The 209,291-nt window shown below is 44.5% G+C and overlaps 2 protein-coding genes across 4 annotated transcripts; one reads left to right on the forward strand and one right to left on the reverse strand.

The window, feature by feature from the left end:
* Positions 1-16,621: 16,621 nt before the first annotated feature.
* LOC143930912 (scavenger receptor cysteine-rich domain-containing protein DMBT1-like) lies at positions 16,622-57,741 on the forward strand. Of its 3 annotated transcripts, none has more exons than XM_077455595.1 (10): positions 16,622-16,749; positions 24,357-24,386; positions 28,514-28,828; positions 31,777-31,806; positions 33,707-34,027; positions 35,530-35,559; positions 37,689-37,721; positions 38,005-38,325; positions 50,020-50,052; positions 54,537-57,741. In XM_077455595.1, exons 1-10 carry the CDS (start codon positions 16,632-16,634, stop codon positions 54,539-54,541), a joined length of 1,236 nt encoding a protein of 411 aa, XP_077311721.1. In that variant the 5' UTR covers positions 16,622-16,631; the 3' UTR covers positions 54,542-57,741. The 3 variants fall into 3 exon arrangements, with proteins under 3 accessions (XP_077311721.1, XP_077311722.1, XP_077311723.1); XM_077455596.1 differs by having other exon boundaries at positions 33,710-34,027; XM_077455597.1 differs by lacking the exon at positions 35,530-35,559.
* A 3,697-nt stretch (positions 57,742-61,438) lies between these two features.
* On the reverse strand, positions 61,439-208,966 carry LOC143930913 (alpha-2-macroglobulin-like protein 1). The gene is made up of 36 exons (XM_077455599.1): positions 208,817-208,966; positions 200,804-200,987; positions 200,228-200,420; positions 194,900-194,952; positions 193,235-193,255; positions 191,650-191,803; positions 189,545-189,629; positions 185,324-185,444; positions 181,485-181,605; positions 181,268-181,377; positions 178,536-178,703; positions 174,980-175,210; positions 169,668-169,734; positions 163,860-164,005; positions 157,128-157,277; positions 145,438-145,605; positions 134,326-134,413; positions 133,922-134,195; positions 128,966-129,191; positions 120,334-120,460; positions 118,184-118,305; positions 115,067-115,127; positions 114,898-114,981; positions 113,398-113,574; positions 101,903-101,981; positions 99,576-99,732; positions 98,025-98,099; positions 97,622-97,784; positions 92,794-92,996; positions 90,160-90,375; positions 85,263-85,387; positions 80,142-80,232; positions 79,661-79,729; positions 69,607-69,709; positions 66,779-66,818; positions 61,439-61,622 (listed from the first exon to the last, which is right to left on the reverse strand). The coding sequence occupies exons 1-36, from the start codon at positions 208,903-208,905 to the stop codon at positions 61,616-61,618; spliced, it is 4,548 nt and encodes a 1,515-aa protein (XP_077311725.1). The 5' UTR covers positions 208,906-208,966; the 3' UTR covers positions 61,439-61,615.
* Positions 208,967-209,291: the final 325 nt, after the last annotated feature.

Here is a 209,291-nt window from a genome sequence, read left to right on the forward strand (position 1 = left end):
TTGTCACACTTAAGTGTTTCGGAACATCAAACCAATTTAAACAATAGTCAAGGACAACACAAGTAAACACAAAATGCAATTTGTAAATGAAGGTGTTTATTATTAAAGGTGAAAAAAAATCCAAACCATCATGGCCCTGTGTGAAAAAGTGATTGCCCCCCTTGTTAAAACATACTATAACTGTGGTTGTCCACACCTGAGTTAAATTTCTCTAGCCACACCCAGGCCTGATTATTGCCACACCTGTTCACAATCAAGGCATCACTTAAATAGGAGCTGCTTGACACAGTAAGGTCCACCAGAAGATCCTTAAAAGCTACACATCATGCCGAGACCCAAAGAAATTCAGGAACAATTGAGAAAGAAAGTAATTGAGATCTATCAGTCTGGAAAGGGTTATAAAGCCATTTCCAAAGCTTTGGGAATCCAGCGAACCACAGTGAGAGCCATTATCCACAAATGGCGAAGACATGGAACAGTGGTGAACCTTCCCAGGAGTGGCCGGCCGCCCAAAATTACCCCAAGAGCGCAGCGACGACTCATCCAAGAGGTCACAAAAGACCCCACAACAATGTCCAAGGAACTGCAGGCCTCACTTGCCTCAGTTAAGGTCAGCGTTCATGCCTCCACCATCAGGAAAAGACTGGGCAAAAATGGCCTGCATGGCAGAGTTCCAAGGAGAAAACCACTGCTGAGCAAAAAGAACATCAAAGCTTGTCTCAATTTCTCCACAACACATCTTGATGATCCCCAAGACTTTTGGGACAACATTCTGTGGACCGATGAGACAAAAGTGGAACTCTTTGGAAGGTGTGTGTCCAAGTATATCTGGCGTAGAAGGAACACTGCATTTCATAAAAAGAACATTATACCAACAGTAAAATATGGTGGTGGTAGTGTGATGGTCTGGGGCTGTTTTGCTGCTTCAGGACCTGGAAGACTTGCCGTGATAAAAGGAACTATGAATTCTGCTGTCTACCAAGAGATCCTGAAGGAGAATGTCCGACCATCTGTTCGTGTACTCAAGCTGAAACGAACTTGGGTTCTGCAGCAGGACAATGATCCTAAACACACCAGCAAATCCACCACCGAATGGCTGAAGAAAAACAAAATGAAGACTTTGGAGTGGCCTAGCCAAAGTCCTGACCTGAATCCTATTGAGATGTTGTGGTATGACCTTAAAAAGGCCATTCATGCTCGAAAACCCTCTAATGTAAATGAATTAGGACAATTCTGCAAAGATGAGTGGGCCAAAATTCCTCCAGGACGCTGTAAAAGCCTCATTGCACGTTATCGCAAACGCTTGGTTGCAGTTGTTGGGTGGCCCAACCAGTTATTAGGTTTAGGGGGCAATCACTTTTTCACACAGGGCCATGATGGTTTGGATTTTTTTTCACCTTTAATAATAAACACCTTCATTTACAAATTGCATTTTGTGTTTACTTGTGTTGTCCTTGAATATTGTTTAAATTGGTTTGATGTTCCGAAACACTTAAGTGTGACAAACATGCAAAGGAACAGGAAATGAGGAAGGGGGCAAACACTTTTTCACACCACTGTAGCTGGCAACTCCAGAATCCCATGAAAATCTTCATTTGCTAAATAAAGGTCAAAATTAAAAACAGTTGACACTTTTCGGCATAAAACCTTGTCCATAGCATCTTTAGCAAATAAAGATTTTCATCGGATTCTGGAGTTGCCGGTTAAATTTTTTCCTGGAGCTGCGTTTTCAATGACTGGAGGCTATTTGAGCCAGAGCACCCAGTAATGGACTCCACCCTTGATCTATGACATGGGTCTTCAAACTATGGCCCTCCAGTTGTTCAGGAACTACAATTCCCATCATGCCTAGTCATGTCTGTGAATGTCAGAGTTTTACAATGCCTCATGGGATGTGTAGTTTCACAACAGCTGGAGGGCCGTAGTTTGAGGATCCCTGATCTATGAGGTGTGTTCCCTGCTGTCCTTGTGCTTTGCTTTTCTGGTACTAGCTGTCCTCTCCTGTTGCTACCACTCCCAGTACCACTTCTTCAGGCACTGCCGGCCGTCCTGGTTGCAGCTGCCCCTTATACCAGCCCTCCTGGCTACTCCGCCACAGTCCTCCCAGACTGACTCAGACTGCTTGCACCCATGCCTCTCAGTCCTCTGACTGTTACACTCACCAGCCCTCTTGGCTGTCTTTCTCCCTGGAGATTTGCCCAACAGTGTTCTCCCGCTGTCCTCTCCTTGCTCCCGTGCCTCCCGGTCAGAATCCCTCAATGTGTCATGAGAAAGCGTCCCTTCTGCACCCAAGCCCAGGCCTGAGTTAACCCCCCAGACGGGGGAGCTACTCTCAAGGACCCGGACAGCCTAACACTCCATCCCCATCTTCCACCCGAACTCCACTGCCCCCAGCTGTGGAGGATCCTAAGTGTTTGAGGGGACCTGTTCCCTGCCAACCCATCTGTTGGGGATTGGTCAGGACCCTCATACACTCCAGCTAGCTCCTCCTAGATCTGCTTCAGTTTCCAGCAAGCAGGGGGAGTCACCAGAGATGCTGCTGATGAGTCATCCAACCTACCTGAGTCACGCAAACCCTTACTCGCACTCTAGCGACCCTAGGGGGTGCTACATGTTTATTTACATAGTGAATTCCATAATGTACATTCACATCTACCCCTGCCCTCAAATCCAAGGTCTCTATCTCACATGCATACACAAACTAGTGCCACTTTAGACAGGAGCCAATAAACCTAATAGTATAGTTCTGTTCGGCATTCAAACCAAGGACCCTAGGGCTGCAAGGGAGGAATAATACCCACTAGAGTTACAGATTTTTCTAGGATACCCATGAGCATGTCAGATACTTTGCTCTCTCTCTGCTGCCCACTGTGGTTCCTCCTGCTGCTAGCCACATACCAAATGCAATATTTCAGAGCTGTAGGGGGGACACTAATGACATGGCGCCATATTGGTATAGCTACAGCACAAGGAGGAAACATGGGTGCCAGCTGCACTCAGAAGTGTTTAATGTAGATATGCATCCTAACAGCAAAAAGGAATCAATTGGACACAAAACAAGCAAAACAATTGGACAATTGTGACAATTTGTGTATTTGTGACCCTTACCTCTACAATCCCGAGCAGCAAACTGAGACAGATTTGTACAGGTCTAAGCCCTTGTACACACGGTCGGACAATCCGACCACAAAATCCGTCTGATTTTTTCAGACGGATTTTGTCCGAAACTGGTGTTGCATACACACGGTCGGACAAAGCTGTCGGAAAATCTGATCGTTCAGAACGTGATGACGTTCGTTTGTTATGATGGGACTACGTTCAGGCTAGTAGCCAATAGCTTTGGTCTCGTAACTTGATCTGAGCATGCGTGGCACTTTGTCTGATTGGAATTCTCTACAAACGATCGGACAAAGTCCGATCGGATCATGTAGTCGGAAAATTTTATATCCAGCTCTCAAACTTTGTTGGTCGGACATTCCGACGGAAAAAGTCAGATGGAGCACACACACTGTCGGATTATCCGACAACACGGTCCGATCGGACATTTTCCGTCTGAATTTCCAACCGTGTGTACAAGGGCTAAGACAGATCTAGTACTGAGGTTGAGAGGCTTTCACTCCAAACAGATGCACAATTAAGGCCGCGTACACACGGGCGGATTGTCTGCCCAACTAAGTTCGTCAGACAATCCGACAGACAGTCCGTTCAACTTTTGAATGAACGGACTTGACCACACACGATGAGCAGACAGTCCGCTGAAAGCTTGCGCGATGACGTATACAGCACGTACGACGGGACTAGAAATACGACGTCCAATACACTGCAATGCAACCTTCGGCCGTGTAAATCCTTTCTGAGCATGCGCCATACTTAGTCCGTCCAACTTGCCTACACACGAGCGGACTGTCTGCTGAAACCAAGTTTGGACGGACAAAACCAAGTTTGGACGGACAAAATTACGGAAATTCCGAAAGACTTAGTCCGTCAGACTGTCCGCTGAAAAAGTCCGCTGAAGCCCACACACGAGCGGATTGTCCGCTGAAACACGGTTCAGCGGACTAAGTTGGGCAGACAATCCGCCCGTGTGTGCGCGGCCTAAGAAGATGTCAGGGCAAGTTTTATTTTATAGCATCAGAGGGATAAATTAATGACCCAAACTGTAAACTTCAGTGTTGCTTAAAAAGGGTCATGTATGTATTTTGGTATGTTGATAACCCATTTATAATGAATTGTCTGCCTTAAAGGAGTTAAAAAAAACTAAGGTTTTTGTATCTTATCATTCTATGCATTAAGAAAACCTTCTGTGTGTAGCAGCCCTTCTAGCACCCCCCAATTACCTACCTGAGTTCTTTCTCTCTCCAGCGATGTCCACAATGCAGAGCAGAGGCACCATTGGCTTCCGGGCTGTCAAACAAAGTCAGTCAGCCAATCAGGGGAGAGAGGGGGCTGGGCCAGGTCAGGGCTCCGTGTCTGAATGGATATACAGAGCTCTGACTTGGTTCGGGTGCCCCCTGTAGCAAGCTGCTGGCTGAGGGGCACTCAAAGGAGGGAGGGGCTAGGAACAGTGAAGAGGGACCCGAGAAGAGGAGGATCGGGGCTGCTCTGTGCAAAATCAACTGCATAGAGGAGGTAAGTATAACATGTTTGTTATTAAAAAACAAAACAAAACAAAAAAGCGAGCTTTTACAATAGCTTTAAGGCAGGGGTCTCAAACTGGCGGCCCTCCAGCTGTTGCAAAACTACAAGTCCCATCTTGTAGTTTCACAACAGCTGGAGGGCCGCCAGTTTGAGACCCCTGCTTTAAGGAAATGCAGAACATAATGTGCATTAATGCACCACAATAGATTGCAAATAGGGTTGCCATTTTTTTTCTTCAAGCCAAACCCAAACACTTTAGCGACGCACAGCAATTTTTTTTCTTTTTTTTGTATACAGATCTGGGCCAACTTTGGATGCTCCAAAGAGAATAGTAATATGGCGCGCTTAGTGCCCCCCCTCACCCTCCTGCCAGGCCATGTTCCGAGCTACATCTATGTCTGAATAATGTGCACTGGTTTCAGGGGAACTAAAACCCGGACACATTCAAAACGTGGACTGTCCGGGTGAATCCTGGACAGGTAGCAACCCTAATTACAAAGGTTTAAATCCAGCATTGTTGAAGTGCAGTAATTTCCCCACCTGTTACAATCGGTACAATCTTCTTGTAGGTTGACAGCGCAGGGCTGCCCTGCTGCTGGCAGTCTGTAAACGTCTATGAGATTTTGGAATCGGATGTGGCTGGAGGGGGCTGTATTCTGTACTAATATTTAGGGCTCTATGTGCCCAGGGGCAAATGCCAAGAATGCAGGTCTGGCTGCATATGGCCCTTAACGTTAGTGCCACTCGATAAATAGAACTTGTTGAGTTTCTTCTTTAATCTGATTTTTATGTTATCCATTACAGCTAAATTCATCTTTTCATTCTTCACTGTGCTACTAGGCTGGACTTCAGGCTCTTTCCTTATGATTCTGTGATATGCTACCTCTGTATAATGCTCCTTGTGTGTGAGTAGGTCTACAGTGGTTCAGAGACAATGGTATTTGAATGAATGAACATGAGGGGCCACACTCTCTCAGTCTCCAGCTACTTCAGTAGGTGAGGATATTGGCGACTTTAAGAATTTAGTTAGTGGGACAACCATGTGCACAGTAAAGAAGGGCGGATGAAACCCAGAGTTTTTATACAGTATCTGCTTGGATCAGGGATTCTCAACCAGGGTTCTGTGGAACCCTAGGGTTCCTCCAGAGGTTGCTAGGGGTTCCTTCAGCATTGGGCAATTTCTGCCTCTCAGATAAGTTCCCACTCACACCATTGATCTTTTTAGCTCTCTGTAAGGGGGTAATTCTTCCCAATGACCACAAGTGTAAAGACCATTCATCCAACTGACTATCACACTATTGTATCATGAGTTGTAGAGTTCTAATTTTTAGCAGGGGTTCCCCGAGACTAGAGAACTATTTCAAGGGTTCCTCCGTGTTGAAAAGGTTGAAAAAGGCTGGTTTGGATGGTACATCTCCAGTCAATGTGACCCATTTATTATCTTCCTATCAGTACAACTGAAACTAAAAGGACCATAACACACATTTTGGGATCCACTTAATTTTGTGCCCTGTTATGCTATTTATGGATTGGCAGCAACAGTTAATTCTGAATCAGGGGCGGACTGACCATTGGGTCACTCGGGCACTGCCTGAATGCCCCGTGCCACTAGGGGGCCCCATCAGGGTTGCCAGCCTAAGTAAAACCAGGGACAATATGTAAAAATCTGTGTTTTTTTTTACATCTGTCTCTGAAATGTCCCTTTACCAACATCCTTTTGGTCTAAAAATCCTTAGATTATAGCTACCCCACCTCTCCAGTACCTTCTCAGCCAATAGAAACATGTCTGTGTATACTGTGTGATTGTATACTGTGTGTGTGTGTGTGTGTGTTTGTGTATACTGTGTGGCCCCATAATGTCTGATTGCCCGGGGGGGCCATGAGTTGTCAGTCCGCCCCTGTTCTGAATGTATTATCATCCTGTGCTTGATAAGAATACCTAAGCTACAAACACTTAGAGACCTTGAGATATGGAAGTGGAACGGTTTTCATCCTGTTATCTGCCGGATTCTGGTTTGAAGTTCACACAAACATTTTACATGTAATTGACCAAGGCGTAAAGGTCAACTTTGGTTTTAGCATTTGCTAAGTAATAGTTACAGAACCCAGGGCCCACTCTTATCCTTGTACTAAACTGGTTTGTGACAAGAAATGGAATTTCTATAGTAAAATTGTCTCCACAAGATGCAAAAAAAAAAAATTAATGGTTTTGGTTTGATATGTTGATGTACGTTGAAGACTCTATTGATAACAATGGAAGCACAAGAAATCACATGTTAACTAGGGATGGGTTATGTCTAATGCCGCGTACACACGATCGGATTTTCCGACAACAAATGTTGGATGTGAGCTTGTTGGCGGAAAGTCCGACTGTGCGTGCGCTCCATCGTACATTTGTTGTTGGACTTTCCACCTACGAATGTTGGCTAGCATGCTCTCAAATTTTCCCCCAACAAATGTGTGTTGTCGGACTTTCCGATCATGTGTACACAAGTCCGTCGGAACAAAAGTCCAAAGTCCAAACACACATGCTCGGAGTCAAGGACGAGCCAGAAGCGCTCGGTCTTGTAAAACTAGCGTTCGTAATGGAGATATCACATGACTATTGAACTTCCTTTTTATCGGCTCGCTGTACATCTTGTACGTCGATACATTTTTAATTGTTGGCCAACATTTGTGTGACCGTGTGTATGCAAAACAAGTTGGAGCCAACAACCTTCAAAAAAAATTCCATGGTTTTGTTGTCAGAATGTCCGACCATGTGTACGGGGCACTACTCTTTTTTCGGCCAAACCCAAAAGTAAGCTGTCATTGGTGGCCAATGAGCTGGGGGCTGGGGTCCCGCACAACAGCTGCATGAACAGAACTGGACAGTGATGCTCTTGACATTAAATGCGCAGTAATACTATCAGTTTTTGTTCTTGGATTTAGATACGCTTTAAAGTGACATTGAAGGTTCACTTTAAAAACAAACAAACATGGTTTTGCCCAGAATAGCCCAGATCCTCCTCTTTTCAGGTCCCCCACTGGCTCTCCTGGCACCCCCTCTTCAGCCAGTGCCCCCAATAGCAAGCTTGCTCTGAGGGAAGTGGTGCATGCTTGCTCCCGAGCCCCGCTCTATGTGTCTATCAGACACACAGAGCTGAGGCTCAGCCCCCTCACCCCCTCTCCTCATCGGCTCACTGGCTGTGACTGACTGTAGCAGTAGCCAATGACCCGGTAGAAGCTCAGCTCTCGTGTACATTGCTGAATCGTGAGGGAGCTCAGGTGAGTATTAGGAGGGTCGGAGGAGCCGCTGCACGCAGAAGGTTATAGAGATTGCATGAAGATAAGAAAAAATCTTGAGCCTTTAAAACCATTTTAAATTGTAATTCCAGTCTAAACCCAACTAAGCCTAAATCTACTCTCAACCACATTCTAAGCCTATTCTAACTACCCTGTAAAGGAAAGGTGTCTATACTTACCTTTCCTGGGGGGCACTTTGGTCACGTCACATGATCTCTCCAGCAGCCGGCTTTAGTGAAAAGGAGAGATCGCCGACAACACCTGCAGAGCCTGGGCGATGACATCACCCATAAGCTTGCTATGGGGCATCCATTGTCAGCTGTCCATCATCTACACCAGAGTTTCTCAATGCCAGTCCTCAAGGCGCCCCAACAGGTCATGTTTTCAGACTTTCTATTATTTTACACAGGTGATTTGATCAGTTTCAGTGCCTTAGTAATTACCACTTTTTCCTATTTTTTCTGTTTTTCTTTGTTTTCTAACTGGCACACCCCCACGTCCAACCTCAAATCGCCTCTTGCATGTCACTTATGGGTATCTGTTGCATGTTTACCTTTTGGATGAATTCTGCTAAAAAATGTGGAACACTCTACCAATGTACTTTGCTAGATTATGTATTGTTTCTTGTATTTATATATGCTTATACAGTATGTCTCTCTCCCCCCCCCCCCCCCCCTCTTTTGTAGAACAGCTACTAAGCTCCCGATGAAGCATTCATATGCGAAACATGTAGAGCAAGCGTGTTACTACATACCATACACTGTTGCAGGACTAATATGATGTTTGGTATAATTTTTTCTGCTGTTTTAGAGAGTAAAAGCAACAACAGAGTTTTGCATGTATTGACTTTGCAAAATAAAGTTTTAATGAAAATTCCCGTGCATACACACGGTCGGACAAAGTTGTCGGAAAATCCGATCGTTCAGAACGTGGTGACGTTATTTCGTTATGATGGGACTACGTTCAGGCTAGTAGCCAATAGCTTTGGTCTAGGAATTTGATCTGAGCATGCGTGGCACTTTGTCCGATCGGAATTCTCTACAAACGACCGGACAAAGTCCGATCGGATCATGTTGTCAGAAAATTTTATAGCCCAGCTCTAAAACTTTGTTGGTCGGATATTCCGACGGAAACAGTCCGATGGAGCCCACACACGGTCGGATTATCCGATAACACAGTCCAATCGGACATTTTCCGTCGGAATGTCCGACCATGTGTACAAGGACTTACAGCCACAAGCATGACACGAAGAGGCAGAGGCATGATGGGACTTGAAGTTTTGCAATAGCTGGAGGTCTACTAATTGCATATCCTTGCTTTACAGGGTAGACAGAATAGGCTAGAATGGAGGTGGGAGTAGGTTTAGGCTTATTTAGGTTTTGACTAGAATTACACTTTAGATCAATCTGCCCAGATATGGCATTTATGTAAGTGTGAAGTGCAACTTATGGGTGGAGTAGCCCATGTTAACCACCAATGGCAGCAAAAGTAGTAAGAAAAAAAAAAAGAGGCTAGTAGTTTTGGGATTATTTGGAAAAATATCACCATTGCATCTTCAGTTCAACATTGGTTTATTGAATACTACACTAACCATTTTTATATACTACTGTACATTTTGTGGAAAAAAAAAAATACTACTGTACAGGGCAGGACTTAGGGTGGTGGGGGCCCCTGGGCTTGATCCACTTTCGGGCCCTACCTTGTGTACATTACCGCATTTATCGGCGTATAACACGCACCCCAAGTTTGGGAGGGAATTTTAAGGAAAGAAACTTTTAGGAGGGAAGTTTAAGGAAAAAAACTTACATTTAAATGCCTATCAATGCAGCCTTATCAGTGTTCATCCGCAGCCTTGCCCATCCATCTGCAGCCTTGTCCAGTATCATTTGCAGCCTTGTCATTGCAGTCTTGAAGTTTAAAAATGGCGCCGCCGAGATACAGAGTCCTGTGTATCTCGGCAGCTCTCGGGTTCTCTTGCAGTCCCGAGCGGAGCCGAGAGTAGCCGAGTATACTCGGCTTGGCTAACAGTCACGCCCAGTCCCTGTGTTATGTCCATCATAGGGCAGGACTGGGCGTGACTGTGAGCGGAGCTGAGCCGAGTACACTCGGCTATGTATCTCGGCAGGGCCCGTGGGGCCCCTTATTGGGTGGGGCCCATTGGCTTGAGCCCAGTCAAGACCAATGGTAAGTCCAGCCCTGCTACTGTATATATTTAATTTATGGAGCCCTTCATAAAGAACCAGTATAGAGCAGAGAGCAACTGTAAAGCCCCATACACACTATTGCCACATACACACGGTCAGACATTCTGACCACAAAATCCGTCAGATATTTTCCGATGGATTATGGCCGAAATTTGTCTTGCATACACACGGTCACACAAAGTTGGCGGAAAATCCGATCGTTCAGAAAGTGGTGACGTAGAACACGTAAGATGGGATTATAAGAGGCCAGTAGCCAATAGCTTTCGTCTCCAAATTTTTTCTGAGCATGCGTGCCACTTTGTGCGTCGGAATTCACTACATGCGATCGGAAAAAGTCAGATCGGATTTTGTTGTCGGAAAGTTTTAGATCCAGCTCAAACTTTTTCCATCGGAGATTCCGACAGAAAAAGTCAGATAGAGCCCACACACGATCGGATTTTCCGACAACATAATACAATCGGACTTTTTCAGTCTGAATTTATGACCGTGTGTATAGGGCATGCCTGTTTTTCTGCTGTTTTTCCTTCATGGTTTACCAAAACCATGTAGTGCAAGGGCCGGCCTGATTTCATACACATTGAAACTCCTAAGGTTTGACCTCATATTATATGGTTTTGGTAAATCTGAAGGAAAAACTCAGCAGAAAAACTGATACTGTGTATGGGGCTTTAATCTACTCAACTGAACAATGTATTAACATCTTAAAATAGAAGCTTCCAGTATCATTTTAGGCCATAGAAATTTTTTGCCCTTGTTTGATTTTCTTAAATCAGAGATCTAGAAGATACGCTTTGTATACATAATAAAGATGGCTGGGCAATTCATAAATGTCCCGTGAGGCTCGTGTGACTTTGATCTTGTTTTCAAGTATTTGTGTTTTCATTTGTATTTTTTCCTGTATTATTTTACCTATGGGAACCGGTTTTATAATGCTGACCAACGTAATCATTCTTATGAAGAGGATCAGAACAAAGACGCAGGAAGCAGGGAGGACAATCAATGGATCTTCTCCATTACATGATCCCTGGCAAGTGTCCGGTGTCAAAACATGAAACAAGATATGTTTCCCATTTGAAAAGCAGAGTCACGTAAATTACACTATTAATGTTCTTCATAGTAATACTTCATTTTGTGCAAATATCCATTGACACTGACAGCTCCAAGGAGGTGTATTGGAGCAATTGAGGATGAGGAGACAGTTGAGTTGGTCTACTGAAACATTTCTGCTTCTCTTGCTTTAGACAACAGAACACTTCCTTCCCTCTTTATCCCCATAACATTGGAGGATGGTGATTTATAATTTGCCGAGATATCAGTAGAGGCTTATAACATTGAAATTTTAGTTCATTACACACAGGGGTGGAATGGGACTCTGGAGTCCATAGGAGAAAGGGAAAAGGAGGTCCCATGTACGGTAAAAAGAGGGTGTAACAAGAAAGCACTGCATGTTGGGTGTGGTTTAGAGGCCTGGTGGGTCTACAGGGTGGCATATAGAAAGACAGGGAGGGCACACTGACCTTGTGCATTACCAGACATAAAATGTATTTAAATAGTAAAAACAAGAGTCATACTCACAAACACATTTAAAAGAGGATTGACATTGGTCAAAGAATTTGGAGCTGTGTCTTCTAGGCACCCTTCAACCTGGACCGGGTATATAGGAGGAACCAGGTGGTATCGCAAGGGGCTTACACGTAACGAGGCAGTACTCTCTTTATCAGAGCCTTAGTAGTAGCAGCTACAGGGTGTCATGGCAGAGGTGGAGATGGAGGTGGAGCAGATACGCCCTCCCCCTGTATTTTCCATGCTGTGGTTAAGCCAGCTTGGGGAAGAATGTGTAGACTGGGTGGCTGTGTCTTCTAGGCACCCTTCAATCTGGACCGGGTATATAGGAGGAACCAGGTGGTATCGCAAGGGGCTTACGCGTTACAAGGCAGTACCCTCTTTATTGGAGCCTTAGTAGTAGCAGCTACAGGATGTCATGGCAGAGGTGGACATGTAGGTGGAGCAGATACCCTCCCCCCCCCCCCGTATTTTCCATGCTGTGGTTAAGCCAGCTTGGGGAAGAACGTGGAGACTGGGTGGCACTGGCCGGTACAGTGAGGTCTGCTCTGAAAGCAATTTCAGCTTCAAATTGTGGCCATAAAATGATGTAAACGTACTTGGTGGGGGTTTGTCATTTGAAATGACAGATTCCCACTAAGTACTTTCTATACAATTTTTTCCCATATGCTTGGGGCCCACTGGGGACTTCCTATGTCCTCCTGCGGGCTAGTCTGCCCCTGAGTATGCTTGAAGCATACTAGATTTCAGGAATCGTCAATGGGTGTGTAGGCAGGTGCAGTCTGCTTCCTCCACTGTAGGTGGTGACCAATCAGAGAGGCAATACAGCCTGGAGAGGAATTTGGGGGAAGCTCGTCTTCTCTATGCTGCGTCCAGGTGACCCTTAGTGGCCAACTTGGGTCAGCAGAGTCTTTGCAAGTCCCTGCTCCCCAGGGATTGGCATGCATTTGCAAGTTGGTAGTGTAGTGACAGGTTCCAAGTCTGTCATGGACAGTACTAGTGGCAGATAAAGTTTCCAGACCGGAGGAGGGAAAGCATAGGGTTTGCTATTTCTCTGGACTTCCTCCTGCTTGGGCAAGAGATGGCCAGGCCGCTTTCTGCTCCTCCTAACAGGCTCTGAAACCTGCTTCACTGCACGCTGTTGGGATTTGTGAGTGTTCCTGGTTGAGTTGTCTTCGCACCGGGTTTGTTGTGAGCTGTCTTTGCTTTACTTCAATGCAGGTTCTTAACATTACACCCGTGTGTTATTGCCATTGCACCACGCTGCACTCACCTACAGGTGTTTTTCTGTACCTGCAGAAATTATTCTTGGCCTGAAATAAAAGAAACGAATGCAGACATCACATAGAAGATCTGGAAGGCTGGAGTACATTACATTTTTACATATTGTACTTTAACTGCACAGAAAAATGTCAGGTCCTCTGCTCTGCCAGGCAGACCGTGCTGTGCAGCAGTGCTGTGAAACTCTCAGAACTGGTTTAACAGGCAAAACCAGTCCTTTCTATGTATTCCATCTGTGTATTTAGCTGTTTTGTGGAGTTCAGATTTACTGTATAACACGCACTTTTTCATCCTGAAAATCACCTGCAAAAAGCGAGTGCGTTTTATACACCAATACTTCAATTTTAGCTGCCTCGGAGGGGACAGGGAGGGGGGCGGGACGAGCGCCATCAGATTACATACAGTGATAATCTCCTGTTTACTTGGCGGCCTCTGTAATAGGAAATCCTGTCTCCTGGGCCGCCATTGGACCACTGTTCTGTCTGTCATAGAAGATTCTCACTGTATGTAATCTGTCGGTGCTCATCTCGCCCCCCTCCCTGTCCCATCTAGGCTGCAGATGGGCATTGATCAGGCTGCACCGATGGCAATGGTGGGGCTCCTGCATTGATGGCAATGGTGAGGCTGCTACATTGATGGCAATGGTGGGGCTGCTGCATTGATGGCAATGGTGGGGCTGCTGCATTGATGGCCATGGTGGGGCTGCTGCATTGATAGCCATGGTGGGGCTGCTGCATTGATGGCAATGGTGGGGCTGCTGCATTGATGGCCATGGTGGGGCTGCTGCATTGATGCAATGGTGGGGCTGCTGCATTGATGACAATGGTGGAGCAGCTGCATTGATGGCAATGGTGGGGCTGCTGCATTGATGGCAATGGTGGGGCTGCTGCATTGATGGCAATGGTGGGGCTGCTGCATTGATGGCCATGGTGGGGCTGCTGCATTGATGGCCATGGTTGGGCTGCTGCATTGATGGCAATTGTGAGGCTGCTGCCTTGATGGCAATGTTGCAAAAGAAAAATGGATCGCCCTGGGACTTTAAAATGAGGTGGGAGAGAGTAGGCATATGTTCACACGGAAATGTAAAAAAAAAACTTTAATTTATTAATTACATAATGCTGTGCAACCAATTGGGAACAACAATAAGTGTGCATTACCCGGTATAGTGGCCAAGTTAACAGCAGTAGTAAAAACAAATATCAATTCATTACATTCCATATACATCCATGAAATAATAATAAAATTCATAATAAATAGCTAAGTCAATTGATATATTTACACATAGTCATGGCAACAACGGGCAGTTACGCAGCCCACTGGTTTGGTGAGTATGAGGTCTCCGGTTTGTTGACCTCCCTTGCCAATTGCTATCTTTTCCCCTTTGCCTTTTTCTACTCACCAATATATACTCACCTATTTTATTATATTAAATTTTCTGTTCCAGACAAGACCAATTTGCATCTGCCCCTGAAGAGCGAGCAGAGACTTAGTCCGTAGGGTTCAATATTGAGTTGGCCCACCCATTGCAGCTATAACAGCTTCAACTCTTCTGGTAATGCTGTCCACAAGGTTTAGGAGTGTGTCTATGGGAATGTTTGACCATTCTTCCAAAGGTGCATTTGTCCTGGTCAGGCACTCATGTGGACGAGAAGGCTCCACTCTAATTCACCCCAAAGGTGTTCTGTGTGTGTGTGTGTGTGTGTATACATATGTAGCGCCGGCTCCTGAAGAGTATGCGCTATGTTTGTTGAAAGTTAAGGTTACACCTGAACTGCAGTTTGGTTTGGGTACAATTGTTCTAAATTTGGACCTCAGCATCAGTCTGACTGGACTATAGGATGTTCGGCCTGGCCACAAGGGGCACTGTCTCTTCTGGCAGGCATGGAACCACAGTCCACAGTCTAGTTGGGTGCTTTAAGTTTACTCGGAACCCGCCCAGTGGGAGTGTCACTCTTGCTGTCGGAGAGGGTACTTAAGATGCGGATGTCACGTGGTTTGGGGTTTCTGGTCCAGAAGGATGTACTGACTCCATGGTCCTAGTCCTCCTGACCAGCCCCCAGGAAGGCTATACACCCAACTTTTTGTCTCAGGGCTAGCTAGCCCGAGGCAAGGAAACTAAAGCAGGATTCCGAGGTGGTCCGGTGCCGTCTCCGGTAGCTGGAGAGGCCCATTAACTTCATAGCTATCCATGGGAGGACCCTTCAGTAGAAGGCCATGTACAGGTGGGTTTCTTAGCAAGAGCCTGGAAGGGCTGAAGTACCTAAGTGAATCCTGTCTCATGAGTATCGCCAAGCTGGCTGAAAAATCCAGGTATCACACGACTGTTCCATAAGTGTTAGTTTCCTGAAGTCTACAAAACCGTCTGTGGCAGAGACTTATTCCTGTATGTTCTACAACAACGTCTGTGGCAGAAACTTGTTCCTGAGTAAAACACCTTGTTGGCTGGTAGGCCTTGTGAGAGAGGGACTATACAACTTGAGGGAACATCCAGTTGTGAATGGCTATTCTCTGGATTTAGTCAAAGTAAGCAAGTCCTTCATTATGGACTTTGACACTTATGCCACGTACACCCGACCGGACTTTTTGACAGCAAATTCGATCTTGTGTGGGCTCCATCGGACCTTTGCTTGCCAAAAATCCGGCAGACTTTAGAAATAGAACATGTTTTAAATTTTCCGGCCGGAACTGCGCCGGACCGAGAAATCCATCCATGTGTATGCTAGTCCGACGGACAAAAACCGATGCTAGGGCAGCTATTGGCTACTGGCTATGAATTTCCTTATTCTAGTCTGGTCATACGTCATCACTTTCGAATCCGTCTGACTTTGGTGTGATTGTGTGTGGCCAAGTCCGTTCATTCGGAATGTCCGTCGGAACTCCTCCGAAAGCCTGTTGGAAAGACCATCAGACCTAGTCCCTCGAAAAGTCCGGTCTCTGGCTAGAGACCTGTTCAGCTTGCAAGTACCCAGCTGCGAGTGGCTACTCTCTGGGTGGAAATAGAGACTTTGCTAGACCTGCAGTTCAAGGTGCCTGAGTTCTTCACCTGTGCTCTCTGTTCCCTAAGAGACTGTGCTTATTGAAAGTTCTACTGCAGAATAAAACCTTTTTGAAAGGACTTCATCTGTGTCAGTGTTCAAGTCATTGGGTATCAACCCTGGGAACCCCTAGAAGTGGAAGAGCAGGCCGAGAGAAGGTAACCGGTAAGCCCATTAAGTCAAGGCCGCCCTGCAACCGGTCATGGCCGCTACACATATATATATTTTATAGTGGTGTTTTTCTTTTTTTCATACCAAATGTATACCTCTATTTGCTGCTGTTTCATATACTTGTTTGAGGGGTTGTTGCTGTTTCCATTTTTCCGTATCCATAAACCCGAAGGTATAATGAATTTCCCCTCTTGCGCGTCAGAGAGCATGATGCTGCTTACAGAGTAAATGGCTCTGGGGACAGGGGACCCCGAGAAAATTCCAGATCCCTTCGGGGGGTATGTACTATATAATAATTATCTTACAAAGTTTGCGGTTGTTTTGACAGAAACATGAAATACTGACTTCAGAAATACATGTTATAATTGTCCTGTTCATATGCTTTACAATGTCAGAGATATTCTCCAGGGATCAGTACAAAAGATTGACATGAATAGGATTCTCCGCCCCATGAATGCACATTGTTCCTGGCACTTGTATAAAGCTGTGTCCTCTGTATGGACTGGCCGAGGAGTACAAGATGCCGCTCTTACCCGTGTATCTGGTTGTGATATGGATTCTGCAGAACAGAGGTAATGTACCACCAGCTTGGCTATGAACCATCTACTTCTGGGTAATGCCAGCACAGATTTCCTTTTGGGGACAGGGCAGTGTAGAGTTGGGCAGATGATGGTATACATTTCTTTTATTCAGCCTACAAGCTGAACGAAAAAAAAGAAAAATCAAAGCTACTCATATGGGTGAATCTTCTGCTGCGGCTCATGTATTCTGACAGCTGACGGCATCAGAAAACCCGAACAGTGCCTGCACCTGATTGGACACAGGGGCTGTCCTATCCACAGTTTTCCTCCTGGTTTTTCTATTTTTGATGGGAAGGATGTCCGGTGGAGTGGTGCCAATAGAGGCTCTCACATAGCGAACTTGGCCGGTTCATTAGGACGTAGCTAAATTTTGCTCAGTGTATGACCAGCTTAAAACATAATTAACTACTTCAATGCCGGGCACTTACACCTCCTTCCTGCCCAGGCCAATTTTCAGCTTTCAGCGCTGTCGCTGTTTAAATGACAATTGCGTGGTCATGCTACGCTGTACCCAAACAGAATTTTTATAATTTTGTTCTCACAAATAGAGCTTTCTTTTGGTGGTATTTGATCACCTCTGCGGTTTTTATTTTTTACTAAACGAATAAAAAAAGACATAAATTTTTTTTTTTAAAAAAGCTTTTCTTTTAATTCTGTTATAAATTTTTTAAAATAAGTGCGTTTTCTCCTTCACTGACGGACACTGATAAGGCGGCACCGATGAGGTGGCAATAATGGGCACTGATAGGTGCACTGATGGGCACTGGTAGGCTGCACTGATGAGTGACACTGATAGGCTGCACTCATGGGTGACACCGGTGGTCACTGATAGCCGACACTGATGAGCACTGAAAGGCTGCACTGATGGGTACATATGGGCACTGATTAACGGCACTGCTGGGCACTGATATGCGGCACTGATAGATAGCATTGATAGGCATCACTGATGGCACTGGCAGGCATTGGGGATGGGCACTGATTGGCAGCTGCCTGGGCACTGATTGGCATTTACCTGGTGGTCTAAGGTGGCATACCTGGTGGTCCAGTGGGGTGGCCATCCCTGGTGGTCCTGGCAGCATCCTGGTGGTCCTGGCTGGGCATCTGAGGGGGGGTTGCTCTGATAAACAATCAGCACAGAGCCCCCCCTGTCAGGAAAGCAGCCGATCGGCTCTCCTCTACTCATGTCTGTCAGACGTGAGTGAGGAAAAGCCGATCAACGGCTCTTCCTGTTAACATCGTGATCAGCCGTGATTGGACACAGCAGATCACATGGTAAAGAGCCTCCGTCAGAGGCTCTTTACCGAGATTGGTGTAGTGGTGTGTCAGACTGACACATCACCGATCACCGCGATGTGCGCCCCCATGGTCACGGGTAGGGATGAGCCGAACACCCCCCGGTTCGGTTCGCACCAGAACTTGCGAACGACCCCCGCGTTCGGTACGAACGTTAGAACCCCATTGAAGTCTATGGGACTCGAACGTTCGAATTGGAAAGTGCTAATTTTAACGGCTAATATGCAAGATAGTGTCCTAAAAAGGGTTTGGGGACCTGCCTCCTGCCTCAGGGGACATGGGTCACTGCAAAAAAAAGTTTTAAAAACTGCCGTTTTGGCGGGAGCACTGATTTTAATGACGATTAAAGTGAAAAAAAAAAGTGAAATATTCCTTTAAATATGGTGCCTGGGGGGTGTCTGTAGTATGCCTGTGAAGTGCCACGTGTTTCCCGTGTTTAGAACAGTCCCTGCACAAAATGACATTAAACGGAAATAACACCATTTAAAACTGCTTGCAGTTTTAATGTTATATCTGGTTCCTGCAATATGGTTGAAAATCATTGAGAAACATGGCATGGGTAGCCCTCCCTGCCCATTACCAGCCTATTTGGGTCTTGTACGCATATTAAGGGGAACCCCGTACCCATATTAAAAAAAGGAAATGCGTGTGGCCCCCAGGCCCTATATACTCAGAACAGCAGTATACAGGCGGTGCAAACAAGACAGGGACTGTGTAGGTTTGTTGTGTTAAGTTGAATCTGTTTGTCATTTTCAACCGGTACATTTTTAAAGTGTAGCTCCAGTCAAAAAAACTATCTTTAAGCTTTTTGGAAAACATAGGGAAGGGTTATCACCCCTGTATAATTTGTTTTGTCGTCCATCTTTTTTCATCTCACTTGCTGCTGTCTCCTTGCGTTTGCAAGTAGGAGATGTTTGTAAGTTGGATGTTTGAAAGTAGGGGCCTGCCCTATATTATAGCGGTATGTACTGGGTACAGAGCACGCAGACAGCACGCACTATCTCCTAACACTACTGACTGCAAGCTCTATTATTAACCACTTGTTAGCCCAATGTTTGCATAAAGTGAAAGATGAAGTTATGCTGAGTAAATAGATATCAAACATGTCACTCTTCAAAATTGCACATGCCCGTGGAATGGCGCCAAACGTCGCTACTTAAAAAATCCCCATAGGCGACGCTTACATTTTTTTTTTTGCAGAGGAGGTCTAGGACTAGAATTATTGCTCTCGCTCTAACATTCTCGGCGATACCTCACATGTGTGGCACATGCGAGCACATGGGGACATGGGCGCTTTAATTTTTATTTAATTTTTTTATTGTTCATTTTATTTTATTTATGTTAGTTTGACATTTTTTTCTACAAAAATATATTTTTGATCACTTTTATTCCTATTACAAGAAATGTAAACATCCCTTGTAATAGGAATATGGGGTGACAGGTCCTCTTTACAGTGAAATCTGGGGGGTCAATATGACCCCACATCTCACCTCTAGGCTGGGAAGCCTGAAATAAAAAATAAAAAAAAAGATTCTGGCTTTGATCGTACTGGCGAGTTGGTAGAAGCACCGGAGGGCGGTGAGGGGTGGGGGGCGTCTATGGCTGGGTATTTCAGGGTATCACCGAGTATGGCTGGGTATCTCTGAGTATGGCTGGGTATGGCAATTTATGGCAGGGTATTACAGAGTATTGGCGGGGTACTACAGAGTAATAGCAGGGTACTGCAGAGTATTGGGGGGTACTACAGAGTAATGGCAGGGTACTGCAGAGTATTGGGGGTACTGCAGAGTAATGGCGGGTACTGCAGAGTAATGGCGGGTACTGCAGAGTATTGGGGGGTACTGCAGAGTAATGGGGGTTACTGCAGAGTAATAGGGGGTACTGCAGAGTAATGGCAGGGTACTGCACTGCAGAGTAATGGCAGGGTACTGCAAAGTATTGGGGGTACTGCAGAGTAATGGCGGGTACTGCAGAGTATTGGGGGGTACTGCAGAGTAATGGGGGTTACTGCAGAGTAATGGGGGGTACTGCAGAGTAATGGCAGGGTACTGCACTGCAGAGTAATGGCAGGGTACTGCAGAGTATTGGGGGTACTGCAGAGTAATGGCGGGTACTGCAGAGTAATGGCGGGTACTGCAGAGTATTGGGGGGTACTGCAGAGTAATGGGGGTTACTGCAGAGTAATGGGGGGTACTGCAGAGTAATGGCAGGGTACTGCACTGCAGAGTAATGGCAGGGTACTGCACTGCAGAGTAATGGCGGGGTACTGCAGAGTAATGGCAGGGTACTGCAGAGTATGCACTGGTATTGCAGAGTATTGGCAGGGAATTGAGGGGTTAAATTCGGTGAGCAGCGATGTGGGCACTGCAGATGCAGCCCACATCGCTGCTGACACCGATCTCTTTCCCCTCCGCTGTACCGATCGGTACAGAGAGGGGAGGGAGGAACAGGCGTCATAACATGACGCCGGTTTGTTTCCAAGTGATCACTCCGTCATTTGACGGAGCAATCACGTGGTAAACGGCCGCTATGAGCGGCCGTTTACCGTGATCCGTGATGCGACCCGGCGGTCACGGATGCTCTCGAGTGCGCACACCTCGGTGCACGCGAGAGCAGAATTCTGGGAGGCCGTTAATTAACGGCCTCTCAGAGTTAAACAACCGCCCTGAAGCCGTTAATCGGCAATGGGCAGTTGTTAAGTGGTTAAAGCTAGATCACTAGCTATATAGGTGAGGTGAATATAGTGGTGTATACTGCAGTCAGGGCACAGACAACAACCACTACACAGCAGCAAGATAGGAAATCAGCCAAAAACGATTGGTGTGTACTGTGTTGAAGGTACACAGAACACCCACTGCTTCAGATGCTAAGTAACACACTACACGAAGCCGCCTCAAAGGCGGCCTTATATAGTGTGGGGCGTGCACTACACAGCCTGAGCTATGATTGGCCACAGGCAGGATGCCTGTGGCTAATCATGGCTCTCCTCGCTGCCGGCGCTGCGATTGGCCAAGCATGCGGGGTCACAGTGCATGCTTGGCCAATCATGGGGCAGCAATGCACTGCGCCACCGCAGTGCATTGTGGTCCGCGCGCGCGTCACTCGAATTTTGACGCGAACGGCCCAAACGTTCGGAATTCGCCGAACGGCCGAACAGCCAATGTTCGAGTCAAACGTACGTTCGACTCGAACACGAAGCTCATCCCTAGTCACGGGAGAGCGGTCATTCTGGAGGGCCATCATATGACGTCCACCCAGAACGAGAGCCGTGCCGCCCAGCCATCATTTTATGCATTAAGATGAAACCCCCCCCGGGCCCCCCTTTTACTTACCTGAGCCCTGTGTTTCCCACGATGGGAATGAGCACACCAGCGCAGACATTGGCTCCCGCTGCTGTCAATCAGATCCAATGACGTGGGCCCCAGAGGGGGGGGCGGAGCTGAGTCCTGCTTTCTGTGTGAATAGACAAAGAAGCAGGACAAGGAAACACGCCCACATGAGTGTCCACGAAGGAGAACGCTTCTCCAATAGGGCACTCAAGAGGAGGAGCCAGGAGCGCCGTTGAGGAACCCCAGAAGAGGAGGATCGGGGGCCACTTTGTGCAAAACCAACTGCACAGTGGAGGTAAGTATGACAAGTTTGTTTAAAAAAAAAAAAACCTGAACCTTTACAACCCCTTTAAAGGCAAAACTTTTTTTTTTACTTTTTAATAGAGTGGAGATGGATTAGAACTTCTGTCAGGTTTTTTTGGGGGGGTTTCCCCAGAAAAGTAAGAGGGGAAATCTTCCAATGGGAACACAATTGGCTGCATTAATTTGTTTCTTTTATGTGTGCCTGGAGTTCTACTTTAAGCTGCTTTTATAAAATGCTGAGACAGAGCAAAACTTATTTTATATAAAAAAATAATGTGTGGCCTGTCGGGGCTGCTAGTATTAACTGGTTATTCCCAAAAAGTATAGAGGCTGCCCACCACAGCAAGCACCAGTCCATTCACATCGGCTCCAATAACAGTGTAGTGGATGTCTTTTTAAGATTTATTGCTTGAAGAAACTTCAACTGTAGATGGGTCAGGCCATGGGATACCCCAAAATGATTAGTACTTAGTAATTAGAGGGAACTTTCCCTGAAGTATTTGTGAGAGCTGGACAGTCCAATGCCTCACAACTGAGTACCATGAGGCAGGTTTTTTTAAACAGTTTAAGGCCTCATAGCTGAAGACCATGGGGCAAGTCATTTTGTCATCTGGTTATCTTGCACATCTGCACAACTACCGTTAGCCAATGCACTTTAAGGTCTTTACTCATAAGACCCCAAGATAGCTGCCACTTTCCATCTTCCTCTGGACACAGGCCAGTAATGTGGTCCTTCTCCAGAACAGATCCCATGTGTTTAGGTCCAGTAATCAGCTTCTAGCAAGTTCAATCCAAAATAGCTGCCATCTTCCTCTGGACACAGGTCACTGAGTGATGTGGTCCTTCTCCAGACCAGATCCCATGTGTTGAGGTCCAGCAATCAGCTTCTAGAAAGATCAGTCCAGGCCCTCAGCCCTAATTCCACCTCAAGAACAGCTTCACAGTTCATGGTAGCAACCCCTCAGACTTGGAACCCTCCTGGGGAGTGAGAGCCCAGCTCTCCACTGCTTCTGACCATTTATCAGGATTCCAGCCCCCTATTGGACACCCATCTCCAGGGATTGGCTGGAACATGATCAATATTCAGGCTGGTTATTTGCATCTCCCCCCTCTTCTTCTAGATTCAGGGGGAAGCAATCAAACCCCCAGCCTGTTAAACCATGATCAGACCAGGACAAATGATCACTGCTCCCTTAATTACAGAAGGAGCCAAAAACTAAATTTACTTTGCATCCTACGGTAGGAGGGTGCTACAAGTGAAAAATATGTAGTTGTTTGTTACTGATAATAATTACTTAAAGAGGAACTGCAGTCTGCTCACATATTTTGTAATAAAACATCTTTGCCATTCTGAAGCTTCCCTCCAACCACTTTGTATATTATTTTATATAAACTGTGATTCTGTACTTGCCAAATATGCTGCAGAAATCTCCCTCCACTGAGTCTGGCTTCAGCCATTTTAACTGTGGGCAGCTGAAGCTGCTGCCTGTTCACTTCCTGGATTTAAACAGGTGTCACGTCCCATTCGGCTACCCATCACATTTTGCTACCCGCTGGAGTGTGCATGTGCGACGGCACCATATGCGTTCCAACACAGGGCCCCCCCCCCACGGCACGCTTCGCTTGCCACGCTTTGGGCACAGCCTCGCTTCACTCAGCGTTATTATAATCTAACTGTATGTCCACTTGGATGGCGGGACTTGAACCTGGACTCAGGGGCGGAACGCATATGGTGGCGTCGCGCATGTGCAGTCCAGCGGGTAGCCAAATGTGATGGGTCTTCATATGGGATGAAATAGAGGCACACAGAGGCACACCTCCAGCTCTACAGCTCTCATTGGCCCTCTTATGACTTATTCCCCTCCCTTCCTGGCAAACTCTCACGAGAGTGATAGAGAGAGCTGTGCATGATGTTATAAGCCTAGGCTAATGGCCAGACAAGAAACAGGAAGTGGGCTGTATATGGTAATTACTGGCAGAAAAATAAATGTTTTATTATCCAAAGTTAAAACAACAAGAAGGGCAGAGGATTTAGAGCGGAGTTCCGCCAAAAAAATTAAAATTAAAAGTCAGCAGCTACAAATACTGCAGATGCTGACTTTTAAAATATATACACTAGCCTGTCCAAGGCACCCGCGATGTCCTCACCCGAAGCCGACCCGTCCCCTCGGCTCCCGGGTGGAGGCGTCGGCATCTTTAGTAAAGAAATCGCTAAGTGAAGCCTTGTGGCTTCACAGCCTGGTTCCCTACTGCGCATGCGCGAGTCGCGCTGCGCATCCCCACTGGTCCCTGCTGTCTTCTGGGACCTGTGTGTCTCCCAGAAGACAGGGAGGAGACGGAGGAGGGGTCAGACATGGCGTAGATAACGGCGGATTCTGCATGATCTATCACCAGAAGTGGGAGCAAATACCTGAATTAGACAGTGCTCCCCCCTCCCCCCCTGAAAGGTGCCAAAGGAGGAACCGGATAAGTGGAAGTTCCATTTTTGGGTGGAACTCCGCTTTAATAGAAAGTTGAAAAAAATGACTGAAGAATAAGCTTTGAAATACGAATGGCATTCATTGTTGTAGAAATAAAGATATTTTAGGACTATGCGGTAGTTGCATACAGTGCATGTATGGTGTCCATAATTCACATGACCGATTATTTTACTGATTCCCTATCTTTTGACAGCCTCCAGCTCTTCTTCCACTATCGGGGATGGTAAGTACATTCTTTAACTACATGACTATACATCACTAATGATCCATAAACAGCAACCGTCCTGCTTATTATTATTGCTCAATATCACACGCTGAATAATAAGAATAATGGAAAAAAATCAAACATGATGAGATCTACAGCCAGAATTAATACTCCAAGTACCCATTCAATTTCAAAAAAGTTTTTATTTTTTTCAATATATAATGAGCACCAGTACTAAGAACTGGAAACTGGCAAGAGATAGTTATTGTATTTTTTATTATTTTAAACAGTAAATAAAAGTTTAACCGCTTCAGCCCTGGAAGATCTTACCCCCTTCCTGACCAGAGCACTTTTTGCGATTCGGCACTGCGTCGCTTTAACTGACAATTGCGCGGTCGTGCGACGTGGCTCCCAAACAAAATTTATTATTCATTTTTTCTCACAAATAGAGCTTTATTTTGGTGGTATTTGATCACCCCTGTGGTTTTTATTTTTTGCGCTATAAACAAAACAAAAAAAAGAGCGTCAGTTTTGAAAAAAAAAAACTCAATATTTTTGACATTTTGCTATAATAAATATCCCCAAAAAATATATACATTTTTTTCCCCTCAGTTTAGGCCGATACGTATTCTTCTACATATTTTTGGTAAAAGAAAATCGCAATAAGCGATTATTGATTGGTTTGCGCACAAGTTATAGCGTTTACAAAATAGGGGATAGTTTTATGGCATTTTTATTAATAATTTTTTTTTTTTTTTTAAATGGTGACATTCATAGATTTATATCGTGAGTGCGACATTATGGCGGACACATCTGACATTTTTGACACATTTTTGGGACCATTGTCATTTATACCTGTGTAAATGACACTGGCAGTGAATGGGGTTAACCACTAGGGGGCAGTGTAGGGGTTAAGTGTGTCTTGGGGCGTGTTTCTAACTGTAGGGGGGGGGGCGTGGCTACGTGTGGCACGTCACTGATCTCTGCTCCCGATTACAGGCAGAACAGGGAGATGTTGTTTACATTAGCATCTCCCCGTTCTTCCTCCCCATGAGGCGATCGGGGGTATGCAGCAAGCTCCGTGAGTCGACTCGACTCGATTGCCACGCACGTGAGCTGGCTGCCTCTTAAAGGGCCACGTACAGGCACGTGATTCTGCCTGTACGAGCCCTTCTGCCGACGTATATTAACGTGAAGCGGTCAGCAAGCGGTTAAAGAACACTCAACCGATGTCAAAACTTCACTTCCGCCTACAGCTCTTAAAGGGCCTTTTTTATTTATTGCATTTTAGTGTAAATATGAGATCTGAGGTCTTTTTGCAATGCCCTTGTCTTATCTAATGCCACCAGATACCCGGCCACCTAGTGACAAAAGAGAGAAGTGCAGCAATTCCAGAATTGGGCTGAAATCAATTGACCTCCTAGCAATTAGCCAAGACAACTATCCCTTGGCAGATACATTTAAGAGCAACCTTGCCTAAACATCAGGGTGCTACATCAGCTAATACATTAGATAAAAGGGGAGTTGAAAATAGCTACTTTTGCAGTTATAACGCTGGGAACATGCTTGTGCGGATGTTAATTTTTTAAAGTTGCTATTTGGATTTTTTTTGTTAAATAATAATAAAATAAGCAACAATTTGTGAGGATAGATTAATAATAAAAATAATAATAATCATTTCTTTCTTGTCTTTGCAACTAATAACAATAAAGATTGACACTGGGTGTGGTAGGATTGTGCTGGGTGGCTATTCCAACACAGTCTCACCACAAAATAAAAATCCTCGTCTTCTGCCAGTCCAGTTCACACAACCATGTTGCGGTGGTGTGTGCTGAAAAAAGTACTGCATGAACTACTTTTTTTTTTTTTTTTCAGCGCAGTGTGAGTCAATCTACTGCCTCACATCAGACTGTGGCCAATAGAACTTAATGAGCTGTCATTGTGTGACTTCAAAAAAATTTGTTTTAAAAAAGTGAACAGTGAGATGCCCTGCAATTGGAGCATTGGCACTGCTGTCACCCCACTGCACAGCAGCCCTTGCGTTCTAATATAGCCCCTGGTGTAAATGTACCTTAAAGCGGGAGTCCACGTTTTTTTTTTTTTTAAAAGCCAGCAGCTACAAATACTGCAGCTGCTGACTTTTAAAATAGTGACACTTACCTGTCCAGCGCGCCCGCAATGTCGGCACCCGAAGCCGATCTCTCGATCGTCTCTTGGGTGCTGCCGCCGCCATCTTGGGTATGGGAATCAGGAAGTGGAGCCTTTCGGCTTCATTTCCCGGTTCCCTACTGCGCATACGCGAGTCGCGCTGCGCAATAAGGATGGATCCGCTGCCTCTGGGATCTGTGTGTTTCCCAGCAGGCAGCGGGCAGCTATCCGGGCAGCTATCCCGGAAGTGGGTGCAGTTACCTGTACTGTACAGGTACCTGCACCCCCCTCCCCCCTGAAAGGTGCCAATTGTGGCGCCGGAGGGGGGGAGGATTCCAATGAGCGGAAGGTCCACTTTAGGGTGGACCTCCGCTTTAAATGTCATAAAATTTATTTTATGTTTCTGTTTTTATCATTCCTTTATTTTTATTTTTTACATAAATGAATGGATTTGTGCCTGTTAGTAGCATAGTTCTGATCTGTGAAGTGAGTGCAGTGGTCAGTCACCATTGTCCTCACTTCAGTTTTCTACATTTATATGAATGACTTTGTTTACTTTACATAATTACAGTAGGTGAGGTTGAAAAAATACACAAGTCCAACCATTCATGCCCTCAGAGGCAGCTATCAGATTGGGACGGTGAATTGTCACATCAGGCCTTATCCAATTGAGCCCAGGGCAGCTACCCTTCCTGCCCACCCCTTGTCCTGACTTGTCCCTTACCTTTTGCTCTGGGGACAACTCTTAAACCCCGTACACAAGATCGGACTTTCCGACAACAAAACCGTGGAATTTTGTCCGAAGGGCGTTGGCTCAAACTTGTCTTGCATACAAACGGTCCCACAAATGTTGGCCAACAATTACGAATGTAATGACGTACTAGACATACTACGTTGTTTTTCAGCTCTTTAGCGCCACCCTTTGAGCTCCCTCTGCTAATTTTGTGTTAGTAGCAGTTTGGTGAGCATTGATTCACGCTTTTCTTTTCGCTTTTTCCGTTTCGCACTTTTCAGTTTGTTTCTGAACGGCCGTTTGTCAACCATCCATGTTGCAGAATCGGAGGAGATAACATGTTGTTCATTATTGGCCTTGGAGTTATTGCTTTGACATTTTTTTTTTTTTTTGTTGAATAATGATCGGATTTGCTATATTTTCTATATTTTTGGATGCATAGAATGTACCTTTTGGTTAAATTCTATTGGCAGATAGCAAGATTAATTTATTTTTATTTTTTTAATGCACAATTAAATTGTATAGAATAATACTTGGCGATGTGTTTTACTTCAAATGACAGTTTGGGAGTAGGCAGTTACATTTTATAAAATACAATGTAAAATGCAATGTAAAAAACATAGTTGTATCTGTGATCTTATAAACTACGGGATAATGGTGTTGTAATAATAAAAAAAATATATAATAATATTATTCTTGATATCACTAGAAAGAAAAAGCCTTTGAAAATTAGTTTGCAATAACTCCATCAGTATCACCAGCAAAGCAGCTTTATTATTATCCCATTACAGAAGAAGAGAATTGTGCGCTGCATTTCCAGATTTCATAATTTGCCGCGTCACGAATGTTAATTCTCCATTATGAATGCTAGTTTACAAGACTGACCAATTCTGCTTCCGAGCATGTGTGTTTGTACTCTGGACTTTTGTCGGACAGACTTGTGTACACACGCTCGGAAATACGACAACAGACATTTGTTGTCAGAAAATTTGAAGACATGCTAGGCAACATTTGTTGGCGGAAAGTCCAACAACAAAAGTCTGATGGAGCGTACACACGGTCGGATTGTCCGCCAACAAGCTCACATCCAACATTTCCCGTCTGAAAATTTGTTCCCTCAATTTCTCTCTCAGTGACATTGGTCACATATACAAATAGTAGGGTGAATCTCATAGTATCTCTGTCATATTCTGGTTTCTAGTTTTATAGTTTAGACAGTTGTGTGATTGATGGCTGAATTTATTTAGTATTATTTTATCTACAGAGAGTCCTCCGACATCTCTGCGGTTGGCAGATGGTGAACATGCCTGTGCAGGACGGGTAGAGATCTACCACCGAGGAGCCTGGCAAGCTGTGTGCGATGATGGCTGGAACAGAGTTAACGCAGAAGTGGTGTGCCACCAGGCTGGCTGTGGAAGTCCTCTCGTTCCACTTGTTAAGTATGGACAAGGCGGTGGGAACATCCTCTTTGATGATTTGAGTTGCAGTGGAACAGAGCAGACGCTATGGCAATGCTCACATCGTGGGTTCTATGTACACGACTGTATGCCTTTTGAACATGTTGGTGTTATATGCTCAGGTGATTATTTCCTTCATAGTACATGATAGATATGCAGAAGTCTATATAGAATTTAAGCTTTGGTAATGTTCAAATTTATTGTACTGGTGCATGATCTTACAATATAATTTTTTAGTTTTTTTTATGGAGTGGACAGAGATTAGACCATTGGGTTTTTATTGCAGTCTGTTTCTGCATGAAGATTCCCCTCACTTTCATTCATGGTGGCACCAATTGCTGGGACAAGAAGTAGGGAGTAGGCACAATTAAATCTGACACAGGTTCTGTTCTTTTCTAATTCTATCCAAATCTATAAAAAAATAATAATAATAACCTGAGTTCCAGCTTTAAGGTCCTCTCATATCTTATTTAGCAATCTGTAATGATACTGGTCAGCTATTGGATATTGTTTGTTATTAGGTAAGTAAGCTTCCTAGAGCTATGAACAGCCTCAAAAAGATCTGGAAGAAACAAAATAGGACATTATTTTTTGACCACTTTAATAATAAAGAAATTAAGATTGATGGCTGAACCCCATAACCTTAAAGGCTCGGGAATAGTCACACCTTACAACCCTATTTGTTTTGACTTAGGATACCCCTTTCCCCTGGTGGGTCTGTCCTAGGTCCAATTACATTTTCTGCATTGCTTGGGAAGAAAGGTAACCTCTCTGATGACTGGGAGATTGCAGACAGTTACAGTATCTCACAAAAGTGAGTACACCCCTGACATTTTTGTAAATATTTTATTCTATCTTTTCATGTGACAACACTGAAGAAATTACACTTGTCTACAATGTAAAGTAGTGAGTGTACAGCTTGTATAACAGTGTAAATTTGCTGACCCCTCAAAATAACTCAACACACAGCCATTAATGTCTAAACTGCTGGCAAGTGAAAAAATTGTCCAAATTGGGCCCAATTAGCCATTTCCCCTCCTTTGTGTTATGTGACTCAGTGTTACAAGCTCTCAGGTGTGAATGGGGAGCAGGTGTGTTAAATTTGGTGTTATCACTCTCACTCTCTCATACTGGTCACTAGAAGTTCAACATGGCATCTCATTGCAAAGAACTCTCTGAGGACCTGAAAAAAAATAATTGTTGCTCTACATGAAGATGGCCTAGGTCAGGGATATGCAATTAGTGGACCTCCAGCTGTTGCAGAACTACAAATCCCATGAGGCATAGGGAGACTCTGACAGCCACAAGCATGACACCCAGAGACAGAGGTATGATGGGACTTGTAGTTTTGCAACAGCTGGAGGTCCACTTATTGCATATCCCTGGCCTAGGTTATAAGAAGACTGCCAAGTCCCTGAAACTGAGCTGCAGCTTGGTGGCCAAGACCATACAGCGGTATAACAGGACAGGTTCCACTCAGAACAGACCTCACCATGGTCCACCAAAGAAGTTGAGTGCACGTGTTCAACATCATATCCAGAGGTTGTCTTTGGGAAATAGACGTATGAGTGCTGCCAGTATTGCTGCAGAGGTTGAAGGGGTGGGGGGGGGGGGGGGGGGGTCAGCCTGTCAGTGCTCAGACCATACATTGCACACTCCATCAAATCGGCTGTATGGTTGTCGTCCCAAGAGGAAGCCTCTTCTAAGGATGATGCACAAGAAAGCTCGCAAACAGTTTGCTGAAGACAAGCAGACTAAGAACATGGATTACTGGAACCATGTCCTGTAGTCTGATGAGACCAAGATAAACTTATTTGGTTCAGATGGTGTCAAGTGTGTGTGGCGGCAACCAGGTGAGGAGAATAAAGACAAATGTGTCTTGCCTACAGTCAAGCATGGTGATGGTCTGGGCCTGCATGAGTGTTGCCAAGACTGGGGAGCTATAATTCATATAATATAATATATAATAATAATAATACATGTACTGTCACATACTGAAGCAGAGCTTGATCCCCTTCCTTCGGAGACTGGGCTGCAGGGCAGTATTCCAACATGATAATGACCCCAAGTGCACCTCCAAAAAGACCACGCCTTACTAATGAAGCTGAGGGTAGAGGTGATGGACTGGCCAAGCATGTCTCCAGACCTAAACCCTATTGAGCATCTGTGGAGCATCCTTAAATGGAAGGTGAAGTAGCGCAAGATCTCTAACATCGCACCAGCTCTGTGATTTCATCATGGAGGAGTGGAAGAGAACTCCAGTGGCAACCTGTAAAGCTCTGGTGAACTCCATGCCCAAGAGGGTTAAGGCAGTGCTGGAAAATAATGGTGGCCACACAAAATATTGAGACTTTGGGCCCAATTTGGACATTTTCACTTAGGGGTGTACTCACTTTTGTTGCCAGTGGCATTTCTTCAGTGTTGTCACATGAAAAGATAGAATAAAATATTTACAAAAATGTGAGGGGTGTACTCACTTTTGTGAGATACTGTAGTTGTCTCATCTCTATTATTTATTTGAGTATAGTAGCAGTGATATAGGAACCAAAAGATGACTAAAGATCTTATATCATTTGCTGGTGAGCTTATAAATTGCATCTATTTGTTGCTACAAATTGTTTAGGGTGAACAACTGTAAATTGAGTCCCTCAGGTGGTCTTTATCGCTCCCCAGGGACCTGAAAGGAAGATTTCCACCAATCACAACTGTGACTCAAAAAGTTTGTCTTTTCAGTTGAGTTTGATTTTTTCAGCTGAGCTACTGTTATGAGTACTATGCTTTTTCCATAAATGCCTGAATAGAATAGACCAGTGATGGCGAACCTTGGCACCCCAGATGTTTTGGAACTACATTTCCCATGATGCTCAACTACACTGCAGAGTACATGAGCATCATGGGAAATGTAGTTCCAAAACATCTGGGGTGCCAAGGTTCGCCATCACTGGAATAGACCAATGCCCAGAAAGACTTTATAATGTGCCATTTAGTGGATTCTGCTTGGAGATGTATGTAGATCACAGTGTGAGGGAACAAGTAGAATTAATCATGTCTCCCTTTATATGCTAAACAGATGCCAAGCTATCTGGTACTGAACTGCCAGGTAAGTAAAATCAGTGAGTTTTAATTGATTTACTTATTATTATTTGTGTGAAAAACATAGCCTTAACCTGTTTATACATACTGTGACTAGACTGACCAACCCAACCTGAGAATTTGTGCTAGGAGGGGGTATTTGGGGTATTTGTTCTAGAAGCGGTGATAGGGTAGAGGGAATTTGTGAAAGGAGGGATTTTTTTAGGGGTGGGGGTGGGGGTGGGTTGTGTCAGTAATGCCACGTACACACGACCGGACTTTCCGGTAGATTAGGTCAGACGGGATCAGTCCATCGGACAATCCGATCGTGTGTGGGCTAGTCCAATAGTTTTTTGAAAAACCCACCTAGAAATGGAACATGTTTCAAATCTATCCGACGGATTCAATTCCGACAGACTAAAAATCGGGAAAACCGTTCATCTGTGTGGTAGTCCGACGGATCAAATACGACGCAAGGGCAGCTATTGGCTACTGGCTATTGAACTTCCTTGTTTAGTCCCGTCTTACGTCATCACATTCAAAACGAACGGACTTTCGAACGGACTTAGTCCGTTCATGTGTGGCCAAGTCCATTTGTTCGGAAAGTCCATCAGAACTCCGCCGAAAGACCATTGGGAAGACCGTCGGACCTAGTCTTCCGGAAAGACCGGTCGTGTGTACGTGGCATAAGGATGATTGGGTGTATTTGTGCTAGAAGGGGAAATTGGGGAATTGGGGGGGGGGGTTGTTCTAGGAGGGGGGTTTGGAGTGGGGGGGTGCTGTGGGGATTTGGGGAGAGAGAAGATTTGAGCTTGGAAGGGAGATGGGGGGGTAGCAATTTGTGATGGGAGGGGGGATTTCAGCAGGGGGGTGAATTTGTCTTGGGAGGAGGGGGTAAGCATGCAGATTATTGTTAATTTTTTTGAGGGGGGGTTTTTGCTGACAGATAATTCTCATACATCTTGGGGGGCACAGTTTGGCATGTTCACCCTGGGCTCCAGATGGCCTTGTCCTGGCATTGGATGAGACTGCTTCTTAATCTTTCAAGACGTTGCCTGCAGAGAAATGTGAGATCACAGTAGCTGGCCTCCATGGGACTTGGTGGGGCCCTTGCTTTACGGATGTAGAGCTTCCAGCGTGTGGTATTCCCGCTGGGAAATACCCAGAGGGATGTCCTGATGCCCTGGACAGGAGAGAGTAGGGGACAGAAAACAAACTGCCCAACCCGGAAAAGTGGCAATGACTGCTGCCATATTTGGTGAGGAGCTGAATGCCCTGAAGTTGTATGTCCTGAAGTTGTCTACCTTTAAGGTGCGAAAGTAAAGCTCTGAAAATGTATTGGACTCTTCTTGCTACCATAGGTCCATCCTTTAAACTGGTACTTGGCTTAGCCAGGAAGAATGTGGGGTGAAGTGCTGGTCATGGTAATGTACATGTGCTGATGAATCTATGATATTTGGCTCCCATCTGGCCATAGATGGATTGAATCTCATCAGTTCAGCAGGAACCAGCCGAGATTCAATTAATCTATGGGCAGGCTGGTTATATTGAAGCTGATCCATCAATTGACTTCAGTACAACTAGCCTGTCAAATGATTCTATTGTACCCCCTCCATTGTACCCCCCAAGCATAGTTAAAAAGCCACTCCTTGCTGTCAGTGCCCAGCTACTTCAGGAGGTGGCAAAGGAGGCAATGCAGAAGAATCCCTTATGCCACCTCTAGAAGGCGCCAGCTGATCCAAACTATCTCATGGTAGCCTTGGCCCTGTAAATAGTAAGGATTCTGATAAAGCTGAAACCATACCTTATGGGAAGGTTTTACAGAGCAGATCATGGTGTTTCAAGCTCCTTAGCCACTAAAATGTAATCGGGTCATACACATACTATAACCTAGGATCTGTATTAAACCTTTGTGTTTCTCTTCCCAGCAGAATCTGTTATAGACCTACGCCTGGTTAATGGATGGCATAGATGTGCTGGCCGTGTGGAGCTGTACTACCACAATTCTTGGGGCACGGTATGTGATGACCAGTGGGACATTAGAGACGCAGAAGTTGTGTGTAGGCAGCTTGGTTGTGGAGCTGCAGTTTCGGCTCATGGGATGGCACACTTTGGCGAAGGAAATGGGAATATAGTCCTGGATGATGTGAACTGTGCGGGTAACGAATCTCTCCTAGGTCAATGCAAACATCGGGCATGGGGAGAACACAACTGCCAGCACAGCGAGGACAGTGGAGTCATCTGCTCAGGTATGGAAGAATGGAACTGGTTACAGAGTTAAGTTGGTTAAAAAGAAGCATTTGGCCATCAAGTTCAACAAAGAAGAAAATGTCTATCTCTCAGACAAATTACTAGTAGCCATTTTATGGAAAGAAATTCTTTTGTTCTAATTAGTTCTAAAGCCTTGTACACATGATCGGATTTTCCGATGGGAAATGTGTGATGACAGGCTATTGGCGGAAAATCCTTCCGTGTGTACGCTCCATCGGACAATTGTAGTCGGATTTTCCGCTGACAAATGTTGGATGGCAGGATTTCAAATTTTTTTCCACGGTCAAATGTCTGTTGTTGGATTCTCCGAGCGTATATACACAAGTCCATCGGACAAAAGTACAAACACGCATGCTCAGAAGCAAGGACAAGCCAGAAGTGGTCGGTCTTGTAAACTAGCGTTCGTAATGGAGAATTAACATTCGTGACGTGGCTAATTATGAAATCTCGAAATACACAGGGGTTGATTTACTAAAGACAATTTGACTGTGCACTTTGCAAAGGGCAGTTGCTCCTGAGCTTAGTAAATGAGCAGAAGCTCTGCTGACTTCCATCATCCAATCATGTGCAAGCAAAAATGCTGTTTTTTTTTATTTTCCTTGCACATGATTGGGTATTCTTTGCAAAGTGAAGGTTTACCTCATTTACTAAGCTCTGGAGCAACTGCACTTTGCAAACTGCACAGTCGATTTGTCTTTAGTAAATCAACCCCACAGTCTTTGATTTTAGCAATATGTGTACAGTTATGCCGCGTACACATGATCGGAATTCTCGTCGGAAAAAGCTCTGATGGTTTTCCCAATGGAATTCGGCTCAAGCTGTCTTGCCTACATACGGTCACATCAAATTCTGATCATTTATAACGCGGTGATGTACAACACGTATGACGTGACTAGAAAAAGGAAGTTCGATAGTCAGTAGCCAATAGCTTCTGTCTCGTAGTTGAATCTGAGCATGCATGATTTTTGGCGTGTCAGAATTGCATACACACGATCGGAATTACTGATAGAAAGTTTTTCTGTCTGGAAAATTGAGAACATGCTATCAATTTTTGGCTGGCGGAAATTCGGACAGCTAAATTCCGATGGAGCATACACACATTTTCTGATGAAAAGATCTCATCGGTCTTTTTATGGCCGGAATTCCGATCGTGTGTACGCGGCATTAGAATTCGACTGAAGTTTGATGTAAAATTTGATTCGAATTTCCGAAATTCGGATGAATTTATTTTCGTTATTCAGAGCATTCAGTAAAACAAATTATATTGTAATTCAGCTATTCGGATATATCCAAATCTCCGAATAATGACAATTTGTCTGAATATTAATTCAGAATAAAACAAACCGCACATGTCTAGCATGGACCCTGAAAACAGCCCCAAGATGGAGAGATATTAGAATCTCTTGGGTGTAATCATGTTTATGCTGTTTTTTTTTCTTTTTCATTTAAATACGTGATGTTTATCTCTTTTTCTCTGCAGTAGTTGGAGTTCCTGTACCAAGGGCTCCAGGTAAATCTTTTATTACTACAGATCAATATCAGATTTGCCTAACTAAGTGCTCATTGTACATTATCCAGACCTTATATGTTGGATTGTTTAGTCAACTTTGTTAAGGATTAGCCAAAAATCTAAAAATCGAAATCCCCACCACAACGACCACCCTCCCTGCCAATATTCAATTCACCCTGCTGCCTAGGCCCCCTTTGCTGGCCTGGACCCCATGCAGGAGGACTGGTGGTACCCCTTATCCATGGCCCTGAGTGTGACATCACCACTCCACCTCTACACCTCGTCCAATCAAAGAACACTCTGTATTCCTTAAGATAATGGAAAGCATTATTTGAATGGTGGCCGTGCCCAACTGCACACCTCCCAACTCTTTGAGAGGGGAATGAGGGACACCTATTAGAAAAAGTATGTAGGCATAGGACACGCCCCCTGCCATGCCCCCTTAAAGGAGAAATATACAAGGAAAATGATTAGTTAAACCCACAAGTGCTTTTTTTTTACCACTACTATTCCTTTATACTGGCCTTTGAAATTTACATTGTTAGCCCTTGTACACACGGTCGGAGAATCTGTCGGAATGAGTCTTATCGGACCGTGTCGTCAGATAATCCGACTGTGTGTGATATGCATCGGACTGATTCCGTCCTAATCTCCGTCCGACCCAATTTTCCAACATGTTGGAAATATTTCCCGACCAACTGGGCCGGATGGACCTAATCCGATCATGTGTAGAGCATTTTGATCGGACCAAGTGCCACGCATGCTCAGATCAAATTCCTACATCAAAGCTATTGACTACTAGCCTGAAAGTAGTCCCATCGTAACGAAATTACGTCATCACGTTCTGAAAGATCGGATTTTCCGCCAACTTGGCCCGACTGTGTGTATGCAACAGTTTCGGACACAATCCGTCGGACTAAATCCGACGGGCAAAATCCGACGGATTTGGTTGGCAAAATCTCCGACCGTGTGCACGTGGGCTTACACTGGTCCCAGCTAGACACATTTAACCACTTTAATACCAGGCACTTTCTAGGTGGGATTGCTCAGATGGGTTTTGACTAGGGTCCAAACACCCCTAAGCTCATCTATACCCTTTTTTGGGGTTCAGTATTTTACTTTATTGAAGCTTTACAGAGATTACATTAACAAAGTGAACTTTATCAAGTATTAGGAAGGGTCTTCTAAAAAGTTTTACTACGAGGTGCAAATAACAAGGCAAAAAATAACCAACATGTAATCAATGTGAGCAAATCCAGAAGCTAAACTTGAAGTATGGTGCATTGTCAAGCCTCCCCAGGCACCCCGTTTGGGAGCAATCTGTGCCGCGCGTAGGGGGGGGCAACAACACGCCCAACTATCTAGGTACTTATTCAAAAAAGGTGTGAGAGAGTTGAACAGTAATTTCCAGAGTATACGTTATAACATAGGAGTATTATGTGCGAAGCAGGTACAATATGTTATTTCATACAACTCAGTAAGGATCATGGGGGGCTGAGTGGCCATTCAAAAAATAAAATAGAAATACAGTGGAAACTTGGTTTACGAGTAACGCGGTTTTAAAAGACGGGCAGATTTTTTTTATTAAACATCCTGACTCGGTTTGCGAGTGTTGTCTCGCAAAACAAGCAGGATTCAAGCCAATGGGGTGTGCAGTACTGCATTTGGCCAGAGGTGCGGGGGGGGGGGCGCCGGTGACGCTCGGAACAGTTTGGGGCCGTTCGGAAATACTTGTAATCACGAGAAACACGGGAACGGAGTATTTCTAAGCATTTCCGAGGGTTTCCGAGTTCAGCTGAGCTGTCCCCGAGTATTTCTGAGGCTCTCCGGCAGCCCCCCACCTATGGGTGCATGCGATATTGCATGCAATAGAACTCAATGCGGAACAAATTATCTTCGCTTCCATTGACTTCTATGGGGAAACTCACTTTGTTATGCGAGTGCTTTGGATTCCAAGCATTCTCCTGGAACGGATTATGCTCGTAATCTAAGGTTCCATTGTAGGGGAAAGAGAGAAAAAAAAAGGGGGGGGGGGAATGGGAAGGGTTAGGGGTGGAGCTCATCTTTACTCTTAAGTATGTTTTTTGACTATTAAAAAGACATATTTATTTTTTATATTTAATTTGCAGGTTCTAACACAACAGCAAAACAAAACACATCTGGTGAGTTCCTGCAGCATATTAATTGAGGCCACAGTTCCTCCACTATTTTTTATTTGGGCAATAAATGTCTTTTTGTTGGACTCAAATGGGCACTATGTACAGAAGAGAATGTAGCATCTCTGATGAAATGGTGGTCCACCGTCAATCAAAAAACGCTCATTATGCGGTGGCAACATTTTGAAAAGTTTTATCGTTACCCCCAAACCTACCAAAATGTTTTGTTTTTTGACACATGTAGCTTCTCAGATGTCAACATAATGTCCTTTTTCCCCTGCTGTTTTAGAAATCCCCCCCAGCATACGACTTGTTAATGGACATCATCTCTGTGAAGGGCGTTTGGAAATTTCTTATCGGAGTGTATGGGGTACGGTGTGTGATGACCTATGGGACATGGCAGCGGCCACAGTGGTGTGCAGGCATCTTGGCTGTGGACAGGCCCAGAGAGCTCCAGGAATGGCATACTTTGGTCAAGGGACTGGAAAAATTTGGTTGGATGACGTAGACTGTAAAAGCACAGAATCTGCTATATGGCAGTGTCGCCACCGACCATGGGGCGCCAACAACTGTGACCACAGTGAGGATGCAGGGGTAGTGTGTGAAACAGGTAAGTCAGCTGAATATACTGCTTATATCATTACAACTTTATGAGCATCTTCACACACAGACTTTATGCTCTTTGATACATTTAACCCTTTTGGTAACCCACTTTTGCATTTTTTTTCTTGCAAACATGTTAAAAGGCCCATTTTAAGTTTGAAGATTACTTGAAACTCCCAAGCATGATATAATATCAAAGAAGCTCCACTCTCCCATCCAGCCAACCTAATGCAGACTTGAAAACAGCCTCAGTCCATGAGTCTCTGTCAAAGCCATGCCCCCTGACATGTTTCGATCCGCCCATCACAGCTCAAAGCGGAAGTAAACCCATCCATAAAACAGCTTCATTTCCGGCACATACTGGAAATGTAACACTCCCATTGGCTGTGCTCTCAACCAAACTGTTAAACCATCCAATGGCTGGTGTCATAACTGATCACGTGTGCAGCATCATGGCAGTTGTAGAGTAAACAGGGGCAAAGATGGCAGCTTTCTTGGCTGAAAACGATAGGGGGTTTTACTTACACTTTAATCATAGGGTAGGGTATTACTCTATGATTAAGCTCCGGTAGGCGGAGCAAAACATTTATGGGGCGTGGCTTTGATGGAGACTCATGCACTGAGGCTGTTTTCAAGTCTACATTAGATTGGCTTGACAGACGTGCGGTGCTTCCTTGCTTTTATACATGCTTTGCTTTGGATGAGCCCCATTGGCAGCCTGAACCTTTCTTCCTGGTGACTGCGGGCGTTTGGTTTCCCCAGCTTGAGCGGCATTCACAATCTAGCACTAAGGTCACAAACATAATATATTTTCTGAAAGCAGTGACTCAGGAGAATAAAATTTTGCAATTTGTTATGTTACATGATATTAGCGTGACAAATGGGGATTTTCATTAGATAATACTTACCATAAATTTTTTTTAGTGCACACAGACACAATTTTTTTACTAAATTTTTTGGTGAAATTTAAAAGGAGAGGTTGCATCGAGTAAATAAATACCCAACATGTTAACATGCTTTGGTACCCAAAATTGTCCATAGGCAACACTCTAATGCCCGTACACACAATTGGACTTTCCGCCAACAAAACCGAGAATTTTTGTTCGAAGGTTGTTGGCTCAAACTTGTCTTGCATACACACGGTCACACAAATGTTGCCCAACAATTCCGAACGTGGGAGCGCTGTGACGTACAAGATGTACGACGAGTCGATAAAAAGGAAGTTCAATAGTCATGTGATATCTCCATTACGAACGCTAGTTTTACAAGACCGAGCACTTCCAGCTCGTACTTGATTTCGAGCATGCGTGAACTTTTGTGCACGGACACGGACTTTCCAACAACAAAGTTTTATTGGCAGAAAATTTGAGAACCTGCTAGCAAACATTTGCTGGCAGAAATTCCGACAGCAAATGTTTGATGGAGCGTACACACGGTTAAGTTTCCGACAACAAGCTCACAGCCAACATTTCCCATCGGAACTGGCATTCCAACAATTCTTAATACGTGTGGTGCAATTGTCACTTTGGCACGTAGGCGCCTGTGTGGTACATATTAATGTCTATGCACATGTGCATGGGGGGGGGGGGGTAAAAAAAAAATTGTGTTACTTATTTGTTACTTTCATCCTTAACTTTTTTTTTTTTTTACTTAACCTTCTTGCTATCACATAGGGAACCAATAGCCCCAAGTGATAACATATGATAGTATATTGCTGGTGAAAGGTCCTCCTCATCCAGATCATGATTGATCAGGTTGATCACTGGCCACAGCAACCAGAAAATGACAGCTCTGAACTTGGAAGTGAGGTAATACACATCTCTTCCTGACTCATTTACCAGAGGAAGGATCAGTGGTAATAGGTATTTTGCTGAGCTCCCTCTGCTCTACCCAGCGATGCCAGTCATGACCATCTTGACCCTCAGGCCAACATGAGCGTAATGAAGCCTACCTGAGGCTTTAGTGATGGGGTTTACATATACTTAAAGGGATTTCCACATACCTGCTTATGATAGGATCATCCACACAGCAACACAGGGGCATCTCCAACTTTATCAGTCCCATTGTTATATATAGAAGGGATAGGAATCTGTCTTGTCTGTATGGTCAGTTGTCATTAGTAGTTGCTATAGGTGCTGAGAGTTGTTAGTGCACCTGTCAGTACAGGTAAAACCCAGGAGCAGTGGGAGGAGGACCTCCAGGTTACTAAACATAGTAGCCATAAGCAAACATGTAATTTCCTGTTTAATAGGAAATTCCCTTTAAGTATTAGCCCTTGTACACACAGTTTCGGAGATTCCGACGGAATGTTTCCTATCGGACCGTTTTGTCGCATATTCCGACTGTGTGTGGTCTGCATCGGACTGTTTTCGTCGGAATATCCGACGGACCAAGTTTTCCAACTTGTCGGTAAAATTTTCCGACAAAATGCTCCTATCGGACATACTCCGATCATGTGTAGCCTACTCCGATGGACAAAGTGCCACGCATGCTCAGATCAAATTCCTAGACCAAAGCTATTGGCTACTAGCCTGAACGTAGTCCCGTCGTAACGAAATAACGTCATCACGTTATGTACAATCGGATTTTCCGACAACTTATTCCGACTGTGTGTATGCAACATCACTTCCGGACCTCTTCCGGAATTAATCCGTCGGAATTACTCCGACGGATTTGGTTGTCGGAATCTCCGACCGTGTGTACAAGGGCTTAGACTGTAATACCCCTTCATTATCAGGTAACTTTTCAGTGCTGTAATATTTTGACTGACAGTTACTTGGTCATACAACACTGTACCCAAATCAATTTTAAAGCTAGGGTTTTATTTGTGTTATTTAGTAATCACTGGGTTTTTTTTTTCTATTTAAAAAATTACAAAAACTTTGAAAAAAAAGCTGCTTTCCTTTGGTAATATAAAAATGGCAGGACTTTCTGAACCCCCCAAAAAGGGGTTTGAGGTTTCTACTTTGGAAAGTAGAAACCCCAAGGTGATCCAATTTTCCCCCCACAATTTTATGGTAATGAACAAACATACTGGTACATCTTATTATACATGGTGGGCCAGATGTTGGTACCCAAAGTAGAGTAAACACACAAAGAGAGCAAGGAACAAGAAAATTTAATTAAAATTAGAAGAAAAGAGGTTTAACCTTAAACTATGTAGAGGGTTCTTTACTGTAAGAGTGGCAAGGATGTGGAATTCCCTTCCACAGGCGGTGGTCTCAGCGGGGAGCATCGATAGTTTCAAGAAACTATTAGATAAGCACCTGAACGACCGCAACATAAAGGGATATACAATGTAATCCTGACATATAATCACACACATAGGTTGGACTTGATGGACTTGTGTCTTTTTTCAACCTCACCTACTATGTAGCTATGTAACTATGTAATGTAGCACATTGTATTAGAACAGGCTTCAAAGTGGCAAAAGGGCCGGAATATTGCAGCCAAATCAAGTATAACAGTTCCTTACAGAAGGCTTTCTAGATCACAGTCTTTGTGCCGTAGAAGACGTGTGAGCAAGCTTACATCACCCAACAGCATCTGATGAAGTAGGTGGCTAATAGGTGGTGCGGCAGCAAGGGCTCTTCAGAGGCTGAAAGAGATCCAGGCTCACACCCACAGACTTTACCAGTTGGAGGAATCAGGCTTGAGGTTGAGAGACTATGGGGGCTATTTACTAAAACTGGAGAGTGCAAAATCCTGGTGCAACTCAGCACATAAACCAATCAGCTTCCAGGTTTTACTGTCACAGCTCAATTAAACAAGCTGAAGTTAGAAGCTGATTGACTACCATACACAGCAGAACCAGATTCTGAGTGCTCCCGTTTTGGTAAATCTCCCCCTCTGTCTCTCCTTCACCAGAACCTTTCCCTGCACTAGACACACTGTCCCTCACCAGTGGGTTCCTGTTCCTGACCCAGCCACTTTACAAATGCATGCCAACTGCAGTGGGACAGTGCTATTTCTTAACACTGCCCTCACTTAAGATGGCCACATAGGTCCTTCGGCACAGCAATGTCCAATGGGATGACTGCTCCCCTGATGATGCCCACGGAGGCCTCAGAGAAAGAAGAGCTCCTCTTATGCCGCGTACACACGATCTGATTTTCCGGAAAGTGTTGGATGTGAGCTTGTTGGCAGAAAGTCCGACCATGTGTATGCTCCATCGGACATTTGTTGTCGGACTTTCCGCCAACAAATGTTGGCTAGCATGGTCTCAAATTTTCCACCAACAAATGTGTGTTGTCGGACTTTCCGATCGTGTGTACACAAGTCCGTCCGACAAAAGTACAAACACGCATGCTCGGTAGCAGAATCGCTCGGTCTTGTAAACTAGTGTTCGCAATGGAGAATTAACATTCGTGACGTGGCAAATTATGAAATCTCCAAATGCAGCGCACAATTCTCTTCTTCTTTAATGGGATAATAATGAAACTGCTTTGCTGGTGGTACTGATGGAGTTATTGCAAACAAATTTTCAAAGGCATTTGTTGTTGGACTTTCCGCCAACAAATGTTGGCTAGCAGGTTCTCAAATTTTCCGGCAACAAATTTTTGTTGTCGGACTCTCTGATCGTGTGTACACAAGTCCGTTGCACAAAAGTCCACGTTTGCTCGGAATCAAGTTCGAGCCGTAAGCGCTTGGTCTTGTAAAACTAGCATTCGTAATGAGATATCACATCGGCTCGCCGTACATCTTGTACGTCACTACATTCGTAATTGTTGGCCAACATCTGCATGACCGTGTGCATGCAGGTCAAGTTGGAGCCAACACCCTTCAAACAAAAATCCACGGTTTTGTTGTCGGAAATGTCCAATCGTGTGTACGGGGCATTAGCCTCCAATCCCCCTGCATAGCATCTGCTGGACAGCGCCATCTGTGCAGGGAGGTGGAACTACACAGGTATTAACAAAACAGCCTCCTGACAATACATTTATAAATGGCATTGGGTATTTATTCATTCACCAATTCACTTTTTCAGATGCACAGCTGTAATAAGGTGGTTCAATTATACAATAGTTTTTGTGTACTCTTACTGGAACACAGGAATTAACACCTACATTTTCTCGAGAAAGCAGAACTTACATTTTAAAGCGGACCTTCAGTATTTTTTTAAACTTCCTTCAATCCACCTCTTTGAATACCAATGAAGGTGGTAACATGGAGTACTTTGCTCCATGTTAAAAAAAAAGCAAAGGTGATGAAGAGATGGCAGCTGGATGGGAGCTGGTGAGCAGGATTCACTGCTGAGCAGGAGTCCCTCAGGAGTACTGGGTGAGACTTGGCAGCAGGGAGAGCCAGGAGCAGAGTCAGGAGCCAGGCCAGAAGTCATCTATGAATAAGCAGCAAGCAGGGTCAGGAGTCAGCCGGGGTCATTCACTGGTAATCAGGCAGTAGCAGAGTCAGAGGAGCAAGCCAGAGGTCAAATACGGATCAGCAGACAGACGTGGGGTCACTGGAACAAGCCAAAGGTCAAAGCTAGGGATGGAGATAAAACAGGTCAAAGGCAAGCCGGGTCGGTAACAGGAAATCCAATAATAACAAGAACAAGAACACAGGAGCATACAGGGGAGCTGAAGTTCATCCAGCAACTAATGCCTCATACTGCTGGCTTTAAATAGTACACTGGGCGCCAGACTTGCGTGCGCTTTGGTGTACGCATGTGCGTGGCACATGGATCCTCGTGGGCGTTCGTGCCCGTACGCACATTCGCATTGTCGAATGTCTATGAGCTACTGGAAAATTTCAATGTGCCAATCTTTGATTTTGCTGGTTATTTGCAGGTGTGCCAATCCTTCTAAGAACCATTCTCTGACCATCTGCAAACTCGTCATGACTTCCCCTGGAGAACTGAGGGCACTGGCTTCAGCTGCCCTCAGGGAAAATGGCCGCCTTGACAGTCATGCTCAGTGTGTTTACAAAAATTGCAGATTTAGAACAATAAAGTGGATACATTATATTATAGAGGTGTTTACATGCTGCATGTAATTTTCGACAATTTAAAGTCTGACTGAAGATTCACTTTAAGTATGTTTAAAAACGATTCTGAAGACTTTGACAGGTTATATGTGCATTAGTTAACAACAGGAACATTGCAGATTTCCAGAATTATAATTCCTTGCTCTAGCATGCAGCGGGTGAAAGTGGAAGCATGGCCAGTGACATGCTGGCTTAAAAAAATATTGGCCTCCCCCCCCAATCATTCACTGGCCATCAAGGATGAGAAGGACAGAACCACTAAGTGGTGACCAAGGACTTAAGGCCGCGTACACACGCGGGGACTGTTCGCCCAACTTTGTCCGCTGAACAGTGTTTCGGCGGACAGTCCGCCCGTGTGTGGGCTTTCAGCGGACAGTTTCAGCGAACAGTTTGCTGAACAAGGTTTTTCGGAATTTCCGAAAAACTGTCCGCTGAAACTTGGTTTCAGCGAACAGTCCCCTCGTGTGTAGGCTTGTTCGTCAAACTAAGTTCCGCGCATGCTCAGAAAGGATTTACACGCCGAAAGTTGTAATGCAGTGTATAGGACGTTGTATTTTCCGTCCCGTCGTACGTGCCGTTCACGTCATCGCGCACGGTTTCAGCAAACTGTTCGTTCGTCGTGTGTGGGCAAGTCCGTCCATGCTAATTTTGAGCGGACTGTTTGCTGAAACTGTTTGACGGACAAAGTTGAGCGAACAGTCCCCGCGTGTGTACGCGGCCTAAGTTGCCACAGGTTGATGGGCTTTTAACAGGTACTTAGAAATTTTCTGCTATTTACTATACAGGTGTTACTCTAAAAATTAGAATATCGTGCAAAAGTTCATTTATTTCACTAATGCAACTTAAAAGGTGAAACTAATATATGAGATGGACTCATTACATGCAAAGCAAGATAGTTCAAGCCGTGATTTGTCATACTTGTGATGATTATGGCTTACAGCTCATGAAAACCCCAAATCCACAATCTCAGAAAATTAGAATATTTCATGCAATCAATAAAACAAGGATTGTACATAGAACAATATAGAATTCATATGTACCGTATATACTCGAGTATAAGCCGAGATTTTCAGCCTCTTTTTTGAGGCTGAAAGTGCCCCCCTCGGCTTATACTCGAGTCATCGCTGTCTGCCCGCTCGATCAGCGTGTCGAGCAGACAGACAGCGGCCATTCTGATTCAAAAGCCGCGCCTCCGGCTCCGCCTTCGCCTGTGATAGGCGGAACACTGAATTTCCCAGCAGCCTGTGTTCCGCCTATCACGGGCATCCGCTCATCCTCGTACTACGGACGAGGATGATACGACGTCCGTGATAGGCGGAACACAGGCTGCTGGGAAATTCAGTGTTCCGCCTATCACAGGCGAAGGAGGAGGCGCGGCTTTTGAATTTTACAATGGCCGCCGACGAAGAGGGCACGGGACGGAGGCAAGGCAACGCACGGCACGGGACAGGACAGGACGGGACGGGACGGGACGGGACGAAGGCAAGGCACGACACGGGACGGAGGCTCGGGACAAAGGCTCGGGACAAAGGTAGGCTGGACACACACACACACACACACACACACACACACACACACACACACACACACACACACGGATGGAGACACACACACACGGATGGATGGATGGATGGAGACACACACACACACAGGGATGGATGGATGGATGGATACACACACACACAGGGATGGATGGATGGATGGAGACACACACACACAGGGATGGATGGATGGATGGATGGAGACACACACACACAGGGATGGATGGATGGATGGATGGAGACACACACACACAGGGATGGATGGATGGATGGATGGATGGACACACACACACACAGGGATGGATGGACGGACACACAGGGATGGACGGACACACAGGGATGGACGGACACACAGGGATGGACGGACACACACACAGGGATGGACAGGCATGTCTCACCCTCGGCTTATACACGAGTCAATAAGTTTGCCAGTTTTTTTGGGGGTAAATTGGGGGCCTCGGCTTATATTCGGGTCGGCCTATACTCGAGTATATACGGTACTCAGTACTTGGTTTGGGCCCCTTTTGCAGCAATTAATGCCTCAATGCAGCGTGTCATGGAAGCTATCAGCTCTTCTGCAATGCTCGGCCTCATGTCTCCTATCTTTCTTTTGGCAATGCCCCATAGATTCTCTATGGGGTTCAGGTCAGGCGATCAAGCACAGTAATTCCGCTGTCACTGAACCAGGTTTTGGTGCTTTTGGCAGTGTGGGCAGGTTCCAAGTCCTGCTGGAAAATGAAGTCAGCATTCTCATAGAGCTCATCTGCGGAAGGAAGCATGAAGCATTCCAAAATCTCCTGGTAGACGGCTGCATTGACAATGGACCTAATGAAGCACAGTGGACCAACACCAGCAGATGACATGTCTCCCCAGATCAATACACACTGTGGAAGCGTCAGGGGCGTACTAAGTGGGGGGGCGGGGGGGCGGGGGGCGTGCCACCCCGGGTGCCACACACTGGGGGGTGGTGTCAGGCCAGCGCCCCCCCCTCCCCTCTCCGCAACTGAAGTGTCAGACAGCGCCGTGAGGAGCCCGAGGCACTGGCAGTGGGCGGCATTGCAGGGGGGGGGGGTGCAAGCAGCACCTGAGTGGAGTGACATCTGCCGGCTCAGTGATCCGGGACCCGGCTCCCCTTCTCTCTGTGGTCGCGTCGCGCTGCCGTTCTGATCAGTCTCGGGCAGCGGCTGTCACTCACTCACACTCTGCTCAGCCGCTGCCCGAGACTGATCTGAACGGCGCGATATGAGTCACGTGACTACAGAGAGAAGGGGATTATTGCGCCGGGTCCCGGATCACTGAGCCGACAGGTGACACCCCACTCGGGTGCTGCTCGCACCTCCCCCCTGCAATGCCGCTGCCTTGGGCTCCAGGTACACTAGGAGTTCTTTACTGTGGTGGGTCCTGCACTGTAGGGGGGTCCTGCACTGTAGGGGGTCTGCACTGTAGGGGGGGGGGTCCTGCACTGTAGGGGGGTCCTGCACTGTAGGGGGTCTGCAGGGGGGGTCCTGCACTGTAGGGGGGGTCCTGCACTGTAGGGGGGTTCTTTACTGTGGTGGGTCCTGCACTGTAGGGGGGTCCTGCATTGTCGGGGGGGTCCTGCACTGTAGGTGGTCCTGCACTGTAGGGGGTCTGCACTGTAGGGGGGGTCTGCACTGTAGGGGGGGTCCTGCACTGTCGAAGGGGTCCTGCACTGTAGGGGGGTCCTGCACTGTAGAAGGGGTCCTGCACTGTAGAAGGGGTCATGCACTATAGGGGTCCTGCACTGTAGGGGTCCTGCACTGTAGAAGGGGTCCTGCACTGTAGGGGGGGGTCCTGCACTGTAGGGGGGTCCTGCACTGTAGAAGGGGTCCTGCACTGTAGGGGGTCTGCACTGTAGGGGGGTCCTGCACTGTAGAAGGGGTCCTGCACTGTAGGGGGGTCCTGCACTGTAGAAGGGGTCCTGCACTGTAGGGGGGGTTCTGCACCGTAGGGGGTCCTGCACTGTAGAAGGGGTCCTGCACTGTAGAAGGGGTCCTGCACTGTAGGGGGGTCCTGCACTGTAGGGGGGTCCTGCACTGTAGGGGGGTCTGCACTGTAGAAGGGGTCCTGCACTGTAGGGGGTCCTGCACTGTAGAAGGGTTCCTGCACTGTAGGGGGGTCCTGCACTGTAGAAGGGGTCCTGCACTGTAGAAGGGGTCCTGCACTGTAGGGGGGGGGGTCTGTACTCTAGGGGAAGATTCTGCACTGTAGGGGGGTCTGTACTGTAGGTGAGGATTCTCTACTGTAGGGGAGTCTGTACTGTAGGGGGGTCTGCGCTGTAGGGGGGTGGGTCTGTACTGTAGGAGGGTCTGCACTGTAGGGGGGGGGTCTGCGCTATAGGGTGGAGGGGTCTGTACTGTAGGAGGGTCTGCACTGTAGGGGAGGATTCTGTACTGTAGGGGGGTCTACACTGTAGATGGGGGTCTGTATGGTAGGGAGGGGGGTCTGCACTGTAGGGGATCTGTGTAACATGCAGAGGGTCCAGAGCTGTGAGGGGCTGTGTAATGTAAAGGGGTGCAGAGGTGCAGGGTGCTGTGTAATGTAAAGGGGTCCAGAGGTACAAGGGCTGTGTAATGTAAAGGGGTCCAGAGGTTCAGGGTGCTGTGTAATGTAAAGGGATCCATGGGTACAAGGGCTGTGTAATGTAAAGGGGTCAGGAGGTTCAGGGTGCTATGTTATGTAAAGGGGTCCAGAGGTACAAGAGCTGTGTAATGTAAAGGGGTCCAGAGGTGCAGGCTGCTGTGTAATGTAAAGGGGTCAGGAGGTTCAGGGTGCTATGTTATGTAAAGGGGTCCAGTGGTACAAGAGCTGTGTAATGTAAAGGGGTCCAGAGGTGCAGGCTGCTGTGTAATGTAAAGGGGTCCAGAGGTGCAGGGGGATGTGTAATGTAAAGAGGTCCTTAGGTGCAAGGTCCTGTGTAATGTAAAGGGATCCAGAGGTGCAGGGTGCTGTGTAATTTAAAGGGGTCCAGAGGTGCAGTTGTGGAGAGGGGGGGTACACAGTAGTGACAAAAAGATATTGAAGGATGCAGAGGTATGCAGGGGACACGGTGGGTGTTTTTACATTTTATGGTGGGGGGGTGCCAGATATAGGATCCGCCTCGGGTGCCAAATGCTCTAGGTACGCCCTTGGGAAGCGTCATACTGGTCTTCAAGCATCTTGCAGTGTGTGCCTCTCCATTCTTCCTCCATACTCTGGCTCCTTGGTTTCCAAATGAGATGAAAAATTTGCTCATCAGAAAAAAGGACTTTGGACCACCAAGCAACAGACCAGGTCTGTTTTTCTTCTTCAGGTAAGACGCTTCTGAAGTTGTTTGTTGTTCAGGAGTGGCTTGACAAGAGGAATACGACATTTGAAGCCCATGTCCAGCATCCGTCTCTCGATGCACCGACTCCAGCCTCAGTCCACTCCTTGTGAAAGTCCCCAACACTTTGGAATGGCCTTTTCCTGACAATCCTCTCCAGGCTGCGGTCATCCCTGATGCTTGTGCACCTTTTTCTTCCACACTTTTCCCTTCCACATAACTTTCTATTAATGTGCTTTGATACAGCACTTTGGGAACATACGACTTCTTTTGCAATTACCTTTTGAGGCTTTCCCTCCCTATGGAGGGTGTCAATGATGGTTTTCTGCACAACTGTCCGGTCAGCGGTCTTTGCCATGATTGTGATTCCTACTGAACCCGACTGAGAGACCATTTCAAGGCGCAGGAACCCTTTGCAGGTGTTATGGATTAATTAGCTGATTAGAGTGGGACACTTTGAGCCGAGAATTTTGCACCTTTTCACAATATTCTAATTTTCTGAGATTGTGGATTTGGGGTTTTCATGAGCTGTAAGCCATAATCATCACAATTATGACAAATCACGGTTTGAACTATCTTGCTTTGCATGTAATGAGTCCATCTCATATATTAGTTTCACCTTTTAAGTTGCATTAGTGAAATAAATGAACTTTTGCAGGAAATTCAAATTTTTTGAGTATCACCTGTATGCCTGAGCATAATTAACTAACACAGAGTTCTCAATTATCTTATTATACAAGATTTTCATGTTACATGAACTATAACTGCTAACTTTGATATTTTATCATCATTTTATTGTACCATGCAAAAGTATGAGTTTTGAGTAAATATAATGTATATCATTTTTTTGTAGGTTCTACTACAACGGCAATACCAGACTCAACAGGTATGTTCCTCTAGCACAGTGATGGTGAACCTTGGCACCCCAGATGTTTTGGAACTACATTTCCCATGATGCTCCTGCACTCTGCAGTGTAGTTGAGCATCATGGGAAATGTAGTTCCAAAACATCTGGGGTGCCAAGGTTCGCCATCACTGCTCTAGCATATTAAAGTGTATTTAAATCCAAACAATGAACATTTATTCTTTTATCCTTCTTGGTCTGTTAAATATACCATCAAAAGCGTTTTATTATATCTTTTTGAGCAAAAATACCTGGTAATCTTGATTGAAGCAAGATTCGAACTCTTTGCAGTAAGCATGACAACACATTGTATATGCTCCACTGAAATCGTAAGTAAAATAGTGTAGTAAGTACTGCCCAGTTCACCACCTAGGCAAGAAGCCTAGGGTGGCGACACCGTTCCACTAATATAGCCAGTGGCGGCTGGTGTTTTTCTTTTAAGGGGGACGGCAAACAACCACCCCCCTCGGTTGGTCGATCGGCTGAACCCCCCCCCCACACCGGCACTAACCCCATCGGTTGCAGGCGGGCGGGCTCCTACGGGTGGAGGGCAGTGGCCAGGTTGTGGGCTCCTATTGGTGGGTCATGGGCTCCTACGGGAGGCGGGTTGTGGACTCCTATGGGCAGGTTGCGGGCTCCTATGGGTGGATCGCGGGCTCCTATGAGCGGCGAGTTGCAGGCTTCTATGGGTGGCGGGCAGCAGCTCCTGTGTCCTCTTTGCATCATGGCGGCTTCCGCTGTGCGACTCCTCCCTCAATAGGCACCTGTCCTTTCAGCCAATTGGGTGACCAGTGTCAAAACCGGCTTTCTAATTGCCCGGGAGGAGGATCAGTGTTACAAATGCGAGTATTGATTCGCTGTTGTAACACACTTGGGTGGGCTCGGAGCTCGGAGCCCACCATATATTGAAGCTTATTAGAGCCTCTGGCTCTAATCGGTGCTTTAAAAAAAAAAACAAGCAGCCCCTCCGCATTGGAATCCATGCGCCGTTGTCCTGATGCATGGATAGGGGAGGTGGTCATGGACAGGGGGAGCAGTGTCCGCACACGCTCTTAATGGATGGGCCGCCCCTGAATACAATACACTGAGTGAGCTTTGTCACCCTAGGACAGACAGGAAGTGTGATACTGGCAGAATCAGCAGGTGACAATAAAGAAAAAACCTTGAAAAAATAAATCTAATTGAATCGCATCTACCACATCTGAGGACTGGTAAGCTGGAACATGTAAAAAAAAAAAAAATACTGGATACATACCTGAAGGAAATAATTCCCCCCCTGCAGGAGAAAATCTGACCGTGGTTTAGGGGCTCTCTTGCCTTTTGATCAACTGTGGATAGGAGGTTCTGTATATGGAGAATTTCAATGTATTATACCTTTCTATCATTTTTTGTTTCCATTGGTTGAACTAGATGGGCTTTTTATTTTCTTTTGCAACCAGACTAAGTGACCATGTCAATATTTGATCAGATACATTTTAGTTTGGGTTGCAGCATCTTCTCTACATATTATATAATTACCTGGGCAGTGAATGTGTTTTGTGCTGGATTTAGGGGAGTTCTCTATGAGTAAGAGGGGCAACTAACACCTGTGTTGAACTGGTGATCCACTCCAAGTGAGCATTAAAAGGTGGCTGGAAAAACTGCTGGAACCCCCCCCCCCCCCCCAGAGATAATCAAAATACAATTTAAAAATGAATACATGATTATAAATTTGGACCATAGATACAACTTAGATACACTCTAATATTATAGCATGGCATAGGACAACTGAAGTCAACCATGAGATATGAAACCCAACTCCAATAGAATTTTTTTTTTTAGTTATGAGTAGAGTCAGCAAAAGTTAGATTCTTTATCCTTAGGCTGCTTTCACACTGGGGCGGTATTCAGGCGTTACAGCGCTAAAAATAGCGCCTGTGTAACGCCTGAAAAAAACCGGCCCCTTTAACTCCAGTGTGAAAGCCGGAGGGCTTTCACACTGGAGCGATGCGCTGGCAGGACGGTGAAAAAAGTCCTGCCAGCCGCATCTTTGCAGCGGTGAAGGAGCGGTGTATTCACCGCTCCTACCCATTGAAATCAATGGGACACCGCGGCAATACCGCCGGCAAAGCGCCGCTGCATCGGCGCTTTGCGGGCGGGTTTAACCCCTTTTCGGCTGCTAGCGGGGGTTAAAACAACCCCGCTAGCGCCCGCACACCGCCGCTAAAACGACGGTAAAGCGCCGCTAAAAATAGCGGCGCTTTACCGCCGACGCTGCTCCCGCCCCAGTGTGAAAGCAGCCTTAGTCTTGGTTCTTTTGCCCCTGTGGAAACATTGATTCTGGTCATATACAACAGGGGTCAACAAACTTTATAAACAAAGGTTTACTGTCCATCAGACTTATGCCCTGTACACACGGTCGGAGAATCCGACGGAATGCGTCTTATCGGACCGTGTCGTCAGATAATCCGACTTCATGTGGTATGCATCGGACTGATTCCGTCCGAATCTCCGTTGGACCCAATTTTCCAACATGTTGGAAATATTTCCCAACCAACTTGGCCGGTCGGACATATTCCGATCATGTGTAGAGAATTTTGATCGGACCAAGTGCCACGCATGCTCAGATCAAATTCCTACATCAAAGCTATTGGCTATTAGCCTGAATGTAGTCCCATCGTAACGAAATTACGTCATCACGTTCTGAAAGATCGGATTTTTCGCCAACTTGGCCCGAGCGTGTGTATGCAACAGTTTCGGACACAATCCGTCGGACTAAATCCGACGGACAAAATCTGACAGATTTGGTTGGCAAAATCTCCGACCGTGTGTACGTGGGCTTAGAGGGGGCCGGACTGTGGCCAGTGAGAGTAGAAAATTCCCTGGCATCAATGGGAGTAAACAATGCTCGTAGGTATTCAAGGGCTATTACCCCTTTGTTGATATCAGGGTTGTATCAGGGGAAGGAATAGTTCACCATCATTGGTGGCAGTGGCGTTTTTTTTTGGGGGGGCGGCAAACAATCCACCTGTCCCCCCAGTCAGTTGGGTCCTGGATGGCACCCCACCCTGGGTCGGTCAATCAGTATTTGGGGCCCCGCACTTACCCCATCTCGCGGGCAGCACTTGGATGGCGGAGGCTTCTCTCCGGACGGCTGCTTCCTTGCTTCCTCCGCGTCTCCCCCCTCCTCCTCCTGGCAACCAATCCGATTGGATCTCCTTTTGGCCAGACTCAGAACCAACTTCCTGATTGGCCAGGAGGAGAATGAGTGTTACAATAGCGAGTTTTCATGCCCTATTGTCACAGAACTGGATGGGCTTCGGAGCGCAGTGCTCTGTGCCCCCGAGCCAACCCGTTTTTGCCTATTAGAGCTTCTGGCTCTAATCATGTGCCCGATTGGAATGCATGCGTCCGACGCCATTCTTGTAGTTCAGATGGATGGTGGGGCGGCGCCTGTGCGCTCCCTATGGATGGGCCACCACTAGTCAGTGGAAAGAATACCGTCCTGCCGTTGATGTTATAGGGAGGAATAGTGCTCTATTGTTGGTATCAGTGACAGTAATTGTTGGTTTCAGTGGAAGGAATAGTCCCCCGAGGGCCGGATAAAGGCAAGTAGAGGGCCACATCTGGTCAACGGGCCACAGTTTGGAGACCAATGTTATAGAACAGGGGTCTCCAAACTTTCTAAACAAAGGGCCACCTTATTGTCCTTCAGACTTTAGGGGGCCAGACATTGGTGTCAGCGGGGGGGAGAGTACCCCATTGCTGGTGTCAGTGGGGGGAATAGTGCCCCATAATTTGTGTCAGTGGGAGGAATAGTGCCCCATCATTGGTGTCAGTGGGGGGAATAGTGCCCCATAATTTGTGTCAGTGGGAGGAATAGTGCCCCATAATTTGTGTCAGTGGGAGGAATAGTGCCCCATCGCTGGCGTCAGTGGGGGGAATAGTGCCCAATCATTTGTGTCAGTGGGAGGAATAGTGCCCCATCATTGGTATCAGTGGGAGGAATAGTGCCTCATCATTGGTTTCAGTGGGAGGAATAGTGCCCCATCAATGATGTCAGTAGAAGGAATAGTGCCCCATCAATAGTGTTAGTGGGAGGAATAGTGCCCAGTCATTTGTGTCAGTGGGAGGAATAGTGCCCCATAATTTGTGTCAGTAGAAGGAATAGTACCCCATCGTTGGTGTCAGTGGAAGAAATAGTGCCCAATCATTGGTGTCAGTTGGAGGAATAGTGCTCCATTATTGGTGTCAGTAGGAATAATAATGCCCCAATCATTGGTAGTGGGAGTAATACTGTCTTGTATCAGTGAGAGGAACACTGCCCTGAGGGCCAGATAAAAGCAAGCAAAGGGCCGCATACGCCCCCCCCCCCCCCCCCCCGGGCCACCGTTTGGAGACCAATGATATAGAAAATGGGATGAGTGGTATGTGGGGGAGGCCAAGACAGAAAAATATTACATTTATATCACTTTCTTTTTTTGCAGGTTAATGATACATTGTGACCTGGCTGAAGACTGACACATCTGTACAGGTGTGATAGAACTCTATAGAGAAACCTAACAAGAGAACAAGCAGCCATTCAGGAATATTGTATCCATAGAAAAGAAAAACTATAATGTGATTTTGTAATGTAGATGCTGATAGAAGCTCATTCAATTATCGGTGCTTTCAGGATATGCATGTAGGGTGTACAAATACAAATAAATTAGGCAAGATAGCTCCAGCTGATCTGTATATGTGCCAATGTAATGCCCCGTACACACGATCCGAAAATCGTACGGAAAATACCGCTTTCGAAGCGATCGTACGATAATCGGATCGTTAGTACAGAGCTTTCGAGAGCCGATTAGGACAGTACATCCGATATTATTCTATCGGACATGCACGGAAATTTTTTTCGTTCGATACCAGATCGTACGATTTTCGTTTAATCAGTACAGCTATCGTTCGAAAATGCAATACAAATGCATTACAACACATGACATCACTTCCGAATTTTTTTTCTGTCGTGCGGGAATTTTCGTGACTTTAGCAAACTCATCAGATTCGATCTAAGATTAGCATGCAATAAAAAACAGACGATCATTTGTCCGATAATCTCATCGTGTGTATGGGGCATTACACAAGTACACAGATTTCTTTTGGTAGTTGAGGTGGAAAATCCAAGAATTTAAAGTGTATCTAAACCCAAGAACTAAAATCAGTCCTTAGACATGGGCTGCATTTTTTGTCAGGTTGGGTAACCTTTTGATCCCGCCAGTAACACACATCCTGGGTGACAACACTCGTTTTACGTACCTTTTCTATGGAGCAGCAGCATTCTTACCTAGCACAGGAAATGTTAGGACTACAGTACACACCCCCTCTCCTCATCCACCATAACATAGGGTGGAGGTCTTTGGTAAATTTTACAGGTTTATATTTTGTTATAAAATTTTGCAAACAGGTCATTTTTCTCCTTCATTGATGTACACTGATGAGGCTGCACTGATGGGCACTAATATGCGGCACTGATGGGTGCTGATAAGATGGCACTGAGGGCCACTGATAAGGCGGCATGGATGGGTGGCACTGATGGGCATTGATAGGTGGCACTGAAGGGTGGCACTGATAGCTGGCACTGATGGGTGGCAGTAATGGTCACTGGTAGGTGACACTGATGGGTGGCAGTAATGGTCACTGGTAGGTGACACTGATAGGCAGCACTGAGAGGTGGCACAGTTGGATGCCACTGATAGGCACTGATGGGCGGCACTGAAGGGCACTGGGTGGCACTGATAGCAGGCACTGATGGGTGGCACTAATTGGCATCACTGGTGGACATTGATAGGTGGCACTCTTGGGCATTGATAGGTGGCACTGATTGGTGGCACTAATATTCACTGGTGGGCACTGACTGATGGCATTGTGAGCACTGGCAGGTGGCACTGGCAGGCAGTACTGGTTGGCACAGATGAGGCGGCTGTACCTCTTCCTCTTCGGGACTGATGTCCCTTCAACAGAAGCTGGTGATCACGTGGTAAGGGGCCGCGCGGGGAGCGTGCAAAGGGGACTACGCTTATTGATGGCCTCCCGCCAATGTAGGTCTGTGCAGTAGCTGTCATTCGGCTATAGTGCGGATGGGAAGAGGTTAAGGTTTAAATTCAGTGCACAACAAGTTACAAGCACACCGGCGTGGTGACAGGCTCAGCGTGTCATTTTCTGTACTTGCTGAAAATGTGCTTAGCCTAAAAATGTAACAGGAAATGAAACAAATTACATTTTTTTGCTCTTGCAGACATTAAGGTATTTGTGAACCCTCACCTTGTAAAACAACTCATTCAATTTAAAATACAGATGACGGGAAAAACATTTGTTTTATTTAAAAACATTATAACTGATATAAAAAAACATTCTAAACACCTTTTTTTCCCTTTTTTTAATAAGTAATCACCTAACCTCTGTTCTCAGCTGCATAAGGAGCTCAGGTAGCTGGGGGAGGAAAAACAGCAGAACACTGGTCTTCCCGGGGGGGGAGGGAACCTGCTCATTAGAAGAGAGCAGGCTGAGTTCTCGGTACAGCTGGAGAACTGACCACACTGTGTGCTCTCATGCCTAATGAGGTCAGTTTTTATTAGGAAAGCAGAGTGATTGGCAGGAACAGCAGGGATTTTACACAATGGAAGCAATACAAGGAGGACAGGATAGGTTTTCATACAAGCAAATGTTACAGTAGGCACGTATCAGGAATATGAAATGTTAAGTTTACATATTCTTTAACAAGTTGGCGCACTCCCACTGTCGAAATGACGGCTCCTGTTCTGGGTTGATGTCATATGACGGTGCCCAGAACGGCAGCTTTTGCAGCGACTGGGGTGGTGCCGTTTTGCTAGGACATGGTGTGACCCAGATCTCTGTAAAGAGCTGCAGCTGCGGCTCTTTAACCATGTGATCGCCTGTGTCCAATCACAGCTGATCATATGTAAACAAGGAAGTGCCGTGAATCGTCTCTCCTCGCCTCACTCTGATAGAGTGTGTGGTGAGGAGTGCCGATCAGTGGCATCTCCTCACAGGGGAGACCTGAGCTGGTAGTCAGGGCACTAATTGTCAGTGCCCTGATTACAGGAAAGCCCTAGCAGTGCCCATCAGTGCCTATCAGTGCCACCAATCAGTTCCCATCAGTGCTTATAAGTGATGCCAAGCAGCGCAGCATTTCATTGCCCATCAGTGCCTGCTCATCAATGCTGCCCATCAGTGTCTCCCATTAGCGCCCTTCAGTACTGCCCATCAGTGCCACCTATCAGTGCCCACCAGTGCTGCATATCAGTGCCACCTATCCGTGCCTCCTCATCGGTGCCACCTAATCAGCGCCCATAAGTTCTGCCTCATCAGTGTCCATCAATGCTGACTCATCAGCACACATCAGTGAAGGAGATTAAATACCACCAAAAGAAAGCTCTATTTGTGTGAAGAAAAAGATAAAGATTCATTTGGGTACAGCGTGGCATGACCGCACAATTGTCATTCAAGGTGTCACAGCGCTGAAAGCTGAAAAATGGCCTGGGCAGGGAGGGGGTGAATGTGCCCGGTATTGAGGTGGTTAATAAGGAATATTGGAAAGTGTCCTAATAATTGTATGACAAATTATATGGTTGCTCCTTCAAGAGAAGTATTATTCATAAAAAATAAAAAATCATACATTTTGAATAATAGTTTGTCTGGTCCGTGTAGGACTGAACCTTTCACAATCACGCTGATACAAGTTGTCTGTTTATTCCTCTTCCAACTGAAAATTATCAAACGGACAACTGAAACCTACTCACACATGACTCAACCAAAAAGTAATCTCGTCAGCTTGTTCAGTGTTGTCATCCCTTGAAAGTGATGGAACGACCCATTGTAAGAGACCTCCGAGTTTTATATGAAAGGAAATAGTGGGTATTCTGGACGATCACCCTTCTTGTAGGTACACCAACAGAGCCCTCGGATATCTGGAGACACTTTATGAACGAGAGGCAGGTTGTGTATTCATAAAATGTCTGAGTTTATTGAGCGCGAAAGTAGCTTATATTCAGTATAGAACAAAGGAGGAGGAGTGGTCTATGTCTAGGGTTATACAGGTTTGTTACCTGATATATATCTATCAGGGGTTAGATAGGACATCTGGTCATTAGTCACATATCTGAGCTGATCGCCTAAGGCTAAACAGGATATACATTCCGAGAACAGGTTTGAGGGGGGGATGCATTCTTACACAAGTCTGAACTTACACAATAACCGACTTCATACAAAATGGCGGGGGTATACAAAATGGAGTCACGATGGTTCATTCATATTATTATAAAGGGAGTAGTTTGTATATTAGATTACAAAACACAAGGGGCTTTTTACATGATCCTTTCATTATGATTTTCTACAAAGAGACTATAATGTACAGTATGGGTTTAATGCAAATCATTGATTTACTAAAGGGATATAGACTGTGCAAATGCAGTTGCACTCTGCACGAGCATTTTCTCCAGAGCTTAGTAAATATAAGCACAAGGAAGACTGTAGCTTTAGATACATTTTGGCATCTCCTTACTCCAGAAAACTGAACTGCAGGCACAAATAAAAGCTTCAAGTGAATGCAGCTTTGTATTTATTAATACTTTTAAAGTATGTTTAATTAAAGCAAGCTGTATAAGTATATAAATGTGACCCGGTTTCAGCCTCTAGTAATCCTCTGTTAAGCAGGACTTAGACTGGCACTGGGAGAAGCAGTACAAAGAGACAATTCATTGGTGACAAGCGTGTTGATTGGAGGAGAGAGTAATTGTGACAGAAATATGCTTATTAGTCTGCTGCTTCTTCACTGTCAGTCGCCTACCAGTATAGAACACCCCCCCCCCCCCCCCCGGGTTCAGGTCGCACCAGAACTCTTAAACATCACAAAAGTTGAGACCCAAGCCATGAACCCTATTCAAGTCTATGGGACCCGAGTTTAAAAAAAATATCAAAAGTCCCCATTTTGAAGGCTTATATGCAAGTTATTGACCATAAAAAGGGGATGGGGGCCTGAGTACTGCCCTGTGGGATATATACCAATGCAAATTTGTTTGTTTTTTAAAAATAATTTTGAAAAGAGCAGTAATTTTAATGATGCTTAAAGGGAACCAATAAAAATGAAAAATTTATAGTGCCTGGGGGGGGGGGGGGTCCCCTTATTCTGCCTGTAAAGTGGTACATCTGTACCATGTATAGAACATGCTTCAGCAAAACTGACATTTAGAAAGAAAAAAAATGTCATTTAAATTGATTTTCCCTGCAAGCTTACCTTATTTAGTAAACAACGGCTTGGGGCCACAATTCTAATGCACTCGGAATAAGATCAGAAATTGTTTCGGATAAATTCTGGTTTCTCTTTGGCAGACTTTGGATGGAAATTACATAATTTTGCACCACAGTAAGCAAGCTTTATGTGAAGAAGCCAAATTATAGTGCACTCAGGTCAAGATTTAACAATTTATTTTTAGATAAAGTCTGGTGTCTCTTTTGCAGACTTTGGATAGAAGTATGAGATGCAAAAACATTGGTCTTTGGGTGTTGGTGGTGCCTTCACACAGTACCCCTATAGAGGAAGTCCTGATGAAAACAAGAATTGGCCTTGCTGCAAAAAAATGTAATTTGATGCCCCTGTTACACAGTTGCGGAAAAATTGGTCTTTTGGTGTTGGTGGTGCCTTAATATCGTAACCTTCTAGCGGTACTCTTGATGAAAGCAAGAATTGGCCTTTAACTGTAAAAAACAAAAAATTGATGCCCCTGCCAAACAGTTGTGGAAAAAATGGTCTTTCTGTGTTGGTGGTGCCTTCACACACCTGGTGCCCCTTCATTCAACAAATTAGATAAAAATATAGTTTCTTTTTATTGAATACACAAAGATAAATACAAGGATAAACAGGGGATATAGAAATAGTTAAAATCAATGATAGAGCATATACAATTCAAATACTGGGTTGCTGGTGACCCAAGGGAGAAGGAAAAAGTAGTCACAGATGGATGTTGAATCCCAACATGTTTCACCAGTGGTGGCTTCCTCAGGGGATAGTATGGGACCACTACAATAATCCAGCTCTAACATGAAAAGCAAAAAAAAATTATATATATGAATGCATAATAAACACAAAAATAGACATTGGGGTTTATTTACTAAAGCTGCAGAGTGCAAAATCAGGCTCACTTCTGCAAATAAACCAATCAGCTTCCAGGCTTTATTACCAAAGCTTAATTGAACAAGCTGATGTTAGAAGCTGATTGGTGGCTATATTGAGGTGAGCCTGATTTTGCACTCTCCAGCTTTAGTAAATAAACCCTATTGTCATGACGTCAGGAAGATGCGCAGCACATACCTCTGTCAGTCCAAAACCAGCAGATGGAGAAATCTGTTGGTGGATTGGGGAGGCAATCCACCAACAAATGTCTCCATCTCCTGGTTTCAGTCTGACAGAAGTATGTGCTGCGCATCTTCCTGAGGTCATGACAATGTCTATTTTTGTGTTTATTACGCATTCATATATATATATTTTTTTTGCTTTTCATGTTAGAGCTGGATCATTGTGGTGGTCCCATACTATCTGAGGAAGCCATCACCAGCAAAACATGTTGGGATTCAACATCCATCTGTGACTACTTTTTCCTTCTCCCTTGGGTCACCAGCAACCCAGTATTTGAAATATATATGCTCTATCATTGATTTTAACTATTTCTATATCCCCTGTTTATCCTTGTGTTTATTCTTTTTGTATTCAGTAAAAATAAATATTTTTATCTAACTTGTTATGAATCAATTGTTAATAGCACCACTATAATCCCATTCCTCTACATTTACAAATTTCGCCAAACGGGATGAGGTGCATGACAATATAGAGCCACTCAGATTATACTCTTTAATCTACTTCTCATATGAGCGCTCTCTTCACTGGACATGGAGAAAGCAGCGGGAGCCACTGGCTGCTGCCAATCCAAGCCTGTGAGGAGGGAGTAGGGGGTGTGGCTAAGCCATCAATGGATACACAAAGCCCGCCTCTAGAGTGAGCCCGCACAAGTGCCCCAATAGCGAGCATCTTGCTATGGGAGCACCTAGAAGGCAGGAGAAGACGGAAGCGCCAGCAGGGGACGCAAGAAGAGGTGGATCGGGGCTGCTTTGTGCAAAACATTTCACAGAACAGGTAAGTATAATGTTTTTGTTATTTAATAGAAAACAAGTTGACCTTTACTGTCAATTTAACAGCCCACCTTTGTTATCCCTGGGTACCCCAGCTTTGCCGCAAATCTGGGGTAAAAACATATCTGTTTACCGCTTATTCTGAACAATGTCATGATCTACCTTCTTGATCATTTTGGCATTAAACAGTCTGCAATGTCAGTTATATTACATCATATCCCTTTTATTAGGGTTGGAATGTTGCACACAATGCAATCAACACATATTCATTTAGCAAAAAGAAAAAACATCTTTTCGTGCGTTTTTTTCATTATCCAGTATTGCGTCATCAGCATTCTGGAACAGTCCATGTCATTCTTTTTTGGAATAATTGTTTCCTTCACAGCCTACAAATAAAATATAGGAGTAATATTATACATATAAATAATCCAAAGAGTGAAAAAAAAAATGAGCCTTCACAACCCATGACAATCCTGTATGAAGGGCTGTCTTTAACATTGATTGCCCCCCCCCCCATACAATTGCGCTCTCCACCTGCTCTGAGACATACAATAAATAGCATCTAGACTTAAAATCAGTTTACTGTATCAAATCAGGCAGCGATTGTGATTGGTTGCCAGAGGCTACAGTGTATTATTACCACTTACTGACAGGTTGCTAGAGGTTACAGCACACATTAAGGCTCACTGATTAGTTGCTAGAGGTTACAGCACATCATCTCCTCACTGCAGGGGGCATGATATACGTATGAATGCCAACTTTATTTACATATCTATGCCGCCGGATGCAGCTATTTTCATATGAATGCCACCCCTATTTACATATGATTGCTGGTTATTTACATGTAAACACAGGGTCTGCAGGTGAGTCATCTGTACACAACAATAGGGCAGAGCTGGGCAGCATTAGTTGTAGCACTTGACATTGAGATATCAGGACACAGCACGGGACTAAAACTTCAAGGGACAAGGGAATTTAAACTGGGATAGTTGGCAAGTACGAGGCAGCTGCTTTGGGCCCCACAACAATGACAGGGCCCAGGGAAGCTGCCCCTTTTGCCCTGCCTTAAAGACTGCCCTGCCTGTATGTCTGTGATGGGTGGAGAAGGACCATGTTTAGACATCCTGGGGCTGCATACAAACACATGGAATGTCCTAAAGCTGGTCTTACGCCTGTAGAATTTTGTTAGAATTTTTTTTTCTTCAGAAGGTCCATTCGATTATCTAATGCCGCTTACACACAATCTGAATTTTGGTCAGAAAAAGCTCTGATGGTTTTCCCGACGGAATTCTGACAGGATTTCGCTCAAGCTGTCTTGCATACACACGATCACACCAAATTCTGACCGCTAAGAATGCGGTGATGTACAACATGTACGATGGGACTAAAAAAGGGAAGAGAGAAAAAATTTGAAGTTCAATACCCAATAGCCAATAGCTTCCATCTCCTAATTGAATCTGAACCTGCGTGAGTTTTTGCGCGTGGAATTGCATACACACGATCGGAATTTCCATTGGAAAAATTGAGAACATGCTCTCAAATTTTTGCTGCCGGGAATTGGGCCAGCTAAATTCCGATGGAGCATACACATGGTCGCATTTTCCGATGAACAGCTCTCATCAGTCTTTTGCTGGCCAAAATTCCGATCACGTGTACGCGGCATAAGACTTAAGGGGGTTTATTTACTAAAGGGAAAAAGACTGCACTTTGAAAAGTGCGGTTGCATTCTTCTCCAGAGCTTAGTAAATGAGTAGAAACGCTGCTGACTTCCATCATCCAATCATGTGTAAGAAAAAATGCTGTTTTTTTTTTCATTTTCCTTGCACGTGATTGGATACTCTTTGCAAAGTGAAGCTTTACCTCATTTATTAAGCTCTGGAGCAACTGTACTTTCAGAGGGCAATTGCACTTTGCAAAGTGCACAGTCTATTCGCCTTTAGTAAATCAACCCCAAAGTGTCATTCAACTCAGACTATGAAAAACTCTCATTGCATGCTATATATAGGCTATATAACTCAAAGTGCACTTGGAAGTGCAATCACTGTAGATCTGAGGGGGATATGCAAGGAAAATAAAAAACAGCACTTTAGCTTGCACATGATTGGATGATATAATCAGCAGAGCTTCCCCTCATTTCAGATCTTCCCCTCAGATCTACAGCCACTGCAGTTCCACATTTTTGAACAATTTGGAGGTGAACTTGCTGTTGTGTTTTGTATCATTGTCCTGCTGCATAATCCAAGTGCACTTGAACTTGAGGTCACGAACTGACGGCCGGACATTCTCCTTCAGGATTTTCTGGTAGAGCTCAGAATTCATGGTTCCATCAATTGGTAAGTCGTCTAGGTCCTGAAGCTGCAAAGCAGCCCCAGACCATCACGCTACCACCACCATGTCTGACTGTTGGTATCATGTTCTCATTATGAAATGCTGTATTAGTTTTATGCCAGATGTAACAGGATGTACACTGTGACGGAACCTATCCCCCACATTCCGCTTGAGTGTTTCTGTCAGTATACCGCTTCCTAAGTCCTGGAACACGAGTCCAGTGGATCTGGCTATAGGAACCCCCAAGAACTAGACAACACCAGTCTTGGAGTACATCAAGAATATTCTTACAAGCCAGACTAGACTCATTTACACAACAGAAAGGTGGCTGGAGTTGATGACATATGCATCTAACAGTTTGTGTCCCAACAGTGTGATTCAAACAAGATATTTGGGGGGCACACCCTAAAAAAATAATGCATAAAGAAGGTGCTGCCATAAGACCATACAACAGAACAAAAATATTACAGCGCACACATGCAAAACTACCATTTACCTCCAGCAAGGTTTTTTGGGTGGAGCACCCCACTCCCTCAGTAAGTACCTCTAATTAGTGACCACCTGTGTCATGGTGGAGACCTCATGTTCTCCCATATAGAGGAGTACAGCTCCCATGGTTCAGAGAAGCAGGATCTCCCAATCTATGGATAGTGTAGGACCCACTAATCATGGGGTACTTTGTCGCAGTAAGTGGGATTAAGCACCATATAGCAATATGGTGTGACCAAATCCCCATATTTTTTGATAATGTTTTTTGAAAATGTCCAGGTGTTTTTAAAAAACCTTGCTGGAGGTAAATGTTAGTTTTGCATGTGTGCGCTGTAATATTTTTGAACAGTGCGATTCAGTCTATTGCTAATATGGCATATACATATCCAGAGTCTGTGTGTCTTGGGGGGCGGCATGGAACTGAATCCAAGTAACACCTCAGGGGTCCCCAGGAATACAGCTCACAAAGAGCATTGTTTCCCCCAAATGCCAGGGCCCATAATCGCAAAGCAAGAGGCTGGCATTCAGTCACCTCCAACAGCCTCTGTCCCAGCTAGGTCTGTCACGCACACTTTCCAAAAAGTAAAATTTTTGTCTCATCAGTCCATAGAATATTTGCCTAAAAGTCTTGGGGATAATCAAGATGTTTTTTGGTAAATGTGAGGTGAGCCTTTATGTTCTTTTTGATCAGCAGTGGGTTTGGCCTTGGAACTCTTCCATGGATGCCATTTTTGCCCAGTGTCTTCCATGTTGTTGAATCATGAACACCGATCTTACCTGAGGCAAGTGAGGCCTGCAGTTCTTTAGATGTTGTTCTGGGTTCTTTTATGACCTCCTGGATGAGTCGTCGTCATGCTCTTGGAGTAATTTTTGTAGGCCGGCCACTCCTGGGAAGGTTCCCCACTGTTCCAAGTTATCCCCGTGGTTCACTGGAGTTCCAAAGCCTTTGAAATGGTCTTGAAACCCTTTCTAGGCCGATACATGTATATTACTTTGTTTCTAATCTGTTCTTGAATTTTTTCCGATTGTGGCATGATGTGTGTCTTTTTGTGATCGGTTAGCTTGCTTCACTTTGTCAGACAGCTTATATTTATGTGATTTCTTGATTCAACTGGTCTGGCAGTAATCAGGCCTGGGTGTGGCAAGTGAAATTGGACTCAGCTTTCCAAATAATTGTGGTTAATCACAGTTCATTCATGAGTCAGCATGGGAGGGGGCAATTACTTTTTCACATAGGGCCAGGCAGGTTTGAACAGCTTATTTCCCTTAATAAATGAAATAAAAATTTAAAACTGCATTTTGGATTTACTCGGGTTATCTTCTTGGATTTACTTGGGTTATCTTTGTGTAATATAAAAATTTGTTTGATGATCTGAATCATTTAATTGTGAGAAATATGCAAAAAATAAAAATTCAGGAAGGGGGCAAATACTTTTACACAGCACTGTATATGTGTGTGTATATGTATATACAGTATGCATGTGTGTTTATATATGTATGTGTATATATATGTGTGTGTGTGTGTATGTTTATATAGGTCTGTAAATTTTCTGTCCCCTCGAAATAACTCAACACACAGCCATTAATGTTGATGATGAAAATGTCCAAATTGAGCTCAATTTGCCATTTCCCCCTCCCAGATGTCATGTGACTCGTTAGTGTTACAGGATCTCAGGTGTGAATGGGGAGCAGGTGTGGTAAATGTGGTGTTATCGCTCTCACTCTCTCATACTGGTCACTGGAAGTTCAACATGGCACCTCTTGGCAAAGAACTCTCTGAGGATCTGAAAGAAGAGTTGTTGCTCTACATAAAGATTGCCTAGGCTCTGAAAAGGAGCTGCAGCATGGTGGCCAAGACCATACAGCGGTATAACAGGACAGGTTCCACGGTCGACAAAAGAAGTTGCGCGCACATGCTCAGCGTCATATCCAGAGGTTGTCTTTGGGGAATAGACGTATGAGTGCTGACAGCATTGCTGCAGAGGTTGAAGGGGTGGGGGGTCAGCCTGTCAGTGATCAGATTATACACTGCACACTGCATCAAATTAGTCTGTGTGGCTGTCGTCCCAGAAGGAAGCCTCTTCTAAAGGTGATGCACAGGAAAGCCCGAAAACAGTTTGCTGAACACAAGCAGACTAAGGACATGGATTACTGGAACCACGTCCTGTGGTCTGATGAGACCAAGATAAACGTATTTGGTTCAGATGGTGTCAAGCGTTGTGATGCCAACCAGGTGAGGAGTACAAAGACAAGCGTGTCTTGCCTATAGTCAAGCATGGTGGTGGGGGTGTCATGGTCTGGGGCTGCATGAGTGCTGACGGCCCTGGGGAGCTACAGTTCATTGAGGGAACCATGAATGCCAACATGTACTGTGACATACTGAAGCAGAGCATGATCCCCTTCCTTCGGAGACTGGGCCGCAGGGCAGTATTCCAATGTGATAACAATCCCAAACACACCTCCAAGATGACTACTGCCTTGCTAAAGAAGAGGGACAGAGGGGTGAAGCTGCCACCTGTCAGCACAGGATGAGTGAGCTGGGGGACAGGGGGCGTGTGTGTGTCAGGTCCATCTGCCACCCCGTCCGATCGATGGAGCACCAGCTGCCACTGTACATAACCCTACATACATTTACATACAGCTGACACGCTGTAGAACATTTTATAGAAATATTAATAGCAGAAAGAAGAGAGACAAAAGTGAAAGAACAGAAGTTTGTTCTCACCAGGTACAGGGTGAGCGATAGTCCACAATAGCGTATTCATCTGAAGAAAGAAACAGATTTCTTGTTAGGTAATATCATTTAAAAGTACATTGATGTGTGTTACAGGAGAACTGATCCCATGTATATTGCTGATATATCACTATGGTATAACACACCCCCATCACTTCCCACCGGGGTTCAATAAGCCTTTGTTCCAGTCATTACAGGTATTTGTAGAGTATTAAGAAATGAAGTAGACTTAATCCTTTTTTCAGAGCTAAAAATAAAGTTCACGTTTCCAGAGAGTAATAAAACAATTGAATCAAAAATGAATTTGCTTGGCTAAAAAGAAGGTAAAAAACAGCTAGTCAAATTAAATTAAAAAGGATCTGGCCATAAAGTGGAGCAGCCAGTCAGTGAGTGAACGCAGCTGGGCAGAAGGTATGTCAGTTGGTCAGAGAGTGAAAGATGCTGGGCGGAAAGTACGTCAGTTGGGCAGACAGTGAAAGATGCTGGGCGGAAAGTATGTCAGTTGGGCAGAGAGTGAAAGATGCTGGGCGGAAAGTACGTCAGTTGGGCAGAGAGTGAAAGATGCTTGGCAGAAATTATGTCAGTTGGCCAGAGTGAAAGATGCTGGGCGGAAAGTACGTCAGTTGTGCAGAGCGTGAAAGATGCTGGGCGGAAAGTACGTCAGTTGTGCAGAGCGTGAAAGATGCTGGGCGGAAAGTATGTCAGTTGGGCAGAGAGTGAAAGATGCTGGGCGGAAAGTATGTCAGTTGGGCAGAGAGTGAAAGATGCTGGGTGGAAAGTATGTCAGTTGGGCAGAGAGTGAAAGATGCTGGGCAGAAAGTATGTCAGTTGGGCAGAGAGTAAAAGATATTGGGCGGAAATATGTCAGTTGGGCAGAGAGTGAAAGCAGCTGGGCAGAAATTACATCAAGTGGTCAGGGAGTGAAAGCAGATGGACAGAAAGTAGAACAGCTGGTCAGAGAGGGAAAATAGAGAAAGTAGAATGACAAATCAGAGAGTGAATATGGCAAGGCAGAAGGTAGAGCAGTTGGTTGAAGGAGGGCAGGATCTGGACAGAAAATAGAGCAGCTGGTTAGAGAGTGAATGCAGTTGGGCAAAAAAGCACAGCAGCTTGTCAGAGAGGGAAAGCAACTGGTCAGAGAGTTGAAATAGCTAGAGGGAACATGCAGTTCTGCTCATAAATTTACATACCCTTGCAGAATTTATGATTTCTTGCCCATTTTCAGAGAATATGAATGATAACACAGAAACCACAAATACCACAAAACACTTCAAGCTGTCACTGATGTTATGATTATGATTTAAAAAGAATAAACACATTTGATTGATAATAAATGGCTTCAGCCAAACACTGACCATGAGTGAAAGAAAAGTTTTTGTGTTATCATTCATATTCTCTGAAAAATGGCCAAGAAATCATAAATTCTGCCAGGGTATGTAAACTTATGAGCACAACTGTAGCTGGCCTGAAACTAGAGCAGCTGGTCAGAAAGGGGAAGGAGCCAAACAGAAAGAAAAGACAGTGTAAAAACAGCCGGTGTCCTATCATATAGTGTCCCCCATCGTATAGTGTCCGCTGTGTACTGTGCATGCGCAGTACACAGCACACACACATTCCAAAAATAGCCGAAGATGAACGGCGCCTGCGCCGTGAGTCCAGGTTCTAGCCCCTCCATCCAAGTGGACATAGAGTTGGAAAAGAGCCGAGCGAGGCCAAGCCCGAAGCATGGCGAGCGGCCCTCTAATTTCGGCAGCCCTATGTCCGCTTGGATGGTGGGACTACCACCTCGACTCACGGCGCAGGCACCGTTCATCTTTGGAGATTTTCCGAAGCTTCTGCGGACAGTATGCGATGGCAGGACACTATATGCCAGAACACCAGTCAGGAAGTAGAACAGTACAACGGATTGATTTATGCAATGTATGTTCCCCAATTCCATATATGTCTGTTTATTGGGTGTTAGACAAAACAGAATCTGAGACACCAAGACCCCAACTGCAATAAAATAACATTTTCTGGTGGAGGGGGGAAAAAATAATTCAGGATTTTATTGCTCTCTGCATCCCCAATGAGTATAAAAAAAGAAAAACAAAAAACAGCTTGATTGTACTGAAGTTGATCGATGGATCGATGGATTGACTTCAGTACAACCAGCCTGCCCATAGATGGATTGAAATTCAGCTGGTCCCTGCTAAACCAGCCAACTTTTGATCCATCTATGGCCAGCTTAAGATTTCCCCTTCTTTTCTGTTCAGGTAAAGCATGCCAGACACATCAGGAAGATACAGGCAACATTTAACTAACCAAATCATTAAATCCAACAGAAAAATCTCCTCTACAGGGGCAGCGTATAAAACCTGACACAGGTTCCTTCTACACACTCTGTCCAAAAGTGAAAGAAAATGATTTGTCTGGAGTTAGGGTTTAATTCCCCAACATTTTCTGATCTACAAATAGATGACCTAGGTAAGTGATTCTCAACCAGAGTTCCTCCAGAGATTGTAGGGGTTCCTTCAGCATTGAGCAATTTCTGCCTCTCGGATAAGTTCCCACCGACACCATTGATCTTTTTAGCTTTCTGTAAGGAGGTAATTCTTCCCAATGACCACAAGTGTAAGGACCATTCTTCCCACTGACCATTACAATAATGTATCATGAGTTGTAGATTTCTAATTTTTAGCAGGGGTTCCCCCGAGACTGGAGAACTATTTCAAGGGTTTCTCCATGTTGAAAAGGTTGAGATAGGCTGACCTAGGTAATGGATCTTGAGATATATCTCAGATAGCATCATTGCCTTCTAACCACACAAGGGTACTCACCTGTCTGGTAGTAGTCATACACCTTCACTGTGGTTGGTTTAAGGTTTAATATTGGAAATTCTTGCTCCACCGTAAAGGCAAACCTGATAGGAGAACGTCCAATCTGCAGGTAGAAGCAGGACATGCCATGAAGAGCTATATGTTCATATCCTATAAGTAATTTCCAGACCTTGTTAAGTTTTAGAAAGGACATATTTCCTACATACGCTACTAAGGGCCCTTTCACAATGATCAGTTTTTGATGCGCTTTTGGGGTTTAAAAAGCAGAATCAGTGCCTTGATTATCAGTGCCTCGATTATCAGTGCCCCGATTATCAGTGCCCCGATTATCAGTGCTGATATCCCTTTAACACAAACCAGTTATCGGCTCTCTCCTCTCCTCACTCTGTCAAGCTTGAGGAAAGAAAAGGCGATAACCTGGCTTGTGTTTACTTTCGCGATCAGCTATCACGTTGGAAAGGGCCAATGTGATTGGCCCTTTACCCTAGTCTGTGATCAGCTGAGTCCGAAGGACTCAGCGATCACAGAGCGTGCCCCCCAGGTGCCGCTGGGGGAGTGTGTGGGGAGCGCAATCATGGGAGGACGTCCATGCACGCCCTCTGGCAAAGTAAGCCCACACTGTAGCTGTCTTTCGGCTATAGTGTGGGCCAGTGGCAGCCGGTGGTCATTTTCTTTGGGAGGGGGGGCAGCAAACAGTACCAGCCCCCCCGTCGGTCGGTCAGCGGGTGGGACTGGTGCACTTACCCCATGTATGGGGTAAGTGCACAGAGGCAGCGGCAGCTCTTACGTTCACCTGCTCTCCACGGGCAATGGCTCTGACTTCCGTTTCCTCCCTCCTTCTTGGCAGCCAATCAGAAAATGTGTCTCACACCTGCTTCTGATTAGCCGGATTGAGGATCGGTGTTAGAACAGGGAATATTCCCTGTTGTAACACCTGGGTGGGCTCATGGTGCAATGTTCTGCGTCACAAACCCACAAATTTTGAAGCCTATTAGAGGCTTTGGCTCTAATCAGGTGCTTCGAAAAACACCCCCGGCCGCTGTAATTCAGGCGCCCGGCATCCTAAAAGGAGCAGGATACAATAATAGGGGGTGGCAGCGGCGGCCGTGCATAGGTTGATGCGATGCATGAATCTATCCACTAGTCATATAGGGAGTGGCGTGGAGAGAGGGGGTGGCGCCCGGGTGCTCCTAAGGGATGGGCCGCTGCTGGCATGAGCAGAAACTGGTTAATGGTATGTATACTCTTGTTTTGAAGGCCTTACAGTGACTTTTTGCCTGAGGGGATAAGGTTGTTTTTGCATACCTCCCAACATTTTGAGATGGGAATGAGGGACACCTACTTGCAAACATATGTAGGCATAGGACATGCCCCCCGACACACCCTCTTAAAGGAGAATTAACCAAAAAAAGGTTAATCAAATCCACAAGGACTTTTTTTTCTACCACTACTGTTCCTTTTAAAATTTACAAATGCAGCAATTTAGAATTTGGATGAAAGTTTTAGCACTGGGAAACGCTTTTTGAAAGCTAAAAAGTGCATTTTATATACAATTATATAGATCAGACCAAAATGAGGGACAAATGAGGAGGAAAGAGGGACATTGGCACATTGCTCCAAATCAGGGACAGTCCCTCGATATCAGGGACAGTTGGGAGCTATGTTCTTGGAGTTGAGGTGCAGAACAGAGAACCCAAATTATTAAGCGGCTCCTTCGGGGGTAGCAGTACATATACAATTGCTACACAAGCCCTATTGTAATCGAATGTTGTTAAAAATGACCTTTCCTTCTCAATAAGCAGCACTGTCATTTTCTGTAACATTCTAAGCAATATGGAAAACTGGAGGTGTTCTGTACACAGTTGGTATATGGAACCTCCACTAGAATAGTAATTTCCTGCTTGTGTGATTGACTCACTGCACTATACAAGTCAGATTTAGACATTCTCTTCAACAAAAATTTCCGGTTTGGTGAGATACTCCCAAAGGGTTAATTACTTCTAAAGGGATGCAGACACTGCAACTTTCCTAAGTAGAACACTAAAAGTGCAGCAGCTGATAAAAAAAAAATTAACCAGACCTTCCCATTCAGATCCAGTCTACATAATACAAATAGCTATTTCTTCAGAGTAGAAACAGGTAGGAATTTGCAACAAAGTTTGTTAAACTCCTTGCAATATACATTGATCATCCAGAGGGATTTTTTAATCAACAAACGTGGAGTTACTCTTTAACCACTTAACCACTTCAGCCCCAGAAGATTTTACCTACTTCCTGACCAGAGCACTTTTTGCGATTTGGCACTGCATGGCTTTAACTGACAATTGCGCGGTCGTGCGACGTTGCACCCAAACAAAATTGACATCCTTTTTTCCCCACAAATAACGCTTACTTTTGGTGGTATTTGATCACCTCTGCGGTTTTAATTTTTTGCACTATAAACAAAAAAAAAAACCGCAGTATTTTTTGCTATAATAAATATCCCCCAAAAATATATAAAAAGCCAAATTTTTTTCCTCAGTTTAGGCCAATATGTATTCTTCTACATATGTTTGGTAAAAAAAAAAAAAAAAAATACGCAACAAGCGTATATTGATTGGTTTGCACAAAAGTTATAGCATCTACAAAATAGGGGATAGATTTATGGCATTTTTATTATAATTTTTTTTTTTCATTAGTAATGCCAGCGATCTGTGATTTTTATCGGGACTGTGACATTGTGGCGGACACATCGGACACTTTTGACACTATTTTGGGACCATTGTCATTTATACAGCAATCAGTGCTATAAAAATGCACTGATTACTGTGTAAATGACACTGGCAGGGAAGGGGTTAACCACTAGGGGGCGATCAAGGGTTAAGTGTGTCCTAGGGAGTGATTCTAACTGTGGGGGGGGATGGGTTACTACTCGCATTACAGCGATCACTGCTCCCGATGACAAGAAGCAGTAGATCTCTGTCATTGCTGGGGGCACACTTGCAACTGGGGGTCTTTCTCCAAGTGGGGGGATTTCAATAAGTGGAAGCACTTCTGACTCTGCACTTCAGCGAATGCACACAAGAAAATACTTTGAAAAATGCCGCAAAGACAGCAGGTGACCTCGTTTTAACCCTTTAGCACTTTCTCCTTATAACATGCATTCTCTACCACTCCTTCTGACAGCTCTGTCCTCTATACTAAAATTATCTCAACTCCACCCCACTTCTCCCCCCCACAGCATATATATATCGCCCTCACTTCTGTCCTCTCCTTATTACTGCACCCACCAACTCCTGCTAATTCTAAATCCACACACACTAAATATCTCCAAGACCCTGGGGCATGTCCCTTCATATAAATCCCACACCCATATTACCTCCCTCACCCTCCTGCTTCTCCTAACCTCTGGAGATATATCCCCAAACCCTGGACCTCCATCATTAAACTGTACCCATCACCCTGCACCCTCTGGCAGCAGCCGTAATCAACACAATTTAGATCCCATTTCTATTCTTCCCAAGACCAGCCTCCCTTTCTCTTGTGCCCTTTGGAACTCTCACTCTGTCTGCAACAAACTCACCTCTCTACATGACATCTTTATCGCCAACTCATTTAACCTACTCGCCATCACCGAAACCTGGCTCCACGAATCAGACACTGCATCTTCTGCGGCCCTATCCCATGGTGGTCTTCTTTGGACTCACTCCCCCAGATTCAATGGACATAAGGGAGGAGGTGTTGGAATCCTTCTAGCCCCACATAGCACCTTCCAGGTACTTCAGCCACCTCCCTCTCTGTCACTCTCCTCTTTCGAAGCACACTGCATTCGTCTCTTCACTCCAATTTATTTAACCACTTCAATACAGGCCACTTAAACACCTTCCTGCCCAGACCAATTTTGAGCTTTCAGCACTGTCGCACTTTGAATGACAATTGCGCGGTCATGCTACACTGTACCCAAATGAAATTTTTACTATTTTTTTCCCACAAATGGAGCTTTCTTTTGGTGGTATTTGATCACCTCTACGGTTTTTACTTTTTGCGCTACAAATAAAAAAATACCAAAAATTTTGAAAAAAAAAAATGTTTTTTTTGTTTCAGTTTCAAAACTTTGTAAAAAAGGAAGTTTTCTCCTTCACTGATGGGCACTGATGCGGCTACACTGATGGGCACTGATAAGGCGGCACTGATGGGCACCAATGAAGTGGCACTGATAGGCGGCACTGATGGGCGACACGGACGGACACTGATAGGTGGCACAAATTGGCACTGATAGCTGGCACGGATGGGCGGCACGGATGGGCGGCACAGATGGGCTTGGATAGGCGGCACAGATGGGCATGGATAGGCGGCACAGATGGGCATGGATGGGCATGGATAGGCGGCACAGGTGGGCACTGATAGGCGGCACAGGTGGGCACTGATGGGCGGCACAGGTGGGCACTCATAGGCGGCACAGGTGGGCATTCATAGGCAGCACAGGTGGGCACTCATAGGCGGCATTGGTGTTATACCATAGTAATGGATGCCAATCAGTGCCAAACAATAATGCATGCCAATCAGTGATGCCCATTGTGGGCACTGATTGGCATCCATTATGGGCACTGATTGGCACCCATTGTGCTGACTGGCATCCCTGGTGGTTTAGGGAGGATTACCTTTTCCCTGGTGGTCTGGTGGCGTCCCTGGTGGTCCAGTGTGGGCATCTTCGGGGGGGCTGTGCTGATAATCGATCAGCACAGACCCCTCCCTGTCAGAGGAGCAGCCGATCGGCTCTCCTCTACTCGCATCTGACAGACGCGAGTGAGGGAAAGCCGATCACCGGCTCTTCCCATTTACACTGTGATCAGCCGTGATTGGACACGGCTGATCACGTGGTAAAGAGTCTCCGTCGGAGACTCTTTACCGAGATCGTAGTTGCCGGGTGTCAGACTGACACCCCGCAACAACGATCGCCGCGATGCGTGCCCCCGGGGGCGCGCAGCGGCTCATAATCCTGATCACGTCATATGACGTCCCGTCAGGATTATGAAACCACTTTGCCGCCGTCAATTGCCTATAGGGCGGGCGGCAAGTGGTTAAGAATAGCCGTGATCTACAGGCCCCCTGGACCAGTATCAACATTTCTTGATGACTTCTCTGCCTGGCTACTCTACTTTCTTTCTTCTGAAATCCCCACAATCATTCTCAGGGACTTCAACATCCCTATTAATTTTAACACCTCTGCTCCTTCCAAACTTCTCAGCCTAACCTCCTCCTTTGACCTGAAGCAGTGGATACATGATCCTACTCACTCCGAAGGCAATATCCTTGACCTCGTTTTCTCTCACCCTTGCACTCCATGCAACCTCTCTAACTATCCATTCCCTCTCTCTGATCACCACCTTATTTGTTTCACTCTCTCCCTCTCCTTCACCTCCTCTCCCTCCAACCGCATTAAAGTTACCCGCAGAAACCTACGTCATCTCAAGCCTTCTCTTCTCTACTCTGCTATTGACAACCTCTACGACAAAATCTCACCCCTATCCTGCACCAACTTAGCCACTTCTGTCTACAACACTTCACTTCTGGCCTCTCTGGACTCACTGGCCCCCCTCACTACACACAGAATCAAGCCCCGACCCCTTCAACCTTGGCAAACAGATGTCACTAGAAGTCTGAAAAAACGTAGTCGTGCTCATGAGCGCCTGTGGCGCAAGACGAAGTCTCAGAGAGATTTCAACCAATATAAATCTGCCCTCCAAAATTACAATTCTAGCCTCCTCTCTGCCAAGCAGAACTATTTTATCACTCTCATCAGCAACCTATCATCCCGTCCCCGTCAACTCTTCTCTACTTTCAACTCTCTACTTCGTCCTCCACCGCCTCCACCCACCAACTCACTCACTGCCCAGGAGATTGCTAATCACTTCAAACAGAAGATTGATACAATTCGCGTGGAGATTTCTACTGTTCTGATACCCTCCACGCTTTACACATCATGCACACAGTCACAATCATTACTTCCCTCTTTCAACCCCACCACTATAGACGAAGTTGCTAAACTACTTGGTAATGTCCACCTTACCACCTGCCCTCTGGATCCTGTTCCCTCGCAAATGCTGCATTCACCCTCTGACTCTATGCTACACTCTCTAACTCACATCTTCAATCTCTCCCTCTCTTCTGGCATCTTCCCCAACTCTCTAAAACATGCACTTGTCAAACCCATACTTAAAAAACCCTCACAGGACCCATCCAATCCAAACAACCTACGCCCCATCTCCTTGCTCCCCTTTTTATCCAAACTACTCGAACGTCTGGTCTACAACCGACTGAGTGACCACCTAGCTGATAATAGCCTTCTTGATCCCCTTCAGTCTGGATTTCGTCCTCAACACTCCACAGAAACTGCTCTCCTAAAACTAACAAACGATCTAGTAACGGCCAAAACCAATCAACATTATTCTATACTCCTCCTCCTGGACCTCTCTGCTGCCTTTGATACGGTTGACCACCCCCTCCTTCTCAAAAAACTCCACACCTTTGGTCTCCGTGACCGTACTCTACGATGGTTCTCTTCCTACTTATCCAACCGCACCTTTAGCGTTTCTTACAACTCTACTTCCTCCTCTCCTCTTCCTTTCTCTGTTGGGGTCCCCCAAGGTTCTGTTCTTGGACCACTCCTATTTTCAATCTATACCTCCTCCCTGGGTCAACTGATAGCCTCCCACGGCTTCCAATACCACCTCTATGCTGACGACACCCAAATCTATTTCTCTACCCCTCAGCTCACTCCCTCTGTCTCTTCACGTATCACTAATTTACTATCAGATATATCAGTCTGGATGTCACACCACTTCCTCAAAATCAATCTATCCAAAACCGAACTTATAATTTTTCCTCCCCCATATGCCCCTTCCCCTGATCTCACTGTCAAAATTGATGGCACAACCATAAGCCCATCCCCTCACGCCAAGGTTCTAGGTGTAGTCCTGGACTCTCCTTCAAGCAACACATCCAATCACTGTCCAAATCCTGCCGCCTCAAGCTCCGCAACATCTCCAAAATACGCCCCTTTCTAACTAATGAGACAACAAAGCTCTTAATTCACTCGCTGGTCATCTCTCGCCTCGACTACTGCAACTCCCTTCTCAATGGCTTACCTCTACATAGTCTATCACCTCTTCAATCCATTATGAATGCCGCTGCCAGACTCATCCACCTTACCAATCGCTCGGTGTCTGCTACTCCTCTCTGTCAATCCCTCCACTGGCTTCCGCTCAGCCAAAGAATTAAATTCAAAATACTAACAATTACATACAAACCCATCCACAACTCTGCCCCCAGCTACATCACTAGCTTAGTCCCTAAATACCAACCTACTCGTTCTCTTCGTTCCTCTCAAGACCTCCTGCTCTCTAGCTCCCTCGTCACCTCCTCCCATACTCGCCTCCAGGACTTTTCCAAAGCCTCCCCAATTCTATGGAATGCCCTACCTCAATCTGTCCGCTTATCTCCTACTTTATTAGCTTTTAGACGATCCCTGAAAACACTTCTCTTCAGAGAAGCCTACCCCACCCACACCTAACTGTATTTTCATTTTCTCCATCAGCTCATCCCCCCACAGTTAATACCTTTTGTTTCAACTTGACCCTCCCTTCTAGATTGTAAGCTCTAACGAGCAGGGCCCTCAGATCCCTCCTGTATTGATTTGTATTGTAAGTGTACTGTCTGCCCTCATATTGTAAAGCGCTGCGCAAACTGTTGGCGCTATATAAATCCTGAATAACAATAATAATAATAATAATGTCACTAGGCATAACGGGGAAATGCCTTGTTTACATAGGCACTTCCCCGTTCTACCTCTTCACACTGCAATCGCGGTCGCCACCAGAGAACATAGTGTTCCCGGAACCCGCAGGCACGCTCCCGAGGAGGGCATGCGCCCGAAAGGCAGCAAATTTAAAGGGACATACCTGTACGCCCATTTGCCTGCCTGTGCCATTGTGCCGATGTACATTGGTGTGTGGTGGTTGGCAATCGCTTAAAGACCGTCCACCGCATATGTACCGTGACAAGGCGGCTCTATTGCTCGAAACAACGTACCTGTGTGGGCACGTGAGTGCCAGGGGAGTGTGCGTGTGGGTTCCACAGACTCGGTGTCCGCCGGCCACCAAGGATCACTTCACAGAGAGGCAGCACGGGGATCTGCCTATGTAAACAAGGCAAATCCCCATTCTGACAGGGGAGGACACTGAGATCGTTCTTACTAATCAGGAACAGCTGTCTTGTCCCAGTGAGCCCATCCCTCCCACAGTTAGAACACACACTGAGGGAACACAGTTAACCCCTTGATCGCCCCCTAGTGTTAACCCCTTCCCTACCAGTGTCATTTATACAGTGATCATTGCATTTTTTTTTTACCACTCATCACTGTATTGGTGTCGCTGGTCCCCAAAAAGTGTCACTTAGGGTCAGATTTGCCACAAAGTTGCTAAAAATCGCAGGTCTACGCCATTACTAGCAAAAAAAAAAATGTAAAGTCTCTAAAGACCTAGTTTGTAGACGCTATAACTTTTGCGCAAACCAATTAATATATGCTTATTGCGATTTTTTTTTTAACCAAAAATATGTAGAAGAATACCTATTGGCCTAAACTGCTGAATAAATTAGTTTTTTTTATATATTTCTTTGGATATTTATTATAGCAGAAAGTAAAATATATATATATATATTTTTTTTTCAAAATTGATGCTTTTATTTGTTTATAGTGCAAAAGATAAAAATCAAATCAGAAAGCTCTATTTGTTGGAAAAAAAGGACACTAATTTTATTTGGGTGCAACGTCGCACGACCACGCAATTGTCAGTTAAAGTAACGCAGTGCCGTATTGCAAAAAATTGCCTGGTCATTAAGGGGCAAAACCTTCCGGGGCTGAAGTGGTTACAAGTCTGCTACAGTAAAGAATACATTTAAACAGAATCAATGCACAGTAGACATGTGCAATTTGTTTAGTTACAAATTCGTTTTTTAACAAATTTTTATAAATTTCTTGATCCCAAAATTTCTGAATTTCCAAGTTTTTCAATTTCTGAAATTTCAAATTTCCAAAATTTCAAATTTCTAAATTACGAAATTTAGAATTTTCGGGAATTCGGGAATTCAGATTCAAAATTTCGGAAATTCAGAAGTTAGAAAATTCAAAATTTCGGAAATATGAAAATACAAAAATCTGAATGAAAATCGGAAAATTCAACAGAATGAAAATTCGAAAATCTGAAATAATAACTAACTAATAATAACTATTAAATTATAGGTATTGGAATTTCCTTCAAAATTTGGCTGTTAGTGAACGTAACGAGTACGAATTTATCCAAAGTTACGAATTATCTGAAATGATGAACGCATCTAAATTAATGGAACGTAACAATCTAATAATAATAAACAGCAATAATAATAAAACCTTTTTATTATTATTATTATTATTATTTATTATACTTTTTTTAATAGAATTTTTTTATTTGTTTAGATGCGGTGTTCATTACTTCAGATAAATTCGTATTCGTTACCTTTCAAATCTGGTTGTTTGTGAATGTAATTCCAATACCTATAATTTAATAGTTAGTTATTACTAGTTATTATTAGTTGCTTATTATTTTGAATTTGGTTTTCTTTCTTCTTTTCAGGAATTCGGAATTCGAAAATTCAGAAATTTGAAAATTTGGAATCTTGAAATGTGAAAATACTCAAATTTTCAAATTTCCAAATCTTCGAATTTCCAAATTTTTTAAATTTCTAATTTTCTAATAAAAAATTTGAAAAATTTGGAAAATCGGAAATGCGAAAATCTGAAAATTCTAAATTTGGAAATTCAATAATTTGAAATTCCGAATCTTCGGATTTCCCGAATTTCTGAATTCCATATTTTCGGTTTTCCGAATTCCGTACTTTCAGATTCACGAATTTCCAATTTTCGAATTTCCGAAAAAAGCAAAAAAATAAAAAAGAATGAAACAGAAACAAACACATTATTTGTCTGTGCACATGTCTAATGCACAGACAGAATCACAATACAAAACAAAGGTCTGACCTCATCCAGGTAAAGGTTTATGACATCATGCCCGGTCTCTGCTCTCTGTATCACTCTATTCATCTTCAGCTATAAAAGACACAAAGGCAGGGAAATTAGATATGGAGTGATGCTAAAGATCTTCTGCGTTATACAATGATATGAATGTTTATAGCTTTGGCTGGATACATTTTTTATGTTTGCTGTAGCAGTTCAGATGTCTAATTATAGGATGCTTGCTTTATAAGCAGCAAAATGGACCCTATGGGGTGTACTGATAAAAAAAGGTGCAGAGTTATTTGTCCTGTGAATCTGTATATTTGATCTCTTCAGGTTAAATGTTATTCATTCATACAGAATAGAATAAATCAGGAAAATACCTCATTGTGGTCACAAGATGGAGCTGATGATCACAGCAAATACTTATTTACTGTGATCATCAGTTTCATCTAGTGACTATAAAACAGTATTCTTCACCTTACCCACAGCTTATTGAACTCACCAGTTCTATTGAGCTCGTTACTGCAGTAAAACCAGACAACATATTCACTTCTATAATAGCCATGTTAGACCTCTGACGAGAGCCAACGTATCTGCAATTTACAAAAAAAATAGAGAATGTTAAAACACATTTGTCAAAATTCACGAAGACAGGAAGCCCTACATTAGATCTAGGTTGGAACTTGGAGTTTATAAAAGGACAAAGACCTTCTCCCTGTCTCCACTTGACAGAACTGGGTGCCTGAGCAACCAATTACAAAGCACCGGCCCTAGCCAACAGGAGGAAGGGGAGTAGTCACATGCCCTCCATACCTAGAGGTACAAGATGGTCACATGCTTCCCATACCTAGAGTTACAAAATGTCACATGCTCCCCTTGCCTAGAGGTAAAAAGTGGTCACGTGTTCCCCATACCTAGAGGTACAAAGTGGCCACATGTTCCCCATACCTAGAGGTACAAGATGGTGACATGTTTCCCATGCCTAGAGGTACAAGATGTCATATGCTCCCCTTGCCTAGAGGTACAAGAATGTCACATACTCCCCATGACTAGAGGTACAAGAAGGCCACATGCTCCCCATGTCTAGAGGTACAAGATGGTAACATGCTCCCCATTCCTAGAGGTACAAGATGGCAATGTGCTCCCTATTCCTAGAGGTACAAGGTGGTCACATGTTTTTCATACCTAGAGGTACAAGATGGCCACATGCTCCCTATGCCTAGAAGTACAAGATGTCACATGCTCCCCTTGCCTAGAGATACAAGAATGTCACATGCTCTCCATGACTAGAGGTACAAGAAGGCCACATGCACCCCATGCCTAGATGTACAAGATGGCCAAATGCTCCCCATTTCTAGAGGTACAAGATGGCCATGTGCTCCCTATTCCTAGAGGTACAAGATGTCACATGCTCCCCTTGCCTAGAGGTACAAGGTGGTCACATGTTTCTCATACCTAGAGGTACAATATGGTCACATGCTCCCCATACCTAGAGGTACAAGATGTTCACATGCTTCCCATGCCTAGAGGTATAAGATGGTCACATGCTCCCCATGCCTATAGGTACAAGATGGTTACATGCTCCCCATACCTAGAGGTATAAGATGGTCACATGTTCCCCATGCCTAGAGGTACAAGATGGTCACATGCTCTGCATGCCTAGAGGTACAAGATGGTTACATGCTCCCCATACCTAGAGGTATAAGATGGTAACATGCTCCCCATACCTAGAGGTACAAGATGGTAACATATTCCCCATATCTAGAGGTACAAGATGGTCACATGCTCCCTATGCCTAGAAGTACAAGATGTCACATGCTCCCCTTACCTAGAGATACAAGAATGTCACATGCTCTGCATGACTAGAGGTACAAGAAGGCCACATGCACCCCATGCCTAGAGGTACAAGATGGTCAAATGCTCCCCATTTTCTAGAGGTACAAGATGGCCATGTGCTCCCTATTCCTAGAGGTACAAGATGTCACATGCTCCCCTTGCCTAGAGGTACAAGGTGGTCACATGTTTCTCATACCTAGAGGTACAATATGGTCACATGCTTCCGATGCCTAGAGGTACAAGATGTCACATGCTCCCCTTGCCTAGAGGTATAAGATGATCACACGCTCCCCATGCCTAGAGGTACAAGATGGTCACATGCTCTGCATGCCTAGAGGTACAAGATGGTTACATGCTCCCCATACCTAGAGGTATAAGATGGTAACATGCTCCCCATACCTAGAGGTACAAGATGGTAACATATTCCCCATACCTAGAGGTACAAGATGGTCACATGCTCCCTATGCCTAGAAGTACAAGATGTCACATGCTCCCCTTGCCTAGAGGTACAAGAATGTCACATGCTCCCCATGCCTAGAGGTACAAGAAGGCCACATGCTCCCCATGCCTAGAGGAACAAGCTGGTCACATGCTCCCCATTCCTAGAGGTACAAGATGACCATGTGCACCCTATTCTTAGAGGTACAAGAAGGTCACTTGCTCCCCATGCCTTGAAGTACAAGATGGTCCCATGCCTATGGCTACATGCTCCCCATTCCTAGAGATACAAGATGGTTAAATGCTCCCCATTCCTAGAGGTTCAAGATGGTCACATGCTCGCCATAAAATAGAGGTACAAGATGGTCACATGCTCCCCATTTCTAGAGGTACAAGAAGGTCACATGCTCCCTATGCGTAGATGTACAAGAAGGTCACATGCTCCCTATGCGTAGATGTACAAGAAGGTCACATGCTCCCCATGCCTAGAGGTAAAAGAAAGTCACAAGAAAGTCACATGCTCTCAATACCTGGTGATAATGGGTATTCCTTTTTGACTCCCAATGGCCTTCATTCTAGCACATCCAGCTGAGGAGTATGAGAGTTAAGGGAACCTGTTTTGCCCTGCTTAGTCAAAGCACAACTTGCCTACAGTCAGTTAGTGGTAGGTAGCTCAATCTGCTCACCCTTCTTTAGTTATAGTACACATACCTCTTATGACACTAGTCTAGATCCCCTCAAGAGTAATCCATCACATAAGCTCACAGAGGTAAGGACAAATGTAACTCTTCGTGAGTAGCTCCTTCAAATTTTCTTGTTTTTGATAGGAGTTTTTGTTGAAGAAATTAAGGTTATACAATAAAATGATGTTCTGCTGTTTATAGAGGGAGAATGAAGAAGCCCTTAGACATTGAAGGGGAGATAGATGTGCAGGCAGAAAACAACTATCCAGGAAGGTGCAGAGTGCTCCAAAATCATACATGTGTCAATGGAGAAGAAAGTGAAAACACTGATGGCACTGCTTGTAACTGTAGAGAAAAAAAACTGAAAGAGGGAACCATGAAGCAATATGAGCACAAATAAAGGCAGTCTATTTCAGTCCATGGTTCACGGCTGGGGACCATGAAGCAATATGAGCATAAATAAAGACAGTCTATTTCAGTCCATGGTTCACGGCTGGGGACCATGAAGCAATATAAGCACAAATAAAGGCAGTGTATTTCAGTCCATGGTTCACGGCTGGGGACCATGAAACAATGTGAGCACAAATAAATGTAGTCTATTTCAGTCCATGGTTCACGACTGGGGACCAAGAAGCAACATGAGCACAAATAAAGGATGTCTATTTCAGTCCATGGTTCATGGCTGGGGACCATGAAACAATATGAGCACAAATAAAGGCAGTCTATTTCAGTCCATGGTTCACGGCTGGGAACCATGAAGCAATATGAGCACAAATAAAGGCAGTCTATTTCAGTCCATGGTTCATGGCTGGGGACCATGAAGCAATATGAGCACAAATAAAGGAAATCTATTTCAGTCCATGGTTCACGGTTGGGTACAGCCTATTTCAGTCCTTGGTTCATGGCTGGGAACCATGAAGAAATATGAGCACAAATAAAGGCAGTCTATTTCAGTCCATGGTTCACGACTGGGGACCAAGAAGCAACATGAGCACAAATAAAGGAAGTCTATTTCAGTCCATGGTTCATGGCTGGGGACCATGAAACAATATGAGCACAAATAAAGGCAGTCTATTTCAGTCCATGGTTCACGGCTGGGAACCATGAAGCAATATGAGCACAAATAAAGGCAGTCTATTTCAGTCCATGGTTCACGGCTGGGGACCATGAAGCAATATGAGCACAAATAAAGGAAATCTATTTCAGTCCATGGTTCACGGTTGGGTACAGCCTAATTCAGTCCTTGGTTCATGGCTGGGAACCATGAAGAAATATGAGCACAAATAAAGGCAGTCTATTTCAGTCCATGGTTCATTGCTGGGGACCATGAAGCAATATGAGCACAAATAAAGACAGTCTATTTCAGTCCATGGTTCACGGCTGGGGACCATGAAGCAATATGAGCACAAATAAAGGCAGTCTATTTCAGTCCATGGTTCACGGCTGGGGACCATGAAGTAATATGAGCACAAATAAAGTCAGTCTATGTCAGTCCATGGTTCACGGCTGGGAACCATGAAGCAATGTGAGCACACATAAAGACAGTCTATTTCAGTCCATGGTTCACGGCTGGGGACCATGAAGCAATATGAGCACAAATAAAGGCAGTCTATTTCAGTCCATGGTTCACGACTGGGGACCAAGAAGCAACATGAGCACAAATAAAGGAAGTTTATTTCAGTCCATGGTTCACAGCTGGGGACCATGAAGCAATATGAGCACAAATAAAGACAGTCTATTTCAATCCATGGTTCACGACTGGGAACCATGAAGCAATATGAGCACAAATAAAGACAGTCTATTTCAGTCCATGGATCACGGCTGGAGACCATGAAGCAATATGAGCACAAATAAAGACAGTCTATTTCAGTCCATAGTTCACGGCTGGGGACCATGAAGCAAAATGAGCACAAATAAATGAAGTCTATTTCAGTCCATGGTTCACAGCTGGGGACCATGAAGCAATATGAGCACAAATAAAGGCAGCCTATATCAGTCCATGGTTCCTAGCTAGGAACTATGAAGAAATATGAGCACAGGTAAAAAGGCTCTACTCCCTGGATTTAGATAAGCAACAGGTCCATAGGTGCAGTAGTCCAGCATCCAGTCCATAAGTGCTCCAGGGGCAAGAAGCCTCCTGAAGCTGACAGATCCCTTTCCCCACAGGTTAAAGCCCAACTCCTCAAGGTTCCAGATTATTTAACAAAAGCCCAGCCATCATCTGGACACATCTCCCCAGGGATTGGCAGGGCCCTGCTAAATATTCAGGCTATACATTTGAATCCTTCTACCTTATGCTCTAGAACAGTGATGGCGAACCTTGGCACTCCAGATGTTTTGGAACTACATTTCCCATGATGCTCAACCACACTGCAGAGTCCTTGAGCATCATGGGAAATGTAGTTCCAAAACATCAGGGGTGCCAAGGTTTGCCATCACTGCTCTAGAAACTTCCTCTAGAGGCAAGGAGGAGTAATCAAAATGAACAGTCCAAATCAAACCAAACAATCACTGCTCCTCTGATTACAGTAGAAGCCAAAATGAAATGAACCTAGCAGCCTTACTAGAAGTGTGCTACACTTAACTGACTGTGTATGATTATACATCCATACAACCTGATACCATTGGCCCATGCAATACAATCAAAATCTTGAACAATTGCTCACACTACAGCTATGCTCATCTCAAGTTGTGTTGGCAGGTCTCTGGTGCATTGGGTTGACTTTACATCCAGTGTGATCATGAAGGCAGCCTGGCTCCTCTTTGCAGGGATATTGTATCTCAGAACTGTCTGGTGAAAAAGCAAATTCATCAAGTCAGTTAATGTGGACCTTGCAATAAATAAACTCTAAAATATCAACCACGGTATATGACCCGCATCATTCACCCCCCTCTTCCTCTGAGCCCAGTTCATTGTGGATCCGCCCCAGAGACAGTAAAAGGAGGAACGGCACAGTGATGAGCTCATCTCTAGACATGTGCACTGCCGAAAAATGTTAGTTTTCGTTTTTTGTTTAATTTGTTTTGTTTTTTTTTGTTTGTTTTTTCGGGTCATTCTTAAATTCGAAAATTCGAAAATCGTAAATTAGTAAATTCAAAAATCTGAGAATCTGAAAATTAGTAAAATCGAAAATCCGAAAAAACAGAAATTGGAAATTTTGCAAATTAGAAAATGTGAAAATCCCAAATCCGTAATTTTGAAAATACATAAATTCCGAGGTTTGAAAATTCAGGAAATTTGAAAATTCTAAAATCAAGAAATTTGAAAATTCAAAAATCAGAAAATTTGAAAATTCAAAAATCTGGAAATTCGAAAGGATTTTCGTTCTTTTTTTGAATTTTGGTTTACAGTAAAACCTTGGATTGTGAGCATAATACATTCTAGAAACATGCTTGTAATCCAAAGCACTCGTATATCAAAGTGAATTTCCCCATAAGAAATAATGGAAAATCATATAATTCGTTCCACAGCCACTTATTCATAAATCCTTCAGTTTATAGTCCATATTTTATTTTTAATAATTCAGTCTTTATTAAACTTTTTTTCTCTTACTACAATTACCATTTACATGACATATCCACATAAAAGAGAAAGAGTTAAGAATATCAATTCTCCTCTTCCAGCATGTTTCGACTCCAGAAGTTTGCTCCCCCGCCGCCACCCATCCTCACCCCCCCCCCCCCCCCGTAATGTAACAAGAGAAAAGCAAAAAACAAATAAACAAAAACAAAAAAAATTATAGCAATGTGATAGGTTGTGTAACCATGAAATATCCATCCGCAAATGGAAGCCTCCACAAGGGCATTAGAAGCAAAATCCAGAAGGAGCTCCAGAGTATAAAAGAGAAGAGAGCACCCCAAGTGTAGCAATATGTTGCTAAATGTTGTACCTTCATTAAATGTAATCATATTGCTACACTTAGAGGCGCCTCTCTTCTCTTTTTACTCAGTTGTGACATGACGCTACTTGTATATCAAGTCAAAATTAATTAAAAAAAATTAGCTTGTCTTGCAAAACGCTCTCAAATCGAGTTACTCTCAAACCAAGGTTTTACTGCATTTTCGGATTTTCGAATTCTGAATTTTTGAATTTCCTGATTTTAGAATTTCTTAAATTCCGGAATTTTCGAATATTTGAATTTACAAACATTCGTAAAAATTTGTCACGCGGGTTTTCGTAAATTCCGGATATTTTCAAACTTATGTCAAATTTGTCAAAATTCTTAAAAAAAAAACGAATTCGGAACAAATGAAGTGCACATGTCTAGTCATCTCTCTATCACTCTGCTTTCTCTTCCTATCAACATGTAGACATGGGCGCCATCAATAAATTCGTTCCGTTTCGATTCGTAATAAAATTAATTCGTACTTCGTATTTCGTGTTCGAAATTCCGTTCTGTTTCATACGAAATACGAATTGTCGTTCGTTTGTTCTTTACGATGAGTTTAAAGGCAAAAACATTGCTCATTATGCTTATTATGACTTGCAGAAGACTTCTGTGATAGAAGTCAATGTAAGTTGCCTGAAGACATCGTCGGATGTCAAGGTTTTTCAGTGCTTAAGCAGTCGACAATTTTATTAATAAAAAAATATAAATACACAGCAGACCAAATGTATGACTGAATAGGTCCGATTCTAACAAATAAAAAGTATGCATAAAAAAACGGTTAAAATTAAGAACAAATATACACCCGTGCTAGGGAATATTCTAAGCGTGGTGGTATCAGCACAAACAGCCCGACATGTTTCGTAAAAACTTACATCCTCCTGGGGCACCTCATACATGTGTTATGTCACGGTGCTGGTGTCAGATCACTCTATCTGACAAGTCGCGGTAGTGTGAACGGGCACTGAGTCGTTGTCCGAAATCCGTCGTTGTCCGAAATCCGGAATTCGTAAACAAAAGTTCAGTCGGAGCGACTTGAGTCGCTCCTATTAGAACGGTTCCATAGTACAGAATGGAGTGCGACTTGTCAGGTGACTAATTCGTAAACAAAAGTTCGTATTCCGTACAGAATTTGGACGCACGGCAATTCGTATTTCGGATCCTCCCGAACGTACGAATTTTTGGAAATTCGTACGAATTTGAGATTCGTACGAAAGAATCGCACATGTCTACCAACATGTTTAATTTCAGCACATGAGTTGATACACAGGAACTCCTTGTATTGCTTCGACCAGAAACACTCCAGAAACTACAAAAGGCTGATATCATGGTAAAATCTGATTTTTACACTACTTCCATATAATGTATGATGTATCAATGATTACAAAGCCTAACATATTTTTATTTTATTTTATATGTGCCTAGAATTCAGCTTTACAAGGCATTTGTTGTCATGACCTTCTATCTGGTGAGTCTTTTGGCGGATGAAAAAAAATTCTACCTGTGACATACAGTACTGTGAAATGTTATGCGGGTGTTGAAGAAGTGCTGTCAAATAAGAATGCTTTCTTTTGTTAATTTTACAAAATGCAAGGGGAATGAACAGAAGAAAAATTTTAATTAAATCAATATTAGGTGTGACTACCCTTTGGCATCAATCCGGTATCAAGTCTTACATTTCTACGCATTGTACACTTGCAAAAAGTCAGGGAATTTGTAGGATACGAGTCAGGTTTATGATTAACCAATGATACCAAGCAGGTGCTAATGATCATCAATTTCATATGTAGGTTAAAACTCAGTTACACTATTAACAAAAACAGAAGGAGGCTTAAAGTGATATTAAAGGCATTTAAAAAAAAAATAACAAACATGTTATACTTACCTGCTCTGTGCACTGGCTTTGCACAGAGCAGCCCGATCCTCCTTTTCTTGGGTCCTCCGCCCACGCTCCTGGCCCCTCCTTCCTGCCGAGTGCCCCAGAGTAATAAGCATGCAATAGGGGCACCCAAGCAGGCTTGCTCCCGAGCTTCTGCTATGCGTGTCCATTCACTCACCAAGCCTTGGCTCGGCCCGCCCCGCCCCCTCTCTCTCCTCATTGGCTCACTGGCTGTGCCAATAGCTCCTGCTGCTGTCTCAGCCAATGAAGAGGTAGAGTCTCCAGAGAGCCAAGACTCTTTTGCACATCTCTGGATCGTGATTGGACTCAGGTAAGTAATGGGGGGGTGGTGGCTGCTGCACAGAGAAGATATTTTACCAGCGGCGACCCGTCCATATGGGGCATCACCCCCCTAATGTCTATGCGCCTGGCCCCTAATCTCCATGCAGGGCACCGGACACATAGAGTCCTACAGGGTTTTTTTTTTTTTAAAAGCACATTATTAGAGCCTGAGGTTTTAATTGGCTTCAAAAAGGGTGGACTCTGGGCGCAGAGCATTTTGCCCTGAGCCCACCCACTTGTGACAATAGTGAATCAACATTTGCTATTGTCTTCCTGATTCTCCTCCTGGCCAATCAGGACAGGAAGCGAGTCCTGAGACTGGATTGACTGGCAGGATAAGCACCCGGATGGGCCGGGAAGAGAAGTCAGGGAAGCCACCTGGGACCTGAATAGGGTAAGTGTGGGGGCTAGTGAACTGGGTTGACTAGCAGGGCTGCCGGTTAGGGGGTTTGTTTGCCGCCCCCCCCCCAAAAAACTGGAGCACCAGCCACCATTGTTTTTTACCTTCATGCAGCCTTTAGAACCACTTTAAAGCTGAGTGAAGAAAGGCCAAACTCTGCTACTAAGATGAGGTTGTCGAAGACAGTTTCATGTCACAGGTCATACACCATGGCAGCAGTAACAAGACGGATGGTATTTATACTGCATCAGCAAGATCTCCCCCAGGCACAGATTTCAAAGTAGACTGGGGTTTTTCTTTCTTTCGAAGAAGCACAAAGAAACGGGCAATGATGAGGAACTTATGCTGCGTACACACGACCAGACTTTCTGTCGGAATAAACTTTGACTAACTTTTCGTCTGACTTTTTGACAGAGTTCTGACGGAGTTCCCGCTGAAACTGACTTGCTTACATACGATCACACCAAAGTCCGATCGTTTAATGTGATGACGTACGACGGGACTAGAAAAAGGAAGTTCAGTAGCCAATAGGCGCCCTTGCATCGTTGTTGGTCCGTTTGGACCCGCATACAGACGAGCGGTTTTCTTGATAGGAATTGGTTCCGGCGGAAAGATTTGAAAAATTTTCTATTTCTAAAGCCCGTCAGATTTTTTGACAGAAAAGGTCCGATGAAGCCCACACACAATCGAATTGCCCGACGGATTTGTTCCGTCTGAACTTTGCTGTCGAAAAGTCCAGTCGTGTGTACACGGCATACGTGGTCGGCCAAGGAAACTTAATGCAGCAGACACATCATGCTTACTTCCCTTTGTCTTTGGAGCAGCACAGAACTGGTGGAAACCAGTGGGACCCAGGTACACCCATCTACTTTCTGGTCAGAAGTAATCTTCATCCAAGAATTGCGGCCAAAAGTACAGAGGTTGTCCAAAATTAAATGGAAAAGTTTTGTCTTTAGTGCTACTTTTGCCTACACATTGCTCATATCTCTTATCACCCACAAAATTCCAGCTCCTACAAAGTGTTGGTATAATCGTGTTTGCTTGTCATATCTCACCTGTAGATAGATACAGCCACTCCCTGTAGTTGTCACAGTGTAGTTTCCGGGAATGCCAGGTACTGTCGCCCTCTGAAGGAGGAGTCGGTTATTGTTATTCACATGGAACTTCTCCAGAAATCTTGTCTTGGAAGTGATCGTCACTGTCACATCTCTTCTACCAGTATACACCGCCTCTGCATACTTGGAAAGAGCCTGGAGAGCCACAACTGTGTCCTCGGGAGAGAAGATCAGAGAAGTTGGCAAATTTCTTAAAAAAAGGAGCGATCTACCCAAAAGGAAAAACATTTTTAGAAGCAGTTATAACAGCCATTGCAAAAACACTTATTTAGCATTATCTAGTTAGGTAGGCGGTAGAGGTTAGATTTTTCTATAGAGTAGGAACATTTGGGCAGGCCTAGCTGCTGGCTTGTTTTCATTCTGGGCTGGGAATGGCTCAGGGCAGGGCTGGGTGACTCACAGGTAGCATCACTGTCACCTCCCTCTTCTTTCTAGAAGGTGCTATAAAGAAAGGAGGGGAGGAGAGTTGGAGCTGCCCGGTGTATTCTGAGGAGCCTTGACCAATCCCCAACTTGGATTGGCAGGGGGCAGGCCTCCTTAATTACCCAGTGTCAGCCCAGCTGGAGAGGAGTTGTTGGGTGGAAAAGCTGGAATGAGAGAGTGTGGAGGCTGTCGGAGCCCACAGGGAGCTCCCCAGTCTGGAGGGTGACCTTGGGCCTAAGCTCAGGTGCAGCCAGGAGGAGAAGAGATCCTGGAGCAGAGGCACATGAGAGAGCAAGGAAAGGACAGCAAGGGAGAACACTGCTAAGAGACTACAGGGAGGACAACTGGTCGCAGCCAGGAGGGCTGGTGAGTGAAACACAGCCAGGACGACTGGGGAGGCACACCTGAGAAAACTGGGAGTTTGAAGTTTGAGATGGGTGCAGAGCCAGAATGCCGCGTACACGTGGTCGGATTTTCCAACAGGAAATGTTCGATGGGAGCTTATTGCCGGAAATTCAGACCGTGTGTAGCTCCATTGGACATTTTCCGTCTGAATTTTCGTCAAAATTTGACATCTGGGGCTCAAATTTTCCGACAACAAAATCCATTGTAGGAAATTCTGATAGTGTGTAGACAATTCCGACGCCCAAAATTCCACGCATGCTCCGAATCAAGCAGAAGAGCCGCACTGGCTATTAAACTTCAATTTTCTCAGCTCGTCGTACGTGTTGTACATCACTGCGTTCTTGACGTTCGGAATTTTTGACAAGATTTGTGTGACCGTGTGTATGCAAGACAAGTTTGAGCCAACATCCTTTGGAAAAAATCAATGGATTTTTTTGTTGGAATGTGCGATTAGGTGTACGAGACAGAAGAGTGGACTGTGGGAAGGGCAGTGGAAAGAGGTAGCTGCAGCCAAGAGGGCTGGCAGGGCCTGAAGAGGGTTTACTGGGATCATTAGCCATGTTGAGGACAGTTAGCATCGGAACTATATCTACATCATAGGGGCCCAAGGCCCTTGCCCCTCAAAAGGCAATTCACTGAGTCCTAGCTGAGTTATGCCGCGTACACACGATCAGATTTGCCAACGGGACATGTTGGATGTGAGCTTGTTGGCAGTAAGTCCGACCGTGTATAGGCTCCATTGGACATTTGTTGTCGGACTTTCCACCAACTAGAACTGCACTAGAACGCACTGTAACGCACTGCACTGGTATGGACTTTGCCACTGGAACCCATAACCTACTGTCCATGCATTTTTGATGTAGAAAAAAAAATGCAATGGACTGCACCTGGTGTGAACCGACCCTAAGTGTGTTGACAGGCACTTAGAGATGCCTGTGTTCTGACATATAGCGTCCGGCCATCAAGAAGTGTCTGCCCCGTACTGCGCAGGCACAGTGCCTGCGCAGTATGGATCAGAAGGAGATTTGGAAAATCTCCAAAGATGAACGGCGTCTGTGCTGTGAGTCGAGGTGCAAGCCCCACCATCCAAGTGGACACAGGCTTCGCTCGCCACGCTTCGGGCACTGCCTCGCTGCGCTCGGCTCTTTTCATTCTAACTGTATGTCCACTTGGATGGTGGGGCTAGAACCTGGACTCAAGGCGCAGGCGCCGTTCATCTTCGGCTATTTTCGGAATGTGGTTGTCCTGTGTTCTGCGCATGCGCAGTACACAGCGGACACTATCCAATGGGGGACATTATGTGATAGGACACCTGCGCTGTTGAAGTTGCCTATGGCCAGAATAGTGAAATTGAAGCAAGCAAGTAGATTCGTGGTTAGTGTTAATGAAATTCCACAATGTAAAACCAGCTGGGGGTATGCTTCTCAGTGGTATGTAGCCTCATTAACTTGCTTGGCAAACACAAGTGCTGTCTGAAATCTAAGGCCTTATCTGCGATCAACTTTGCAAAAATGGATTGTTAAGGCATTTTTTCCCATAGATATCTATTAAATGCCCTTAACCATTGTTCATCTCTGCACAACTGATATCAGCTAAGGGCTCAGACCTTGCATACATCTTGCCTGTCCCCCCCCCCCCCCCCAAAAAAAAAAAAATTATGAATTGTATAATCTGAAGACTTTTACTCCTGAACAGTTCCAGTTTCATTGTTCTGAAAAACCTTTCTACATATTTCTACCTTATTACCTGGGTGGATGAAAATCCTCCAAATGCATTCTGTTGTTTGCTCAGCCATCTGACAATTTGAGAAGCGCCCAGAAAGTCTACTGAGGGTGCTGAGAGCAAAGCCAGGAGCACGTAGGATGTCAATTCCACCTCCGTAGAAGAAGCCCGGTGCCAGAACGGATCAGAGGGAGATGTGGGCCTTGGTTGCCAGTACAGTTCCCCCTCTGGATGAGGAGTGCAGAGATGACACAAGAAAAGTAAAAAATTGGCAAAAGTAAAAAATTACCTTATTTCATGAAAAGTAGAGATTGCAAATAATAAGTAAACAATTATTTATGTTTAAGACGTATATTTCAATATGCCTGGAAAAGTGTATGTATAGTAAGCGTGCGTGTATATATATATATATATATATATATATATATATATATATATATATATATATATATATATATATATGTATATATGTATATATATATATATATATATATATATATATGTATATATATATATATATATATATATATATGTATATATATATATATATATATATATATACACACAGTGCCTTGGAAAAGTATTTATACCCTTTGAAATTTGCCATATTTTGTAATTTTACAACCAAAAACATAAATGTATTTTATTGGGATTTTATGTGATAGACCAACACATTGTGGCTCATAATTGTGAAGTGGAAGGAAAATGATACATGGGTTTCAACATTTTTTACAAATAAATATGTGAAAAGTGTGGGGGGGGGGGGCATTTGTATTCAGCCCCCTTTACTCTGATACTCCTAACTAAAATCTAGTGCAACCAATTGCCCTCAGAAGTCACCTAATTAGTAAATAGAGTCCCCCCGTGTGTAATTTAATCTCAGTATAAATACAGCTGTTCTGTGAACCCCTCAGAGGTTTGTTAGAGAACCTTAGTGAACAAACAGCACCATAAAGGCCAAGGAACACACCAGACAGGTCAAGGATACAGTTGTGGAGAAGTTTAACACAGGGTTAGGATATTAAAATTATCCCAAGCTTTGAACATCCTATGGATGATGGATGATTCAATCCATCATCCGAAAATGGAAAGAGTATGGCACAACTGCAAACCTACCAAGACATGGCCGTCCATCTAACCTGACAGGCCGGGCAAGGAGAGCATCAATCAGAGAAGGAGCCAAGAGGCAGATTGGTAACTCTGGAGGAGCTGCAGAGATCCACAGCTCAGGTGGGAGAATCTGTCCACAGGACAACTATTAGTGGTGCTCTCCACAAATCTGGTCTTTATGGAAGAGTGACGAGAAGAAAGACATTGTTGAAAGAAAGCCATAAGAAATCCCGTTTGCAGTTTGCGAGGAGCCATGTGGGGGACATAGCAAACCCGTGGAAGAAGGTGATCTGGTCAGATGAGACCAAAATTTAACTTTTTGGCCTAAAAGCAAAATGCTATGTGCAGTGGAAAACTAACACTGCACATCACCCTGAACATACCATCCCCACTGTGAAACATGGTGGTGGCAGCATCATGTTGAGGGAATCTTTTTTTCACATGTAAAGTTGGGGGGTGGCTCGTGGTTCAGTGTGAAGCAACAGGCAGGGTCACTATTATGCCAGTGTATTGCTTCACACTGTCTTGAAGATCTCTTCTTTCCTGCGGCTGGCGCCACTGTGGAGACCGCTAGCCAGGATAAGCCAGGATAAGAGGTGGAGTGCAGTTGGTATCACTCTGAATGGGACAGGAGCTGGCATCAGCTAATGCTGCTCTTGGTCTGCTAACATGGCCACGATACCAGTGGGAAAGGGGTCTAAAAGAACCAGATCCATTTTTTTATTTTTTAGGTTAGCAAACACTTTAAGAAATATAGAGGAATGAATCTCCTTGGGAGTGACAACTGAAGGTCAGCCCTTTCCTTGAGAGGAAACTGCATGTGCAAGAAGGAAAGTAGCAAAAGTAGGATGTATATTGTCCGGATTTAATTTTATGAAGATGTTTATATTCATAAAAAGCCAAAGTATTTTGGGGGTTCAAAGGATCCTCCATCATCGGGGCTTGGTACTGTTGGACAAAATGTGTACTAGACTGGTAATAATTGGAGTGATCCTAAAAAATTGTATGACCACTTAAGCTGCCAAATCTGCATCTGGAGAAACCATTTTAATCCTTAGGATCCTTCCAATTTTATCAGTCTAGTTTTGTTAAAATATCCCAAGCCCAGATGCAGACCCTTAGAAACCCCCAAAACCAGTTGGATTTTTATGATATAAGGGTCTGCATAGAACTGAATCTGGACTATAACAATTCTTCTGTTGGCGTTTTCCTGCTTGCACAACCAGTCCTTGGGTGTGTTTGCTTTCTAGTGTGTAAAGCAGGGAGAGGCAGCCTGGGGCCTTCCAGCTGTTGCAGAACTACAAGTCCCATCATGCCTCTGGGAGTAATTGTAACTGCCAGCCTTGCAATGCCTCATGGCAAATGTAGTTCCACAACAGCTGGAGGGCCCCCGGGTTGCCTTCCCCTGGTGTAAAGTATAAAAATATATCCCCTGTCCATGGTGCTGAAACTAGTAATTTGCCAGGTGGTATCGCTAATAGCGATATTTCCTGAATTTCACTTTGATAGACACCACACAAGTAAACTACTGAATACATTAAAAATTAAATATTCTAAAAAATATTTTTCTTTGATTCACAAAAAGTCACTAATACCTTTTATGCACATAAATTAAAGTGGAGATCCATACACAGCTGAAATACATATAGTTTCCACAGTGTTTGTAATTTTGTTCGGTTGGGCTTGTGATCCACATAGTCCTTTGTGACACAGCGCTATCGTTCTTATGATAGACCATTTTTACCTAGACAGCGGAACCTTGGATTACGAGCATAATTCGTTCCAGGAGAATGCTTGTAATCCAAAAGCACTCGCATATCAAAGCGAGTTTCCTCATAGAAGTCAATGGAAACGCAGATAATTTGTTCCGCATTGACTTCTATTGCATGCAATACCTCAATACTGTCGAATTGGGCGACTATGTGGCAGATGAGGTTTAATGTTGAGAAATGTAAAGTTATGCACTTGGGGGCTAAGAATATGCATGCATCATACATGCTAGGGGGAGTACAACTGGGGGGATCCATAGTGGAGCAGGATCTGGGGGTTTTGGTAGATCATTAGCTCAATAATAGCATGCAATGCCAAGCTGCGGTTTTCAAAGCGAGCAAAGTCCTTTCCTGTATTAAGAGAGGTATGGACTCCAGAGAGAGAGATAATTTTGCCCCTGTTCAAATCATTAGTAAGACCTCATCTGGAATATGCAGTTCAGTTTTGGGCACCAGTTCTCAAAAAGGATATCGGGGAACTGGAGAAAGTGCAGAGAAGGGCAACCAAACTGATAAGAGGCATGGAGGAGCTCAGCTATGAGGAAAGATTAGAGGAACTGAATTTATTCTCTCTTGATAAGAGGAGATTAAGGGGGGATATGATCAACATGTACAAATATATAAGGGGTCCATATAGTGAATTTGGTGTTGAGTTATTCACTTTACAGTACGGATCATGCTCTTCTAGGGTTTTTCGCCTTCCTCTGGATCAACTGTGGGTATAGAATTGGGTATATGGGATTGTATGATATATATATATATATATATATTTTTTTTTTTGTGGTTGAACTTGATGGACTTGTGTCTTTTTTCAACCTAACTAACTATGTAACTATCTAGCCAGAGGTGAGAGGTGCGCCGGAGAGCCTCGGAAAGGCTCTGAAACACTCGGGAACTGAGTATTTCCGAGTTTTTCCAAGCATTTCTGAAAGGCTCTGAATGCCTCCGAACTGTTCCAAGTGTCACTCCGCACCTCTGGCCAAATGCGGTCCTGCACACCCCATTAGCTTGAATTCTGCTAGTTTTGCGAGACAACACTCACAAACCGAGTCAGAATAAAAAATAAAAAAAAGTTGCTGGTCTTTCAAAATGCTTGTTAACTGATGTTATTTGCCTAGCAAAGATGGGAGTCCCTATACCTCTGGATACAGCGTGTTCCCATTTGGGGTACCTGGAGGAGGGGCCAACCCCCATCGCTTATGTTCTGTTCAATGGACTGCATACAACTGTGAAAACGTCTGGATGCATATTGTAAAACCACAATAAGGACATCTATGGAATATTACCATATCTCATGTTGTAAATGTGATTTATTGTACATTTCAGTTTTTAAAACCTTTAATAAAAATATTGAATATACAAAAAAATGCTTGTTAAAGCGGACCTCCACCCTGAAGTGGAAGTTCCGCTCATCTGATCCCTCCCCCCCTCCGGGGCCACAATCGGCTCCTTTCGGGGGGAGGGGGTGCAGATACCTGGATAATCCAGGTATTTGCACCCACTTCCGGGACAAGCTTGCCGCGCCGCAGATGCCCCGCCGCAGATGCCCCGCCGCAGATGCCCCGCCACAGATGCCCCGCCACAGATGCCCCGCCCCCTGTTGTGTTCTGGGAAACACACAGTTACCAGGACACAGCGGGGACCAGTAGAGAGGCGCAGCGCGACTCGCGCATGCGCAGTAGGGAACCGGGCAGTGAAGCCGCAATGCTTCACTTCCCGATTCCCTGACAGAGGATGGCGGTGGGGGGCAGCAGAGAGACGAGCGATCGCTCGTCATCTGCAGCAGACATCGCTGGACCCTGGGACAGGTAAGTGTCAATTTATTATTTTAATTTATTAAAAGTCAGCAGCTGCAATATTTGTAACTGCTGGCTTTTAATATTGTTTTTAAAGGTGCAGCTCCTCTTTAACCGCGTTACTCGTTAACCAAGGTTCCACTGTACTTTCTAAGGTCCCATTGTCACGGGTCTCACCTCTTCTCACAGCTCTTTGCTCCAGCCTGTTCAGCATGATTTGGCGGTTGTACATGTCGCCATATAAAGTGAATGCATAGGCCAGCAATGCCTGGGTGTACATATTAGTCACACTCATTGCCAGTCGTTGCAGACAATTCACTGAATCCCTGATCACTGGGCTCTGAAAAAAATAAATCATGTCAGTACAAACCTGCTAAATTGCATGTATTTGTTGGAGAGAACATGGTCATGTTATAGTATATGCATGGTTACAATAAAAAAAAATACTCGCCACATATATATATATATATGCACAATTCCCAATGTTTTGTCACAGTGCTGGTGGACTTACTCTATTATGACCCAACTTAAATAATTGATTCTGATGACTATTTCTGCACTTAGAGTTAATGGCACTTACATCTTTTGGTAAATCCGCCTCCAGCAGTGCTATGGTCACATATGCAGACAAAGAAACATCATCTTCCACTCCTCCCTGCAACACATATATTACTGGCTCAAAGCACACATAGCAAAGAGGGACACAAGTGAAAAGTATTATTGCTATGTTTATAAGTAACATGTACAGCTGTACAGAATATCAGAACAGAAGATAATTTAAATAATTATGATATGGGGATGGGGGGGGGATTATTTACTAATACGAAGCAGATTTCCTGTCTAGCAACCAGTGGCAACCAATATATTAGGGGAACAGGGGCGTCGCCATCCCCCCATCCATGCACCCAGCCCCTAATCTGCCTGCAGGTGGTGTATTTTGGTTTTATGCTGCCCTAGGCAAGACAAATTCCTTTTTAAAACCCACCCCCTTCATCTGTAAACTCCACCCCTTCCTCTTTAGGCTCCACCTCGGGAGTTGGTCAGAGACTGTGGACATGATACAGAAGATGGTCAGAGACTGCAGACATGATTAGAGACTGCAGACATGGTCAAAGGCTGCGGACATTGTCAGAGGCTACGGACATGGTCAGAGGCTGCGGACATGGTCAGAGGCTGCGGACATGGTCAGAGGCTGCGGACATGGTCAGAGGCTGGGGATGTGGTCAGAGGCTGGGGACGTGGTCAGAGGCCAGGGACATGCTCAGAGGCTGTGGACATGATCTGATGAAAGCTGAGACCGCCCCTCTGCTCGAACGCAGCTGGAGACTGCCCCCCTGTCCAAGCACGGCCGAGCCGAATCAGGCCAAGCGGAAACTGCCCCTGCCAGTTACCTTATGCAGCTTTATGGGAGACTGTATATGTGTGGCCATTGGAACTCAGGAGAAGGTGGGTGGCTTTTTTGCCAGCCCTAGGCTTGGGCCTTTTTGGCCTAGGCCAAGACACAGTGCTGTGCAGGGCGCCGGACACATGGATTTCAATGTTTTTTTGTTTTTTTTTTAAGCACGTGATTAGAGCCTGATGCTCTTATTGGTTTAAAAAAGGGGTGGATTCAGGGCGCAGAGCCCACCCACTTGTGTGACAATAGTGAATGAAACTTCGCTAATGTATTCCTGATTCTCTTCCTGGCCAATTAGGAAGGGAAGCGGGTCCTGACTGGCCAGGGAGTCTCAGCCGGGTCTCCCTGTGGCTGTCTGTTCTACTGGTGACCATTCCCATCGCTTCCATTCCCAGAGACAGAGTAAGAAATATGAGGATATCTCTTCAAATGAGGGAATACTCCCTTCTAGAAATGGGTTGCCAAATTGTAAGATTTGCTCTTATCCTTGTGACAACTCAAAAATTATACAGTTGCAACTTTGGGTTTCCCATTTCTACTTTAATTCTCCCATCCATGGTTAGATAATGGTCACTGGGACGAATAGTTGCTGGTGGATCTCCCCAGTAGGGATGCAGATGGCAATACCAACCTGACAGAAGGTCTAACCACTCACCACTATCCTTATTCTGTAGACTCGATATCACAGCACCAGGACAATTCATTGACATTTGATTTGGTGAGTAGTTGGTTTACCTTTAGTGCAGACTGGAAGAGCTTGCCGACATTACGGAAGCAGCCAGTATAATATCGGTTTTTAGTCAACCAAGAGAAGGAATGACTCAACAGAATTTCATCAATGTATATATATTTTTTGGCTTTGCTAAATGACTTCACCACAAAGGCAGTAAGCCTGTAAAGACAATAAAACTAATGTTAAAAAAAAATATGAGACAACACAGTAAAAATTGTATTACCAATAAATGATATTCAAATTGCACTTACATAAAGCAAGACCGGCGAATACATATAGAGAATACACCTCCACATAAAATCTTCCTAAACAGAGACAAATAATGTTATCAATGCTCCTACAGATACCACCCAGACCAGTTTCCTTCCATGTATCATGATGACGTCACCACCAGGACTGCCTTGTGCATTACATCTATGGAGACTTCTTCAGAGGACCACTGAAAAAGTCTCCATAGATGTAACATGTAAAGTGGAGTCCTGTCTGTGATGTAATCACGCTACACAGAAGGAAGCCAATCTGAGTGCTATCTACAGCAGCACAGAAAGCGTTATTTGTCTCTGTTTAGGAAGATTTTATGTTGAGTCATGTCTGTGGGCACCAATATGGGGAGGGGTTACATTTAATTGCCATGACCACCACCTTCTATAAAGACATACTTATGCACTTGTAATGTACATTTTCTAGTTAATTTTTATAGATTCATTTTGATGCTGGCATCTTATATTTAGATATGTGTTAATTAACCACTTGCTTAACGGGCACCTAAACCCCCTCCTGCTCAGACCAATTTTCAGCTTTTAGCGCTGTCAATCTTTGAACGACAATTGTGCGGTCTTACAACACTGTACCCAAATGATTTCTATCATTTTCCCCCCACAAATAGAGCTTTCTTTTGGTGGTATTTTTATTTTTTGTTAAAACATTTTTTTTTAAAATTCAAATAAAAATAAAATAAAATACAAAACCGTTTTATATTTTGTTAATAAATTTAGCAAACAGGTAATTTTTCTCCTTCATTGATGTACGCTGATGAGGCTGCACTGATAAGCGGCACTGATGGGCACCGATAGGCTGCATTGATGTGGCACTGATAAGGCGGCACTGATGGACACTAAGAGGCCGCATTGATGGGCACTGATAAGGCAGCACTGATGGGCACTAATGAGGTGGCACTGGTGGGCACTGATAGGTGTCATTGGTGGGCACTGATGGGCGGCACTGAAGGGCCCTAATAGGTGGCACTGATGGGCACTGATAGCTGGCACTGATGGGCACTGATAGCTGGCAGTGATGGGCACTTATAGCTGGCAGTGATGAGCATTGATTGACACTGATAGGTGACACTGATAGGCAGCACTACTAGGGGGCACTGATGAGGCACTGACTGGCACCACTGGTGGACATTGATAGGTGGCACTCGTGAGCATTGATAGGTGGCACTGATTGCTGGCACTTATGCACTATGGGCACTGATTCATTGCACTGCGTGGGCACTGGCAGGCGGTACTGGTGGGCACAGATGAGGCGGCTTTGCAGCTTCCTCTTCTGGACCGATGTCCCTTGCATAGAAAAACCCGGATCCAATTCGCAACAGTGTGAACCCAGCCTTAAAGAGGTCGTTGTTCAAGAATGGAAAAAGATAAATGTTGCAATATGTCACAAACTTGTTCATTCCATGTCTAGAAGACGTGGTGCTGTCCTTACATATCATGGAGGTCATACAAAATACTAGATGTAGTAGTTTTTTTTACGGGGTGCATTCATTTTTGGATCAACTAATTTGAGTAAAACTGAAGATTTTGTGATCCAAGTTATATTATTAACCTTACTTTTATGTAATGAGCTAAACAAATGTTCTAAAAAAACGTCCAAAATTTGGAAATTGTTCTTGTGTTCATTGAGATATTGATTAAAATCTTACTTTTCAAAAGGGGTATACTCATTTCTGCTGAGAACTGTATATAATCATCCTTTTCCATGCCACCTCCCTTCCTGCAACAGTGTGGATTATACTCACATACAACATAAAGGGGGACAAGAAAGTCATTTAATATGACTTAATGCCCAACTCAGAGAGAGGGTGAGCATTGCAGTACACGTTATTTTTCTATTTTCAGATGCCCTGGGCTTTTTTTTCCTTTAGCCCTTTAACATTCTGCTCCACCGTTTGGTAGAGCACATTTGGAGTCACACTAACTCATTGAAACCCTGGAGTTTGGCTTTAAACTAAGGATTTGCAACACATATTTTACAGTGGAGGGAATGCATTGTTTAATTAATTGTTTTCATTCTGGTATGATACGTCTCATGATATCATCAAACTCACCATGTGTTTCCATCCCCGCTGTTTCCAAATGCACTGTATGATCCGTCGCCATCCTTGTACTTGAGCTGCCCCTGATACCCTGCACCCAAAACACAAGTGACCACTCTAATGACAAAAATGATGGACAATAAATTTGCAGAAGAGATTCTACTAAAACCAAGGAAAAATTGCTACAATTATCACACCATAACATATACACTATATTTTCAAAAGTATTGCTACGCCTGCCTTTACACACACATGAACTTTAATGGCATTCCAGTCTAATGTCGCGTACACACGATCGAACATTCCGACAACAAAATCCATGTTTTGTTTTCCGACGGATGTTGGCTCAAAACTTGTCTCGCATACACACGGTCACACAAATGTCGGGAATTCCGAACATCACGAACGTGGTGATGTACAACACGTACGACGAGCCGAGAAAAATTGAAGTTCAATAGCCAGTGCGGCTCTTCTGTTTGATTCTGAGCATGCGTGGAATTTTGTGCGTCGGAATTGTGTACACACGGTCGAAATTTCCGACAACAGATTTTGTTGTCGGAAAATTTGATATCCAGATCTCAAATTTTGTTTGTCGGAAATTCCAATGGAAAATGTCAGATGGAGCCTACACACGGTCGGAATTTACAACAACAAGCTCCCATCGAACATTTCCCGTCAGCAAATCCGAACACGGCATTAGTCTGTAGGGTTCAATATTGAGAAGAGGGGAGCAAAGGAATTGTCTCCTCTTTTCCTTTTTCAATATAACCAGGGATGGAAGCACATGTTATAGCTTTACTATTATACTTTGATTACCACCCTTGCATCATTCGACCTAATGTTGAGCCTCCCCTGTTTTGTTATTTGTCTTATTGTTTATCCATTTTAATGACTTGTTTATCCCTGTGTATTAATCCATCCTTTACTATGTTTGGAGCGCTGGCTTCTGGTGTGTTGGATTGGCTGCCGTGGTGTTGTGTCTCTCTCCTTATCCGGGGGCCGTGACGTGCACTGCGGACCTCCGCCGTTCCCCCGCCCTATGTGCATGTGGGGGGGCGGGGGTACCGCACTGCGCGTCGACGTCACGCATCCCACGCTGCACGTGCGGCGTTCGCTGCGCTGTCACGTGTTTGCGGCTGGGCTTTTCAAACTCGCTGGCAGCGGAGGTGTTCAGGTGTTGGCTGGTGGATCATTGCTATCCTGACCGGCATCACCCCTCCCCCGTTTTTGCCATACGGCGTGACGTTGGTGGGCGGTCCTGCGGGGGTGTTTATATGATGGCGTGTCTCCGGGCGATCTTGACACTCGAGGCTCTCATCACACTCAATCACACAACTTGGAATTCCTCCTTTCCCTGGCCTCTTTGTTACTATAGGTACACTCCAACTTTTGTTCAACTGGTACTTCAGTTCTTGTCTTCTCTTTCAATTGATCCATCTATGCTTCTGTTACTGCCTGTCTGGCAGCCTTTTTGGCTGCCTGTTTTATTTCACAGCATCACAACTTTCATTCTTTTCACCAACACCGGTGCTCTTTTCTTCTCCCATTCCTTCTTACTCTTCAGTCACCTCAGTGATTATTAGTCTAGTTTTATCTTCTTTCACTCTCACACAGTTTTGCCCCGCAGTTCCATGCTCGCCCGGATCGGTGCCAGCGTGTGCGCCCCTGGTGGGCTGGCTGCCAGGGCTCCCGGTTGGGAGTTGTATTCGATGCCTCGGCACCCCATTATCACACCATTAACTGACGGATCTCCACTAGTAAGTACTTACTCTGGGGCTGTTCTGGGTTTCACCCCATTCCCCTGTACTATTTTAATTTTTGATTATGTCCCCATTACCATTTTTTATTTCAGACTACCACGTGCATGCTCCTGATGAGTGGCATATCAGCCACGAAACGCGTAGAGCTATTCTATGCCGTGTTTCCATCTACATACATCCAGATTTTCAAACTACAATACTACTATTACCCCTAACAGGCTTAGTGAGGCCTTAGGTCCTGCAAGTTTTAACTTGTAACTATCAATGTACTTAACCCTGCCCTGGTGGAACTACGGGATTTTTTTAGAGTTTTACTCATGACAATTGTGTACCATTGTACTGCTTTGTTACCTTGTATAATTCCTGACTATTCGACATCAGTTGTCATATTCTGAGACAATTGCATTACTATGGATATTTTTGTTACTGTATTTACCGTCTACTCTGATTCTAACAGCATATGCATATTTAATAATGTGAATAAAAAATCCCTCCGTTCAACCTTAACTATCCATTCGCTATCCTGTGCTTCATATAAAGTCCCAATTCCTTTGCTCCCCTCTTCTCGATATAAGGGATGGAAATACATGACCTTACCGGGTCATGATTTCACTCAAAGTCCCATAGGGATGGACATACGTGACCTTACCAGGTCTAGGTCTCCTAAAAGTCCCTAAATGTCTCCTCTTTTCCTTTTTCAATATAACCAGGGATGGAAGCACATGTTATAGCTTTACTATTATACTTTGATTACCACCCTTGCATCATTCGACCTAATGTTGAGCCTCCCCTGTTTTGTTATTTGTCTTATTGTTTATCCATTTTAATGACTTGTTTATCCCTGTGTATTAATCCATCCTTTACTATGTTTGGAGCGCTGGCTTCTGGTGTGTTGGATTGGCTGCCGTGGTGTTGTGTCTCTCTCCTTATCCGGGGGCCGTGACGTGCACTGCGGACCTCCGCCGTTCCCCCGCCCTATGTGCATGTGGGGGGGCGGGGGTACCGCACTGCGCGTCGACGTCACGCATCCCACGCTGCACGTGCGGCGTTCGCTGCGCTGTCACGTGTTTGCGGCTGGGCTTTTCAAACTCGCTGGCAGCGGAGGTGTTCAGGTGTTGGCTGGTGGATCATTGCTATCCTGACCGGCATCACCCCTCCCCCGTTTTTGCCATACGGCGTGACGTTGGTGGGCGGTCCTGCGGGGGTGTTTATATGATGGCGTGTCTCCGGGCGATCTTGACACTCGAGGCTCTCATCACACTCAATCACACAACTTGGAATTCCTCCTTTCCCTGGCCTCTTTGTTACTATAGGTACACTCCAACTTTTGTTCAACTGGTACTTCAGTTCTTGTCTTCTCTTTCAATTGATCCATCTATGCTTCTGTTACTGCCTGTCTGGCAGCCTTTTTGGCTGCCTGTTTTATTTCACAGCATCACAACTTTCATTCTTTTCACCAACACCGGTGCTCTTTTCTTCTCCCATTCCTTCTTACTCTTCAGTCACCTCAGTGATTATTAGTCTAGTTTTATCTTCTTTCACTCTCACACAGTTTTGCCCCGCAGTTCCATGCTCGCCCGGATCGGTGCCAGCGTGTGCGCCCCTGGTGGGCTGGCTGCCAGGGCTCCCGGTTGGGAGTTGTATTCGATGCCTCGGCACCCCATTATCACACCATTAACTGACGGATCTCCACTAGTAAGTACTTACTCTGGGGCTGTTCTGGGTTTCACCCCATTCCCCTGTACTATTTTAATTTTTGATTATGTCCCCATTACCATTTTTTATTTCAGACTACCACGTGCATGCTCCTGATGAGTGGCATATCAGCCACGAAACGCGTAGAGCTATTCTATGCCGTGTTTCCATCTACATACATCCAGATTTTCAAACTACAATACTACTATTACCCCTAACAGGCTTAGTGAGGCCTTAGGTCCTGCAAGTTTTAACTTGTAACTATCAATGTACTTAACCCTGCCCTGGTGGAACTACGGGATTTTTTTAGAGTTTTACTCATGACAATTGTGTACCATTGTACTGCTTTGTTACCTTGTATAATTCCTGACTATTCGACATCAGTTGTCATATTCTGAGACAATTGCATTACTATGGATATTTTTGTTACTGTATTTACCGTCTACTCTGATTCTAACAGCATATGCATATTTAATAATGTGAATAAAAAATCCCTCCGTTCAACCTTAACTATCCATTCGCTATCCTGTGCTTCATATAAAGTCCCAATTCCTTTGCTCCCCTCTTCTCGATATAAGGGATGGAAATACATGACCTTACCGGGTCATGATTTCACTCAAAGTCCCATAGGGATGGACATACGTGACCTTACCAGGTCTAGGTCTCCTAAAAGTCCCTAAATGTCTCCTCTTTTCCTTTTTCAATATAACCAGGGATGGAAGCACATGTTATAGCTTTACTATTATACTTTGATTACCACCCTTGCATCATTCGACCTAATGTTGAGCCTCCCCTGTTTTGTTATTTGTCTTATTGTTTATCCATTTTAATGACTTGTTTATCCCTGTGTATTAATCCATCCTTTACTATGTTTGGAGCGCTGGCTTCTGGTGTGTTGGATTGGCTGCCGTGGTGTTGTGTCTCTCTCCTTATCCGGGGGCCGTGACGTGCACTGCGGACCTCCGCCGTTCCCCCGCCCTATGTGCATGTGGGGGGGCGGGGGTACCGCACTGCGCGTCGACGTCACGCATCCCACGCTGCACGTGCGGCGTTCGCTGCGCTGTCACGTGTTTGCGGCTGGGCTTTTCAAACTCGCTGGCAGCGGAGGTGTTCAGGTGTTGGCTGGTGGATCATTGCTATCCTGACCGGCATCACCCCTCCCCCGTTTTTGCCATACGGCGTGACGTTGGTGGGCGGTCCTGCGGGGGTGTTTATATGATGGCGTGTCTCCGGGCGATCTTGACACTCGAGGCTCTCATCACACTCAATCACACAACTTGGAATTCCTCCTTTCCCTGGCCTCTTTGTTACTATAGGTACACTCCAACTTTTGTTCAACTGGTACTTCAGTTCTTGTCTTCTCTTTCAATTGATCCATCTATGCTTCTGTTACTGCCTGTCTGGCAGCCTTTTTGGCTGCCTGTTTTATTTCACAGCATCACAACTTTCATTCTTTTCACCAACACCGGTGCTCTTTTCTTCTCCCATTCCTTCTTACTCTTCAGTCACCTCAGTGATTATTAGTCTAGTTTTATCTTCTTTCACTCTCACACAGTTTTGCCCCGCAGTTCCATGCTCGCCCGGATCGGTGCCAGCGTGTGCGCCCCTGGTGGGCTGGCTGCCAGGGCTCCCGGTTGGGAGTTGTATTCGATGCCTCGGCACCCCATTATCACACCATTAACTGACGGATCTCCACTAGTAAGTACTTACTCTGGGGCTGTTCTGGGTTTCACCCCATTCCCCTGTACTATTTTAATTTTTGATTATGTCCCCATTACCATTTTTTATTTCAGACTACCACGTGCATGCTCCTGATGAGTGGCATATCAGCCACGAAACGCGTAGAGCTATTCTATGCCGTGTTTCCATCTACATACATCCAGATTTTCAAACTACAATACTACTATTACCCCTAACAGGCTTAGTGAGGCCTTAGGTCCTGCAAGTTTTAACTTGTAACTATCAATGTACTTAACCCTGCCCTGGTGGAACTACGGGATTTTTTTAGAGTTTTACTCATGACAATTGTGTACCATTGTACTGCTTTGTTACCTTGTATAATTCCTGACTATTCGACATCAGTTGTCATATTCTGAGACAATTGCATTACTATGGATATTTTTGTTACTGTATTTACCGTCTACTCTGATTCTAACAGCATATGCATATTTAATAATGTGAATAAAAAATCCCTCCGTTCAACCTTAACTATCCATTCGCTATCCTGTGCTTCATATAAAGTCCCAATTCCTTTGCTCCCCTCTTCTCGATATAAGGGATGGAAATACATGACCTTACCGGGTCATGATTTCACTCAAAGTCCCATAGGGATGGACATACGTGACCTTACCAGGTCTAGGTCTCCTAAAAGTCCCTAAATGTCTCCTCTTTTCCTTTTTCAATATAACCAGGGATGGAAGCACATGTTATAGCTTTACTATTATACTTTGATTACCACCCTTGCATCATTCGACCTAATGTTGAGCCTCCCCTGTTTTGTTATTTGTCTTATTGTTTATCCATTTTAATGACTTGTTTATCCCTGTGTATTAATCCATCCTTTACTATGTTTGGAGCGCTGGCTTCTGGTGTGTTGGATTGGCTGCCGTGGTGTTGTGTCTCTCTCCTTATCCGGGGGCCGTGACGTGCACTGCGGACCTCCGCCGTTCCCCCGCCCTATGTGCATGTGGGGGGGCGGGGGTACCGCACTGCGCGTCTACGTCACGCATCCCACGCTGCACGTGCGGCGTTCGCTGCGCTGTCACGTGTTTGCGGCTGGGCTTTTCAAACTCGCTGGCAGCGGAGGTGTTCAGGTGTTGGCTGGTGGATCATTGCTATCCTGACCGGCATCACCCCTCCCCCGTTTTTGCCATACGGCGTGACGTTGGTGGGCGGTCCTGCGGGGGTGTTTATATGATGGCGTGTCTCCGGGCGATCTTGACACTCGAGGCTCTCATCACACTCAATCACACAACTTGGAATTCCTCCTTTCCCTGGCCTCTTTGTTACTATAGGTACACTCCAACTTTTGTTCAACTGGTACTTCAGTTCTTGTCTTCTCTTTCAATTGATCCATCTATGCTTCTGTTACTGCCTGTCTGGCAGCCTTTTTGGCTGCCTGTTTTATTTCACAGCATCACAACTTTCATTCTTTTCACCAACACCGGTGCTCTTTTCTTCTCCCATTCCTTCTTACTCTTCAGTCACCTCAGTGATTATTAGTCTAGTTTTATCTTCTTTCACTCTCACACAGTTTTGCCCCGCAGTTCCATGCTCGCCCGGATCGGTGCCAGCGTGTGCGCCCCTGGTGGGCTGGCTGCCAGGGCTCCCGGTTGGGAGTTGTATTCGATGCCTCGGCACCCCATTATCACACCATTAACTGACGGATCTCCACTAGTAAGTACTTACTCTGGGGCTGTTCTGGGTTTCACCCCATTCCCCTGTACTATTTTAATTTTTGATTATGTCCCCATTACCATTTTTTATTTCAGACTACCACGTGCATGCTCCTGATGAGTGGCATATCAGCCACGAAACGCGTAGAGCTATTCTATGCCGTGTTTCCATCTACATACATCCAGATTTTCAAACTACAATACTACTATTACCCCTAACAGGCTTAGTGAGGCCTTAGGTCCTGCAAGTTTTAACTTGTAACTATCAATGTACTTAACCCTGCCCTGGTGGAACTACGGGATTTTTTTAGAGTTTTACTCATGACAATTGTGTACCATTGTACTGCTTTGTTACCTTGTATAATTCCTGACTATTCGACATCAGTTGTCATATTCTGAGACAATTGCATTACTATGGATATTTTTGTTACTGTATTTACCGTCTACTCTGATTCTAACAGCATATGCATATTTAATAATGTGAATAAAAAATCCCTCCGTTCAACCTTAACTATCCATTCGCTATCCTGTGCTTCATATAAAGTCCCAATTCCTTTGCTCCCCTCTTCTCGATATAAGGGATGGAAATACATGACCTTACCGGGTCATGATTTCACTCAAAGTCCCATAGGGATGGACATACGTGACCTTACCAGGTCTAGGTCTCCTAAAAGTCCCTAAATGTCTCCTCTTTTCCTTTTTCAATATAACCAGGGATGGAAGCACATGTTATAGCTTTACTATTATACTTTGATTACCACCCTTGCATCATTCGACCTAATGTTGAGCCTCCCCTGTTTTGTTATTTGTCTTATTGTTTATCCATTTTAATGACTTGTTTATCCCTGTGTATTAATCCATCCTTTACTATGTTTGGAGCGCTGGCTTCTGGTGTGTTGGATTGGCTGCCGTGGTGTTGTGTCTCTCTCCTTATCCGGGGGCCGTGACGTGCACTGCGGACCTCCGCCGTTCCCCCGCCCTATGTGCATGTGGGGGGGCGGGGGTACCGCACTGCGCGTCTACGTCACGCATCCCACGCTGCACGTGCGGCGTTCGCTGCGCTGTCACGTGTTTGCGGCTGGGCTTTTCAAACTCGCTGGCAGCGGAGGTGTTCAGGTGTTGGCTGGTGGATCATTGCTATCCTGACCGGCATCACCCCTCCCCCGTTTTTGCCATACGGCGTGACGTTGGTGGGCGGTCCTGCGGGGGTGTTTATATGATGGCGTGTCTCCGGGCGATCTTGACACTCGAGGCTCTCATCACACTCAATCACACAACTTGGAATTCCTCCTTTCCCTGGCCTCTTTGTTACTATAGGTACACTCCAACTTTTGTTCAACTGGTACTTCAGTTCTTGTCTTCTCTTTCAATTGATCCATCTATGCTTCTGTTACTGCCTGTCTGGCAGCCTTTTTGGCTGCCTGTTTTATTTCACAGCATCACAACTTTCATTCTTTTCACCAACACCGGTGCTCTTTTCTTCTCCCATTCCTTCTTACTCTTCAGTCACCTCAGTGATTATTAGTCTAGTTTTATCTTCTTTCACTCTCACACAGTTTTGCCCCGCAGTTCCATGCTCGCCCGGATCGGTGCCAGCGTGTGCGCCCCTGGTGGGCTGGCTGCCAGGGCTCCCGGTTGGGAGTTGTATTCGATGCCTCGGCACCCCATTATCACACCATTAACTGACGGATCTCCACTAGTAAGTACTTACTCTGGGGCTGTTCTGGGTTTCACCCCATTCCCCTGTACTATTTTAATTTTTGATTATGTCCCCATTACCATTTTTTATTTCAGACTACCACGTGCATGCTCCTGATGAGTGGCATATCAGCCACGAAACGCGTAGAGCTATTCTATGCCGTGTTTCCATCTACATACATCCAGATTTTCAAACTACAATACTACTATTACCCCTAACAGGCTTAGTGAGGCCTTAGGTCCTGCAAGTTTTAACTTGTAACTATCAATGTACTTAACCCTGCCCTGGTGGAACTACGGGATTTTTTTAGAGTTTTACTCATGACAATTGTGTACCATTGTACTGCTTTGTTACCTTGTATAATTCCTGACTATTCGACATCAGTTGTCATATTCTGAGACAATTGCATTACTATGGATATTTTTGTTACTGTATTTACCGTCTACTCTGATTCTAACAGCATATGCATATTTAATAATGTGAATAAAAAATCCCTCCGTTCAACCTTAACTATCCATTCGCTATCCTGTGCTTCATATAAAGTCCCAATTCCTTTGCTCCCCTCTTCTCGATATAAGGGATGGAAATACATGACCTTACCGGGTCATGATTTCACTCAAAGTCCCATAGGGATGGACATACGTGACCTTACCAGGTCTAGGTCTCCTAAAAGTCCCTAAATGTCTCCTCTTTTCCTTTTTCAATATAACCAGGGATGGAAGCACATGTTATAGCTTTACTATTATACTTTGATTACCACCCTTGCATCATTCGACCTAATGTTGAGCCTCCCCTGTTTTGTTATTTGTCTTATTGTTTATCCATTTTAATGACTTGTTTATCCCTGTGTATTAATCCATCCTTTACTATGTTTGGAGCGCTGGCTTCTGGTGTGTTGGATTGGCTGCCGTGGTGTTGTGTCTCTCTCCTTATCCGGGGGCCGTGACGTGCACTGCGGACCTCCGCCGTTCCCCCGCCCTATGTGCATGTGGGGGGGCGGGGGTACCGCACTGCGCGTCGACGTCACGCATCCCACGCTGCACGTGCGGCGTTCGCTGCGCTGTCACGTGTTTGCGGCTGGGCTTTTCAAACTCGCTGGCAGCGGAGGTGTTCAGGTGTTGGCTGGTGGATCATTGCTATCCTGACCGGCATCACCCCTCCCCCGTTTTTGCCATACGGCGTGACGTTGGTGGGCGGTCCTGCGGGGGTGTTTATATGATGGCGTGTCTCCGGGCGATCTTGACACTCGAGGCTCTCATCACACTCAATCACACAACTTGGAATTCCTCCTTTCCCTGGCCTCTTTGTTACTATAGGTACACTCCAACTTTTGTTCAACTGGTACTTCAGTTCTTGTCTTCTCTTTCAATTGATCCATCTATGCTTCTGTTACTGCCTGTCTGGCAGCCTTTTTGGCTGCCTGTTTTATTTCACAGCATCACAACTTTCATTCTTTTCACCAACACCGGTGCTCTTTTCTTCTCCCATTCCTTCTTACTCTTCAGTCACCTCAGTGATTATTAGTCTAGTTTTATCTTCTTTCACTCTCACACAGTTTTGCCCCGCAGTTCCATGCTCGCCCGGATCGGTGCCAGCGTGTGCGCCCCTGGTGGGCTGGCTGCCAGGGCTCCCGGTTGGGAGTTGTATTCGATGCCTCGGCACCCCATTATCACACCATTAACTGACGGATCTCCACTAGTAAGTACTTACTCTGGGGCTGTTCTGGGTTTCACCCCATTCCCCTGTACTATTTTAATTTTTGATTATGTCCCCATTACCATTTTTTATTTCAGACTACCACGTGCATGCTCCTGATGAGTGGCATATCAGCCACGAAACGCGTAGAGCTATTCTATGCCGTGTTTCCATCTACATACATCCAGATTTTCAAACTACAATACTACTATTACCCCTAACAGGCTTAGTGAGGCCTTAGGTCCTGCAAGTTTTAACTTGTAACTATCAATGTACTTAACCCTGCCCTGGTGGAACTACGGGATTTTTTTAGAGTTTTACTCATGACAATTGTGTACCATTGTACTGCTTTGTTACCTTGTATAATTCCTGACTATTCGACATCAGTTGTCATATTCTGAGACAATTGCATTACTATGGATATTTTTGTTACTGTATTTACCGTCTACTCTGATTCTAACAGCATATGCATATTTAATAATGTGAATAAAAAATCCCTCCGTTCAACCTTAACTATCCATTCGCTATCCTGTGCTTCATATAAAGTCCCAATTCCTTTGCTCCCCTCTTCTCGATATAAGGGATGGAAATACATGACCTTACCGGGTCATGATTTCACTCAAAGTCCCATAGGGATGGACATACGTGACCTTACCAGGTCTAGGTCTCCTAAAAGTCCCTAAATGTCTCCCCTTTTCCTTTTTCAGGGTTCAATATTGAGTTGGTTTACCCTTGCAGCAATAACAGCTTCAACTCTTCTGGGAGGGCTGTGCACAAGGTTTAGGAGTGTGTCTATGGGAATGTTTTACCATTCTTCCAGAAGTGCATTGTGAGGTCGGGCACTGATGTTGGACGAGAAAACCTACCTTGCAATCTCCGCTCTAATTCATCCCACAGGTGTTCTATTGGGTTGAAGTCAGGACTTTGTGCAGGCCAGTCAAGTTCCTCTACTCCAAAGTCGCTCATCCATGTTTTTATGGACATTGTTTGTGCACTGTTGCACAGTCATGTTGGAACAGGAAGGGGCCATCCCCAAACTGTTCCCACAAAGTTGGGAGCATGAAATTGTCCAAAATGTCTTGGTATGCTGACGCCATAAGAGTTCCCTTCACTGGAACTAAGGGACCAAGCCCAACCCCTGAAATACAACCCCCACACCATAATCCCCTCTCCACCAAATGATTTGGACCACTACAGTGGTACACATTCCACACTTTGGGAAACATAACATAAAAGTCTAAATGATAACAAAAAGTTTCTTACCTTTCTCCATGAACTCAGTGGCTTTGCTCTTGATCTCATCGGTCAGCTGATTAGTCTTCTCCAGATACTGCAGAACAAAGATATTGGGGGCAAAACGTACCATGTTCTGCTCTCCACACCCATATGGCATAGCCAACAGTCTGTCCATATTCTGCATGGCTGTACCCATTATATCTCCTGCAGGAAATAGAATGTGCAACAATATGGGTTTGAAGAAATGCTAACAGACATTGTGTGTACAGAGCAGCCATTCTCAAGTTGGGTTTCATGGAACCCTAGGGTTCCTCCAGGGGTTTCTAAGGGTTCCTCAAGCTATCTGTAAGGGAGTTTCCTCCCAATGACCACAAATGTAAAGTGCTTTCTTCCTGGTAACCATCTCACTAATGTGCTGTGAGCTGTTGCTATAGTAATTATTAGCAAGGGCTTCCTGAACACAGAAATTTTCTTTCAAGGGCTCCTCCATGTTAAAAGGCTTGATAAAGGCCAGTATACAGCAATAGCATAAGTTATCATGTCTATCTGTCTACAATTCACAGTACAAGCATTCATTGAAATCTAAAACAAATATTTGGTTTGACCCTTTATGATATTCTGTCAGCAATATCCTTCTTCTGAAAATCTCATGAAGTGACATTCTGCCAATATATGTCCAAAAATCATTAATTTAGGAGATTGTTGGAGATCCCATTTCTAAAGCATAGGTATTCATTTGGATCCCCCTCCTCTACCCCTACACACGTTTTGGCTTCAACATTTTCCACTCATCTGGGAAGCATATCTGTGGGATTTGTGTCCAATCAGTTAAAGGAGCATTTTATGAGAGAAGGTAATGACGTTGGATAGGAAGGCTTGGCTCACAACGGGCATTCGAATTGACCACAAAGGTGTTTAATAAAGTTGAGTTCAGGGCTTTGTGCAGGCCACTTGATTCCCTACACGCCAAAATGATCAAACCATGGATTTATGGAGCTGAATTTGTACACTGTGGCATAGTCGTTCCGGAACAGAAAACAACCTTTCCCAAACTGTTGGCGAAAAGGTATGAAGAGCAGAGTTGTCTAAAATATACTTGTATGTTACAACATTAAAGTGGTTGTAAACCCTTACAAACCACTTTGACCTACAGGTAAGCCTAGATTAAGGCTTACCTGTAGGTCCAAGAAATATCTCCTAAACCTATACGGTTCAGGAGATATTTACCTGAAGACAACCACCTCTGTCTACGGCGCATGCGCTGTAGACAGCGGCGCGTAGGCGCACTGGGTAAGCCGCAGATCGCGGCGTTATGCCGTGAGTGTCGGCTCCAGTGCGCATGCGCAGGAGTGACGTCATCGCTGCTCCGGCGAATCACAGCGCCGGAGCAGCGAGACCCACGGAGACCCACCAAGAAGATGGAAGCTCAGAAACTACAGGGGACAGCGGTGACTTCGCTGGCTCCTGTGTCAGGTAAGTGACACATAATGGACTACATTATCATTTAGAAGATTTTTTTTTTTTTACCAACAAGGGTCACATATGCTCTCTCAGAATCCTCCAGAATATCTTCTGGAACCTTTAAGGAGAACTCCTCTGGGTTTGCCTGAACTAAGATAAGAAGACAATAAACAAAACAAAGTCAAAGCAGTGTCACAGAAATTTCTACATCTAGATACTAATGATAATTCCTTACCTTGTCCCACTGGAATGCAAACCATGAAATTGTGAGACTTTTCCACCAAGATACCACCAGGCTGAAAACACAGTACAGTTAATGGGCCTAATTAATCAATATACACATGTTGGGCTAGATTTATCAAAAAACAAATCACATTCTTGATGTGTAGGAATTCACTGCACCTTATTCTGGGTTTTAGGATAATAAAAAGGTCTGTTGTGTTTTTGTATATACTGTATTTCATTCCTGCATTGTGTTTAGGACTAAAACAATATACATTTTTACTGCATGGTCTACTTATTTCCAGCTAACAGCTGGAACTCTAAGCTCCTATTTATGTGATTAATACCAGGCTGTCTTAGCTTCTTTTCTAAAAAACAAACAAATGTTTTTTGTACACAAAACTCAATAGCTCAAGCTTAAATTTGACACCCAACTGGAATACTCACCCCCCTCTCTCCAGGTTTTAGGTTTCCATACAGACTTTAAGCTTATAAGAATACAAAGAGAGTATAAAAAACAAAACCAACAAACAAAAGACAACTAAGGCCGCGTACACACGGGCGGACTGTATGGCGTACTTAGTCCGTCGAAACACATTTCAGCGGACAGTCCGCTCGTGTGTGGGCTTCAGCGGATTTTTTCAGCGTGCAGTCCGGCGTACTAAGAATTTCGGATTTTTCTAAATTCTGTCCGTCATACTTTCGTTTCAGCGGACAATCCGCTCGTCAGTATGCTAGTCGGACGGACTAAGAATGACGCATGCCCAGAAAGGATTTACACGGCGGAAGGGTGCTTTGCTGTGTATTGGACTTCCTATTTCTAGTCCTGTCGTACGTGCTGTACACATCATCGCGCAAGCTTTCGACGGACTGTTTGGGTATCCGTGTGTGGTCAAGTCCGTTCAGTGGAAAGTATGACGGACTGTCCGTCGGATTGTATGACGGACTAAGTACGCCATACAGTCCGCTCGTGTGTACGTGGCATAATGCCGCGTACACACGATCAGACTTTCCGGCGGACCAGAGTCTGTCGGACAATTAGATCGTGTGTGGGCTCCAGCGGAATTTTTCTTCCCAAAAGTCCGGCGGACCTAGAAATATTACTGGCTTCAAATTTGTCCGCCGGACTCGGCTTTTAGCGGATAATCCGTTCGTCTGTGTGCTAGTCCGACAGACTAAAACCAACGTTAGGGCAGCTATTGGCTACTGGCTATGAACTTCCTTATTCTACGTCATCACATTCGAATCCTTCGGACTTTTGGAGTGATTGTGTGTGGCCAAGTCCGTTCGTTTGAAAGTCCGGCGGACCTCAGCTGCAAAGTCTGTTGGATTATCCGCCAGACCAAGTCCTTTGAAAAGTCCAGTCGTGTATACGCAGCATAACAGGATCACTCTTTCAAAACCCATTGGGTTATGTGACACAAGTGTCATGAGTGCTCCCTCTATTAAGTGTTTAGAAAATAAAGATTTTATATAAATATTTAAAAAACTACTACAGTGGAACCTTGGATTATGAGCATAATCCGTTCCAGGAGAATGCTTGTAATCCAAAGTACTTGCATATCAAAGTGAGTTTCCCCATAGAAGTCAATGGAAACGAAGATAATTTGTTCCACATTGCCTTCTGTTACATGCAATACCACATGTGGCCAGAGGTTGGGGGGGTGCCGGAGAGCCTCGGAAATACTCGGGGGCAGCTTGGATGAACTCGGAAAGCCTCAGAAACTGAGTATTTCCGAGTGCTTCAGAGCACCACCCATTAGCTTCAATTGTGCTAGTTTTGCAAGACAGCACTCACAAACCGAGTCAGAATTTTTTTTAAAAAGTTGCTCGTTAACTGCATTACTTGTAAACCAAGGTTCCACTGTGTATATATATATATATATATATATAAATAAATATAAATATATATATAGACACACAGGGCTTTTTTTCTCAGAGAATAGGTGATGGAACCCCCCCCCCCTTCTGAGTCACTTCTTGTTTCCACCTCCTTCTGAGCACCGTTCCTTGGTTTCACCCCCATCCACCTCCCAGTATTGCCCCTTTTAGAGAATACAGAGCCAAGTATCATTTTGTGGTGCTAAGTAATTTGTATGGAATTTGTTAATGATAGCAAGAACAGTAATTAAATAGATCCCCCACAGCCAGCAGCAATAGACCCCCCAGCAACAATAGATTTTATCAGAAACAATGGATCCCCACAACAAAATACCACCCCAGCAGCAACAACAGACACCACCAACATCAATAGACTCTCCAGCAGCCACTAACAATAGACCCCTCTTTGTCAATAGTAGATCTCTTCCAGCAATGATTGACCCCCAGCAACAATAGATCCCGCAGAAGCAACAATAGACCTCCCCAGCAACAATAGAGCACCACTCAAACATAGATCATAGATCTGCTCCAGCAACAATAGACCGCATTAATAGACCTTCAGCCCACCACAGCACCCCTTGCCATTACACACAGTACATGGTGCTGGAAGGGCCCAGAACTGCGTTCCCCCACGTTCCCGCTGAAAAAAATCCCTATATATATATATATATATATATATATATATTTATTTATTTATATTATAGAAAGAATACAACATGTCGCTTTAACAATGTATCAACCTTGTATTGCAGTAAGATAGCCTGTTCATTATAAGTTGGCTGTCAACACATCCCAATGAAAGTTTTAATGCACCTGTACCTTTTTTCCCCTAGTACACTATAATGTATACATGGTTCACATCTGTGCATTGTGATGCATACAGTCTGAACACAGGTCTGTTGTGGTGCATTGGGGATGTACATTAATGTTCCATTCAAATCAAGTCGCATCACAGTGCATTACAGTTTGTGCATTATTGCAATCCAAAAATGTGTGTTCCACTTTAAAGTTTCTCCTTTATTAGGCCAGTTTGAACTGTGCAGAAAGCTCATGCTCTAGTGCAGTGATGGTGAACCTCAGCACCCCAGATGTTTAGGAAATACATTTCCCATGATGCTCCACTACACTGCAGAGTGCATGAGCATCATGGGAAATGTAGTTCCAAAACATCTTGGGTGCCAAGGTTCACCATCACTGGCCTAGGACAAAGAAAAGCATAAAAAAACATGCAAATGGCCAGTCAACTCACTTTAACAATAATTGGCTTGATGACGGTGTCGATATTTCCCCACTTTGGAACGATAGGAATCTCATTATCACACATGTCTGTTGTACTTATTGCCTCTGTCCTCACTGTGATGTTCACTTCCCCTAGATCAAGATCAAGACAAGAAACAAAATGGTCAAATATGGATCCAATGATAACTATCTATTAGATTTGTATTCTTTGTGCATAGCACTGTGTCTGTGCACCTCTGGGTTCCTGGGGTTGGCTGGAGAACAAAAAAATGCTCCCTAAGCCCTTGTACACACGGTCGGACATTCCGACAACGAAATCCGTCGGATTTTGTCTGACGGATTTTGTCCGAAACTGGTGTTGCATACACACGGTCGGATAAAGTTGTCGGAAAATCCGATCGTTCGGAACGTGAAGGCGTTATTTAGTTACGATGGGACTAGGTTCAGGCTAGTAGCCAATAGCTTTGGTCTAGGAATTTGATCTGAGCATGCGTGGCACTTTGTCCGATCGGAATTCTCTACAAACGATCGGACAAAGTCCGATCGGATCATGTCGTCGGAAAATGTTTATATCCAGCTCTCAAACTCTGTTGGTCGGACATTCCGACGGAAAAAGTCAGATGTCACACACGGTTGGATTATCCGACCATGTGTACAAGGGCTTACAGTGGGGCTGCCCACTCACTGCAAAGGTTAAATGCTCATTTAGGTTTAGGGGTTGTTTTACTTACCTGATCCTCCACTCTCCCGACAGCCTGTGCTCTCTTCTACTTCCCTATACTCCGGCAGTGGACTTGTCCCTCATTGTCCTTATGTCTGATGCAAATCTAGCTATGGGTTCCTCATTTGTCCTAATGATATCAGAGGAACGGCAACTGCCGGAGCATTGAGAGAAAAGAGGCAGCGTGATCAGGGGTCAAGTCCTGGGGAAAAAAGTGTGGGAACTCCCACCCAAGATCCACTCCCCCACAAAAAAAAAAAAAAAATGATACGCTCATATGTATATATATTTCACAGAAAATACAGTGCAACATTTATTGTAAAGTGCCAGTTTACAAAAACAAAATAAGTTAACTTGTCAAACTAACAAAATAATCACCACAATGGGTGATGACCTTTCCTTCGCAGGGAATTTCTAACACAAATACTCCCTGTTCCAAATTAATATGCAAATTCTATGTTACGCAGCCCCTTAGAAAATATCCCACAAACTGGAATAACGTTGCCCTTGCCGTGCAAGATTATCAACTTTACGAGATTTAGTATCGTCTGCGCTGTGATGTGTGGTCAGCCATTTTGTGACATATGGTAAAGGATCCCATAAACGCACAGGGGGGCCAATGAGACTAATATGGGGCACGATTCCTCCCACTGACACCAATGATGGGGACTATTCCTTCCACTAGAGAGTAGGTGTTCCCATCAGAGTACTCCCCATCAGAGAGCAGGTATCCCCATCAGAGAGCCCCCCCCCATCAGAGTGTCCCCAGAGTTCCCCATCAGAGTTGTGACTGAGCCATCACAAAGTATAAAAACGTGTACCTGGATAAGTCCTTGACGATGGAGCCTGTTGCAGGGGGGCAAAAGCCGGGCAGAGGAATTTGCTGATGAGGGCGGGGAGCACAGGTGTTGTCATTGGTTGTTAGGACAATGGTGGTTCTAGCAGCCAATGACAGTATTGCAGCAGGGATCTAGCGCTGCAGATTGGCAGGCGCGGTCCTGTATAGTATAGCCGTGGCTGCTGGAGGAGAAGGACCAAGGGAGGGGAGGACGCCGTCCTTCACTATGCGCCGATGCGAGGCATCGGCGCTTAGTGAAGGATCGGCTTGGGCAGTTCTAGTCCTGCAAAGGGAATGGAGTTCCTGCTTTGAAAAAAGTGCAGGGACGCCGTTCCCACGCGTTCCCGCAGGACTCAAGCTCTGAGTGTGATAATGGGTAAAAATTTACATCAGTGCACCATGGGACCTGTAGATCAAAATGAAGCTAAGATGACAGCTTCCTTAGCTGTAAAGGATTGGAGGGTTTTGTTCTGCTTTAACCTCCAACCATAAAATGAATGTACTTAATGTACTTTGTAAACAGTGTTTGGGTAATAAGATGATGTACGGTACATATGACACTATAGTATCAGTAAATGGTACATGAGCCAGAGTGTCTCACCTAGCTTGCTGGCTGTCACATTCCAGTAGAAGGTTTTGCTCTCCTTTGCACACAGGCAGCTGTTGTACTGACAATTGGAGCACAGTTCTCGTTCCAGTTCCAAAGAAGGCAGCAGGACAGTTTGAACCTAGAACCAAAAAGAGATAGTTCAAAAATAGGATATATTTGTCAAGCTTTCTGAAGCTTAAAGTAGAACTACACCTTCCTACCTTTTACATCCATGGAAGCTGCCATCTTAGCCCATGGCTAACCCGATAGCTCATGGTGCTGCACATGTGATCAGTTATGACATCAGCCTTTTGATGTCTTGACAGTTGGGCTGAGAACACAAGCAACATGGCATGCCTTGAATGTAACTATTTTTGGAACGGTCAGATGAACCTGTCAATGAATTCTGAATTATTTCAGAAGCATCTCAAACTAATGTCAAATTGTTGCCATGGACACAAGGCCAGAGCCAGTTAACACAGGCCCTAATACAGCTATTGGATAATGAACTCTCTGAGCATCTGAAAAAAAGAATTGTTGCTCTACATAAAGAAGGCCTAGGCTATAAGAAGATTGCCAAGACCCTGAAACTGAGCTGCAGCACGGTGGCCAAGACCATACATCAGTTTAACAGGACAGGTTCCACTCAGAACAGGCCTCGCCATGGTCGACCAAAGAAGTTGAGTGCACATGTTCAGCGTCATCTCCAAAGGTTTTCTTTGGGAAATAGATGTATGAGTGCTGCCAGCATTGCTGCAGAGGTTGAAGGGGTGGGGGGTCAGCCTGTCAGTGCTCAGACCATACGCCACACACTGCATCAAATTGGTCTGCATGGCTGTCATCCCAAAAGGAAGCCTCTTCTAAAGATAATGCACAAGAAAGTGTCAGGGCTGGCTTAGCCCTTCCTCCTCTGGGCTGGCCGCTCAGCTGTCGGCTAATTGCCAGCTCTCTTCTCTCTCCACCGTTACCAGCTGTTCCCTATGATGCTCATCTGACCTGCCTATTTAAAGCCTTCCAGCGCATTTCTCCATTGCCTTCACGTTTGGTCACATCACAAGGAACCATCTCCTGCTGTTTGTTTCAAGACTGGCTTGCGGACATCCCTCCTGGCTTCTGTCCTGCTTGCAGTTGCTCTCCTTGGATCCCTGACTTCTGGGCTGGCTGATTACCCGATCTGGTTTATGAACTTTGGACTGGCTGACTACCCGATCTGGCTACTGGACTATGGCTATGCTTGACTATGCTTTTTTCTATTTACCTTTTTATTTTTATTATTAATAAACAAGTGTGATTTGATTGTACTTTTGTCTCAGTCTGTTTCATGGTTCCTGTCAGAAAGCCCACAGTTTGCTGAAGACAAGCAGACTAAGGACATAGATTACTGGAACCATGTCCTGTGGTCTGATGAGACCTAGATAAACTTATTTGGTTCAGATGGTGTCAAGCGTGTGTGGTGGCAACCAGGTGAGGAGTATCCCCTCCCTTTGGAGACTGGGCCACAGGGCAGTATTCCAACATAATAACGACCCCAAACACATATCCAAGACGACCACTGCCTTGCTAAAGAAGCTGAGGGTTAAGGTGATTGACTGGCCAAGCATGTCTCAAGACCTAAACCCTTTTCAACATCTGTGGGGCATCCTCAAATGGAAGGTGGAGGAGCGCAAGGTCTCCAACATCCACCAGCTCTGTGATGTCGTCATGGAGGAGTGGAAGAGGACTCCAGTGGCAATCTGTGAAGCTCTGGTGAACTCCATGCCCAAAAGTGTTAAGGCAGTGCTGGAAAATAATGGTGGCCACACAAAATATTAACACTTTGGGCCCAATTTGGACATTTTCACTTAGGGGTGTACTCACTTTTGTTGCCAGCAGTTTAAACATTAATGGCTGTGTGTTGAGTTACTTTTAGGCCGGGTTCACACCGCTGCGATGCGGGAACGCCGCAAATCCGCGGCGTTTTCCCGCATCGCATTACTCCCGCCGGCAGTTCACACTGCCCTATGCGGACGGCTGGGAGTGTCAATGATATGTTAATGACACCCCCAGATCCGTCCGCATATCGCAGTGCGATCTGCCGACTCGCACAGGAATCGGATCGCATGGTGTGAACCCCCATGCGATCCGATTCTGTTGCGGACCAAAAAAAGGGTCCCGTGCGAGTTTGCTGCGGGAGCGATGCGAATTCAGCCATACTATCTGTATGGCTGAACTCGCATCGCTACGGAGATCGGATGTGATTTGCGGTGCGAATCACATCCGGATCTCCCCCCGCAGCAGTGTGAACCCAGCCTTAAGGGACAGCAAATTTACACTGTTATACAAGCTGTACACTCACTACTTTACATTGTAGCAAAGTGTCATTTCTTCAGTGTTGTCACATGAAAAAGATAGAATAAAATATTTACAAAAATGTGAGGGGTGTACTGACTTTTGTGAGATACTGTACAGAGTTAAAAAGTTACGTAGTAGGGCAGGTTGAAAAAAGACACAAGTCCATATGGTTAAACCAATATAAAAAATAAAAAAATAATAACCCTCCATTAGCTGTACCTACAGCTGATTTCACAAGAATTAGCCCATGTACACACGGTCGGAGAATCCGTCGGAATGTGTCCTATCGGACCGTGTTGTCGGATAATCCGACTGTGTGTGGTATGCATCGGACTGATTCCGTCGGAATATCCGTCGGACCCAATTTTCCAACATGTTGGAAATATTTTCCGACCAACTGGTTCCATCGGACATACTCCGATCATGTGGAGAGAATTTTGATCGGACCAAGTGCCACGCATGCTCAGATCAAATTCCTACATCAAAGCTATTGGCTACTAGTCCCATCGTAACGAAATTAGGTCATCACGTTCTGAATGATCGGATTTTTCGACAACTTAGTCTGACTGTGTGTATGCAACAGTTTCGGACACGATCCGACAGGCAAAATCCGACGGACAAAATCCGACGGATTTGGTTGGCAGAATGTCCGACCGTGTGTACAGGGGCTAACACCACCTTCACCTAGGCTTTGGGGTCAGATGTAACATAAATATGTTTTTGAATTATTCGTATTCGTTTTCTTTTATATTTAAATAAATATAGTTGTTCTTTTTAATAGGTGGACCAGAATGCGCAATTTGATTTTCTTATAAGATACGCACAGTTTTTTTTTTTTGTTTTTGTTTTTTATACTTCATCTTTCATTAATTACCCCCTTTTAATTCAAATCAGAGTTTTTTTAGGGAATAAGCATCATGACAGCAAGATTAACTGTGTGCTACAACTATTAGCCCTTGTACACACGGTCGGACATTCCGACAACAAAATCCGTCGTTTTTTTTTTTTTGATGGATTTTGTCCGAAACTGGTGTTGCATACACACGGTCGGACAAAGTTGTCAGAAAATCCAAACGTTCGGAACGTGATGACGTTCGTTTGTTACGACGGGACTACGTTCAGGCTAGTAGCCAATAGCTTTGGTCTCGTAATTTCATCTGAGGCTGTGTGGCACTTTGTCCGATCGGAATTCTCTACAAATGATCAGACAAAGTCCGATCGGATCATGTTGTCGGAAAATTTTATATCCAGCTCTCAAACTTTGTTGGTCGGACATTCCGACGGAAAAAGTCCGATGGAGCCCACACACGGTTGGATTATCCGACAACACGGTCCGATCGGACATTTTCCGTCGGAATTTCCAACCGTTTGTACAAGGGCTTAGAGCCTGCTCACCCACTGCAACCCTCTGGAAGAACCCCTCTCTACCTCATTACTTTATGCTACCAGAGCCGGTTGTGTGGACTAAATACAAAATTAATTGTATCTCTCAGATAGTGGATCAGGGCTCGCTGCACCCTTTGGCCCGCATGTCTGAAGACTTTAATGTAGCTCTTACACACAACTTTAGTTATAGACGGCTCTCCCACGTCTCCTACGCCTTCCACCGGCCTCGCTGAGAATAGTGGAATCAGAATTGCTCAGAAATGAATGCAATGAAAACCCTACATTGCACATCTGGTGTTGGTTGCCTTGCCTCCATTAGACAACCTGAGGGGAAAATGGTTGAAGGACGCACCACACTTCGACAATGATGATTGGGGTGACCTATGGCAGTGATGGCGAACCTCAGCACCCCTGATGTTTTGGAACTACATTTCCCATGATGCTCAACTACACTGCAGAGTGCAAGAGCATCATGGGAAATGTAGTTCCAAAACATCTGGGGTGCCAAGGTTCGCCATCACTGACCTATGGGATCTACCATTCAAAACATTTGTTTTTTTTACGTAACAGATTAATTCAGTTTAAAATAGTACATAGAGCTTATTTTACGCCCTCTAAGTTACACATAAGGAATCACGCTCACTCTCCGGAGTGCTGGAAGTGTGGTGACTGAGGATGAGCCGAACAACCCCCGGTGCGGTTCGCACCAGAACCTGCGAACAGACCTAAACTCCATGTGAACTTTAGAACCCTATTAAAGTCTATGGGACTCGAACGTTCAAAATCTAAAGTGCTAATTTTAAAGACTAATATGCAAGTTATTGTCCTAAAAAGTGTTCCCCTTAATATCCATACCAGACCTGAAGGGCCTGGTAATTGAATTTGGGGGGGGGGGGGAACCCCACACTTTTTTTTTTATCAATGACTTTCAATGACTGTTCTCTGTATTACGGAGCCGACAATTCATTATAGCCGCGAGTGATTTTAAATGACTTTTTTTCCTGCAGAAATGACACTTTGTGCAGAGACAGTTTTAAGCACGGGAAACATGCGCCCCTTCACAGGCATACTATAGACACCCCCCAGGTATGAAATTTAAAGGAATATTACACTTTTATTGTTTCACTTTAAAATCACTATTATTAAAATCACTGCTCCCGAAAAAACTTCAGTTTTTAAGAAATTTTTTGCATTGATACATGTCCCCTGGGGCAGGACCCAGATCCCCAAACATTTTTTAGAACAATAACTTGCATATTAGCCTTTAAAATTAGCACTTTAGACTTCTTCCATAGACTTGTACAGGCTGTTCTGGCTTTTCGAATTTGCCGCGAATACCCCAAACTGTTCTCTGTTCGCTGAACAGGCGAACAGGCAATGTTCAAGTCGAACATGAGTTTGACTCGAACTCAAAGCTCATCCCTAGTGGTGACTCCCAGGGTGATTATTTCCACATATTCTGGTTGTGTTCTAAGATTACAGGTTTTTGGCCAGCAACAATACCGGTCCCGCAGGCCATTGAAGTCTGTATATTAGGCCTTGTTGACAATCTCCTGCATACCAGGGTGGAAAATAACCCTTATTAGCCTTCTTTTTTATGCAAGAAAAGCTATTACCTTGCACTGGAAAAAGCAGGCTCCACCTTCCATTTCCTTCTGGAAACGTTGGATCACCAACAATCTTCCATTATATTAAGCTACTTATGCAAATACGGGATGCCCTGCCAAATAAGAATTGTTGGCTTATCCTGCTACGACTTCCTAAATATTAAACGAGGAAAGACCTAGAGATGCTTATTTAAACTCATGGCTGTTTTGTGTTATGTGAGGGAAAACTCTCATTAGTCGGCTCTCATTCCATAGATTAGGCTCTTGGCACCCGATGGTGCAGGTTTTACAGTCACTCCAATGCCATCCTGGAGTTCCTTTGTCTTATAGCAATTACACCATATGTTTTAAATTTATTTCCCCTGCATGGGCAACATGAGCCTACCCAATGTATTGCTTTGTTTTTGTTGTGGTTGTTTTTGTTGTACTTGTTTTTGTACATGAAACCTTTAATAAACAGATTTGAAAAAAAAAGATGAACCTTATGGAGTAGACCAGCCATCCTCAACCTTTTTACCCCAGAGAAACCCTTAAAATAATTGCCAGGTCTTGGGGAAGCCCTGCTAAAGTTTATGAAATATAGTCAGTGGCAAAAATGTCCCTTATATTGGAGGCCAGTGGGAAAAGTTGCCACCTTACATTATTATATACCAGTTTTCGAAATGGGGATATCGAATGCTGCGATTTGAGCATGCGCAAATCAGGGATTTGGTTTCGGCGCGTGTTGTGAACGTCAATACACACTCCATTAATATGGGAGTGACAGAGGGAAAGTCAAGGACGTTGATTGGACGATGGGGGAATATAAGGTGGGATGCTGGACCAGATAGCCAATCCCATGATTAAGTCTGATATGACGAAACATGTCGGGGGCGTGGCTATCTGGTGAATATTGAGCTGACATACACGGAGCTGGGAAGGAGGCACAGGACTAAGAGGACTGAATCATTTGACTTGAAGGCGCCCTTTTTCGAACAGACCTGCTGTGTGGGACCAGGCGGGACGCACGAGGAGGGGTGAGATTAAGCGATTCAGTACCGCATCTAATGAGTCCGCCGTGACCACCAATGCCCCGACGTATTCAGAATAGTATTGTGGAGTGAAGTTGTGAAGCGAGTCTTTTTACTCTTTTGAAGTGATTTTGCTTTTTTAAGTTCATGTGAGTGCATAAGGAGTGAGATTTTTTAAAACATTAAAGAGTGATTGCAGTATTACACTATTGGGGTCTCCCTCTGTGATTTCTCTTTGAGGTATATATATATACAATGAAGTGCGTAAGTGGAGAAGTTCCAATCGGATGTGCTGGGGTCTGAATTTCATCTTGAGAGATTTTTTGAAAGCCCTTGAGCCTCACACGAGAGTGTAAGGCTTAGCAGTCGGTGAGTGTTTTCACGAAGGGGGGAGCATAAATCACGGATGGTGTGGTGAAGGAGTCACTTGTAAAAAGGAATCTGAACACTGGATACTTTTTTCACGCATTTATAGAAAGAGTTTCTGTAATCTGGATATTTTTAAATATTGTTTGGTGGATGGACTATATTCACATTTGTTTATATTTGTCACTGTATATGTAATCTAAATGTAAATTTGGGTATTCATTGAGTGATAAATATTTATATAATTTGTTACTGATCACACAGTTTATGGTCTGAGATAGGATCACTGAGGAGGTGAGGGCACGTTTACTGAAAGGTACACAGGTAATAGCGCCACGGGCAACCAATTAGTTATTTGGAATTCTAATACTATTTTTGTATGCACTTTTATATATTTCACCTTACATTGTTGGCATAATGTGGGTAATGCCCCCCTTACAGACAGCTAAAAAGTTCATTGGCAAATGAAGCTCTACCAAGTGGTGTTGGCCTTGAAGCAATCAGATAACCACAGCTCAAGGAGCCCCTAGCAGTAGGGGATGGTTCCCCCCAAGGGTTCAAGAAGGAATAACTATTGATAAATTCTTTATTGTGCCAAAGTAAATTTCAATAACATGTATTTGTTTAAAATTTGAGCTATGTTTATAGAATACAAAACAAATTCCATGAAATATAGTGATATATGGCACAGTGTAGCAAAACATTACATTACAGAATGCCAGCCACATTAGTACCCCAATGTATTTCGACTCGTACATTCATAGTCTTCCTCAGGGGGAATATTTACTTTAAAAAATATATATAAAATAAACACAGGATTGAGAGTATTTCGTAATATACAAACATCTGCGTGCACAACAATGGTAAATTGTTACAGCTAAACGATAGAAATTTGGAATAAGAATCCTATAACCAGAAATTTAAAAGAAGTTGGATAATCCAGAAAGCTCCATGATCCATCCTGTGGAGCTTTCTGGATTATCCAACTTCTTTTAAATATATATTTTTTAGAGTAAATAATCTCCCTGAGGAAGACCATGACTGCACAGGTCGAATGTGGCTGGCATTCTGTAATGTAATATTTTGCTCCACTGTGTCGATATCGCTATATATCATCGAATGTGTTTTGTATTCTATAACCAAAGCTCATATTTTAACCAATTACATGTTATTGAAACTTACCTTGGCACGATAAAGAATTTTTTTAATCAATAGTTATTCCTTCATCAATATAATTTGCTGCTAAAGAAAAAACCCTGAGGGGGGGGGGGATCCCATACTGCAATTCTTTGGGGTGTGCAGCCTATCTCTCACTCGTATGTTTTCTCCATTTAAAAGGAACCTCTAGCAACCTCTGGATGAATCTAAAGCCGCGTACACACGGGCGGACTGTCTGGCCAACTTAGTCCGTCAGACAATCCGACGGACAGTCCGTCCTACTTTTGAATGAACGGACTTGACCACACACGGATGCAAAACAGTCCGTCGAAAAGTTTGCGCGATGACGTGTACAGCACGTACGACGGGACTAGAAATAGGAAGTCCAATACACTGCAATGCAACCTTTCGCCGTGTAAATCCTTTCTGAGCATGCGCCATACTTAATCCGTCGAACTAGCCTACTGATGAGCGGATTGTCCGCTGAAACCAAAGTCTGACGGACAGTATTACGGAAATTCCGAAATACTTAGTCCGACAGATTGCACGCTGAAAAAGTCCGCTGAAGCCCACACACGAGCGGACTGTCCGCTGAAATGTTTTTCGGCGGACTAAGTTGGCCAGACAGTCCGCCCGTGTGTACACGGCTTTAGGCTTCCACAGGATTTTGATGGAGAATAGCTGGAGTACAGTATAGCTGGACTGTACAGGATTGTAAATATAAGAAATACAATAAGAAAAATCTGTTTTTTTTTTTTTTTTAAAGATAATCCAAATTGGTTTTACCTTTATACATTGCTGCATGTAGTTGAACACAGAAGCCTTAAGAGTAAAGGACTCTCCTCTAACTACAGAGTATGGCAGAGCAAGCTCCACAAAGAATGGTTGGAAGACTCTAAGAGGCACAGAGGGAGACAAGCCAAATCCATTTGGTCCCATACACATAGCGCCTGCATTCCAGTCTGTGATAGTATCTGGGACTGGCCGATGGAGCTCTACAATGCCAGAGTTTCTGAAACAAACAACACATCATCATTTTTTTCCATCCTTAAAGTTGTTGAAAACCCTTACATATACCCTGAAGTGACTAGCCTCTGGTGATAGAAAGTGATTAAACAAATCTTCCTAAATAAGTTGTATCTGTTTATCTGCAGCAACCTGTCCTCTACAGTCTTTTAAAACACAGAATTTACACAGGATCTGTCAGCATCTCTCAGCAGCACAAATCAGGAAGTGTCGATCTAAAGTCACACTTTTGTCTATATTCCCATCGCACAAACATTCCTGGATCACAGGCTCATCTGTAACGGGATGTCCAATGTCCAAGACTTAACCACTTAACCAACCAGCCCCAGTACATACGTATAATGTGGCAGGTTGGCTCTATTGCGCGAAACAACATACCTATAGCAACCGGTGGGGGGCGCACCAATTGGCAACAGGGGGAGCCAATCAGTGGGTCTGGGGGACACAATGTCGGCCGGGATCCGCTGATCGTTCCCCGAGAGACAGAATGGCAGTATGTCGATGTAAACAAGGCAGACCTCCGTTCTGTCAGGCATGGGCACGGTGATCTTGTGTTCCTGCTAATCAGGATCGCTGTGTCCATGCAGTGAGTCCATCCCCCGCACAGTAGGAAAGCACACCCAGGGAACACACTTAACCCCTTGATCGCCCCTGTTGTTAACCCCTTCCCTGCCAGTATAATTAGTACAATGTCAGTGGATATTTTTTAGCACCGATCACTGTAATAACGTCACTGGTTCCCAAAAAAAGTGTCAAAAGTGTCAGTTAGGTGCCCGATTTGTCACACAATGACACTTCAATTCAGCTTTTAGCATGCTGGGAGGTATGGTGCTCTGGATAAAAATGCAAAATGTCTGCATCTTTATGCAGCGCAATGCAACTTACACTGCCTTCAAAAAGTATTCATGCCCCATTGACATTTCCCACATTTTCTCATTTTACAACCAAAAACATAAATGTATTTTATTGGGATTTTATGTGATAGATCAGCACAAAGTGGCACATAATTGTGAAGTGGAAGGAAAATGATAAATGGTTTTCAAAATATTTTACAAATAAATATGTGAAAAGTGTGGGGGGCATTTGTATGGTGCCCCCCAGAGTCAATACTTTGTAGAACCCCCTCTCACTGCAATTACAGCTGCAAGTCTTTTTGGGGATGTCTCTACCAGCTTTGCACATCTAGAGAATGATATTTCTGCCCATTCTTCTTTGCAAAATATCTCAAGCTCTGTCAGATTGGATGGAAAGTGTCTGTGAACAGAAATTTTCAAGTCTTGCCACAGATTCTCAATTGGATTTAGGTCTGGTCTGTGACTGGGCCATTCTAACACATGAATATGCTTTGATCTAAACCATTCCATTGTAGCTCTGGCTGTATGTTTAGGGTCGTTGTCCTGCTGGAAGATGAACCTCCGCCTCAGTCTCAAGTCTCTAACAGGTTTTCTTCTAAGATTGGCCTATATTTGTTTTTAGCATACGTATGTCACTGTAATTTGCCTTGCTTATATCTTCATTTGTATAATGCAACTGTTGGCTAAATAAAGGAATTACAAAAAGATAACCCTGTATTTGACTCCATCCATCTCCAAATCAACTCTGACCAGCTTCCCTGTCCATGCTGAAGAAAAGCCTCCCCACAACATGACGCTGCCACCACCATGTTTCAAAGTGGGGGTGGTGTGTTCAGGATGATGTGTAGTATTATCTTTCCGCCACACATAGCATTTTGCTTTTAGGCCAAAAAGTTAAATTTTGGTCTCATCTGACCAGAGCACCTTCTTCCACATGTTTGCTGTGTCCTCCCCATGGCTTCTCACAAACTACAAACAGGACTTCTTATGGTTTTCTTTCAACAATGACTTTCTTCTTGCCACTCTTCCATAAAGGGCAGATTTGTGGAGAGCACCACTAATAGTTGTCCTGTGGACAGATTCTCCTACCTGAGCTGTGGATCTCTGCAGCTCCTCCAGAGTTGCCATGGACCTCTTGGCTGCTTCTCTGATGAATGCTCTCCTTGCCCGGCCTGTCAGTTTAGGTGGACGGCCATGTCTTGGTAGGTTTGCAGTTGTGCCATACTCTTTCCATTTTCAGATGATGGATTGAACAGTGCTCCATGAGATGTTCAAAGCTTGGGAGATTGTTTTATAACCTATGAGCCGAGCTATGAGTAAGCCATCTTGGTAGTGTGAAATGCATTAGCTATTGTTGCTTTGCTGTGGCCCACTTTTGTGTGATTCTGTTTCACGAATAAAAGGCATTTAAATGTATCTTGGAGTGCAACCGTCCAGAGCTTTTCAATCATTTGTAACAAGTATATGCCATGCCTGGACCTGGGTTTCTCTGTTCCTGGAGGAGCTGTTTCTTAGCCTTGTGGACCTGCCTGGAGCGGTGGTTCTCTCACATTTGGCTGTCTGGTGTGTTCCTTGGCCTTCATTATGATGTTTGTTCACTAAGGTTCTCTAACAAACATCTGAGGGCTTCACGGAACAGCTGTATTTATACTGAGAATAAATTACACACAGGTGGACTCTATTTACTAATTAGGAGACTTCTGAAGGCAATTGGTTCCACTAGATTTTAGCTAGGGGTATCAGAGTAAAGGGGGCTGAATAAGCTGGTAGAGACATCCCCAAAAAAGACTTGCAGCTGTAATTGCAACGAAAGGTGGCTCTACAAAGTATTGACTCCAGGGGGCTGAATACAAATTCCCCCCACACTATTCACACATTTATTTGTAAAAAATTTTGAAAACCATTTATCATTTTCCTTCCACTTCAGAATTATGTGCCACTTTGTGTTGGTTTATCACATAAAATCCCAATAAAATATATTTAAGTTTTTGGTTGTAACGTGACAAATGGTGGAAAATTTCAAGGGGTACTAATACTTTTTCAAGGCACTGTATCTCAGAGTGTGTGGTGGGAACAGGACACATAGAAAACAATTGTTTTCTAGGTGCCCTTGTGTTAACCACTTGCTGACCTGGTCACGCAGATATACTGCGGCAGGTCGGAACTCCTGAGCGAACTGACATACATGTACGTCAGTACGTACAGAGAGGATATCTGCCGCGGGAGCAAGTCCGCAGACTCGATGTCCGCCGGCGGCACGCGATTGCCTTGTACACAGGCAGAATGGGGAACTGCAAACTGTAAACAAAGAATTTCCCTGTTCCCCATTCTGCCTAGTGACATGACAGATCTTCTGTTGCCGGTGATCTCTATCATATTCCTGGTAGCCCATCCCCCCACAGTTAAAACACACCCAGGGAACACATTTAAGCCCTTGATCACCCCTTAGTGTTAATAATGTAATTTTTACATTAGCTAGCTGCCCTAGCGTCGGTTTTCGCCATCGGATTAGCATAAGGACGAACTGATTTTTCGACCGGACTCGAGTCCGTCGGAAAGATTTGACACATGTTCTAAATCTAATGTCCGTCTGACTTTTCGACAGCCAAGGTCCGAGGAAGCCCACACACGGTCGATTTGTCAGACGGATTCGTTCCGTCTAACCTTTGCTGTCGTAAAGTCCGGCCGCGTATACGCGGCATCAGACACAAAAGGGATTACGCTGAGTGGCTAAAGATATTAAGATATATCACTCACTAATACACTGCCCATTTGAAAGAAAGATTCGAGAACACGTAATTGCGAACATACGAAATTACGAACATACATATTGAGCTACATTTATGCCGCATACCATGACCAAACTTTTCGACGGACTTGGTCCAGCGGACAATCCGACGGACTTTGCATTTGAGGTCCGCCGGACTTTCAAACTAACGGACTTGGCCACACACGATCACTCCAAAAGTCTGATGGATTTGAACGTGATGACGTAGAATAAGGAAGTTCATAGCCAGTAGCCAATAGCTGCCCTAGCGTCGGTTTTAGTCCGTCAGACTAGCACACAGACGAACGGATTGTCCGCTAAAAGCAGAGTCCGGACAAATTGGAAGCCAGTCTTTTTTCTAGGTCTGTCGGACTTTTGGGAAGAAAAAGTCCGCTGGAGCCCACACACGATCAAATTGTCCGACGGACTCTGGTCCACCGGAAAGTCCGATCGTGTGTACGCAGCATTATACTGTCCTTTCAAAAGAATGATTTGAGAACACGAAGAAATGAAATTACGGACAAAGAAACGAAATTACGAACACACGAATGAAAATACGAACATACGAAATTATGAACAGAGAAAGGATTGAAAATACAAAATGTAAATCATTAATTATAGATGTCATTTTCTTTGTTTTACTGTTTCGGAGTTTCATATTTTCGTAAGTTTGTCCGCTTCTTAAGTTCGTATTTTCCCGCGTTCATTATTTTGGTTATTCGTAATTTCGTAATTTTTCATATGTTGGTTGTTTCATCTATTCGGATGTTCAGATTGATCCGAATGTATATATACTAACAAATTCGTACGAAAATCTATTTCTTATGAACCGAATAACACTTGTCTAATAATTGTGTGGGGTTTAGAGAAGTGCAGCAATTAGCAGCTGCAGTGATTGACTTCTTTAGGCTCATGCTGCTTGATGGTAGTGCTAACAAAATTGCTATTGCTATAGCCCACCCATGCCCCCCCTCCCCCCGGTGCCACCACTGCCTGCAACCTTTCTAAAAAGAAGGACTCTTAATTAATTATGATACTGAAGCTATAATTGCCTATAATTGGCTTTATATTTATTAATCAGAGACAGTGACTTACCCAACTGGCATCAGCTCCCATATCCAGGTCTCAGGAAAGTATTTCCTAATAAACTCTGGCTTTGTTAGAGTTGGGATGCCAGGGATAGCATTAAGTGATGGTAGTGGTACTGCTCCTGGAAACATTGCTCCTGCTCCTGGGATCATTGGTCCTGCTCCACCAGCTATCCCACCCCCTAATCCAGCTGCTGATATTCCTGGTAGGCCCATGCCTGCGGAGCCTATAGAATATCCACTGGCTACAAAACCAGGTCCCACTCCAGAAAAATGTATGCCTGCACAAAAGTAAAAAAAAAAAAAAAAAAAAAAATGAAGTTAATTTTAAATATTATAAGCAACAAATGTTTCTTAATGAAAAAGGCATGCAATTGTGTCACTTTAAAAAATAAATGACTCTATTATTACCTAGATCGTCTGTCTCCACATCCAATGAATCAGGACACAGCAAAGGTTTTGTAGTTGGAGCACTTGTGATAATATTCAAATTCATGTCCTGTAGTTAAAAAAATGTAATGATTTAACGTTAAGATAAATTTTCACAAAAAAATTATACTGGATTACATGCACTGAATCTCCTGTTAACTCCTTGAATAGCATGGGGGACACAGGGGGCTAAAATATCAATTTGATGGTTCCAAACTCTACCGTATTACCCTAGTAATACCCTATCGTATTCTTGTTGTTGGATTTTACAGCTAAAAAATCATTATTATGAAAGATGGTATTAAGCTATAGTAATACCTCGGATCGCTAGTAACGCGGTTTACGAGTGTTTTGCAATACGAGCTACTTTTTTTTTTATATCCTGACTCAAGCCAATGGGGTGTGCAGTACCGCATTTTACCAGAGGTGCGGGGGGCGCCGGTCACTCGGAGACGCTCGGAAACACTCGCTCCCGACTGTCTGTGAGTCTCTTCCACTATCTCTGAGTGCATCCAAGCAGCTCAGAGCAGTCTCCGAGTGTCTCCGGCACCCCCCCCGCCTCTGGCCACATGCGGTACTCCATACAATAGTAGTGGCTGTGGAACAGATTATCTAAGTTTCCATTATTTCCTATGGGGAAATTTGCTTTGATATACGAGTGCTTTGGGTTACAAGCATTCTTCTGGAACGAATTATGCTCGTAATCCAAGGTACCACTGTACCATATTTTAGATTTACACTAACCGCATTTCTGAGACAAGATTAGGAGGGGGGTAGGTTGCGCTATGGAGCACTCAAGTAAAAAATATATATAATAAAAGATTTGGTAAGAGCAGCCTCTATTAATTTCCACCCAATTGGGTGGAAAAATGAGATAAAGGAGAAAGGAGGAATAGATCTGGCGCTATACCGTTTTCTGCTAGAAACATATAAGTGAGAAATCTGGTTTTCATATAACTCTCAGCGTGCTGGCAATTAAATGCAGGTAGTGGAATAAAAACCATAAAGTGAGAAATGCTTATCAATAGACCATAAATAGCTATAACAATGTGCTACTTCCCGGTCACGATTAATAAAGTGCAAATGCCAGTGAATCTACATGTGCCAATTTTTGCGTCATAAAGAAAAAATATCTGTATATTATAATAAATACGCCATAAATATAAATTAAAAAGGAAAAAATAAAAAGGAAAAAATAAGATAAAATAAGGCAGGGTGTTATATCTGTGAACTGCCGGTGAATATGGTGACTGTGATTAGTCAATTAAATGTGACAAAGGCTTAGTGCAGGATGTAAACAAAATTGATATTGTAATCAATGACACAATATGAGTGAATAAAGATAAGAGCATGTACAATGAAAATTAAAAAATATACATTAAAAATTAAAGGTGAAACATATGCGTTCAAAATTGTGGATAGTCTATAATAGTCCACAAGGATTACTGCCTATTGACAGAATTGCACTCTCACCTTGAGCCATTCAACTGTATACTGTATATACTGACGTGCCTAATACACATGGACATATCTGGGCATTCATCTTTTCCCTCCCAGGTTAGAGTTAGGAATCAAACACCACCCTAAATAAAAGTCAGGAATCAAAACACCATCTCAACTAATGCCGTGTACACGTGATCAGACTATCCGGCGGACTTAGGCCGCGTACACACGGGCGGACTGTTCGCCCAACCTTGTTCGGCAAACAGTTTCATCAAACAGTCCGCTCAAAATTTGCATGAGCGGACTTGCCCACACACGAGCGGACTGTTTGACGAACAAGGTTGGGCAAACAGTTCGCTCAACTTTTGAAATGAACGGACTCGCCCACGTAAGGCGGAGGCAAATCCGCCCATTTCGAGCGCGTGTACAGGTAGGCGGGGCCCGCGAAGGAGACGTCGCGGGCTCCGCCGCCTGGAATGGGCTTAAAGGGGAACCCCAACGCCGAAAAAAATCGGCGTGGGGGTTCCCCCCAAGTCCACACCAGACCCTTGTCCGAGCACGCTACCCGGCCGGCCAGGAAAGGGGGGGCGAGCGAGCGCGCCCCCCCTCCTGAGCCGTACCAGGCCGCGTGCCCTCAACATGGGGGGTGCCTTGGGGAAGGGGGGGCCACGCGGCCCCCCCACCCCAAAGCACCTTGTCCCCATGTTGATGAGGACAAGGGCCTCTTCCCGACAACCCTGGCCGTTGGTTGTCGGGGTCTGCGGCGGGGGGCTTATCGGAATCCGGGAGCCCCCTTTAAGAAGGGGGCCCCCGGATACCGGCCCCCCACCCTATGTGAATGAGTATGGGGTACAATGTACCCCTACCCATTCACCTGTGAACTAAAGTACAATAAAAAACACAACACAGAGAAAAAATATTTTATTGCACAGCTCCGGGGGTCTTCTCGCCGGACTCCTCCGCTATGTGTGTGTAGCTCTTTTGCTAGCGGAGGAGTCCGGCTTTCTTCCTCCCCGCCGCCGGCCTCTTCTCCCGACTTCGGGGGTCTTGTCCCCCTCTTCGGTTCTTCTGCCGGGCCACCGCGCCTGGTCCGGTGGCCCGGTCTTCTGTCGCCGTCTTCCGTTCTTCTGTCGCCGCCTTCGGTTCTTCTGCCGGGCCACCGCGCCTTCTTGTAGCTCTTTTACAGGCGGTGGCCCGGTCTTCTGTCGCCGCTGTCGTCGCCGCCGCCTTCCGTTCTTGTTCTTCTTCTTGTTCTTCTTCTTCTCCTGGAGATGTTGACTCGACGAGCTCTCCGGCCGGAATGCCAGGGACACGCTCCGCTGCCACTTATATAGTGACAATGGGGCGGTGTCACATGGTATATGTCACATGGGTTGGTCACATGGGTTGATGTCACATGGGGACTATGACATCGTAAGGGGGCGGGGTCACCATGTGACCAACCCATGTGACATATACCATGTGACACCGCCCCATTGTCACTATATAAGTGGCAGCGGAGCGTGTCCCTGGCATTCCGGCCGGAGAGCTCGTCGAGTCAACATCTCCAGGAGAAGAAGAAGAACAAGAAGAAGAACAAGAACGGAAGGCGGCGGCGACGACAGCGGCGACAGAAGACCGGGCCACCGCCTGTAAAAGAGCTACAAGAAGGCGCGGTGGCCCGGCAGAAGAACCGAAGGCGGCGACAGAAGAACGGAAGACGGCGACAGAAGACCGGGCCACCGGACCAGGCGCGGTGGCCCGGCAGAAGAACCGAAGAGGGGGACAAGACCCCCGAAGTCGGGAGAAGAGGCCGGCGGCGGGGAGGAAGAAAGCCGGACTCCTCCGCTAGCAAAAGAGCTACACACACATAGCGGAGGAGTCCGGCGAGAAGACCCCCGAAGACCCCCGGAGCTGTGCAATAAAATATTTTTTCTCTGTGTTGTGTTTTTTATTGTACTTTAGTTCACAGGTGAATGGGTAGGGGTACATTGTACCCCATACTCATTCACATAGGGTGGGGGGCCGGTATCCGGGGGCCCCCTTCTTAAAGGGGGCTCCCGGATTCCGATAAGCCCCCCGCCCGCAGACCCCGACAACCAACGGCCAGGGTTGTCGGGAAGAGGCCCTTGTCCTCATCAACATGGGGACAAGGTGCTTTGGGGTGGGGGGGCCGCGCGGCCCCCCCTTCCCCAAGGCACCCCCCATGTTGAGGGCACGCGGCCTGGTACGGCTCAGGAGGGGGGGCGCGCTCGCTCGCCCCCCTTTCCTGGCCGGCCGGGTAGCGTGCTCGGACAAGGGTCTGGTGTGGACTTGGGGGGAACCCCCACGCCGATTTTTTTCGGCGTTGGGGTTCCCCTTTAAGCCCATTCCAGGCGGCGGAGCCCGCGACGTCTCCCTCGCGGGCCCCGCCTACTTGTACACGCGCTCGAAATGGGCGGACTTTCCGAGCGGGAACAGTCCGCTCATTTCGAAAGTACAGCGGACAAGCCCACACACGGGCGGACTGTTCGCTCAAACACAGTTTCAGCGGACAGTTTTTCGGAATTTCCGAAAGACTTTGTCCGTCCAACTGTCCGCTGAAACTGTCCGCTGAAAGCCCACACACGAGCGGACTGTCCGCCCAAACACTGTTCAGCGGACAAGGTTGGGCGAACAGTCCGCCCGTGTGTACACGGCCTTAGTCTGGCAGACAAACCGCTAGAAAGTCCGCCGGACTTTCCGAACGAGCGGACCTGCCCACCGCCTTCCAGGCCGCGTGCCCTCAACATGGGGGGTGCTTTGGGGAAGGGAGGCCCTCCAACCCCCCCCAAAGCACCTTGTCCCCATGTTGTTGAGGACAAGGGCCTCTTCCCGACAACCCTGGCCATTGCTTGTCGGGGTCTGTGGGCGGGGGGCTTATTGGAATCTGGGAGCCCCCTTTAATAAGGGGGCCCCCAGATACCAGCCCTCCACCCTATGTGAATGAGTATGAGTACCCCTACCCATTCACCTGGTGAAAAAAATGTAAAAAAAAAACACCACACCAGGGTTTAAAATAATTTATTGCACAGCTCTGGGGATCTTCTTCCGTCTTGGGGGGCCTTCTCGCCGGACTCCTCTGCTAGCTCTTTTACTAGCGGAGGAGCCTGGCTTTCTTCTTCGTCGCCTCCCGGGGGTCTTCTTCCAACTTCGGGGGTCTTGTTCCCCTCTTCAGGGATCTTGTCCCCCTCTTCAGTTCTTCTTGCCGGGCCTCCACTCCTTCTTCCAGCTCTTTTACTAGCGGTGTCACAGTCCCAACATCCTCTGGGACCGTGACATCATAAGGGGTGGGGACATCACCCATGACCCCGCCCATTGTCCCTATATAAGTCGCCGCACAACACGTCCCTGTCATTGCGGCCAGAGAGAGCCTCAAGTCAACATTTCATGAAAGAAGAAGAGAAGAAGAGAAGGCGGCGACGACAGTGACATCGGTGACAGAAGACCGGGCCACCGCTAGTAATAGAGCTGGAAGAAGGAGCGGAGGCCTGGTAAGAAGAAGCTCTTTTACTAGCGGAGGAGCCCGGCTTTCTTCATCGTCGCCGTCCGGGGGTCTTCTTCCGACTTTGGGGGTCTTGTCCCCCTCTTCGGTTCTTCTTGCCGGGCCTCCGCTCCTTCTTCCAGCTCTTTTACTAGCGGTGGCCCGGGCCTTCTGTCACCGATGACGCTGTCGTCGCAGCCGCTTTATCTTCTTCTCTTCTTGTTCCTTGAAATGTTGACTTGACGCTCTCTCTGGCCGCAATGACAGGGACGTGTTGCACGGCGACTTATATAGGAACAATGGGCGGGGTCACGGGTGATGTCCCCGCCCCTTATGATTTCACAGTCCCAGAGGATGCTGGGACTGTGACACCGCTAGTAAAAGAGCTGGAAGAAGGAGTGGAGGCCCGGCAAGAAGAACCGAAGAGGGGGACAAGACCCCCAAAGAGGGGAACAAGACCCCCGGGCGGTGGCGAAGAAGAAAGCCGGGCTCCTCCGCTAGTAAAAGAGCTAGCAGAAGATAGCAGAGGAGTCCAGCGAGAAGACCCCCCAACACGGAAGAAGATCCCCAGAGCTGTGCAATAAATTATTTTAAACCCTTGTGTGGTGTTTTTTTTTTACATTTTTTTCACCAGGTGAATGGGTAGGGGTACATTGTACCCCATACTCATTCACATAGGGTGGGGGGGCCAGTATCTGGGGGCCCCCTTATTAAAGGGGGCTCCCGGATTCCAATAAGCCCCCCGCCCGCAGACCCCGACAACCAACGGCCAGGGTTGTCCGGAAGAAGCCCTTGTCTTCATCAACATGGGGACAAGGTGCTTTGGGGTAGCTAAAGTGGTCATTATGTTCTGGTAAGCAGCCCATTCATTTCAACACTTTATGGGTGATTTAAATTGGTGAAGGCTGACGTTCTTTGAGGAACATTATTATCACTGCATGGCATCAAGCTATTGGTTGCTGACTTACAAAGACTTTCTTTTTGTTTGTTTATGAATTTTTCTTCTTCTTATTCACTATTTTTCTAGGTTGGCATGTTCACGTGTACTTGTGTGCATGTATGGTTTTTATACACTGTATTGTCCCCATTTGAGGAGGCCACAAGGATGGTGGGCCGTGACAGTGCATGCATCAGTGACACAATCCCTGTTGTGTTCCTGCTGAAGCAGACTCAGACTTTATCCAGACATCATCATTCCTATGTCACAGAACACACAGGGGGAGAGAGGGGAGGAGGAGGATGAGGAGGAGGATTCTGGCACTTTCATAGGCTTCAAAGAAGAGGAAGACATGCGTCAATCTGTAAGTGATGACTTTCCAACCCCAAGACCATTGGGAGTAGTACGTGGCTGGGAGGAGGAAGTTCCAGATGCTGGCATCTTGAGTGACCCCGAGGAGTCTGCTTCTCAAGCCTCTGCAAATTTGAGGCACATGGGTAACCTCATGCTCCAATGCCTGCGAATGGACCCAAGAATATGTGGCATAAAGGAGAAGGATGATTACTGGTTGGCAACCCTTCTTGACCACCGTTATGAGGGGAAGGTCTCAGAACTCATCCAGTCCCTATAGAGAGTGCAGAAGATAAAATCTATTGAGGACACGTTAAAGAGGATTTTATTGAATATTTTTCCTGACTCCAATAGGTTACAGTGTCGTGGAAAGCACAGTTTTAAGTCTTCTGTTGGTCAAGAGAGGACCGTTAGAAAGGCGTCTGCCTAAGTGAGGCATTTCGGAATGTTTTTAGTCCTGGCTGCCCAGGGCTGTCAGGCTTCCACATCTCGTCGGCAGCATCTGCATTACATGGTGGACGATTACCTCAGGGCCAAAACAGAGATGGAGAGCTTTCCAGCTGACGATCCACTGGTCATGAGAATAGACCACTGGCCAGAACTTGCCCAGTATGCTATTGAGTTGTTGGGCTGCCCTGCATCCAGCGTGCTTGCAGAATGGGCATTCAGTGCTGCAGGAGGTTTTGGTACTTATCATAGAACGCATCTGTCCACAGGCTCCGTTGACTGTTTGATTTTTATAAAAATTAATCAGTCCTGGATTACCAGCTATGAAGCCTCTGATGCCAATGTCACTGATTAAGTCTTTTTGGGATGTGGAATCTCGGCAGGACTTTGAGGCTGCCTAGCTTTGAGGGTGTTCAATCATTTCATCTGGAAGAATGTTTCTGGTATAGGTTTCATGGGCACAATTAACACCCAATGACCATTTTTTCAGCACCTGTTTGACAGGTGCATAGCATTGCAATTTTTTACAGCAAGAACAGTTCTTGCTTTCATCAAGAGTAACTCTATAGGGTTAAAGTGGGAAGGAACTGACACCCAAAGAGTAATTGTATGCCCAATTACTTGCATATAAGTCTTCAAAATGGGCACTTTTAAAGAATCAAAATACCTTCCCAAACTACTGTATTTATCGGCATATAACACGCACCTTTTTCCCCCTAAAATCAGGGGGAAATCGGGGATGCTTGTTATACACCGATCCCCCGTTGTTTCTATCCCCTTCTGCGGCTCTCTGCGGCTTCTGGTATTTTCGGCTATCTTCGGCAGTTCTCGGCTATTTTCGGACGTTCTCGAGAACGACCGAGTGTGGCCGAAAATAGGCGAGAACGGCCGAAAATAGCTGAAAATGGCTGATTGCGGGCGAGAATACCCGAAGGCCGCTGAGAACTACCGAGCGCCACCGAGATACACAGGACATCCGCTCTGTATCTTGGTGGCGCCATTTTAAAGTGTCAAACACACTAATGAGGCTGCAAATGACTGGCAAGGCTGCAATAGAAGGCTGCAAATGACTGACAAGGCTGCAAATGACTGGCAAGGCTGCAATAGAAGGCTGCAAATGACTGACAAGGCTGCAAATGACTGGCAAGGCTGCAATAGAAGGCTGCAAATGACTGACAAGGCTGCAAATTACTGACAAGGCTGCAAATGACTGATAAGGCTGCAATGCAAGGCTGCAATTGACACTGACAAGGCTGCATTGATGGGCATTTAAATGTATGTTTTTTTTCTTAAACTTCCCTCCTAAAAGTTTTTTTCTTTTAAATTCCCTCCTAAACTTGGGGTGCGTGTTATACACCGGTGCATGTTATACGCCGATAAATACAGTGTAACTAAAAGTCAGAATGCTAAACACCATCCTAAGAGTAAGGCAGGCCATAGATTATGCAATTTTCTTTCCTGAAAACCCACGGTTGCAGGAAAGAAAATCGCTCAGTTCCTCCATCAACACAGTTAGTGTTGATGGGAGAATTCCTCCCGCAGAGCAATTGTGTTCTCCAGCCAGGGGTGGGGAGCGAAAGGAGACTCGGATACAATCATCCTGCGCATAGATGGTTTGAACCCCTGCTGAACTGGCCGAGAACCATCTATGGCGGGCTTAAGGAATTAAAATACTATACCAGAGTCTAAACACCATCCTAACTAAAGAATCACAAATCTAAAAAAAAAATCAGGAATTTGGATTCCTGATTGTAAGTTGGGATGGTATTCAAACACAATGCTAAGAGTCAGGAATCTAAACACCATGCTAACTTAAGGCCCGTACACACAATACAAAAAATCGGATGGAAAAATTAGTATGACGAGATGTCTGACGATTTTCGGATTTTTTTTATATAGTGCTTTTTGACAGCCGATTTCGCTTTTTCGGCAGACAAAAGCTGGATGTGCAGACTATAACATTATTGTCAAGTGAGAACTCAACGTCCGATTTTTGTTTCATTAGTACGAGCAAGACTAGGCATGCTCAGAAACGAAAGAATACAAACAAAACTATTCAACACATTATGTCACTTCTGACGTTGTATGCTATCGTACGAAAATTTTCGTATTGCGAGTAAACCTCTTCACTTTCGACATGAGACTAGAATGCAGATGTTCGGTCGTCCAAAAATCTAAGCGTGTGTACGAGGCTTAGGGGTCAGGAGTGTAAACACCATTTTACCTGATGGGCAGGAAGCAAAACACCATCCCAACTAAGTGAATGGCGCTGCGCTGTTACATAACTATTAGGAAACCTGTATAGCACAGGTACTGAACTGTAAATAAACAGTGATAATAAAACTGTACACAAGGTGGCAGTACGGCCCCAACATCAAATACATGAGGCTTCTAAGGCCTCATTCACACCTGAGCATAGCATTTTCAGACAAAAAATCACGTGATTTTACTGCGATTTTGTGCAGGGCAAAAGGTCACCAATGTAAAAAGAAGAAAAACGCACAAATCTGCCCGATTCGAGCGACAAAAAAGGGTCCAGAACTTGTTTGAGCTTCAGGCGTTCGACTTCAGGCGACATGGAGTGGAGATGTGAACCATTTCCATTGAGAATAATTGTTTTCTTCCCCTCCAGCGTTTTGTAGCTTCAGGCTTCAATCTACAAAACGTTCAGGTGTGACTGGGGCCTTAAGTGAAACTGTAAAAAGCACACCCAATGCAGGTATACCGGTAAATCTAATATAAAAAATTCCAAACAGTGCTCAATAACGTCGATACTTGTGATGAACTAATAGAAAGTCTCTATGATATTCTTGAAATAAGAAGTGAAGGTGATAATTCCAATCTATAAAAAGGGTGACAGGTGTCTCTTCATTCCATTTCATTCCATGCAGTGACACCTCTATAAGGGGTGGCCTCTCACCTTTCTACTGTAAGGTAACAGCATCTAAAATATCAATAATTCCGATATCCTCTGGGGGTCGTTGCATGGGTGTCTGGTGACTTCTATAACATTCGGGGGTCTTCCTCACATTAATCCAGGAATCAATATGAAATGGTGGATGATTGCGCTGCTGTATTAGACTTCCACATTCGTCCAAACAGGATGCCAACGGAAGAAGGGGGAATGTCCAATATAGTGTAGTATGTCGTATAAAATGTATTGGTAAAATTTCATTTTATTTGTAGATGTTCTTTTTACAGTTTCACTTTAGAAGCCTCATGTATTTGATACTGGGGCCATACTGCCACCTTGTGTACAGTTTTATTATCACTGTCTAGTTACAGTACCTGTGCTATACAGGGTTCTTTATAGTTTTGTTACAGCGCAGCACCATTCACTTACACCATTTGTTTTTGGTCACGGATTCACCTATCGGTGTTTGCAGCAGTTATTTTGGTTTATACATACCTTCAGTACCTTCGGTGATAGAGCGGGAGTATCCCTCCTTTATTCTTGCATCACAACTAAGAATCAAGAATCTAAACATAGCTCCCAACTGCCCCTGATTTCGAGGGACTGTCCCTGATTTGGAGCAACGTCCCTCTGTCCCTCATTCCTCCTCATTTGTCCCTCATTTTGATAAGATCTATAGAGTTGTATATAAAATGCACTCTTTATCTTTCAAAAAGTGTTTCCCAGCGCTAAACCTTCCATCCAATTTCTAAATTGCTGCATTTATTAATTTTAAAACCCAATTTAAAGGAATAGTAGTGGTAAAAAAAAAAGCACTTGTGGATTTAGTTAACCTTTTTTTTGTTATTTCCCATTTAAAGAGGAAGTAAACCCTGATGAGTTTACTTCCTCTTTCATTCCCTGCAAAGGTAAAGCATAATGGACTACTATGCATCGCACAGTAGCCCATTATGTACCTGACACAGGAGCCAGCGAAGTCACCGCTGTCCCCTGTAGTCCGCCGCATCCATCGCATGCTCACGGGAGCCGCCACTCGCGGCATATCGCCGTTGACCGCGACGTGCTCAGCGCGCCGCTGTCTACGATGCACAGCGGTGCCTGTCTTTCGGCAAATATCTCCTAAACCGTGTAGGTTTAGGAGATATTTCTTGGACCTACAGGTAAGCCCTAATCTAGGCTTACCTGTAGGTCAAAGTGTGTTGTAAGGGTTTACAACCACTTTAAGGGGGCGTGGCAGGTGGCGTGTCCTATGCCTGCATACGTTTGCTAGTAGGTGTCCCTCATTATCATTTCAAAATGTTGGGAGGTATGATCTAAATACCATTGAAGCTAAAAGTTAGAACTTAAACACCATCCAAACGAAGCACTTAAACCATGGAGGATATAGAGAGGACATACTTTGTTTATGTGCCTGACTATACAGCACAGTAGACATACTGTAATCAGCAAAAAAAAATGTACACTGACAATTTTGCCGTGAAAATTGGAAAACATATTAAACCTTACGGTTTCCAACAGTACCATAAAAACTTTGTGGATTTCATCCTCAGCAATTGGGATGCCAAAGGGAAATTGATGATATTCTCCGGGACGATTGCGACAACGACGGGGTTCACCATCTGGGCCACTAAAACCTCTCATAAAACCTAGGTACAAGGGAACATCATATTCATGGAAGAGGGCATGGACCTGTAAAATAAACATGACATTAAATTAGCCCAAAATTTGTGTAAAAAAATAAAGTGTTGGTTATAGTTACATAAAAAATGTCCAGTTTAGATTTCTCTTTTTTTTTAAGTATAATAACAACCCCCAATTGCAATAAAAATTCTCAAAGAGCAATATTTGTTATTACAGAATTCTTTGTTCATGACAGCTTGAAGGATAACTTCACATATTGGATCATGTGTCAGGTTATACTCATGTTTAGGGTGTAACAAGAGAGTCCCGGAGCAGAAGGAGAGGAAAGGATTGGCGTAGGGACGGCATGACAGGTGTGGACAGCACAGTCATGCTTTTCAGAGAAAAAGTTGTCCCCTTTAAGAAAGGGGGAGTGGCCGAAGCAGGGGAGGCGCTTGAGTTAGGAAGCAGGCATTGGATCCTGCTTGGCATAGTTTCTTGTGGCGGCGGCGACGGCAGCGTGGGGCACAGGCTGGCTGAGAGCGAGTATAGCAGCCATTAAGGCTGAAGAGAGAGCGGCTTAGTACGGGGGACCGGTGGCTCCACGTGCTCGGCGGTCCCTGCTGCAGGTGATATTCGGCCCTGACACTTCTCCCGGTGGTCAGAGGCAGCGACAGCACATGGGAGAGGGGAGAACCTCCACCCCCCAGCAATCAGCAGCCACAGGGGTCCAGGAATGGGGGACTTCAGAAGGACACAGCACAGAGGCGGGAGCGCAGGGAGGGGGGAGCCCAGGGTGATACAGATGCGGCACAGTGCAGCGCAGTATGGCACAGGGCTCTGCCCCCCCCCCCCAGCTCGTCGCAGAGGCCAGGAGAAGACGGCCAGGGCTGCGGACAAGGTCGGAGCAGCCAGTCGGCCCAGCGAAGGTAAGCCATGTCTCCGGATGGTCGGGGTGACCAGTGGTACCAGGTCGACCAGAGGGGGGACCAGGACGAGCGTTGTGACAGCGGTGAGCGAGAACAGAGAGCGAGCGATGGATGCCCAGACTGGGAGGATGACCGGGTGCCCAAGCGATGCGGGCAGTGGGCTGGTCTGGCATGTCGGGACAGAGATATGGAGGAGAACAGCACTGCAGACCCCCCCCCCCCGGCGACCTGAGCAGGACCCTCTGGTGTGCAGCCAGGGGTCATTCGGCCAGTGAACGGCGACAGACTGGAGGGAGAACTGTCCGGGTCGGAGCGGGACGAGGACCTGGGACATCTGGCAACGGTGGATTCCAGAGTGGCGGCTGGTGGGCCCAGGCCTGGGCAGCCCGGTGAGTGCAATTTATTTATTTATTTATTTATTTATTTATTTTTCTTTCTAGGTTTCTTCTTTATTCAAACAAGAGAGAGATCGGGGTGGAAGGCAGGGTCCCCGGGCGAGGTTAGGTCATCAAGGGCAGGCAGTGGCAGGCCCCAGGCAGACCAGCCCAGGCACCACGTAAGTGAGGAGCGGGCCACGGCGGCTACACCGCTGGCTACGGTCCAGGTTACATGCGATTCGCCGGCGATGTCAGTGGGACAGGGAAGGTGGTAGTCAATCCTCCCCAAGTATAGGCCAGCGTTCAGGCTCCTGATACCCAGGGAAAGCAGGCGCGAATTAAGCGAATTCGGTCAGGATGGTGGTTCCCGCAAACAAGAGAGGTTTAGGTCGGTTACGGGCCCCCTGGGGTGACCATCTTCAATGGAGGTAACGGGAAAAGTTGGAAAGGGGAGAGGATTTCTCCTACCTTTTTCAAACCGGTTACAGGCGTTCGCCATTTTGGTGAGCGTGGGGGGGTGGGGGAGGCCCCTGTAGACTGCTCAACGTTGTTCATATATATAGAAGCCGTTAGCGAGGCACATCAGCCTGATGGCAGCAGGGCATGGCTGCGGTACGGCGGACAGACTCGACAACAAAGGGCTGGCCGACAGTCACGACGATGGGATAACCAGGGTGTTAGCCAGTGGATGAAGCTTATGACGGCGGAGCAGTCCCCCTATGAAGTTCAGGCAGGGGTAGGAGGTACCGCTGCCTCGGGGCATCGACCGAACAGGATACGTTTGGGGTCGAGCTTCGCTTCAAACACACGCGTTTTGGCCGCGGGGGATCCCGGGGGTTCGGAAGAGGAGGGATGATGCTGGTGGATGGACTGGACGCTTACTTTGCTCAATGGGTGCCCCCGACCAAAAAAAAAAAAAAAAAAAAAAAGAGCGGCTCAGTTTTTGGAATTGGGTTTTTCTCTAGCGGTTTCAAAATTACGTTTGGCCCAGCTGTGGCCGACCGTGGTTTCTACAAAACTTCGTAAAGAGTTGTTTGGGCAGGATGTCTTTTTAATAGGGTTCCGCTTCCAGACCGGGTGGCCCATCAATTGGGCATAGTTCCCTGTGAAGAGCCAAACGAGTTCAAATTGATTCTCCACCTTTCTTTTCCATGTGTCGGTTAGTGATTTGATTGCCTTGGAGGGGCTTGCGGTAACTTATACTTGGGTGCAGCGATATCACGAGTGCTTCGACATAGGCAGGGGTCACTGGGGTCGAAAGCGGGTATTGATTCAGTTTCTTGTTTTTGCCAGTTCATCCGGACAGATGCCATCTGCTGGGCAGTGCATTGATGTGGCATATGATGGGGATCGTTGTCTCCGGATGGGACGTTCCATCTCATGCGTTTTCTTCGAACCGTTCGCTCCTTTTAGAATAGGTAGTACGGTACGTCTCCGAGATCAACTCAGGCATTCATGATCGGGATGACTTCAGGTGCGTTAGCCTATGGGGTTTCAACTTCGGCGCCGTCCCGCTTGGGACATTGCAACATATAGCGGAACATTTCGGGGTCCGCTAGCAAAGGGATGACATAGGGGGCCCCACGTCTAACATTGTTCCTGGGAATTGCAGTGGGGGTCGATTGGAATGGGATGCCATTGGCAGACTTGATTTTGCTTGCCATTTAATTCCCATGGGCATGGTTTTGCCATCGGCTGCCGACAGCGTCCCAGGTAGCTAAGTCCCATAGGGACTTCGTGTGTCTCAACAGGGAGCACTGGGAGGAATTGCGGGGTAGCAGGACATCCTGTAGTCATTTAATGGGAATGCTTATGAGGTCTGGGCCCATCGGTATGGCAAGTTAGATTGTTGACAGACGCTGCAGGCCCTACGGGCTATGGGGGCCTTCTTGTGGGAAAAAGGTAGTGCTGCCTTTTTGTCCCCAGTGGGGGTGGGAAGCCGGTTTTTGAAGAACTTGTTCTCCTGGAACTATTTCCAATCGTAGAAGTAATGGAAATGTGTGGGGAATCCTTCCGGACGTTAAAGGTGCGTCTCATTTGTGATTACCTGGGGGGGTCAGGTGGTAACCGCTTGTCGACAACATCCATGACAGTGGTCCGGGGGTTGTGACGTTTGGTATTGTGCTGATTGCTATTGAGCGCCGTCATTTCCGCTATACATTTACCGGGGCGGGACAACGCCTTGGCAGGTGCTTTGTCTCGTTTTCGGCGGGTCAGGTCGGAGTTTTTGGCACCAGTCGTGGTACAATACGGGTCACCCGTCCCGACTTAGGAAACATTGATTCAACGCTCCGGAGTACGACAACTTGGGGTGGGCTACTACAAGGTTGGGCAGGAATGCAGCAGGCTGGTACAGGCTTGGTCCCGCTTCCAAAGGTCGAGATCGAGCTCATGGAGGCCTTTATTTTATTACCACGGGTTTTTTGAAAGAGGTGACTTGGCAAGTGTCATTGGTCGGAACTTGGCAGGCTTGGCCTTTCTTTTCACAGTGCGAGTTGCCCAGTTTCCGTTGACATGCTACACGGCCTAATTCTTCGTAGCTGAGCATCGTTTGAGGTTCGGAGTATGACCATTCCCTATTCCGCACGGCCCTCGCACTGGCTTTCTTTGGGGCATTATGGAGAAGCGAGCTGGTCTGCCCTTTGGAATGGTCTCACGGGGGGCTGCTGGTGGGGGTTATTTGCAAGATTCGGTCAGAATGTGGGTAAGATGAGCAAAAAACCGATCTGACCGGTAAGGACATGCGACTGGAAGTGTTCTGGATTACGGAGAAACACTATTGTTTGGTAAAGTGGAGCGTAACCCTTACGGGACCTGCGGCCTGGGTTCACAGACCCCCCCTTTTTTTAGGATACAGAGTGATGGGTAGTCCTTGTCAAGGTTCCAACTTATAGCCATGTTTCGAGAATGTTTGACAGCGGTGGCTACGATCCAAAAGTTATGCCTCCCATTCTTTCTTAAACAGGGCGGCCACAGGGGCTTCCATGGCGAGTCTAAGTTATGTAACAGATAAGTGCAATGGTGGGTGGGACTCAGACATATGGGGTTTTTACATTCACCCACATTGGTTGCAGAATTGGGTCTACAGATGGGTTTTCGGGTTTTTATTTTAGTGTTCGCATGGGGGAACTTACTGTTAGGTGCTGTAATTTTTTCTTTTGTTGTGGGTGGGCAAGTTGGCCTAGTGTGGATCCTGAGTCCCTCATACGTTTAAGGGTGGTGGGCCAGAAGAGCTGGGGTTCGGACCAACGGTAGGCAGTTGGGCATCCCCGGTCAGGAAGCTCGGCCGGGAGGGTCATCGTTTGGTCAGATGTGGTGGGCAGTATGTCTTGGCCAGCAAAGAAAGGTTGCTTGGACCTGAGTGAAAGAAAATATGGCAGTGAATAGGTTTGTGATCAGGAACGGGGGTGTGGTTATACCTCACAGAGCGCTGCAGGTGGATATAAGGAGGTATTTTGGGAGTGGTGGTGTGCACCTTAACGAAGTGGGAACCAATCTTTGGGCTCTGGGTTTGCAGGAATGCATGCAGCGAGCAAGGAGGGGTGTGGAGGTGCACGCAAGGGTAAGGTTTTACCCCTTTCATGCTGTGGCAGTGGTTGGGGCTTTGGAGGAGGAGAATATGGATGTTATATGCAGATATAACATGGTTGGTACCCATCTGTGGGATGGGGGTTAACATGGTTGGTACCCATCTGTGGGATGGGGGTTAACATGGTTGGTACCCATCTGTGGGATGGGGGTTAACATGGTTGGTACCCATCTGTGGGATGGGGGTTAACATGGTTGGTACCCATCTGTGGGATGGGGGTTAACATGGTTGGTACCCATCTGTGGGATGGGGTTAACATGGGTGGTACCCATCTGTGGATGGGGGTTATCAGGTACCTTCCGGTTAACGAGGGGTTAACCAGGAAGGGGTAAAAGGTAGGTCACTGCGAAAGTTGAGTACCGTCTCCAGGTCCGGGGGCTTGCGACCGGAGGCCTAAAGTTAAAAGAAGTTTGGCGCAGTGACCAGTGGTGGGTGTTTCCCTCAAAAGACCCTAATAGTATATAAAAGTTGGTTAAGAGTTATTGAAAATGTTATTTACTTAATTGTTAATAAAAGGCCGTCAAGGCCATTTACTCCAAAATCTCGTCATGTCATTTGTGGGGGGGATTTGGAGGGGTTAAATATTATGTTTAACGGGTGGCTGAAGTGACTGTGGGTTAGGTCCTTCACATGTCATGTTGCATGGTTGTAGACGGGTGCAGTCTGTTTTCTCCACTGCAGGTTGGTGCTCTACTGTAACGGCAATGCAGAAGAAGAGGAAGTCAGGAGGATCATGGTTCCTCTAAGTCAGCCTTTTCAACCCTTGAAATTACTTTCCAGTCTTGGGAAAACTCCTGCTAAAAATTACTATACTGTCTCTATACTCATGATCCATGACATTTGTAGGACTTAAAGTGGTTGTATAGTCAAATTTGGGACTTTTACCTACAGGAAAGCCTATAATAAGTCTTACCTGTAGGTAAAAAAAAATATCTCCTAAACCTGTACGGTTTAGGAGATATTCCCCTCGCAATGCGCCGCTGACTGCAGCGGCGCATGCGCACAGGGGATTCTTGGCTGAAAGTCCGGCAGACGCAGCGGGAATGACGATATTGCGGCTCCAGCCACTCACAGCACGGAGCCGCGTTACCCGGAAGAAATGCAGAGGGAACATGTAAGCTCCCTCAGGGTGGATCGGGCCAGATGTCGGGGCCTCGGTGCATACTAGCTCATTATGCCTTTTCCTTTGCAGGTGAGTAAAAAAAAACAAAAAAACGTCAGCGGGTATACAACCACTTTAAGCCCAGTGTAACATATATCTAAAACCTTCCACCCACGACAGTCACCCCTTCTCCAAACCCCATCCCCACCTTAACAAATGACTGGACTAGGTTTTGGAGTAAATGGCCATCCAGCCTTAATTTATTAACAAAATATACTTTAATAAAATATCATAAATAACTTTTTAAACAACTGTAATCATTGCCAACCTTTTTAAACGAGTCATAGGTAAAACATAACGAGCACACTGGTCACTGCGAACGACATCCAACTTTTGACCTCTTGACCTCCAGACGGAATCCCCTGTCTTGGAGGCTATACCCAAACCATCGCAGTGACCTACCCCTTTTAACCCTTCCAGGTTAACCCCTCGTAACCTGGAAGTACCATTAACCACCCCCATCCCATGGATGAGTACAACAGTTTTTGTATCTGTACCTCACATTACCTCTTCAAAAGCCCCAAGCACTGCCTAGATCCCACAGGGATAACCCTAACTGAACAGACTCCAACATAAGCCAGGGAGGGTGGGTGGGGATCGTTTCCTCCTCCGCTCTCCGAGTGATGGCATGGCACGTTGCTATCGTGTACCATGCCGTGGCTCCGCCCCCAGCTCCACCTACCACCAAGCTCTTAAAGCGGCTCTTTCATCCGCTTAAAACGGTGACTGTGCTATCCAAGCACATGTCATGCCGTCCCTGCGCCGACCCCCCTGTGTTTTGCTGCAGAACTCTCTTTAGTGTGATAGTCAGTGGGAAGAATGTTCCTAAGCCCTTGTACACACAATCGGAGATTCCGACGGAATGTGTCCGATCGGAGCGTTTTGTCGCATATTCCGACTGTGTGTGGTCTGCATCGGACTGTTTCCGTCTGAATATCCCTCGGACCAAATTTTCCAACTTGTCGGAAATATTTTCCGACCAAATGCTCCGGTCGGACATACTCCGATCATGTGTAGAGAATTCCCAACGGACAAAGTGTCACACATTCTCAGATCAAATTCCTACATCAAAGCTATTGGCTACTAGCCTGAACGTAGTCCCATCGTAACGAAATTACATCATCACGTTCTGAACGAACGGATTTTCCGACAACTTTGTCCGACTGTGTGTATGCAACAGTTTCGGACAAGATCCGTCGGACAAAATCCGACTGACAAAATCCGACGGATATGGTTGTCGGAATTTCTGACCGTGTGTGTACAAGAGATTGCACTTGTGGTCACTGGGAAGAATTACCCCCTTACAGATCACTAAAAAGATCAATGGTGTGAGTGGGAACTAATCTGAGAGGCTGAAATTGCTCATTGCTCAAGGAACCCCTAGAAACCTCTGGGGGAACCCTGGTTGAGAAACCCTGCTCTAAGTTTTCCTGAGTCACTGGGGCAGTGATCCGGTTGGATGGTGACAGCCCATGTGACTCTGGCGTACATCTTCGTCCAGGCAGAGTCCATTAAAGACCCTGGCTCCTGGATTTGGTGTGCATTTTGCATGTGGACAATATAGGAACAGGTTACCCGTTTGTCAGGAACAGTATTATTGATAGGGAAAGATTCCAGATGAGTAGGGAAAGTCTAGGGACATCCAACTCAGGAAACCTGAGCATAGATAGAGAAAATAAAAAGGGGAAATGGCGGCACTAACTAGCATAAAATAGTTTAATTTAAGATCCATTAAAAAGAAGGACACGGCCTGCACACACATGTGCTGTGGCTTCAGCAATGACTAAGCACAGGTGTGTGAAGCGCATTTACTGAAGCCAGAGGAGATGTGTGTGCAGGCTGTGTCCTTGTTTTTAATAGATCTGAAATAAATCGACTATTTTATGCTGGTTAGTGCCGCCATTTCCCCCTTCTTTTTTTTTTCTCTATCTAGGCTCTGGTTGCAGACCAAGCTTGGCACCCAGCAATTGCTATAGCAGGAGAGATCTCATACAGTGGAACTTTGTATTATGAGCATAATCCGTTCCAGGAGAATGCTTGTAATCCAAAGCACTCGCATATCAAAGCGAGTTTCCCCATAGAAGTCAATGGAAATTAAGATAATTCATTCTGCATTGACTTCTATTACATGCAATACCGAATGTGGCCAGAGGTGATGGGGGCACCAGAGAGCCTCGGAAATACTCAGGGACAGCTCAGCTGAACTTGGAAAGCCTTGGAAAGGCTCGGAAACAATCAGGAGTATTTTCAAGTATTTCCGAGTATTTCCGAGTGATTCTGAGTATTTCCGAATGGCTCCGAACCGTGTCCCCGTCGCCCTCTGCACCTGTGGCCAAATGCGGTACTGCACACCAAATTAGCTTGAATTCTGCTTGTTTTGCGAGACAACACTCACACACCGTGTCAGATTAAAAAAAAAAAAAAATGTGTTCCTCTTTCAAAACGCTTGTTAACCGCATGACTCGTAAACCAAGGTTCCACTGTATTTCATTTGGAGTGGTGCAACCATTGTACTCTTTCTGGAAATCTACCCGCTTGGGCCTCGGACAGCCAGGCGGCATTCCACTCCTGAAGACACACACTGTCAGCTCAGCTGAGAACTGTTCCGCTACATACTGTGAGTGTTCCCAGTTGGGCTGCCTTCCGACGGGGTTGTTGTGAACTGGTTACTTTATTTCAATACAAGTTCTGCAATTACTTCTGGACTCAGTGCATATTACTGCTGCCGCACCATGCTGCACCCACCCACATGGTGCCAAGTTGACCCATCCCCAAAATGTCTTCGCCTTTGACAGCATGCAGGGGTTTTTATTCCAAGCAGCAAGCTGTCAGTTTTGAATTTCGCACAGTTGTGCATGGCTCCACCCACAACTCGCACAACTGCTTTGTTCTTTCACAGAGATTTGTGAATGAAAAAATTACCAGTTATGTCTGCCTCCAGAGCAGACAGACTTGTAGTTATCAATGGAACTCAGTTGCAGGGATTACCGCATTCGTAGTCCATTGACACTTCCTCCAGCTCTCAAACTGAAGTCTGTACCTTCCAGAAGCACATTTGTAAGGTCAGGCGTTGATGTTGGAGAGAAGGCCTGGCTCGCAATCTCCGCTCTAATTCATCCCAAAGGTGTTCTATCGGGTTGAGGTTAGGACTCTGTGCAGGCCAGTCAAGTTCCTCCACCCCAAACTCACTCATTCATGTCTTCATGGACCTTGCTTTGTGCACTGATCCAAATCATTTGGTGGAGGGGGGTTTATGGTGTTGGGTTGTTTTTCAGAGGTTGGGCTTGGCCCCTTAGTTTTAGTGAAGGGAACTGTTACGTTATCAGCATATCAAGACATTTTGGACAATTTAATTTTCCGTCTGGATTTGCGGGCTTCAGCTGTTTGACTGGCCGAGCCGCAATGACATCACTCCTGTGCATGTGCGCAGGAATCATGGCCGTGGCATGGTTCTCACAATGGATGGCATGCCATCCAATGAGAGCGCAGTGCGCATGCGCCAGCGACGTCACTGGCTGCTACTATAGTAAATATCTCCTAAACATTTAGGAGATATGTACTGTACCTACAGGTAAACGTTATTTTAGGTTTACCTGTAGGTACAAGTAAACAAGGTAGGCTTTACTACCACTTTAAGAGCACTAAGTGTAATTTCTGTCCCCTGCTTTGTTCTTCTGCTATCAGAAGTCACTTCCTGACAAGTTTCCCTGACACCAAGAGAAAAATGGTGACAGAGAGGGAGCTCTGGCTGAATGACAGCCTTGTTCGGTTCCTGTTGCTGCTGTGTGAAGGCAGGTGCGTCCCTTCTAGGGATGAGCCGACCACCCCATGGTTCGGTTCGCACCAGAACTTGCGAACAGGCAAAACATTTGTATGAACACGCGAACACCGTTAAACTCTATGGGACACGAACATGAAAAATCAAAAGTGCTAATTTTAAAGGCTTATATGCAAGTTATTGACATAAAAAGTGTTTGGGGACCCGGGTCTTGCCCCAGGGGACATGCATCAATGCAAAAAAAAGTTTTAAAAACTGCAATTTTTTCGGGAGCAGGGATTTTAATAATGCTTAAAGAGAAACAATAAAAATGAAATATTCCTTTAAATATCGTGTCTTGGGGGGGGGGGGTCCCCTTAGTATGCCTGTAAAGTAACGCATCTTTCCCATGTTTATAAAAGTACCACAGTAAAATTACATTTCCATAGGAAAAAAACTGCTCGCGGCTGTAATCTATTGTCCCGGCAATATAGATAAAAATCATTGAAAAAAAATAGCATAGGTTCCCCAGTCCATTACCAGGCCCTTTGGGTCTGATATGGATATTAAGGGGAACCCCGCACCAAAAAAAAAAACAATTGCGAGGGGGTCCCCCCAAAATCCATACCAGGCCCTTCAGGTCTGGTATAGATTTTAAGGGTAACCCTGCACCAAAATAAAAAAAAATGGGGTAGGGACCCCCCAAAATCCTTTTGACCCTTTAAACGCCAGATAAGGGGGAGCCCCCCTTATCCGGCTTGCTCAAATAAGGGTCTGGGATGGATTTTAGGGGGGACTCCTACATCATTTTCTTTTTATTTTGGTGCAGGGCTCCCCTTAATATCCATACCAAACCCAAAGGGCCTGGTATAGATTTTGGGGGGATAGATTTTATAGATTTTGGGGGGACCCCTACGCAATAAAAAAAAAAAGAAATTGGTGCAGGGTTCCCCTTAATATCCATGCCCGACCCAAAGGGCCTGGTAATGGACGAGGTGGGGGAACGTGTCGTTTTTTTCATTGATTTTTATCTACATTGCCGGGTTCCGGCAATACATTACCGCAAGCAGTTTTAAATGACGTTTTCCTTTACAAATGTCATTTTGCTGTTCTCATTCATAAAACTATGTACGGCTGCCGTGCAAGCAGCCTTATATGTGTGGGGTGTGGACTCAACCCCCTGAGCAATGATTGGCCAAAAGTACCCTGCCTTTGTCCAATTATGGCTCTCACAGCAGAGCGCGCTGTGCTTGGCCAAAGCATGCAGGTCAGGTGCATGCTTTGGCCAATCAGCAGCCGTCAATGCACTGCAATCTCGCAGTGCATTGATGGTCTAGCAGTTCATTATGGTGCGTTCCGCGGGTGCTCAAATTTCCCGCGAATGACCCATAATGTTCGGTATTCGGCGAACTTACTTTCAGTTCGAACCGCAGGCTCATCCCTAGTCCCTTCCCTCCAACCAGCTCTCAGAGCTCTCCACACTGTGTAGCCTGTGTAACTTCAGCTCTCCACCCCCTTGTTTCTTAACTCTCAGACAAGCTTATAAATTCAGCACTTTGAATTTATGTTGAGAGGAGAAGATAAACAGGCACAACTTATGTAGGAGGATTTGTTTCCTCTCTGTGTATCACCTGAGGATAGTCACTTCACTGGGTATATGTAGGGGTTATAACCACTTTAAGCTTGCTGCCTCATGAAGTATACTGTACATGTTATAAAAAGTGTGTAGCAGTCATCACTAGTATTAGATAAAATGCAAAGTATATATGAAGGTTACTTTGTCGACAGTCAGCTCAGCTTCAGGTTTCATTAACACCACACTCTGATCCACCACCCTGAGACCACAGAGAGAGCCAGGAGCAGCCTGAACCTGGAGAGACACATCCGATCCCGGGAGGACCTCATCTGGTGAGAAACCGACTTTGACCTGAATAAATAAATGAAAGAAATAAATAAAAGTGTGGCACCCTCCTAGAATAGATTGCTAGAGAGGCTCAGGTAAAGTTAGTATTTTTTGGCTCCTCTGTAAACATTGAAGCAGTGTGTGATCGTTTTTGTATGTTCTTGGTTTCACTGGCTGCAAGTTCAACTATTCCCTGCCTTGGTAGTGGGTTCTAGAATCTTGTGGCTAACTATTGGTGGCAAGTGGCACATGGCATTTGGTGACTGGCTGGGGGTGGCAAGTGGCACTGCACCTGGTGGCGGTCTATAGGTGGCACATGGAATTTGGTGGCAGGCTCTGGGTGGCAAGTGACACACTGCATTTGGCGGCAGGCTCTGGGTGGCAAGTGACACTACACCTGGTGGCGGGCTATGGATGGCACATGGCATTTGGTGGCAGGTTCTGGGTGGCAAGTGGCACACTGCATCTAGTGGAAAATGGCACACTGCATTTGGTGGCAAGCTGTGGGTGGCAAGTGGCACTGCATCTGGTGGCAGGCTATTGGTGGCAAGTGGCACACTGCATCTGGCGGCAGGCATTAAAAATATGTCTGCATCCTCTAACATCTCCTATACCATGTCTGCAGCCTCTATCCACCTCCTGTACCATGTCCACAGCCACTAACCACCTCTTATATCATGTCCACAATATAGGATAAAACCAGAGCCACCGAGCTGGAGCCAACTGACTGAGCCCAGCACAATGCACCTGAGAGGAGGTCAGTGACAGCACCGCCAGGCCAGTCTGAAGGGGAGGGGGGGTCACTGATGTAAGGGGGGAGTGAATACAATAAAGTAAAGGGGCATTGATATAAAGGTTCCCCCTTATATCAGAACCCCCCCCCCCCCCCACCACCTTAGTGCATTCACTCTGCGGAAGGTGGCCTTTGATCACCAGAGTCCCCTCCACATCAGATTTCCCGGCATACCCCTTTACATCAGTCTGCAGGATCCCCGCTTACAGTGCAAGAGGGAACTCTGCGGATGCTGATGTGAAGGGAAACTCTGATGTAAAGGGCAATGCTGCACACCCTGATGTAAGTGAGAACTCTGGTGTAAAGGGGAGCACAGTGGACTCTGATATAAGGTGGTCTCTGGTCACCCCTTATATCAGAGGGGAATCCTGTAGATTCTGATGTAAGTAAGAACTCTGTGCTGGCTGGGTTATAGTAACCTGACCTTTGTGTAAATGGAGATATAAGTTTTTTGACTTTTGTTTAACTTATGTAGCGCCCACCCATTTTCCCATTTTGGTGGGTGCTAGGTAGTTTTTTTTTATAGGTAGTGATAGGTAAATTTGGCCAGGGCCTTACACTTTTTAGGCCTGGTTGTTTGTTTATTTTGGGAGGTGGGAGTGATAGAATAGAGGGTGGTGTGGCCACCTACGCTCTGGCTCAGAGAAATCCCCTTAAATAGAAAAAGGTTTGGGACTTTGGCGAAGCATGCGATTTTGGAAGCAAAAAGCAGGAGAGCAATAGAAATCAGATAATGTAAATTTACTAGCTGTAAATTTAATGCATTACATATATATAGTCCATAATCCATCATAAATCGTAGATATATTAAAATATTGCACATCAAAAACATCAATCCCATAATTCATACATCAAAAGAATTTAATTCATATATAAACATATTGCACATAGTGAAAATCAATAGAATTGAGTAAAAACATTACAGAGTCTAGTAAAACTGCATGATTGGATGTCATTTATAGTATTTAAATCTCTACGCGTTTCGTGGCTATTTTGCCACTCATCTCAGGAGCTGATATATGATGGATATCTGTGGGACGAGAAATGGTGTGCCAAAAATTAGTCAAGTTGATATATTAAATGAGGAAAAAAGGGAAAAAGAGCAATGTGTCGAAGACAAGCTCCCATACTTACGGGTCAGGCAATGATAGGAGGCGCAACCATGTAGTTTTACTAGACTCTCAAAATCGCATGCTTCACCAAAGTCCCAACCCTTTTTCTACTTTGACGTAAGTGTCTTAGGCCTCACTTAAAGTCCCAACCTTCTTTTCTTTTTTTAGTCTAGAGAAATCCCCTTTACCTTCCAGTGGAAATGTTCTGGAGGGGGGGCTGGACTTGGGACTGGAGTGGCAGGCAGCTTGTATGGAGAGCTCTGGACCAATCATTAATTTGTGTTGGCAGGGGTAGGACTCGCATATAAGCTGGAGGTCACGCTTCCTGGAAGGTTCCTGGGGGCTAGAAGAAGAAGCAGGAGAGATGTAGTGTGTAGTGGAGCAGGCTTGAAGGCCTGGGGGTTCAGAGACCCCAGTGCTGGATAGCAGGAGCGAGTTTGAAGGCCTGAGGGTTCAGAGACCTCAGTGCTGGATAACTCACACAGTCGCCATGTAATCTGGAGGAGAAAACCAGGCATCCCAGCCTGGGATATACTGGACCATGGAGGAGGAAATAGATGATAAGAGGACAGAGGAAACTGGGATCGACCTTCTGTGGTAATCATTGACTGTCGATGGTAGAGTGCAAGGGAGTGTAACCCAGCAGTGCTTATCCGTCAAGGACACTTTCCAGAATTGACACTGGGCGGATTGCAGGAGTGAAGGTAGGCGGTCAGGCCTGGGACTTTTAATATCCATAACCCACAGCATCTTTCAGAGGGGTGCTGGTCGATTCATCAAAGGAAAGTACAGAGCATTAGAACTAGGAACCAGGTTGTTAGAGGCAACTCATATCCTCTATTTCTTCGGATCATCACTAAAGTTTCAAGCAATAAAGTTTCATAATGTTTTGCAAAAGACTGTCTGCTGCTGTGAATTCTTGCATGGCAGGAATGGACCAAGTTAACACAAAGGTAATTAACACACTTTGCAGTAGTGCTCTACACTTAAACCTATTGCTAATAGCACCAGCTACATGTTTATTGTTTAAATATTGATATTTGCATTGTTTAGCATAGAACACGGCCATTTTAGGTACTTTTTTTGCAGTGTCGGGGGGATCTTGGGTGAGTTCCCACACTTTTTTTCCACGACTTGATCCCTGCTTAAGATGTTTGAGATATTGGAGTCCACTTGTGGTAAATTTAGTTGATTGGACATAATTTGGAAAGGCCCACACCTGTGCGCTGCCCTACCAAGGTCTAGAAGGAGGTTGTGACTTGGGTTAACACGAAGAGGAAACTGGCCTTTCAGTTTCCTCAGTGTTTTTTAAAGTTTGTTTTGGGACCTGGAGCTTGGAGATTTCAAAGTGATCCGTGTGGAATGAAATCTCCTGGTATTCAGAACAGCCAGCATAGTGATTGGTAAGGCGTGTGCAGGGCTTTTAGTAGTAACCTGACCATGGTTCTGGGCTCCACCCCGGCAGACAAGAAGTCTGGCCCAGGAGTCAGGAGGGCTCCACAGGGAGCCAGCGCAGCAAGAGGCTTCTAACTGTGTACACCAAGTTGGTCGGAGAACAGTCTGTTAGGAGACAGGCAAGGGCCTGGAATGTAAGGCCAGAGCAGCAGTGCTGCAAGTGAGAGCCAGATAGACTGAATGTCATTTTTGTTGATGGGAAATAGAATTATGTTTTGCTGAACTTTCTTTTAATAAAAAAGGGCAAATAAAGCCCTTAAAAAGAAAAAAACAAGGTGTGGCGGTGTCCTTAAAGCCCTACAGACTACGGACACAGTAAGGCTCAGTAGAGCAGAAGTTTATTTTATTTGATTGATGGCAAGATGCCTTTTTCTTCAGTGCATGTCAGAGCACAAACCAAGCCAGGAAGTCCTCCGAGACAGGATTGTATTGAGGTACAGATCTGGGGAAGGGTACCAAAAAATGTCTGCAGCATTGAAGGTTCTAATGAGCACAGTGGCCTCCATCATCCGTAAATGGAAAAAGTTTGGAACCACCAGGACTCTTCCTAGAGCGGGCCACCCAGCCAAACTGAGCAATTGGGGGAGGAGAGCCTTAGTCAGGTAGGTGACCAAGAACCCAATGGTCACTCTGACAGAGCTCCAACATTTCTCAGTGGAGAGAGGAGAATCTTCCAGAAGAACAACCATCTCTGCGGACCAGATGGAAGCCACTCCTCAGTAAAAGGCACATGACAGCCTGCCTGGAGTTTGCCAAAAGGAACCTGAAGGTCTCTCAGACCATGAGAAATAAAGTTTTCTGGTCTGATGAAACAAAGATTGAACTCTTTGGCCTGAATGGCAAGCATCATATCTGGAGGAAACCAGGCACCGCTGATCACCTGACCAATACCATCCCTACAGTGAAGCATGGTGGTGGCCGCATCATGCTGTGGTGATGTATTTCAGCGGCAGGAACTGAGAGACTAGTCAGGATCGAGGGAAAGATGAATGCAGCAATGCACCGAGACATCCTTGATGAAAATCTGCTCCAGAGCACTCTGGACCTCAGACTGGGGCAAAGGGCAAACCCTAAGCACACAGCCAAGAAAACAAAGGAGTGGCTATGAGACAGCTCTGTGAATGTCCTCGAGTAGCCCAGTCAAAGCCCAGACTTGAACCCGATTTAACATCTCTGGAGAGATCTGAAAATGGCTGTGCGCCAACACTCCCCATCCAACCTGATGAGCATGAGAGGTGTCCTGCAAAGAAGAATGAGAGAAACTGCCCAAAAATAGTTGTGCCAAGCTTGTAGCATCATACTCAAAAAGACTTGAGGCTGTAATTGGTGCTGAAGGAGCTTCACCAAAATATTGAGCAAAGGCTGTGAATGGGATTTTTTCAGTTTTTTTAATTTTAAATACATTTTCAAAGATTTCAAACAAACTTTTTTCCACGTTGTCGTTATTGGGTATTGTTTGTAGAATTCTGAAGAAAATAATGAATTTAATCAATTTTGGAATAAAGCTGTAACAAAATGTGCAAAAAGTGATGCGCTGTGAATACTTTCTGAATGCAGGGCCGGACTTACCATTGGGCTTGACTGGGCTCAAGCCCATGGGCCCCAGCCGAGATACATAGCCGAGTGTACTCGGCTCGGCTCCGCTCACAGTCACACCCAGTCCCGCCCTATGATGGACATAACACAGGGACTGGGCGTGACTGTGAGCCGAGCCAAGTATACTTGGCTACTCTCGGCTCCGCTCGTTACTTATGATATATTCGGCGACCCATCGCAGTTTGCTACGGAAGTGACATTCCGTCACCGCCATCTTGCTACACCCCACACTCGTCCACAGTAAGGATACACTAAGAAGGGGTAAAGCGGACATATTGTTACACCCACCAGAGTTTTGCATTTTAGATGTATTTATAACATTAAAGTTAGTATATAGTGAAATACAGGACTTACAACTCCGTCTGACTACTTAGATGTTGAATTTTAAAAGCAGCAAACTTCTGTCAGATTATCAAACCTGTGAGATGAGCAGGGTTGCCGCTGCTTTTAAAATTCAAGATCTAAGTAGTCAGACGGGGTTGTAAGTCTTGTATTTCACTATATAAACTGACTTTACTGTTATAAATACGTGTAAAATGCAAAACTCCGGTGGGTGTAACAAGATGTCCTTTTCCCCTTCTTAGCCCCTGTACACACGGTCGGAGATTTCGACAACCAAATCCGTCGGATTTTGTCCGTCGGATTTTGCCTGTCGGATCTTGTCCGAAACTGTTGCATACACACGATCGGACTAAGTTGTCGAAAAATCCGATCATTCAGAACGTGATGACGTAATTTCGTTACGATGGGACTACGTTCAGGCTAGTAGCCAATAGCTTTGATGTAGGAATTGGATCTGAGCATGCGTGGCACTTTGTCCGATCAAAATTCTCTACACATGATCGGAGTATGTCCTATCGGACCAGTTTGTCGGAAAATATTTCCAGAAAGTTGGAAAATTTGGTCCGACGGATATTCCGTCAGAAACAGTCCGATGCATACCACACACAGTCGGATTATCCAACAACACGGTCCGATAGGACACATTCCGACGGATTCTCAGACCGTGTGTACAAGGGCTTAGTGTATCCTTACTTTGGACAAGTGTGGGGTGTACCAAAATGGCGGCAATGGAACGTCACTTCCGTAGCAAACTGCGATGGGTCGCCGAATATGTCGTTACACAGCCGAGCGGATCTGAGAGCCACCAAGATACACAGGACTCTGTATCTCGGCGGCGCCATTTTTAAACTTCAAGGCTGCAATGACACTGGGCAAGGCTGCAGATGGACACTGATAAGGCTGCATTGGTGGGCATTTAAATGTAAGTTTTTTTCCTTAAACTTCCCCCCTAAAAGTTTTTTCCTTAAAATTTCCTCCTAAACTTGGGGTGCGTGTTTATACGCCGGCGCCTGTTATACGCCGATAAATACGGTAATGTATAGAAGGTAGGGCCCGAAAATCACTCAAGCCCAGGGGCCCCCACCACCCTAAGTCCTGCCCTGTCTGGATGCATTGTATGTATGTATGTATCTGTCTATCTATCCAATCAAAGTGGTCATCTTCTGGGAATGTAGTAACAGAAAAAAACACTCATCAATCAAGGCGATCTCCCACACAAGGTTATCTCTCACACACAATAATGAATCTGGACTAACAATCTGTATGACTTGTACCCATTTAAGGTGCTCATACACACGCAGAACTTACATGATTTTTGAAGCATTTCTTCTCCCTGATTTTCACAGAATCTGCTATTATCTCTCCATTTGGGAGTAAAATAAACACAAGGGCCTGAAGGCTGGAGGAGTTTGTTGCTGTAACAGGAAGCTTGAGGGTCACTTCTCCATGCAGATCTTAAAGAGAAACAGCATAATATAAAAGAATAGTGCTGTGTAAAGGGCATCTGTCATTTTGTAGAAAATTGATGCAGGTCAAAAAAAAAGCAGGGGAGTTATTTACTAAAGGAAAATTCACTTTGCACTGAAAGTGCATTTGGAAGTGCAGTCGCTGTAGATCCGAGGGGGGACATGCAAGGAAAATAAAAAACAGCATTTTAGCTTGCACATGATTGGACGATAAAATCAGCAGAGCTTCCCCTCATTTCAGATCTTCCCATCAGATCTACAGCGACTGCACTTCCAAGTGCACTTGTAGTACAAAGTGGAGTTGCTTTTAGTAAATCAACCCCACTGTGTCTGCTTTGCTTTTTTTTTTTTTTTCCAGAGCATGGATATGTTTTTTCTAAAGTTTTTTTTATTTACCTTGCACATATTCATACTTTTCATTGTTTGTGCTGTTTTGTACTTTGCTCACATCAAACTGCAGAGAGGTGAGGTTAGGCTACATCACAGGCTACAAATTTATATACACGTACATCAGTTAACCACATGCCGATCAGTGCACAACGATGTACGTTGGCACAATGGCACGGCTGGGCAAATGGGCGTACAGGTACGTCCCCTTTAAATTGCGGCATTGTGGAGTGCGCACGCGCTGCATACTCTGTGACCATGCTCGAGGGTGCCGTGGACTCGATGTCTGCCAGAGTCCCGTGATCGTGTCACGGAGCAGCAGAACGGGTAGATGCCTATGTAAACAAGGCATTTCCCCGTTCTGCCTCTTGTCATGACAGAGATCCACTGCTCCCTGTCATCGGGAGCAGTGATTGCTGGCATGTCAGTGGTAGCCCACCACCCCCACAGTTAGAATCACTCCCTAGGACACACTTAACCCCTTCATCTCCCCCCAGTGTTTAACCCCTTCCCTGCCAGTGTCATTTACACAGTAATCAGTGCATTTTTATTGCACTGATCACTGTATAAAAGACAATGGTCCCACAATAGTGTCAAAAGTGTCCGATGTGTCTGCTATAATGTCGCAGTCACGATAAAAATGGCAGATCGCTGCCACTATTAATAACAAAAAAAAATAAAAATAAAAATAAATAATAATAAATCTATCAGCTATTTTGTAGACGCAATAACTTTTGTGAAAACCAATCAATATACGCTTATTGTGATTTTATTTTTACCAAAAATATGTAGAAGAATACCTGAGAAAGAAATTCGTTTTTTTATATGTTTTCTGGGGATATTTATTATAACAAAAAGTAAAAAATATTGCTTTTTTTAAAAATGATAAGATAATTGATAGTGCTGCGCTATAATCAATCACCCACCCTGTAATAATGTGCGTATGTGCTAATAGTGCAAAAAATACTATATTACTGTATTACACTTGGTACTGACCACGTTTTAAGTGTTGCAGCTGTATTCATTTAGATTATTCCACGGTTATTCCATTATTGCGCTTTAGTATTTATTTTTATTTTTTTTAATTGTTGCTCTTTTTTTTGTTTATAGCGCAAAAAAAATAAAAGCAGCAGAGGTGATAAAGAAAGCTCTATTTGTAGGAAAAAAAGGACATCAATTTTGTTTGGGCGCAACGTCGCATGACCGCACAATTGTCAGTTAAAGTGACCCAGTACCAAAAAGTGCTCAGTGGGCAGGAAGGTGGTAAATCCTTCCGGGACTGAAGTGGTTAAAGTCAGAAGTTTTTTTTTTACCCTAATGCATTGTATGAATTAAGGTAAAAAACCTTCAACAGACAGAGCTGGATTGGGATCGAGCCCGCATGAGTGGCAGTTGTGGGGGGGGGGGGGGGGAGGCAGGAGCGCTGGCGGGGGATTTGAGAAAAGGAGGATCGGGGGCTGCCCCTTTTTTTTCCCAGGTTATGTATTTTTTCATATCCTCGTATTTTTGGTATTGTTTTTCACATATATTTTTTATCTTCACATAAACGTCCAATGTCATTTTTCTCAAGTGTCTTCTTTGTAAACATGTGTGTTCTGGTCTGCAGGGGCCCCTATATTCACACTTCATGTGGGCAGTCCCACTGCCCCTCCCCCCCTTTTCACTGTCTGCTTCACCCAATGTGCAGGTCTCTGGCGGGTATCCCAACCGGAGCCCTGCCTCTGGGCTTGAAGAGAAGTGGCATTAGCTGACTGATGGAGAGAAAGTGAGGGAGAAGAGAAACATTGAAATACTAGGTGGTACCAGTGTGCAAAAGCGTATTTGCTTTGGAAGAATAAATCACCTTTATCGTTGGATGTCCTATGTGTGGCTATTGCTGCATTGTGTAATATTAGAATCGTTTTTTACATTTTAGAATGGGGTGCCTCAAGACTAGGGATGAGCCGAACACCCCCCTGTTCGGTTCGCACCAGAACCTGCGAACAGACCTAAACTTCGTGTGAACTTTAGAACCCTATTAAAGTCTATGGGACTCGAACGTTCACAATCTAAAGTGCTCATTTTAAAGGGTAATATGCAAGTTACTGTCCTAAAAAGTCACAGACCCCCAAAGCATCCTCCCAATGTTGAGGATATGTGGCCTGGTACGGTTCAGGAGGGAGGGGGGGCCGCTCTCTCGCCCCCCCCTCTTTTCCTGCGGCCTGCCAGGTTGCGTGCTCGGATAAAGGGTCTGGTATGGATTTTTAGGGGGACCCCCGCGTCAATTTTTTTTTTATTTGATGCGGGGTTCCCCTTAATATCCATGTCAGACCTGAAGGGCCTGGTAATTGAATTTAGGGGAACCCCCACGCCTTTTATTTTTATTTTTTTTAATCAATCAATGAATTGTCGGCTAATACAGAGAACACTCATTGAATGAGCCGACAATTTAGCCGCAAGTGATTTTAAAAGACTTTTTTTCCTGCACAAATGACACTTTGTGCAGGGACAGTTCTAAGCACCAGAAACATGCGCCCCTTCACAGGCATACTATAGATACCCCCCAGCTACGAAATTTAAAGGAATATTACACTTTTATTGTTTCACTTTAATCATTATTAAAATCACTGCTCCTGAAAAAACGGCCGTTTTTAAAACTTTTTTTTGCATTGATCCATGTCCCCTGGGGCAGGACCCGGGTCCCCAAACACTTTTTAGGACAGTAACCTGCATATTACCCTTTAAAATTAGCACTTTAGATTTCTCCCATAGACTTGTATAGGGTGTTTCGGCTTTTTGAATTTGCTGCGAACAGCCCAAATTGTTCACTGTTCGCTGAACAGGCGAACAGGCAATGTTCGAGTCGAACATGAGTTCGACTCGAACTCGAAGCTCATCCCTACTCAAGACCATCATTTTAAAGGGTGCCTTGACTGAAAAAAAGGTTGAGAAACACTGTCCTAAATCTCTCAGGAATCCTAGTGGTGAGACCTCCCTACCAAAATGGCAATTTCTTGCCAGCTGCCTCGGGTACTACAATTCCCTGCAATATTTTCACACTGGGCAGGACACAAACTATTAGGCCGCGTACACACGCGGGGACTGTTCGCTCAACTTTGTCCGCTGAACAGTGTTTCAGCAGACAGTCCGCTCGTGTGTGGGCTTCAGCGGACAGTTTCAGCGGACAGTTTGACGAACAAAGTTTTTCGGAAATCCCGAAAAACTGTCCGCTGAAACTTGGTTTGAGCGGACAGTCCGCTCGTGTGTAGGCTTGTTCGTCAAACTAAGTTCCGCGCATGCTCAGAAAGAATTTATACGCCGAAGGTTGCATTGCAGTGTATAGGACGTCGTTTTCTAGTCCCGTCGTACGTGCCGTTCACGTCATCGCGCACGGTTTCAGCGGACTGTTCGTTCGTCGTGTGTGGCCAAGTCCGTCCATGCTAATTTTGAGCGGACTGTCCGCTGAAACTGTTTGACGAACAAAGTTGAGCGAACAGTCCCCGCGTGTGTACGCGGCCTTACTGGGAAATCTCACCACTTGGGTCAAGGGGAATTCCAGGAGAGCAGGCGACTCAAACAGACACAGGTCACTCCTCGAATTGTTGTGTGGCATTGGCTATCAATGTGAATGTGGCATCTGTACAGCAAAGTCGCTGCCCTTTTAAATTCATGTTTGTACAGGGCAGCAGTTGGGTCATTTTTGTTGACAGATATGCTTTAACCACTTGATTACTGGGCACCTAATCCCCCTCCTGCCCAGACCAATTTTCAGCTTTTAGCGCTGTCACTCTTTGAATGACAATTGCGCGGTCATACAACACTGTACCCAAATTTAATTTTTATAATTTTTTTCCCACAAATTGACATTTCTTTTCATCATCTCTGGGTTTTTTATTTTTTGTTAAAAAAAGTAAAAAAGACTGATAATAAAAAATACAAAACCGTTTTATATTTTGTTAATAAATTTGACAAACAGGTCATTTTTCTCCTTCATTGATGTATGCTGATGAGGCTACATTGATGGGCACCGATAGGCTGCATAGATGGGCACTGATAAGGCGACACTGATGGGCACTGATAAGGCGACACTGATGGGCACTAATAGGCAGCACTGGTAGGCACTGATAAAGTGGCACTGGTGGGCACTGATAGGTGGCATTGGGCACTGAGAGGTGGCACTGATGGGCGGCACTGAAGGGCATTGATAGGTGGCACTGAAGGGCACTAATAGGTGCCACTAATAGATGGCACTTATGGGTGGCAGCGATGGGCACTGATCGGCACTGGTTGATGACACTGATAGGCAGCACTGCTAGGTGGCAATGATGAGGCACTGATTGGCACCACTGGTGGGCATTGATAGGTGGCACTGATTGCTGGCACTTATATATGGTGGGCACTGATTTGTGGCACTGTGGGAACTGATTTGTGGCACTGGAAGGCGGTACTGGTGGGCACATAACAGGCTCTTCCTCTTCGGGACCGCTGTCAGCGTGAGGAGAAAAAAATAATTACAGATCTTCTGTTTAAATCATGTGATCAGCTGTCATTGGCTGACAGCTGATCACGTGGTAGGGGGCCAGGATCGGTCCCTTACCCGGATCTGTGATCACCCGAGTCTCATTGACTCGGGTGATCACAGCGCGCACGCCCTTCAGGGGGCGTGGTGAGCCTGCAAAGGAGAGGACGTCAATAGACATACTCCCGGCAAAGCAGATCCGCGCTGTAGCCATTATTTCGGCTATAGCACGGATCTGAAGCAGTTAAAAGGATATCCCTGATCCTCTTTGCAAGCTTTTGGCAGATAAACTCTAGTACATGGGTCTTCAAACTATGGCCCTCCAGTTGTTCAGGAACTACAATTCCCATCATGCCTAGTCATGTCTGTGAATGTCAGAGTTTTACAATGCCTCATGGGATGTGTAGTTTCGCAACAGCTGGAGGGCTGTAGTTTGAGGATCCCTGCTCTAGTAAGTACCTATGCATGCTGTAGTGAATAGCTAATTAAACAGGGTAGCAGTGCCAAAATGCTGTTCATTTATTGTGACTTGGAGTCCGCCAGTAGGATGTGTAGATCAATTCTAACAAAAAAGTCTTCCAATTTGTGTGCAACAGGAATTTATAGTAATCATCAAACTTAGATTCTCATTCTGATACCAAATAACGCCCAACTTTGGTCCTCCAGAGCATATTTCAGTATAATCGGATTAAACACACATACAGTAAGTAAGGAATTATTAGGCCTAATCAAATGCTGATCAGCTTCAATGGTAAATTCTCTCACCTTTATTAGGCCCGCTCAAAGGTATAGCCTGAGAACCGGAGTTCAGTATGGTGCTCTTAGAAGTGACCTATAGAAAACCAAACATAACAAATATTTCCAATTGTAAAAACATTGAAGCAATACTGATGATTTATGAACATGGAATTATGAAGCAGAAAAGTCATTTTGTGGTCTCTGGGTACGCCAGCACCACTCTACTAGAATGCTCCATTTCTGGTGAACTCATGGCTTTGTTGGAAGTCTTGACAATGTAGCCGTACCCCCGCTTCAGGTCTGTCACCCTGACCAGCCCCACAGTCACTCTCAGGCACACCGAGACATAAAACAGTCAGTGAACTTTGTTTTTTTTTTTTTTATTGAGAGATAGATCTTGGATAGAAATGGGAGCTATGGGATGCCCAGTGTGAATCCTTTTGCGACAACTATGTACACTTTCTGTACATAATCCTTCAGCTTCCTCCTGCACACTCTTGCTTGAAGCTCATCACTCCTCACTCCTCCAGCACTTAACTTTTCTATTACATAGTTACTAAGGTTGACTAAAGACACCAGTCCATCCAGTTCAACCTGAGTGAGTGTCTACACTTTTACCTATCCCTGTACATTACACACTCACATCGGTCCCTACCCTCAAGGAGCCCATAATCCAAGGTCCCCATTCATATACTAGGGACAATTTTTGGACAGAAGCCAATTAACCTACCAGCATGTCTTTGGAGTGCAAAGACTTGCAGCAGACCGTTACCTCCAGTATGTCACTTGGTTCCCAGGATCAACTAGCCCATAATGTTGGTTAGGCCTGACACTTGCTCAGCCATGCCTTAGTAACCGCGGGCCCGTGTGGTGTAGCAGAGAAAATGGTAGAAAGTCCTTGTGCTAGCTATCCTAACTATAGCTACTGATCCCAGTTAGCTCTCTTCAGGCCCTTCCAGCCCCCCTGGCTGCAGCTGCTTCCTTCAACTGCCCCTTCCACTCTTCTGGTTCTGCACCCTTCTTTGACTGCAAGCTCTCAGTCCTCCCTTCAGGCATGCCTCCTCAGTCGTTCTGACTGTGCCTCACTCTCCAGCCCTCCTGCACTCACCAGCCCTCCTGGCTGTGACCAGTTGTCCTCCCTGTAGTCTCTCAGCAGTGCACTCTCCTGCTGTCTTCTCCTTGCTCTCTCTTGTGCCTCCGGTCCAGGACCTTTTCATGTGTTCTTGAAAGTGGTCCTGAATGCACAAGAGCTCAGGCCCAAGGTCACCCCCCCAGACTGGGGAGCTCCCCCAAATGCTCCAGCAGCCTCCACACTCTCTCACTCCATCTCTTCCACCAGACAACTCATCCCAAGCTGGGCTGACCCTGGGTATTTTAGGGGGCCTGCCCCCTGCCAATCCAAGTTGGGGATTGTTCAGGGCTCCTTAGAACACCCGAGGTAACTCCCCCTCCCCTCCAGCCTCTCTCTCTGGAAAATTCTAGAAGATTCCAGAAAGAAGTAGGAGGTCCTAGTGATGCCACCTGTGAGTCACCCAGCACTACCTGAGCCACTCCCAGCCCAGAATGAAAACAAGCTGGCCTAGCAACCAGCCAGCCTGCTTACATTTACCTATCCTCTCTAGCACACTACTAGAGGGTGCTACAAAAATATTTGTTGTAAGCACTGTAAATGTAATGACTCTGTTATAACCCAGATAGCAATGATAACTTGCCACAAATTTCTGGCAGTGTTGAATTGTAGGTCTGTTAACTTGCTACACATTTTCACTGGCAAGTTGTACAAGTTGCAGAGCACTTGAAGCACAAGTTCTAGTTGACACTTTTCCAATTTGTAGCAAATTTGGGTGGCAAGTCTCTATCAAGAGCAAAGTTGCAGTGTTGAGTCTACAGCAAGAGCTCTGCAAGTCTACAACATGAAAATTCAGCCACAGTGACCCCCTGTGGTGGGATGAATATTGCACAACATAACTGAACCAGAACTTTCAGCAGACATGCAGAATGTTTGCAAAGAATGTTGATCTGGAGTCATTCAATGCAGACTTGCTGCAATTGTGCAACAAACTTGTGAAGCCTGGCAAGTGTAGCAAGAGCTTAGCAAGTCATTTTCAAACTTGCAGCACAACTACTTGCTACCTGAACATTATTTCATGGGTAGTGTTGTACCTTACAGTACCAGGATAAGGATCTCTGATACCCTAGGTGAAGGTACCAAAGTGTGCCCTGTCCCATCTTCAGCTGAGATGGATGGTGTCTACATGTTCACACCTACGGTGGCAGGCCTGCCACAAGGTGCAGAAATTAAAGCTGCTGCCTGCCATTTCTAATGGAGAATTGAGACAAGGAAGATGAGTCATAAGGAGCTTGGCCAAACAGAGGAAGGATTTCATCAACATTATGTTAACCAACATTTGCTTTTCCATCTGGGAACTAAAGTGGTTTATGACCTGTAAAAATGAAAAATATTTCTGTGGTTTGTCTCTTTTAAAGGGTGCTATAATTATGTTTCTAATGAAAAAAAAAAGTTTCTTAACTTAATTGCGCATTCAGATGCTGGTGAGTAACTCTTCTAATCCAGAAATTAGCTTCTCTGCACATAAACACACAGGGAAGCCTTACTTTCAGTCCATTCAAAGCTCTAATTTAGCCCTGAGCTCTATTTTTAGCCCTGATGAAAGGGGAGTTTTTTGCCCCTCGAAATGCATTGGTTGTCTTTTAGCACAATAAATGAAATTAGATTCTTTTATCTTTTGGTCTTTTTTAACGTGGTGTTACCAAAAACACACAAAATTGACAAATGACTTGGAAAAAAAAAACAAGAAAAAAGGGCTAAGAGAAGAAAGGAATACAGGGTTAAAAAATGAATTAGGGTGAACAAAGGGTCACATAGTTGGTAAGGTTGAATGACACCATTCTAATCCAGGGTTAAAAAATACATTTTACTGAAAGAGAAACTCTCAATTGATGTCAGAGCCGGGCTCAGCCCTCCCTTCTCTGAGCTGGCCGCACAGCTGTCGGCTAATTGTCAGCTCCTATCTCTCTCCACAGTTACTCAGCTGTTGATGATATCCTGCTCGTCAGTCCTGCCTACTCAAGCCATCCAGTCCAGAGGATCTCTGCCTTCGTCTTGGTCAACATCACTGAAACCATCTCCTGCAATCCTGTTCAAGACTTGCTTTGCTGAGTGCTGACATCCCTTCTGGCTCCAGATCCTGCTTGCTGTTCCACTACATTGATCCCTGACTTGGCTAACTATCCGTTCCGGTTACTGAACTCTGGCTATGTTTTGACTACATTTGTTCTTTTTTTTAATTAAACAAGTGTGATTTAATTGTACTTCTGCCTCGGCCTGATTTAATGGTTTCTGACAATTGAGCTGCTTGAAGCGGAGTTTCAGCCTCAAAAATGTTTTTTTTTTTTAAAATACTGTAGCTGCTGACTTTTAATAAGGATACTTACCTGTCTAGGGAGCTCACGATGTCCCCCCCCCCCCCCCCCCCCATGCTGGTTCGTCCATCGCAGGTGCTGCCATTGCAAATAAGGGAAACCGGCAGGTTTCACAGCCAATTTTCTACTGTGCATGTGCTTTCTGAATGGCCTCGTTGTCTTCTGGGACACACAGAGGTCCCAGAAGGCAGCGGGGGGAATGGGGGTGATGTTGGAGGAGGGCTCGAGGCAGAAGAGGAAATTACATACTTCAAAAAAGCTAAGAAAATAAAAAAAGAAATTAAAATATATGTCCAAAAACGAGGGGACTGGTGGTCTTTAGTTTAAGACCAAATTGTATTGTTCGGCAGATCTCCACTTTAAGTACAATTTTTTTTGTTTAGAGGGTGTGGTTTTTACAATGTATTTAGACTAGTTTTTTTCGGTTAGGGGTATATTTATAAAGCAGTTAATGTAACTTTCACCAAACATTCACTGGCAGTGGATCAATCACTGTCATTTAAAAAGCATGCACAGCGAAGAGTCACCTACACTTTGGCCTCATGCCCACTGGACATTTTTACAGCTGCTGTTTTTAGCTTCCGACTTTTTTTTTCCTGCAGTCAATAAACTCCCCAGCATTTTATCCTATATATGTCCATGCACACATAGGCTGTTATGAGCTGTTTTTGGCAGGGGTGTTTTCTAGCTGGAAAAAAAACCCAGAACTAGTGGGTTTTTAGAGCTGTAAAAAGGCTCTAATGCTGAAAAAAACTGAAAGCAGCTTAAAAATGTAAAAAAAAAAAAAACGGTGAAAAACATGGCTATTCTATGTTTATCAGCGTTTTTGAGCCATAAGCTTTCATCGGAGTATAGTTTTGCTAAAAAAAAGCTAAAAAAACAACACAGCTAAAAAAAAAAAAACGCCTTAAAAAGCTGATAAAACGCTACTACAAAAATGCTGAAAAATTAATTCTACAGCTACAACTTTCTACAGCTAACATTACTGGCTTTTTTATAACGTCCAGTGTGCATGAGGCCTAAAAGTTTGCTGGTTGCTGGATTAATGCATATTTTGTTTTTGTATAATTTTTCTTTTTCTTTTGTGTATTTCTTTATTTCAGCACTGCCGCTTTAGATGTTTTACTACTTTTTTGCACCGTCTGTTTTTTCCTATTGTGAAAAAAAGCCCCATATAATAATCAGGTCAAGAACAGCTCCAGGATCGTTTGAAGGAGCTTCCATAACCCAAAGAGCTATTTAAAGCACTTTAGAAAAATGGGTGGAGATCATAACCATGGATATGAAGATAAAACTTGTACCATCATCCAAAATTTAGTGGAATAGAGGTTTGGGAACCTGGTCCCCAAACAAAGTTCATCGGGGGCAAGGGAGCAAAAGGACTATCTCGGTACAGTGTGAGAAAAGCATAAATGGGACATAAAGACAGTCATAAAAAATTACAAAAATGTATTAGTACACACTACATATCATTAAAACAAAGGTGACTTGGTCATATATAGTACTTCGACTAGTTTCGCAGCATGAACCGCTTCATCAGGAAATATATCTGAAAATAGACACAAGATCAATTGACAAAATAATCAGTACATATACAAAATTTTCAAAAATTGTACAATTGGGTAAAAAAGGGGGTTTAACAAATCTTGTTTTTTTGTACATTTTGTCCTATGCCTGCATACTTTTGCTAATAGGTGTCCCTCAGTCCCATCTTAAAAAGTTGTGATGTATGTAACTGTACTGTCTGCCCCATGTTTCAAAGCACTGCGCAAACTGTTGGTGCTATATAAATCCTGCATAACAATAATAATAATATTTTGTACTCCCATTGAGTTGCAAGGCGGAAAAGCACAAATACCTCTTTTTACAAGCCCCTGAGGATAAGTTGATCTCACCAGGTAATGTAGGAGCAATGGACTCATCTTCTCCTCCAGTGCTGTGTGTCTGATGATGTATTCCACATAGACTTCCTCTTCTGGATCACATGACAGAATGTCTCCTGCAGGCTGCAGGCTGAGGTAACTCTTGCTGTCAGAATACAGGGGCATGAGAGTCAAATGTCCATCAAAATTACGTGGGGTATTGAAGTCTGGAAAGTGTAGGATACGTTCTTCCATGGTCGATGCCTGCAGCAAATAAACATTATTCGTAGCACAAAAATGCAAAATTCAGAGGCTGCTTCTCATATTAAAACTTTATCATCTTTAAAATGTTAGAGTGGGGGAGGCATGGAGTAGGAAGCATGTGTCTCAACAAATATCCTTCTACATTTCCTGCCCTTGCCTCTTACCCACTATCCTAACTTTTACCACTGGCTTGAGCATACTACTCATTTTAATTGTGATTATATCCTTCCAAAAGTGGACTGCACTTGATATCTAAGCCAACAAGACAAAGACAAGACTTTGGAAGATGGTGGCCCACCCACTCCAGTGTCCGACCAGGCTGCAAATATTACTACCAAGGCTTTAAATGCTATTTCTACCTACCAGATGACCCTGGTCTCGAAGATAGAGGAAATCAAAGTTTTACTAAACCTAAAAAGTTTTTTTTTACCTTAATGCATTGTTTGCAAGAAATACACAGGATAACATAACACAAGGGAAAAGGGGACAATTAAGTCAAAGCTTGTCTAAAGAAAAACGTTTTTAGAATTGATTTGAATGAGTTTAAGAAGTTGACTCTCTGACGTACTTGGGAAGTGAATCCCAGAGTTTTGGAGCAGCTTCTAACGACTGGATATATTGGATGAGACTTACCACCTTTTCACACAGTTTTGGCTACATATTCTTTATCTTGCTTTTCCAATTTGGGCTTACATTGTTTTTATGTTTACTGATAGGCTCTCTTATGGCTACAACCGTGGAATATTTCTCTAATGCCGCGTACACACGACCGGACTTTCCGGCAGACAACGTCCGGCGGGATCAGTACGTCTGACAATTGGATCGTGTGTGGGCTAGTCCGACCGTTTTTTATAAAAAAAATCAGACGGACCTAGAAATAGAACATGTTTCAAATCTATCCGACAGATTCAAGTCCGACGGACTAAAAATGCTAGTCCGACGGACCAAATACAACGCAAGGGCAGCTATTGGCTACTGGCTATTGAACTTCCTTGTTTAGTCCTGTTTGCATCATCACATTCAAAACGAATGAACTTTTGACCGGACTTAGTCCGTTCTTGTGTGGCCAAGTCCATTCGTTCGGAAAGTCCATTGGACCTCTGCCGAAAGTCCGTCGGACCTAGTCCGTTGAAAGGTCCGGTCGTGTGTACGAGGCATTAGTGATCCTATACGTGATGCTCAATTTGTTCAACTTAAGGATTGCCTGTGTTTACCAAAATGTATGCTCATATAAATTGGGGACAGTGTACAGGTGGGTTTGAGTTTTTTGCTCCGTTCTTTCTGTATGTATTCTGCTGTCTCCTGCATGCAAGCTGCTTAAGCGATTATCTTAATTTTCTCTTGTGGCTCTGTTTGACCAATGGTTCTCTCCTACTTTTCCTATAATGAACTCCAAAGCTATACCGTGCTTAGGTTAAGCTTGATGTCATATATTGTAATTATTTCTTATAAAACAATAGGCTTATTATTATTGTACTGTTAGAAACTCATTGAGGGCCATATGCAAAAAATGTTATAGGGCCATCGGGTAGCCTGGGAATATCATGCTACCCATACTTCTAACTCTAGACAAGTTTCTATTCTTATCACCAAGTGGGTACAATCTAAACTACTGAAACTATTGACCAGAGGGCAGATACACTTTATGTATGCATATTCATTTCACATCTCTTTCCTCTTCCTTGCTTATTATGTTCCTCTTCCATATTGTTCCACAGTGGTTAACAAGGGTCTTTCATTCACTGCTCAACATCATACTGGTCAGGTGATTTTACTAAAATCATTGATCATTGTCTGGACAGAAGAAACCCGGCAGGAGGTGTACTGACTTGATGGTCCTGCAGAAGATTTGGAAGATTAATTGATGAGTTGTCATTGACAGATGCTTAGCGATCTAAATACCCTACCAAAATAGTTTTCTTGTCTTTCTCCATAATGTATTACACTACTTTTTATTGCTTTTGACTGCCTTGTTCTCCTTAATTAGAGCAATGCTGTGTCCTGGCCTAAGCCAAAAAGGCCCAAGCTTAGGGCAGCCCTTTGCAGGGGGGTGCTGCATAAAAAGAGTCCCCGTCGGCTTGTGGGGCGGACTGGGCTGAGAGGCAAATTAGACTAGTGCCCCCATAAAGCGGCCGCACTGCTTCCTGTATGCGGATGGCCGGCATTCCGCAACCGTTTTTAATTTTGACTGTCTTATCATCCTGGACCACAAACCTTCCTCACTGTGCTATGTTTTCTGCTGCACCATTGGCATGGTTATATCTTCTTAGTCCTCTGCATAAAATTATCATAAATTTGTGCTAAAAGTTTATTTTTTATCATCCCTGTCCCATTGCAGAGATTTCCCTTCACTTCCTGCCCCATAGCCAAACAGGAAATGAGAGGAAATCTATGCAAATTAAGGGAATCCATTGCCCCCCAGGCCCTCAGAACTAGTGTCCCCACTGGAATTTTTCAGGGCAGATCTTAAACAGGAAGGGGTGTGACCTTGACAGGAAAGGGTGGTTCATATTTAAATTAAGTACACAAGTTTAGTCAGGCCTAGGGCAGCACAAAACCTAAATACACTACTGACTTAAAGACATGGGCTGTTATTCCAGACTTCCAATGGATCACTTACCATGCTGGATTGAACTGGATAGCACCATTAAATCCATGTCTCCAGCCTGGTGACTCAGTCCATTTTGGCTCAACCTGTTGCCAGATCCTGATGTGCTTGTAGGTGAATGGGATTCTTTTTTTGCAAGGAATAAATATACAGCCCCTGCACAAAAAATTTGCCTGTCTTGCAAAACACTTTCAAACCAAGCTACTCTCAAACCAAGGTTTTACTGTAAAGCTCCGTACACGCGATCGGATTTTCCAACAAAACCATGTCATTTTTTCCGATGGATGTTGGCTCAAACTTGTCTTGCATACACACGGTCACACAAATGTTGGCCCAAAATTCCAAACATGAGAACGCGGTGTCGTACAACGCGTACGACAAGCCGAGAAAAAGGAAGTTCAATAGCCAGTGCGGCTCCTTCTGCTTGATTCCGAGCATGCGTGAACTTTTGTGCGTCAGACTTGTGTACACACGATCGGAAATTCCGACAAGTTTTGTTGTTGGAAAATTTGAGAACCTGCTCTCAAACATTTGTGTGTGGAAATTCCAACAGCAAATGTTTGATGGAGCATACACACGATCGGACTTTCCGACAACAAGCTTACATTCAACATTTGTTGTCGGAAAATCTGATCGTGTCTACGGGGCATAATAGTAAATAATAAAACACAATGTTCATCACTGAGAATGGTGCTTGTAATTAGCTTTTGTACTCACTGTTAAGTATACGTTGTCCACCCAGTTTTTGGTATTGTTCAGCTTAAAAGCAGCATGTCCATTGCCATCTGTTATCAGAGTGTGCTTGGAGGTCGTATTTCCATCTCGGCAGGTAAGGTAAACTTTCTGGGCAGGAACAGGGATTCTCTGTTCATTGAGTACTTCTACCTGAAGCAACACATAATTTATCAATTACAAATTTTCCATCAAAGTCAGTAGCATGAAGGTGTTTTATTGCTCACTTAGAGTAGACAAAGGCAGACAAATGTCATAGATGGCTAATGCTGCATACACACGACTGGACTTTTCAACGGACTTGGTCCGACGGACAATCTGACGGACTTTGCAGCTGAGGTCCACCAGACTTTCAAATGAATGAGCTTGGTCACACACGATCACTCCAAAAGTCCAACGGATTCAAACGTGATGACGTAGAATAAGGAAGTTCATAGCCAGTAGCCAATAGCTGCCCTAGCGTCGGTTTTAGTCCATCGGACTAGCACACAGACGACCGGATTTTTCGACCGAACTCGAGTTCGTCGGAAAGATTTGAAACATGTTTTATTTCTAGGTCTGCCAGACTTTTGGGAAGAAAAAGTCCGCTGGAGCCCACACACGATTTAATTGTCCGACGGATTCCAGTCCGCCGCACCAAGTCCGTTGAAAAGTCTGGTCGTGTGTACACCAAATAAGCAATGTTCCATGCACTGGGTACTGCTGTAACACTCGTTCATGGTTTGCATGACTTTACATGCATCATAAGGCAGTGATAGGATCAAAGATTGATGGCAAAAGAGTCATGGGATAGTAATCAAAATCCCATGCAGTAAACTGAACAAATAATTCCAAAGCCCGCAAACTTACTTTTCAAAGTTTAGATCCTTAGTGAACCCTTTACTTTATATCCTTTGTTTCAATAATTGTTTATTGGAGAGATTTTACATAGAAAAATACAATACACAAGAAATATTTGAGGTTCAGTAAATGTTCAAAGAGAACAATTGCATAAGCCTTTGTACAAGTTACAGTGAGGGAAAAAAGTATTTGATCTTCTGCTGATTTTGTACGTTTGCCCACTGACAAAGAAATGATCAATCATTTTAATGGTCGGGTTATTTTAACAGTGAGAGACAGAATAACAACAAAATATCCAGAAAAACGCATTTCTAAAAAAGTTATACATTGATTTGCATTTTAATGCGTGAAATAATTATTTGATCCCTTCGCAAAACATGACTTAGTACTTGGTGGCGGAACCCTTGTATACATAGACAAATTCTCAATAAGCATTAAACAAACCTAAAGACAAACCCTCACTGACTTCTGTAGCTGTAGGCAATTTATCCTCAAAGTTTGTAGCAAAAAGTGTTGTCACTTTGATATCAGCTACTTATCTCAGCTCCTCCAAGCTGGGATCTGACTTCTAGTCTCGAATGTAAGAGGGTCAGAGCTCCGGGAAGGGGGAGCACAGTTCTGAGAACCAACATAATCAACTTTACTGCATCTCTTGTGAAGGTGTCTACAGCCTCTGAGGTGAATAACTAGTCTTAAAGCTTGTTAATTGCTTGTTAAGAATTTATAAATATTTGAATTTTCATAGTCTGCGGATTCAGGAATTGGAAAGCTAAGCGTTAGCCCTTGTACACACGGTCGGACATTCCGACGGAAAATGTCCGATCGGACCGTGTTGTCGGATAATCGAACCGTGTGTGGGCTCCGTCGGACTGTTTTCGTCGGAATATCCGACCGACAAAGTTTTAGAGCTGGGCTATAAAATTTTCCGACAACATGATCCGATCGGACTTTGTCCGATCAGTTGTAGGGAATTACAATCGGACAAAGTGCCACGCATGCTCAGATCAAATTCCTAGACCAAAGCTATTGGCTACTAGCCTGAACGTAGTCCCGTCGTAACTAAATTACTTCATCTAGTTCTGAACGATCGGATTTTCCGACAACTTTGTCCGACCGTGTGTATGCAACACCAGTTTCGGACAAAATCCGTTGGACAAAATCCTATGGATTTTGTTGTCGGAATGTCCGACCGTGTGTACAAGGGCTAAACCCTTGTACATACAGTCGGACATTCCGACAACCAAATCCGTCGGATTTTGTCTGACGGATTTTGTCTGACGGATTTTGTCCGAAACTGTTGCATACACACAGTCGGACAAAGTTGTCAGAAAATCCGATCGTACTTAACGTGATGATGTTATTTTGTTATGACAGGACTACGTTCAGGCTAATAGCCAATAGTTTTGGTCTAGGAATTTGATCTGAGCATGCGTGTCACTTTGTCCGATCGGAATTCTCTACACATGATCGTACAAAGTCCCATTGGATCATGTTGTCGGAAAATTTTATAGCCCAGCTGGAAAACTTGGTCCGTCGGATACTCCGACGGAAACAGTCAGATGGAGCCCACACACCGTCGGATTATCCGACAACACGGTCCTATCAGACATTGTCCATCGGAATGTCCCACTGTGTGTACAAGGGCTTGGAGGGATGCTTTAGCGTAGTTGATATGTTCTTAGTTGAAGCACTGGGCCACCACGCTATGCACTTCAGTGTTCTTTGCTGGGAGCCTTGCAAAGAAAAATAAAAAACCTACCAACACCAGACTTCTGATGCTAAGACCAAATGTATCAAAATAGGTGATTGGAGGAACAACACAGATTATTATATCCAGACATTCCATGTAGCTAATCAAAATAAGTCCAAGACTTAACTGTTCCAGAATATGGAATCCCAGGCCTGTACGTTTTCTTGGCATTAGGAAAAGCTAGTAAATGGTCTATGGTTGTGATTCTGGTTTCTCCACTTGCAGATAATTCTATTCCTAAATAGAAACAATATGAATATACAACATGTCATTTTTCCAAAGAAGACAAGTGTTTTTTTTTTTTTTTAAATGCCAATTTCCTAAAATGGTTTTCCATGACTCACCTGTCCCCTTTTCCGTGACAGTAGCCTTTCCCTCTATAGACATTAGCATGGTGTATGTTGGATGTTGAAGGTAAAAATTATAAGACTTCATGGTTAACTTGGCACAACCCAACTTGTCCAGCTAAGAAGTACAAACACAAATTGAAACAATTATCAAGAGAATTGTACCCTACAAATCATAAATCTGCAGTTATACTCTAAGCCAGGGGTCTCCAAACTTTCTGAACAAAGGGCCAGTTTACTGTCCTTCAGGGGGGCTGAACTGTGTGAGAAAGGGGAGATGTCAACGCTCCGGGAAGAAAGACAGATGTTAAACCTTTCTTTGGGTTCGGAAGCCATAGGTGCTGGCAATTGCTGGTAGCAATAAATGAAAATTCATTCTGGACAGCCACACTAATGGATGAATGAATGAATGAATAAGCACTACTGTTAGTGCGAAACGTCAGCTCATTTGTCTGCTGTGATTTTCATCTTTGCTTTTGATGTTTACAATAAAGAAAGGCTATTTTTCAAGAGTATGTCTGTCCAGAATTAGTTTTCGTTTATGGGAGCTGAACTGTGGCCAGTGTGCGTAGAAAACGGGAGTAAAGAATACCCCATCATTGGCATTAGTGTGAGGAATATTGTCCCATTGTTGGTATTAGGGGAAGAAATGGTGCCCCATGATTGGGGTCATTGGGAGGAATAGTGCACCATTGTTGGTAACAGGGGAAGGAATAGTGCCCCATCATTGGTGCCAATGGGAGGAATTGGTGCCGCATTGTTGGTATAAGGGCAATGAATAGTGCCCCATCATTGGTATCAGTGGGAAAAACAGGACCCTCCAGTTGGTGCCAGTGGGAGGAATAGTATTCCATTATTGGTGTCAGTGGGAAGAATAGTGCCCCATTGTTAGGGTCAGTGGTTGTATTAGTATATTAGTTTGTATTGGTATAGTATATAATATATATTTTTTTTTTTATCCATGACAGGAATTATGCACCATTGTTGGTGTATTCAAAGAGTTACGAGTATCGCCTCTGGTAAATATACAAATACCAAGTACCATCATCCACAAATCTTAGATATCAAGAGGTTTGGTATGGGGGTATTGGGGTAGCCGTTCAGGTTAGCTTGAACGGCTACCCCAATACCCCCATACCAAACCTCTTGATACCATTGTTGATGTAGAAGGAATAATGTATCAGTGGGAGGAATAGTGTCCCAAGGGCCTGATAAAGGCAAGCAAAGGGCCACATCCGGCCCCCCGGGCCACAGTTTGGAGACCAATGCTCTATGCAATGAAGGAACATGTGATCAATGGCATTTCCTCTTTGGGTGCAATGAGTGCCAAGCACATGGCCCCAAGAGGGCTGGGGCCCATTGTGCTCTCACACAATAAGTTTGGGAAAACACCATTCAGTTCTGTGTCTTTGCTGAAGCCGTACTTGTCACATGCAAGGGTTGGACTGTAAGATGACCCATCCAGTGTTTGCGTATGCCTATGCCAATTTAATGCTATCTGCTATGGCAGCCATTCTCAACCAGGTTTCTGTGAAACCCTAGTGTTCCTCCATAGGTGGCTAGGGATTCCTTGAGCTGTGGCTGATTTACCTCCTGTTTGATTGGGGCCTACATAGTTCTGAGCCAATGCCACTTGGAGGAACCTGTGATATGACACCAATGATCTTTATAGCTCTCTGTAAGGAGACTATTCTTAAACTGACCACCAAAGTAAGGGGCATTGTTCCCACTGACCCTCAATGAATGGGTTTTTATCAGGGGTTCCCTGAGACCTGAAAATAATTTTAATGGTTCCCTGGCCTAAAAAGGTTGAGAAAGGATGTGCTGTGGTATCCCTGAACTGTATGTTACTTACTACTGACCCCTGAACTCTGCGTCACCTACTACTGACCCCTGAAATCTGCGTCACCTACTACTGACCCCTGAACTCTGCGTCACCTACTACTGACCCCTGAACTCTGCGTCACCTACTACTGACCCCTGAAATCTGCGTCACCTACTACTGACCCCTGAACTCTGCGTCAACTACTACTGACCCCTGAACTCTGCATAACCTACTACTGACCCCTGAACTCTGTGTCATTTATTACTGAACTCTAAACTCAGCGTGACTTACAGCCAGGGCTGGTGCAAGGATTTTTGACACCCTAGGCAAAATCTCATTTTGCCGCCCCCCCCCTCACAGCCTCACCAGCGCCCATCAATGCCACTTCACCAGCGCCCATCAATGCCACTTCACCAGCGTCCATCAAATCCGCTTCACCAGGGCCCATCAAAGCCGCCTTCACCAGCGCCCATCAATGCCACTTCACCAGTGCCCATCAAAGCAGCCTCACCAGCGCCCATCAATGCAGCTTCACCAGCGCCCATCAAAGCTGCTTCACCAGCGCCCATCAAAGCCACTTCACCAGCGACCATCAATGCCACTTCACCAGCGCCCATCAATGCTACCTCACCAGCGCCCATCAATGCCACCTCACCAGCGCCCATTAATGCCACTTAACCAGTGCCTCGGGACTCGGGGGGGACATTTGGCACATCAGTCAACATTTAATATAATACATATACACTCACATTTTAACATTACATTTCATGGTCATCACATTCACATATACAGTCTCATTAACTCAGAGAGAAAGCAACAGTTTTTTACATACCACACCAGTAACACCTGTTCCTTGCTGGCACCAACTCTACTGTAATTGCCAGCCTGTGTACCTGCGTTGTGTGGTGCCTCTTCAGCCAGCCCAGGCTGCACACACTTGACCCCAAGCCCGGAGAGCGGCCGTCAGGCGCCACGCCGTCATGCTGTATCCCATGATGCATGCATCCATCCTCCATCTATACTCCGTTCCAGGAGAGCGTGGGGGGGGGCGGGGCCAAGGGTGCTATGCTGCTGGACTGACATGGCATGGACTGTGTACACACTGACACTGTAGAGCGCTACGGAGAGCGGCCTCGGCAAGATGTCATATTACATGTGTCACAGGCGGATTGACAGTCAGAGAGCAGAGAGTTGAAAGGGGAGAGCGGAGAGGGGGGGCCAGCTGCTGTCTGACACTGAGACACTGAGAGCGCCCTGGGGGTTGCTGCAGCTGAACAGTGACCTGGACATATTACTGGCTCACTGCGTGATAGCAGAACAGAGAGGAGGATTACTGTCTGTGTAAACACATCAGCGGAAAGCCAGAGCGCGCGGGGGGGGGGGGCGATGGCGCTGCTGCTTGACATGGCACTGACAGCTGCAAGCACAGTGCAGGAATAAAATACCCAGCGGCCAAGCGCCCTAGGCGGCAGTGCGCCCTAGGCGGTTGCCTAGTCCGCCTAGTGGTAGCACCGGCCCTGCTTACAGCTGACCCCTGAACTCTGTGTCACTTATTATTGCTCCCCTGAATAGGTGCCTCAATGTCTAATGCTACGCTTTAGCCCCTCCAATCTACCTCCACAGATACTGTGCCCTACATTACTGTGCCATACATTCGTGTATTAACCACACTCCTTCAAGCAACACCTAATATTTAGGGCAATGAAAACCATGCCCACTTTTTTGCTGCAGCACATTTATTTTTTATTTTTTGCTTAAGTAAGGGGGCCCTACTTTTGATCTTGCATACTGACCCACTTCTTTCAGAAAGCACCCCTGCTTTTCATCTTTCTGTGGGACTATGATCAAAAATCTAGCAACACCTAACAAGTAATCAAAATTCATCTTTTAATAGTTTTACAAAAGCAACATAAAATGATTAGCTGGAATGATGTATAGCCTAAAAAACTTGATTGATCAGAACTTGAACTGCTTCTTAGCTTAGCTGTAAAGTAACCCCCATTTATCTCACCTCTCCTTTGAAACGAACACAGGCATGTCTTTGAGTTGAAGATGGTGTGTTAAATCCATACATTTGTCTCCGACACAATCTGCCTTTATACTGGCCTGAAACCGGCTTTCCAAAAGTGTACCTGGTTGGTGGAAATGGTATATGAGTAACATTTCAATGTAAACATCACAGTGCCATTAACCACTTCAGCCCCGGAAGATTTTACCCCTTTCCTGACCAGAACATTTTTTGCGATTCGGCACTGCGTCGCTGACAATTGCGTGGTCGTGTGACGTTGTACCCAAACGTCCTTTTTTTCCCCACAAACAAAGCTTTCTTTTGGTGGTATTTGATCACCTCTACGGTTTTTATTTTTTGGGATGTAAACAAAAAAAGAGCGTCAATTTAGAAAAAAACAAACAATATTTTTTTGCTATAATAAATATCCACCAAAAATATATAAAAATTTAGTTTTTTCCTCAGTTTAGGCCGATATGTATTCTTCTACATATTTTTGGTAAAAAAAACACAATAAGTGTATATTGATTGGTTTGCACAAAAGTTTTAGCATCTACAAAATGGGGGATAGTTTTATGGCATTTTTATTATTATTATTTGTTTTTTATTAGTAATGGTGGCGATCTTCAATTTTTATCGGGACTGCAACTATATGGCCATCACATCGGACAATTTTGACACTATTTTGAGACCATTGCCATTTTTACAGCGATCAGTGCTATAAAAATGCACTGATTACTGTGTAAATGACACTGGCAAGAAGGGGTTAAAACACTAGGGGCGATCAAGGGGTTAAGTGTGTCCTAGGGAGTGATTCTTATGCCCTGAACACACAGTCAACGTAAAATGTGCGATCGGAGCTTGTTGTCAGAAATTCTGATCGTGTGTAGGCTCCATCGGACAGTTTCCATCGGAATTTCCATTGCACAAAATTTGAGATCTGGATCTCAAATTTTCTGACAACAAAATCCATTGTCGGAAATTGTAATCCTGTGTACACAATTCCGAAGCACAAAGTGCCACGCACGCTTGGAATCAAGCAGAAGAGCCGCACTGGCTATTGAACTTCAATTTTCTCAGCTTGCCGTACATCACCGCGTTCTTGACGGGCGGAGATTCTGACAACTTTGTGTGACTGTGTGTATGCAAGACAAGTTTGAGCCAACATCCATCAGAAAAAATCCATGGATTTTGTTGTCGTAATGTCCTATCAATGTCCGATCGTGTGTACAGAGCATAACTTGGGGGGGTGGGCTACCTGACAACGAGCCTGATAAGCGGCAAATTTAAAGGGTCGTACCTGTACGCCCATTTGCCTGCCTGTGCCATTCTACCGATGTATATCTGTATGGCAAGTTGGCAAGCGGTTAAAGAAATTTAATGTCCAACTTGTGGTTAGCAGGAAGGTGTAATGATGATTGTTAGACTGTCTTTTGCCCCCCCCCCCCCCCCCCCAGTACCTATATATTATGTTGATGGGGTATTCAACAAAAGGGTGAAAATGATTTAGGGCAGAGCGAATTGCTTTTAGCAACCAAACAGATTTCATCCCATAATAAAGATAATATGCTGTATCTTTTACCCCTTAGGCCGCGTACACACGGGCGGACTGTTCGCCCAACTTTGTCCGCTGAACAGTGTTTGGGCGGACAGTCCGCTCGTGTGTGGGCTTTCAGCGGACAGTTTCAGCGGACAGTTTGACGGACAAGGTTTTTCGGAAATTCCGTAAAACTGTCCGCTGAAACCTTGTTTCAGCGAACAGTCCGCTCGTGTGTAGGCTTGTTCGTCAAACAAAGTTGCGCGCATGCTCAGAAAGGATTTTCACGCCGAAAGCTATAATGCAGTGTATAGGACGTCGTATTTTTCGTCCCGTCGTACGTGCCGTTCACGTCATCGCGCACGGTTTCAGCAAACTGTTCGTCCGTCGTGTGTGGCCATGTCCGTCCATGCTAAGTTTGAGCGGACTGTTTGCCGACTGTGTACGCGGCCTTAGGGATTGAGATTTGATTTGTTATGAATTTAGCAAGTCCTTCAATTTAATTAACCATTGGGTGGGAGGGCACAGATTGGGTTACCAGTAGCTATTTACAAGTACTGCACAGCGCTAATAGAATCAAAGAAAGGTGGTGCTGAGCTGTTCCCAACAAAGTGAAAAAAAATAAAAATAAATAAATATATATATATATATATATATATATATATATATAATATATATAAAATTGTCACTGCTAAAGGTAGCAGTATGTAGAAAACTCCAATAGGGATAAATCAACAATGTGAATAGAAAATTGTAAAATAAATTAAAAGATGAATTCCAAACAGTAGTCAGGGCAGTGCAAAGTGCATAGATAAATTGCTAATACCACTGTAAAATATACCATACGCAGTAGTGAAAAACAATCTGCAAAAATGTCAATTGTGCAAAATAGAAAATGTTCAATAAAGCAATATATGCAAATAGCCTGTGCAAAGGTGCAAACAACAAACACATGCGCAAAGCTTCAATTGTGTAAGCTGCAAGTCTATCATAAAGTCAAACCAAGTTCCAAATGTGCAGAAAATTTAAATCCAGTAATACAATTGATAGTTTTCTTCCTTTGTGCAAAATAAACATTCAAAGGTGCAAAAAACCTGCTGGAAAGGTACACATCTCCTCTTCGTGCAAAGATATACACCAATAAAAGAGGCCTCTTACCTTGCGATAATGAGGTAACCGCAAAGATATATATATATATATATATATATATATATATATATATATATATATATATATATATATATATATATATATATATATATATATACCTGGGATAGCTGTTTCCTGGAAAAATATGATTAAATATTTGTCTTTAATCCTCATATAAAGGAGAGTGATAAAAAGAAGGGGGATTCCGGATAGTGTAGTATTTAAAACATAAGTAGCGTTTATTAAAACAACAGCAAAGGGGTACTCACAAACAAATGTAAAGAATGAACCTACCTCCTACGAGCGGCGAGCTCGTCTACCCACGTCAGTCTGAGTGCCTTTGCTTAGGGATTCATTTTTTATTTTTCATTTTTACACTTATCTGGTCACGTTTTGGTCAGCGCTGCTACTTTGTATTATTTATCTGTTTCTGTGTGTATCTCGCGGTTCTAGCAGCTGCTCATTCTACAAATTCTTTTTGCATTTATATATGTTTTTAGCATGACATTTTTTTTTTTCTATAGTTATAGTACTTCACAAAGACAGGGCGTGGGAGGGGCATTGTCTTTTAATGCTTCAAAAGACTGGAAAAACATCCTCTGTACTGCATTTAGCTGAAGTAAAATTGCATTGAGTTCTGTATTTTATTGTAGAGTAAAGTTGCATGTGGATGGTGCTAAGTCAGCAGGTGACTGTACTGACTGGGACCAAGAAGAAACATGGATGCATAAAGCAACATTTGATACAGAACATTGTGATATAGGAAAATAAATAAATATGGAATTTCATTCCTAAATGTATAGATTATCTGTTTATTCCTAAATTAACTCTAATGCCACGTACACACGACCGGACTTTCTGGTAGACTTGGTCCGGCGGACCGGAATCCATCAGACAATTCGCGTGTGTGGGTTCCAGCGGACTTTTTTTCCCCAAAAGTCAGACGGACCTAGAAATAAAACATGTTTCAAATTTACCTGACGGACTCAAGTCTGACGGACTAAAAATCGGGAAAACCGTTCGTCTGTGTGCTGGTCCCACGGACCAAATACGACTCAAGGGAAGCTATTGGCTACTGGCTATTGAACTTCCGGCAGACTAGGTCCAACGTAATCAGTTCCGTTGGACAATCCGATCGTGTGTGGGCTAATACGATAATTTTTCTGTAAAAATAATCGGACAGACCTAGAAATAGAACATGTTTCAAATCTGTCCAACTGCCTCAATTCCTATTGGGAAAACCGTTTGTCTGTATGCTGGTCTGTCGGACCAAATACGACGCAAGGGAAGTTATTGGCTACTGGCTATTGAACTTCCTTGTTTAGTCCCATTTACGTCATCACATTCAAAACGAAAGGACTTTCGAATGGACTTAGTCCGGTCATGTGTGGGCAACACTCTGTTTTGTTCAGAAAGTCCGTTGGACCTCCGCCAAAAGTCCGTCGGGAAGACCGTAAGACCTAGTCTATTGAAAAGTCCAGTTGTGTGTACGCGGCATTACATGTCATTTTATTTCGAGATTAGAATTCAGGCCTCACCTGGCACATATTTTAACTGGGAATGTTTCCTTGTTGGTCAGGAGGAACTGTGGGAGCTCAAAGATGACCTCAAATCTTGGAAGCACTGTTGAGAAAAAAGGCATTAAACAAGGTGCTGAAGAGTATTCTCCAAGAAAATTTGGACATGATATTAAGGAGAAAGAAAAAAGTTCCAAAGAAATAGGTTCTTTCCAGCTTAAGCAACTCTGCTTAAGCTGGAAAGAACCCATTTCTTTGGAACTTTTTTTTGCTTTCTCCTTAATGTTATATTTGATTATAGCAGCTTTTTAGTTTCATTTACTTCTTATCTTGAGCGCTGGATAAGTGACCCTGCTTGCTTTTACTTATTGTAAATTTGCAAATGATGTTCATATTCAAGGGACTCAATGAAGTTCCTCGAATAAAATAAAATAGGTGTTTTTGGTATTGGGTTCAGTTGGCCACAGTAGCCAATAATTCAAACAATAAATCATTATACAATGATTTAAATCACAAATATTAACAATTCCAATAAACAAAAAGGAGGTCTTTGGTCCCAGTATTCTTTAGCTAGAAAAACCTGGTCCTCAGCCACACCTCAACAGTCTTAAAACCCCTTACTAAACCTTGACATCCCCTGAGAGGTTTCCCCTTTTTACTGAAACTACCTTGCTGGTCTGTAAACGCCAAAGACCCCTGACCGTCTTGCCTGCCGCAATGAATATTTATGTAAGAACGAATAAATAACAAAGGAAGAGAAGAGTGGGCAGGACAATTTTAAGCTCTGCAGAAATCTTTGCAATTTTTTACCAAAAGACAAACTCTTGAACGTCAACCCTATGACTCAATCCCTCAACTTTCTGACCACCTTCTTCCTGTAAGGTAAGCTTTACCCATCCACATACACTATACTACCAAAAGTATTGGGACCCCTGACTTTACACGCACATGAACTTTAATGGCATTCTAGTCTTAGGCCGTATGGGCAATATTGAGTGGGTCCACCCTTTGCAACTTTAACAGCTTCAACTCTTCTGAGAAGGCTGTCCACAAGGTTTAGGAGGCTTCCAGAAGCACATTTTTGAGGTCAGGCACTGATGTTGAAGAGAAGCCCTGGCTCGCAGTCTGCACTCTAATTCATCCCAAAGGTGTTCTAGCTGGTTGAGGTAAGGACAGTCAAGTTCCTCCACCCCAAACTCACTCATTCACGTCTTTTTGGACCTTGCCTTGTGCACAGTCATGTTGGAATAGGAAGAGGCCACCCACAAAGTTGGGAGCATGAAATTGGTATGCTGACGCCTTAAGAGTTCCCTCCACTGGAACAAAGGTGCCAAGTCTATCCCTGAAAAACAACCCAACACCAAAATCCCCCTTCCACCAAATGATTTGGACCAGTGCATAAAGCAAGGTCCATGAAGACATGGATGAGTGAGTTTGGGGTGGAGGAACTTGACTGGCCTGCACAGAGTCCTGACCTCAACCCGATAGAACACCTTTGGGATGAATTAGAGCACAGACTGCAAACCAAGCCTTCTCTCCAACATCAGTGCCGGACCTCAAAAATGCGCCTCTGGAAGATTGCTCAAACATTCCCATAGACACACTCCTAAACCTTCACAAAAGAGTTGAAGATGTAATAGTTGTAAAGGGTGAGTCAACTCAATATTAAACCCTACAGACTAAGACTGGGATGCCGTTAAAGTTCATGTGCGTGTAAATGCAGGCATCCCAATACTTTTGGTAATATAGTGTATTTACACATACCCAGTTGAGTACTGAGTCTTTTTCTCTTTTTTTGTGACTTACTTTGAAGGCAAAACCCTCTTTCAAAGAAAGCCCAATTCGATCTCAACTGGGTCTTAAGAAAGTGTGTGGTAATCCAAGAAAAACTGGTAGGGTGTCTTTATCATGCTTTTGTCAGTAATCTTCATCTAATGAGCACCATTGAACTTTTTGCTCTATTGTCATTTATTCTGACCCTGTTTGAAATATCCAGCAGAGGGCCTGGACTCTTATGTCCAATATTTTACTTATTATATCTGGTTATATAGATGTGCATGATGACCATTGAATGTCTTGCCAAAAATACATGCTTGTATCAATTTTCTTTAAATTTGGTTTCTCACCATATTCCTCCACGCTGAACTTGTGGACTTTGCTCTTCACTATAATAGTATATTCCCCTAACTGTGGTTCAGAAGACAGAGGATATGATAGGTCAGCCATTCCCTGATTAAGTTTTACTTCCAACCATTGACCAATTCTGTTGAGTCTTGGATCCTGAAAGGCAACGAGTCACCCAAATTGGAAAAAAATCTTTAACAATATCATAGTTACATAGTTGGTGAGGTTGAAAAAATACATCAGTCCATCCAGTTCAACCTATGATGTGTATGTGTGTGTGTGTGTGTGTGTGTGTATGTGTTTATGTCAATAGTACATTGTATATCCCTGTATGTTGTGGTTGTTGAGGTGCCCATCTAATAGTTTTTTTAAACTGTTGATGCTCCCTGCGGATAGCACTGAAGAGAATTCCACATCCTTATAGCTCTTATAGTAAAGAACCCTCTACGCCTTTCTCAACATTTTCAACACAGAGGAATCCTTGAAATAGTTCTCCGGTCTCGGGGGAACCCCTGCTAAAAATGTGAAATCTACAACTCATGATACATTAGTGTGATGGTGAGTGGGAAGAATGGGCCTTACACTTGTGGTCATTGGGAAGAATTACCTCCTTACAGATAGCTAAAAAGATCAATGGTGTCGGTGGGAACTTATCTGAGAGGCAGAAATGGCCCAATGCCGAAGGAACCCCTAGCAACCTTTGGAGGAATCCTGGTTGAGAATCATTGCTCTACGCAGTTTAAGGTTAAGCCGCTTCTCTTCCAGCTTTAGCGAGTGTCCGCATGTCTTTTTAAAATTCCCTTTCACCGAACAGATTTTTCCCTATGCTAGGGTCATCAGTACGGTATTTGTAAATTGATATCATATCCCCTCTCAAGCGTCTTCTCTCCAGAGAGAAAGAGTTCATTGCTTGTAGTCTTTCCCCATAGCTGAGGTCCTCCAGCCCCTTAATTAGCTTTGTTGCCCTTCTCTGGACTCTCTCTAGTTCCAGCACATCCTTCCCAAGGACTGGTGCCCAATTATCCGAAATAACGAATGCCGCATCTAAACGAATGGAATGTAACGAATTAATAATAATAAATAATAATAATAATACATTTTTAAATTATTATTATTATTATTATTCATTTGTTACGTTCACTAACAGCCAATTTTTAAAGGAAATTCCAATACCTATAATAGTTATTAATAGTTATTATTAGTTAGTTAGTTATTATTTTTAATTTTTGGATTTTCAAGTTTTTGGATTTTCATTCTTATTTTAATTCTTTTGAATTTTCGTTCTTATTTTTGGATTTTAGATTTTTGTTCTTTGCGAATTTTCAAATTTCTGATCTTTGTTCTTTCCAATTTTTCTGAAAAATTTGTTTTCGTTAATTGGAATATTTCCGAATTAACGAATTTGTCGAATTTCAGCGAAAAAAGGAATTTGGAATGAAACGAATTGCACATGTCTAGTGGCTGGAGGGTGTGGGGAAAAATCAGCACAAGGAGCTAATCAGTTCATATGCTGACAAGAAACATGCTGATAGGAGGAGAGAGTCGTCATACAATTATGTGTTTGCCATATATCTTATAAGTTCTTACCTGTAATTCTACCAAGTCTAGCTAAAGGGAAAAAAAGAAAAAAAAAAAGAATAATTAGTGACTGACGCTTGCACTATATATAGGTTTTCAGAGTTTGAGCAAAATTTAGTCATAAGCCTAGAATATTAAAGGAATATTGTCTGTATTGTCAAAGGAACCATTCCTTTTTTTTCTAGATTTAAAAAATTAATTCATTTACATACTTTACCCTGTGTGGTTCATGAAGAAGGCCAAGCAATACTTCTCTTTGCCCAGCCATTGGTTTCAGCTCTGCATTGGATAAGGCAAAATAATGGATAATGGCAGGCCAGCAACAAGATATACAGTGCCTTGAAAAAGTATTCATACCCCTTAAATTTTTACACAATTTTGTTGTTTCAAAACCAAAAACGTAAATGTATTTTATTGGGATTTTTTGTAATAGACCAACACAAAGTGGCACATAATTGTAAAGTGGAAGGAAAATGATAAATTGTTTTCAAAATGTTTTACAAATAAATATCTAAAAAATATCTGAAAAATGTGGTGTGCATTTGTATTTAGCCCCCTTTAATCTGATACCCCTAACTATAATCTAGTGGAACCAATTGCCTTCAAAAGTCACCTAAATAGTAAATAGAGTCCACCTATGTGTAATTTAATCTCAGTATAAATACAGCTGTTCTGTGAAGCCCTCAGAGGTCTGTTAAAGAACCTTAGTGAACAAACAGCATCATGAAGACCATGGAACACACCAGACAGGTCAGAGATAAAGTTGTGGAGAAGTTTAAAGCAGGCTTAGGTTATAAAAAGACATCTCAAGCTTTGAACATCTTACAGTCCATCATCCAAAAATGGAAAGAGTATGGCACAACTGCAATCCTACCAAGACATGGCCGTCCACCTAAACTGACAGGCCAGGCATGGAGAGCATTAATCAGAGAAGCAGCCAAGAGGCTCATGGTAACTCTGGAGAACCACAGCTCAGGTGGGAGAATCTGTCCACAGGACAACTATTAGTCGTGTACTCCACAAATCTGGACTTTATGGAAGAGTGGCAAGAAGAAAGACATTGTTGCCAAAAAGCCATAAGAAGTCCTGTTTGCAGTTTGCAAGAAGCCATGTGAGGGACACAGCAAACATGTGGAAGAAGGTGCTCTAGTCAGATGAGACCAAAATTTAACTTTTTGGCCAAAAAGTAAAACGCTATGTGTGGCAGAAAACTACCACTAAACACATTATCCCCACTGTGAAACATGGTGGGGGCAGCATCATGATGTGGGGATGCTTTTCTTCAGAATGGACAGGGAAGCTGGACAGAGTTGATGGGAAGATGGATCGAGACAAATACAGAGTAATCTTAGAAGAAAACCTGTTAGAGTCTGCAAAAGACTTGAGACTGGGGTGGATGTTCAACTTCCAACAGTACAAGGACCCAAAACATACAGCCAGAGCTACAATGGAATGGTTTAGATCAAAGCATATTCATGTATCCTTCTACTTCACAATTATGTGCCACTTTGTGTTGGTCTATCACATAAAATTCCAATAAAATACATTTACATTTTTGGTTGCAACATGATAAAATGTGGAAAATCTCAAGGGGTATGAATATTCTTTCAAGGCACATTACTTGTAGCTGTGATTCTCCTTTACCCCATTCCATCACCTGGTTTTCCAACTCACCTTCGTATCTGCAGGTTCAAAGTTTGCATTCAGCGAGACGATTCGAAATTTTACTATGAAAATAAAAGAAGATATTTTAACTGAATAATGAGTATTACAGTTCCATACATTTTTTATGATAAATTATTTGGCAAATTCAATTAGACTTATTCACGTACAAAGTGTCATAATCCATGATAGCTAGTGAGAAATTATTTTTTAATTATTTAGCTTCTGTAAAGTGTAATCTGGTGGGTTATTATGGGTCATTCACATTCACAGCTTACGGCACTTGATTACTGACAAACTCAATAAAGAATAGCCAGGCCACTTTTATTTTTTTTTAAATTTTCCTCAGAGCTTTCAGAGTTTGTTAAAGACCCCCTCAAACCATACATATTGTTTGAAGCAGAGTGATGATTTCATAAAAAGTTGGTGCTACTGAATTTGCGATAGTTGCGCACATGGAGAGAGAAAGGAAGGGATCCCCGGTGCCCCATATCCACACAAGCATTCAGTGGTAGAACCGCAACCTCAGCCTAGGCTCCCCTAATGCGTTTCGCTCCGCCAGTCGGAGCTTAATCATGGGGATGATTAAGCTCAGAGGGGCGTGGAACAACATGTTGGGGGCGTGGCCTGGTGGGAGCCTAGGCTGAAGTTGTCATTCTACCACTGAACACTTGCGTGGACGTGCGGCATCGGGGGTCCCTTCCTTTCTCTCTCCAGCTGCCTTAGAAGCCAAGATGAGCTCCACTCCCCCTGCTGGCACTCCCGTATCAGCGGATACTTCCATATCTCACACTATTCCCCGAATAAGCTGAGCATGAGCTGCACACCACACCGTCCAAGGGTCATAGTTGTGCACATGTTTACCAAAGGGATACAATGCGGGGCAACAGGTCACAATGTATTGTTGTGCATATAGTTGAATATATGAAGGTTTTACAAAAATAAAAACACAATACACACCAGTGCATCATGCAATATGTATATAGTGTATTAGTGGGGGACTGAAGGGGAAGAACCAGGAGACGTCATGTATAGTTGCTTGAAATTTTGGCATTGATATTCAAAATATGACTGATCATGCCAAAAAACTGTCTTTTATTTAACCACTTGCCTACTGGGCACTTTCACTCCCCTTCCTGCCCAGGCCATTTTTTAGCCTTCAGCGCTGTCACGCTTTGAATGACAATTGCGCGGTCATGCAACACTGTACCCAAATTAATTTACTGGACTTGTGTCTTTTTTTAACCTCACCAACTATGTTACTGTAATTTTCAATAATTTTCTTCACAGAAATAGAGCTTTCTTTTGGTGGTATTTAATCATTGCTTTTTTTTTTTTTTTAAGAGAAAGAAAAAAGGGCAAAAATGTAGAATTTTTTTTTCTTAATTCCTGTCAGTAAATTTTGGAAATAAGTAATTTTTCTCCTTCACTGATGGGCACTGATGGGTACTGCTTAGATGGCACTTATGGGCACTGATAGGGCGGCACTTATGGGCACTGATTAGGTGGCACTGATGAGGAGGCACTAATATGCTGATAGGTGACACTGATGAGCACTGACAGGTGGCACGATGGGCACCGATAGACGGCACTGATAGGTGGCATGGATAGGTGGCACTGATGGGCACTGATTGGCGGGACTGATGGGTGGCACTGATGGGTACTGAAAGGCAGCAGTGACTGGCATCACTGATGGGCACTGATTGGTGTCACTGATGGGCACTAATTGGTGGCACTGGGGGACTGTACTGTAATCAGGGCACTTATGATCAGTGCCCTGATTACATGTCCGGGTGTGCTCTGCGAGGAGATGCCACTGATCGGCTCTTCTCACCACACACTTTGTCAGTGTGAGGCGAGGAGAGCCGATCACCATCACTTCCATTTTTACATGTGATCGGCTGTGAGTGAACACAGCCGATCACATGGATAAGTAACCACGTGATCGGCTCTTTATGGAGATCGGGGTCGCGCCATGTTGCTAGAACACAGCTGCGATCAACCCCCCCCCCATGTTCTGGGGGCCACCATATGATGTCCACCCAGAATGGGAGCCGCACCGTCCCTCCATCATTTGACAGGGGGCAGGGGCGGGAAGTGGTTAAGGATATCGATCACATGATGCCATTTATTATCAAATAGTTATTTGGATACTCTTTAAATTCTAATGATAACAGAAATCACCTAAATGGCCCCGATCAAATGTTTACATACCCTGGAATATTTGGCCTTGGTACAGACACAGAAGGTGACAAACACAGGTTAAATTGGCAATTAAAGGTCAATTTCCCACATCTGTGTCTTTTTAAATTGCAATTAGTGTCTGTGTATAAATTGTCAAGGAGTTTGTTAGCTCTCATGTGGATGCACTGAGCAGACTAGATACTGAGCCACGGGGAGCGGAAAAGAATTGCCAAAAGACCTGTATAGAAAGGTAATGGAAAGATGGAAAAGAATATGAAAAAAGATATCCAAAGCCTTAAATTTGCCAGTAAGTACTGTTCAATCACTTATTAAGAAGTGAAAAATTCAGGGATCTCTTGACACCAAACCTAGGTCAGTTAGACTAAGAAGGACAGCAGGTGTGGACTGAGCAGGCTACATTCTGCTCTATGTGGCAGATGCTGTTGGCATCTTCCATTCTACATATTGCTCATCCATTGCTGTCTCACTTGTAAGTGGCTGTGGTCAGGTGTATTTTCCCAATGGGCCTATTTCACTTTCTGAACTTTTTTACAATACGTTATTACTGCCAAACATGGACTCTGTCCAATGCTGCACCTAACCCACAAACCAGTGTAAAGAATATTATTCATTCTTTGGCTTACATAAGCAGATAGGTAAGGGAAACATAGACTACTGTCTGCAGGGATTCTGAGGGCCACACAATAAAATACCAAAGAGACTGCAGGTTGAGCACCAGGGACCTCCATAAGTTCTTCAAAGCAAATAGATATAAACGTGGAAAGAAATAAAGTGGAAAAAGTGAGCGCTGATAAGGTATTCAATAAGCAGCTAGCAAATTTCTATGTTTTGGGTAGAGTTCCAAGTGCAAACAATCCTATTAGGCAGAAAGTCCTCAATAGGCTCCAAAGACCAATGGTGACAGTGTAGTGTGCCACAACACTCACCAGAAAATGAATGAAAACCAGCAAATAATCATAAACTTAAGGGGCCAGAGTGATACAAAGTGCTCCTTGGTATCCATTCACCAATTCTATGCACTCACCAGATAATAAGCCATTATGAGCCTTGTGTCAATATCTTGGGGCTTGGTGACATCCTATCCAAGGTTGTGGACAGCAAGGTAGACCTCACGGGAGACCAGCACTGTATTAGATATCTGTGACTGCAGCCGTGTGCTCTGAAGTGTCCGATGGGCTCCAGGATTTATGCTGCAATCTATCACCAGGGCTAGCGTCCAACAGTGACAAGGAGCACTGTGTATTACTCTAGACCAGGGATTCTCAACTTCTGTCCTCAAGATCCACTAACAGGCCAGGTGTTCAAGATAACTGAAATATTTAACAGGTGATTTAATTTTTGGCTCAGTGGTTGCAGTATTCTAGTCTGCATCTCCCAAAGGTAATGCTTAAAATCTGGCCTGTTAGTGGGTCCTGAGGACAGGGGTTGAGAACCACTGCTCTAGACCCTCAAGTTTATGATTATATTCTGGTTTTCATTCATTTTCTGGTGAGTGTTGTGGCACACTACACTGTCACGATTGGTCTTTGGAGTCTATTGAGGACTTTCTGCCGAATGGGATTGTTTGCACTTGGGACTCTACCCAACACATAGACATTCGGATATAAATGTGGGCTAGTTAACCCCTTCAGATCCACGCTATAGCCGAATGACAGCTACAGTGCAGATCTGCTTTGCTGGGAGGCCGTCAATAGACGTCCTCCCCTTTCCACGCTCGCCCCTGAAGGGCACGTGCGAAGCGTGCTGTGATCACCAGAGTTAATGAGACTCAGGGGATCACAGATCGGAGTAAGGGGTCCATCCTGGCCCCTTACCACATGATCAGCTGTCAGCCAATGACAGCTGATCACGTGATGTAAACAGAAGATCTGTAATCTTTTTTTTCTTCTCACACTGACAGTGTAAGGAGAAAAGAAAGCTGATCACCAGCTTCTGTTGAAGCGACATCGGTCCCGAAGAGGACGAGGTGAATCCACCTCATATGTGCCCACCAATACCGCCTGCCAGTGCCACTTACCAGTGCCATAAATCAGTGCCCACAGCGCCACGAATCAGTGCCCACCAGTACATAATCATCACCAGTGGTGCCAATCAGTGCCTCATCAGTGCTGCCTATCAGTGTCACCTACCAGTGCAAATCAGTGCCCATCACTGCCACCCATCAGTGCCAGCTATCAGTGCCACCTATTAGTGCCCTTCAGTGCCACCTATCAATGCCCTTCTGTGCCACCCATCAGTGCCATCTCTCAGTGCCCAACAATACCACCTATCAGTGCCCACCAGTGCCACAAATCAGTGCCCACAATGCCATGAATCAGTGCCCACAATGCCATGAATCAGTGCCCACCAGTACGTAATTGACAGAAATAAGTGCCACCTATCAATGCTCACCAGTGGTGCCAATCAGTGCCTCATCAGTGCTGCCTATCAGTGTCACCTACCAGTGCCAATCAGTGGCCATCACTGCCACCCATCAGTGCCAGCTATCAGTGCCACCTATTAGTGCCACCTGTCAATGCCCTTCAGTGCCACCCATCAGTGCCACCTATCAGTGTCCACCAATGCCACCTATCAGTGGCCACCAGTGCCACCTCATCAGTGCCCACCAGTGCCACCTATTAGTGCCCATCAGTGCCACAGTATCAGTGCCCATCAGTGCCTCCTTATTATTACCCATCAATGCAGCCTATCGGTGCCCATCAGTGCAGCCTCATCAGCGTACATCAATGAAGGCGAAAAACTACCTGTTTTCAAAATTTATTAACAAAATATAAAACGGTTTTGTATTTATTTCTTTTTATTCGGTCTTTTTAATTTTTTTTTAACAAAAAATAAAAAACCCAGGGGTGATCAAATACCACCAAAATAAAGCTCTATTTGTGGGGAAAAAAATTCATTTTGGTACAGTGTTGTATGATCGTGCAATTGTGATTCAAAGAGTGGCAGCGCTAAACGCTGAAAATTGGTCTGGGCAGGAGGGGGGTTTAGGTGCCCAGTAAGAAAGTGGATAATCAACTTAGCTCACAAATGGCTTGCAAACACTCTCACTCACACCAAAACCTTTGGCAAACGCCACAGTTGCCAAAACAAAGCTAGAGTACAGTATATGCCAGCACTTCCAAATCTTAGTATTACCAGTCTGTCCAGGCTTGTATACAGATTTGTCAGTCTGGATCAAGATTTGTGGAGCAGCGTACATTTTCTTTGGCTTCAGTGTTACTGTTCGCTTTTCACGTGTGCTCTCCCCAGAATTCTTGATGATAACTTCAAGTTCTGTGATTTCAGGACTGAACATGTTCTCTGAATCATCTCCAGGTAGCTTTGGGACCTGCAATTTGTTGAATATATATAAACTTTACTAAACGTATGAAATAAATCAAGAAAATGTATCTCAAGCTTCAGCTGGCCATACACATTATGAAATCATGAAAGCCCCCATCTGCAACATGGATAGAGGAATATCAGATATTGGCTATTGTATTCAGTACTGAACAGTGTTTCAACCTTGGATACAAGAGCTGTTTGGCTGAGAAATGTTGGACCAGCTCGCTTAATGAAACATTAAATAAAAATGGGGGGGGGGGGTATATTGGCATTTGGGGGTGAGGGTGACAAGGTCACCTACAGCTTGAATTTCGGAGGAAACTCAAGCTGTGGGTCAGCAAACTAAATAGGTTTAACGCAATGAGAACTACAAAACTGCTGAGATACCATGATTGGAAGACATGTGAATACAGGATTCTCTGGGAAGGTCCTCTCTACCAACTTTTTGGTAGTTCCTCTTGATATAAGAAAGACTTGAAGTTGGCCAAATCCTTGCAATCCCTCCATATGCAAGCATGCAAGTTCGGGATGTTCAGATTGAAGTGAACTAGGGAAAATAAAAGCATAGCGCCTGCAAAAGAAGAAAAAAGACAAAGTATTATTATTGGTGTCATTTGTGACTTTCTGCTGCCCAAACTGTACACTCAATAGAATATATTGTTTTCAAGTATTTAGTTCTAATACAATAGGGACACAGATAGACATAACTAAACAGGAGCAAGGAGACAGATTTGAGGACTTCTTCACACCACAATGCAGTTTGCTGTACTGTTAATAGACATGTGCAATTTGTTTTGTTCCAAATTTGTTAACAAATTATGACAAATTAGTTAATTCGGAAATATCAGAATTAACGAAAACACATTTAATTAATTTTTTCCGAAATATTAGGAAATTAGAATATTCAGAAAAATTCCATATTTAAAAAATTCGGGAATTCGGAAATGTATCCGGACATTCGAAAGTTTAAAAATCTGAAAATATGAATGAAAACCCTAAAGTTCAAAAGAAAAAAAATCCGAAAATTGGAACGAAAATCCAAAAATTGGAAAATCCAAAAATTCTAACTAATTAAAAACGTAACCACTTTCTGAGATTTGGTGTTTACAAGTTAAAGATGTATTTTTTTTGACAGAAAATTACTTAGAACCCCAAACATTATATATATATTTTTCTAATACCGTAGAGAATAAAATGGCGGTCGTTGCAATAATTTCTGTCACACCGTATTTGCACAGCGGTCTTACAAGTGCACTTTTTTGGAAAAAATACACATTTTTGCATAAAAAAATAAGACAACAGTAAAGTTAGCCCATTTTTTTTATATTGTGAAATATAATGTTACCCTGAGTAAATTGATACCCAACATGTCACACTTTGAAATTGCGCCCGCTTGTGGAATGGCGACAAACTTTTACCCTTAAAAATCTCCATATGCAACGTTTAAAAAGGTTGCATGTTTTGAGTTACAGAGGAGGTCTGTTGATAGAATTATTGCTCTCACTCTAACAATCGCGGTGATACCGCACATGTGTGGTTTGAACACCATTTTCATATGCAGGCATTACTCACGTAATGCCTGCACCCGAGCTCTGCGGGACGTGGCGCGTCAAAAAAATAACATTTTATTATTTATTTTACTTTTTATTTTTTATTTTTACATTGTTCTTTAAAAAAAATTATGTCACTTTAATTTTTATTAAAGGAATATAAACATGCCTTGGGTTGGCATGTGACGTCACTGATCGTCTTTCCCTATAACAGGGAACAGACAATCAGTGACAGCCACACTAGGAAGCACGGGGTGAGGTTTGTTTACACTTACCTCTCCCCGTTCTTCAGTTCTGTGACCCGATCGCGGGACACCGGCGGCGATCGGGTCTGCGGGTCCCGCTGCCATGGTCACGGACCTCAGGACTGGGTCACGAGTGCGCGACCCACAGCTGGGCTCTTAAAGGGCAACGTACCTGTACGTGCCTGTGCCCAGCCGTGCTATTCTGCCGACGTACATCAGCGTGAGGTGGTCCTTAAGTGGTTAAATATGAGATCTAGGGTCAAAAAGACCTCAGATCTCATACTTACCCTAAGATGCAATAAAAAAAAATGTTAAAAAATTTTGTCGTTTGGAAAAAAAAATGTCCCTTTTAAGAGCTATGGGTGGAAATTATGTTTTGACGTCACTTCCGCCCTGCAATGGTATGGATATGGGTGGGGGGCCATCTTCCCCTCACTCGTGTCCATACCTAACACAGAGAAGAATCCTATCGCTGCCGGTAAGTGGCGGACTTTACCGATCAAATCCGCCAGAGACTACTTTTATCGGAAACCTGACTGCTCACTGAAGAAGAGGATACCGGGGTTATGGTAGCTAGCTGCTGCCATAACAACGTTATCCCTCTTCAAAGTGCCGACCTATATCAACGTGACCCGGTCCAGAACTATTACTAAACTATTAAATTATAGGTATTGGAATTTCCTTTCAAATTTGGCTGTCAGTGAACGTAACGAATACGAATTTATCCGAAGTTAGGAATTATCCTAAATAACGAATGCCGTATCTAAACGAATAGAATGTAATTAATGTAATGAAACAAATGGATCTGGTTACAAAGGATGGGGTGATGGCGAAGGTATTGGATTTATTCTTCTCCTCAGTCTTCACAAGGGAATCGGGGGGCTTCAGTAACCCAACTGCAGTGTTTATCCTCAAGACACATCACAGGAAGCACCTCCAAGGTTAACAGAGGACAGAATTAAAATTAGACTTGGGAAACTTAACATTATTAAATCACCGGGACCAGATGGCTTGCACTCGAGAGTACTTAGGGAACTCAGTCAAGTAATTGCCAGACCATTGTTCCTAATTTTTACTGACAGTCTATCTACTGGAATGGTACCAGCTGATTGGAGAAAGCCAACGTAGCACCAATATTTAAAAAGGGCCCAAAATACATCCCTGGGAATTACAGACCAGTTAGCTTAACATCAATAGTATGTAAGCTCTTGGAGGGGATGATAGGGGACTATATATTATTATTATTATTCACGATTTATATAGCACCAACAGTTTACGCAGCACTACAATGTATAGGGGGGACAACACAATTACAGTACAATACAAAAGGTACAGGGGGGCCCTGCTCGTAGAGCTTACATTCTAAAGGGGGGGGGGGTGGTGGTGGTACAAAAGGTAATAGCTGCAGAGAATGATTTGATGGGGGTGGCCCCTATATACAGGATTTTAGTAATAAAAACTGTATTATTAGCAGTAATCAGCATAGATTCATGAAGAATAGTTCTTGCCAAACCAATCTATTAACCTTCTATGGGGAGGTGAGTTGCCATCTAGATAAAGGAAGGCCTGTAGATGTGGTGTATCTGGATTTTTCAAAAGCGTTTGACACAGTTCCCCATAAACGTTTACTGTACAAAATAAGGTCTGTTGGCATGGACCATAGGGTAAGTACATGGATTGAAAACTGGCTACAAGGGCGAGTTCAGAGGGTGGTGATAAATGGGGAGTACTTGGAATGGTCAGGGGTGGGTAGTGGGGTCCCCCAGGGTTCTGTACTGGGACCAATCCTGTTTAATTTGTTCATAAACAACCTGGAAGATGGAGTAAACAGTTCAATCCCTGTATTTGCGGACGATACTAAGCTAAGCAGGGCAATAACTTCTCTGGAAACCTTCCAAAAAGATCTGAACAAATTAATGGGGTGGGCAACTACATGGCAAATGAGGTTCAATGTAGAAAAATGTAAAATAATGCATTTGGGTGGCAAAAATATGAATGCAATCTACACACTGGGGGGGAGAACCTCTGGGGAATCTAGGATGGAAAAGGACCTGGGGGTTCTAGTAGATGATAGGTTCAGCAATGGCATGCAATGCCAAGCTGCTGCTAACAAAGCAAACAGAATATTGGCATTAAAAAGGGGATCAACTCCAGAGATAAAACAATAATTCTCCCGCTCTACAAGACTCTGGTCCGGCCTCACCTGGAGTATACTGTCCAGTTCTGGGCACCAGTCCTCAGGAAGGATGTACTGGAAGTGGAGCGAGTCCAGAGAAGGGCAAATAAGATAATAAAGGGTCTGGAGGATTTTAGTTATGAGGAAAGGTTGGGAGCACTAAACTTATTCTCTCTGGAGAAGAGATGCTTGAGAGGGGGATATGATTTCAATATACAAATACCGTAGTGGTGACTCCACAATAGGGATAAAACTTTTTTGCGAAGGGAGTTTAACAGACACGTGGCCACTCATTAAAATTCAAAGAAAAGAGGTTTAACCTTTAAACTACGTAATGGGTTCTTTACTGTAAGAGCAGCAAGGATGTGGAATTCCCTTCCACAGGTGGTGGTCCCAGCAAGGAGCATCGATAGTTTAAAAAAAAACTATTAGATAAGCACCTAAACAACTGCAACATACAGGGATATACAATGTAATACTGACATATAATCACACACATAGGTTGGACTTGATGGACTTGTGTCTTTTTTCAACCTCACCTACTATGTAACTAATGATCCAAAAATCGGCACACAGCTCATCGTACGAATTTTCCCATCTGATTTTCGTATTGCGTGAACGTGCCTTTACAGAGTTCTGTATGTTTATTTAAAACATTTCATATTCCTAATATGTGTCTATATTACCATGTACTTGTGTTAAAAATTATCCTGTTCTCTTTGCATTGCTTTCTTTGTGTAAAAATACCTGGTGATCCTGCCAGTCCAGCTACTTTCCTATTTCAAACTGACCACGGTAGGACATGGTGGCACAACCTTCCCAGCGTGGTCAGTTTGCTTCTTTGCATTGTATTTGGGAGTGCAGCCTGACTTTGCTCCAGTGGTCAGACTTGTGCTGACACGTCCTCCCCCCTCCTCCCCCCCCCCCCCACACACACACAGGTCTTCACTGGGAAGATCAGTATGCTTCTGTTTCTCTGCCTCCTGCTGACATACTCCCTCTTAGCCCCATATGCAGATGAGAACAGAGATTATGGGGGTGGTGTTGGTTTACTAAAACTGGAGTGTGCAAAATCTGGGCAGCTGTGTATAGAAAGAACACAGGTTTTATGCCCCGTACACACGATCCGAAAATCGTACGAAAAATGCCTCATTCGAAACGACCATGCGATAATCGCATCTTTAGTCCAGAGCTTTTGAGAGCCGATCAGGACAGTTCATCCGATATTATTCTATCGGACATGCATGGAAAAAAGTTTTGTATGATGCCAGATCGTACGATTGTCGTTTAATTAGTACAGCTGTTGTTCGAAAATGCATTCCAACACATGACATCACTTCCGAATTTTTATTCTGTAGTACGAGAATTTTCATGAGTTTAGTAAACTCATCAAATTTGACATGAGATTAGCATGCAAAAAAACACGGACAATCATTCGTCCGATAATCGGATCGTGTGTACGGGGCTTTAGGCTTGTTTCACACTAGCCGACTCCAAAGTTGTGTGATTTTCAGTGCAGCTTTGGAGTCGGCCTTTGAAGTGACTTCGATACGACTTTTACACTCTCTGACATTGAAGTTGTGTCAAAATGGGATCAAAGTAGTGCAAGAACCCTTTCTGAAGTTGCATAGACTTCATTAGTGTCAATTGCAACGGCTCTCATAGGCCGCGTACACACGCGGGGACTGTTCGCTCAACTTTGTCCGCTGAACAGTGTTTCGGCGGACAGTCCGCTCGTGTATGGGCTTCAGCGGACAGTTTCAGCGGACAGTCTGACGAACAAAGTTTTTCGGAAATTCCGTAAAACTGTCCGCTGAAACTTGGTTTGAGCGGACAGTCCGCCCGTGTATAGGCTTGTTCGTCAAACTAAGTTCCGCGCATGCTCAGAAAGGATTTACACGGCGAAGGTTGCATTGCAGTGTATAGGACGTCGTATTTCTAGTCCCGTCGTACGTGCCGTTCACGTCATCGCGCAAGTTTCAGCGGACTGTTCGTTCGTCGTGTGTGGCCAAGTCCGTCCATGCTAATTTTGAGCGGACTGTCCGCTCAAACTGTTTGACGAACAAAGTTGGGCGAACAGTCCCCGCGTGTGTACGCGGCCATAGAGATAAATGGCGTTTCACATGTCCTGTGACTTTGGGTCTCAAAGCCGGATCCTAAGTCACACAAGTATGAATGGAGCCTCACTGTCAATTTGAACAAGCTGAACTTAGAAGCTGATTGGCTACCATGCACAACTGCTCTAGATTCTGAGTGCTCCAGTCTTATACTGTATATACTGTGTATATATAAATGTTTTTTCCTTGCATTTCTATTTTAAACTGAATTGGTTGTTTTACAAGGTGAGGGTTCACATAAACATTAATCTTTACCTTAACCACTTCCGGACCAGCCGCTGCAGATTTACTGTAGCAGGTTGGCTCGGCTGGGCAAATCGACATTACCTTACATCGCTTTTCCTTTTGGCCACTAGGGGCACCCGCGCCCGCAATCGCTCGTGACAGAGTGAGAACCGGGATCTGTGTGTGTAAAACACACAGATCCCGGTTCTTTCAGGGGAGTAGAGACATTCATATTAAGTATGAACACCGATCTTTCTCTCCTCCTAGACAGTGCCACCCCCCTCCCCCCACAGTTAGAACACACTGAGGGAACACAGTTAACTCCTTGATCACCCCCTAGTGTTAACCCCTTTCCTACCAGTGACATTTATACAGTAATCATTTTTATAGCACTGATCGCTGTATAATTGTCAATTGTCTCAGAAATATGTCAAAAGTGTCCAATTTGTCTGCCGCAATATCACAGTCCCAATAAAAATCGCAGATTGCCGCCATTACTAGCAAAAAAATAATAATAATAATAATAATAATAAAAATGCCATAGATCTTTCCCCTATTTTGTAGACGCTATAACTTTTGCGCAAACCAATCAATATATGTTTATTGCAATTTTTTTTTACCGAAAATATGTAGAAGAATACATTTCAGCCTAAACTGAGGAAGAAAGTTTTTTTTTTTAAATGTGGGATATTTATTATAGCAAAAAAAAAAATTTGCATGAAGGACAGGAACACACCAAGAAGATAGCACAGACGGGTAGGCACATAACATACTGTGTTTATATATATATATATATATATATTATACTACTATGAAGTGGGGGGTTAAAGCAGAGTTCCAATCCCCATAATAGATAATAGTTTTTTTTAAATAATCCCCCATGATCGCTATATAATAGCGATCATGGGGGATTATTTAAAAAAAAACTATTATGGGGATTGGAACTCTGCTTTAACCCCCCACTTCATAGTAGTATAATATATATATATATATATATATATATATATATATATATATATATATATATATATATAAACACAGTATGTTATGTGCCTACCCATCTGTGCTATCTTCTTGGTGTGTACCTATCCTTCATGTTCTCCTATATGACTTCCACCACAATAGAAGATATACTTACTATGGATGTCATGGCCGTAAGCCTTTAGGCATTGTATGTTATTGGAAGGAGTTTGGTCTATTGCTTTAATGCTGTCTTTAAACCCCTTGTTTATGCTTGCTTAAAGCAGAGATCTGTCGAAAAAAAATAAAAGTAAAAGTCAGCAGCTACAAAAAGTGTAGCTGCTGACTTTTAATAATCGGACACTCACCTGTCCCACCATCCAGCGGTACGGGCGAACGAAGCCCCCATCCCTTCCATGGCGCCAGCATTCCTACTGTAGGCGCGCACTGCGCATGCGTGAGCCACACTGCACACTGTGAATGGCTGAGCAATCTTCTGGGACCTGTGACGTGTCCCAGAAGATTGCACGGAGGTGGGGGCGGGGGGGGGGGGAGAGGTGAACTTCCTTCTGGAGGAGAAAGTGGGAGCTGGATGCCTTCAAAAAGAGGGTAAACGCCCCCCCCTTCCCAATTTAGATATAGCATGTTAGGGGGTCACCATCACTTAAAGCAGAAGTTCAGTTTTTGAGTGGAACTCCACTTTAATATATTACTCTCGAAGGGGTTAATTGAGGACAGAATGTCAGGTCATACTACATTGTCTTGTTGAATACCGTAAATCAGTGGTCATCAACCCTGTCCTCAGGGCCCACTAACAGGCCAGGATTTATGTATTATCTTGGGAGAGATGCAGACTAGAATACGGCAATCACTGAGCAGCAAATGATATCACCTGTGATGTATTTCAGTCTTGCAAACCTGGCCTGTTAGTGGGCCCTGAGGACAGGGTTGATGACCACTTATTTACGGTATTCAACAAGACAACGTAGTATGACATGACAGGGTTGATGACCACTGCCGTAAATAAAGAATGTAATAAAAAAAACAAAAAACAAACAAACACAACACTAGGCACAATTACCCTGAACATAATAAATACACTGGATGTAGAAAGATTGGACACTCACAGTTTAGCTTCCAGCGATCCAGAAATAAGCAGTAATATTACACACACGGGTACACAGTGGGGTGACATCCTATAACGGAGCTTCTTCATTGCATGAGAGATCAGCCAGGCCGTTTATACACAATAAGTGACACACACTGTCAATATCTTCTGCTGGTTGTAGTACAGGTTGCTCATTTACTCTTGCAAGGTCAATATTTGCTGAGTTACAAATGGTCAGCTCAAGGTTTATGTGGGTGTAACAGAAGTGAAAAATTGATTGTCACATTCCCCAGAAAAATATCACAAACGCTGATTTACTGGAATCTGACCTAAATAGGTGCCAGGTGAATCCGCTTCAGATTGTATTGTCTGATTGATTTTTTGTTTGGTTCACCCAATTACGTAATGTATAAAGCTGTATAAAGAAAGGAGAACTGTGTTTCCTGTAATACTATGATTCTGCCTTATGTCCAATCTGGTCATGTGCAGATGAA

The sequence above is a fragment of the Lithobates pipiens genome, unplaced genomic scaffold (genome assembly GCF_037356315.1).
Source record: "Lithobates pipiens isolate NorthernLeopardFrog02 unplaced genomic scaffold, aLitPip1_a1.2 Scaffold_25, whole genome shotgun sequence".
Classification (NCBI taxonomy): domain Eukaryota; kingdom Metazoa; phylum Chordata; class Amphibia; order Anura; family Ranidae; genus Lithobates; species Lithobates pipiens.

Coding starts and splice junctions, on each gene's coding strand:
- LOC143930913 (XM_077455599.1), bottom strand. CDS start 208,905: ATGAAGAAGCTCCGTTATAGGATGTCACCCCACTGTGTACCCGTGTGT. Junction 164,006..169,667: donor TTTGAGCGGGCCTAATAAAG/GTGAGAGAATTT, acceptor TTTCTCTTTAAG/ATCTGCATGGAGAAGTGACC. Junction 134,414..145,437: donor AAATCCACAAAGTTTTTATG/GTACTGTTGGAA, acceptor TTTTAACTACAG/GACATGAATTTGAATATTAT.
- LOC143930912 (XM_077455595.1), top strand. CDS start 16,632: ATGCACATTGTTCCTGGCACTTGTATAAAGCTGTGTCCTCTGTATGGA. Junction 31,807..33,706: donor ATCTGGTACTGAACTGCCAG/GTAAGTAAAATC, acceptor TTCTCTTCCCAG/CAGAATCTGTTATAGACCTA. Junction 35,560..37,688: donor TCCTGTACCAAGGGCTCCAG/GTAAATCTTTTA, acceptor TTTAATTTGCAG/GTTCTAACACAACAGCAAAA.